The 288,358-nt window shown below is 41.9% G+C and overlaps 3 protein-coding genes and 1 long non-coding RNA gene across 19 annotated transcripts; 1 reads left to right on the top strand and 3 right to left on the bottom strand.

Moving 5' to 3' along the window:
• Nucleotides 1-20,253: 20,253 nt before the first annotated feature.
• On the bottom strand, nt 20,254-24,478 carry LOC129842482 (ADP-ribosylation factor-related protein 1-like). Of its 2 annotated transcripts, XM_055911044.1 has the most exons (8): nt 24,346-24,478; nt 23,806-23,898; nt 23,589-23,676; nt 23,390-23,472; nt 23,173-23,254; nt 22,429-22,499; nt 21,459-21,559; nt 20,254-21,298 (listed from the first exon to the last, which is right to left on the bottom strand). In XM_055911044.1, the coding sequence occupies exons 2-8, from the start codon at nt 23,896-23,898 to the stop codon at nt 21,211-21,213; spliced, it is 606 nt and encodes a 201-aa protein (XP_055767019.1). In that variant the 5' UTR covers nt 24,346-24,478; the 3' UTR covers nt 20,254-21,210. The 2 variants fall into 2 exon arrangements, with proteins under 2 accessions (XP_055767019.1, XP_055767018.1); XM_055911043.1 differs by having other exon boundaries at nt 23,806-24,476.
• A 26,373-nt stretch (nt 24,479-50,851) lies between these two features.
• Nucleotides 50,852-142,057, bottom strand: LOC129842490 (potassium voltage-gated channel subfamily KQT member 2-like). 10 transcript variants are annotated; one of them, XM_055911063.1, is made up of 18 exons: nt 141,744-142,057; nt 108,038-108,128; nt 106,882-107,008; nt 102,430-102,605; nt 92,232-92,357; nt 91,365-91,475; nt 91,033-91,128; nt 90,115-90,209; nt 79,059-79,130; nt 78,814-78,843; nt 73,351-73,613; nt 69,299-69,346; nt 65,061-65,078; nt 63,218-63,326; nt 62,777-62,908; nt 58,782-58,877; nt 54,035-54,158; nt 50,852-53,928 (listed from the first exon to the last, which is right to left on the bottom strand). In XM_055911063.1, exons 1-18 carry the CDS (start codon nt 142,043-142,045, stop codon nt 53,206-53,208), a joined length of 2,739 nt encoding a protein of 912 aa, XP_055767038.1. In that variant the 5' UTR covers nt 142,046-142,057; the 3' UTR covers nt 50,852-53,205. The 10 variants fall into 10 exon arrangements, 8 of the variants coding, with proteins under 8 accessions (XP_055767038.1, XP_055767031.1, XP_055767032.1 ...); XM_055911056.1 differs by lacking the exon at nt 58,782-58,877; XM_055911057.1 differs by lacking the exon at nt 58,782-58,877 and having other exon boundaries at nt 79,059-79,127.
• Nucleotides 142,058-142,197: 140 nt separating this feature from the next.
• Nucleotides 142,198-152,003, top strand: LOC129842491 (uncharacterized). The gene is made up of 3 exons (XR_008757607.1): nt 142,198-142,281; nt 142,784-142,863; nt 150,284-152,003. It is a non-coding gene; the product is annotated as an uncharacterized LOC129842491 (long non-coding RNA).
• Nucleotides 152,004-164,066: 12,063 nt separating this feature from the next.
• On the bottom strand, nt 164,067-245,963 carry LOC129842484 (ral GTPase-activating protein subunit beta-like). Of its 6 annotated transcripts, none has more exons than XM_055911050.1 (30): nt 245,694-245,961; nt 239,577-239,790; nt 234,870-235,072; nt 222,924-223,093; nt 222,436-222,622; nt 220,335-220,466; nt 219,724-219,905; nt 215,416-215,561; nt 214,933-215,149; nt 206,924-207,125; nt 204,035-204,202; nt 201,657-201,771; nt 201,163-201,310; nt 200,911-200,975; nt 200,377-200,515; nt 198,713-198,834; nt 198,017-198,199; nt 197,450-197,601; nt 194,620-194,807; nt 194,220-194,323; nt 193,303-193,458; nt 192,086-192,295; nt 189,039-189,197; nt 185,765-185,933; nt 184,078-184,200; nt 182,918-183,054; nt 171,810-171,915; nt 171,486-171,564; nt 170,090-170,238; nt 164,067-169,407 (listed from the first exon to the last, which is right to left on the bottom strand). In XM_055911050.1, exons 2-30 carry the CDS (start codon nt 239,751-239,753, stop codon nt 169,193-169,195), a joined length of 4,503 nt encoding a protein of 1,500 aa, XP_055767025.1. In that variant the 5' UTR covers nt 239,754-239,790; nt 245,694-245,961; the 3' UTR covers nt 164,067-169,192. The 6 variants fall into 6 exon arrangements, 5 of the variants coding, with proteins under 5 accessions (XP_055767025.1, XP_055767026.1, XP_055767022.1 ...); XM_055911051.1 differs by having other exon boundaries at nt 193,303-193,455; XM_055911047.1 differs by having other exon boundaries at nt 198,713-198,846; nt 245,694-245,960.
• Between the last annotated feature and the right edge of the window lie 42,395 nt (nt 245,964-288,358).

Raw genomic sequence — 288,358 nt, 5'->3', positions numbered from 1 at the left:
AAAACTAGTCAGGCCATCCTGCACCCTCCACAGAATTCAATATTGGTTAGAACAGCCAGCTTCTACCGCCTTTCAATGAAAAGGAGGCGGGCGTAGATTTTCCTCTGTTGGAGCGGATTGCAACATTCCTAAAATGGCTGTGCGATACCTGGTCACTGCTCCTCCAAAGTGTTCTTATGGGAAAAGCTCCGAAAGTGTACTTTGCTATCCTTCGGAATTACGAGTGGGTCCCCGAGGCATACAGACAACAATTCCCTAAATTACGAAGAAAAAAAAGATTGCAAAGTAATGTTGAATTCGCAAGGGGAAAAACATGTCTATTTGATCGGTGGGTGTGGTTCTCAAGAGATCAAGGACCTTGAAGATTTAAAGACATTCATACTGTGGAAAAGCCCACTGTTGATTGACACTTATGCGTTTTGTGCAATCCCCGTTTGCACACGGCCCTGCACGCCTGATACAAGCCTGCATCTGTCAGCAGCTCTAAATCGACTCGTTTCAGGAAACTATGTGTATATTGCGCGTCCAGTGGTGACCCGTCATTCTGGGCAGGTGAGCCCCACCTGCTTTGAGCCCCACATTTTTTTGAGTGTCACATATCAGTTTGCAAACAATGCAAAAAGAAAAAAACATATATCATTCAGTTAATAAAGCTGCATACATGGACATGGTCTCTTTTTTGTTTTCTTGAGTAAGGCAGATCAAAAATGCAGGTGTTTCAGCCTAGCCCAGTGATTTCTGTGGTGGTGGGGCAAACCAGCAGAAAATACAGAGCGTTGCGCCGTGATTGACTCAGTGTTCTGTCAGTTATGGGTACACTACGTCACCGCCAAGTCTAAGGTTAGACCTCGAAAATTCTAGCCCCTTGTGTTCTGCCATAGAGTTACATTAGAAGTGCCGATCCAAGAAGGCTCAAGGTCATTGGCCACAGATAAAATGACGCCAAATCACGTTATATGTACAGTAGCTTAGATTGGACTGATCATGTCAACATCATACTTCCAAAATCTTAGCTAGCAGTCATCATTTAATATTTTTTTTTTATTTCACCTTTATTTATTATTTTTATACACCTTTATCATCATGAATCAAGCACACAATCTACTGGCACATCCTTTTTAATCCTTGTCATATGAAGAGAAATTATAGGGAAAACGTATCGGTGCTCATCGGCCATTGGACATTACACAACAAGTTGGAAATTGATAATGTGGGCTGTGTCGTCCCAAATCTGGGATTAAGGGTCTCTTTTCCAAGTTTAAAATGCTAAACATTCAATGTTGGCCATGCTGTCAATGAAGCATGATTTGTGGCGCTCTCAAAACAACTATTAACTCGGCACTGCAAAAATTTGAATAAACAAGCTCCGACTGGGAAAATACGTTTTGAACGGTCATCCAAATCGGAATTGTATATCCGGCCTCTTTCTAGAGCTACGACCTGAAGATCAATGACGTCATTGTGATTCGACCTTGTTTTTATCAGAGTTCCCAGTTGTTTTGAAAGCACCATAAATCCAGACAATGCCAGACATTGACACAATTTGCCCACGAAGAACCACCGCATAACCTTCCTGTTCAAGTGAGCACAGCACAAAAAGGTGGGTCCAAAAATGTATTGTATACTACTGCATAAATTATGTAATATGCCAGGGAGATACAGTTGAAGTCGGAAGTTTACATACACTTAGGTTGGAGTCATTAAAACTCGTCTTTCGACCACTCCACAAATTTCTTGTTAACAAACTATAGTTTTGCTAAGTCGGTTAGGACATCTACTTTGTGCATCACACAAGTAATTTTTCAAACAATTGTTTACAGATTATTTTACTTATAATTCCCTGTATCACAATTCCAGTGGGTCAGAAGTTTACAAACACTAAGTTGACTGTGCCTTTAAACAGCTTGGAAAATTCCCGAAAATTATGTCATGGCTTTAGAAGCTTCTGTTAGGCTAATTGTCATAATTTGAGTCAATTGGAGGTGTACCTGCGGATGTATTTCAAGGCCTACCTTCAAACGCAGTGCCTTTTTGCTTGACATCGTGGGAAAATCAAAATAAATCAGCCAAGACCTCAGAAAAAAAATTGTGGACCTCCACAAGTTTGGTTCATCCTCGGGAGCAATTTCCAAACACCTGAATGTACCACGTTCATCTGTACAAACAATAGTATGCAAGTATAAACACCATGGGACCACGCAGCCGTCATACCGCTCAGGAAGGAGACACGGTTTGTCTCCTAGAGAGGAACATACTTTTGTGCAAAAAAGTGAAAATCAATCCCAGAACAACAGCAAAGGATCTTGTGAAGATGTTGGAGGAAACAGGTACAAAGGTATCTATATCCACAGTAAAACGAGTCCTATATCGACATAACCTGAAAGGCCGCTCAGCAAGGAAGAAGCCACTGCTCCATAATCACCATAAAAAAGTCAGACTACGGTTTGCAACTGCACATGGGGACAAAGATCGTAATTTTGGGAGAAATATCCTCTTGTCTGATGAAAAAAATATATAACTGTTTGGCCATAATGACCATCATTATGTTTGGAGTTAAAAAAGGGAGGCTTGTAAGCCAAAGAGCACCATCCCAACCGTGAAGCACGGGGGTGGCAGCCTCATGTTGTGGGGGTGCTTTGCTGCAGGAGGGACTGGTGCACGTCACAAAATAGATGGCATCACGAGGGAGGAAAATGATGTGGATATATTGAAGCAACATCTCAAGACATCAGTCAGGAAGTTAAAGCTTGGTCGCAAATGGGTCTTCCAAATGGACAATGACCCCATGCATACTTCCAAAGTTGTGGCAAAATATCTTAAGGACAACAAAGTCAAGGTATTGGAGTGGCCGTCACAAAGCCCTGACCTCAATCCTATAGAAAATTTGGAGGGCAGAACTGAAAAAGTGTGTGCGAGAAAGGAGGCCTACAAACCTGACTCAGTTACACCAGCTCTGTCAGGAGGAATGGGACAAAATTCACCCCACTTATTGTGGGGAGCTTGTGGAAGGCTACCAAAAACATTTGACCCAAGTTAAACAATTTAAAGGCAATGCTACCAAATACTAATTGAGTGTATGTAAACTTCTGACCCACTGGGAATGTGCTGAAATAAATAAAAGCTGAAATAAATCATAATCTCTACTATTATTTCACATTCTTAAAATAAAGTGCTGATCCCAACTGACCTAAGACAGAGAATTTTTACTAGGATTCAATGCCAGGAATTGTGAAAAACTGTGTTTAAATGTATTTGGCTAAGGTGTATGTACACTTCTGACTTCAACTGTATGTATACTGTAGCTAAGAAAGTAATACTAAGTGTATGTCGTGTAGTAAGATGTTAGTAGCCCACGTGGCTCACCCTAATAATTTGTTATATTTACCCATCTTAATTTCGCCTACTGTTCTAACTTGGTGGTGCACATTTACTGTAGCCTAAAACCTGTTTTAGAGAAATTTAGTCATTGAATAATATAAGAGCTTTCATTGTCTGCTTATATTCCCCCTTTATTATCTTACGGTTCTGACTTGGTGTACAGGGCGAACACTGTAAGAATGGCCCATGTTCTGAATTCTGTCGCTGTACATTTAAAAAGTGCCCGTCCTAGCTCGCTCATTAATGTCTTAATCGAAATTTCGGATTGCCTCTTATGCACTTGTCCCCGTATGCCATAGTTTGTATATCTCAATTGTCATTAGAAACCACATTTGTTTAAGTAAGTCAGCCATATCAGCTATGTTTTTTTTAAAGGCAGTAAATGAGGCTGAATGAACTGTTTCGCTGCCAGACAAGGCTCCGCTGATAGCCAGGTGTAGCAGTGGTACTGCTATTGGGACAGCTTTATGTAGGCCCTAACAGTTTGTGGGCACCGTTTGTCACTGTTATAGTGCAATTAACGTATTGTTTAGTGTTGTGTTGTGTACTGGCTTTGCTGGAATGCATTTGTTATTTTTTTGCCCCACCAAGATTTACATGCTAAAATCACCACTGCACGCGTCACTACTTCACAGGAGAGGAATTTGAACTTAAACATTTTTTGGGGCAGAGATGCCTTCTGGAACATGTGCACTTTCACGTGCCTTACTAACAAACTTGTATGCCATCTGTAAATACGAATAAAATTGTTAAATTATGAGCATAGTTGGTTTAGCCACGGAAACAGACTTTAACCTTCCCGCTGGCCATGATTGGCTGACATAATGGATGGCTGGACATGCCGAGGGATGAGTTTGGATTGGTATGCCATGTAGCACACTTCTGTCTATAACAACATGAGCTGCTCAGTATGTGTAGGTCATCCTTTCTGACGTAGCTTTTTTGAAAGATATCACAAAGAACTGCAAAAGTTTTGCTAATGTTCTTCACTTTCTGGGGGACCGAGTTGTGAAATCAGTGGAATGCCCGGTGGAAGCAGAGTATAATAGCTAATGAGATGGAGAAAATGTAGGGGTTTGATTGTAAATATGCGGAGGGAGTCGAAGAGAACACACTGAAGGCTGTTGTATAAAACACATGTCTCCCCGGGTTATATCTTCAAACTAAGCGCAACCATGGCATCCGTGACAGAGAGGGAGAAGCGTTCATCCATGTATACGGTTAAGAGAGTCTAGCTAGCTACATTTTCAGATATAATACATTTCAAGTTTTGTCAGTCATTTTCATTGCAAGTTGAAGCGTACTGTTAGCTACCTAGCGTTAGCTAGCTCGCTAGCTAACGTTATGTGTATGATCTGTATAGTAATATTATTTGTATCTCAGAGCTATTTGCATTGCTAGTTATAGCCTAATGTTAGCTAGCTAGTGAACATTGAACCTAGTTGGTTAGCTTTAGCTACCTGTAGATTCATGCAGGGTAGTAACGTTATGAGTTGAGATTGGTTCATTGTTTAGCTAGCTAGCTAGCTACATGTCTAAACAAAAGACTCCACTATCAGGGATGCAAACCGGTGAGGGCCCAAAAATGTGACACTTTCTTTTCTTGCACTGAAACATGCAAAAAATCCCTGCAAGGGGGAAATGCTGGTTTAAAACTAATTAAACAACAAATAATATTATCTACATGATCAGTCTGTGTGTAAAATAAAAAATGGTTCATGTGAACCTAACTCACAGCAAAAAAAATTAAAGAAAACAATCCAATGTTATTTGTTGCCTAGACTTTACTGCAAATGACACTCAAGTCTTGAAATAAAAAACAATACACTAATATTGAGGTTAGCCATGACAGCCTTTATAATAGAACGCTTGTGACCACACACAAATATTGCACTTTGGGAAAAAAACATCTTAAAGTAGAAATAGAATGAAACATACAGGCATTCTATTTTTTGCTCTATTATAGTGGCCACTATAGACATCGATCAAGCGCACAAGGCTACAAAAATAACGTTTTACTGAGTAAAAAAATGATAATCCCCCTCACTCTCACTTTCTCTCTCACACACACACACACACACACACACACACACACACACACACACACACACACACACACACACACACACACACACACACACACACACACACACACACACACACACACACACACACACACACACACACACACACACACACACACACACACGCGTGTTACTGTCAAGTTCAACACAACAAAAGCAATATCTTTGGGCTACACTGCACATTATTACATTGTACACTTTCTGTCTGTGGACATCTGTTCTACAATGTGCCAGCAAAAGTGAGAAATAGGGAAAGTGTGTGGTGTTCCTTTCACCTCTATAGTGGCATCCAGCTTAAGCCAGGCCCAGCTCCAGCTACACTTGATCCGTGAATCCACTTGTTTAACAAGCAACGCCTCATTTACACCTAATTCTCTCATTCTGAAAATTAACCATATACTGTAGAGGGAAAACATTTAGTTCACAGATAGTGGTTAGTTCGTTAGCTAGTTAATATTTCACACAGATTGCCATGGTCCAGTAAGCAACTAACGTGTTATAACTTGAACGGCAAGGAGTCGTATACCAGTTAATACTATAGCGAATTGGTTAGGTTACTAATGTTAGCTCATCTGATATTGTAACGTTAGCTAGCTGTCTGACTTTATTAGCAAGTGTCACGCCCTGGCCTTAGTATTCTTTGTTTTCTTTGTGTGTTTTAGTTAGGTCAGGGTGTGACATGGGGAATGTATGTGTTTTGTAGTGTCTAGGGGTGTTGTATGTGTATGGGGCAGAGTAGAGTAATGTTGTCTAGTTATGTCTATGGCTGCCTAGATTGGTTCTCAATCAGAGACAGCTGTCATTCATTGTCTCTGATTGGGAGCCATATTTAAGGCAGCCATAGGCAGTAGGCTTTTGTGGGGTGTTGTCTATGTTGTACGTTTGTAGCTTGTGGTTGCACTTACGTATTTAGCTTCACGATCGTTTGTTGTTATGTTTTTGTTTTTGTAATAGTGTTCGTTGCATGTTTTTTCCCTTCTCTAAAATAAAAGAGATGTATTTTGCACACGCTGCGCCTTGGTCCACTCTCTCTCACGAAGACGATCGTGACAGAACACCCCACCAACCATGGATCAAGCAGCGTGTGAGGAACCAGCAACAGAGGAAAAAAAACAGGACTCGTGGAAATGGGAGGATGTTTTGGACGGCAAGGGTTGCTACACATGGGAGGAGATCCTGGCTGGAAGAAATCGCCTCCCATGGGAACAGCTGGAGGCGATTAGGAGAGTAGAGGCAACCGGAGAGAGGAACCGGAGTTATGAGGGTACGCAACTAGCAAGGAAGCCTGTGAGTAAACCCCAAAAATGTCTTGGGGGCGGCTAGAAGGGAGAGTGGCGAAGTCAGGTAGGAGATCTGCGCCTGCTCCCTGTACTTACCGTGGAGAGCGAGAGTACGGGCAGACACTGTGTTATGCAGTAGAGCGCAGGGTGTCTCCTGTACGTGTGCATAGCCCGGTGCGGTACATACCAGCTCCTCGTATCTGCCGGGCTAGATTGAGCGTTGAGCCGGATGTCATGAAGCTGGCCCAACGCATCTGGCTACCAGTGCGTCTCCTCGGGCCGGCTTACATGGCACCAGCCTTGCGCATGGTATCCCCGGTTCGCCTACATAGCCCGGTGCGGGTTATTCCCCCTCCCCGCACTGGTCGGGCAACGGGGAGTATACAACCAGGTAAGGTTGGGCAGGCTCAGTGCTCAAGGGAGCCAGTACGCCTGCACGGTCCGGTATTGCCGGCGCCACCTCCCCGCTCCAGCCCAGTACCACCAGTGCCTACACCACGCACCAGGCTTCCAGTGCGTCTCCAGAGCCCTGTTCCTCCTCCACACACTCTCCCTGTGGTGCGTGTATCCAGCCCAGTGCCTCCAGTTCCGGCACCACGCATCAAGCCTCCTGTGCGTCTCCAGAGCCCTGTACGCACTGTTCCTTCTCCCCGTACTCGCCCTGATGTGCGTGCCCTCAGCCTGGTACCACCAGTGCCGGTACCACGCACCAGGCCTATAGTACGCTTTGAGAGTCCAGTGTGCCCTGTTGTTGTTCCCCGCACTAGCCTGAAGGTGCGTGTCTTTAGCCCGGTACCTCCAGTTCCGGTACCACGCACCAGGCCTACAGTGCGTCTCAGCCGGCCAGAATCTGCCGTCTGCCCAGCGGCGCCTGAACCGCCCGTCTGCCCAACGGCGCCTGAACTGCCCAACGGCGCCTGAACTGCCCGTCTGCCAAACGGCGCCTGAACTGCCCTTCTGCCCAACGCCGTCTGAACTGTCCGTCTGCCAAGCGCCGCATGAACTGCCCGTCTGCCATGAGCTTTCAAAGCCGCCCGTCTGCCATGAGCCTCCAAAGCCGCCCGTCTGCCATGAGCCTTCAGAGCCGTCCGCCAGACAGGAGCCGCTAGAGCCTTCCGCCAGACAGGATCAGCCAGAGCCTTCCGCCAGACAGGATCAGCCAGAGCCTTCCGCCAGCCATGACCAGCCAGAGCCTTCCGCGAGCCATGACCAGCCAGAGCCGTCAGCGAGCCATGACCAGCCAGAGCCGTCAGCGAGCCATGACCAGCCAGAGCCTTCCGCGAGCCATGACCAGCCAGAGCCGTCAGCGAGCCATGACCAGCCAGAGCCGTCATCCAGCCATGACCAGCCAGAGCCGTCATCTAGCCATGACCAGCCAGAGCCGTCATCCAGCATTGAGCCGTCATCCAGCCAGGATCCGCCAGAGCCAGCCAGCCAGGATCCGCCAGAGCCAGCCAGCCAGCCAGGATCCGCCAGAGCCAGCCAGCCAGGATCCGCCAGAGCCAGCCAGCCAGGATCCGCCAGAGCCAGCCAGCCAGGATCCGCCAGCCAGTCCGGAGCTGTCCCTCATTCCGGTGCTGCCCCTTAGTCCGGTGCTGCCCCTTAGTCCGGTGGGGTTAATTTGGAGGGTGGCCATTTGGAGGAGGCTACCAAAGTGGGTATTGACAATGGTGGAGTGGGGGCCACGTCCCGCACCCGAGCCGCCGCCATGATGGGGCCCACCCCGTACCCTCCCCTTTCTATTTCAGGTTGTGAGTCCGCACCTTTGGGGGGGGGGGGGTACTGTCACGCCCTGGCCTTAGTATTCTTTGTTATCTTTATGTTTTTTAGTTAGGTCAGGGTGTGACATGGGGAATGTATGTGTTTTGCAGTGTCTAGGGGTGTTGTATGTGTATGGGGCAGAGTAGAGTAATGTTGTCTAGTTATGTCTATGGCTGCCTAGATTGGTTCTCAATCAGAGACAGCTGTCATTCATTGTCTCTGATTGGGAGCCATATTTAAGGCAGCCATAGGCAGTAGGCTTTTGTGGGGTGTTGTCTATGTTGTACGTTTGTAGCTTGTGGTTGCACTTACGTATTTAGCTTCACGATCGTTTGTTGTTTTGTTTTCGTTTTTGTAATAGTGTTCGTTGCATGTTTTTTCCCTTCTCTAAAATAAAAGAGATGTATTTTGCACACGCTGCGCCTTGGTCCACTCTCTCTCACGAAGACGATCGTGACAGCAAGCACATTTTAGCAGCAGGAACTCAATTATTTGATCAGATAAGTTGGCTAATGTTGCTCAACATTTCTCTGGCTAGCTAACGAAGAATTCGATCCAGCTAACAAGATAACGTTACTTAACAATGCTAATACTTGTCCCACCACGCTTTCTCCCTCATCTCAAACTTTCAAAATACCAGTAGTTTTTTGGTTACAGCTCATGAAGTACGCTTCATCACCTTCTCACCCCCGTCTCCGCGGTCAGGCTTCTCACCTAATGTTACCTCTTCTTTATCGTTCAGGGGCAGGTAAGGCCAGCTGCTCTCTGTGGCTGGGTAGAGGGCCTTCGGTGGGGCCATCCTTCCTTCACTCTCCTTGTTAGACAATTTTACCATTGATCATACTCTTTTGCAGGTGCAGCATGCAGCAGTGGGAGGCCATCTTGCCCATCATCTGTTATGTTTGATGTTGTTTTCGCTACCCTTGATTTCACTACTTGGCTGGCTCCCCACCTCAGGACGATAGGTATTTTACTACATTACAGCTTGTTGTAAATTGTATGTTATTGTAAATAATTTGAGTAATGTTTTGAATTTTTCTAAAGATGTGTTTTCTTGCAGACCGTGGGAAAGTTGGTAAGTTGGTTGGTAAGTATATAGTACTGTAACTAACTGTCTTGCAATGTTTACAAGCATGTAAATATTTGTATATTTTTCATTTGCATATTTTTTCTGTGAGTTGAATGAGTCTGCTTGCTGGTAAATATTAGAAACTTGCTCAAATTGGCTGTACATTTGCATAGTTAATACATTTATTGCAAGTTAAATGTTCAATTGAATGATATTAACTGTTCATTTGCCAAGTTTCTTACTGGTCCTTAATTAATTAACCCCTTCCCCTAGTCATTCATATTTTGTTCCAGAGCCCATTAAGTAACCTTTGTGTTTGCTTTTTCATCCCACCACCCCTGCCTCCTTCCCTTTACTCTGCTTTTGATCTCCAGGGGTTCTGACATTTTCCGAGACTGAGGCGAGGAGACAAGATGATGACCAGCTTGATTGACCAAATTTCAAGCCCCCCTTCCGAGACTGACCTCCTGTCAAGTACAAGTGACAGAAAGCCGCAGCACCTCCTGTTTCTTGATTCTGCCTCTTCCCTGTCCTCATTCTTTAACTCTTTCTCTCCTGTCCCTCAAGACAAAATTCTGCATCTAGTGACGTTTGTTTGCCCAACAATCTGCCCATTCATCCCATCCCCTGCTCACTTCTCCATCTCTGGAAACCTCCTCCCATTCCTTACTGCCCTCATCAACCCCTCTTACGTTAAAAAAAATTACAGACAGGTATCCTTTCTTTTTTTTCTATGCCATTAAAATGATTGCATGGCTAATTAAAGATTTTGTTTAAATTAAATCAATCAATAACTGTAATCAACATACTTGATCTACCTGTAACCTGTGTGTTTGCGTCTCTGTCTCTTCCCTTTTAACTCTGCTCCTGTTCTCCAGGAGCTAGGGGTTCTGCCCAACACCCAGATGCGGATCCACCTGGTGTCCTCCATTACCAACCACCCTCCAACTTTTCATTATATAATTTACAGCTACTCTTATTGGCATTATCTGCTAAGAACGCTTGCTTGCTTTATCATACTGGGCACGTAATACTGTATGCGAGATACACAGATGCACTAAAAACACTAGCACTGCAAACACTCAGAAAGAAGAGAGCAGCAGTGCCTGGACTTCGCAGTCTCCTTCTTCAAGTCCTCCTACCAAGACTGGCTGTCTGTTGAGAACAAGTGACAGGCAGAACCACCCAACCACCCACCCACACAGCACCCCCCCCCCCCACCCCCCACACACAGCACCCTACTCCTCTCTATTCCACACACCATAATTGAGTATTTGAATCTATGATTGCCATGTGAGTGTAGAAAAAAAAATCTGTGAAAATAAATGAATGACACACCTGTAGCACAAAAATATCAAAGTTTATATTCGGTATTTCAATCTTAAATATTGCCAGGTTGGTTATCACAGCTGTTTCACAAGGTGTCCATTGTTATTGTTGTATCCTAGGACCTCCAATAGGCACATATACACTCCGTGGCCAGTTTATTAGTTACACCATCCGCTCACGAATATAGTTCGCTCCCACAGACAGTGAGTCACGTGGCTTGCTGTATAAATCAGGCAGACAGTAATCCAGTTACTGTCCTATTGAACATTAGAATGGGCAAAACGAGTGACCTAAGCGGCAGCCAGATGCGCCGGTTCCAGTATCTCAGAAACGGACGGCCTCCTGGGCTTTTCATGCACAACAGTGTCAAGGGTTTACCGAGAATGGTGTGACAAACAAAAAACATTTAGTCAGTGGCAGTCCTCTGGGCAAAAACAGCTCATTGATGAGAGGTCAAAGGAGAATGGCAAGAAACAAGCAAGCTACTGTGACAGGTGGCCCACAAACAGGCAAATAACGGCGCAGTACAACAGCGGTGTGCAGAACGGCATCTCGGAAGGCACAACTCGTTCGTTCGTTATCATGAATGGGCTACTGCAGCAGATGACTACACCGGGTTCCACTCCTATCAGCTAAAAACAAGTGGGCTCTAGTGGGCACGCGATCATCAACACTGGACAATTGAGGAGTGGAAAAACATTGCCTGGTGCGACAAATCCCAGTTCCTGTCGCGTCATGCTGATGGCAGTGTCGGGATTTGGAATGAGCAGCAGGAGTCCATGGCCCCATCCTGTCTGGTGTCAACCGTTCAGGCTGGTGGAGGTGGTGTAATGGTGTGGGGAATGTTTTCTTGGCATACGTTAGGTCCCTTGATACCAATTCAGGCTGTTCTGGAGGAAAAGGGGAGTCCAACCCGCTACTCGATGGGTGTACCTAATAAACTCAGTATATATTCAACCACGAGGTTGTACTAATAAGATATGCAAGATACAACAAAAAAATCATAATAGAAGACTTGTGAAAACATTTTATTTCAATGTAGACAAGATCAGGTGAGGGAAGCTCAACATAAAAACATGCCAGCAAGACAAACTTGTGTATGAATCAAACGGAGGAATGGAAATTAGCTGACTTTGTGATCTGTAAGGTAAGTAACTTTAATGTGTCAAGCAGATTAGACATTTCCTTTGCTATTTCAAAAAAGTAGCTGTAAGGGTTGCGGTGGCAATGAAGTCAGACGCAGGAGAGCAGAAATAGGTAATAGCCGGAGCAGTTTAATTTCAAAACAAACGGCAATAAAAAAATTACCTACATGGGTACAAAACCCGACACGCACCAGTAACATAGTGCACAAGCACTTAGAAACAAACAATTCCACACAAGGACATGGGGGGATCAGAGGGTTCAATACACAACACCTGATGAGGGAAATGGAAACCAGGTGTGTAGGAAAACACGACAAAACAAATGGAAAATGAAAAGTGGATCGACGATGGCTAGAAGACCGGTGACGCCAACCTCCGAACACCGCCCGAACAAGGAGAGGAAACAACTTCGGTGGAAGTCGTGACAGTAGCAATGTTTAAGACCTGGATTTCATGTTGTTGAAATGTTAACAAAGTACCAAAAAGTAGTTCAAAGTAATGTTTTCATCTTTTAACTAAACAAAACTCATTTAAGCAGTGAAATTGTTGCAGAAATCAGCTTCGTTTACATACCCAGGATGAAAAGAACATCAGTTTGGCTGTAATGATCTCCAAAATTTGAGGCATTATCTCATCACACCGTTGTTATGGCAACAGACGCTAATAGGGGGGACACTTTTTGTCAAGTGGACATTATTTGGCATGACATGCCCGGGGCCGGGTCTTTTTTTACTGAGTCCAAATAGTTTTTAATAGTTTGCAACTCAAGCCATCTATGAAAAGCTGAGACTAACAAACACGAACATGTTTTACTCTCACAAGCTACACAAGAGTCATTAGAAGGTGACCGGGAGTCGCATAGGGTGGCGCACAATTGACCCAGCATTGTCCGAGTTAGGGGAGGGTTTGGCCGGGGGGGGGAAAATCGCGCTCTAGCGACTCCTTGTGGTGGGCCGGGCGCCTGCAGGCTGACTTCAGTCGTCAGTTGAACGGTGTTTCCTCCGACAGAGTGGTGCGTCTGACTTCTGAGTTAAGTGGGCGGGTGTTAAGAAGTGCAGTTTGGCGGGTCATGTTTCGGAGGACAGATGACTCGACCTTCACCTCTCCCAAGCCCGTTGGGGAGTTGCAGCAATGAGAAAATATTGTAATTGGATCGCAATTGGATATCATAAAATTGGTGAGCAAAAGGAGGTAAAAATAAAATAGGAAATAGAAGGTAAAGGGTTCTTCTACAAAGGAAATCCAAGGACATAGTGTCTATAATACTGTAATGAGCTCACAGTTTCTGTCACAAACTCCAAACAGTTGTCAATGACTAGTTTTATATTAATTTCCCATTGAGCAAACAATTTATGTACTTACAGCAGTCAAATACATTTATTTTAAATGAAAGTATACATTTTTTACGTTTTCGCTTTGGTGGACCTTATTTTTGTGTTGTTGACGTTTGTCAATAACACTCATAAATGCAACTGTTTATGTCAAATTGTTTTGTGTTCTACTTGTAGCCTTGGTTGTCCTGAAAATAAAATGATAAAACACTTCATTGTGAGGCTAAATATAAGGGCTGGACATTTAGATAAATGATGTGTCTAGTCAGTGAGATCATTTTTCTAATTGGATGAATTGCGGAGCTGTGCTTCAGCACCACCATTTGTGGATGAAATGACAAAGACTGTAGCCTACATGAAATGTTGGAGGATTTAGAAATCGTAACGTGATTCCCTTCACCTGTTTTTCCAAAGAAAATTCTGTACTACTTATTAATTGTTGTTTTTGACTGTCCTTTTGCTGCTATTGACAAGCCTGTTAAAGATATTAAAATAAACTTTTATTGGTAGTCTGGTAAACGTTGGTAAACTTTCATTGGTAGTCTGCAACCACAGAGTTTAATGTTAACTTTTCTTGCGATGAACATTCCACATTCAATCCATTTCAAATAGAAGTTGAACTACACTTTTACATGTCATTAAAATTGTATTGTAACCAAAACTGGAAGCCATCTATAATTGACAGACAATGTTATTTTTGCCTGGATTAATCCTTGAGCAAAATAAAAACGGAGGAGCTAATCCACCGTGGGCTCTGCCGGCTCAAACATACTGTCAATCCATCATCAATTAATCCACTCCTATTTTTGGTATAGGGGCAGTTTCTTGGACACAGATTAAGCCTAATCCTAGACTGAATTTCACTTTTAAACCGGACTGCCTGAAATTGCATTTCTTAGACATGGCTTAAAATAGTCTCAGACTTGCCCTAGTCTAGATTTTAAAAGTCTGACTTCCAGAAGAACGATTCGAGTTAATCTAGATCTAACTGAAGACTTAAATTAAACCTGGCCAGAGGCAGGTTTAGCTTCAGATTAACCTGGCCCCCAGGTTAACCTTGGCAATGGAGGAAAATGGATTACCTGGACTATTTCAATGATGACCAAGAACACCACCAAGGCCAGACAGAAGTGTGGTTATAGACAGGAGCAACCCATTGAATGATTTGGATTAAATCAATTTACATGACCGTTTCTGTGCGTACAAAGAAAACACAGCTGACATTTGTTTGCTTGAGCCAAGGCTTTCATCTGACTCTCTTTGTGCAAGGCCCATCCCTCATTGCTATGTGTTTCTCAGCAATGGCTGGACAGATCATCAGGGAGTGTGTTGTATACCTCCAATGAAGTTGATTTGCGCACTATAATCGAGATTGGTATCATATTGGCTTAGATATGATGGTAGGGAGATTTGAATTTAACATTGAGCTTCAATCAATCCCAACAATAGTAGTGCTGACCGGCGCGACGATAATATCCATTCATATCAAAGTACTGACAGAATAATATATAGTCGTCTGAGTAAGAACACTTCTATATATTTTTTATTTAACTAGGCAAGTCAGTTAAGAACAAATTCTTATTTTCAACGATGGCCTAGGAACAGTGGGTTAACTGCCCGATGTTCAGGGGCAGAACGACAGATGTTTACCTTGTCAGCTCAGGGATTTGATCTTGCAACCTTACGGTTACTAGTCCAACGCTCTAACCACTAGGCTACCTGCCACCACATATAACCAGTTAAGTAAATACACATAATATGCTAGGGGAATGATTATGATTGTATGTATTGTAGACTAGGGGCCACGTTATTATTAGTGTGCTTATTAGACCTTGGCCAGTACACTGAGGGTTAGTCCTGCTACAGTTTGATGTATGACGTCAGCACTCATCATCCCGAGATGGGTGAATTGGGATCTATAGTACTTGGGCTAGAGGGAGGATGCCCTCTACTGGTTTCTCAACACCACTTCCTGCATTACTTGTACTTTATTAATGCCAGTCAGTGTAAGTCTGCCACAGACAGAATCCGTGAGAGAAAACGGAGCATGACATCTATATGGTTCTTAATATTCATTTGACAATATATTTATTTGACATATATTAATGTGGGGTTCTGATCAAAGATGTCATACCCATAGGAGGCACAAGGGAACGTGCCCCCTAAGATGTTTTTCTTCCAGATGTTAAATTAATGACTAAACTTAAGTTATCATAATTATTTATAAAAATATCTCTCAACAGTATTTTGCGGAGGGGTCACACTGACTGGACCAGGCAAAGACCCCCCCCCAATTCTCCCTAGTAAGTGGTTCAGTCCAAAGTGCACAATGGAGCAAAGATATGCTAGGAAGGATGCTAGATACTCCAGTGCATGCAGACAGTATAGTCAGTGGAGTTGGAGATCCGGTGATGGGCAGGACTTGCAGGAGGTATGTTTGTACATTAGTTTTGATCAAGCTATGTAGCCTATTGATTCCTTCTTGATGAACTAATCAAATTAAAATGTTTTGTTTCCTTGTCATACTAGCCACCTAGCAGTTTTATAAAGCTAGATAGTAGATAGGTTCCCAGCTAGATAGGTTCCCAACCTCATAACTAGCAACCAAGCCATTTCAGGCTATCAATCAAGTTAAAGTAACTTGTCTAACTATCTTAGCCGGCATGCCTGTTGGCAAGGTTGCTAGACTTTAGAAAAGCAAGCAATTACTACATGTACTGAATAGGACTCACATTCCTTTCAATCTATTACCCCGATTTTAGCAGCGATGCAGAGAAGCCTATTTTGTTTCTTTAAAAAAATAACCACCAGTCAGGAGGATACAGACAGCTCAAGTGGTATGCTTAGATATGCAGAAAAATACTTGGTTTAAATGTTATCTGGCACCATATAATATCATGCCATTTGTGTATTAATTATGATGCCATGATCTGTGCCTGTATTGATGATGCGTGTTATTATCCCATGTACTGTGTTGTAATTAGGATGTAATATTCTAAGCATGTTTGTGCATTATATTGAGATGTGTGATTTACAACAGTCAGAATGACACTGTCATTAAAATGACCTATGCAGAATTATATTTATGTATTTATACATAGAAATAGGCTAAATGATTATGGCTCTAGATTGCAGGAAAAAAACAGTTTCAGATGTTTAAGAAAATGTATCCATTGTGCCCCCTCTAAAATAATAAATGCATGACGCCCCTGGTTCTGATGAATTGAAACAGGTTGTGTCTTCAATTCAACACAACTATCAATCCCAGTAAGAGCATTACCCGCATGGCCACACACTGGTTGAATCAACGTTGTTTCCACGTCATTTCAATAAAATGAAGTTGAACCAATGTGGAATAGACATTGAATTGACGTCTGTGCCCAGTGGGTAAGCATACGTAGCATGAATACGTCTACACACAAGTCTATAAGTCTACACATAGCATGAATAAGTCTACACACAACTCAAACCTGCTCATACAACTCAAATTCCTTAAAGGTGTCTGAACGTATTTAGAGGAACAATATACTGTAATAATTAGCTGATTGTAAAATATATGACTTTAAAATGATATACATTTTCAACCCTTTCCTGTCCTAAAGTTTTATATCTATAGAAGTAATTTGATCAAATCATCAGATGCACTGACGTGGCATTTCCTGTCAAAGCATGTTTTAACCCTTCTGACACACCTGTGGTTTATCTGTATTGCGTCATCCCTTAGTGACATGCTCTTACTTGCCAGTCAAAGTTATTTCCAAGTAGCCATTAAGTAAATATGACTATTTTAGCCTATTGGTCATAAATTAAGGTATACAAATACATTGAAAAACATTTTTTTTTTATTCGGTCAAATCCACCTCGCAGGGATCTACGCCACTGCTTTTAACTATAAATTACGTATAGCTATAAGAAATCTAAAATGTGTCAAATAAATGATATCCAACTCAGGACTCCAGCTATGCATTTGGTTTGTTAACTTGCTAGCTAAGTGGCTGATGTCAAGATCAAGCTTCTTGGTTACAGCAGAGACATTCAATCCCCTCCTGGATCAAGATCCCTGTTGCCTAAATTGTTTTGTGCGTCAATTTTTTGCTGTTGAAATAGCGCCCCTTGTGTCCACTTCCGGTAACCTCAGTATGGTAAAGAAATGGTATGACGGTTTGAAAATCTGGTACTGTCCCACCCTAGTATGAGAAAAGACCTTAAAGCAGTAACTATAGAATAATGAGAATTCTGTTGAAATGCATTACATTTTCCCAAGGGTGCTTCAACTACAAATACTTTAAAAATATATATATATATTTATTATACAATGTTTTGCTGACTTTATGGTTTTATTACTGTGCCAGTTTTGCATGTGAGCAAAGAATGACCTCACATTGATTACATTCCTTCCTGGTAAAGGAAACAAGATTTATCTGCAAAGCCAACCCCCAGGTGTGGTGGACAGTATCTCAACAGTTCATGTTCTAAGAAATCTATGTTCTATTTTCACCTTTTGTGAAACCTATGTTCTAGGTTTAATTTCTGCAAAAACTGACAAAGGAAGTGTAGTGTATTTGTTGCTAGGTAACAATCTAGTGGTTGTTGATCCACAGCACAAATACTGCAGCAGCACTTCCTGAAATGCCCACACACCACTGTGACTGACGTGTAGCATACTAGATGTGATACACACCACAATGGTTTGGTCATTTTATACTGTAGGTTCCATAACATGCATTACGTGTGTTGGTGTCATCGTTGCATGGGTGGGTAATTGTGAAATATTGATTTGCAAAGTCAAACAGAAGGGATTCAGGGACTTTGTGGTAATCAAGCAAGTGAAGTGAAATCCACAGTGGCAAGAAAAAGTATGAGAACACTTTGGAATTACCTGGATTTCTGCATAAATTTGTCATAACATTTGATCTGATCTTCATCTGTCACAACAATAGAAGAACACAGTATGTTTAAACTAATAACACACAATTATACGCTTTCATGTCTTTTTTGAACACACTGTGTAAACATTCACAGTGCAGGGTGGGAAAAGTATGTGAACCCTTGGATTTAATAACTGGTTGACCCTCCTTTGACAGCAATAACCTCAACCAAATGTTTTCTGTAGTTGCGGATCAGACCTGCACAACGGTCAGGAATAATTTTGGACCATTCCTCTTGACAAAACTGTTTCAGTTCAGCAATATCCTTGGGATGTCTGGTGTGAACCCCTCTCTTGAGGTCATGCCACAGCATCTCAATCGGGTTGAGGTCAGGACTCTGACAGGGCCACTCCAGAAGACGTATTTTCTTCTGTTGAAGCCATTCTGTTGTTGATTTACTTCTGTGTTTTGGGTCGTTGTCCTGTTGCATCACCCAACTTCTGTTGAGCATTAATTGGCAGACAGATAGCCTTACATTCTCCTGCAAAATGTCTTGATGAACTTGGAAATTCATTTTTTCCGTTGATGATAGCAATCTGTCCAGGTCCTGAGGCAGCAAAGCAGCCCCAAACGATGATGGTCCCTCCACCATACTTTACAGTTGGGATAAGTTTTTGATGTTGGTGCGCTGTGCCTTTTTTTCTCCACAGTGTTGTGTGTTCCTTGCAAACAACTAAACTGTAGTTTCATCTGTCCACAGAATATTTTGCCAGTAGCCCTGTGAAAAATCCAGGTGCACTTTTGCAAACTTCAGATGTGCAGCAATGTTTTATTTTTGACAGCAGTGGCTTCTTCCGTGGTGTCCTCCCATGAACACTAGTCTTGTTTAGTGTTTAACGCATAGTAGACTCGTCAACAGAGATGTTAACATGTTCCAGATATTTCTGTAAGTCTTTAGCTGACCCTCTAGGATTCTTCTTAGCCTCATTGAGCATTCTGCGCTGTGCTCTTGCAGTCATCTTTCCCTTACGGCCACTCCTAGGGAGAGTTGCAGAAGTGCTTTCTCCATTTATAGACAATGTCTTACTGTGGACTGATGAACATCAAGGCTGAGATCTTTTGTTCGAGGCATGGTTCACATCAGGCAACGTTTCTTGTGAGTAGCAAACTCTAATTTTGTGAGTGTTTTTTATAGAGTTAGGCCTCTCTAACCCACACTTCCAATCTCATCTCATTGATTGGACTCCTGACTCCAATTAGCTTTTGGAGAAGTCATTAGCCTAGTGGTTCACATACCTTTCCCAACCTACACTGTGAATGTTTAAATTATGTATTCAATATAGACAAGAAAAATACAAAAATTTGTGTTTAGTTTAAGCACACTGTCTATTATTGTAACTTAGATGAAGATCAGATGAAATTTTTTGACAAATTTATGCAGAAATCCAGGTAATTCCAAAGGATTCCCATACTTTTTTTCACCACTATGTTAGGAAGCGATGGGAGACCACCACCCCTTTGCTCAGTCCAATGTTTAGAAATGCATGCATTTGTGTAAGGTATGTAATAAGAGATTGGTGGCCAAATCAGATTTACACCCTGAAACAGATCATGTAATAACACCGCATACCATAACTTGCCATAATGTAAAAACTTTTATAATATAATCAAACTGGTTAATGTAATACATTGACGGATAGCGTAATGAACAGAACGTAATAACTCTTTCCCGATAATGTAACTTATTACATTTTCCGGTGGGTATTACATTCAGGCGAGTACATTTTTTTTTGTGAATAAACAAACCACAGATAACGTAATACCATACTCCACCCTGGTGACGAGGGTTTGAATATCCTCCTTTCATGTGTATCCCACTCTACTTTCCTTCAGTTTTGTAAAAACTAAAATATTAATAAAGGAATCGAAATTTGGATGTGATTAAAAGAAAGCAGCTGACATTCTTTACATTTCTTTACCACACTAACATATAAGAACAAGTAAAACAAAAGTGTCAACTGTTTATTACATCTTCGTAATGTCATTCAAATAGGCTTTCAGCCTGATCATTGGAGATACTTGCATATATCACCAGGTTAGACAGAGTAAAAAGAGATAGGATGCCATTGGGGACACACCTATTCCTGTTCCATTTGGGACTCGACTATACACCACACACACGCAACTTCAAACTATAAAACTAGTATTTAAACAGGTCTTGTCATTGAAAGGGAAGTCATTTATATATAGTTGACCCTCTGTACAATTCCATTACATGTAGCATCTTTGCATAATATAAATAACAACTCAAGGTTGTGTCAAGGTTCATCCTCTGACTTAAAAAAAAACTCAAGCATTGGGATGAAAACACAGGGCCCCGTATTCAGAGTAAAACAATCCATATCAATTTGATTCATTATGATCTAAAAGGAAAAGTTGATACTAGATCAGCACCCGACTCTGAGACGCTTTATGATTACGGATTATACTACCGAAGGGAAACGGAGGTACTTGAGCTAGATAAAAACTTTATCGACTTGACACTGTTATACTTAGATCAGAACCCCTCAAAAAGCATTTCACCCAAATCAGAGTACATATCCAAATAATATACAATAATCAATAGTTTCCCAATTGTTTCCCCCTGATGCTAAGCTGTATCTGAAAAATAGACTTGAGTTCAAAAGCACCCACTCAAATAGGATGAGAGAGAAGTTCATTGGCAGGGCATGGATAGAATCCATCTCGGTTTCTGAAAGTCACACTGTAGCAAAACGGGCGCCTGGGTCGTATTCAACAGGGCAGAACGTAGGAAAATGTTTTAAAGCATATTTCAACTGAAAATGGTTCTTATTGGACTGGCAGTGTAAGTAGTCCCTTCTTGTTTCAGTACGTTTTCTACCATTTGGTGCCTAATGAATAGGACCCGGTTTCGGGAGCCCTAGTGGGGAAGTCATGGCTTGCTCTATGTGATGTCCTTCAGTCTCGGTGGCCGGTGAATGTTTCTGATGACACACTTCACCATCCACTCGATGCCTTCGTTAACCCCCTGCCTGAGAGGGAATTCATTATGAGCAAAGAGTACTGCTTTTCTTAAAGCAAAGATGACAAATAGTAAATTTGTGCGTGCCTGTACACACACACACACACACGAGTTCTCTCAGACCAGATGTACAACAGAGAGTAAAGTGGAATAGAAAACTCTGTTCTTACCCTGTTAGGGCTGTGCAAGGCTGCACCAGGCAATCTCGTTTACCGATCTTTGGAGCGCAGTCGCTAAAAGCGGTTTTGATGTCCGGCACAGACATACAGTTCTACCGGAAAAAAAAGACAAAGAAATATGCCTAAATGGATACGATCTTAGAGATTTTCAAAGAGACAGAATTGACCTAGCAAGGGATAGCTGTATGTGGTAGAAATTGTCAATCACATTTATTTCAAGAGTACAATAACACCACATTAAGGTGAGCTTGAACACTGAGTATACCAAACATTAGGTACATCTTTCTAATATTGAGTTGCACCCCCCCACCTTTTGCTCTCAGAACGGACTCAATTTGTCGGGTTATCCACAAGTTGGGATGCTGGCCCATGTTAACGCCAATGTTTCCCAAAGTTGTTTCAAGTTGGCTGGATGTCCTTTGGGTGGTGGACCATTCTTGAAACTCAAGGGAAACTGTAGAGTGTGAAAAACCCAGCAGCGATGCAGTTCTTGATACAAACCGCTGCGCCTGGCACCTAATACCATCCTCTGTTCAAAGACACTTACATTTTTTGTATTGCCCATTCACCCTCTGAATGGCACACATACACAATCCATGTCTCAAGGCTTAAAAATCCTTCTTTAATCTGTTTCCTCCCATTTCATCTATTCTGATTGAAGTGGATTGAAATGACATCAATACGGGATCACAGCTTTCACCTGGTCAGTCTGTCATGGAAAGAGCAGGTGTTCTTCATGTTTTGTACACTCAGTGTATAGTACGGGTATGGTATAACATATTATAACACCGAGTCATCTATGAAAAGTATGCATGAGGGATGGAGGACTACTTTGTTGTGATCATATTATAGGCCAAACAACTTCTGCTGGCAACAAGCCTTGTCATATTTAGTTTATACAAGAAATGGTTAGTTTAGACTTCTTTTCAAAACAACCCCAGACTGGATTATATAGGCCTACTTCCACATCCTGCTTGTTGGCGAGCACCAGGAGAGGCACACCTTCCAAAACCTCACTGCTGATCATTTTCTCTGGAAAAAAAGAAAATGGAACCGTCAGTCCAAGCTATGGTTCAATACTTGACCCTTCTGTTAGGAAGAGTGGATTTGCTGACTCCCTCTCATGAGACGCTAAAACACAACATCACAGTTTTTGCTTTGTACTGCTCAATCTTGAAAACTAGACTGCTGACATGCACAATTAGGGTTGTTGCATTGCATTGGGCAGGATAATGCTAGATTTGGCAGCCGGCTGCAGCGGCACTTTAGGGCGGCATTTTGGTCATTGGCTGCCCCTGTCAGGCACCCCTCATCGGCTACTACACCGCCCCAGCCACCAGCTCATAGCCGCCCCCACCACATTCCCGCTTCTCTCGAAGTTCACTCCCACTAGCTATGGTGATGTGTGCTTTTTGTGATTATCCAATTGTGAAACTCACCCTCTCTCTCTCTGATTGTATTAACAGTGAATAAAATACTAAAAGATTGAATTAACTATCCCTTTAAAGTCGTTATATTGGTGCAAGCAGGGGCTAGGGAGTTTTCACCATATTTCTCACACCAGTCCATTCCTTTTACATCCATAATGTGGAGTGTACATTCAGTAAGTGAATCAGACTGTAGCCCATGACAAATGTCACTATGTGCCCTCTTGACGTTTGGCATTCTTCTCTAAATGCTTCAGGCAAGCTAGTGAGGAACTCACCAAATGCCTCTTTTGATTCTGTTAGTCGCTCCTCATCGGTGGAGTCTATAACATAGATCACACCGTGGGACTCGGCGTAGTACTGCGGATTCACAAAGCAAACAATGTCATGTTTCAGTAGTCAACCTCAAATCATTGTACTTGAATGACAAAAACAGACATGACATCTAGCTAGATATGGTGTGTGTGTGTGTAATTTGATATCGGTGCTGCTCACTTTGTCCCATAGCGACTGAAGCTCCTCTTGACCACCAAGGTCCCAGAACATTAGACGAGCTTTTCCCACATCGATTGTGCCGACTGCGTGAAGGAAGTAGTCAGAAGAACATATTAGAATGGCATGGCCTCTTGAAAACCAATGTGCTACAATTGAATGCAACACAACAAGCCCAGTCTTACTGGTTGGCTATACTTACTGTTAAGTCCAACTGTAGTGGTGATCTTGGACAAATTCATTCCCTTGTAGTTCTTACTGAACTTGGTCTTGGTCTGTTCCAAAAAGGTCTGTGTGTAGAACATACATGACTAAATCAAACAAGCAGCAGCAGTTCATCCAACAGAGACAAACAAAGACAATGCGCGGTGCTCAGCGTGCTCTTCCAACGAGAGAAAACTGCTATGAGACAGACTTACCGTTTTTCCTGCATTGTCAAGTCCTAGGATCAAGATGCAGTATTCGTCCTTCTGGAACACGTATTTGTACAGACCAGATAATAAGGTGTACATCTTCGAATTGTAAAAAAAATATTAAAAAAATAAACACTTGCTGATGATGCGCAAGGCAATAGACAACTCACATTGTGGAAAGATTCAGCTGTGTGGCTAGCCACGTTAGCAAGTCAAGTTAGCTAGCTGTTGTTATGACTAGCTACTTGCCTGTGGTTTGAGGCAGGCAAGCTAACATTACCTGTCCGTAATCGATACTAGCTAGCTGACTTACTGCCACCAAATACTAAAGTGAAATATAATGCGCCAATCAAGGCACAAATTCCTGGCTAGCTACAGTGCAGTAGCTTGCTAATGCTAGCCAACGTTAGTTAACTGTCTAGCTCAAGTTAGTGCTGCTGCGTGTAAAACGAGATTTGCGAGCGGACAACCTTACGCAACTTACAAACTGCATAAGGAAATCAAGCTAAAATTATTAGCTATGTCGACAAAATGTCATCTAGGTACCTTGACAGATGGATCTTATTTTATCACAACAAATTTGGGTGTAAACACGGTGGCCATCTGTATTTAGGAAGTAGCTGGTAAAGCAATGCATTGTGGTACTTCTTCTTCGATGGGGTTTAACGGCGGTTGGCATCCAATGTTAATGGTCCATTACCGCCGGCAGCTGGAGGGGGAATTGAAGAAGAAACAAAAAAACATTCCGGGAAAGGCGTAAAACGACTTCATACAAAATAAAACACGTTAACTATAAATTGTTTAAATAAATAAAATAAAACATCATACTTCAATCACAGTCCACTCCAAAATACATCCCTTGTGATGGGGCTACATTCACCAACAGAATTTATTGCACCGTCTCGGCTGTGAAATCACACAAAAAAACAAAACGTTCAGTGGCATTCACAATGATTCCAATTTTCTTAGACTTCTTTTCCGCATGTGTTGTACAGTTTATGACCATTGAAATGAATAATGCAAAGTCCACTTTTTTAACATGCAGCACTTCACTATCCCTCGGTTGATGAGAAACCTTGTCGTCGTGGTGGCTCTACTACCATTGCTTCTTCCCCGCCTCTCGTTACTTCAAATTTGATCACCGCCTCCAGATAGGAGACGCTGGACACATCTTACCCTTGCCACTCCATTCTCCTTCACCCTAACAGGGCACTCCAAAAATGCAGGCGCATGTTCACCTCCATAGCTGCAGCATTTGATTTATTATTTGCTTCAAAATTGTATTTACATTTCACATTTCTCTCTCTCTCACACGCACACGCACACACACACAGCCTCTCTCTCTCTTTGTGTGTGTGTACGTGAGAGAGAGAGAGAGAGATAAATGTAATGCAAATTGCTGCTTGTAAGGACAGACTGTTGGTAAGGACAGTCATTATCAACCTGACAATAACTGAAAAGGTTCAAAGCTCACATGCTCAATATTGTACTGTTGAGAACACAATCAGAACTCTATTTTACATTTAATCCAGCTGGATACAAATTCGACTCTGACCAAAATATGCAGATTATTTTATGATGTACTTAGCAGCACCAATGGCTGTCTAGCTAGCTTGTTTCTAGCTAGCTAGCTAGTTTACTTCTTGGGCAACAATATTTCTGCCAGAAGAGGATGGTGGGGGGAGCTATAGGAGGACAAGCTCATTGTAATGGCTGGATAGGAATCAATGGAATGGTACCAAACACTCAGTTCAATTGAATCCATTCCAGCCATTACACTGAGCTCATCCTACTATAGCTACTCCTACCAGCTTCCTCTGATTTCTGCTAAGTTTATTAGCTAGCTTACTAGTTAGCTATCATTCATATACATGTGTCATCAAAAATAATGTTAGCTAGTTACCTAGCTAGTATTAGCTGTGTGAATGGCAGTCTAATCACATTGATTGGGAATTCACTGACTGGCTATAGCTAGCTAACTAACTACATCATACAGTGCATTAGGAAAGTATTTAGACACATGTTCCACACTTTTTTTATGTTACAGCTTTATTCTAAACTGGATCAAATATATTTTTTCCTTTCTCCCCAGATATGAGTTTTTTGTCACATCCTGTCAGTATCATTTGTTTTCATTCATTTAAAGCGTTGGGCCAGTAACCGAAAGGTTGATAGATCAAATCCCGAGCTGACAAGGTAAAAATCTGTTGTTCTGCCCCTGAACAAGGCAGTTAACCCACTGTTCCTAGGCCATCATTGTAAATAAGAATTTGTTCTTAACTGACTTGCATATTTAAATAAAGGTAAAAATAAATAAAAAATGCGGTGGGGTTGTTTTTCAGCAGCAGGGACTGGGAGACTAGTCAGGATCGAGGAAAAGATGAACGGAGCAAAGTACAGCTCCTGAGCGCTCAGGACCTCAGACTGGGGCGAAGGTTTATCTTCCAACAGGACAACGACCCTAAGCACATAGCCAAGAAAACCCAGGAGTGGCTTCGGGACAAGTCATTGAATGTCCTTGAGTGGCCCAGCCAATGCCTTGACTTGAACCCGATCGAACATCTCTGGAGAGACCTGCAAAAGCTGTGCAGCGACGCTCCCCATCCAACCTGACAGAGCTTGAGAGGATTTGCAGAGAAGAATGGGAGAAACTCCCCAAATACAGGGGTGCCAAGCTTGTAGCGTCATACCCAAGAAGACACGAGGCTGTAACTGCTGCCAAAGCTGCTTAAACAAAGTACTGAGTAAAGGGTCTGAATACTTATGTAAATGTGACATTTCAGTTTTCTAAAAAACGTTTTTTTCTTTTTTGCTGACTTTATCGGGTATTATGTGCAGATTGATGAGAAAAAAAATCTATTTAATCCATTTTAGAATAAGGCTGTAACGTAGCAAAATGTGGAGAAAGTGAAGGGGTCTGAATACTTTCCGAATGTATAACATTGCTGTTGAGAAGTAAAATCTAAAATTTGTTTCTGTTTTTACTACGCCAGCCATATGGTTTTCAACAATGAACTTAATTGCAATCCTCACTTTAAACACATTATTAGTGGCGATGACAGCTTGTCAATTTTGAGCTAAATCATCAGTGAATGATGAAAAGACAGTTACATTTTCAACTTGATCACGGCTTGCAATAATTTACTTGTAAAAACCTGAGAAAAGGTCATGAGAGCCACTTAACCTTCTGAGTCTGTCTCACTAATAACCATAAGCAGTAGTATAATTTCTTAAATTGTTATACAGTAAATCACCAGTATACTAAACACAAGACAAAGTGGAATCCACATTTATTCAAATGTAGTACTTTCTACAATGTCTGTGTGCATCACAGTTATCATAAAGATATCAGCGACACATTTGTTTAAAACTGACTTTCCTTGAAGAGCAAGCAGAGACATTAAAATTCCGTCATGATGATAACACTTTACCGAAGACATTTTCTCGACTATGTGAACTTCTCTTTTTACTCAGATTTGCTTCCATCCACTCGTCTTCAAATATTTACATGTTCACCTTCTGTGCCATTTCTTTTCATGATACATTCAAGTTATTATTATTGATACATTTTCTCTTTCCACTCTTCATGAGTGTCATCTCCCTTTGTATGTTGATTTTATTCGGACTACATTCCTTTGGAATTCAAACTCCTCTTTGGCACAAAATGCAGGTCGCACAAAAAACTGACTGCCATCCATTGTCACTTTGTGTCACTTTGTGTCACCACGCTGTCAGATCATCTCACTCTCTCTTTCTCTCTATCTCTGTACACTATAGAGGGGACTGCCTTTCACTAAAACACAAGACAAATGCTGCCAGTCCTTGTCCTCTTTCAACCCAGGACACTCAACCCTACGACACTTACACGATCACTTCAAATGGGTTGGTACATTGTACTGTATTGTATGCTTGCCATTATCTATTGAAAATGCATCCCTTTTAATATATATATATATTTTCCTACAATATAATATTTTTTTTAATTAGATGGAACATTTTATATACAATTTATAGAATTTGATCATGTGTTCAACAAATGTATTTCCCTGGTCAAAACTGTTCATTTGAATATACATTGCACAAATTATATTGTTCAGTCCATCTATACTGTACATTAACAAGAAATGATGTCACTGTTAAGGCATGTTCTGTATTGTCCTGATAGGAGTCATGCATTTGCAGTATTATAGTATACCAAGTCTTTCCATCAGCAAAAACAGTGGCATACTACAGTTTTGTTCACAGCAATAGGTGAAAACATCACAGAGTGCGCTTGAGAATAAGGAAAACCATTTTTTGTTTTTCTCAGAGAAGAGGAAGACTGACTAAACCTCCATTTTGTGACAATACAGCTCGAGAGTGTGAAAATGTCCTCCCATTGCCATCGGGATTCTTCACCTTGATGACACAGTTTGGGTTTGGACTAGAAAACAACATGTAATATACTCACCTGTCTGCTGCTCTGAAAGCTTGAGCATTTTGTTCAGAAAAAAATATTGTGAAGAATTGAATAATAGTCAACATGTAAACTCAGGAAAAAAAGAAACGTCCCTTTTTCAGGACACTGTCTTTTAAAGATAATTAGTAGAAATCCAAATAACTTCACAGATCTTCATTGTAAAGGGTTTAAACACTGTTTCCCATGCTTGTTCAATGATCCATAAACAATTAATGAACATGCACCTGTGGAACGGTTGTTAAGACACTAACAGCTTACAGACGGTAGGCAATTAAGGTCACAGTTATGAAAACTTAAGACACTAAAGAGTCCTTTCTACTGACTCTGAAAAACACCAAAAGAAAGATGCCCAGGGTCCCTGCTCATCTGCGTGAACATGCCTTAGGCATGCTGCAAGGAGGCATGAGGACTGCAGATGTGGCCTGGACAATAAATTGCAATGTCCGTACTGTGAGACGCCTAAGATAGCGTTACAGGGAGACAGGATGGACAGCTGATCGTCCTCGCAGTGGCGGACCACGTGTAACAACACCTGCACAGGATCGGTACATCCGAACATCACACCTGCGGGACAGGTACAGGATGGCAACAACAACTGCCCGAGTTACACCAGGAACGCACAATCCCTCCATCAGTGCTCAGACTGTCCGCAATAGGCTGGGAAAGGCTGGACTGAGGGCTTGTAGGCAGGTTCTCACCAAACATCACCGGCATTGATTTCTTTCTTCTTAAAGTATAGTCCTTCTAAGAATTATTGTTAATGTAACACAACACATAGTTGTAGTCTTCCCGGTCCTGACCATTCTTCCTACCCTGACGTCGAGCATGCCTGCCATTCTGTCCCTGATTGATGCTGCCTTAGATTACGGACCTCTGCCTGCCCTTGACCTGCCGTTTGCCTGCCCCGTTTTGTAATACACATCTGAGATTCGAACTGCTGCCTCCTGTGTCTGCATCTGGGTCTTATCCTGAGTCGTGTTAGTAACGTAACAAAATGTGGAAAAAGTCATAGGGTCTGAATACTTTCCGAAGGCACTGTATATCTAATTGTGTGTGTGTCAAAACTTGCACATTTGTCTGTGTATGTGTGTGCGTGTGTGTTACTTGGAGAAAGGGGAGTGTGTGTGTGTGTGTGTGTGTGTGTGTGTGTGTGTGTGTGTGTGTGTGTGTGTGTGTGTGTGTGTGTGTGTGTGTGTGTGTGTGTGTGTGTGTGTGTGTGTGTGTGTGTGTGTGTGTGTGTGCGTACCGTTTGTTTGTGTTTGTGCAGTGCCTACATCATATGTGTGTGTCTGTGCAGTGAGGGGCACAGAGAGCCAGCCAGCGAGGACCTGGGCCCTGATTCACAAAACCTTCTTAAGAAGAAATGTCTTCTTAACCGCCATTTTTCCTTAACTACAGACTTATGAAGAAAGTTAAGAAAGGTTGCTATTCCTCAATACATTTATTGGAAAATGTTCTTACGTTTTTTTCCTTAGAAAAAAGTGAGTCTTGAACATAATGTTTTAGTATTTGTTCTTGGAAATGTACTTAACAATATTTTACAATATTCTAGAAGTGTTAAATAGCTAGCATCAGCTCGTCAACTTGCAAAGAATAACTTGGCTAACTTAGCTAACGTTAAAGTCGTTAGCTATGTTGACTTATGTCGTTACGCATTAGCTAGCTAGCTACCTACCTAACTTACCAGTCGCGCAGTCCCTCAACCACCTTCTCCTCCAGCTGGTCCATATGAATGGTTGATCCCCCTGCTTCCGTCTTCTTCAACTCATTGCTTCTCTCATCCCCCTTCTTCTTAGCAGCCGACTTGATGTCAGACCACTTTTTTTTTACGGTGTCACTGTCCCTTGCCATACCCCAGATGGCAGAGGCAGACTCTGCCACTCTCGCCCATCTTCTCTTTTTGGTCTCTGCAGTGACCCCGCAGTTATCGAGTCTCCGCAACAGCAACCTTTTCCTGGTTGCTATTTCCTCCAACATCACTTCAAGCTCCTGTTTGCTGAAATCTTTACATTTACATTTTACATTTTAGTCATTTAGCAGACGCTCTTATCCAGAGCGACTTACAGTAGAGTGCATACACTTTATTCCTTTTTTTATTTTTTATTTTTTAATTTTTTAAAATTTTTACATACTGAGACAAGGATATCCCTACCGGCCAAACCCTCCCTAATCCGGACGACGCTATGCCAATTGTGCGTCGCCCCACAGCTTTCGTTGGTTATCCATTGTTGTTTTTGACATAGCTAGTCTGATCGCTATAATGTGTGAAAAATAACATTTGTTTTTGTGTATAAAGGCTCCGCGACTCATCTAAAAAATATATTTTCGAGACAAAGCAGATAAATAAATGTGATAAAATTTAATATCAACACTTTATTATAGTGAGCCAAATCCTATCATCCCTGTGACATAGGCTTATTTGTTGGTTTCAAGCACGTCATTAATGTCAGCGCCACATAAGTAGATATTTACGAAGTTCGTAAGAATATTATGAATTCCTAAGAACACTTTGAGGAATTGCACTTACGAACTATCTTATGAACTTCTTATTTTTTTCCTTAAGAAACTTCTTAGGTTTTTTCGTGAGTAGTGTTTTGTGAATCTGGCCCCAAGTGTCTTTCAGGTTCTCTTAGAGGGGCTGTTTGTGGAGAGAGGCCAGAGTGTGAGAACACAGGCTGTTAGATCAAACCCTTGAGGGCACAGAGCAAACTTAATGTAGCTCTCTCATGCATGCTCTCCCACTCCTGATATCACACACCAACAGCCCCTCAAGGCCAACATTGCTGTTTTAACCTCCATAAAAGCACATAACTGTAGAGGCTGACAAAATGACATTCTGAGACGGAAGATCCTATATTGTGTCAGAGCGCACCACACTGAACATTATTTTATGAAAGCACTATTTATTTTGTGATGCTAATGAAACTTAGTGCATACAAAATATGGTTGAGTAGGCGTTGACATTTTAAGGTTGAGAGCTATTGGATTAAAATAAACCTAGGCCTGTGAAGAAAACATATCAAAATATGTCAAAGGTGATTTCAATGAGTGTTCGGTGCCCTATTGTGATTCAGCTCTGAAATTACATGGGTTACATTCTATTAGTCAGTCGGCAGCAGGGGCGTAGGAGTGACTCTGACATTGGATACAGACAAATCTTAACTTATAAATGGGCAAATCTACAAGGCTAAGGGGGGTGTCTTACAGAGGGGCACTTGCTATGGTACAGTCCAATCAGCCTTAGGGGCCATGGCAATTCATACTGTACTGAATATCAGTCTGAATGTTAACCTTATCACATGTGAGTTCCAAATATCTCTAACGGTCACCCCAGCGTGAGATTTTTTATGCGAGTGATGTCAGAATGTACTCACTGTTCCAAAATGTGATTGTTATGCAACATGACAGTTAACCCGTGCTGCCCTTAAGCCATGGCACACTGTCTGCAAATTATCCTCAGGCCATACTTGTCAACTTCAAATTATTTTCAAACAACAGTTTGAATTGCGGTGTGGCCACCTCCTCGTTAATTCACATAAGAAGTAGCCCATTTCATTGTTGCGGACAATTTATGTTTGAGGCTTTACTGAGCTGCACAAACTTCTCTCTTTGACGAAAGCCCAAGCACTTCCCCAGCGTTTCCCCAGATCAAGTATGCAGACATTTGCGCATCTCTAGTCAGAACAGTTCTTGCAAAAACATTTTCCCCCTGGCACATTTTCTGGCTGGAGCCCACATTGCCTTCATGGTTGTTTTCCTTACAAATAATAACTTTGCATTCCTATCTACTGTAGCATACCATATGTAGGTACAGTGAATTCGGAAAGTATTCAAACCACTTCCCTTTTCCACATTTTGTTATGTTACAGCATTATTCTAAAATGGATTAAATAAAACATCTCATCAATCTACACACAATACCTCATAATGACACAGCGAATACAGGTTTTTAGAAATGTTTTCAAATGTATTAAAAATAAAAAACTGAAATACTTTATTTCCATAAGTATTCAGACCCTTTGCTATGAGACTCAAAATTGAGCTCAGGTGCATCCTGTTTCCATTGATCATCCTTGAGATGTTTCTACAACTTGATTGGAGTCCACCTGTGGTAAATTCAATTGATTGGACATGATTTGGAAAGGCACACACCTGTGTATATGATATGCAGTACCAGTAAAAAGTTTGGACACACCTACTCTTTGAAGAGTTTTCTTTATTTGTACTATTTTATTCATTGTAGAATAACAGTGAAGACATCAAAACTATGAAATAACACCTCATGTAGTAACCAAAAAAGTTTTAAACATCAAAATATATTTTATATTTGAGATTCTTCAAAATAGCCACCCTTTGCCCGTGATGACAGCTTTGTACACTCTTGGTATTCTCTCAACCAGATTCACCTGGAATACTTTTCCAACAGTCTTGAAGGAGTTCCCACATATGTTGAGCACTTGTTGGCTACTTTTCCTTCACTCTGTTGTCCAACTCATTCCAAACTATTACAATTGGGTTTAGGTCGGGTGGTTGTGGAGGCCAGATCATCTGATGCAGAACTCCATCACTCTCCTTGGTCAAATAGCCCTTACACAGCCTGGAGGTGTGTTGGGTCATTGTCCTGTTGAAAAACAAATGATAGTCCAAGTGCAAGGCAGGTGGGATGGCGTATTGCTGCAGAATGCTGTGGTAGCCATGCTGGTTAAGTGTGCCTTGAATTCTAAATAAATCGCTGACACTGTCACCAGCAAAAAAACAACAACACCATCACACCTCCTGCTCCATGCTTCAGTGTGGGAACCACACATGCAGAGATCATCCGTTCACATACTCTGCATCTCACAAAGACACGGTGGTTGGAACCAAAAATCAAAAAATTGGACTCATCAGACCAAAGGACAGATTTCCACCGGTCTAATGTCCATTGCTATTTTAATTTATTTTACACTTTTTTGGTTATTACACGATTCCATATGTCAGATGACCTGGCCTCGTTATTTCATAGTTTTGATGCCTTTTAGATGATTCCATATGTCAGATGACCTGGTGTCACGCCCTGACCGTAGATTGCTTTGTATGTTTCCTGTTCAGTGTTTTGTTTCACCTTTCAGGACTGTTCGTTTGTCGATTTTTGTTGTTTGTCAAGTGTTTTTGTATTTTATAAAAAAAAATATGACCACTTACCACGCTGTACCTTGGTCCTCCTCTCCTTCTCCAAACGACAATCGTTACAGAACCACCCACCAACAACGGACAAAGCAGTGTGGTAAAAAGGAGGAATGGACATGGGAGGACATTCTGGACAGCAAGGGATGTTACACATGGGAGGAGATTCTGGCTGGAAGGGATCGCCTTCCATGGGAACAGGTGTAGGCAGCCAGGAGAGCGGAGGCAGCAGGAGAAAGGAACCGGTGGTATGAGGGAACACGGTTGGCAAGGAAACCCGAGAGGCAGCCCCAGAATTTTTTTTGGGGGGGGCACACGGGGAGATTGGCGGAGTCAGATAGGAGACCTGAGCTAACTCCCCGTGCTTACCGTGGCGAGCGTCGTACTGGTCAGGCACCGTGCTATGCAGTGGAGCGCACGGTGCCTCCAGTACGTGTTCATAGCCCGGTACGTTACATCGCAGCTCCTCGCATCTGCAGGGCGAGAGTGGGAATCGAGCCAGGAAGGAGTGTGCCAGCCCTGCTCTCTAGGCCTCTAGTGCGTCTCCTCGGCCCGGGTTATCCTGCGCCAGCTCTGCGCACTGTGTTTCCAGTACGTCTGCACAGCCCAGTGCGTCCTGTGCCTGCGCCCCGCACGTGCAGGGCCAAAGTCACCATACAGCCAGGACGGGTTGTGCAGGCTCTTTGCTCGAGACCTCCAGTGTGCCTCCACGGCCCAGTGTATCCGGTGCCTCGGCCAAGGACAAGGCCTCCTGCATGTCTCCCCAGCCTGGTGAGTCCTGTGCTTTCTCCCAGAGCAAAGCCTCCTGTGATAATCCATGGCAAGAAGCCTCCAGTGATGATCCATGGCAAGAAGCCTCCAGTGATGATCCATGGCACGAAGCCTCCAGTGATAATCCATGGCACGAAGCCACCTGTGATGATCCATGGCACAAGGCCTCCAGTGATGATCCATGGCACGAGGCCTCCGGTGGTGGTCCATGGCACGAGGCCTCCGGTGATGATCCATGGCACGAAGCCTCCAGTGATGATCCATGGCAAGAAGCCTCCAGTGATGATCCATGGCAAGAAGCCTCCAGTGATGATCCATGGCAAGAAGCCTCCAGTGATGATCCATGGCATGAAGCCTCCAGTGATAATCCATGGCAAAAAGCCTCCAGTGATAATCCATGGCAAGAAGCCTCCGGTGATGATCAATGGCATGAAGCTTCCAGTGATAATCCATGGCACGAAGCCTCCAGTGATGATCCATGGCACGAAACCTCCATTGATAATCCATGGCACGAAGCCTCCAGTGATGATCCATGGCAAGAAGCCTCCAGTGATGATTCATGGCACGAGGCCTCCGGTGGTGGTCCATGGCACGAGGCCTCTGGTGATGATCCATGGCACGAAGCCTCCGGCAAGGATCCATGGCACGAAACCTCCGGTGAGGAGTTATGGCACGAGGCCTCCAACGAAGGACGTCAGTCCGGAGCCTCCAGCAACGCCTTCTAGTCCAGGGCCTCCAGAGTCTCCCTCCTGTCTGGAGCAGCCAGAGTCACCCTCCTGTCCAGAGCAGCCAGAGTCTCCCTCCTGTCCGGAGCAGCCAGAGTCTCCCTCCTGTCCGGGGCCCGCTGCGAGGGTCCCCGGTCCAGGGTCGGCGGTAAGGGTCCCCGCTCCAGAGGCGCCACCTAAGTGGGCCAAGACTAAGGTGGTGCGGGGTCCTGCACCAGAGCCGCCACCGCGGTGAAATGCCCACCCGGACCCTCCCCTATTGGTTCAGGTTTTGCGGCCGGAGTCCGCACCTTTCGGGGGGGGGGGGGGGGGGGGGGGGGGGGTACTGTCACGCCCTGACCGTAGATTGCTTTTTATCTTTCCTGTTTACTGTTTTGTTTCAGGACTGTTCATTTGTTGTTTTTTGTTGTTTGTCAAGTGTTTTCGTATTTTATAAAAAAATATGACCACTTACCACGCTGCACCTTGGTCCTCCTTTCCTTCTCCAGACGACAATCGTTACACCTGGCCTCGTTATTTCATAGTTTTGATGTCTTTTAGATGATTCCATATGTCAGATGACCTGGCCTCGTTATTTCATAGTTTTGATGTCTTTTAGATGAATCCATATGTCAGATGACCTGGCCTCGTTATTTCATAGTTTTGATGTCTTCACTATTATTATACAATGTAGAAAATTCCAAAACCCTGGTGTAACGTCCTGACCAGAGTTCTTATGTGTTGTGCTTGTTTTAGTGTTGGTCAGGACGTGAGCTGGGTGAGCATTCTATGTTGTGTGTCTAGTTTGTCTGTTTCTGTGTTCAGCCTAATATGGTTCTCAATCAGAGGCAGCTGTCAATCGTTGTCCCTGATTGAGAATCATATATAGGTGGCTTGTTTTGTGTTGGGATTTTGTGGGTGGTTGTCTCCTGTGTCAGTGTTTGTGCCACACGGGACTGTGACGGTTAGTACGTTTGTTGTTTTGTATTCTTGTCTAGTTTTCATGTCATTAAATTATGGAAACTTACCACGCTGCACATTGGTCCTCCGATCCTTCTCGCCTCTCCTCGTCTGAGGAGGAGGAAGAGCTAGACTGCCGTTACACCTGGAATGAGTAGGTGTGTCCAAACTTTTGACTGTACTGTACATCGAGATTCTTAATATGCTGAAAAGTGGCCAAACTAAATTAATATTTTTCAGGCAATGGGCACAGCCATCTTTGACTTTGTTTATTTGCGTCTTACAGTGAATAGCATTCTGGGATTAGGGAGTTTTGCTTGTCAAACATAAACAAACATGGCTGCCATCATAAAGAATTTATCTATTTTCTAAACAATACTAATTTCCCCCTGTGCTCACCACAGATGTGGTACATTGTAAACACGTTAGGTCGCTATCTTATGTTTAGTTATTTTTTTGTCCCCGCAACCTGTTATTTAGTGGTTTGGCTGTGGATGTTTTCCGTGTGATGTTTTGATGATGAAGTTTGCATTTATCTTTTACAATAAAATGTGAAATAAATTTGTAAAGATCTTCAGTACAAAACATTGTTTAGATGCTTTTCAAACAACAAATCTGTTTAGATGCATTTGTTGCATCATACGTTCTGTTGTTACTGTTCCAATCAAATATTTGCGATGCTGTTGAGACTGGGACGGAGGTTCACCTTCTAGCAGGACAATGACCCTAAGCATACTGCTAAAGCAACACTCAAGTGGTTGAAGGGGAAACATTTAAATGTCTTGGAATGGCCTAGTCAAAGCTCAGACCCAAACCCAATTTAGAATCTGTGGTATGACTTAAAGATTGCTGTACACCAGTGGAACCCATCCAACTTGAAGGATCTGGAGCAGTTTTGCCTTGAAGAAGAGGCAGAAATCCCAGTGGCTAGATGTGCCTAGCTTATAGAGACATACCCCAAGATACTTGCAGCTGTAATTGCTGCAAAAAAAGGTGGCTCTACAAAGTATTGACTTTGGGGGGGGGGGGGGGGGGGGGTGAATAGTTATGCACACTCAAGCTTTCTGTATTTTTTTGTCTTATTTCTTGTTTGATTCACAAGAAAAAATATTTTGCATCTTTAAAGTGGTAGGCATGTGTAAATCAAATGATCCAAACCCCCCCAAAAATCTATTTTAATTCCAGGTTGTAAGGCAACAAAATAGGAAAAATACCAAGGGGAGTGAATACTTTCGCAACCACTGTATCTATCCTGTTGACTAGTCACTTTATCCCTACCTATCTGCCCCCGACTCGGTACTGGTACCCCATGTATATAGCCAAGTATTTACTGCTCGTGTTACACAGTAATTGTTACATTCTTTTTCCATTTGCACCTGTTGTTTACAAAGCATGTTACAAATACAATTTTATTTTATCCAGCACAGTGCTTTTTCTCTAACTCACACACTGCCTCGCTGCTGGTATCAACCAACCGAGTGTGAGAATGAAGCAGTCAGTGGAGGCGGGAGAAGTGACTCACGTTCTAGCAGCAGATACCTTTTGAAAATAAATGTCCCTCAAGGAATACAGCGACTCGTTTTTCAAAATTATTAATTTATTTATTGGGGAGGACCATTTAACCTGCTTCTAACATTGGCGGGGGACATGTCCACCCCAGCTCCTGTGCCATTGGTCAGAAGCATATCTTCAAGTTTTAATAATGTGTCTAATCTAATTCTGGGATGTGGTGAAGCTCACCTTCATGAGATGAATTTGGAATAACTTGCACTCTGTGATTTTTTTTGTTTTTACATGTTGAGTCTTGTTTCTCTGTAACATAGACAGCCTATAGACAGAAACTAAAACAGGAAACACCTGTGCTCAGGTCTGTTCAACGCTGGTCCGACCAATCTGATTCCACGCTTCAAGATTGCTTCGATCATGTGGACTGGGATATCCTGTTTGGGCTGCAAGCCCGAATTCGGTACGACAATGACAACAGCTGCAGGGCGCGAAATTCAAAATCTATTTTTTAAAAATATTTAACTTTTACACATTAACAAGTCCAATACAGCATTTGAAAGATAAACATCTTGTCAATCCAGCCAACATGTCCGATTTTTTAAATGTTTTACAGAGAAAACACCACATATATTTATGTTAGCTCACCACCAAATACAAAAGTGGACAGACACGTATGGATATGATTATGAAGTATGAATTATGATTCAAGTAGCATGCACAAGCCAACCGAAATAAACTAAAACCAACCTAAAGAGCCCAGAAAAAACTACCTCAGATGACAGTCATATAACATGTTACACAATAAATCTATGTTTTGTTCATAAAAAGTGCATATTTTAGCTATAAATCAGTTTTACATTGATGCTAACATAAATGCTAACACATAGCTAGAGTCTGAATCCAGACGGGAGTAGCCAGAGAAAATACATACACCAACGTCGGCTACTAATTACACCTCATAAAACATTTCAGAAAAACATATGGTGGATAGCTAATGAAAGACAGATATCGTGTGAATAAAGCCAACATTTCCGATTTTTGAAGTGTTTTACAGCGAAAACACAATATATCGTTATATTAGCTAACAACATAAGCTAGCATAAGTCAGCACTAGCATTGGTCAAGCGCTAGCCTAGCACAGTTAGCCCACTTAGCACAGCACAGCTCAACAGATATATGAAAAAGCATCCCAAATTGGGTCTTATCTTTGTTGATATTCCATCAGAATGTTGTAACGGGGTCCAATGTCCAGTAGAGTCTTTAGTTGGGTTCCAGAACGAATTATTTCCCTCTTTGGTTAGCAAGCACAATAGCATTGCGGCGCTACACAGCGTTTCTTCAAAAAATTCTTCCGTCGTATCACATCTAAAGTCCAGAATAAATTGCAATAATATAATTAAAGTATATTGAAAAAACATACTTTAGGATGATTTTGTGACATGTATCAAATAATATCGTAGTCAGACATCATATTCACCGTTATCTACCTTGTTCCAGAAGCCGAGACCAAATTATGCTTCGCGCCCGGAATTTTTTTTAAACTGCGCAGGTCTCACAAGAAGGTGTGTTATTCAGTCCATGGACGAGATATTCGACTCCTTTCAATTCTCACTTCCGCATTACAGCCTGACGAAGGCGTGTGACGTGTTCCTATGGTCCCAAGTCAAAGGGCCTTTTATAGAGAAGGTCTTAAAGAGACACATCGCATTTTGGAAATCTCAATTCGGCTGGGAAAATGGCTGTAAAAATATTTCTGTTCGACTTAGAGAAACAATTCAAACCTTTTTAGAAACTATAGACTGTTATCTATCCAACAGTCGTAAATATATGCATATTGGAAAATAAAAAGTTTCTTAGGAGGCCGTTTGAAAATGTGCACACATTTTCCAGTTTTTTCAATATTCAGCTTGCAGCCCAAACAGGATATGTTCCGGATAGCGTTGAACAACAACATTGATGTATACGCTGATTCGGTGAGCGAGTTTATTAGCAAGTGCATCGGTGATCAAATCAAATTTTATTAGTCACATACACATGGTTAGCAGATGTTAATGCGAGTGTAGCGAAATGCTTGTGCTTCTAGTTCCGACAATGCAGTAATAACAACAAGTAATCTAACCTAACAATTCCACAACTACTACCTTATACACGCAAGTGTAAAGGGATAAAGAATATGTACATAAAGATATATGAATGAGTGATGGTACAGAACGGCATAGGCAAGATGCAGTAGATGGTATAGAGTACGGTATATACATATGAGATGAGTACTGTAGGGTATGTAAACATAAAGTGGCATAGTTTAAAGTGGCTAGTGGTACATGTATTACATAAAGATGGCAAGATGCAGTAGATGATATAGAGTACAGTATATACATATACAAATGAGATGGGTAATGTAGGGTATGTAACATGCTTAACACCCCAGCCATCCTACAATCTAAGCTTGATGCCCTCAATCTCACACAAATTATCAATGAACCTACCAGGTATCACCCCAATTCCATAAACACGGGTACCCTCATAGACATCATCCTAACCAACTTGCCCTCCAAATACACCTCTGCTGTTTTCAACCAAGATCTCAGCGATCACTGCCTCATTGCCTGTATCCGTAATGGGTCAGCGATCAAACGACCTCCACTCATCACTGTCAAACGCTCCCTGAAACACTTCAGCGAGCAGGCCTTTCTAATCGACCTGGCCGGGGTATCCTGGAAGGATATTGATCTCATCCCGTCAGTAGAGGATGCCTGGATATTTTTTTAAAATGCCTTCCTCACCATCTTGAATAAGCATGCCCCATTCAAGAAATTTAGAACCAGGAACAGATATAGCCCTTGGTTCTCTCCTGACCTGACTGCCCTTAACCAACAGAAAAACATCCTATGGCGTTCTGCATTAGCATCGAACAGCCCCCGTGATATGCAACTTTTCAGGGAAGCTAGAAACCAGTATACACAGGCAGTTAGAAAAGCCAAGGCTAGCTTTTTCAAGCAGAAATTTGCTTCCTGCAACACAAACTCAAAAAAGTTCTGGGACACTGTAAAGTCCACGGAGAATAAGAACACCTCCTCCCAGCTTCCAACTGCACTGAAGATAGGAAATACTGTCACCACCGACAAATCCATTATAATTGAGAATTTCAATAAGCATTTTTCTACGGCTGGCCATGCTTTCCACCTGGCTACCCCTACCCCGGTCAACAGCACTGCCCTCCCCTCTGCTACTCGCCCAAGCCTTCCCCATTTCTCTTTCTCCCAAATACAGTCAGCTGATGTTCTGAAAGAGCTGCAAAATCTGGACCCTTACAAATCAGCCGGGCTAGATAATCTGGACCCTTTCTTTCTAAAACTATCTGCTGAAATTGTTGCCACCCCTATTACCAGCCTTTTCAACCTCTCTTTCGTGTCGTCTGAGATTCCCAAATATTGGAAAGCAGCTGCGGTTATCCCCCTCTTCAAATGGGGAGACACTCTAGACCCAAACTGCTACAGACCTATATCTATCCTACCCTGCCTTTCTAAGGTCTTCGAAAGCCAAGTCAACAAACAGATTACCGACCATCTCGAATCCCACCATACCTTCTCCGCTATGCAATCTGGTTTCAGAGCTGGTCATGGGTGCACCTCAGCCACGCTCAAGGTCATAAACGATATCTTAACCGCTATCGATAGGAAACAGTACTGTGCAGCCATATTCATTGACCTGGCCAAGGCTTTTGACTCTGTCAATCACCACATCCTCATCGGCAGACTCGACAGCCTTGGTTTCTCTAATGATTGCCTCGCCTGGTTCACCAACTACTTCTCTGATCGAGTTCAGTGTGTCAAATCGGAGGGTCTGTTGTCCGGACCTCTGGCAGTCTCTATGGGGGTGCCACAGGGTTCAATTCTTGGACCGACTCTCTTCTCTGTATACATCAATGATGTCGCTCTTGCTGCTGGTGAGTCTCTGATCCACCTCTACGCAGACGACACTATTCTGTATACTTCTGGCCCTTCTCTTGACACTGTGTTAACAACCCTCCAGGCGAGCTTCAATGCCATACAACTCTCCTTCCGTGGCCTCCAATTGCTCTTAAATACAAGTAAAACTAAATGCATGCTCTTCAACCGATCGCTGCCTGCACCTGCCCGCCTGTCCAGCATCACTACTCTGGACGGCTCTGACTTAAAATATGTGGACAACTACAAATACCTAGGTGTCTGGTTAGACTGTAAACTCTCCTTCCAGACTCACATCAAGCATCTCCAATCCAAAGTTAAATCTAGAATCGGCTTCCTATTCCGCAACAAAGCATCCTTCACTCATGCTGCCAAACATACCCTTGTAAAACTGACCATCCTACCAATCCTCGACTTCGGTGATGTCATTTACAAAATAGCCTCCAAAACCCTACTCAATAAATTGGATGCAGTCTATCACAGTGCCATCCGTTTTGTCACCAAAGCCCCATATACTACCCACCACTGCGACCTGTACGCTCTCGTTGGCTGGCCCTCGCTTCACACTCGTCGCCAAACCCACTGGCTCCAGGTCATCTACAAGACCCTGCTAGGTAAAGTCCCCCCTTATCTCAGCTCGCTGGTCACCATAGCAACGCCCACCCGTAGCACGCGCTCCAGCAGGTATATCTCTCTGGTCACCCCCAAAACCAATTCTTCCTTTGGCCGCCTCTCCTTCCAGTTCTCTGCTGCCAATGACTGGAACGAACTACAAAAATCTCTGAAACTGGAAACACTTATCTCCCTCACTAGCTTTAAGCACCAGCTGTCAGAGCAGCTCATAGACTACTGCACCTGTACATAGCCCATCTATAATTTAGCCCAAACAACTACCTCTTTACCTACTGTATTTATTTATTTTGCTCCTTTGCACCCCATTATTTCTATCTCTACTTTGCACCTTCTTCCACTGCAAACCAACCATTCCAGTGTTATTTTTTTTACTTGCTATATTGTATTTACTTCGCCACCATGGCCTTTTTATATATTTTTTATTTATTTATATATATATTTTGTTTGCCTTCACCTCCCTTATCTCACCTCACTTGCTCATATTGTATATAGACTTATTTTCACTGTATTATTGACTGTATGTTTGTTTTACTCCATGTGTAACTATGTGTTGTTGTATGTGTCGAACTGCTTTGCTTTATCTTGGCCAGGTCGCAATTGTAAATGAGAACGTGTTCTCAATTTGCCTACCTGGTTAAATAAAGGTGAAAAAAAAAAAAAAAAAAAAAAAAATATATATATATTAGGTGGCATTGTTTAAAGTGGCTAGTGGTACATTTTTACATAATTTCCATCAATTCACATTTTTAAAGTGGCTGGAGTTGAGTCAGTATGTTGGCAGCGGCCGCTAAATGTTAGTAGTGGCTGTTTAACAGTCTGATGGCCTTGAGATAGAAGCTGTTTTTCAGTCTCTCGGCCCCTGCTTTGATGCACCTGTACTGACCTCGCCTTCTGGATGATAGCGGGGTGAACAGGCAGTGGCTTGGGTGGTTGTTGTCCTTGATGATCTTTATGGCCTTCCTGTGACATCGGGTGGTGTAGGTGTCCTGGAGGGCAGGTAGTTTGCCCCCGGTGATGCGTTCTGCAGACCTCACTACCCTCTGGAGAGCCTTACGGTTGTGGGCGGAGCAGTTGCCGTACCAGGCGGTGATACAGCCCGACAGGATGCTCTCGATTGTGCATCTGTAGAAGTTTGTGAGTGCTTTTGGTGACAAGCCGAATTTCTTCAGCCTCCTGAGGTTGAAGAGGCGCTGCTGCGCCTTCTTCACAACGCTGTCTGTGTGGGTGGACCAATTCAGTTTGTCCGTGATGTGTACACCGAGGAACTTAAAACTTTCCACCTTCTCCACTACTGACCCGTCGATGTGGATAGGGGGGTGCTCCCTCTGCTGTTTCCTGAAGTCCACAATCATCTCCTTTGTTTTGTTGACGTTGAGTGTGAGGTTATTTTCCTGACACCACACTCCGAGGGCCCTCACCTCCTCCCTGTAGGCCGTCTCGTCGTTGTTGGTAATCAAGCCTACCACTGTAGTGTCGTCCGCAAACTTGATGATTGAGTTGGAGGCGTGCATGGCCACGCAGTCGTGGGTGAACAGGGAGTACAGGAGAGGGCTCAGAACGCACTCTTGTGGGGCCCCAGTGTTGAGGATCAGCGGGGTGGAGATGTTGTTACCTACCCTCACCACCTGGGGGCGGCCCGTCAGGAAGTCCAGGACCCAGTTGCACAGGGCGGGGTCGAGACCCAGGGTCTCGAGCTTGATGACGAGTTTGGAGGGTACTATGGTGTTAAATGCTGAGCTGTAGTCGATGAACAGCATTCTCACATAGGTATTCCTCTTGTCCAGATGGGTTAGGGCAGTGTGCAGTGTGGTTGCGATTGCGTCGTCTGTGGACCTATTGGGTCGGTAAGCAAATTGGAGTGGGTCTAGGGTGTCCGGTAGGGTGGAGGTGATATGGTCCTTGACTAGTCTCTCAAAGCACTTCATGATGACGGAAGTGAGTGCTACGGGGCGGTAGTCGTTTAGCTCAGTTACCTTAGCTTTCTTGGGAACAGGAACAATTGTGGCCCTCTTGGAGCATGTGGGAACAGCAGACTGGGATAAGGATTGATTGAATATGTCCGTAAACACACCAGCCAGCTGGTCTGCGCATGCTCTGAGGACGCGGCTGGGAATGCCGTCTGGGCCTGCAGCCTTGCGAGGGTTAACACGTTTAAATGTTTTACTCACCTCGGCTGCAGTGAAGGAGAGCCCGCAGGTTTTGGTAGCGGGCCGTGTCAGTGGCACTGTATTGTCCTCAAAGCGGGCAAAAAAGTTATTTAGCCTGTCTGGGAGCAAGACATCCTGGTCCGCGACGGGGCTGGTTTTCTTTTTGTAATCCGTGATAGACTGTAGACCCTGCCACATACCTCTTGTGTCTGAGCTGTTGAATTGCGATTCTATTTTGTATCTGTACTGGGATTTAGCCTGTTTGATAGCCTTGCGGAGAGAATAGCTACACTGTGTGTATTCGGTCATGTTTCCGGTCACCTTTCCCTGGTTAAAAGCAGTGGTTCGCGCTTTCAGTTTCACGCGAAAGCTGCCGTCAATCCACGGTTTCTGGTTTGGGAATGTTTTAATCGTTGCTGTGGGTACGACATTGTCAATGCACTTCCTAATGAACTCGCTCACCGAATCAGCATATTCTTCAATGTTGCTGTTGGACGCAATGCGGAACATATTCCAATCCGCGTGATCGAAGCAGTCTTGAAGCGTGGAATCAGATTGGTCGGACCAGCGTTGAACAGACCTGAGCGCGGGAGCTTGTTGTTTTAGTTTCTGTTTGTAGGCTGGAATCAACAAAATGGAGTCGTGGTCAGCTTTTCCGAAAGGAGGGCGGGGGCCTTATATGCGTCGCGGAAGTTAGTATAACAATGATCCAGGGTTTTACCAGCCCTGGTAGCACAATCGATATGCTGATAGAATTTAGGGAGTTTTGTTTTTAGATTAGCCTTGTTAAAATCCCCAGCTACGATGAATGCAGCCTCAGGGTGTGTGGTTTCCAGTTTACAAAGAGTCAGATAGAGTTCGTTCAGGGCCATCGATGTGTCTGCTTGGGGGGGAATATATACGGCTGTGATTATGATCGAAGAGAATTCCCTTGGTAGATAATGCGGTCGACATTTGATTGTGAGGAGTTCTAGATCAGGTGAACAGAATGACTTGAGTTCCTGTGTGTTGTTATGATGATCACACCACGTCTCGTTAATCATGAGGCATACCCCCCCGCCCCTCTTCTTACCAGAAAGATGTTTGTTTCTGTCGGCGCGATGCGTGAAGAAACCAGCTGGCTGCACCGACTCCGTTAGCGTCTCTTGAGTTAGCCATGTTTCCGTGAAGCAGAGCACGTTGCAATCCCTGATGTCTCTCTGGAATGTTACCCGTGCTCGGATTTCATCAACCTTATTGTCAAGAGACTGGACATTGGCGAGTAGTATGCTAGGGAGTGGAGCGCGATGTGCCCGTCTCCGAAGCCTGACCAGGAGACCGCTACGTTTGCCCCTTTTACGACGCCGGCTGGGATCAGATCCATTGTATTGGGTGGAAGGCAAAACACTGGATCCGTTTCGGGAAAGTCATATTCCTAGTAGGAACGATGGTTAGTTGACGTTAATCGTATATTCAGTAGTTCCTCCCGACTGTATGTAATGAAACCTAAGATCACCTGGGGTACCAATGTAAGAAATAACACATAAAAAAACAAAATACTGCATGTTTTCCAAGGAACGCGAAGCGAGGCGGCCATCTCGGTCGGCGCCGGAAGTCAGCCAACAGCAACTATTAAAACCTTCCCCAATCAGAAACCGTGGATTTATGGCAGCATTCGCACAAAACTGAAAGCGCGAACCACTGCTTTTAATCAGGGCAAGGCAACCGGAAACATGACCGAATACAAACAGTGTAGCTATTCCCTCCGCAAGGCAATCAAACAAGCTAAGCGTCAGTATAGAGACAAAGTAGAGTCGCAATTCAACGGCTCAGACATGAGAGGAATGTGGCAGGGTCTACAATCAATCACGGACTACAAAAAGAAAACCAGGCCCGTTGCGGACCCATATGTCTTGCTCCCAGACAAACTAAACAACTTCTTCGCTCGCTTTGAGGACAATACAGTGCCACCGACATGGCCGCTACCAAAACCTGCGGACTCTCCTTCACCGCAGCCAACATGAGTAAAATATTTAAACGTGTTAACCCTCGCAAGGCTGCTGGCCCAAACAGCATCCCTAGCCGTGTCCTCAGAGCATGCGCAGACCAGCTGGCTGGTGTGTTTACGGACATATTCAATCAATCCATATCCCAGTCTGCTGTTCCCACATGCTTCAAGAGTAAGGTAAGAGTAAGGTAACTGAGCTAAACGACTATCGCCCCATAGCACTCATTTCCGTCATCATGAAGTGCTTTGAGAGACTAGTTAAGGATCATACCACCTCCCTAGACCCACTCCAAATGCTTACCGCCCCAATAGGTCCACAGACGATGCAATCGCAATCACACTGCCCTGACCTATTTGGACAAGAGGAATACCCATGTAAGAATGCTGTTCATCGACTACAGCTCAGCATTTAACACCATAGTACCCTCCAAACTCGTCATGAAGCTCGAGACCCTGGGTCTCGACCCCACCCTATGCAACTGGGTCCTGACTTTCTGACTGGCCGCCCCCAGGTGGTGAGGGTAGGAAACATCTCCACCCCGATGATCCTCAAAACTGGTACCCCACAAGGGTGCGTTCTCAGCTCTCTCCTGTACTCCCTGTTCACCCTTGACTACGTGGCCATGCACGCCTCCAACTGAATCATCAAGTTTGCAGACGACACTACAGTGGTAGGCTTGATTACCAACAACAACGAGACGGCCTACAGGGAGGAGGTGAGGGCCCTCGGAGTGTGGTGTCAGGAAAACAACCTCACACTCAACGTCAACAAAACAAAGGAGATGATCATGGACTTCAGGAAACAGCAGAGGGAGCACCCCCCTATCCACATCGACGGGACAGCAGTGGAGAAGGTGGAAAGTTTTCAGTTCCTCGGTGTACACATCATGGACAAACTGAAATGGTTCACCCCCACAGACAGCGTGGTGAAGAAGGCGCAACAGCGCCTCTTCAATCACAGGAGGCTGAAGAAATTTGGCTTGTCACCAAAAACACTCACAAACTTTTACAGATGCACAATCAAGAGCATCCTGTCGGGCTGTATCACCGCCTGGTACGGCAACTGCTCCGCCCACAACCACAAGGCTCTCCAGAGGGTAGTGAGGTCTGCACAACACATCACCGGGGGCAACCTACCTGCCCTCCAAGACACCTACACCACCCGATGTCACAGGAAGGCCAAAAAGATCATCAAGGACAACAACCACCCGAGCCACTGCCTGTTCACCCCTCTATCATCCAGAAGGCGAGTTCAGTACAGGTGCATCAAAGCTGGGACCGAGAGACTGAAAAACAGCTTCTATCTCAAGGCCATCAGACAGTTAAACAGCCATCACTAACATTGAGTGGCTGCTGCCAACATACTGACTCAAATCTCTAGCCAATAATAATAATAATAATAATAATAATAATAATAATAACAAATTGGATGTAATAAATGTATCACTAGTCACTTTAAACAATGCCACTTTATATAATGTTTACATACCTTACATTACTCATCTCATATGTATATACTGTACTTGTCACGTTCCTGACCTATTTCTGTTAGTTTATGTGTGTTAGTTGGTCAGGACGTGAGGTTGGGTGGGCATTCTATGTTTTCTGTTTCTGTGTTGGTTTTTGGGTTGCCTGGTATGGCTCTTAATTAGAGGCAGGTGTTTGGCGTTCCTCTAATTAAGAGTCATATTTAGGTAGGCGTTGTCACAGTGTTCGTTGTGGGTGATTGTCTTCCGTGTCTGTGTCTGTACACCACACGGGACTGTTTACGGTTTGTTCGGTTTGTGTAGCCAATGTTCCTATTCGTGCGTTTTTCCTTGTTTTATGTAAGTACGTCGTCTAGGTCTGTCTACACCGTTTGTTGTTTTTGTTAGTTTATCAAGTTCGTGTTTTCGTTAAATAAATATGTCTTTTCACTACGCTGCGCCTTGGTTCCCTCAATACTCCTCCTCTTCCGAAAATGAAGAGGAGGAGGACTGCTGTTACAGAATCACCCACCAAAAATCCAGAACCAAGCAGCGTAATTTGGAGCAACGGGGACGTATACAGGACTTGTGGAGTTGGGAGCAAATATTTAACGGAGAAGGACCATGGGCTAAAGTGAATCACCGTCCATGGGAACAGCTGGAGGCAGCTCGGAGAGTGGAGGAAAAGAGAGAGAGGAACCGGAGTTATGAGGGAACGCGTCTTGCACGGAAGCCCAAAAAGCCCGTGAGTAACACCCAAAAATTTCTTGGGGGGGGGGGCTAAGAGGTAGTGGGCCAAGGGCAGGTAGGAGACCTGCGCCCACTTCCCAGGCTTACCGTGGAGAGCGGGAGTACGGGCAGGCGCCGTGTTACGCAGTAGAGCGCACGGTGTCTCCTGTACGAGTGCATAGCCCAGTGCGGGTTATTCCACCTCCCCGCACTGGTAGGGCTAGATTGGGCATTGAGCCAGGTGTCATGAGGCCGGCTCAACGCGTCTGGTCTCCAGTGCGTCTCCTCGGGCCGGCATACATGGCACCTGCCTTACGCATGGTTTCCCCGGTTCGCCTACATAGGCCGGTGCGGGTTATTCCACCTCCCCGCACTGGTCGGGCGACCGGGAGTATTCAACCAGGTAAGGTTGGGCAGGCTCAATGCTCAAGAGAGCCAGTACGCTTTCACGGTCCGGTATTTCCGGCGCCACCTCCCCGCCCCAGCCTAGTACCTACAGTGCCTACACTACGCACTAGGCTACCAGTGCGTCTCCTGAGCCCTGTTCCTCCTCCACGCACTCTCCCTGTAGTGCGTGTATCCAGTTCGGTGCCTCCAGTTCCGGCACCACGCACTAAGCCTCCTGTGCGTCTCCAGAGCCCTGTACACACTGTTTCTTCTCCCCCTACTAATCATGATGTGCTTGCCCTCAGCCCGGTGTCACCAGTGCCGGTACCACGCACCAGGTATAGAGTGGGCTTTGAGAGTCCAGTGTGCCCTGTCCCTGCTCCCCGCACTAGTATGAAGGTGCGTGTCCTTAGCCCGGTGCCTCCAGTTCCGGCACCACGCACCAGGTCTACAGTGCGTCTCCTCCGGCCAGAGCCATCCGTCTCCCCAGCGCCATCTGAGCCATCCGTCTCCCCAGCGCCATCTGAGCCATCCGTCTCCCCAGCGCCGTCTGAGCCATCCGTCTGCAATGAGCCTGCAAAGCCGCCCGTCTGCCATGAGCCTGCAAAGCCGCCCGTCTGCCATGAGCCTACAGAGCCGTCCGCCAGACAGGAGCCGCTAGAGCCGCCCGCCAGACAGGAGCCGCTAGAGCCGCCCGCCAGACAGGAGCCGCTAGAGCCGTCCGCCAGACAGGAGCCGCTAGAGCCGTCCGTCAGACAGGATCTGCCAGAGCCGCCAACCAGATAGGATCTGCCAGAGCCGCCAACCAGACAGGATCTGCCAGAGCCGCCAACCAGACAGGATCTGCCAGAGCCGCCAGCCAGACAGGATCTGCTAGAGCCGCCAGCGAGCCATGAGCAGCCAGAGCCGTCAGAGAGCCATGAGCGTCGAGAGCCGAAGATGAAGAGGAGGAGGACTGCCGTTACAGTACTCTATACCATCTACTGCGTCTTGCCTATGCCGTTCGGCCATCGTTCATCCATATATTTATATGTACATATTCTTATTCATTCCTTTACACTTGTGTGTATAAGGTAGTTGTTGTGAAATTGTTAGACTACTTGTTAGATATTACTGCATGGTCGGAACTAGAAGCACAAGCATTTCGCTACGCTCGCATTAACATCTACTAACCATGTGTATGTGACCAATAACATTTGATTTGATTTATAAATTAAGTCTGGTTAGTTAGAGACTGAAGCATTCACTGTACTCACACCATATTGATCGAATCAATGAAAACAATCTTATGATAAACAATGTTTATTATACAGTTTTCATTAGGTTCATGGATTAGAGTGTTACTACATGGCAATGCTACATAATAAGTAAAATATATATTCATGGTATACTTAAGCAATAATGCACGAGGGGGTGTGGTATATGGCCAATATACCACGGCTAAGGGCTGTTCTTAAGCAAGACGCAGCGCGGAGTGCCTGGATACAGCCCTTAGCCGTGGTATATTGGCCATATACCGCAAACGCCCGAGGGGCCTTATTCCTATTATAAACTGGTTATCAACGTAATTAGAGCAGTAAAATCGATGTTCTGTCATACCTGATATACCACGGCTGTCAGCCAATCTGCATTCAGGGCTCGAACCACCCAGTTTATAATAAGGTTCAAAACATGCCGGCAAGCATTGATTCCAAAAGATGGAGTATTTCAGTAAAAAAACTACTAAAACAATAATGACTGAAATCATAGTCAACATTTTCATAACAGCTTTGAAATGCTTACAGCAATGTTAGGCAACTAGATTCAGCTGTGGCCCGATTTTTGTCAGTGTGAATGGTTGGGGGGGAAGGAAAATAATAATAACTTGTTCACTGCAAATTGACCACTACTAAGCCCAAAAAGACATTGTATTTCAAAATAACAATAATTTCATAGCTTGATTACATTGAGAGACGATCACATGCCTCTTTTTGTATTTCTAGAAATACAGATTATATATATTTTTTTGCTGAATTCTTCTTTTTTTTTTTCTAAAAACTTTAGTGTGCCAAAAAAACATTTGGGGGCTGATTGCTTGCTTACAGCATGTCACAAAATCCACGTGACTGTGAAATTGATACTTTCAGTAAAATAAAATGAATATATCCTGTAACACATATATGCTGTACGATAAGTGCCCAGCCCCCCCCCCCCCCCCCCCCCCACTAAAAAAATGTAAGCTTGCAGGGGTTGCAAAATGCAAGTGCCATGAATTACCGCTCTGTCGTAGTCCTTTTAAGAACTTTGTCTTTCTAATACTTTTTTGTTTCTGTTTTGCTCCAAATAACTATGTTTAAGCATGCTGTGCGCTAACAGTGATGAGTTATACCTTGAGTGAGACAACATTCAAAAATACATTCAGAAGCATATTTTGTGTTCAGAATAGCTCTTAACCTTTCAAACGTGGTCTGTAACAAAGGTTGAAAAAAACCGACATAAAAGACATCCAAGGCATTTGAGAAGTATACTCTTTGGAAAATAATTGAATGTAAATAAGCAAGCAAGGCAGCGTAGATGTGAAAATATGTAACAAACAAAACAAACATGATATTTCTTGATATGATGTTGTTGAAAATGTGTATTCTCCTCTGCAGTAAATTATGTTGCCAGTTGAACCTAGGAAATATAATTGTTTTGCGTCTTCTGGGTCTTTTCATTTAGAATGACGGGAGTAAAGATATGTCACCAGGACAATTACAAGGCAGTTGCTGAAAAGATCATTTTATCTCACGCAAGTCTGCATTTTAAAGGGTTTTAAGTTAGCTCTCTATTTGATGATTAATTTATGGAGTAATTTAACAATACTTTTTCATCTCTGGATGAACCTATTTAGACCCAGTTGCAGAATGTATCTGTTCAATCATTGTGTATCCACAATACAAAGTGTGAATAAAAAATGTCTTCTGTCAGTAATTCATACGTGTGTACCTTTGCCATCAATATTTGTCTAGATATTCTGATCGGCACTGGAGAAAATGGAGGGAAAACAGCAGCAGAAATATTGGCAGAGCGAACCGAAGTTTGACTAAAATAATCATTAAGTAAAAGTAAAACATTACACATACATTCTTAAATGTTTTTGCCTTGGAAAGGACAATATGAAACATAACACAATTAATAAAAAAAAATTACATGTTGAAATATCAATGGATAAAGGGGCTTTTCAAAGGATAAAACAGTTTGTTAAATGCCCCCATTTGGCTTAAATCAAATATCATGTCAAAGCCTGTGAGTAAGGCTTTTGCAAATAAAATATTAAATGTTAATTAAATAGCATGCCTGAATATTTTGTTAACATTTCTATCATCATGAAATGATATTATATACATTCATAAAAATGTGTTGCAATCACCAAAATATCAAAGCGTTCATCTAACTATAGCTGTTGTAATTTTATATGTTAGTGAATTCTGTTAATGTTTCCAGTTGTGTCATATTATGGATGTAGTTGGCAAATAGTGCATTTTAATACTATTTGGCAAACAGCTGCAAGGTGTTTGTGCTTGCACATGCAGCTTGTTTCACAAAAATTTCACACATTTATCTTACAGCAAATGAATAAACAAATAAATATAATTACAATTATGTGATATAAAAAAGCAATGAAATACATCTTTACAGATCATAAAGACAAAACAAAATGTCCCAATATTGGTTGTACTCCACCTCTTGCCAAAGAAAGCATATTTGTGGATATCACAAATATAATATCGTGGGTATCGAATAGAATATGTACAATCTCTATAGTGAGTAGTGTCCTGTGAACATCATCAGTGCGTTTGTGCCTTGTGCACATTTATGCAAAGAAGCCTTAAAGGGTTGTGTACAACAATTACTACTAAAATAGTGCACATAGAACTGGTTATCACATGTCCCTATATCCAATAGGGTTTATGGACGCGAGCCATAATGTTGACTATAATATTACATTCCTTTGAAAAAAATATATTTAGCTGATCAACCATAAAGTAAAACATGTCATCTGTTATCCACTGTAAATAACTAAGTCATTTGCGATGTAAATACAATACATGACATGTTAGAAGAAATTGGGAATCTCTTATGCCACAATAACAATCAAATGCAACAAAAGAAAATGGATGTCATAGTTTTGAACAAATTCAAATTAAATCTGTAACCATCTCAATGATAATATAAGGTTGGCAATTAATATGCATTCCGTTCCCGAGTAAAAGATCAAAACAATCACTGACAAACTTAACCTTGAGTTAATGAGTGTGCGAATACATGAGAACAAATGTGTGTGCGTTAAGTCAAGTTGCCGCAAACATTCCCAGCATGAAAAACTACAGGCGCTTTATCAGCAAAAACCGTTGGAGCGTGGTCTGATAACCTTTTTTCTCACTCTCTGCTGCAGTCATTCAAGAGGAGCCAGGTTATTCGGTTCTCACAAGTACCATTGGTGGTAACACCTAGCATATTGGGCATTCAACTCTGAACTCCAAGGCAGAGTGACCATTTATATGAGCAGTTCCAGTTTTGGCCTACTTGGATCCTGACCACTCTCTGCCCCCGTAAGCGCCTTCCCCGGTGGCAGAGTGGGGCGAGGGGGCACAGAGGTCCGAGTCAGTGTCGGATTCACCTTCTGCGATGTAGGGCCTTACTTTGGCGCAGCGGGCTACAACACTGAAGTAGCTGTTGTTCAGGAAGTCCAGATTTTCCTTGGACTGGGAGATGCTGAAGCCGCTGAACGAGCGCTCCAGTTCCTCGCGGTCCACCGAGGGGATAGAGATGGACGTGTCGCTGTCCCCCTTTCCCTCTCTATCCCCCTCACCACTGCCACCACCGCTGTTGCGGTGGGACCCCCGATTGCTCCCACTGTGGCCTCCAGATGAGCGCTCATGGGCCGGTGGAGGAGGGATGCGGACCAGGGAGGGATCCCCTACAGGGGAGGGGGAGTTGTCCTGGCTGTGCTGGTGTACCTCTCTGACGGGGTGCTGCTGCCAGGAGGTGGAGGGGGGGCAGTGGCCCCCTAGGCCGGAGCAGGCTGGTGGGGGGTCGAAGTTCTTCTGTCCGGCCGAGCTGTTGGAGCGGATGATTTTGGGGATGGAGCCACTCTTCGCCATGTGGTCCACGGGGCTGTGGTAGGGCGGTGCCGGGTCGGGCTCTTTGGACCCAAAGTAGGCGTCAGTCTCCGACTGGGGGATGCCCATGCGCTGGATGTAGATGTTCACCAAGAAGTCCAGCTTTCTTTCCATTGACATGACCTGCCCAGAAGGAAAGACACCATGACGTGATGGAGAATTGGAAAGCCCAAGGGACAGACATGGACACAGTCAATACTGCGATTAATTGCTAAATGGAATACCTTACCTTTTTCTCCACTTTCCCCAAACGCCCCATCATGCTTGTGTCCTCCTCAACCCCCCCGTCTGTGGTTCCTTTGGGACGGTCTTTATCTGTGATCGGAGTACCTCGACCAACAATCTGGTCAACTCTACCGATTCAAAACACAAAATGGGAAATGTCTAGAATAAAGCCAATAGTGTTGAATAAAACCTGTTTGAAATTGACACAGCCGGCACAGCAGGAAACATTTTTTTATATTTTTAAATCAACCTTCAAAAGTTAAAGAAAAAGGATGTATATAACCCCAGACATTCTCTGATCCTATTGCAAGAGGTAGATTAGTGCAGGTTTAGAGAGGAGAGCACCACACACTCAGGTATAGCTCTCACCTGCCTAGCGCTGAGCACAGTGGGAGTGGGATGGGCACATGCATGGGATGGCATACGGAGAGATGGAGAAGGAGGACCCGGGGCCTTACAGGGTGCAGGGTTAGGGTCATCTTTTCTTTCAACTACTCATCATTGCCATTCATTGGCTCTTGAACCCAGCAAGACAATACATTACTTTAAGTTTGTATGCCTACTGAAAGCTGTTATAAGAATGACATAATACCTGTCTTAAGTGGGTATTACAGGTTCTAACAAAGGACGTAACACCCTATGAAATTGCCAGGGATGGTAATATAGTTGCCACAGATGGTCTGCTTTATAACATTGTTATGCCAGTTGTCAGAAGTGTAAAGCTAGTTATCACAATCAGTCATGACAAGGGTTCTATGACTGCTATGACAAAGGTTCTGTATGCGTTCTGAAAGTAAAGTGTGAATCGAATGTTTACACTTCAAGGGAAGGTTGCTTCAAGTAAAGTGTCACTGAAAAATTGCTTGGACATATTGGATCAGCTATACTTATTGCCCTAAAGCACCGTCTGGTCTCAGACTAGAAGTAACATAGTAAATGTAAATCCGGGATACTCAAATATGACTGGATTCAGGAAACTAGGCGTATGTCGCAAGTCATGACTTAACACGAGAGTCGTTTGAGCGTAATTATTTATTTTTTAAATCAAAATGTGTTTTTCTTGGCAGAAATGCGAACTTTCATGTGCCTTAATAACAAACTTGTATACCATCTGTAAATACGAATAAAATTGTTAAATTACAAGCCTTGTTGGTTAAGCCACAGAAAAAGAGAGGAACCTTCCCACATGTCGAGAGAGGAGTTTGGATTGTACTGCCATAGAAGCTCGTCAGTCTGTGTTGGTAATTCTGTCGAACGCAACTTAAAAAAAAAAAATGTATTCTGTGCAGCTGCATAAGTGTGGCTCTCCACTTTCTGGAGGATCACATTTTGAAATCAGTGGAATTCGAGTATGATAGCGAAAGAGATGGAGGAAACACCTGTCTCCAGATTTCATCTTCAAACTAAGGGCAACCATGGCATGGCATTCCTGACAGGGAGACGCATCCATGCACAATGATGTATACAGGTAAGATAGTCTAGCGTTAGCTAGCTAACATTACATTTTCAGATATTACACGTTTTCTAATTTTGACAGAAAGGGGTTTCATTTAAAGCTAACATTAGCTGGCTGGCTCCCTAGCTGATGTTATTATTAGTTTCCCAGAGCCGCTTGCTGTTCTAGTTAGAGCCTAATGTTAGCTAGGTAACATTGAATATGGTTGGTTAGCGCCCAGCACTGTGGCATTATTAGCACTGTTCATTGTTGTTTCACTAGCTAACGTTAGCTGGCTGGCTCGTTAGTTAACGTTATGTGACGTGTGTGAACTTACATTTGTTTACCTAACTAGTTACATTGTTTACCTAGCTAGCAAGCTATATGTCTTAAGCTAAAGTGTACTGTTAGCTAGCTAGCTAACGTTAGCTGGCTGGCTCCCTAGCTGACATTCTTTTCCAGATCCGTGTGTTGTTCTAGTTAGAGCCTAAAGTTAGCTAGCTAACATTGAACATGGTTGGTTAGCTCCCAACACTGTGGCATTGTTGGCACTGTTTATTGTTTAACTAGCTAACGTTGGCTGGCTGGCTCATTAGCTGACATTACGTGACGTGTGTACAACACCCACTGAATATGGCCGGTGTCAGTAAACGTCTGCAAAAAAGCTTAGGATGAGGGTGTGAACGGTGCTGAATGGGTGTAGACAAAGAAGAGTTCTACACAGGCGATTTTCTCAAAAGTGTGTTTACAAGTTCCAAAGCAGAATTACTTTCCCGCTGTTCCTCAAATGCAGTGTTTGATATACAATTTTGTAGCTCTGAGTCTCTACTTTTATATAATGTAAAAAACAATTTCAAATTTTGCTACATAAGACTGAATCCAGGTGGGCGGATATCGCAATCGTCTAGCAACCCAAAGGTTGTGTGTTTGAATCTCACCACAGACAACTTTACCATTTTAGCAACTTTTCAACTACTTAATAGATTTGTATTTACATTTTTTACCCCTTTTTCTCCCCAATTTCATGGTATCTAATTGGAAGGTACAGTCTTGTCTCATCGCTGCAACTTCCGTACAGACTCGGGAGAGGCGAAGGTCGAGAGCCGTGCGTCCTCCGAAACACAACCAAGCCGCACTGCTTTTTGACACAATGCCGCACTCCTTTTTGACACTTAAGCCAGCCGCACCAATGTGTCGGAGGAAACACCGCACACCTGGGGACCATGTCAGCGTGCACTGCGCCCGGCCCGCCACAGGAGTCGCTAGTGCAACAAGGACATCCCTGCCGGCCAAACCCTCCCCTAATCCAGACGACGCTGGGCCAATTGTGCGCCACCCCATGGATCTCCCGGTCGTGGCCAGCTGCGACAGAGCCTGGACTCGAACCCATAATCTCTGGTGGCACAGCTAACATTGCAATGCAGTGCCTTAGACCACTGCGCCACTCAGGAGGCCCTACTTAATACTTTTTAGATACTTTACAACTATTTACATTTTAGCTAACCCTTCCCCTAAGCCTAACCTTAACCCTTTTAGCTAACCCTAATCTTAACCCTTGAACCTAACTCCTAACTACTAAACTTAACCCTAACCTCTAGCCTAGCTAACATTAGCCAGGTAGCTAATGCTTACTTAGCATGTAAGTTTGCAAGTTTGCAAATTCGTAACATATTGTACATTTAGCAAATTCGTAACACATAAAAAAAAAAAATATTCGCAACATATCATACGAAATGGATGATGCACATCCACAGATTAATACATAGCATACAAACGTAACATATCATACCAAACGGAGTGTTCCGGATTTACATACAGAATAATACTAAATGCTCTGAGACCAGGTTGTAAAGCACCATGAACCGTATAAAAACCATCCATAACATCTATGCAAGATTGAAAACTGACTGAGGCCTACTTATAAGTGGGTTGGCAATGAACTAGACATTGTAAACATCTGAATAAGAGAGCAATATCCTAGAAAAAAAATATTCACAGAACGGCTCCATGGTCAGGCAAAACATGCGTACCAATTTTGCAAACATCCGAAGCGGCCAAGATTAGAAAACTATGCAACTTCTAAAATGTAGATTGTGCATCATGTGGCATGCTTCAATACACTTCATGCCAACATGCATCCAAAACTGAAGAATTTACTGTATTGTTCATAGACACCTCACAGGTCATAGGCTGTAAATGAATTTCGCTATCTTTACATATAAGCCCTTCACATTGTCAATGCGTTGCAGGCAATATCAATTAATGAAATGTATTTATAAAAACATTTTTAAATCAGCAGCACAACCCTTTTTTGCTCGGCTACATGACTTGACTACTTACCTATGAGCTTCACTTCTCCTATGTCCTACAGGAGCATTTACCATATTCTTAACTATTGGATAAACCATGTTAGTCTTCTTTTACTTTAATTCTACTTTCCATTAATTCTCTAGTACGATTGTCGCAGTATAGTGCAAGAAAAATAAGAATTATACGAGTTCGATACACCGAGTGCACAAAACATTAGGAACATCTGCTCTTTCCATGAGACTGACCAGGTGAATCCAGGTGAAAACTATGACCCCTTATTGATGTCACTTGTTAAATCCACTTCAAATCAGTGTAGATGAAGGGGAGGAGACAGGTTAGAAAAGTATTGTTAAGTCTTGAGACAACTGAGACATGGATTGTGTCTGTGTGCCATTCAGAGGGTAAATGGGCAAGACAAAAGATTTAAGTGCCTTTGAACATGGTATGCTAGTAGGTGCCAGGCGCACCGGTTTGAGTGTGTCAAGAACTGCAATGCTGCTGGGTTTTTCAAACTCAACAGTTTCCCGTGTGTATCAAGAATGGTCCACCACCCAAAGGACATCCAGACAACTTAACACAACTGTGGGAAACATTGGAGTCAACATCAGCTTTCTACACCTTGTATAGTTCATGCCCTGACGAATTGGGCTGTTCTGAAGGTAAAAGCAGGTGCAACTCAATATTAGGAAAGTGTTCCTAATGTTTTGTACACTCAGTGTATGTGTATACACATGTGTATAAAGCTGATCAGCACTCAAAGGGCGTCAGAGAGACTATGAATCGCTGAGTTTGAGTAATTATTAGCTGAGAATAACTGAATAGTTGCTGCAAGATGTTTGCCACTTTGATCAAGTCACTGCATCACATTGCGATACAGACACCGCTAGTCACACGCTGTCACAGTAGGCCGAGACAAAAAAAGGTTTCTCGCTGCTTGTCAAGAGAATAGATAATGAATTAAGGGTTAAGCTCTTGATGAGAGAGATGTGGTCTGGTGAGGCCTAACCTAGGAGAGTTTTTTGGTGACTCTTTGGGTCCATCAGTTGAATACTTCTTATGGCGGGGAGTTGAGGGTCCAGGGGGACCAACAATCCTATCTATCCTGGCAAAGTGAATAGAGAAGACACCAGCACAATGCAGGATGACGGCGCAACAAGGACCAGTCCGACAGGCACACATCAAATGAACGAAACCAAAAACGACAGAACCAGGAGACAAAAGACAAGGACAAATAAGTGAAAATATATTCCAAACATATTTGCCAATAGTGAAACAGCACATTGCTGTTTTCATTTGGTAAATTAATCGGCCACTATACTGTAGCTGTATGATATGTCAGTGAAGCCATCATTTTAAGAAAGAGATTTTAAAGTTGAATTTTTTTTAAATTCTAAGCAGGAATATATTTACATATATGTGGTACCATTTGTAAACTCACAACATATATTGTACTTATTTGACAACGATGCCCCTGAGATGAGACTGAATGCTCAAGATGTCGCCTTGTGTTATCCATGGTGGACAGACACTTACTATTGTTGTGTAATGCGTATAGACGTTGAATTCAGATTCAATGCGTTCTGACCTTTGGGGGAACAAAACTCACAACTCCATAATTGCAACAACAATAAAATGGCTGGGTTCACTTGGTAAGAACAACCTCATGAAAAATGAGCTTGGTCATGGTATCAGGGTTGTGTCCCTGGAAATTGGACCCTTTGTGGTAAGTCTCTTAAACATCATAAAATATGCATGGAGCAGGTCTGACCAAATGCTAATTGGCTCGATAAGAGTTGTATTAACATGCATACAGGACAGTTGGAAAGAAACAGACTACATCAACGTTTCATTGAAATAGCCACTTATCGTCACTGAATCGTCATCCGTATTGTGAGTTGATCTTTTCTTGTAATTATTTGAGGTACAGTGATGTGGGTGGGACTCAGGAATATCATGAATTATTAATCATCTAATGATTCCAGCCAATAGGGGCTGTTTGCTCACGGCATTAACATGCCATTTGGTTTAGGAATATTTGATTGACAGACTATCATAACATCGTCAACAATAGGTTTAAGGAATTGAATTTAGCTATGAATTGTGTGACAACAAAGCATTTAAGTTGTTGTTATAAAAGAGAATGTGTTCTCAGTAACTTACCTGGTTAAGTAAAAGTAACAATATTGTATTTGGCCACTGATTTTTTTTTTTTAATTGTTGGACATAAAAGACTGTAAAAACACCGAAATTCAGCTCTAAGTGATTTCATTTTGGAAATCTGTTTCAAAGTATTCCCACGCATCATAGAGAGATACAGTATATGTGATTGTCTACACATTTTTTGTAATTACACTACTGTTCAAAAGGTTGGGGTCACTTAGAAATGTCCTTATTTTTGAAAGAAAAGCAAATTTTTTGTCCATTAAAATTACATCAAATTGATCAGAAATACAGTGTAGACATTGTTAATGTCCCAAATGACTATTGCCGATGGAAACGGCGGATTCTTTATGGAATATCTACATAGGCGTACAGAGGCCCATTTTCAGCAACCATCACTCCTGTGTTCCAATGGCATGCTGTGTTAGATAATCCAAGTTTATCATTTTAAAAGGCTAACTGATCATTAGAAAACCCTTTTGCAATTATGTTAGCACAGCTGAAAATGGTGCTGGTCTTCTTTAGACTAGTTGAGTATCTGGAGCATCAGCATTTGTGGGTTCGATTACAGGCTCAAAATGGTCAGAAACAAATAACTTTCTTCTAAAACTCAGTCTATTTTTGTTCTCAGAAATGAACGCTATTCCTTGCGATAAATTGCCAAGAAACTGAAGATCTCGTACAACGCTGTGTACTACTCCCTTCACAGAACAGCACACAACTGGCTCTAACCAGAATAGAAAGAGGAGTGGGAGGCCCTGGTGCACAACTGAGCAAGAAGACAAGTACATTAGAGTGTCTAGTTTGAGAAACAGATGCCTCACATGTCCTAAACTGGCAGCTTCCTTAAATAGTACCCGCAAAACAGTCTCAACGTCAACAGTGAAGAGGCGACGGGATGCTGGCCTTTGGGATGCTGATCATGGTCTCTGATAATTCTGACACTGTCTTTAAGGTCCTCGATTAAATCAATGCAATCAGTGATTGATATATAGGGGGAATGGAGGGCCTTCATGGTAAAATCACTGATATCACATAACTTTGCAAATTCTTCAACATCCTTTCTTGAAAAAAATTGAACAGTGAGCTTTGTTTGGACATTTAGCTAACTAGCTAACGGTGAGTAGCCTACACAGTGTAGCCTAACCTACACAGCGATATCTACTGTTTACTGCATATTGTATCAGTGCGAAGTGAACACACTCATTATTTTGAAATTGATAAGATGATTGTTTTTTTAAACAATTTCCTTTTACTATTTTTTCCAGGTAACTAATCAAGCATAATTCAAATTCAATACATAGCCCTAAATTAAAAATATTTTAAGTACAGCACTAGATTTTATGTAAGAAGTCCTTGAGTGTCCTGAAAGGCATCTGACAAATATCATTTATTATTATTATTGTCAACACATATCCCTTTCGTTTTCCCACCCCTATCCCACTGCTATGCATGTTTAGGCCAGTGCTTGACTTGGACTGAAATAGGTGCCGGTACCGTTTATATTTAGGTGCAGAAACTCCTCAATACTTTTCAGCTAATATTCTATAGGAGGTGCAAGAAGTCAAGCAGAAGAAAAAGGTACTCAGTTCCGGTGAGCTCCTGCCCAAGTCAAGTACTGTGCTTAGGTAAAAATACAAATAACACTGACAAGTAGAGCATAATTATTATAATTTTTTATATTTTTTTGCTTAATCTGATTGGGTGGGCTTGGCTCCCCAGTGGGTGGGCCTCTGCCCACCCACGCCCACCCATGCCTACGCCCCTGTGGAACACCCAGGAACACTCAAAACCTCTTGTTTGTCTTTGGCATTTAAATCAAATCAAATTTTATTGGTCACATACACGTGTTTTAGCGATGTTATTGCAGGTGTAGCCAAATGCTCGTGGAACTGACAGTGTTTTAACTATTTGAGGATATGAAATACACAGACAATCATAATAGCAGTCAAAATAGTACCGGCACCTATTTCAGTCCAATTGACTGGGAGGTTTGTCAGGATCAGAAGAATTATGAAAGTAGCAAAGCACAGTTAAAAAGTTAGAAGAAAACTCACGATAGTCTTCTGAAAACCTAACCCTGGGATAGAGTTAAAATTTTTAGCAGGACAATTACACATATTTTAATGCCACACCTGTCACGACTCCGACCGAGGCAGGCTCTCCTTCCCGTTCGGGTGGCGCTCGGCGGTCGTCGTCACCGGCCTATTAGCTGCCACTGATCCTTTTCTCCCCCTCCTTATGTGTTTATTGGTTACACCTGTTTTGTATTAGGTTTGTAATTAGTTGGGCTTATCAGTCAGCCGGCCCGCCCGTTTCTTTGTGCGGGATTGTTAGTTGGTAAGAGTGGTTTTTGTTTTCGATCTACGTTGTATCTGGACTGTTTGTTTCCCCCCGTGTCTGGGGTTGTTTTATGAGAACATCCAGTGTATAGAAGGGTGGCCTAGTTTCTCAGTGTTCATTAAAGAACATTTGTTATTGCACCTGCTGTTTCCTGCACTTGACTTCGCACTCTGACACCCAGTCCTTACAACACCTTTGAATGGCTTTCCATGAGGTGTTGATTGTTCCTGAGTGGTTCAGTTTGAGTTCTGACTTAAATCTGCTTGAAGGTTTGAATATTGCTGTCTATCAATGATTCCCAACTAAATGTACTGAGCTTGAGCAATTTTGATGTATTGTGAAGGTTGGTAGAATCTTTTCAAAATGTTTCACAGTTGTAATGGTTTCCAAAAGGTGCTTCCACCAAGTTTTACCCCTGCGGTGTGAAGACATACGCAATCAATACAGGTCTCAGAGTGAGATAGAGAATGAGAGAGAATAGGAGGGAGGTTATCTTGCCTGGACTGGAGATTTTTGATGCGGGCCAGCATGTCCAAGTGGCCGGCTGAATACTGCTCTATGACATCCATCACGTCGTACGGCCGCAGGCTCTCTTTGAACTTCCTCTTGGAGACCATGAACCTCATAATGCTGAGGAGAGAGACGTTTGAGATATGAACACAACCTCAATAGGATATTTTAAATGGAACATTTCATAGATCACTATATTGGGTTGGGGACAACTATGTGGGCCATGGGGTATCTCAATTCAACTTTTTACATGTCTGTATAACAGTGTAAATCAATTTTCCCAGATTGAGATTGAAGAGCAGGAGGGTGATATGAATATCCCAAACTTGAATATACCAGTGCTGGGTAAAATAACTCATACAGATAATGAGAGAAAGAGATTGACCTGACCCAGACACACTCTGAAAGACAAAACTTGTCTTGGCTTACCAAATGGACCTGATAGTGACCTTGAGTCCGGGAGTTAGGTCCTGAGGGACAAACTCACAGTGGCAGCTCTTATTGTCGTCTGCTATGTCCTCTCCAGGGAGGCTGGCTTCTACGAAACACAACAAGCACACGAGAGCTCCGGTGTTAGCGTGTTCCTGTGGCATGGGGCGGATGGAAACACTCAACTGTCACCTGCACTCTCCCCTAACCTCGACTCATTCAGTCTTTACGGATGTCAGTCTGCATGGAACCAAGCGAAGGCACGGCTATTAACTTGCACAGCCCAGGGTTACAGTGTGGGATTGGGCGTCGAATCGAGGGCAGGTTAATGGCAGTGTTGGTTCATCTCATTTGCTGATGCAGGGTAAGAAAAAGGAAAGCGGATTGGGAGGAAGGGGGGACATAGCGGTACAAGTTTCTGAGGTTAATGGCTTTACCTGACTACTGTGGCCCAAAAATATTAAATACGGAGGCTTGACGTGACATGCCGAAGCCAGTGTGCTCTTATCTTAAGCTACGCTAGCAGCTAGCATCGTTGTGCATGACACTGAGACAGTCAGCAGACAGGCCACTGAAGTGGACCACAGCCTAGTCAATCTGCAGTTTGAGACACTTGAGTTCAAGGTGTATGCTTATTCAGAGTGGGATGCAGAGAAAGTCTTTGAAGTATTTCAAACTGCTAAATGCCTATTATGGCAGAAGGGGGACTATGTGCCTATATGAGGTTCAATAGGCACCTATATACAAGCCATAGCAGGACAGCTAACTCTGCAATCAATATATCTAGCTATATCTTGAAGTAAACTTAATAGTGGAAACAGTGTTACACTGTAAATCGGTCCTACTGTATATAATTCATTATATTAGGCATACAATATACTCCTTTCAATATCAAACTTTTTTTGTGTGTGACTGAGTCACTGGATTTATTGTAAATTTGACTGGTAGGGGGGGGGGGGGGGGAGCAGAGAAGGAGTTTGGATATTGGCTTGTGCAGTTAAACATTTAACTTTCAATTATTGTAATAGTTGCTCTTCTATTTTTGGGATCTAAAGGCCAGACTCAAGTTGTCAGCAAATTGCATCAGTGAAATTGGAGGTTCAGACTGGTGACAAGGCTGGGTAAATCCTTCCCTATATATTTCAATGTTGGCGTTCATTGTATTTGAGATGGTAAGGATTTCTCCCTTTTCAAGACCATAATGGTTTTATGGTGTGCAAGAGGCTTTGTTCATCTTTGGTTCTGTGTATCTAGTGTATGTAGTATGTGTATCTAGCATAATCAAGTATGTCTCTGAGCTCAAGTATGTGAACTCTGAGCTTGAGAAATATATCTGTATGGACAAATAAAGAGCTTGAACTTGCCTGAAGGCGTCAATCATTTTGGGCCACAGCACTGACTTATCCCAGTTTCACTCCAACGGACAAAAACATTGTGCGCCTAATGCCAACCAAAATACAGAGCCGTGAAACTGCATCACGTCTTCCCCCAACATGGCTTCCATTTTAAGGGGAGGGGATCTAGTGTCACGGTTCTATAGTGCTGTGCTTCAAAGGCCCTTAGTGGGCGCCGAAGGCCAACTGACAGAGATCGGACAGCTTCCTTCATGCAGGTTAGAATGCAACAGCGGCAGCCATTTTGAGTTGAGTGCATGGCTTTCGGGCTGCTTGCTTGTAGTTGGAGTGGGCTATTATGAAAATGATGGGGCCCACCCATTACTGTGCTCATGGAATGGGTCTACAGTTGGGCATGCATTATATTGCTTCAATCATATAAACACTTGTTTTTTATTCATTTTGATCTGGTGGCCATCCCCCAAGCAGACATGGGATTTGTTTCTTACTGATTAACCCCTCAATTGCTGCAAAGGAGGTGGAGAGGAGAAGGAAAAGACAATAAAATAAACCTGGTTAAATTGTGGGATAAAATCATAATACAATCACCAAAAAAAACAGGCTTATTCGGAAATTATATACAATATCATGATGTAAAGAACCCGAGGGCAGTGGTGATATTCAGTTGTCTCAGTGGGTATCTGGTCATGTATTACAGAACTTCTCTGAAGGTACAATGCAATAAGGACTGCAGGGGTATTGGCCAGATCTGCATCGTGAAAGGGAGGGGTGATAAGTAAAAATGATGGGCATCAAATGTAGTTTGGTACAGGAGTTAGTGGAATGGCCTGAAGAAGGAAGGACTGCAGCAACAGGTTTTAATAACCCCTTAAGAAATACGCAAAATCCATTATAATGCAAAACATACTCATTCACAGAAAGTGTTACCAAAATTTTCATACTGGTTGCAGTCACTGTTTTGAATGCAAAATTGTGAAAAGGAATGTTGTGACAATGGTCATTTGACAGTGAAAACCCTACACTGTCATGCAGCAACCAGTGACAATGCTGTGGAAATATTTATCGGATGTTAAATAAGTTAGCTAGCAAACTCAATCAAAAATGTCACTCTGAAAACAAGGTTCCAAAGCCGTTTAAGCTATGGCTTCATATGAACATGACCCAACTGATACAGTATCAAAATGAGGCTAAAGCAGCAACTCTTTAACGCTGCCAACTTATTTAGAAGTATACACATTGGTATATTTGTCAGATTTGAATTAATTCCACTGCTTAGATATGACAAGATGTGATATATTGTACAAAAGTCAAATAGTGCCAAATCAGTATATTCAAAAGTCTTTCCCCAAAGGATAGATCAATATAATGTCACATACTTGAACATATTATGTGCATAGTGTTACAATTATGAAACATTTGTAAATTTTGTGATAAATGATCAGTAGGTATCTCACAACTGCACTTTGTAACATGTAGGATCTTTTGTTTTCCAAAGGTGTGCAGTTGAAGATTCTTCCCAAGTCACAACTGGTTGCTGCATTAGAGTTACGGGCAGTGGAAATGAGTAAATGCAGCATCATAATGCCTTCATAAGGCTGCCATAGAACTGACATAAGGCCTGCTACAGTATACCATTACATGTAAGCCCAGATGGCATTATGAAGTGACGAAACATACAATCAGATTAAAATTTCTTACAGTTCTCGCTTTGTAAGTGTTATGTCACTTTGCAAAATGGTAATGACATCACGACAGGTTTTATGTCATCATTTTGACACTATAATTTGTCATGATTATGTTATAGACGTATCATGTCAGGCTAACTTAAATGTAACAGTTTACTTGAGTACTATAAAAAAACTTTTTTTTGCTAGCCTGGGAATCCAAAACGAATTGCATTGTTTTACCAAGCTAATAATTTGCATGACGTAACAGACATATCAACAGAGGTCAGTAACAGTCATTACTATAAACTGACAGATTGTTATGGCTTGTTACTGGGGTTGAGATGATATTTTAACCATGCTACTAAATGATTGCTGTAATTTAGCCAAATAATTTTGCAACAGTTATCAGCTAATGGCATGAGACTGAAATCAATGAGAGACTGATATGTGCACAACACTGATTACATGCACACTCAGTTTTTGGCACTAATTTAACTCCATTTCATGACTTTAGAAAATTGTTTTAAGCATCATTTAGAATTATTTTCATCTGGTTGATCACCAGAACTGATGTGAGAAATCAGATTTAGACAGATTTTTCTGATTTCATGTCCAAATTCTCCTAAATTGTCTAAAATGTATTGTGTAGCTTAATGGTTCCCAAACTTTTTATAGTCCCGTACCACTTCAAACATTCAACCTCCAGCTGCGTACCTCCTCTAGCACCAGGGTCAGCGCACTCTCAAATGTTGTTTTTTGCCATCATTGTAAGCCTGCCACACACACACTATATGATACCTTTATTAAACATAAGAATGAGTGTGAGTTTGTCACAACCCGGCTCGTGGGAAGTGACAAAGAGCTCTTATAGGACCAGGCACAAATAATAATATAAAATAATCAATAATTGTGCTCTTTATTTAACCATCTTACATATTAAACCTTACTTGTTCATCGGAAATAGTGAATAACTCACCACAGGTTAATGAGAAGGGTGTGCTGGAAAGGATGCACATATAACTCTGCAGTGTTGGGTTGTATTGGAGAGACTCTCAGTATTAAATCATTTTCCACACAGTCTGTGCCTGTATTTAGTTTTCATGCTAGTGAAGGCCGAGAATCCACTCTCACATAGGTATTTGGTTGCAAAGGGCATCAGTGTCTTAACAGCACGAGTTGCCAAGGCAGGACACCCGAAGCGCAGCCCAATCCAGAAATCTGGCAGTGGCTTCTGATTAAATGACATTTTCACAGAACCTCTTGTGCAATTTCGATGAGGCTCTCTTGTTCAGATATCGGTAAGTGGACTGGAGGCAGGGCATGAAAGGGATAACGAATCCAGTTGTTTGTGCCTTCCGTTTCGGGAAAGTACCTGCGTAATTGCGCACCCAACTCACTCAGGTGCTTCGCTATATCACATTTGACATTGTCCGTAAGCTTGAGTTCATTTGCACACAAAAAATCATACAATGATGGAAAGACCTGTGTGTTGTCCTTGTTAATGCAGACAGAGAAGAGCTCCAACTTCTTAATCATAGCCTGAATTATGTTCCGCACATTGAATATAGTTACGGAGTCCCTGTAATCCTAGATTCAGATCATTCAGGCAAGAAAAAACATCACCCAGGTAAGCCAGTCGTGTGAGAAACTCGTCATCATGCAAGCGGTCAGACAAGTGAAAATTATGGTGAGTAAAGAAAACGTGTCAGTACTTTGCCCATTGATAACCAACACACTTCTGTATGTTGTAAAAGTGTTACATGGTCGCTGCCCATATCATTGCATAGTGCAGAAAATACACAAGAGTTCAGGGGCCTTGCTTTAAAAAAATTAACCATTTCACTGTAGTGTCGAAAACTTATTTCAAGCTGTCAGGCATTCCCTTGGCAGCAAGAGCCGCTCGGTGGATGCTGCAGTGTACCCAAGTGGCATCGGGAGCAACTGCTTGCACGTGCGTTACCACTCCACTATGTCTCCTTGTCATGGCTTTTGCGCCATCAGTATAGATGCCAACACATCTTGACCACCAAAGTCCATTTGATGTCACAAAGCTGTCCAATATCCTCTCCTGTTGTCCTGGTTACCAGTGGTTTGCAGAAGAGGATGTCTTCCTTAATTGACCCCCCCATAAACTTAAAGGACTTATACCAGGAGCTTGAATGTGCTCGTGGAAGCAGAACAACTTGTGTCGTCGACAGGCGTAGGTGTAGTACTGCTGGTATTAGCAGTACTACCAGTAGAGCTGGTACGTGTCTCTATGGACGCCTTACTTTTTTTAACCATTTATCTATTTCCGAGCAAACGGAATGAGCAGCAGCTACGTTTGGCTACATACGGACCGTTAGTGGAATTCCCATGAGAGAGTAACGGATAATTTGATTGGATGTTAATTATTCGACTAGGCTACCTGTATTTGACATTGTGTTGTTATTTCGCTGAACACTAGATTGTTTATTTTTGGCAGTGAAACGAGGCTACTCGGGTGAGAAAAAAAACTCACGCAAATGTATAAAGTTTGGGAACCACTGAGCTACACCATACATTTTAGACACATTGGGAGAATTTGGACATGAAATTAGAAGAATCGGTCTAAATCTGATTATTCGCATGAGTTCTGGTGATTAGTATGGACAGTACATGGTTTATGATGATGTTATCATATACAAAAACAAAGTAAATCAAACAGACAACATGAAGGTGACGCTATTTTCAACAAATAAAAATAGACTATATAGAATAAAAACTATATTCTAACTTCTTTACAGCTGTTTGCCAAATGGAACAAATTAAAAAAACAAAATTCCAAACATGGGCCGGGTTCTCAGACACAGATTAAGCCTCATCCTGGACTGGAAAGCACTTTAAATGGAGATTCTCTATTGAGCACACTTTTTAGTCAGGAACTGGGCTTCTGTGTCTGGGAAATCAGTCCAAAAAGCATACCAAACCAAAAACAAAACATGATAGCATATCTGAACATGAGGTAATAAATCCCTTTATATATTGCTTATCGGTGTGTTGATCGTGGATGTTGAAACAAGCATCTCTGTTTTCCTGACCTGGTGAGCTCTTCTGTCTGAATTCTTCATCCTGCATCTCAATCAGCACTTTAGCACACCGTCAAATAGAGAAACGAAAAGGAATCGATGAGGATTGCGTTTTGCCTAGTGTGCATCAAATGATTAATTTCTGTCAACGTACAGAGAAAACACCATCAAGCAACAATTGCATGAATACAGACACATAAAACAGACCGGACATGTTTAACAGAACTGCCTCATGTAGGGAAAACATATGCTGCCATGCTGTTTAATATCTATGCTTAATTAACAGTAACACTTAAACACTTTAAGACTTGAACATCTAATGTCATGGTCGTTTGTAGAGATAGACCAATACGCAGCGAATGTAGAGTTCCACATGCTTTATTAATAGTGAAACTTAACAATAAACGAACAAACCGTGACTACAGAGGTGCAAAGTGCACTAACTCCAAATAATATCCCATAACCCACAGGTGGAAAAAATGCTACTTAAGTAGGATCCCCAATTAGAGACAATGATAGTCAGCTGCCTCTAATTGGGAATCATACCAATAAACCAACATAGAAAAAACAAACTAGAACCCCACATAGAAAATATAAACTAGACTAAACGTCCTAGTCACGCCCTGACCAACTCTACCATAGAAAATAAAGGCTTTCTATGGTCAGGACGTGACAGTATCCCCCCCCCCCCCCCCCCCCCCCCCAAAGGTGGGAGGGTTAGGGGGGGTTAGGGGGGGTATCTAGTGTCGGTGGCGGCTCTGGTGCGGGGCGAAGAACCCGCTCATCCGCCAGCATCAGGGGCGGCTTTGGTGCGGGACGAAGTACCTGCTCATCCCGCGGATCCGCCAGCATCGGGGGCGGCTCTGGTGCAGGACGAAGAACACGCTCAGCTCTCGGATCCACCATTTTGTGGTGGCTCTGCTGCGGGCCGAAGAACCCGCTCATCCCGCGGATCCAGTCATGGACCCAGGCTGAACCCCGTACCTGGACTGGATCTCGGTGCAGAAGAAGACTCCCTTTATGGAGCGGGACTAGACGCCGTGTCTAGACGGGGCATCGGGGCAGAGAAGGACTCCTGTTTTGGAGCTGGACTGGACGCCGGGCTCGAACTGGGCATCGGCGCAGGGGAAGGCTCCGGCCATGGAGCTGGACTGGACGCCGTGTTAGGACTGGACATCGGCGCAGAGGAAGGCTACTGCCTTGGAGCTGGACTGGACGCCGTGCTCGGACTGGGCATTGGCGCGGGGGAAGGCTCCTTCCATGGAGCTGGAGGTTCCGGACCGTGGACCGTCGCAGGAGGTTCCGGACCGTGGACCGTCTCAGGAGGTTCCGGACCGTGGACCGTCTCAGGAGGTTCCGGACCGTGGACCGTCTCAGGAGGTTCCGGACCGTGGACCGTCTCAGGAGGTTCCGGACCGTGGACCGTCTCAGGAGGTTCCGGACCGTGGACCGTCTCAGGAGGTTCCGGACCGTGGACCGTCTCAGGAGGTTCCGGACCGTGGACCGTCTCAGGAGGTTCCGGACCGTGGACCGTCTCAGGAGGTTCCGGACCGTGGACCGTCTCAGGAGGTTCCGGACCGTGGACCGTCTCAGGAGGTTCCGGACCGTGGACCGTCTCAGGGGGTTCCGGACCGTGGACCGTCTCAGGAGGTTCCGGACCGTGGACCGTCTCAGGGGGTTCCGGACCGTGGACCGTCTCAGGGGTTTCCGGACAGTGGACCGTCTCAGGAGGTTCCGGACAGTGGACCGTCTCAGGAGGTTCCGGACAGTGGACCGTCTCAGGAGGTTCCGGACAGTGGACCGTCTCAGGAGGTTCCGGACAGTGGACCGTCTCAGGAGGTTCCGGACAGTGGACCGTCTCAGGAGGTTCCGGACAGTGGACCGTCTCAGGAGGTTCCGGACCGTGGACCGTCTCAGGAGGTTCCGGACCGTGGACCGTCTCAGGAGGTTCCGGACCGTGGACCGTCGTTGGAGGTTCCGGACCGTGGACCGTCTCAGGAGGTTCCGGACCGTGGACCGTCGTTGGAGGTTCCGGACCGTGGACCGTCGTTGGAGGTTCCGGACCGTGGACCGTCGTTGGAGGTTCCGGACCGTGGACCGTCGTTGGAGGTTCCGGACCGTGGACCGTCGTTGGAGGTTCCGGACCGTGGACCGTCGTTGGAGGTTCCGGAATGTGAAATGTCGCCGGAGGTTCCGGAATGTGAAATGTCGCCGGAAGCTCTGGACTGGGAACTGTCGCCGGAAGCTCTGGACTGGGAACTGTCGCCGGAAGCTCTGGACTGGGAACTGTCGCCGGAAGCTCTGGACTGGGAACTGTCGCCGGAAGCTCTGGACTGGGAACTGTCGCCGGAAGCTCTGGACTGGGAACTGTCGCAGAAAGCTCTGGACTGGAGATCGTCGCCGGAAGCCTGGTGCGTGTGGCCGGCACTGGTGGTACCGGGCTGGTGACACGCACCTCAGGGCGAGCGCGAGGAGCAGGCACAGGATGTACTGGACTGGGGAGGCGCACTGAAGGCCTGATGCGTGGGGCCGGTACAGGTGGCACCGGACTGGTGACACTCACTTCAGGGCGAGTGCGGGGAGGAGGCACAGGACGTACTGGACTGTGGAGGCGCACTAGAGGCCTGATGCATGGGGCCAGTACAGGTGGCACCGGACTGGGGACACGCACTTGAGGGAGAGTGCGAGGAGCAGGCACAGGACGTACCGGGCTGTGGAGACGTACTGGAGACCTGGTGCGTATAGCCGGCATCAATTGTACCGGAACTTTAACACACTTCTCAGGACTAGTACGGGGAGCTGACTCAGATGGCATCGGACGGCTAACACGCTCCTCAGGGCAAATGCCGTGCATACTAAGCCAAACCAACAGCTCTCTCTCATCACTCTCCTCAACTTTCTCCAACCACTCCTCGCTCAATCTATCCCAATATTTCTCCTCAATCTCTGACTCACACGTCAACTTTGCCGACCACCCCGTGTTCCCCCCCCCAAAAAAAATATATTTTGAGGCTGCTTCTTGGGCTTGCGTTGTGGCCGCGAACCCTGTCGTCGTCGCTGTCCTTCCTTCACCGCTTGCGGCTCCCACCATGGAAGGCGATCCTGTCCTGCCAGGATTTCTTCCCAAGTCCAGGATCCCTTCCCATCCAGAATCTCTTCCCAAGTCCAGGATACTTCCTTCTCCTGGGCACGCTGCTTGGTCCTTTATTGATGGGATATTCTGTCATGGTCGTTTGTAGAGATGGACCAAGTCGCAGCGAATGTAGAGTTCCACATGCTTTATTAATAGTGAAACTTAACAAAACAAAACAATAAAACGAACAAACCGTGACTACAGAGGTGCAAAGTGCACTAACTCCAAACAATATCCCATAACCCACAGGTGGAAAAAATGCTACTTAAGTATGATCCCATAGAAAATAAAGGCTTTCTATGGTCAGGACGTGACATCTAAATACTTCAAGGGGTGGTGACAATGCTAATAATATACTACCACTAGGATTGTTATAAGACATGTAATGAGAACTCATGAGTTCGACTTGAAACTGTTTTATAGAGCTATATAGAGGACAACAGTAATTACACTGTCATCATCAGTTCAAAGGTTTGTTATAACCTGCTATAGTCAGAGTAATCTAACCAAATCCTTACGATAGCATTAAGTGGCATTATGACCATTGTTATAACTTGTCATTGTCACCTAACTTTAAAACAGCAACTACATCAGCAGAATAAAATCACCACACTGTATGTCTTTCTCTAATTGTACTGTTCCAAGTTTGTTTCAAATGAACCAAACAGAAAGGTAACAAAGATACCACAGATAATAGAAAAAAAAGTATGAAACCCGGGAAAGAATAGAGCAACAAAAGATACAGCACATAACACAACATGCAATTTGAACTCTCACAGCGCATCACACCACACAACAAACTAATTTCCAAGACGGCCGCATGGATGACATTGCAACACTAAAGCCACAAAGAATAACACATCATTCAAAAGCTAGACGGAACTCAACATATCAAGTACCACAGAAACACACTGTGTAAACATACTCCTACCTTCCGAGTTTTGGCGCGAGGCGGTGCCCTTAATGCGGAAGGCTTGACGTGCCCGGCTGCGTTCTCCGAAACTCCAACTCTTGGGCACTTTGTTGGGGCTGTCTTCATTGCTGTTGTCAGCGCTGGGGGACCTGTGAATGGGTTGGCCCCCCTGGCCTTGACCCTGGCTGCCTTGTCCACTGGGGCCCTGGGGTGAACCTTTCCCTTTGGTCCCTGAGCTCCGGGGACTGGAGAAAACACGCTCCTTCAGGCTGACCTTCTGACTGGAGGGGTCAGGGGATCAAGAGACGTTGAGAGGAGATATGTCATGCTATCGCCACTCAATCAATACAAGTCAGTATTGTTCTGTGTATTCATGCACACCATGCACATCTTTGGTTTACTAGCCGTACAATGTTTTGGTATTGCATTCATTCAGCCCCAATCAATATTGTCGGAGTGTCACAACAAACGCCTCACAAGTTACTCTAATTACTTGGCGGTAAGTAATCAGTTAAAATACGCTGTTCAATAAATCTTCTCATTTTATAGAACTTGTCTAAAACACAAACACCTTACCCAGGCCTTTTCACACTCATGAGCTCAACATATTGGTGACTGTATGACTGAATCACCTGAGTAAATATGGGCACTATATTGCAGAGCACAACATTGTGCCACGCTTATAAATAACTGTCATGCTCGTCGAAATGAATGGACCAAGGCGCAGCGTGCGTAGAGTTCCACATATTTTAATAAATCGAAACAACGATAGACGGCTGCCTCTGATTGGGAACCATACCCGGCCAACAAAGAAATAGAAAAACTAGAATGCCCACCCAAATCACACCCAAATCACATAAAAAAGGCTCTCTAAGGTCAGGGCGTGACAATAACGTTGTCATTGACGTCACGCCATCATGCAGCATTAGTGAGAAATTGGATGGGTTAAAAAAAATAAAGTGTCAGTAGGTAGCCCACAGGCTCTCTGTTGTTGTGTCCTTGTTTGTGTCCCAAATAGCACCCTATTCCCTATGTTGTGAATTTCTAAATAGTGCATTTTGGGACGCATCCCTTGAATACAAAGCAGTTTGTTTGTTTATTAGGATCCCCATTAGCTGTTGCTTATGCAGCAGCTAGTCTTCCTGGGGACCACACAAAACATAATACAAATCATTGATAGACAAAAACAGCTCAAGGACAGAGCTACATACATTTGAAATAAGACTAATACGTCTGAAACCTGTTTTCACTGTCATTATGGGGTATTGTGTGTAGATTCATGAGGAAAAAACAAACAATTTAATAAATTTTAGAATAAGGCTGTAACGTAAAAAAATGTGGAAAAAGTCAAGGGGTCTGAATACTTTCGGAATGCACTGTATGTGTATTAAAGTAGTCAAAAGTTTAGCATTTGGTCCCACATTCCTTGCACCCAATGATGACATCAAGCTTGAGACTCTACAAACATGTTGGACGCATTTGCTGTTTGTTTTGGCTGTGTTTCAGATTAAACTTCGACATTAATGTGTGTGCTACCATGATTACGGATTGTCCTGAATGAATCGTGAAAAATAATAATATTGAGTGAGAAACAGACGCCTCACTGGCAGCTTCATTAAATAGTACCCCAAAAACATCAGTCTCAACATCAACAGTGAAGAGGCGACTCCGGGATGCTGGCATTCTAGGCGGAGTTGCAAAGAAAAATCCATATCTCAGACTGGCCAATAAAAATAACAGATTAAGATGGCCAGCATCCCGGAGTCGCCTCTTCACTGTTGACGTTGAGACTGGTGTTTTGCTGGTACTATTTAATGAAGCTGCCAGTTAAGGACTTGTGAGGCGTCTGTTTCTCAAACTAGACACTCGAATGTATTACGGGCCATTGGAACACAAGAGTGATAGTTGTTGATAATGGGCCTCTGTACGCCTATGTAGATATTCCATGAAGAAGAAAAAATCTGCCGTTTCCAGCAACAGTAGTCAGTTACAACAGTAACAATTTCTATACTGTATTTCTGAACAATTTTATGATATTTTAACGGACAAAAAAATTGCTTTTTTTCACAAACAAGGACATTTCTAAGTGACCCCAAACTTTTGAACAGTAGCGTACATATCAGCATACATAAATATAATCACACACATCAGCATACCATTCTGCAAATATACATTTCAACATCTACAATGTATTCGGAAAGTATTCGGACTCCTTGACTTTTTCCAAATTTTGTTAGGTAACAGCATTGTTCTAAAATTGATTGAATTGTTTATTTTCCCCGTCATCAATCTACACACAATACCACATAATGACAGAGCGAAAACAGGTTTTAAGAAATTATCACAAAAAAAAAATATATATATCTCACATTTACATAAGTATTCAGTCCCTTTGTTGAAGCACCTTTGGCAGCAATTACAGCCTCAAGTGTTCATGAGTATGACGCTACGAGCTTGGCCCACATTTTGGGAGTTTCTCCCATTCTTCTCTGCAGATCCTCTCAAACTCTGTCAGGTTGGATGGGGAGTGTCGCTGCACAGCTATTTTCAAGTCTCTCCAGAGATATAAGATCAGGTTCAAGTCCGGACTCAGGCTGGGCCACTCAAGGACATTCAGAGACTTGTCCTGAAACCACTCCTGCATCGACTTGGCTGTGTGCTTAGGGTCGTTGTCCTGTTGGAAGGTGAACCTTTGCCACAATCTGAGGTCCTGAGCACTCTGAAGCAGGTTTTCGTCAAGGATCTCTCTGTACTTTGACCCTGTTCATCATTTCCTCAATCCCGACTATTGTCCCAGTCCCTGCCGCTGAAAAACATCCCCACAGCATGATGCTGCCACAACCATGCTTCACCGTAAGGATGGTGCCAGATTTCCTCCAGATGTGACGCTTGGTATTCAGGCCAAAGAGTTCAATCTTGGTTTCATCTGACCAGAGAATCTTATTTCTCATGGTCTGAGACCTTTAGGTGCTTTATGGCAAACTACAAGCAGGCTGCCATGTGCCTTTTACTGAGGAATGGCTTCCATCTGGCCACTCTACCATAAAGGCCTGATTGGTGAAGTGCTGCAAAGATGGTTTTCCTTCTGGAAGCTGGAAGGTTCTCCCATCTCCACAGAGGAACTCTGGAGCTCTGTCAGTGACCATCGGGTTCTTGGTCACCTCCTTGACCAAGGCCCTTCTCCCCCGATTGCTCAGTTTGGATAGGCGGCCAGCTCTAGGAAGGGTCTTGGTGGTTCCAAACTTCTTCTATTTATGAATGATGGAGGCCACTGTGTTTTTGGTGGCCTTCAATGCTGCAGAATTCTTTTGGTACCCTTCCCCAAATCTGTGCCTTGACACAATCCTGTCTCGGAGCTCTTCCTTCGACCTCATGGCTTGGTTTTTGCTCTGACATGCAGTCAACTGTGGGACATTACACAGACAGGTGTGTGTAAGTTGTAGAAACATCAAGGATGCTCAATGGAAACAGGATGCACCTGAGCTCAATTTCAAGTCTCATGGCAAAGGGTCTGAAAACATATGCAAATAAGCTATTTCTGTTCTTTCTTTGCAATACATTGGCAAAAATGTCTAAACGTGTTTTCGCTTTTTCATTATGGGGTATTGTGTGTAGATTGAGAAGGGCAAAACATTATTAAATCAATTTTAGAATAAGGCTGTAATGTAACAAAATGTGGTTAGAAGTTAAGGGGTGCACTGTATATACAAACAAGTTATTTAGATCAGAGAGGGGAGAGGCGTGGGTCATGAGGTACTGTTTTATTTGTTTTTTAAAGCTCATTTAGCAGATTGTACAATGAGATGGGAGTTCCACGTAACCACATCTCTATATAAAATGCCTTCAGAAAGTATTCAAACCCCTTGACTTATTCCACATTTTGTTGTGTTACAGCCTGAATTCCAAATTGATTAAATTGATAAAAAAACATTCTCCAATCTACAAAAACATTTTTGCACATTTATTGAAAATTAAATACAGAAATATCTCATTTACATAAGTATTCACACCTCAGTCTATACTTTGGAGAAGCACGTTAGAAGTGATTACAGCTGTGAGTCTTTCTGGGTACATTCTAAGAGTTTTCCACACCTAGATTGTGCAACATTTGGCCAGTATTCTTTTCAAAATTCTTCAAGCTCTGTCAAAATGGTTGTTGATCATTGCTAGACAACCATTTTCAGGTCTTGCAATACATTTTCAAGTAGATTTAAGTCAAAACTGTAACACGGCCAACATTCTTCTTGGTAAGTAACTCTAGTGTAGATTTGGCCTCGTGTTTTAGGTCATTGTCCTGCTGAAAGGTGAATACATCTCCCATTGTCTCGTGGAAAGCAGACTTAACCAGGTTTTCCTTTAGGAATTTGCCTGTGCTTGGCTCTATTACGTTTCTATTCATCCTGAAAAATGTGCCTGTCCTTAACGATTACAAGCATACCGATAACATGATGCAGCAACCACTATGCTTGAAAATATGAGTGGTACTCAGTAATGTGTTGTATTGGATTTGCCTAAAACATAACACTTTGTATTCATGATAAAGTTTCCTTCCTCTCCAGCAACTGAGTTAGGAAGGACTCCTGTATCTTTGTAGTGACTCTGTGTATTGATACACCATCCAAAGTGTAATTAATAACTTCACCATGCTCAAAGGGATATTAAATGTCTGCTTTTATTTTTTTTTACTACCAATAAGTGCCCTTCTTTGCGAGGCATTGGAAAACATCCCTGGTCTTTGAGGTTGAATCTGTGTTTGAAATTCACTGCTCGACTGAGGGACCTTACAGATAATTGCTTGTGTGGGGTACAGAGATGCAGTAGTCATTCACAAATCACGCTAAACACTATTATCGCACACAGCGTGAGTCAGCGCAACTTATTATGTGACTTGTTAAGCACATTTTTACTCCTGAACTTTAGGCTTGCAAAAACAAGGGGGTTGAATACTTATTGACTCAAGACATTTCAGCTTTACATTTTTATTCATTTGTTAATGTTTTATTTTGAAAAACATAATTTCACTTAGACATTATGGGGTAATGTGTGTGACAAAAAAAAAAATCTAATTTTAATCCATTTTCAATTCAAACTGTAACACAACAAAATGAAGAGGTGTGAACGCACTGTAACACTGTGCGTTGCGTTAAATTTGTATAGTGTTGATATGAACCCTCTAAGTACAGTGAAGGGCAAGGCGTGCTGCTCTATTCTGGGCCAGCTGAAGCATTCTTGGGTTATTCTTCGCTGCGCCTGACCATATAACCGTGAAATAGTCAATATGTGATCAAACTAGAGACAGTAGGACTTGTTTGGTCGAGTGTTGGTCACCTTAGTGACATGGCTGGTACTCTCAACGTTGGTGACTGTTTTGAACAGTCTTCAGGTTCAGTGTCGACTTTAGAACTGACCAGAAATTTGGGATGGAGATGAGTGAAATTTATTATTTTGACCTCGTTGTAAGATAAGGTTTTTGATACTGACCTTGGGGAGGGCTCCGGTTGGGGTTCCTTCCTGTTTGGTCAGGATACAAAGACACACACACACAAACAAACAAACAAAACAAACAGACACATACAGTACATTCAATTGTCAATAATCTGTCAAATCTGACATAGTAGTATTGACGCTATATTTTTTGTAGATATAGTAGCACACTATATTTTCCATAATGTTTCATAATGTTATACAGATCTTAGGAGATGATGAATTGGGATTTTGTTTCTGACCTGAATGACAGTCCCGACTTGCTCTTCAGATTTCTTAGTAGATCCAGTTGATTTAGTGGCGGGATCAGTCTACTTATAAATAAAAGACAAAAGATGTGTTGGTGTTACAAGGAAGAAAAGAAAACATACCCCAGCACAGCTTTACTGCATATAGAATGGCTTGGTTTTGTTTCAACTGTTCTATATGAATGTATATTATTCCCGATGCAATCCCTGCCATTTATGGGTAGTAGGCCATTTATGGGTAGTAGGTTGTAGATTTCAATTTTACTTGATTTCATATGCCTCCTTACCAAGACCTTGAATTCTGTGAGGATGTTTTCAATTGCCCTGTAACCAGAACTAAGATGGCATTTTCATAATTTTTTTGGAATGCAGATAAGAGAATGTGACACAGTAACAAACAACTGCAATTACTATCCCGATCATTAATCGTCCAAAGTTTTGTAAAAGATACTTGTCTTACGTAATATAATGTTCGATTAAACTTCACTGTAGTCATACAGCCCTTGAATTCAATTTGACACCCCAACTTTCAAAGTAGCCTGCTGTTCCTTATAAGACAGGCACACTTTAAATGTATCTAAGACTTGCTGTACCTATCCAATGGAAACCTTTCCCTGCAGATGAGGTAAAAAGTACCCAGTCCTTCGGCCCTGGGCCCACTATGCGACAATCAAATATGGCCCAGTTGCAAGCCCATTTGCCTTTTTCCCTTCAGCCATCAATCAATACTCAAGCTCAAGTTGGCCATCTATACACCTGGCATAGAACATTCATATTAACAAAGACTAATTACTACCAATATGTTTAGACAAGCCTGTGACATCACCAAGGGGACCAAATAGTCACAAACTAACTGAAATTGTGAACCATAATTCATCAAAATTAATTTTGAAAACATCAGTCTTTTTCATTTGTCTTCATCTGTGTGTGTGTATGTGTGTGTGTGTGTGTGTGTGTGTGTGTGTGTGTGTGTGTGTGTGTGTGTGTGTGTGTGTGTGTGTGTGTGTGTGTGTGTGTGTGTGTGTGTGTGTGTGTGTGTGTATATAATGGTATGCCGTGCTGTGTTTTTGAGTGCTATGCCAAGAGAGCGAGAGCAAGATAGAGAGTGACAGCGAGTGCGAGTGTGCGCGCTACTGGGCATCTAATATGATGAGAAGATAGTGCTGCAGTGGATAGCTGACCAATTCTGCTATTTTGCACGTTTTCTTTACGCTGATATTAACTTTTTTTTGCACTTTGCACATAATATTTCTACCATAATTTCCTATGACCAAAAACATCTTCTGGATATCAGAACAGTGATCATTAACCTCAATTCTTAACTATATTTTCTTAAAACTGCATTGTTGGCTAAGGGCTTCTAAGTAAGCATTTCACAGATCCTGTTGTATTGTGCGCAATTGACAAATAAAATTTGATTGACGATTTTTACTTCAATGAGTCAGCAGCTGTGGACTGCTCATTCTGGACCAGGCCCTAATCCCCGGGACTCAAAAAAGGAAGAGATGGCGCAAGAGAGGCAAACGAGCAGGCTCCCTGATGAGACTATGCCGGCGAGTAAATAAACCGCCTCTACCGTCCAGTCTATTGGCGAACGTACAATCACTAGAGAACAAACTGGACAAGCTCCTTTCGAGACTATCCTATCAACAGGACCTGAAGCACTGTAATATCCTATGTTTATCTGGGCCGTGGCTGAGCAAGGACATGGATAATATACATCTAGCAGGTTTTTCTATGCATCGTCAAGACCGAATGGCAGCTTCTGGTAAGGTTAAGGGGAGGTGTCTGTCTCTGTTAACAACAGCTGGTGTGCAATCTCTAATGTTAAGGAAGTCTTTTGTCCACCCGATTTAGAATACCTCATGATAAGCTGCAGACCATACTATTTACATGTTTCATAGCTGTCTATTTACCACCACAAACTGATGGCGGCACTAAGACCACACTCAACGAGCTGTATATAGCCATAAGAAAACAAGAAAATGCACATCCAGAGGTGGCGCTCGTAGTGGCTTGTGATTTTAATGCAGGGAAACTGAAATCCGTCTTACTTGATTTTTACAAGCATGTCACCTTTACAACTAGAGGCGACAAAACTTTAGATCACCTTTACTCCTCACACAGAAACGCATACAAGGCCCTCCCTGGCCCTCCATTTAGCAAATCTGACCATTAGTCTATCCTCCTGATTCCTGCTTACAAGCAAAAACTCAAACAGAAAGTACCAGTGACGCGCTCAATACGGTGGTCAAGTGGTCCGATGAAGCGAAGTTTAGTCTACAGAACTATTTCGATAGCACAGACTGGAATATGTTCCGGGATTCATCTGATAACATTACCACATCAGTCACCGACTTCATTACCGTAAGTACATACATATATACACTGCTCAAAAAAATAAAGGGAACACTTAAACAACACAATGTAACTCCAAGTCAATCACACTTCTGTGAAATCAAACTGTCCACTTAGGAAGCAACACTGATTGACAATACATTTCACATGCTGTTGTGCAAATGGAATAGACAAAAGGTGGAACTTATAGGCAATTAGCAAGACACCCCCAATAAAGGAGTATTTATTTATTTTTTTGAGCAGTGTACATCTCAATACATGACTAAGATCGAATCCTACTACGCCGGCTCTGATGCTCATTGGATGTGGCAGGGCTTGCAAACTATCACGGATTACAAAAGGAAACCCAGCTGCGAGCTGCCCAGTGATGCGAGCCTACCAGACAAGCTATATTTCTTCTATGCTCGCTTTGAGGCAAGCAACCAAGCATGAGAATAGCAGCTGTTCCGGACGACTGTGTGATCTCGCTCTCCATAGGCGATGTGAGTAAGACCTTTAAACAGGTTAATATTCACAAGTCAGCAGGGCCAGATGGATTACCAGGATGAGTACTCAGAGCATGCGTTGACCAGCTGGCAAGTGTCTTCACTGACATTTTAAACCTCTCCCATTCTGTAATATCAGCATTCAACACCATACTGCCCTCCAAGCAGCTCAGGACCCTGGGACTGAACACCTTCCAACTGCAACTGGATCCTGGACTTCCTGACGGGGCCCCCAGGTGGTGACGGTAGGCAACGACACATCCGCCACACTGACCCTCAACACGGGGGCCCCTTAGGATTGCGTGCTTAATCCACTCCTGTACTCCCTGTTCACCCACGACTGCATGGCCACGTAGGACTCCAACACCATCATTAAGTTTGCTGATGACATGATGGTGGTTGGCCTGATCACTGACGATGAGACAGCCTATAGGGAGGAGGTCAGTGAGCTGGCAGTGTAGTGCCAGGACAACAACTTCTCCCTCTCCCTCCCTCCCGCAAGACAAAGGAGCTGATAGTGGACTACAGCAAACGGAGGGCCGAGCACACCCCCATCTACATTGAAGGCTGTAGTGGAGTGGGTCCCGAGCTTCAAGTTCCTCGGTGTCCACATCACTAAGGACTTATCATGGTCCACAAACACCAACACAGTCGTGAAGAAAGCACGACAATGCCTCTTCCCCCTCAGGAGGCTGACAAATATTTGGCATGTGCCCTCAGATCCTTAAAAAGTTCTCCAGCTGCACCATTGAGAGCATCTTGACTGGCTGCATCTAGGGCTGTGGCGGTCTCACGGCAATAGCCTGTTAATTAACATAAACAAGTTTAGCATCTCCAGACCTCCACCCATACAAGCTGCATTCAAGCCGTTGATGTGCGCCTTTAGAACATCTACATTTAAAAAGTATAATAAATCTATTTAATATACACCATCACAATAAATCCATTATTTATTTTAGTCAGGTCTAAAGAAACATTATGATATGAATAACAATTTATTTTAGAAGAACAGAATATGAGTTGGTTTACTGTATGTTATCTGGCAATGCTCAATGCCATAGGCTTGTTCATTTAGCTGAAAATATATGCTTATAAGTCCTGTGCCATTATTTTACAGACTCCTTTTTAAAATCTGCGTCCTTCTCCAAAGCTCAGTTGTCCTGAGTCTGCACAACACTGCCAGGACCTAGGATCAAGGGGGGAGGCACTCAAGTTTTTTAATCCCATATCACTTGACACATTCATGAAAATAGTAATGGCCTCTAAACCTTCAAGCTGCATACTGGACCCTATCCAACTAAACTACTGAAAGAGTGGCTTCCTGTGCTTGGCCCTCCTATGTTGAACATAACAAATGGTTCCCTATCCACCGGATGTGTACCAAACTCACTAAAAGTGGCAGTAATAAAGCCTCTCTTGAAAAAGCCAAACTTTCATAAAAAATTATCGAATCTCCCTTTCCTCTCAAAAACTTTTGAAAAGCTGTTGTACAGCAACTCCCTGCCTATCTGAAGACAAACAATGTATACGAAACGCTTCATTTTTAGACCCCATCGTAGCACTGAGACTGCACTCGTGAAGGTGGTAAATTACCTTTTAATAGCGTCAGACCAAGGCTCTGCATCTGTCCTCATGCTCCTAGACCTTAGTGCTGCTTTTGACACCACATTCTTTTGGAGAGATTGGAAACCCAAATTGGTCTACACGGACATGTTCTGGCCTGGTTAAGATCTTATCTGTCGGAAAGATATAATTTTGTCTCTGTGGATGGTTTGTCCTCTAACAAATCAACTGTACATTTCAGTGTTCCTCAAGGCTCCGTTTTATGACCACTATTGTTTTCACTATATATTTTACCTCTTGGTGATGTCATTCGGAAACATCATGTTAACTTTCATTCCTATGCGGACGATACAAAGCTGTACATTTCAATGAAACATGGTGAAGCCCCAAAATTGTCCTCCCTGGAAGCCTGTGTTTCAGACATAAGGAAGTGGATGGCGGCAAATGTTTTACTTTTAAACTCGGACAAAACAGAGATGTTAGTTCTACGTCCCAAGAAACAAAGAGATCTTCTGTTGGATCTGACAATTAATCTCGATGGTTGTACAGTCGTCTCAAATAAAACTGAAGGACCTCGGCGTTACTCTGGACCATGAGCTCTCTTTTGACGAACATATCAAGACCATTTCAAGTAAAGCTTTTTTCCATCTTCGTAACATTTCAAAAATCAGAAACGTTCTGTCCAAAAATGATGCAGATAAATTAATCTATGCTTTTGTCACTTCTAGACTAGACTACTGCAATTCTCTACTTTCTTGCTACCAGGATAAAGCAGTAAATCAACTTCAGTTAGTGATAAACACGGCTGCTAGAATCTTGGCAAGAACCAAAAAATGTGATCATATTACTCCAGTGCTAGCCTCGACACTGTCTTCCTGTTAGGGATAGGGCTGATTTCAAGGTTTTACTAATAACCTACAAAACATTACACTGGCTTGCTGCTACCCATCTCTCCGATTTGGTCCTGCCGTACATACCTACACATACCCTACGGTCACAAGACGCAGGCCTCCTTATTGTCCCTAGAATTTCTAAGCAAACAGCTGGAGGCAGGGCTTTCTCCTATAGAGGTACATTTTTATGGAATGGTCTGCCTATCCATGTGAGAGACGCAGACTTGGTCTCGACCTTTAAGTCTTTATTGAAGACTCATCTCTTCAGTAGGTCCTATGATTGAGTGTAGTGTGGCCCAGGGGTGTGAAGGTGAACAGAAAGGCACTGGAGCAACGGACCACCCTTGCAGTCTCCGCCTGGCCGGTTCCCCTCTTCATCGTGATTTTCTGCCTCTAACCCTATTACGGGGTATGAGTCACTGGTGCTCTTCCATCCCATCCCTAGGAGGGGTGCGTCACTTGAGTGGGTTGAATCACGGACGTGGTCTTCCTGTCCGGGTTTGGCGCCCCCCTCTGGTTCGTGCCGTGGGGGAATTCTTTGTGGGCTATACCCGGCATTATCTCAGGGTAGTAAGTTGGTGGTTGAACCCTCTAGTGGTGTGGGGGCGTGTGATTTGGCAAAGTGGGTGGGGTTATATACTGCCTGGTTGGCCCTGTCCGGGGGTATTGTCGGACGGGGCCACAGTGTCTCCCAACCCCTCCCGTCTCAGCCTCCAGTATTTATGCTGTAATAGTTTGTGTCGGGGGGCTATGGTCAGTCTTATATCTGGAGTATTTCTCCTGTGTTATCCGGTATCCTGTGTGAATTTAAGTATGCTCCCTCTAATTCTCTCTTTCTCCCTCCCCTCCCGGAGGGACTGAGCCCCGGGACCATGCCTCAGGACTACCTGGCTTGATGACTCCTTGCTGTCCCTAGTCCACCTGGTCGTGCTGCTGCTCCAGTTTCAACTGTTCTACCTGCGGCTATGGAACCCTAACCAGTTCACCGGACGTGCTACCTTGTCCCGGACCTGCTGTTTTCGACTCTCTCTCTACGACACCTGCTGTTTCTAACTCTGAATGCTCGGCTATGAAAAGCCAACTGACATTTACTCATGAGGTGCTGACCTGTTGCACCCTCTACAACCACTGTGATTATTATTATTATTATTATTATTTGACCCTGCTGGTCATCTATGAACGTTTGAACATCTTGGCCATGCACTGTTATAATCTCAACCCAGCACAGCCAGAAAAGGACTGGCCACCACTCAGACTCTTGTTCCTCGCTAGGTTTCTTCTTAGGTTCCTGCCTTTCTAGGGAGATTTTCCTAGCCACCGGGCTTCTACGTCTGAATTGCTTGTTGTTTGGGGTTTTAGGCTGGGTTTTTGTATAGCACTTTGTGACATCGACTGATGTTAAAAGGGCTTTATAAATACATTTGATTGATTTGATTGATTTTATATTAAAAACAATATAACTGAACTTAGCTGAATAAAATAGAAAGGATATTATTCCCATTCTGGAGCATGTGCGCATATGAAGTGTTTATGTTGAGCATAAAAGTGATCCTTTGAAACAGGTCCTATACGCTAGATTTAGAGTTACTTGGCAACTTTCGTTGTGAATGATACAACCCTTAGAGAATGTCTTAGAAATCAAAACATATATGGAATGCATGATGCAACTAAAGGCTATTGATGATTTGAGAAAGTCAGGGGAAAAAAGCTTGGCCTCCGTTTCTTGCTTCAGGCTGCACAGCTATTCAGTCATCAAGTGATCATATTTTCACCCATCGGACTATTCTCAAATGAATCTTTTCTTTACTAATATGTCAAATTAGTTTCGATTTAGAATGGCCCGTCAATGGGCAGGAGGGGGCAAGGGAAAAACGGGGGCAAGGGAAAAAAGACATGTCATCCATGAGCACTCGAATAATGGAGGACGTGCGCATTCCGCCGCTACGTTATTTCAAGGATGGCGGACAGGATACTTCGGGTTAATCATGGAAATGTGCTTAATATGAGCAGCTGAGAAAGAAATCTAAAAAACACAGATTTCACTCCACACATCAACCACTGTTTGAGGAGCATGCGCTCGCTGCGTGACAGGTGATATACCGACCAAACTCTGTATGTCACGGGCTCTCCAGCCCTGTTCCTGCAGTTACCCAGTGCTTCGGGAACATCGATAGTCAAATGTTTTCACAATACATATTTCACTAAACTGTTGACAACCCCTCTATGTGCTTGAGAAAGGAATGAAGGAGATGGAAACGCATGGTGGTGATATTCTGTAGCTGAAAGGTCATGTGTCAGTATATTAATTATATAAATATAAAACATTCCCTATTACTAGACTATTGAAAATTATACAAATGTACAATCAATGAACCAAATGCATCTCCTAGGGTTATACGTTCTCTCCCAGACTCGTAGATAGAAGTTTTGGAGCGTAGCATAAGACAACCCAGTCCATCCAGTATGCATAACAATACAGTCCACAATTTTATTGCGGTGTGGCGGTAATCCGGTCAACAGCCCTAGCTGCATCACCACATGGTATGGCAACTGCTTGGCATCCGACTGTAAGACGGTACAGATGCTAGTGCGTATGGCCCAGGACATAATTTTTTTCTCATCAATCTACAAACAATATCCCATGACAAAGCAAAAACAGGCTTTTAGACATTTTTGCTCATTTATTTAAAATAAAAAACTGAAATATCACATTTACATAAGTATTCAGACCATTTACTTAGTATTCACGTTGTAGAAACATCTGAAGGATGATCAATGGAAACAGGATGCACCTGAGCTCAATTTTGAGTCTCAAAGCAAATGGTCTGAATACTCATGTAAATAAGGTATCTGTTGTTTTTTTAAATACAAATTCTAAAAACCTGTTTTTTCGCTTTGTCATTATGGGCTATTGTGTGTACACTGCTGAGGATTTTTTTTTATTTAATCAATTTTAGAACAAGGCTGTAACATAACAAAAAGTGGAAGAAGTCAGGGGGTCGGAATACTTTCCGAAAGCACTTTATATCTACATACAGTTGAAGTCGGAAGTTTACATACACTAAGGTTGGAGTCATTAAAACTTGTTTTTCAACCACTCAACAAGAAGTTTGTGAACAAACTATAGTTTTGTTAAATCGGTTAGGACATCTACTTTGTGCATGACACATTTCATTTTTCCAACAATAGTTGGAAGATTATTTCACTGTATCACAATTCCAGTGGGTCAGAAGTTTACATACACTAAGTTGACTGTCTCTTTAAACAGCTTGGAAAATTCCAGAAAATGATGTCATGGCATTTGAAGCTTCTGATAGGGTAATTGACATCATTTGAGTCAATTGGAGGTGTACCTGTGGATGTATTTCAAGGCCTACCTTCAAACTCAGTGCCTCTTTGCTTGACATCATGGGAAAATCAAAAGAAATCAGCCAAGACCCCAGGAAAAAAATTGTAGACCTTCACAAGTGTGGTTCATCCTTGGGAGCAATTTCCAAACGCCTGAAGGTACCTCGTTCATCTGTACAAACAATAGTACGCAAGAATAAACACCATGGGACCACGCAGCCGTCATACTGCTCAAGAAGAAGACGCATTCTGTCTCCTAGTGATGAACATACTTGGTGCGAAAAGGGAAAATCAATCCCAGAACAACAGCAAAGGACCTTGTGAAGATACTGGAGGAAACAGGTACAAAGGTATCTATATCCACAGTAAAACAAGTCCTATATCGACATAACCTGAAAGGCCGCTCAGCAAGCAAGAAGCCACTGCTCCAAAACCGCCAAAAAAAAGCCAGACTACGGTTTGCAACTGCACATGGGGACAAAGATCACACTTTTTGGAGAAATGTCCTCTGATCTGATGAAACAAAACATTTTTTTTGGCCATAATGACCATCATTATGTTTGGAGGGGGATGCTTGCAAGCTGAAGAACACCATCCCAACCGTGAAGCAGTTGTGGAGGTGCTTTGCTGCAGGAGGAACTGGTGCACTTCACAAAATAGATGGCATCATGAGGAAAGAAAATTATGTGGATATATTGAAGCAACATCTCAAGACATCAGTCAGGAAGTTAAAGCTTGGTCACAAATGGGTCTTCCAAATGGACAATGACCCCAAGCGTACTTCCAAAGTTGTGGCAAAATGGCTTAAGGACAACAAAGTCAAGGTATCAGAGTGGCCATCACAAAGCCCTGACCTCAATCCTATAGAAAATGTGTGGGCAGAACTGAAAAACGTGTGCGAGCAAGGAAGCCTACAAACCTGACTCAGTTACACCAGCTCTGTCAGGAGGAATGGGCCAAAATTCACCCAACTTATTGTGGGAAGCTTGTGGAAGGCTACCTGAAACGTTTGACCCAAGATAAACACTTTAATGGCAATGCTTCCAAATACTAATTGAGTGTATGTAAACTTCTGACCCACTGGGAATGTGATGAAAGAAATAAAAGCTGAAATAAATGATTCTCTACTGATATTCTGACATTTCACATTCTTAAAATAAAGTGGTGATCCTAACTGACCTAAGACAGGGAATTTTTACTAGGATTAAATGTCAGGAATTGTGAAAAACGGAGTTTCAATTTATTTGGCTAAGGTGTATGTAAACTTCCGACTTCAACTGTATCTACCTCAATTACCTCATGCCCCTGCACATCGACTCCGAACTGGCACCCCGTGCATATAGCCAAGTTATCATTGTGTATTTATTTGTTGTATTATTATTTCTCATTTGCCCCAAACATAGCACTTTGTATTCAGTACAAAATGTAATTTCTTTGCCTAATTCTTTGCAGTATTACTTTAGTGCCTTACAAAACATGCGTCCTGTTTGCAGTGATACTTGTTATTCTGTGCAGGCTTCCTTTTCACTCTGTCATATATGTTAGTATTGTGTAGTAACTACAACGTTGTTTATATATTCTCAGTTATCTTCTATCACATATATTCAGGCTGTAACAACAAAATATGGAAAAGGTCAAGGGGTTAAATACTTTCTGAATGTCATGTTCCTGACCTGTTTTTCCTTTTTCTTGTTTTTATTTGGTTGGTCAGGGTGTGAGTTGGGGTGGGTTGTCCATGTGTTATTTTTCTATGTCGGGTTGTTTGTGTTCGGCCGGGTATGATTCTCAATCAGAGGCAGCTGTAAATCGTTGTCCCTGATTGAGAATCATACTTAGGCAGCCGGGGTTCACGTGTGTGGTTGTGGGTGGTTGTATCTCGTGTCTGTATTCGTGCCACACGGGACTGTTTGTCGGTTCGTTTCTCTTTTTGTTTCGTTAGTGTTCCGTTTATTTTGTTAATAAATAATCATGGACACAAACCACTCCGCATATTGGTCTGATCCTTCTCGCCTCTCCTCCTCGTCCGAGGAGAAGGATTACGACGACCGTTACACTGAAGGCACTGTATTTCTATAATAATAATAATAATGTCATGCTTTAGAAATGAATTCATATGGTCTTTTGTGGTTGAGCTGGTAGCGCATGCTTGTTGTGAGTTACTTCGGATAAAAGCTGCTAAATGGAATTCATTATTATAAATGAGGTAAATGTCTATTGGCTTGGACTAGGAATCCATCAGCCCTTTAGCCCCTACGCAGATCCTGATTGGACGTCTTCATTAACCTTCAGGTTGAGGTGGATAAACAGTGGGCAAAGGTTAGAGCTGGGATCGATCCTGGACACTAGAGAGGTGCAGACAGGCCCAATGTAAATCTAGGCGCTGATTTACTATATGATCAATACCTGTACATCGGCACGGACACGGTGCGCTCGTAATAATCCCACGTCGACTCCAGGTCTGGCCGGGTGAGATTGGTGGCGTAGAAGCGCCACGCGGCCTGAGGGAGGAGAGAGAGAGACAGAAAGAGAGAGAGATGAAATAGAGAAGGATAGAGAGATGGATGAATAATACATGGAAGAGGTAGAGAAGAATAGAGAGAGCGAGGGAATGGGAGTAAGATAAATAGAAAGTGCGCGCGAGGGAGAGAGCAGGTCATGGTTTTGAAGGGTAGGTAATGACTACGGCGTTTTCTTTATGTTCACTTTGCTGCTATCTATCTCGGTGCTCTGAGAGCGCTTTGAAATGAATGAGATCATACAAATCTTTACGTGTACAGTATTACCTTTTTTTGGAAGGAAAACTATTTCACTAGTATTGTAATTAATTATAGGTCATATTTCATAGAAATCTGGAAATACTGGACAGTTACTTTAAGGTAGCGAGGTGTGACAACCACGTATCCCAGTCTTAGCAAGAAAAACTTTTCAATAAAGCAGCTATCAGAAAAGTCAGTGCTAGAAAAGACAAGCATGAGTGTCAGTGCAAGAAAGGCAAGGGTATTAGGTTTTTGTAAAAACCAAAAAAGAATACTGCCCAAAATGAATTATAGAAGTTGACTAAGAGGTGGGTCCAGGATCCAGGACTAGAGTACCAGGTATTGTGACAAGGTGTGTGCCACATGGAACTTTTTGCGACATATAAACAAGTGAGCATGGTAACATCATGTACAACGTGTCTTGAAAAGCATACCCTGAAATGGTTATTTTCAGTTCAAAGAGTACTGTGAAATTCACAGTAATGGTCTAAGGTCCCCCACCAGGATACCAACACTCCAAAAAAAAATTGTTTTTTTGAGTGGGTAAGCGCCCTACTTTGTTCACCTGAATAAGCCCTGCCGCAGGATTCCGCCGCTTCTCAAAGTGTTTTTGTCGATGTTGTTCCTGGACCTTCAAGGCAAAGCCAGAGCCCAAGATACCCTTAAACATACAGAGAAACCATTAGTCACAACAACAAGCCTTTGGAAAACATTATCGATTCACAATTAAAATTGCCAAGTCCAGTGAACTACTTCAGAGTAACACTTGACTATCAAATTGCAGATGCTTCAGGCACTCATCATGAGTTTCCTATAAGCACTCCGCTTCCTTGCGTTCAGTGCACATTAATAAGTTAGCTCAGCCATTTCTTCACAAATCAATAGTCTTTAACTTACTGCAGGAAGTGCAAAGAAAGACACTCCAATCAAGGTGAAGGTTGCGGCCAGAAGACGCCCGTTCCACGTTATGGGAAACTTGTCTCCATACCCAATGGTAGTCAGGGTGATCTGAGAAGGCAATCGGCAGACATCTTGAATTACATCTTTTATCAATATTCAAAGTGTTTCTTCATCTGGGCTCCCGAGTGGCACAGCGGTCTAAGACACTGCATCTCAGTGCAAGAGGCGTCACTACAGTCCCTGATTTGAATCCAGGCTGTGATTGGGAGTCCCATAGGGCGGCACACAAATGGCCCAGCATTGTCCGGGTTTGGCCGTCATTGTAAATAAGAATTTGTTCTAAACTGACTTTCCTAGTTAAATAAAAAAGAGCTATTAAATGTAATTCAACTTCATGGTAATTGTGGAAGTGTGACAAGTGGGTTAAATACCACGGCATGTTGAATCACACTAATATCCTTTAGATTTCGATTTCACACAAATACTGGGTGTTTTATGGAGGACCCATAGAAAGGATCCTATTAAGAAATGCTGGGTGTTTTACGAGGATCCATAGAAATGATCCTATTAAGAAATGCTGGGTGTTTTGTGGGGACCTGATGAAATTCTTCTGTCAAGCACTAAGCACCGGATATTTTTATGGGGACACGCAGATATTTGGCTTTAAACAAGCGTTGAATGTTTTGTGGAGACCCGCAGAAATGATCTTATAAAAAAGAGTGCTGAGTGTTTTGTGGGACCTGCTGACAAATCTCTTTTCCATCCACTGAGTGTTTTTTCGGGACATGCTAACATTGTCCTATTAACAACTGCTGAGCGTGGTTTGTGAGGACCAGTGAGACAAGGCTTAGAGTGATGACTTACCAGGCCCCACCACAGCGCGTCTGCGTAGGTCTCAAACTGGTCGTTGTCCTCTTTCTCTGCCAGATAAACCAGGAAGGACGCCAGGATGAGGCAGAGGAAGCCAATGTACCACGCTGTGATCAGCTCCTGCAAAAAGTCAAGGTGTCAGGATGGACTAAACAATATACTGTAGCTCCTTCATGAAGGAAAACCTTGCTTTATCAAATCAATAGATGCCAGGTATTGCATATTTATGTTATGACCAGAATACCAAAGCAATATTAACTTAACCTTTTACACTCGTGAAATCGGCCTATATGGAGAGGGCCGAATGTAAACGTTTCTAAAAGAAGAACTATAAAAAGCACATGCATTCTGCATGTCATCCTTGTAACTGTGGATCAAACATTGCGATCATAAATGTTTATATTTAAAAGCTCAGGTGATTTACACTAAGGAAAAGTGAAGTGCACATTTGGACTAACGGGGGTGTGTGGTTTGTTTGTATGGTATTTCTTATAATCCTCAACGTGTCACCTTTCAGAACACATTGATTTACAGCGTTTCCCTCACAACAACAAAATGTGTAAAAGTTGCCTAATCAGCGGGAGGAATGGAGGTACTGTACAGCCACTGCATTCCAATTGAGGCACTTATCAGTGACAAAATCTGCCATTTTAAACCCTTTATGGGATGACACCGGCTGTGAGTGGAAAGGGATACAAAGTAATAAAAAAAAAATGGTTGTATGGAACAAGAGGACGGCAGTGTGGTTACATTGGATTTATAATTGAATGAAATTGCCAGAGGAGCCATACACTAAAAATGAGTTCCTATAGTCTATATGGACAGTTCAACATCTCCAAGTGTTCCCAACACCAGTCCCAAATGTGTATGAAAGTATTTATTGCACACACCGTATCATGTCCCAAAACAATTGATGTAACTTATACATTTTATCACTGTTATATTCACCTACGTGATCAAATATTGAGAGAACAGAATGCCACAGCTACATGACGTTATACACTGAGTGTACAAAACATTAGGAACACCTGCACTTTCCATGACATAGACTGACCAGGTGAAAGCTATGATCCTTTTTGATGTCACCTGTTAAATCCACTACAATCAGTGTAGGTGAAGGGCAGGAGACAGGTTAAAGAAGGATTTTTAATCCTCGAGACAATTGAGAAATGGATTGTGCCATTCAGAGGACAAAATATTGAAGTGCCTTTGAACGGGGTATGGTAGTAGGTGCCAGGAACACCGGTTTGAGTCTCAAGAACTGCAACACTGCTGGGTTTCTCACGCTCAACCGTTTCCCGTGTGTTTCAAGAATGGTCAACCACCCAAAGGACATCCAGCCAACTTGACACGTGTGGGAAGCATTGGGGTCAACATGGGGCAGCATCACTGTGGAATGCTTTCTACACCTTGTAGAGTCCATGCCCCGACAAATTGAGTCTGTTCTGAGGCCAAAAGGGGGTGCAACTCAATATTTGGAAGGTGTTCCTAATGTTTTGTGCACTCAGTGTACACGGTATAGTAAACACTATTAGTCTATTGATTAATCAGCGAGTTCACAGTATCGATTAATCAATATAAGAACAACCTGATGTAATAGGTTTGACCTACAACTCACATACACAGAGGGACCATGTCCTTCAATAAAACGGTCAAGCCAAAGAATAAGATTTAGAAGTAAATACCTCATTTAGGGAAGTTCCTACATGAGGGAAATGAAGGCCAATATCAATTGTCAAAGTGCTGTAAAACTCAACGCTTTACTATTGATGAGAAACAACCCTTTTATTGAGCATCACTGAGCAGCGGCTAACATGATAAAAACCTGTCCGTAAACCCAAAATACATCAGCTGAAAGTCAGATTTTGTACCACAGGAAATTCTTTGAAACCAAATGTGTTTTTCAATCCAGCAAATGTGGTAACCTAGAAATATGTCAGGTTATATCAATCAATCAAGTTTATTTTATATAACCCTTCGTACATCAGCTAATATCTCGAAGTGCTGTACAGAAACCCAGCCTAAAACCCCAAACAGCAAGCAATGCAGGTGTAGAAGCACGTTATAGGTTATAATTTGGTAATAAAAGATCCAGTGGTTGATAGAGTATCAGGTCCACTTTGTTTGAGGGACTGACTGGTGCCGAGGTCAACACAAGGAAATACTGCGGTTGGCTACTCTGAGAAATGGGCACTCTGCCCCTCTTTAAAGAGAATGGGCATTCCCTGGCATTATCTATCATTCCGTCTGCTGAGGCAGCTCCCCTGATGCCACTGTTGTCCATATTTAAACACAGGGAGGAGAGAGATAAAGAGACAGAATTGGGGATGAGATGGAGAGAGAGGGAGGAGGTAAGCGAAAGGGAGAGAGACAGAGGCAGAATAAGTGACAGAGAGATGGGGATGAGATGGAGAAAGAGAGAGAGAAACAGAGAGAGAGAGAGAGAGCGAGAGAGAGAGAGAGAGAGAGAGAGAGAGAGAGAGAGAGAGAGAGAGAGAGAGAGAGAGAGGAAAGAACGACTGATTGAGGGGGCATCCCTGAACGTGAAACATCAATGTGGCAAAATAGTCATGACCCTGACAGATGGCTGTGCGGAAATAGGCGCAGCTCAACATCACAGAGACAGACATGGTGGATAATTATCCCTGATTCCCTGGCTTATTCCTTCAGTGTTGGCAGAGTTGAGATTATTTTTTTAAACCTAAAAAGGACACGTTTTTGTACTATTTGTGTTTGGAATATTGGTTGTCTTGAGGAAAGAACCTGGCTCATAACTTTATTTATGCGGTTTCATATTAGAAGATGTAATATTAATATCTGCTTGGGTAAATAAATAAGACTAAGTGATAAAGATGATACTGTATATTTTAACAAAAAGCAAGTCAGAAAAAAGGAACTTATCACAGAAGAAACTCTTCAAAAGTGAGAAAAATTTACTTTACACACGCTTTAGACAGTGACTAACAACCAACGTACAATTTTAACTCACTCTTAATCAAGTCCAAACTTCTGCATATTTAAACAATGTTTACAATGCAAAATACACCGCTACCCAAGATGATCATCAATTTGTTAAAGATAGAAATGTACTGGGTTTTTCTCACTGACAACAGCTTCCCTATTCCCCATGCGCCAAGCGCTGGTTTAGAAAAGACGGGAAACTGCTGAGACGACGAAAACGAACAAGCAACAGAATTAATTGGGCTAAAAATAGCCTCCACTTTCTGGGCTGGTTCACGTGAAATCCTGTACCAGGTTTGTGAGGACACAAAGTGTAAGAGAGCCTGCATCAGTCATTGATAGATCATATAGTCTACGGTGCGTTCAGAAAGAATTGAAACCTCTTTAGTTTTTCCACATTTTGTTGTTATGTTACAAACTGAATTTTAAAAGGATTAAATTGAGATTTAATGTGTCACTGATCTACACACAATACCCTATAATGGCCAAGTGGAATTTTGTTTGAAGAAATGTTAGGAATTAATAAAAAATGTAAAGCTGAAATGATTGAGTCAATAAGTATTCAAACCCTTTGTTATGGTATGCCTAAATAAGTTCAGGAATAAAAATGTGCTTAACAAATTACATAATAAGTTGCATGGACACATCCCATGTTCAATAATAGTGGTTAACATTATTTTTGAATAACTACCCTCTCTCTGTACCCCACACATACTGTAAGGTAGAGCATTTTAAGCATAGATTCAACCAGGTAAGTTTTTCAATGCCTCACAAAGAAGGCCAACGATTGGTAAATGTGTAAAACAAACACAAAAAGCAGACAATAAAAATCCCTTTCAGCATGGTGATAATGGTAATTAATTAAGCTTTGGATGGTGTATAAATACACCAAATCATTATAAAGATACAGGTATCCTTCCTAACTCCGTTGCTGGGTAGGAAAGAAACTGCTTAGGGATTTCACCATGAGGTCAATGGTGATTTTAAAACAGTTACAGAGTTTAAATGGTTGTGATATGAGAAACTGAGGATGGATCAACATTGTAGTTAATCCACAGTACTAACCTAAATGACAGAATAATAAAAAGGAAGCCTGTACAGAATAAATATATTCCAAAACAGGCATTCTGTCTGCAACAAGGCACTTTTTAGGATAAAACTAAACGGAATAAAGCTAAGCACATGCTAAATCCGAGAGGAAAACCTGGTTGTCTGCTTTTCAAAAGACACTGGGAGACAAATTCACCTTTTAGCTGGACAATAATCTAAAACACAAGGCCATATCTACACTGGAGTTGCTTACCAAGAATACATTGAATATTCCTGAGTGGCCTAGTTACAGTTTTGACTTGAATTGGCTTGAAAATCTATGGAAAATGGCTGTCTAGCAATTAGGGATGTCCCTGACTAAAACAAATATTGCTCGACTGAGAGTCGTCTGTTCTTTCGACCAATCAATTGGACTAAACTTGAAAACATGTATTTTTCCATATATAGACCCACCCCATGTGTTTTAATCAAATACATGTACCGAGCTTGTCTGATGCTTTAAGCGCACGGTTTGATTAAATAATTAAAACACAGAAATGACTAGAGGGAGTCCGACCGCAATTAATTTGATTGTACCGGGTCGGGCTCAGACTTGCTGCACTATGTTAAAAAATGACAGCAAGTGACTGTGACTAGCACCCGTTGGCTCTCTCCTCCCTACTGCAGCGACAGCCACAGAACATCAGTGTTTATCGTCCGTTGCTGAAGATGCAACAAAATTACAGCCAATTCTGACTGAAAAGTTCTGTTACCGAAATCCCTCATTTCTTTAACATTCCCTAATCCCTCAACCCTTGCTCTATTTACGTGAAACATGCATCCATCACATGCACGTGAGGAATAGGACCTGACCTATAGCAGATCATAATCACATCAATAAATTGGTTATAACAAACTCCGAACACACGTGACAGCAAAATGGATACAGAGGATGTGACAAATAAACTCGAAACAGGGGGATGTTCACTGGTTGCTCAGGAGGCAAAAAGGTGAAGTCAGATGTGTGTAATACATTTGAATAGTTGTGGAAAGATACTGGAGATCAAGAAAAAGAAGGTAAGGAGCAAGCGTTGTGGGTCAAACAGGTGCTGTTAGATTACAATATAATTTTTCAGACCGTTTGGAACAATGTAAATAACACTAAATAAATCATAAGTGTACCAGTGAGTATAATAATACACTGCTCAAAAAAATAAAGGGAACACTTAAACAACACAATGTAACTCCAAGTCAATCACACTTCTGTGAAATCAAACTGTCCACTTAGGAAGCAACACTGATTGACAATACATTTCACATACTGTTGTGCAAATGGAATAGACAAAAGGTGGAAATTATAGGCAATTAGCAAGACACCCCCCAAAACAGGAGTGATTCTGCAGGTGGTGACCACAGACCACTTCTCAGTTCCTATGCTTCCTGGCTGATGTTTTGGTCACTTTTGAATGCTGCCGGTGCTCTCACTCTAGTGGTAGCATGAGACGGAGTCTACAACCCACACAAGTGGCTCAGGTAGTGCAGTTCATCCAGGATGGCACATCAATGCGAGCTGTGGCAAAAAGGTTTGCCGTGTCTGTCAGCGTAGTGTCCAGAGCATGCAGGCGCTACCAGGAGACAGGCCAGTACATCAGGAGACGTGGAGAAGGCCGTAGGAGGGCAACAACCCAGCAGCAGGACCGCTACCTCCGCCTTTGTGCAAGGAGGTGCACTGCCAGCGCCCTGCAAAATGACCTCCAGCAGGCCACAAATGTGCATGTGTCTGCTCAAACGGTCAGAAACAGACTCCATGAGGGTGGTATGAGGGCCCGACGTCCACAGGTGGGGGTTGTGCTTACAGCCCAACACCGTGCAGGACGTTTGGCATTTGCCAGAGAACACCAAGATTGGCAAATTCGCCACTGGCGCCCTGTGCTCTTCACAGATGAAAGCAGGTTCACACTGAGCACATGAGCACATGTGACAGACGTGACAGAGTCTGGAGACGCCGTGGAGAACGTTCTGCTGCCTGCCATATCCTCCAGCATGACCGGTTTGGCGATGGGTCAGTCATGGTGTGGGGTGGCATTTCTTTGTGGGGCCGCACAGCCCTCCATGTGCTCGCCAGAGGTAGCCTGACTGCCATTAGGTACCAAGAGGAGATCCTCAAACCCCTTGTGAGACCATATGCTGACACATGCACATTTGTGGCCTGCTGGAGGTCATTTTGCAGGGCTCTGGCAGTGCACCTCCTTGCACTAAGGCGGAGGTAGCGGTCCTGCTGCTGGGTTGTTGCCCTCCTACGGCCTCCTCCACGTCTCCTGATGTACTGGCCTGTCTCCTGGTAGCGCCTGCATGCTCTGGACACTACGCTGACAGACACAGCAAACCTTTTTGCCACAGCTCGCATTGATGTGCCATCCTGGATGAACTGCACTACCTGAGCCACTTGTGTGGGTTGTAGTCTCCGTCTCATGCTACCGCTAGAGTGAGAGCACCGCCAGCATTCAAAAGTGACCAAAACATCAGCCAGGAAGCATAGGAACTGAGAAGTGGTCTGTGGTCACCACAGAATCACTCCTGTTTTGGGGGGTGTCTTGCTAATTGCCTATAATTTCCACCTTTTGTCTATTCCATTTGCACAACAGCATGTGAAATTTATTGTCAATCAGTGTTGCTTCCTAAGTGGACAGTTTGATTTCACAGAAGTGTGATTGACTTGGAGTTACATTGTGTTGTTTAAGTGTTCCCTTTATTTTTTTGAGCAGTGTATATAATATATAATAAGTATAGAAAAATACAGTGCATTCGGAAAGTATTCAAACCCCATGACTTTTTCCACATTTTGTTACATACAGCATTATTCTAAAATGTATTAAATAAAATAAATCCTCATCAATCTACACACAATACCCCATAATGACAAAGTGAAAACAGGTTTTATTAATTGCTTGCAAATGTATTAAAAATATAAAACAGAAATACCTTATTTACATAAGTATTTCAGGTCCTTTGCAATGAGACTCGAAATTGAGCTCAGGTGCATCCTGTTTCCATTGATTGTACTTGAGATGTTTTTACAACTTGATTGAGTCCACCTGTGGTAAATGTAATTGACTGGACATGATTTGGAAAGGCACACACCTGTCAATATAAGGTCCCACAGTTGACAGTGCATGTCAGAGCAAAAACCAAGCCATGAGGTCGAAGGAATTGTCTGCAGAGCTCCGAGACAGGATTGTGTCTGACGAGATTCTCCAGTCTGATGAAACAAAGATTGAACTCTTTGGCCTTTATGCCAAGCATCACGTCTGGAGAAAACCTGGCACTATCCCTACGGTGAAGCATGGGGGTGGCAGCATCATGCTGTGGGGATGTGTTTCAGTGGCAGGTACTGGGAGAATTGTCAGGATCGAGGCAAAGATGAATGGAGCAAAGTACAGAGAGATCCTTGATGAAAACCTGCTCCTGAGCGCTCAGGACCTCAGACTGGGGCGAAGGTTCACCGTCCAACAAGACAACGACTCTAAGCACACAGCCAAGACAACGCAGGAGTGGCTTCGGGAAAAGTCTCTGAATGTCATTGAGTGGCCCAGCTAGAGCCGGGACTTGAACCCGATCAAACATCTCTGGAGAGACCTGAGAATATCTGTGCAGCGACGCTCCCCATCCAACCTGACAGAGCTTGAGAGGATCTGCAGAGAAGAATGGGAGAAACTGCCCAAATACAGGTTTGCCAAGCTTGTAGCATCATACCCAAGAAGACTCAAGGCTGTAATTGCTGCCAAAGGTGCTTCAACAAAGTACTGAGTAAAGGGTCTGAATACTTATGTAAATATTATTTCAGTTTTTAATATTTTATACATTTGCTAAACAGATTAATGAATACCGTTATGGGTTATTGTGTGTATATAGATGCGGGGGGAAAACTATTTAAACCATTTTAGAATAAGGTTGCAACATAACAAAATGTGGAAAAGGTCAAGGGGTCTGAATACTTTCCGAATGCACTTTGATTTAAGACTAAACAGGATACACTCTTAGGCCTACAGCTCGATGGTGGTTACACAAGGCTGCTATTTTAAGCCTACTAATGACAATGACATTACTTATTATTATTATTATAATAATAAATGATGATCATAACAATAATAGCAATAAGCCGATCAATAAAAATGTGGATTATTATTATTAATAGTTTTTTTTAAACACTAAATAAATTATAAATAATACTAGAGAGGCATAGCAAAGATATCAGTAGGCTATTAAACAAACACTCAAACAGGCAACGTGAGTAGGATCTTTCGCTATATAGATATATATATGCATGATTTATAGAGCCAGGCACATTTAACAGTTAAACTATTGATTATAGACCTAATTAAGTTTGGATTTCCTCTCTTCTCACCTTTCTTAGACAATTAAGGCAAGAGATGTTTTCTCGTCTCCTAACTCCGCTGAACTTTGCTATTATGCACATAGCAACATGGAAGGTTCTCCTGTCTCCAGAGGAACTTTGGAACTCTGTCAGAGTGACCATTGGGCTCTTGGTCACCTCCCTGACCAAGGTCCTTCTCCCCCGATTGTTCAGTTTGGCCGGGCGGCCAGCTCTAGAAAGAGTCTTGGTGGTTCCAAACTTCTTCCATTTAAGAATGATGGAGGCCACTGTGTTCTTGGGGACCTTCAATGCTGTAGAAATGTTTTGGCACCCTTCCCCAGATCTGTGCCTCTACACAATCCTGTCTCAGATCTCTATGGACAACTTCTTCGACCTCATGGCTTGGTTTTTGCTCTGACATGCACTGTCAACTGTGGGATTTATATAGACAGGTGTGTGCCTTTCCAAATCATGTCCAATCAATTGAATTTACCATAGGTGGACTCCAATCAAGTTGTAGAAACATCTGAAGGATGATCAATAGAAACAGGATGCACCTGAGCTCAATTTCGAGTCTCATAGCAAAAGGTCTGAATACTTAAGTAAATAAGGTATTTATGTTTTTTATTTTTAATACATTTGCAAAAATGTCTAAACCTGTTTTCGCTTTGTCATTATAAATAAAATTCATTTATTTTAGAATAAGGATGTAATGTAACAAAATGTGGAAAAAGGGAAGGGGTCTGAATACTTTCCGAATGCACTGTATATTATGAGGTAATCAATTAGCAACACTATGCTATAAGCTTAGACAGAACACCAGTAAGAACACTCCCAACCACCTGCCTTGGTGCATTCTGCTCATACTCAATCCCAAGGCTCTGTTAAAGATCAACTTACAGTAAAAACACACTGCCTTCATCATTGTTAATATATTAGATCACGACAAGGCTGCACAGCAATCTAGCTGTTCGATCTCACAGGAAGGCAGAAGAAAGACACGGTGTGACGAACCAAATTCAATAAGAGGAAATAGTCCATGGCCGCTTCGGCTTCTGCCTGTGTCAGACTCCGGACCTGATCCATTTTAACCTGACACTCCTCTAACAGAAGATCCCTTTAGGTTCTCTGCACATCACCGCCCTCTGCTCTTTCTCTCTGGCTCTCTATGGGGATTCTGCTGCTATGCATCTTTGGGACTGGGAGAGGGAGACACTCTTAATTCCCAATTGAGAGTGCTCCATTTATCAGACCAAGAGTGTGTCCCGAATGGCACCCTATTCTCTATATGATGTACTACTTTTTACCAAAGCCATATGGGTCCTGGTCAAAAATAGTGCACTACATATGGAATAAGATGCAATTTGGAATACAAACCTAAGCTTCACGAGCTTTTGACAAATTGGAGGGTACATTTAGTCATACCGGGTATGGGATTGGTCACAGGATGTCTCGTGGAGAGCTCGGTGATGAGTGTGCTGTTTTCTGTGCTACGGGTGTAGTAGAACAATCTGAGAGCCATAATGTTTCTATTGGTTGTTTGAGCAGCCTGTCAATCAATCTGGTTAGGGGGAGGGGACAGTCATATGGCAGTGTGATCAATGAACTTGGATAAAAACACTTGACATGTGGTATAGGTTGACTTGACTTGTCTGTGGAAGCTCAAGTCCAGATATTGGATTTATTGAAACATGCTGCAATGCGGGCAAAGAGACAGATTGGAGTGGCGAGGTACATGCATCAGTTCAATGAATCAAATCTCACACACGTGCACACATAGATACACGTGTACGCACACAGGCAAGCACCCGCCCAGTCATTTCTTACCTTGCTGTGAGCGTAAACAACAGATCCCAGGAGTTTCCAGGTGCCTCCGCGGCGGTCCATCCGGATCATGCGCAAGATCTGCAGGAACCTCAAACTCCTGATGGCAGAAGTAGCAAAGACATTCCCCTGGGTTCCAGCCGCCAGCACAGAGATGGACGCAATCAGCACCATGACGTCTGGGAAAGAGACATTTTATTTTTATTTGTGTGCATATTCTGTATATACACATATATATATACACATATATATATACATATATATATATATATATATATATATATATATATATATATATATATATATATATATATATATATATACACACATACACACACCCCTTCAAAAGTTTGGAGTTACAGAAATTTCCATGTTTTTGAAAGAAAAGCACATTTTTTGTCCATTAAAATAAAATAAAATTGATTAGAAATACAATGTAGACATTGTTCATGTCGTAAATGCCTATTGTAGCTGGAAACGGCAGATTTTTTTAATAGAATATCTACATAGGCATACAGAGGCCCATTTTCAGCAACGTTCACTCCTGTGTTCCAATGGCACTTTGTGTTAGCTAATCCAAGTTCATCATTTTAAAAGGCTAATTGATCATTAGGAAACTAATTTGCAATTATGTTAGCACAGCTGAAAACTGTTGGTCTGATTAAAGAAGCAATAAAACTGGCCTTCTTTAGACTAGTTGAGTATCAGCATTTGTGGGTTCGATTATAGGCTCAAAATGTCCAGAAACAAAGCACTTTCTTCTGAAACTCATCAGTATATTCTTGTTCTGAGAAATGAAGGCTATTCCATGTGAGAAATTGCCAAGAAACTGAAGATCTCGTACAACAATGTGTACTACTCCCTTCACAGAACAGCGCAAACTGGAGTGGGATGAGTGGGAGGCCCCGGTGCACAACTGAGCAAGAGGACAAATACATTTGAGTGTCTAGTTTGAGAAACAGACGCCTCACAAGCCCTCAACTGGCAGCTTCATTAAATAGTACCCGCAAAACACCAGTCTCAACAACAACAGTGAAGAGGCGACTCCGGGATGCTGGCCTTCTAGGCAGAGGTTCTCTGTCCAGTGGCTGTGTTCTTTTCCCCCAACTTAATATTTTATTTTTTTTGGCCAGTCTGAGATACGGCTTTCTCTTTGCAACTCTGCCTAGAAGGCCAGCATCCTGGAGTCGGTTGACGTCAGAGCTCAGACTGCGCTTCACAGCACTGTATGGGTTTTGACCGATAGCAGTTCTGAACATGAGCACCGCACGCAATAAAATGTTGCCCCATCCCTCCTGCTAATTGGTAAACTTTTGCACATTTTTTGTTCTCGGAGTGAAGGAAAATTCTGTAAATTAAGAGGACCCAATGTATTTTGAAAGATGAGACGTTAAGGGATTATAATAAATACTGCTTTGATGTCATAAAAGCAAGCCAAACACCTACGAGTCCAAATGTGCACTTCACATTTCCATATCATAAAGCTCATCTCATATACAGTGTCAACGTTTGTGATCACTATGTTTGTTGTACAGCTACAAGATGACATGGTGTTATACTATTGGTTGTTCTGAAAAGAACGAGCCTATGTTTGTCTATTGTGAAGAAAATTTGCCACGGCACATGCACCTGAATGCACTGAAAACAAAATTGTTTACGATCTGTTTCTCTGAATTTCCTTCTGAACACCTAACACTGCGAGATTGTATTTTATAACTTTGCTAGTCATGTTGGCAATAGAACAAGCTTTCAAATGATGCCCACCTGACCAAGATTGCGATTGATAATGGTCAAGTTTTGCATTGTTTAAACAGTAATTCTGTGATGGCGGGGAATCAGGTTATGTTCCAAACAAAACAACTTAATGTGCTCGCTTTAGTTCATCAACGGCACAACTAGGAGATCTCAAAAAAGCACCATATACACTGAACAAAAATATAAACGCAACGTGCAACAATTTCAAAGAGTTACAGTTCATATAAGGCAATCAGTCAAAAAAATGAATTCATTAGGCCCTAATCTATGGATTTCACATGACTGTGAATACAGATATGCATCTGTTGGTCACAGATACAGTGGAAGTCGGAAGTTCACATAAACCTTAGCCAAATACATTTAAACTCAGTTTTTCACAATTCCTGACATGTAATCCTAGTAAAAATTCCCTCTCTTAGATCACCACTTTATTTTAAGAATGTGAAATGTCAGAAGAATAGTAGAGAGAAGGATTTATTTCAGCTTTTATTTCTTTCATCACATTCCCAGTGGAAGTCGGAAGTTTACATACACTCAATGAGTATTTGGTAGCATTGCCTATAAATTCTTTAACTTGGGTCAAACGTTTTGGGTAGCCTTCCACAAGCTTCCCACAATAAGTTGGGTGGATTTTGGCACATTCCTCCTGACAGAACTGGTGTAACTGAGTCAGGTTTGTAGGCCTCCTTGCTCACACACGCATTTTCAGTTCTGCCCACAAATTTTCTATGGGATTGAGGTCAGGGCATTGTGGTGGCCACTCCAATACCTTGAATTTGTTGTCCTTAAGCCATTTTGCCACAACTTTGGAAGTACGCTTGGGGGCATTGTCCATTTGGAAGACCCATTTGCGACCAAGCTTTAACTTCCTGACTGATGTCTTGAGATGTTGCTTCAATAAATCCACAATTTTCTTTCCTCATGATGCCATCTATTTTGTGAAGTACACCAGTCCCTCCTGCAGCAAAGCACCCCCACAATTTCTATTTATTTTTACCTTTATTTAACTAGGCAAGTCAGTTAAGAACAAATTCTTATTTTCAATGACGGCCTAGGAAGAGTGGGTTAACTGCCTTGTTCAGGGGCAGAACGACAGATTTGAACTTGCAACCTTTCGGCCAACGCTCTAACCACTAGGCTACCCTGCCGCCCCATGATGCCGCAACCTCAGTGCTTCACGGTTGGGATGGTGTTCTTCAGCTTGCAAGCCTCCCCCTTTTTCCTCCAAACATAACGATGGTCATTATGGCCAAACAGTTCTATTTTTGTTTCATCAGACCAGAGGACATTTCTGCAAAAAGTACGATCTTTGTCCCCATGTGCAGTTGCAAACCGTAGTCTGGCTTTTTTTATGGCGGTTTTGGAGCAGTGGCTTATTCCTTGCCGAGTGGCCTTTCAGGTTATGTCGATATAGGATTTTGATATTGATTTTCCCATGATGTCAAGCAAAGAGGTACTGAGTTTGAAGGTAGGCCTTGAAATACGTCCACAGGTACACCTCCAATTGACTTCAATTATGTCAATTAGCCTATCAGAAGCTTCTAAAGCCATGACATAATTTTCTGGAATTTTCCAAGCTTGTTTAAAGACACAGTCAACTTAGTGTATGTAAACTTCTGACCCACTGGAATTGTGATACAGTGAATTATAAGTGAAATAATCTGTCTGTAAACAATTGTTTGGAAAATTACTTGTGTGATGCACAAAGTAGATGTCCTAACCGACTTAGCAAAACTATAGTTTGTTAACAAGAAATTTGTGGAGTGGTTGAAAAACAAGTTTTAATGACTCCAACCTAAGTGTATGTAAACTTCCGACTTCAACTGTACCTAAAAAGGTAGGGTCGTGGATCAGAAAACCAGTCAGTATCTGGTGTTACCACCATTTGCCTCATGCAGCGTGATACATCTCCTTCGCATTGAGTTGATCAGGCTGTTGATTGTGGCCTGTGGAATTTTGTCCCACTCCTCTTCAATGGCTGTGCAAAGTTGCTGGATATTGCCGGGAACTGGAACAGGCTGTCGTACAGGTCGATCCAGAGCATTCCAAACGTGCTCAATGGGTGACATGTCTGGTGAGTATGCAGTATCATGGAAAAACTGGGACAATTTCATCTTCCTGGAATTGTGTACAGATCCTTGTGACATAGGGCCATGCATTATCATGAGGTGATGGCCATAAAAGTGATTTGAAATGACTTAGGAACTGTGCACACTTTGGAGAGGTGTGTGGCCACTTGTAGACACTCGTTAGTCCTCTCACTCAAACTCTTGTAATTTTTGTTGCCTTATGTTGCACCTACCCCACATTTTCCAGGAATATTCTTATGTTACTGAATGTATCTAGAGTATTTTCAGATTTCTTCATCAACAAATGCAGCAAAAAGTACAGTAAATGTAAAATGCATATCAAATCAGCCGTGTAATGTTTGGATTCAGTCTTGTGTCAGGTGTACTGCTGTCGCCTCAACTTTGGTCTAATAATTTTCCCATATTCTCCAAACTGTTCCCTTTTTAATTGCTACCATGCTAATGCATATGCATTTTAAGAAACCTTTAAATTTAGCTCTAACCATATAGACCAATTCCCACGAGTGTAAAGGGTTAAGTGACCGCTAGTAGACAGTTTAATCTCACTGACGACTCAGAACAGGCAGGGGTGACACAGAAGACCACAGGGGGGGGTTGAGGTCAAACTCACCGATCACACAGAAGGGCTTGCGGGCAAATTTCAGACGGCCACTCCATCCTCTGTATCTGCAGCAGCATCCGGCGGCCCATATCCTCACTATGTACTCCACACCAAACACTACGATGGTGACTATTTCCTGTTTAAAGACAAAGGCTTCCTGTTATCACAGAGTTGCCCATGCATATTAACTATTATGATAATGCTTTGATATATGCTTTTATTTTGAAGGTTGTCAAAGTTATTTTGTAGGTGGATTCATATAATATATTACATTGAGGTAAACGATAAGCAACGCAGTATGAATAGGTGATCTAATGAACAGCTAATACATGCCATTCACTCCATGTGTCTGTGTTACTGGTGTGTTTTTTGTTGTTGTTACATGTGCATTCTACATTTTACATACATGTCACTTCTCTTTCTTTTCTTCACGGTAGTTACCTGGCAAGAATATAGTTACTTGACATGCATCACATTTGGATAGACAGTACCCAAACACATACTGGTACAGCAGGGGTACTCAACTCTTACCCTACGTGGTCCGGAGCCTGCTGGTTTTCTATTCTAGATGATAATTAATTGCACCCACCTGGTGTCCCAGGTCTAAATCAGTCCCTGATTACAGGGTAACAATGAAGAAAATGCAGTGGAACTGGCATCAAGGTCCAGAGTTGAGTTTGAGGGCTGTACAGTATAAATTATCTATCGTGGTTTTTCATTACTATTACACAATATGAGCTTTTAAACCCCACCCATCAGCTACTCTCATTCCATCCCACCCATCGCCATAAACAGCCTTCTTTTGATTTCCATGTGTCATATATTTTTCAACTTTGCTGTTTCACATAAATTCTTAACCTTTCTAATCACATAGTATCCACAGTTTTTAAAGTAAAAGATGAATATTTTTACTGAAAGTATTATATTGTTGATTGATTTGACTATGTCTTTCCAAATCTCCCAACAGTGGGGTTCATTTTAGGTAAATGTGATTTTTCAGCCATTCCTGAACCTGTGACCAGAAACAATACCAGGATCCGTGATCTAATGACTCTGTCTCTTCACAGCAAAATCTGCAGAGCTGAGATGGTTGCATGCCCCATATACATCAGTGTTACTTAGAAATTTCACAAACTGTACAGTAAGTGGGAGACAAAGTGCCTACCAGTATATACAAGGCATCTTCAGAGCTCTTCTCATACTCCTTAATGGTGGAAAACACAGAGAGGACCAGACAGGAGAAGACCAGCAGAAAACTGTGGATAACAAGATAAGAGAAAACATATTAAGGTCAATCTGTACCATGTCCAATCCAATCAATATACACTTCAATTACAAATAGTCTTCTGTCTCCACCGATAATAACTATAAGTACCCCTATATACCACAGGCAAGTCAATAAACCTGCAAGTAATACCAATTTCACACACAGAGATCTAATGGGGTTTCAGATGCTTAACAAATTCAATTGATTAATATGGAATTGCTGAGCTTCACTGTATCCCTCTCCCAAGCCATGAAGAGACATATGAGCTATTGTAGGAGATGCAAGAGATTAGTCAGTAGATGGTAGATGGATGGTAGATGGACAGTAGATGGTTAGGAACCCAAGAGGGGTTGAGTCCTATAGATCAGAGCTGGGGAGGAAGGGAAAAGTCCATATATTGACAGATATGTCATTTTTCACTCTTTGGTGAAATATATTGAAATGGTGAGTAGTGGGTTTATAGTAGACAGTGATGCTAAGGTCGGCGTTGGGGCAAGGGGGAGACGAAGCTTAACTGAAAAAGGCAAAGGAAATAAAATAAGAAAAATATTGAAGACAGTATTGGTATTTCAGAACTTTCTGGTAAAAATAAATAAATACAATTGTGTCAAAGTGATAGTTCACTCCAAAATCAAAGTTTGTCTGATGTTTTCAGACCTTAAAAGTGGTTAAATGTCAAGACGACACCGAGCCCACACCATCTGTTGTGTAGATCCAAGTAAATCCCAAATTAATGACAAAGACATGCAGCTACTAATTTAAGCATTTTAAAATGGGCTATCCCATTTCATGGCATGAAGCTGTGAACAGATGGTGTGGGATGTGGGCTCATCTCAACATTAAACCACTTTGCTGTTTCTCATCTAAGAATGTCCAACACGTCTGAATGTCTGATTTTGCAGTGAATGTCTGACAGTCGCTTTTTTTTTTAAAGTGATAGGATAAACATCAATGTTTATCACTTTATAGCTGGAATCCTTAATCGTGAAACGTCCACGCCTGTTTTGGGATATTACAACAAAGAAGTTACGGCAAACAACAAACACAGTTTTTTCCCCTCAGACGTCATTACTCGCGATAGTACAGCAGAATATGTACTGCACTTTTTTTTTTACAATGCTGCGCTCCTCAGCTCCGTTTAGTCAACAAAACAAAAACAATAAATGCGCCTAGGGCGACCAGTGGTGCTTTCACCTTTTGCAAATCTAAGCTTTACATAAACCACAAATTAAACCAAAATGGGGCCCCCACCCCATAACACTTGCAATTGTCTTTCCCATTACTCGTTGACACTGCTTTGGCAGATATAGTGGCTTGCGAAAGTATTCACCCCTCTTGGCATTTTTCCTAATTTGTTGCCTTACAACCTGGAATTAAAATGGATTTTGGGGGGATTTGTATAATTTGATTTACACAACATGCCTACCACTTTGAAGTTGCAATATATTTTTTCTTGTGAAACAAACAAAGAAGACTAAAAAACAGAAAACTTGAGTCAATACTTCGTAGAGACACCTTTTGCAGCAATTACAGCTGCAAGTCTCTTGGGGTATGTCTCTATAAGTTTGGCACATCTAACCACTGGGATTTTTGCCCATTCTTCAAGGCAAAACTGCTCCAGCTCCTTCAAGTTGGATGGGTTCCGCTGATGTACAGCAATCTTTAAGTCATACCACAGATTCTCAATTGGATTGAGGTCTGGGCTTTGACTAGGCCATTCCAAGACATTTAAATGTTTCCCCTTAAACTACTCGATTGTTGCTTTAGCAGTATGCTTAGGGTCATTGTCCTGCTGGAAAGTGAACCTCTATCCCAGTCTCAAATCTCTAGAAGACTTAAACAGGTTTCCCTCAAAAATATCCCTGTATTTAGCGCCATCCATCATTCCTTCAATTCTGACCAGTTTCCCAGTCTCTGAGAACAGATGGTGTTCTTGGGGTGATGAGAGGTGTTGGGTTTGCGCCAGACATAGCGTTTTTCTTGATGGCCAAAAAGCTACATTTTAGTCTCATCTGACCAGAGTACCTTCTTCCATATGTTTGGGGAGTCTCCCACATGCCTTTTGGCGAACACCAAACATGTTTGTTTATTTTTTTCTGGACACTTCTGTAAAGCCCAGCTCTGTGGAGTGTACGGCTTAAAGTGGTCGTATGAACAGATACTCCAATCTCCACTGTGGAGCTTTGCAGCACCTTCAGGCCCTCTCTTGGCAGGTTTGTTCTGGTGCCATATTCTTTCAATTTTTTAATAATGGATTTAATGGTGCTCCGTGAGATGTTCAAAGATTCTGATATTTTATTTATAACCCATCCCTGATCTGTACTTCTCCACAACTGTGTCCCTGACCTGTTTGGAGAGCTCCTTGGTCATCATGGTGCCACTTGCTTGGTGGTGCCTCTTGCTTAGTGGTGTTGCAGAGTCTGGGGCCTTTTAGAACAGGTGCATATATACTGAGATCATGTGATGCTTAAATAAAGTCCACCTGTGTGCAATCTAACTAATTATGTGACTTCTGAAGGTAATTGGTTGCAGCAGATCTTATTTAGGGGCTTCATAGCAAAGGGTGTGAATAAATATGCACGCACCACTTTTCCGTTTATTTTATTCATAATCTTTTGAAAAAAATATTTTTTTTCATTTAACTTCATCAATTTGGACTATTTTGTGTATGTCCATTATATGAAATTCAAATAAAAATGACAGGTTGTAATGCAACAAAATAGGAAAAACGCCAAAGGGGGTGAATACTTTTGCAAGGCACTGTAGCTGCAGTGATATGTGGTTGTTTTATCTTCTGGTCGGTATCAGTCAATGCACTTATTGTAAGTTGCTCTGAAGACTTTCTAAGAGCGTGACTTCATTGTAAAATGTCAAATGACTTCGTTGTAAAATGTCAAATGACTTCGTTGTAAAATGTCAAATGACTTCGTTGTAAAATGTCAAATGACTTCATTGCAAAATGTCAAATGACTTCATTGCAAAATGTCAAATGACTTCATTGCAAAATGTCAAATGACTTCATTGCAAAATGTCAAATGACTTCATTGCAAAATGTCAAATGACTTCATTGCAAAATGTCATATCCTTCAAGGACACTGAGCGAGACATCTGCTAGAAAGTGTCTATCATGACTGACAATGCTTGCCTTGGCACATCGCCGCGTGACGCAAAACATTACAAACCAGGGTAAATGGATACTTGCTCGTCACCATGACAGAGGCAGAGTCCCAAAAGGCACCCTATTCCCAGCTTTATACTGAACTATAGAGGGAATAGCGTGCAAATTGGGATGTAACCATATAGTACAGCCAGTGCTCGACTACTCGGAAACAGTTGTCGAGTATGTCGATAAAAAAATCCCACGTCAGTGTGTTTACAGTGACACCATTTGAAAAATAAACTGATGAATCATTGGATGAGCAGTGCTGTGTCAAGGACGACTAGAGGGGAAAAAAGTTATAATACTAGTTAAAACCTGTACATATACTCCTTTCAACTTTTTATAAGACTGTAATGAACATTTACAATGGCTTGTAATAAGTATTATGTCTTATATATATATGTGTTATATGTAGCAACATTTCAACTGAATCAAAATGTCTGCAGGCTAGGAGACCTGGGTTCAAGACCCACAAAGGGTGGTGCAATGTAACTGTTTGCTACAATACATTTAAAAAAACGAAGATAGTAATTACTTGATCTTTAGAAAGACACTTGTTTTGGGTTTTCCATATTAGAACCATGTAGTGGATCAGTTTACAGTGAGCGTCTTGGTGTGGGTCATTTCAGATAGAAGTGCAACTGAAATCAGACTTGGTGAACAGTGTATTAAATGACACGAGATGAGAAGAGATATCTCCTCTAATTTTAGCCCATTGATTCTGAACAGGGCACTGGACACAGGAAACAGCAGATTGTATGTCCTCGACCCGGTTTTGATTGGAGTGCACTGAGTACACCAAGGTGGTCCCCTTCTCCTGGCCGTGTTCATTAGGGCACACCGTAACAAACCGTTTTGCACTGTAAAACAGAAACAAGCGTCTTATTGGGCAAGTTCAGGTAGTTTCGATTCCATGTTTCAGTCTGTTTTCTTCCGTTTGGTGCCTATTAAGAATCTTACATTTGTCTTTGAAATCACTGTCTACTGTATGGATTCACAACCAAGAAGATAGAGGCTTGGATGTGAAACATCAAATAACTTGGCACAGATGCTGGATGCTACGTGCAATTACGCTAATAAAATCTAAAGATAACAGATCGGTGCACTGCTGTCATTGATAAACAGATCCTTTTCAATTTTTTTCATGACTAGCCAGACCAATTCATGTCTCCCCTGAAAAAGAGATACTGTGGCTCTACCATTCTCCAGAAGTGCAGACTCGTTTACTCCCCTTCAAGCATTTAAAAGCCTTAGCTTGTTGCAAGTTTAGCTGGAGGGAGATAATAGGAATATAGCCCAAAGCTCTATTGGCCATGCTCTGTTTCATGTCTGGGCCTTCTCCTCTGTAAAGGATGACCAACAGGTTTTTAACAGATGGGGATTTTCCTTTTGTATCGCTTATCTCTGTCTTAACGTATTAGTCAGGGTCCTAGAGAATGGTCTCCCTCTCTCTCCCTCCCTCAATCTTTTTGTATTTTGTATTATTATTATTTTTCTCCCTTTTTCGGTCTTGTTCCCTCTCTATCTCTCCTCTCTGTTATCTTTCACCGGGCTCTGGTCATTGATAAACCATTTCCTCTGTCCGTTTCCGAAGTAGTAGAAGGCTGTTCTTTCTCCCTCACAGTGCCGGTGGGGTGAGCTAAAGTAAGCAGTCACGCCATCTCGCCTCAGGCTCAGACAGATGCTGCCAGACAGGCTGGAAGAAATACAGCCCACTCAGCAGCAGCAACAGAATCAGTACCGTAGCAGCAACAGCAGTAGCACAGAGAGTACCAGGATCAGGAGCCAGGGGAAAAGCCTGGCCTGTTTCAGACCTGCACCACTCCATCCCTGCCAGCCCCGAGGGGAGGGGAGGGGGGCAAGGGGAGAAAGAGAGAGAAAAAGAGAGTGAGTGTACTCCAAACAAGCCCCCACAGTGCTCCAGTTCCAGTCCTCCAGCTAGCAGCTCGGGGGACCAAAAACAATATTTCAACTCAACGCACCAACAAAAAAAACAGACAGCTGAAAATCCATCACTCCCTCAGCAGGGTAGCCCTGCAGTGATGTCTCACTTTGGTTTGTGTGTATGTGCGTGTGTGTCTTCCGTCCACGAACGTGTGTGTCTGTGCACAAATATGTCGGCACAAATACGCGTGTATTCGCATGTGTGCGTGTATCAAATTAAATTGTATTGGCCACATACACATATTTAGCAGATGTTATTACGGGTATAGTGAAATGCTTGTGTTCCTAGCTCCAACAGTGCAGTAGTATCTACGAATTCACACAAATCTAAAAGTAAAAGAATGGAATAAAGAAATATAGAAATAATAGATCGAGCATAGGTGTGTTTGTTTTTAGTCATCCCAGATATCAATTTTTCCCTGTGACACTGTCTGTAGTTAAGCAGGTGACTGGTGAAGCAGCAATCAATTACTGCAGCTACAAGCTCCTGGCTGAGTCCCCTCAGTAAGCCGAGCACTTCTCCGCCGCAATGTGGCATGCAAATTAGTTCATGGAAAAGCTCTCTCCATCAGGGAATACGAGCGTCGTGTCAGGTTGAAGGTTTGCGCTCCCATCTTAGCACAGCAACTCCGGCGAAGCCTTTGATTGGATTTGAGGACACCGAGCTAATTGGTGCCACCGCCAACGTTTCTGTCTGAAGTCTTTTTGTACATGTCGAACACAGCCCGCTTTAAAATGGAGGCCCACTTTGGACTCCGAGGGAGTGTTGCTCGCTGGAGCGATCGATCAGCTAGGTTTGGTGCTGGGAGGTTGTTGTAGCATAAGCCGGAAGGTGGAAATGGAGAACGTGGTAGTGAACTGTGTAATCTGATGGTCAAAGACTAACATAGGGAGGATTCATGAAACAACTAAGCACTCTGTACATTGAATCGAAGGCTAGTTGTACGATAGATTTGTTTTGCAAAGGTTTGTCTTGGAAAGTGTTGTAGTATCAGGATGCATTAGGTGTACAGTATATATACCAGGGTTCCCCAACTAGCGGCATGCGGGCCAAGGTGGTTTTATTTGGCCCATGTTTTCTGAGCACCAAAAAATATTATTTTTTCTTGAAATTTCATTGTTGAACATAAAACACCAGGAAATCAGGTCCAAGTGATTTTAATTTGGGAAATTTGTTCCCAATTACTGTATTTCCAGCCATAATAGAGAGACAACATGATGATAAACAAATGTGTGCAAGGTTCGAAATGATTACGTTTTAATCAAATATTATATCTGCTTGGGCTTCTTGCGGTCAATTGCAGTTTACAAATTATTTGTAATTATGTTCCGGCCCCCCGACCATGCGCTCAAGAAAAAAATTGTCCCGCGGTTGAATCTAGTTGATGATCTCTGATGTATACTGAACAGAAATATAAACACAACTTGTAAAGTGTTGGTCCCATATTTCATAAGCTGAAATAAAAGTTCCCAGAAATGTTCAATGTGCACAAAATTGTTTACATCCCTGTTAGTGAGCATTTCTCCTTTGCCAAGATAATCCATCCACCTGACAGGTATGGCATATAAAGAATCTGATTAAACAGCATGATAATTACATAGGTGCACCTTGTGCTGGGGACAATAAAAGGGAGCCTCTCCATCAATAAAATGTGCAGTTTTGTTACACAACACAATGCCACAGAAGTCTCAATTTTTGAGGGAGCGTGCAATTGGCATGGAGGAATATCCAATATGCAATTGACTGGAGGAATATCCACCAGAGCTGTTGCCCGAGAATTGAATGGTAATTTCACTACCATAAGCTGCCTCCAATGTCGTTTTAGAGAATTTGCCAGTACATCCAACCGGCCTCACAACTGCAGACCACGTGTAATCACGCCAGCCCAGGACCTTCACATCTGGCTTCTTGCGGGATCAACTGAGGAGGGGGAGAGAGGGTGCTGAGGAGTTATTTTTTCTGTAATAAAGCCCTTTTGTGGGGAAAAACTAATTCTGATTGGTTGGGCCTGGCTCCGCAGTGGGTGGGCTTCTGCCCAGTCATTTGAAATCCATAGATTAGGGCTTAATAAATGTATTTCAATTGACTGATTTCCTTCTATGAACTGTAACTCCGTAAAATCTTTGAAATTGTTGCATGTTGCATTTATATATTTTTTCAATATATGTTGTGACATGGATCAATGTTGTCTGGCATTCCCTAAGCTATAAGAGCAAAGACCTTGAGGTGTGCATTTGAGGTGTGTGTGTGTGCCCTCTCCTTGACATGGCCACCTCTGAGGACAGAGAGGTATTATTACAACCCATGACAAGGCTGTCATCAATATTCAGGCTTCACCTCTCTGACCATATGATGTTAATATCAACAACAATAAATATAGATTGAGGCTTCTGACTACACTTAAAGAAAAATTAGACCCAAAAACTGTCTTCTGGTATTTGTTTCACTAGTCCAAAAATGTTGATCATTTTTTGGGGACGATATGAAAAATGGACTAATGGAACAAATACCAAAAGATTTTGGAGTTTTCCTTTAAGGGAAAACAGTATGCCTTTGTCCCAAACCACACCCTATTTCCTACATAGTACACTACTTATGCCTAGGGCCAATAGGGCTTGGGTCAAAAGAAGGGCACTTTGTAGGTAACAGGGTGTCATTTGGGATGCAAAGTATGACTAAGGCAATGGAGGTTAAAACCAGACAGGAAAAGTTCTGAAAATACCTCCATGAAAATTGAATCCTGCTGTTACAAATAACAGCCTTAGGAAAACCAAATGGCCAAGAAAATTGTAGAGAAATTAATAATTTTGTTAATCAAAATGATATATATATAAAACATTGAACTTTTAGTAATATCTCAAATTACTGGTGTAATTCCACCGAGTCATGGCACTCCATTTCAGAACTCTGTTTCATTGACTGAGGATATTGCCTTCTACTCACTTCCTGAAAATATAGCCTTCTATAACTGTGATATCAGCTATTCCAATGGGAAAAACACTATACAAATAAATAATACCATCCATCCAGATACTTTAGTAATTCTACTCTGTGATGAACATATTCAAAACTCATTAGTCAACAGTCCTCAAACATTCACACCCCCTTCATCTGTAAGCAGCTGGTTGGAGATTGAGGGATGGCTTAAAGATATGGCTTCTTCTAAAGGGAAGCAGACTGTTTTATATTCCGAGCATGCTGAAGTATTCTCGGGCTCGTGAATCCAGAAAACACCTCTGATGTGGCGGTTAATTTCTATACTATCAAATAAGGAGACAAACTTATAACACAAGTCAGAGTTATACTTAAACTAAATCTTTAATAATAAGAGCTTTGCATTATCAATGACTTTCAACGATTCACCATTTCTAATGATCCGTTGAGAGTGATAAAACAAAAGTACAAAGGTCTTTTATAACCAAGATACACCCCTTTCAACCTACATGACGAACAACAGATACATGGAATGCGTCACAAGGTTAACACTCCAAACTAGAACCCTCTCTCCCTGGTACGGTATAGAGCAGAAACATTAACTCATGTTCTCTGGAATGCTCTTTAGGTTTTATCACCCAAAGACATCGTAAATCTCCTCTGTCAGTGTTATCTCAGAGGCCCATCCACAGTAGAACACACACACAATAGCAAAGTATCAAAATACAGAGAGGTGTTGGCAAGGCAATTGATCAGCATTAAAAACTTTGTGGATGGGGCCTCCTGAGTGGCACCGTGGTCCAAGACACTTTCGCTCACTTTAGGTTATTTAAAAACAAAATCCTCTCCAAAATATCACAATTTTATAAACAAGCCATAGAAAGTTGGTTGCAATTTCAGTTTAATCCACCAGAAAAGACAACAAATAAGAAAACAAATATTGTGGTTAAACTCAAATATACTAATTGATTAAAAAAAAACTTTATTGGCTGTACTAGATTTTCCATTCCTCCTGAAAACCCTAATCGACTCACTTAAATGAATAGAGATCCTGGTCATGGTGCTACAGTATGTTGTTACAGCATAATCAAAGTGAGGACAATAGGTGATCTGCTGTATACTTATGGCCTATTGTTAGCTGAAAGGCATACCTTTCCAGTACTCCTCACCCTCCCCCAAACACCACCCTTAACACAGTTACCATTCAAAAATGAGCTTTTAATTTTAAAAAAATGACATTGCGACCAAAGAGAACAGACAAAATGGACATTGTTTTCATCAAGCAAGCTTCGATGAAACAAATATGTATATACCCTATCAATGTGTAGTCATACTGTGTAATAAAATTGATAATTAAATAAAGGTTAAATAAAAAATAATTGTGTACTAAAAACGTCAATATGTTTTTGCAGAGCATACAACCACGCCGACAACCATCCGTGGAGATCAGTGGAGAAAGGGCTGGACAGTGGGCCGCACCAAATAAAACACATGGTTGCCAAGAAAGCGTTTAGTTTTGCCAGATTCTTAAAATGTGTACGCAGCATTTTTGTGTTGGAGTCACTTTTAATTCTTAATTGATCTACCGTTTCTATCATAGGCCACTGTAATCGATGGGGGCTCCGGGCAATACCATTCTGCTCATCTGATGAAGGTACACAAGGATCAGCTTCAAACTTTGAAGACCAAGATCGAGTCATTGAAGGCAGACCAGCAGAAAGAGAAACATTATCTGACGGCAGAGATACGGGCGACAGCTGATGCAGTTGGTCCAGAGCCAGGCGGTATTGGCAAAGAGTCAGTCGTCATTGGCGGAGAGTCAGGCGGCATTGGCGGAGAGTCAGGCGGCATTGGCGGAGAGTCAGGCGGCATTGGCGGAGAGTCAGGCGGCATTGGCGGAGAGTCAGGCGGAGAATGATGCGTTGAAGAGGAACGAGATGGAGTCACAATCCATGCCAGGCACACCTGTGAGCTCTGGAACTCCACCTCTAACAGGCAGAATCAACATACCTGGTGGGTTCGTCAGGTCATCGGTTCACCCTGACATGTCCATTCCTCTTCTGACAACAGAACTTGACAAACTGCTCACCAGGCACAGCAAGGTCTGTCTGGACCGTTATGCGGTTCTGCTATTCCAATGATGTGTAACCGAAGAGAGATACCACGAGGGGACACAGAATACCAACTGTGTCACGTTCTGACCATAGTTCTTTTGTGTTTTCTTTGTTTTATGTGTTGGTCAGGACGTGAGCTGAGTGGGCATTCTATGTTGTGTGTCTAGTTTTCATGTTTCTATGTTCGGCCTGATATGGTTCTCAATCAGAGGCAGGTGTTAGTCATTGTCTCTGATTGGGAACCATATATAGGTAGCCTGTTTTGTGTTGGGTTTTGTGGGTGGTTGTCTTCTGTCTTTGTGTCTATGCACCAGATAGGACTGTTTCGGTTTTTCCACATGTATTGTTTTGTATTTTGTAGTGTTCACGTTTATCGTCTTTAATTAAACATGATGAACACTAACCATGCTGCGTCTTGGTCCGATCCCTGCTACACCTCTCCAGACGAAGAGGAGGAAATCTGCCGTTACAAACTGGGATGGATCCCGATGCAAATGTGGTTTACCAGTGAACTTCCAGGTGTACATCATTAATACAGTGTCTCAGAAGTTTCTGCCCATGACTGATGCAACCCAAAAAAGCATTAAAGACAGAGTTAATGAGTACTTGAGGTCACCGAGAAAGTCTGGACATGGCCTGCTCTCCCTTATGTAAGGAATTAGGCACTTTACCCTGTTTACTACAGTATGTACTGTAGGCTGTTTACTTGTCAGACTGCACAGTAACCTAATAAACAAATGCAGGTGGCTTCTATCTTCAATATGCTTTGAATGCTTTATTATCCAAATGTTTAAATGGTGTGTGGATGACCTCATGCAACCGCAAAATGTTGGATAAAGCATATACTGTGTAGTACTGCATTTCTTCATCAGCATCTTTATTATTTCGTTAATAAAATAATTATAAAATACTCTTTCAAAATGCAGATGTTTATTTCATTATGGATTAATAACGAATTACTATGGGAATAAATATCACTGAATGACAGAAATATTGGAACAAAGTAGGCTAATGAAGGTAAAAAAATAGTTGCTTACTGGAAATACTCTTTCAAAATTAATGAAAGAGACAGCATTCAGAGGTCAAGACAGCACTGCTCTCAGACAAGCATGGGGACTGGTCTTGATAAATCAAGATTTGTATTTTCACTGAATCTCTGTTTTGGTATTGGTTAGACTACAATTAGGGTGTGAAAATGTTAGGATTATTTTGCTCTTACTATAGTACTGTAGCCTACTCCTGACCGATCATGTTGTGCAGCGCCATTATGGGCTATTAGCAGGACAATAGACTCTTGCCAAGAAGGACGGTAGGGGGAAAATTGTATCGGCAAATGTATTTCTTAGTTAGGTTGGCTGTATCACAACCGGGCGTGATTGGGAGTCGCTTAGGGTGGCGCACAATTGGCCCAGTGTCGTCTAGGTTTGGCCGGTGTAGGCCGTCATTGTAAATAAGAATTTGTTCTTAACTGACTTGCCTAGTTAAATAAAGGTAATGTTGTACAGCGCCATATTATCCAAACGGAAACCCTGAGGGTTTTTGTTAGTTTTTTTAAATTATAGAAACACCATAATATTAATCAAATTAATTAAGCTACATTTCTTAAAATTAATCCCATATACTATGTTCTTCCAAAAAAAGGTTTTATGAGGCAAAGGTGGGCTTTTGGTTTCTCTCCCTCTAAAAACAGAAATAAATCATTCAAAAATCAAAAAATACTAAAAAGGGACGTGAACATCTGCACTTCGGAACTTGAGAAGATGCGGTTCAAAATTTCGTCACTTAAGATACGCAATAACGTGAGGGTCACGGGGATTGCTACAAACCGGGAGGGAGGTGATGCAATTGCTTTCCTGCAAGAAATCCTGCCCAAATGGATTGCGTAACTTGATACTACTCCGATTCAAATGGAAAGGGCCCACAGGATCTAGAACCAAAATGCAAAGAAGGACAACCGCAATGCTATTCTACAAGGAGTGCGGGAAGCAAGAAAGAATGCGCTCATCCAAGATGCCGGGAGAACCATACGTTTTTATGCGGACTACAGTGCCTTCACAAATGAGCGAAGGAAAGCATTTTCAGATGTCCATAGGGTGTTGTACACGCAGGGCATATCCTTTTTTCTGATCTATCCCACTACCCTGCAACTTACTTTCAACGGTGAGCAGCTCTCCTTCACCTCCGCAAAAGAGGCAGAGGAATTTCGGAGAAGTCTCCCCGGAGAGTGATTTCCTTTACGGATGCCAAGGAAGGGCCCGTACAGCAGGATGATAAGGAGGCGGAGAATGAAATGGGAGCAACTGGGCACTAAAGATGCAGTTAACCCGGCTAGCTAATGTTTAGTTGACTACTCAACTATTATATATCTTAATTTTGGACAGGAACTTCACCTAGTACCGGGACCGAAAACAGAGGACGCTTTCCTTCACTGTTGGAGCTAAGGATTAACATTAGCTGGCTAGCGGAGCTTTATTTGGGACGCTTAATATGATTTCTTCAATATTATTATTATTATTAAGTACCGGATTACAGAAAATATGGTAATGTTTTCACTGTTTGAACTCTTGGATTTACAGCAATCGTCGGACTACCTAACGTTTCAACGACATATGTTGAAGTTGGAACGTGATTAGTAGGGGTTGATATCTTTGGAGGTGATTAACGTTTTTTGGAGGTGATTAACATTGTGTCCCTATTCTCCTAAACCACTGTAGCCAGGTTTTGTTTTCATGTTTGGCTTCACAAGTGCAATTTTCGCTTGGTTATAATCACCCTGAATTTGTCTACTTTCAATAAAAAAAAATATATATATTATATTTAGGAGGAATAGGTACGGGGGGGGGGATTTCTGAATTTCAAGCCAAAGTAGTTGAATTCTTAGCAAAAAACAAAGGACTCTGTAGAGGACCCAAGGTTTACATGGATGGTTACTAAAGGGTTTATCAGAGACTTTACATCTTCTTTTGCATCCCACTTCAATAAAGCCAGGAATCACAGGATCAAGTTAATGAAGAAAACATTTTAATCACTTGAACAGAACCTGAAAATGAATTACTCAAATAATGTCAGCAATGATTTGAGGGTGGTTAAAATGGAACTGAAAGATTTATTAAGGAGGAGAGCTGAGTTCATCATGCATTGAGTGAGGCAGAACTATTATTTTAATGGGAGCAAACGCAGCAGGCTTCTAGCCTTAAAACTGAAACAAAGTGAATCTTGTACTTCTATAGAATCTATTCAATCACCAGTTAAAGGCTTACTTTCTAATCCACAGGAAATGAATGCAACATTTCAGTCTTTTTACCAGGAATTATATAAATCTTCCATCCAGTTTGAACCAGACAAATGCAAGCAGTTTTTAGATAATCTTGATTTGCCCGTATTGGAGGAGAAGCAATCTGCGGATCGGGGCCGACCCATCTCATTAGAGGAACTGGATTCAGCACTGAAAGGTGCTAAAAAGGGTAAATAACCTGGCCCGGATGGCATTCCACCTAAGCTGTTACAAAAAAAATTGGGCATTTTAGGACCTGTATTATTGGAGTCAATTCATTCGGCCATCGACAAGGTTTAAAAATATATATATATTAATCTCTCTACTGCCAAAGAAAGGGATATATCACACAGACTGTGTAAATTATTGTGCATGTAATACATGAACCACAACAGCTGGACACACCGTGTGCAGTGCTGTCTCTAGATGCTGAGAAGGCTTTTGACAGGCTTGAATGGAAGTACTTGCGGGCTGTTTTGGAAAAAATTTGGTTTGGGAAAGAATTTTAGCGATATGGTTTGTGTGTTATATGCTAACCCTGTTGCTATGGTTTCTACTAATGGCATACACTCAAGTCCATCCCCTATTTTTCGGGGATGTAGACAAGGAGATGGCCTATTCCCAACGTTATTCATTTTGTCGCAACAGCCAACATTTAAACATAACATTTAAGGCAGAATGTAGTTGCTTCTCCTATACTGATTAAATACTCCTCTCATACTATATCACAATATGCAGACAATATTCTCCTATATATGACAGTGTCACGTTCCTGACCTGTTTCTGTTAGTTTTGTCTGTGTTAGTTGGTCAGGACGTGAGTTTGGGTGGGCAGTCTATGTTTTCTGTTTCTATGTTTGTTTAAGGGTTGCCTGGTATGGCTCTCAATTAGAGGCAGGTGTTTGGCGTTTCCTCTAATTGAGAGTCATATTAAGGTAGGTGTTTTCACACTGTTTGTTGTGGGTGGTTGTCTCCTGTGTCTGTGTATGTCGTTGCGCCACATGGGACTGTTTCGGTTTTGTTTGTTTGTTCGTTTTATGTAGGCAGTTTTCGTGTTCATGCGTTCTTCGTGTTTCATGTGAGTTCGTCGTTCAGGTCTGTCTACATCGTTTATTTTTATTTATTTTATTTTATTTAACCTTTATTTAACCAGGTAGGCAAATTGAGAACACGTTCTCATTTACAATTGCGACCTGGCCAAGATAAAGCAAAGCAGTTCGACACATACAACAACACATAGTTACACATGGAGTAAAACAAACATATAGTCAATAATAGTGAAAAAAAAAAAAAAAAGTCTATATACAATGTGAGCAAGTGAGGTGAGATAAGGGAGGTGAAGGCAAACAAATATATGTATAAATAAATAAAAATATAAAAGGCCATGGAGGCGAAGTGAGTACAACACAGCAAGTCAAATAGAAACTAAAAAAACACTGGAATGGTTGGTTTGCAGTGGAAGAAAGTGCAAAGTAGAGACAGAAATAATGGGGTGCAAAGGAGCAAAATAAATTAATAAATAAATACAGTAGGTAAAGAGGTAGTTGTTTGGGCTAAATTGTAGATGGGTTATGTACAGGTGCAGTAGTCTATGAGCTGCTCTGACAGCTGGTGCTTAAAGCTAGTGAGGGAGATAGGTGTTTCCAGTTTCAGAGATTTTTGTAGTTCGTTCCAGTCATTGGCAGCAGAGAACTGGAAGGAGAGGCGTCCAAAGGAAGAATTGGTTTTGGGGGTGACTAGAGAGATATACCTGCTGGAGCGCGTGCTACAGGTAGGTGCTGCTATGGTGACCAGCGAGCTGAGATAAGGGGGGACTTTACCTAGCAGGGTCTTGTAGATGACCTGGAACCAGTGGGTTTGGCGACGAGTATGAAGCGAGGGCCAGCCAACGAGAGTGTACAGGTCGCAGTGGTGGGTAGTATATGGGGCTTTGGTGACAAAACGGATGGCACTGTGATAGACTGCATCCAATTTATTGAGTAGGGTTTTGGAGGCTATTTTGTAAATGACATCACCGAAGTCGAGGATTGGTAGGATGGTCAGTTTTACAAGGGTATGTTTGGCAGCATGAGTAAAGGATGCTTTGTTGCGGAATAGGAAGCCAATTCTAGATTTAACTTTGGATTGGAGATGCTTGATGTGAGTCTGGAAGGAGAGTTTACAGTCTAACCAGACACCTAGGTATTTGTAGTTGTCCACATATTCTAAGTCAGAGCCGTCCAAAGTAGTGATGTTGGACAGGCGGGCAGGAGCAGGCAGCAATCGGTTGAAGAGCATGCATTTGGTTTTACTTGTATTTAAGAGCAGTTGGAGGCCACGGAAGGAGAGTTGTATGGCATTGAAGCTCGCCTGGAGGGTTGTTAACACAGTGTCAAAAGAAGGGCCAGAAGTATACAGAATAGTGTCGTCTGCGTAGAGGTGGATCAGAGAATCACCAGCAGCAAGAGCGACATCATTGATGTAAACATTTGTTTTGTAACTTCAAGTGTTCGTTCGTGTTTTCTGTTTTGTTTATTAAACATCATGTCTAAGTATCACGCTGCGTCTTGGTTCAATCCATGCTCCTCCTCTTCGGATGAAGAGGAAGAGGAGAACCGTTACAGACAGATATTCAAAATCCAATCTGATCTTTATTATCCACATTTGAAGAATTCAAATATCTGTCCGGATATAAGACAAATCAGCATTAATGTTACTGAATAAAGCGGCCAAGAAAGTTTCACTTCCCTCAACAATTCCTATGAAAGCACAGCCCAATGTATTTGGGTATCAGTATACAAACATCTTTGCATGGTCTGGTGAAGTTTAATTATGAGAAGATTTACAAGGAAGTTGAACAGGATTTAAGCGTTTGGGAGAAGTTGCCTGCTTCTTTACAAACTAAGGTTGCTTCCATAAAGATGAATGTGTTGTCACGTATTCGTTTCCTGAGCATGATGATCCCACTCCCTCCATCAGTAGGCTATTGGGGAAGGATTGATAAATGTACACGTAAATACCTTTGGAATAGCACCTCGGTTTGAGGTGTTACATTGACAGAAGTGTAATGGTGGACTTGCATTACCAAATGTTTGTATTTGCCAACAATCTTTCCAGTTACGCCCACTTAGATCATGGTCTGATCAGTCTCTTGGAGAACTATTCAACTTGTTTCACCTACTAGATTGCAAGATGTGTTATTGTCTGGTATATATAATAAGAAATGCATGTTGTATTTTGTTCCGATAATTTCTAATGCAATAGAGAATTTTAGGAAGGTTGAGAAGTGCGTAGGTGGTAACTGGAAATGGCATCTTCATACCCCTCTATGGCATAACAAGGCTATTACTTCGGTAATAAACTGTTTGAGTCTAGAGCCTGGTCTGCAAAAGGGGTCAATAATCTAAGGGATATATTCAACTCCAAGGTTCTTCTTATTTTTCAGGAACTTTGTTTTCGTTTTGATTTGCCAGGGTCGTCATTCTTTATATATCTTCGACTATGGTCAGTGTTCCGTGCATATGGGGTTCCATGGGGTACAAGTTTGGGAAGGCGCCCGGTGATAGAGTGGATTTTAACATTCCAGTCCAGAGGTTTTGTGTCTACTATTTATTCTCATCTTCAACGATTAAAGCAGAAAGATCTTTCAATGGTTAAAGCATGGGTAAATGATTTGGCTGTCGATGATGAGGCTATTGACTGGGAGAATGTCTGGGAGAATATATGTCACGCAAAGAACCCAAACCATCAATTAATTAATTTTAAACTTTGGCATAGATCGTACTGGACACCACTTGTAAGATTTCATGCAAAACAGGCTCAAAGCCCATACTGTGACCTATGTAACCTCAATACACTTGGTACATACAAACATATGATATGGGATTGTCCTGAGGTTTAGGAGTTTTGGAGGAAAGGGTCGTCTATTCTCTCTGACATGATTGACAAAACTGTACCCCTTGAGCCAATTATGCTGTTGCTAAACGATGATACAGGCATGCAGCTGAATGAGAAACAGCGAAAGTGTTGCTGCCTGGGTTGACTGCTGCCCCCCCAAAATTTGTTCAGTGCTGGGTTCCACCACATGACCTACATATAAGGAAATGGCTAGCATACTTTCAGGATGTAATTATGTTGGAGTTATCCACTGCCCGTATGAATAAAGCCAGTCCTAGCACTCTGGAAACATGGAAAGTAGCCACCTCAGATATCTCTAAACTGTTAGATGTGATGTAAAATGCTTATAATCGTTGGTGTTGTATTAGAAAATGAATATGCTGTGTATATTCAAGTTGTTTATTTTATCTTGGAGGGGTGGCAGGGGTATGTTTGGAATGGGTGGGAGGGAGTGTAAGTAAAAAGGGGGGGAAATGTAATGTTACTTTTATGATTGTATTGCCCTTGTGACCAAATAAAAAATAATTGTTCCCACCCAAAAAAATTGCAAGAATGTCTCACCTCGTGTTCAAGAATGGCCTTTTTCCCCTCGCTCACTTTCGGTTATTTGAAAACAAAATAATCTCCAAAATATCATTGCTTTTTAAACAAGCCGTAGAAAGTTGGTTGCAATTTCAGTTTAAATCCACCAGAAAAGACAGAACAAATAATACCACAAATATTGTGGTTAAACTCAAATATACTAATTGATTAAAAAAAATATCGATTGGAATCTTTAACAAGAGGAAGGGGGAAAAAGTATTGTTATTATTATTAACCCTGTTATACACAAGCGACGCAGGCTGTGAATTCTGTAAATAACGTTTCTAGGATGGGCTATTAGCAGGACAATATATATTGGTCATGGCTCCCGAGTGGCACAGTGGTCTAAGGCACTGCATCTTAGTGCAAGAGGCATCATTACAGTCCATTATTACTATTAATACATTTTTAATTATATAAAAAGCCCCTTAGATATTATCACAGATCAGATTTGCAGAACGAAAAATGCCCCTTAGATATTAAATTAGAATCCTCCAATCCTCTAAATGTAATTATTGGTGGAGAGCCACGTCATTGAAAAACTGTAGGCCTACCGTAGGCGACATGTCTCACTAGTGTTGTGTAATGTGCTGTTAAAAGTGGTGTAGGTCTTGTTTACTTAAAAACATATTGAAGTTTGAAGCAATAGTCTACCCGCTGTGGTTAACTATTTCAGCACCGTTTTGCGCTGCTCTGAGACAAGCATGGGGACTGGTCTTGATAAATCAATGAGATTTTTATTTTCACTGAATCTCTGTTTGGGTACTGGTTAGACTACAATTAGGGTGTGGAAATGTTACGCTCCTAGTACTGTAGCCTACTCCCGACCACCACGTTGTACAGTGCCATATTTTCCTAACGGAAAACATGAGGGTTTCTTTTTTCTTGGAATAGAAACACCATAATACTAATCAAATTAATTAAGCTACATTTCTTAAAATCAATTCCATATACTATGTTCTTATAAAAAAGGTTTTAAATTCTCTACTACAGCCAATATTGAAGGCTATCAAATGCTTCTCAAATATGCCCTCTGGTGTGAAACTAGCACTAACTAGCATTAATGGTAACAATGGCTGACAATTAAATAACGTGCCATAGAATTCTGCGGCCCGCAAAGTGTGCTGCAGTATGATGCAACTTTTACAGGAAGAACCACTGTAGGGCAGATGTTTCCAGCACTTGTGAACTGCTTGGGTGTCCCAATAAGTATAGCCTCAGCCTTGCTACTGTAGGAAGTTCTCTTTCATCCATGCCTTAATGTCCACTAGCTAGCTTTGCTAGGACTGAGATGGTGTACGATTTGGATTTAATATAAACCTGGGTATTGTCAGCGTAGCAGAGGAAGTTGATGTTATAATCTCTGAGGATATGTCCGTGAGTGAGGATGTAAATTAAAAAACAGGATAGGCCCCAGCACTGACCCTGTGGGAACCGCATATGACTGCAGACTCCTCCGACCTGGACTCTTCAATAGTGATGTATCGCTTCCTATTGAAGAGGTAGGAGGAGAACCAGTTCAGAGGTGTTCCAGAGACAGCAGTGTGCTCTCTGAGACACGGCAGGAGGATGATGTGGTCTATGGTGTCAAAAGCAGCACTGAGATCCAGAATCAGAAGCCATCAGTAGGGCATTGGTAACATTAACCAGAGCTGTTTCGGTGATGTTCAAGGGCCGGAAAACCTTGTACAACTGATTAGATGACAGATGCGATTGAAGCTGGTTTGTAACCACTTTCTCCAGTACTTTTGATAGGAAGGGGAGGTTGGAGATGGACCTCTAGTTGGATAGGATGTCCTGGTCATGGTTGGGCTTCTAACGTAAGGGGGCCACTGCAGCTGTTTTGAAGATCAATGGTACCTCTCCGGTCAACAGGGACTTGTTGATCAGGGTGGTGACAAACATAAGCAGGCTACATGAGCAGGTTTTGAGTAGGGATAGGGTCAAGGGAGCAAGTGGTGGCCTTCATTTTAGAGGTGATTAACTGCACAGCGGAGGATGTGACTTCTGTAAAGTTGCTGAAGGAAGGGGCAGTCTGTGTTGAGGGCTCAGGCCGTCTTAGAGGCCATGATGTTTGTCCTGGTGGTGTCAATCTTTGTCTTGAGAAAATCAGAGAAGCGATTGCACTGTTCAGAGGAGGCTGCTGAACAGCATGAGTTTGCAGCGTTGAAAAGGTGGATGATGGCAGAGAACAGTGTTTTGGGGTTAGCTTGCCTGGTGGTCTTTATAGGCCAGTAGATGGACAGCGAGGCCATCCTTCCTCTAATGTCTCTCAAGTGTACTGCCATGAGTCTTCATTCTGCACAGTTCATCAGTGAACCAGATTCAACCACAAAGACCAGGGAGGTTTACCAATACCTCGCAAAGAAGGGCACCTATTGAATATCCCTTTGAGCATGGTGAAGTTATTAATTACACTTTGGATGGTATATCAAGCGTTGTATATTTGAGCGTTGATTGATCATGCAGCTAGCAGAGCAGGTCATAGAGAAGCAATATTTAGACATTGCATATAATGTAACAGTTCCATTTCACATGCTGTTAATAGAAAAATGTATTATAATTGACTGGTTTCTCACAGTGATTTGTCCCGGGAAACAGAAGTGGGTTTGGGCTTGAAATCTCAGTAAATCTAAGTAACCCATTTCCCGCTATTTAACCCTAATATACTGGAGGCAGGCTGATACCTGTCAGCTACTACAGCGAGGTGCAAATTGTGTCTGTTAGTCTCCATATACGGTGTGTAAGCACATGGCAAGGTAGACACACACGCATTTATGCAAACGCACGCAGACACTGGTACACATACGGAGACGCGCACACACACTTAAAACCGGTGCTCGTCAAGCACGCTCAACCAAAGGCTGTCACCACCGTAATGACTCAACACAAATGGCAGTCAACTCTAATGGCAGTCAACTCTAATGGCAGTCAACTCTAATGGCAGTCAACTCTAATGGCAGTCAACTCTAATGGCAGTCAACTCTAATGGCAGTCAACTCTAATGGCAGTCAACTCTAATGGCAGTCAACTCTAATGGCAGTCAACTCTAATGGCAGTCAACTCTAATGGCAGTCAACTCTAATGGCAGTCAACTCTAATGGCAGTCAACTCTAATGGCAGTCAACTCTAATGGCAGTCAACTCTAATGGCAGTCAACTCTAATGGCAGTCAACTCTAATGGCAGTCAACTCTAATGTCTCTCCGTAATGGTGTCGGTTTTGACACACTCATAAAATACTTGAGCACACCGCTCTCCTTCCAAGTGGCTAACTGATTACGTCTAATGAATGAATTGCAAGGCCTGATGTATTTCCTGAGGAAAACAAGTCATGGCGACTGAGCACTCATCACTTTTCAGGGTGTTTTTTTGCCTGTTTTACACCAAGCTGAGAGAACAACAAGTTTTGCCTGAATGCATAAAGCCTCTCAGCACAATCTGCCCTAGAATACAATCGTAGAAGAGTTTTAAGGACACAGCACCATCTTGAGCAAATAAGGGACGATAAGGGTAGAAATAGAAGACTACGGCCTGTATTCATTAAGTGTTTCAGAGTAGGAGTACTGATCTGGGATCTGTTTTGCCTTTTAAATCAGAATGAATAAGAGGGGGGATTAGCGCGTTGGGTCAGTAACCGAAAAGTTGCTAGATCCAATCCCCGAGCTGCCATGGTAAAAATCTGTCATTCTGCCCTTGAACAAGGCAGTTAACCCACTGTTCCTAGGATTCATTGTAAATAAGAATTTGTTCTTAACTGACTTTCCTAATTAAATAAAACATCAGCACTCTAACTCTTTGTGAATATGGTTACAGAAGTAGGCCTTTTTTCTTCTGATAATATTGGCATAATCAATCATTTTCTGTAAATTTCAAGGCTTTCCTTCAAGCCCTCGATTTTAACACATGTAAATGCAGTCAGCCTTACCATAACATCAAACTACCATATTACCAACCAGTGTTTTACCACAAAACCCACAAGTCAGAATAAGCTTATTCCATCTCTAGAGAATCTAAACTCCCAAAATGGACTTACAAAACCGAATGGCAATACGTGAAACTACTCAGAAGTCGGGAGGAAATGACATGGCCAATCTTTTCTCCATCGATGTCTCGCCTCACCTTGCCTGATTGCGGCCAAGCTACAGTCTTTGGTTAGCGTTCCGTTCAACACACAACACAGGCTGGGTTCCTCACTTGCACAATTGATGGAATGTCTGCGCAGTGTGACAGACGCCTCTGAGGAGCAGACATTATGTTATTAGAGCCAGTCTGTGCGTACTACACAGCGTAGCCATAGACCTTCGCTAAATTGCAGAGCCCAAGCCACCCAACGTGCCTATGCACATTGTTATGGATGACTAAGCAGGCAACGAGAGACAATGTAGGTTTTATTCTTCAAAATTGAAAAATACAAGTGCTTTAAAACAGACAAAATTAATAAATTAAATGAAAAAAACTGGCTGTCCTATAAAGTCTCAACTCAAAAAATAACTGAGGTCTAAAGTGCAGGAATAGAACGTTCATAAACCATAAATCAACTCCCAGGAAGGGACATTACACCAGACAGGAAGCGGAAGAGAGAGGCCCAACTAGGTGGACAATCTGTCTCCCTCCAGCAGATGACGTATTTTCGTTACAGAGGTCAATGAGTGTCGAATTTGGTCAATAACAAAAATTGTATGACTTACTTGCTACATGAGGTTTATTTGATTGAATAGAAGTTTCCTAATGCTTAAGTTGTTACGAGTGTTCGGATATAATTATGACACGTGACATCCCTGGCAACTGAGAAAAAAGTTGTCTCGAGATTGGCTATGCATATTCACGGCATGAGGCTAGTAGCGTAACATCTCTCTCCATTGAATACAGGCGGTTGACGTCAACAACCCTCATCAAATATTCAAAAAAGGATTACAATAATGAGATGCATCCACCAATCCAAAGAAAGGATAGGCGGGAGTTAGACAGCCTGCCGTGCCGCTTTGTGGACAACAACTCCCATTGTTAGGGCATATCTTGTCAGTATATCCATAATCGTTGGTTATACAGAGACTATAAAGGGGAATGTCCAGTTCCATTCTCTGTTCCAAGGGAGTCTGCAAAACACACATTTTCAATACAGACAATAACGATATAAAGTTTCGATGTACTTGTCAGGTTCTTAAATACAAGCATTATTTTAGCATTAACAGTACACAACATAAATGTATAAATGTACTTGGCTATTTTAAACTCGCCCTGGCGGTGAACAGAGGCGTTTTTCAAATGCTTTAACGTCGGGATTCTGGTCGGACCTCCTTTACTAGACAGAAAACAGTGGCATACATGCTGCAGGCACGGTGCCGGTAACTCTGCTGAGACACAGAGGTAAACAAGGCATCACATAGAACTTTGACTGTTTGTTTGAGAATAATAATGGTTCAATCATAAAGTTAGACGAGTTCAATTATACCAGTGACTGTTACCACGTGAACTATGAAGCGTGCACTCAACATAGAGAAACAATGACAACAAATGTCATGACTTGTAATTCTGCAATAAAGTTATATATGGGGAAAGATTTATAAGAAACAAAAACGGGACCGTACAGATAACTGTATGCATTCATATATTATGTGTTTTATATATTATGTGTATCGCCATGTGTATAGTGCAAAGTGAGTGTTAACATGCGTGAAATGAAAATGGCCTGGGTTTTACTATGCGGTCCAAATTGCGGCCATCATACACATGAACGCACACATTAACACACGAACGTCAGTATGGTTGCACACTCAGAGGTACAGCCCCGCACATAGACTGTACATGCTCTCAAACATACGCACCAACACACAACTACGTACAGTAAAACCACCAGTAACACTTACTTAAAGCCTTCAGCTATCATAGTTTAGAACTTGTTATAATAAAGCTTATACTGTATGTTTTGTCTATGTATTTATCAACATTTCAACTGATTCAAAATGGCCGGCATTTAGTTATTATGAGAAGATACTATGTCATCATAAAAGGGTCATGCATGTTAATGACAAGTCCACCAATGAAAGCGGTCCTTTGTAGCTCAGTTGGTAGAGCATGGTGCTTGTAACGCCAGGGTAGTGGGTTTGATTCCCGGGACCACCCATACGTAAAATGTATGAACGCATGACTGTAAATCACTTTGGATAAAATCGTCTGCTAAATGATTCAAAATGACCGGCATTTAGTTATTATGAAAAGATACTAAGTCATTACAAAAGGGGTCATACATGCTAATGACAAGTCTTACAATACATAACCACATCATAATGCATTATAACCTACCTGTTGGCTTTAAGTAAAGTGTTGTCACAGTACAAAACCTTGTCCCCAGGCTATTGGGCAAAGCATTTGGCGGAAGTGTCTGGGAACGAGATTGCCACACTACCACCTGCAACATACTGCACATATCTTCCTCGTTAGCAGTGAGAGTGCCTGGAGTCTGGGCTCGGCAAGCACACCAATCCAACTGGGAGACTGGAGCTGGTAGCACCCTTACCCAAATGGCAGTCACTGTTTTTCAGCCTCATTAGCCACTTGGCCCACAGTCTTTTGCCAGATAGGTGTTGCCTCTACATGCCACTACAGCTGCTATTACGCCTTCTCAATGCTACCTCCTGGGCCCACATGAAGATTTTTGTTTTGTTGTACATTTTGGGTAATTTAGTTGAAATTAATCACACTTGGGCTACATTATAATGAGACTTCCCAATGGCACTAAATCAAAGTGGGACCAATGTGGGCCCGCCCAATACTTTTTTTTGGCCCCAGCCTCAGTCATGGAAACACAAAAGGCTGAGTCTTTAGGCCGAGCACCGATGTAAATCCCAAAGGTGGAAAAAGGACATGAAGCCTATGTTGGGTTTATTTAATGTTCTTTTGAGCTCCCTTTTTTTTTTTTTTTTTAGCTTAAGGCAGAATTGGGCACAATGTTCATTTTGGGATGAGTGAGTATGCATTAAAAAGTTTTAGAATCCTTATCAGTGTTTGGTGATTAGGAAACAAAAACACAAATACATCTAATCTGACCGAGTGCCTGAACTAATTTGACAGGAGTGCCTGGACACGGAGATTTATATCACTCAAAGCATTCATTGTGGATGCATTCTCCCTCTAGATACAATCTGTTGCATGCTGGCAATAGTCTCCTGTATCGAGACTGCTGTGAAACCCTCCTCTCATCCCTCAACAATCTTGCCAGACAGTTCCTTATCTCTGTCTTTCTCCTCTTGCTTTATCACTGCAAACGCCAATCAGGCTTTCAGGCACAGTTCTCATGTTGAAGGAGGAATCCATTTGTCCCGTCGTTATCTCCCAGGCGGTGTGTTACAGTTCCAGGCAGCCAGATGTAATAGTCAGTGCCTTGGCAGGCAGTGCCTTGGTCTTATCAGTTCTACTCAGGTGAGCTCACTATCTACCTCCCGAATGACTCATTAATCAGTCGAGTGCTGAGGCGCCACTTGCTCAGACCCAGCACAGCCCAGGATAGATCTCAAGGCCCCCTGGGGCCATAACTGTGCCAGCACTGTAAAATAAACCATGCCTCGACATTGGGTTGGTCACAGCAAGCACCCAATACACATTCATGCATGTACAGTATGCACACACGCCTAGATATACATAGGCGTTTGTTTGGTCAATGCAAAAGGTCCGTGCTGCCGCTTGCGCACGAGTGTAAGCGGCAACACAGAGTTCTAGCAAAAAAAAACTAAAACAAAACAGCATTCACAGTTATGTTATTGTCAGCTTGGAATAGATAGCAGTTTTATGCTAGATAAAGGCATGTGGTTTGTTTTTTATTTAACTAGGCAGGTCATTTAAGAACAAATTCTTATTTACAATGACGGCCTACACATGCCAAACCCAGACAACGCTGGGCCAATTGAGTGCCGCCCTATGGGACTCCCAAACACGGGCGGTTGTGATACAGCCTGTATTCTTGTCATTCGATTTTCTTTTTAATAAGCATTTCCACATTGACCATTTCACCCCTGGGCAGGTTAACCTGGGTTCAAACTCTAGCCATTGGGTGAAAATGCCAAAGAGTCTGAACCAATGACATACATAAACCATGGATTGCTGATGCCATGTATTGGACATTGAGAGGCCATATTGGCATTCCCAAGTAGAAGCAGTCCTCCATAGGATTGAATGGAATTCTACCAGTAGAGGCTGCTGAGGAGAGGACGGCTCTTAATAATGGCTGGAAAGGAGCGAATGGAATGGCATCAAACACATGGAAACCATGTGTTTGAGGTTGTTGATACCTTTCCACTTATTCCACTCTAGCCATTACCACATGCCCGTCTTCACCAATTAAGGTGCCACTAACCTCCGGTGAATTCTATAGTATTTAATTGAAAAAATGTTATGACAGAATTACATGTATTTAAGCATTTTCCTGTTGTAGTGGGAACAATAACATTAGCAATCTCTGAAAACTATATCATATAACTACATAATGTAATTTAAAAGTATGAATTCAGCTGTCTGTAATATAATAAATGTGGCAAAAACAAATGTAGACATTAATAAATGCATTTCTAGAGCTTCCAAAATATTTTTTACAATGGTGGGCGAGTGCCAAGATGGAGGCACGGTGGCTTTAACACAGCGTCAGTCATCTAGTGCAGTGGTTCTCAAACCTCTCCTCGGGGACCCCCAGCCGTTCCATGTATTTGAACTATTCCAGAGGTAGCACACCTGATTCAACTTGTCAACAAATCATTCAGCCCTTGATTAGTGAATCAGGTGTGCTAGTTCAGGGCTACACTAGAACCACTGATAAATCATTGGTCTGAACCCACTAGCCTGTTCACCACAGGGTGAACTCTGTCCCAGTGTGAAAACGCCCATACCATTTGCAAGACTTTTAATTTGTCTCTAATCAATGTTTTATTCATCCCCAGACTGACTCTAATGCATTGGCTGTACACTCCATTTGCTAGGACCAAGATTCCAAATTAGTAGACGTAGTGCTTTTGCAGGAAATAATGTTGATAAAAGCCTATTACTGTGATTGTCTATGGGAAGGAGAAAGAGAGAGACTAACTGCATATGACTTGACAAAAGTATATTATGTTCATTCTATAGGAAGGAGGAAGAGAGAAACAGAATAGGCGTATTATTGGATATCAGTACTTGACAAAAGCCTACTGTATTCATTGGTAAAGAGAAAGAGACAAACTGCCTAAGGATGTGAACCTCACGTTTCTGACTTAGGCCACAACTGTATTTATAGAGAAAACAGGATGTGAGCGATGGGAAGACGGAGAGATAAAGCATATAAATGCTCATTGATCAGAAGCTCTACTCTGTTCCCAAAAAATGTCCATACTGCATTGAAAAACAAATGAAAACAGCCAGACAGAAAAAAATATCATGATTCAATAATCTAGGCGCAAATGCAATAGTGTTCGAGCCATGTGCTTTGCTTTATGTGAACACAAAGTAGGAACTAGTGGAGCTGTCCAGTTGCTTTTGGTGCTGAATTAAGAAAAGCCCTGGAAGGGGTTGCAGCAGTACACTCAATTAGCTCAGTCAGAATCACATTAAATCAACAGACTAGTAACTATGATTAGAGGGGAAATTCTGGCATGACTGCCACTGGTAAAGCGTTGACAATTCAACATATGTGTAATTTAAGGAATTCATCCTGACACAGCAGTAGTCTATGATCTGATGTAAAAATGCATAATCCACGTTCCTAAAAGCATAATCGCATGGATCGCCTAGATTGCCTTTAAAATGGATAAAGTACTATCAAAAGGCTATGTCAACAACATGAACAAAAATGTAAAGGAATGACAGATTTCAAAGTGATGCCAAGTAGCCCAGATTAGATTGTATCACAAACTAATAACAATGTAGCCCGTACCACCATTCACACCCATATAAAGGATATGTATGGAATAGGCTACATACATGCCTAATTAAAGTATGATGATATTGAAAATGATTTCTGCTCGTGCCAAACCACTGGGCACAAACTGGTTGAATCAATGTTGTTTCAATGTCAATTGTCAATGTATTGTGACGTGGAATCTAAGTGGAAAACACATTCGATTTGAAAAAAGTCATCCAAAGTCAAAACCGTTGTTTGGAGTGTGACATTTTAACCACAGGATTATGTCATCATTGTAAACTAAATTTCAACAGACAAACCTTGTAGAAAATATGTTGAATTGGTACCTTTAAAACAACGTCAGATCTTCAACGTTATATCCAGTATATATATATTTTTAAACTATATATCTTTGGCAGTACCTCCTACTGGATCTATAGCTACCCTTTGGTCTCCCATCCAGGGTCATTGTCTCATGGCCATCTGCACTGATCTGTCTGGTAACTCGCACACACTCATGGGGTAGCTCAAAAGGAGGTTGGCTACAATGTGCTGTTCTAACACTAGAAAATATTACCAAGGCAACATCATCCTCTGAAACCCCTTTCATCATCAAAAAAGTCAGAGTTAATCTTCCCCAAAACTTATTTTTTTCATGATCAAGTTCACTACTTAATCCTAAATTTAGCTAAGGTGTTTTGTGGTTGTAGAATCAGTATTTATGTGCTACCTAGCTAACGTTAGCATCTGTTGGGTAGGTTACTTTCTAAATGTAATCTGTTACGGATACTAGTTAGTTACCTGTAATCATTAAGGTAATTTTTGGATTACCCAAATTCAGTAATCTGATTATTTTGTTACTTTTGATTACTTTCCCCTTAAAATGCATTAGAAAAAGACAAAAAGGATTTACTCAGGTGGAACAAACTTAAACTTGCACCTTTTTTCAAAGCTAAATTCAAAGTCATTGAGAAAACAGAAAGGTGTGATAATGTATTCGTTTTTTTTCGCAAACATTTAAAAGTGATCCAAGAAGTAATCATCTAGTTTTTCAAAATTATCTGTAATTTGATTGCAATATTTTTCCTGGTAACGTAACTGATTACAGTTCAAGTTTTTTTGTAAGCAGATTACATGTAAACAGTTACTCCTCAACCCTGCGTCTGCTTGCTGGCTGAGCCAGTCTCATATCAATCCATAATGAAATGAAAGGGATGCTAAAAAACGCCAGTTCACACACTACTCTGTCTAGCTAGCTAGTGTAGTGACATTCTAGCTAATAGCACAAGTGAGTTTTCATGATCAGGCAGTTTCTGTTCAGTTGTGATAAGTGTGCCGAGTGCCGCATCACACACTGTACTTGCACTGGCTGTGACGTTATCACGTTGGCCAAATGTTATAAAGAAGTGAGGCACAGTGCCAGCTGTCAGAGTCAGATACATGCTGATTTTTGAGAACATTCCCATAGCTTGGGTACCATACAACTTCATTAGCAAGCTGACAAATTAACTACCGTAAAGGCCATTAAAACAAGCTCACACTAGGCTGCTAGATGGTGAAAGTTTGCTCAGGTGATCGAGCATGATTTGCCATAGTAGCTATTAGCCAGTGTGGCATAGCTACGGAGAGCGGAGTGATTTTCAGAATAAGGAACTAGTGTTAGGCTGAGCTAAATCTAGATTTTTGGGGGGATGGGTTACACATTAATAGTTGATATGTTGAATTCACGTTTCCATCTCAACCAAAAATCAAAGTCATAAAAAATAGGACTAAATCAAATCTAACTTTAATTAAATTGTACATAGTCCTTGATTTAGTCCTACTCTTCAGCTTAGATTTTTGGTTGAGATGAAGGCGTGAATCCAACATATCAATGATTCATTTGTAGATAAAGTGGAATTAAAGCCAGACCAAGTTCCACAGATGTAAATATCCAAGCAGAAGATTAATCCCCTTTAAATGTTGATATTTGGTTGCATTGACAAACAAACAGAATTCAATACCACATTTCAAATACAATGAGTAGCCTATTAACTTGTCGACAAGTTAACAAATTATATGTTGGATTCACGTCTCCAACTCAACCAAAAATACAAGTATAAGAATTGGATTAAGCCGGTGGCTCAGATGGAACTATCCAAGCAGTAGATTCAGTGCATTCGGGAATGTGTTCAGACCCCTTGACTTTTTCCACATTTTGTTACGTTACAGCTTTATTTTAAAATTGATTAAATTGTCGCCCCCCCCCCCCTCAATCTACACACAATACCTCATAATGACAAAGAAAAAACAGTTTTTTTTAAATGTTTGCAAATGTATATAAAAAAAACAACTGAAATATCACATTTACATAAGTATTCAGACCCTTTGCTCAGTACTTTGTTGAAACACATTTGGCAGTCTTCTTGGGTATGATTCCACATGTTTGGCACACCTGTATTTGGGGAGTTTCTCCCATTCTTCTCTGCAGATCATCTCAAGCTCTGTCAGGTTGGATGGGGAGCGTCGCTGCAAAGCTAGTTGTAGGTCTCTCCAGAGATGTTCGATCGGGTTCAAGTCCGGGCTCTGGCTGGGCCACTCAAGTACATTAAGAGACTTGTCCTAAAGCCACTTGTGCATTCTATTGGCTGTGTGCTTAGGGTCGTTGTCCTGTTGGAAGGTGAACCTTTGCACCCAGTCCTGAGCGCTCTGCAGCAGATTTTCATCAAGGATCTCTCTGTACTTTGCTCCGTTCATATTTCCCTGGATCCTGACTAGTCTCCCAGTCCCTGCCGCTGAAAAACATCTCCACAGCATGATGCTGCTAGCACCATGTTTCATCGTAGGGATGATGCCAGGTTTCCTCCAGACATGACGCTTGGCATTCAGGACAAAGAGTTCAATCTTGGTTTCATCAGACCAGAGAATCTTGTTTCTCATGGTCTGAGAGTCCTTTAAGTGCCTCCAAGCAGGCTTTCATGTGCCTTTTACTGAGGAGTGGCTTCCATCTGGCCACTACCATAAAGGCCTGATTGGCAGAGTGCTACAGAGATGTGGAAGGTTCTCCCATCACCACAGAGGAACTCTGGAGCTCTGTCAGAGTGACCATCGGGTTCTTGGTCACCGCCCTGACCAAGGCCCTTCTCCCCTGATTGCTCAGTTTCACTTGGCGGCCAGCTCTAGGAAGAGTCTTGGTGGTTCCAAACATCTTTCTTTTAACCTTTTCATAGGTGAGTTCCAAATATTTCTAACAGTCGCCCCAGCATTAGTTGTTTTAAGCACGTGACGTGAGAACGCACTCACTATTCCAAAACGGGATTGTTATGCAACATGCTAGTTAACAAGCGGTGCATGCTCATTATCTATAGGCTGGCACATTTTCTGGCTGGTGCTCACATTGTTCCATTGTTGTTTTCCTTACAAATAATAACTTTGGACATGTGTGCGTTGCTATCAAAGTAAGTGCCTTATTTTCTGTATATCGTGTTGTCGTTTCTACTGTAGCATACAGGGTCTGTATGTATGCATGTATGTATGTATGGAGCATAATGCACAGTACCAGTCAAAAGTTTGGACATACCTACTCATTCAAGGGTTTTTCTTCATTAAAAAAAAATATTATCTAGACTATAGAATAATAGTGAAGACATTCAAACTATGAAATAACACATTTGGAATCATGTAGTATCCAAGAAAGTGTTAAACAAATCAACATATTTTCTATTTAAGATTCTTCAAAGTAGCCAACCTTTGCCTTGACAGTTTTGCACACTCCAGCTTCATAATTTCAATTAACAGGTGTGCTTTGTTAAAAGTGAATTTGTGGAATTCTTTCTTTCCTTGATCCAATCAATTGTGTTGTGACAAGGTAGGGGTGTTATACAGAAGATATCCCTATTTGGTAAAATACCAAGTCCATATTATGACAAGAACAGCTCAAATAAGCAAAGAGAAACGACGGTTCATCATTACTTTAAGACATGAAGGTCAGTCAATCCGGTAAATTTCTAGAACTTTTAAAGTTTCTTCAAGTGCAGTCGCAAAAACTATGAAGCGCTATGATGAAACTGGCTCTCATGAGGACCGCCACAGGAAAGGAAGACGCAGATTAACCTCTGCTGCAGAGGATAAGTTCATTAGAATTACTAGCCTCAGAAATTGGAGCCAAAATAAATGCTTCAAAGTTCAAGTAACAGATACATCAACAGTTCAGAAGAGACTACGTGAATCAGGCCTTCATGGTCGAATTGATGCAAAAAAACATACGACTGAAGTACACCAATAATAAGAAGACTTGCTTGGACCAAAAAACACGAGTAATGGCCATTAGACCGGTGGAAATCGGTCCTTTGGTCTGATGAGTTTTTTTGGTTCCAACCGCCATGTCTTTGTGAGACGCAGAATAGGTGAACGGATGATCTCTGCGTGGGTGGTTCCCACCGTGAAGCATGGAGGAGGTGGTGTGATTATTGAATACATTTTAGAATAAGGCTGGAACGTAACAAAATGTGGGAAAAGTCAAGGGGTCTGAATACTTTCCGAATGCACCGTACGTCTCCTTTAAAATGTTGATATTTGGTTGTGTTGTCAACCAAACACAATTTCAATATTACTTTTGTAATACAGTGAATTAGTCTTACAAACTAATGTAACATTCAACCTTAAAATGAATAACACATTCATGGCCACATTTAGGTTACTGTAACTACACATTTCTTCTGTAGTCATATTCAAGATAAGTTAGAGATCGCATGCATAGGTCGTCGCAGGTCTGTGGGGACATTCAAAATTGCTGTAATAATAATCATGTGCAGAATCTTAAACGGCATTGATCCCTTGCAGCCAGGGAACCTCAACTGCAATCCAGGTCATTGGTTCTGCTATTAGATGCAGCACTGTTATAACACATGAATCTGTTGTATAAATTAACAAAATATCTGACTTTGTATTCCCATTTGAACTTTGCTGTGCTTTGAAATGGTTGAAAGGGCAGTGAGACTAAACCTAAAATCAGACATTGTTTTTTCATTGGAATTTGGTTGAGCTTTTAGATGGTTGAAAGCATAGTGATAACTCATTGGCAATTCAACTAACTTTTAGCTGTCGTTTTGATTGGGTGAATATACAGATAACTTCTCAAATAAAGGAAACACAAACAAAGTGTCTTAATAGGACATGTGGCCACTACGAGCTACCAGAACAGCTTCAATGCTCCTTGGCATAGATTCTACAAGTGTCTGGAACTCTACTGGAGGGATGCGACACCACACTTCCACAAGAAATTCTATAATTTGGTGGTTTGTTCCTGGTGGTGGAAAACACCATCTCAGTTGCTGCGCCAGAAATCTCCCACACGTGTTCAGTTGGGTTGAGATCTGGTTACACACACACCCTTTAAACCCCTAAGTTCCCTTTCCATGTCACTGAGATCTCTTCTTCTAGCCATGGTAGCAAAAATAATGGGCAACTGGTCATTTTTATACATGACCCTATTCATGAAGGGATGTTAATTGCTTAATTAACTCAGGAAGCACCTGTTTTCAATATACTTGTATCCCTCATTAACTGGAATATTTATTTTATTTTGGCAGTTACCTGTAAATTGTAATCTCATTGCTCAATGTTTTAACCAGATATTACCCAATATACACGTTGAAATTACGTGGTATGCCCAGTTGGGAAACTATACATTAATGACCGCACGCGCAACAACCCTCACGCTACACTTCCCGGTGAGTCTGTCGTTTGAATGTCTTCACTGCCTATATAAAGACAATAATTAACAATGTTTCAGACGCCTCCCGAGACCGTGTTGGAGGCTGGGGGCATTTTTTTAGCACCCTGGTCTTGCTTTTAACCCATGTAAACAAATACTTACACGTATGCGTGGTAAATGAATGCCCATCCTCTTGGTCTCTCCAAAACATTGTAAAGAAAATTCTGCAGTCTTCTGTAGAAGACAGTTCTCTTTGGAGGCTTGGGTTTGCCGGAGAGGCTGGATCTCGGTTTGCTAAGGATGCTGCCCCGTGTTGTTGCCTTGGCGTCCGCACCTGCTATGAGCAGCGCCGCATCTCTGTTCGAGTCCGTAGCCCCAGGTTCTAGCCCGACAAAGCCTACTTTGAGTTTTTTCTCCGCAGCTGGACCCGGATAAACACCGCCGTTGCCGGATTTCTTGACCATTCTGTCGAAATACTGTCATGTGGAGCTTGGAGATTTTTTCCGCCCTTTACCAGGTAACAGCATCGCAGTGCTGGGCGTATATAATGATCCGTAGAGCGCCCGAGAACCTGACTGCGCGTTGCTGAGGCTACCCTGCCTCTCTGAGAAGCCAATTGAAATGCAGAGAAGAATCTGCAACGAACACAATTCTCCTACCTCGGCGTCTTCCGGCCACCTGACAACAAAAAGGAAATTAGGTGAAAACAAATGTTTATTTTATAGCTTATATATAAACGATGTAAACACTGACAGTCAATTGCCTTAAGGCTACAAACAAAAAGTGTACATATGATTTCCTCCACGTTTGGCTATCCATCTTTAAAAATGATATTATCGAATGAAATAGCCTATGTTCAAGGTTAGAACCACTCATCACAAGTCTTTTTCAAGCAATAATAGCAAAGTACTTCATAAGTTAGTGTTCATGTGGTAGGTTACTGTCCTAATTTGCCTAAAGCTCCAAACTAATGCCGTAAGCAAATACAACAACTATATACAAAAACTACTACTGTAATTGAAGCACTATAGTGCTTGAATTACAGTCCTTGCCCGTATTCATAAAGTGTTTCAGAGTAGTACTGATCTAGGATCATCCTAGATACGCACTTTTAGTCAGATGCTTTATGAGATGCATTGGGTTGCTACAGTATTCAGATTCTTCATGTGTTTGATCCAAAATTCCCCCCATCTTCCCCTTAGGGACACAGACCTAATTACATCTAATGACAGTCAGTGGTAATACTACCCTTAAAGAGACGTTTGGGAACTTTGGCGACTATGTAAGTATACATTTTTTTTAAACACCAGAAGAAATCCACTTTTTTTCGAGCTGAAAGACGATGGCCAGAGCTTACCTATGATGTTGCACAATGATTTGTCAATAAGTCATCGGTTTAGTCAAAGTAGGATATATTGTGGCTTGAAGTGACATTCGAACTGCCCACTTCGTGTAAATCCATGTCAATGATGTGTCTTTTCCTATGAGATGGTGTGGAAATTATTTTTTGCCTATGTTTTCTTTCAGGGCTGGGTTTTATTTGAATGTTAGCACCCATCAGCATGGCATTGTTTATTTATCAGAAACACCTGCAATGTTGTTGATCTCTGCGAGTCGCAAATGAGCATAAGGCGATGGTCAAGTTGTGCATCGTCCGAACATGACCAGCCAAACCGCGCTTCTTAACACCCGCCAGCTTAACCCGGAAGCCAGCTGCACCAATGTGTCGGAGGAAACACCGTTCAACTGACTACTGGGATCAGCCTGCAGGCGCCCGGCCCGCCACAAGGAGGCGCTAAAGTGCGATGAGCCAAGTAAAACCCCCCCCCCCGGCCAAACCCTCCTCTAACCTGGACGACACTGGCCCAATTGTGCGCCGCCTTATGGGATTCCCGATCACGGCCGGTTATGATACAGTCAGGAATTGAACCCGGGTTTATAGTGACGCCTCTAACACTGCAATGCAGTGCCTTAGACCGCTGGAACACTCTGGAGCCCCACACCTCCACTTTTTTACCTAAAAATGAACAATCCATTTTAAAATGTGTAAATATTCACAAAATTACAATTTTACAAAAGGTATAATTGCATGTTATTATTGTATTTTGCAACCCTGCTCCCTCTGTCGCCCCAAGTGTCTATCATATAATGGCTAATCTTTTGAATAGGGTGTACTTTTAAAAAAAACAGTAACAACAGACGATATTAGCTAGCTAGATGAGGTTAGGAATATAGCTAGCTATGGTTAGCATGCTAGCTAGCTACACTGACAGCTGCCAGTTCCCTATTTGTTGATGTTTCTGCGGTCCACATGGAAATCACCAGGACATTCTTTCCCACACAAATTCATGAGGGGTGGGAAAGTGTGCTAAGTTGTCATCAAGCCAAAGGTTGGCTGCTTAAAAGAATCTAAAATAGAAAATATATGTTGATTTGTTTAACACTTTCTTGGTTACTACATGATTCCATATGTGTTATTTCATAGTGTTGATGTCTTCACTATTATTCTACAATGTAGAAAATAGTAAAAAAAAAGAAAAACCCTGGAATGAGTAGGATTGTCCAAACTTTTGACTGGTACTATATAAGGAGACGGGAGGTGGAACCTAAACATGTATTTACGCTCTAGGGCAGGAAATGCGTCAAAATAGGGGCGGCATTACAGTTTAAATTAGCAACAAAATCCCTAGTTTGAAAGCGACACGTTATGCAGCGCCATTTTGGGTACTGCAAGCTTGGCCCACGTGGGCCAGACCCCTATCAATTCAAGTTCCAGCCAATGCGCTTCAGTCACTTGCCATTTGAGTGACAGCTAGCATGATGCACATTGACACTTGCACAGCGAAGGAAGGCTGGCCCAGGCCTACCCCGCATTATCCAATGAGGTTCCAGGTCGAGCCCAACGGCTCAGTAACACAGCAGAGAGAGAGATAAATTTCGTACTTATAGTATATAGTATGTGCAGATATGTAAGCAATTTTCGGGGACCCATTTTGGCTCGAGCGCTACTTTCAGAACTACTGGCTAAAAGTATGCAAATCTTCTGGAAAGTCTATTTAAGGACCCATCCCCCCCAGAGGTATAAGCTGGAGTAGGGGAATCTTGGATCAATTTAGCATTTTCACCAATAATGGTTAAAGCTGAGATCCCCAAAAGGTGAAACAGCACCACAGTTCGCCCAAGAATAAAAAATAAATTATCATATCGTACATACTCTCATGTTGTATCGCGCCTGCAATGATGTCCAATAATGTCAGAGGAATTAAAATTGTTTTGTTGTTTGTAGTAACATCTTTGTTGTTGTCATGTCACAAAAACGGCAGTGGCAGGGGGGTTGACGGCTTTGAATTTAAACAACAGGCTCTAGGACAGCCAAAAACAGTGTTCCTCTAGGACTCTCCTCCACACACTCATTTGTTAGCTTTAACCTCCATTCTACAGTGTATTAGTGCTAAGAGTAAGCTAGTTGAGGCATTTTATTCAATGTATTCTACCGAGTCTCCTACTATCGGTTGATACAGTGTCTCTCAGGGGTGTAATTCACAGGTGTGTGTGTGTGTGTGTGTGTGTGTGTGTGTGTGTGTGTGTGTGTGTGTGTGTGTGTGTGTGTGTGTGTGTGTGTGTGCAGTACTAAACCTTTATTGTCAATCAATATAATTTATATCAACCTTTTTACATTTAATAACTCTCTTCCAGAGGCTGAGTGGCCGTTCGGGCAAAGGCCAGATGAGCAGAATTATATTTATTTGGCTAATAATGGAGGCCCGGAGGAAAAAAATAAGACCAGTATATTAAAAATGCTTGTGCCAATTTCTGGTTCCAGTCCGTCCCTGACCTCTTCTCTAAAAGAAACCACAACCGGAAACCCAGGGCTTCAATCTATATTCATTATGTTTGTTTTGTGGTGGGCACATAAACCGAGGACTGAAAACCAACAATTGAACAAGACTTTTACATGCATATATTCTGCATAAATATGGATTTATTGTCTCTGTGGTCAAATTTTACAACTTGAAATGGAATCAGTATAGTTATAGATATATTGGAATACTGTACTTCCAACCATGTTATATGGCAATAATACAACGATAAAAGGGGAAGTTAGTTATAAAAAATATTCGCTAGTAATACATTTTTTTTAACGTTGAACCTTTTATTTAACTAGGCAAGTCAGATAAGAACAAACTCTTATTTTCAATGACAGCCTACCGGGGGTGGGTTAACTGCCTTGTTCAGGGGCAGAACGGCAGATTTTGACCTTCTCAGCTCAGGGATTTGATCCAGCAACCTTTCAGTTACTGGTCCAAATCTCTAACCACCTGCCACCCCAACATAGTTGTTTAACTTTAAGGCCTTAAAAAGGCCATCTGTGATTGGTACATCTATATACATTTTTAATTAATGATAGTAGTCCTTATTGTTTTGTTAAACCAAATTATTCACAAATTATTTTTTTTGTCTTCAAAGGGTAAGAATGGAATCAGCTCACATGCGGTAAATACTGACTTATGATTTGGTAATCCTTCAGTAAAACTATATGGGTTATGATATATCGTAACATACATAAAACCTGTCTTACAGAAATAAGAATATTTATTACAAGCAAATGTAGATCATATTTGGAGTAAAGTCATTCAGAACATTGAATATACACTACCGGTCAAAAGTTTTAGAACACCTATTCATTCAAGAGTTTTTCTTTATTTTTACTATTTTCTACATTGTAGAATAATAGTGAAGACATCAAAACTATGAAATAACACATATGGAATCATGTAGTAACAAAAAATGTTTTGAACAAAATATACATTTGAAGTCGGAGGTTTACATACACCTTAGCCAAATACATTTAAGCTCAGTTTTTCACAATTCCTGACATTTAATCCGAGTAAGAATTCCCTGTCTTAAGTCAGTTAGGATCACCACTATATTTGAAGAATGTGAAATGTCAGAATAATAGTAGAGAGAATGATTTATTTCAGCTTTTATTTCTTTCATCACATTCCCAGTGGGTCATAAGTTTACATACACTCAATTAGTATTTGGAAGCATTGCCTATAAATTGTTTAACTTGGGTCAAACATTTTGGGTAGCCTTCCACAAGCTTCCCACAATAAGTTTGGTGAATTTTGGCCCATTCCTCCTGACAGAGCTGGTGTAACTGAGTCAGGTTTGGAGGCCTCCTTGCTCGCACACGCTTTTCAGTTCTGCCCACAAATTTTCTATAGGATTGAGATCAGGGCTTCGTGATGGCCACTCCAATACCTTGACTTTGTTGTCCTTAAGCCATTTGCAACAAATTTGGAAGTACGCTTGGGGTCATTGTCCATTTGGAAGACCCATTTGCGACCAAGCTTTAACTTCCTGACTGATGTCTTGAGATGTTGCTTCAATATATCCACATAATTTTCCTCCCTCATGATGCCATCTATTTTGTGAAGTGCACCAGTCCCTCCTGCAGCAAAGCACCCCCACAACATGATGCTGCTACCCGCGTGCTTCACGGTTGGGATGGTGTTCTTCAGCTTGCAAGACTCCCCTTTTTTCCTCCAAACATAACGATGGTCATTATGGCCAAACAGTTCTATTTTTGTTTCATCAGACCAGAGGACATTTCTGCAAAAAGTACAATCTTTGTTCCCATGTGCAGTTGCAAACCGTAGTCTGGCTTTTTTATGGCGGTTTTGGAGCAGTGCCTTCTTACTTGCTGAACGGCCTTTCAGGTTATGCCACTATAGGACTCATTTTACTGTGGTTATAGATACTTTTGTAACTGTTTTCTCCAGCATCTTCACAATGTCCTTTGCTGTTGTTCTGGGATTGATTTGCACTTTTCGCACCAAGTATGTTCATCTCTAGGAGACAGACCGTGTCTCCTTCCTGAGTGGTTGACGGCTGCGTGGTCCCATGGTGTTTATACTTGCGTACTATTGTTTGTACAGATGAACGTGGTACCTTCAGGAGTTTGGAAATTTCTCCTAAGGCTGAACCAGACTTGTGGAGGTCTCCAATTTTTTTCTGAGGTCTTGGCTGATTTCTTTTGATTTTCCCATGACGCAAAGAGGCACTGAGTTTGAAGGTAGGCCTTGAAATACATCCACAGGTACACCTCCAATTGACACACATGATGTCAATTAGCCTATCAGAAGTTTCTAAAGCCATGACAACATTTTTTTGAATTTTCCAAGCTGTTTAAAGGCACAGTTAACTTAGTGTATGGAAACTTCTGACCCACTGGGATTGTGATACAGTGAATTATAAGTGAAATAATCTGTCTGTAAACAACTGTTGGGAAAATGACTTGTGTCATGCACAGGGTAGATGTCCTAACTGACTTGCCTGAACTATAGTTTGTTAACAAGAAATTTGTTGAGTTGTTGAAAAATGAGTTTTAATGACTCCAACCTAAGTGTATGTAAACTTCCGACTTCAACTGTATTTTATATTTGAGATTCTTCAAATAGCCACCATTTGCCTTGACGACAGCTTTGCACACTCTTGGCATTCACTCAACCAGCTTCACCTGGAATGCTTTCCCAACAGTCTTGAAGGAGTTCCCACATATGCTGAGCACTTTGTTGGCTGCTTTTCTTTAACTCTGCGGTCCGACTCATCCCAAACCATCTCAATTTGGTTGAGGTCGGGGGATTGTGGAGGCCAGGTCATCTGATGCAGCACTCTATCACTCTCCTTCTTGGTAAAATAGCCCTTACACAGCCTGGAGGTGTGTTTGGTCATTGTCCATCCCAAATCAGATGGGATGGCGTGTCGTTGCAGAATGCTGTGGTAGCCATGCTGGTGAAGTGTGCCTTGAATTCTAAATAAATCAGTGTCACCAGCAAAGCACTCCCGCACCATAACACCTTCTCCTCCATGCTTTATGGTGGGAAATACACATGCAGAGATTATCCGTTCACCCAGATCTCACAAAGACACGGCGGTTGGAATCAAAATTCTCAAATTTGGACTCCAGACCAAAGACAAATTTCCTCCGGTCTAATGTCCATTGCTAGTGTTTCTTGGCCCAAGCAGGTCTCTTCTTATTATTGGTGTTCTTTAGTAGTGGATTCTTTGCGGCAATTTGACCATGAAGGCCTGATTCACGCATTCTCCTCTGAACAGTTGATGTTGAGATGTGTCTGTTACTTGAACTCTGTGAAGCATTTATTTAGGCTGCCATTTCTGAGGCTGGTAACTCTCTAATGAACTTATCCTCTGCAGCAGAGGTAACTCTGCGTCTTCCATTCCTGTGGCGGTCCTCATGAGAGCCAGTTTCATCATAGCGCTTGAAAGTTCTTGACATTTTCTGGATTGACTGACAATTATGTCTTAAAGTAATGATGGACTGTCATTTCTCTTTGCTTATTTTAGCCGTTCTTGCCAATATATGGACTTGGTATTTTACCAAATAGGGCTATCTTCTGTATACCCCCCTACCTTGTCACAACACAGCTGATTGGCTCAAACACATTAAGGAAAGAAATTCCACAAATTAACTTAACACGGCACACCTGTTAATTGAAATGCATTCCAGGTGACTGCCTCATGAAGCTGGTTGAAAGAATGCCAAGAATGTGCAAAGCTGTCATCAAGCCAAAGGGTGGCTATTTGAAGAATCTCAAATATAACATATGTTGTTTTTTAAACACTTTTTTAGTTACTACATGATTCCATATGTGTAATTTAATAGTTTTGATGTCTTCACTATTATTCTACAATGTAGAAAATAGTACAAATAAAGAAAAACCCTTGATTGAGTAGGTGTTCTAAAACTTTTGACCGGTAGTGTATGCAAATGTAGATTAAGTAGTAATGCATTATTCAGCAATTAATGGTAGTAGTAGGCCTCCTACTGTAGCTACACACATGTAGCTTATCACATAGAGAGAGCAAAAGTGGTAGAGAGAGAGACCGAGGAGAAAGAAAAGAGAATACCATGTTTCCATCCAACTTTTTTCTGCGAGTAAAGTACATGTCGGATAAAAAAATGTCACAACAGGCCTGCTGGAAACAGCTTGTTAGTCAGTAAACTTTCCAAATGTTGACAAAACAAAATGCACTAGACAAGGTGGTATTTTTTTTTTTTTTTTTTTCTGTAAAATGTATTTTGCGAAAAAGGGCAGTGGAAACGCCTTTATGCACAAATGTTGATATAATAACCATCATATCGAAGTGAATTTGAAGTCCCGTGATGATATGCTGTGTGGAAAAATTGAGATATTTGACACACCCTGGTTTTAAGGTGCTGGGTTTGGTTTTCATCTAGTAAGGCTGTGTTTCCATGACAACTAACCCAGCGAACAATAAGGCCTCTTCCTCTCTGTGCCTCTTGTCCCTGACGGCCAGATGTGACGAGGCGAGAGTCCACTCCAACCCACACTGGTGTCCATCTTGTCAATACACAGTCCACAGATACACCAGCTGCTTTCCACAGACTGCCTTTCTAACAGGACTGACAATAACGTCTATACCTGTAATAGTCAATTACACTGTTCCCAGAAACATTTTTTAATTATATAACTACTAAGTAGACACCTCTTTTCACAGCCTGGTGAAAAGAGGTGTCTGCTCATATCGTCTCTTTTTGTGGGAGAACGTTGGTTGTGATGATTCACAGTTGAGTTGAGCAGATCCTCTGTATGTACTGAGCCACTGATAGAGAATGATCGAATAGAATATGATGTTCGTTTTTTTTCTTCCAGATTGGATACAAAGCTGGTTGGAGATGGTAACCATGGAAACTATGTATGCCTCATTCGCTATCACCACTTCAGCTTCAGGTAATGATTAAACTATACTGAACAAAAATATAAACACAACATGGAACAATTTCCACGATTTTACTGAGTTACAGTTCACATAAGGAAATCAGTCAATTGAAATGAATTCATTAAGCCCTAATCTATGGATTTCACATGACTGGGCAGGGGCGCAGCCATGGCTGGGCCTGGGGGGGCATAGGCCCACCCTCTGGGGAGCCAGGCACAGCCAATCAGAATATTTTTTTTCCCAACAAAAGGGGTTTACAACAGACAGAAATACTCCTCAGTTTCATCAGCTGTTTGGGTGGCTGGTCTCGAACGATCCTGCAGATGAAGAAGCCGGATGTGGAGGTCCTGGGCTGGTGTGGTTACATGTGGTCTGCGGTTGTGAGGCCGGTTGGACGTACTGCCAAATGATCTAAAACAACGTTGGCGGTGGCTTATGGGAGAGAACATTATTTTTCTCTGGCAACTGTTCTGATGGATATTCCTGCAGTCAGCATGCCAATTGAACTCTCTCTCAAAACTTGAGACATCTGTGACAAAACTGCAGTGTGGCCTTTTATTTTCCCCAGCACAAGGTGCACCTGTGTAATTATCATGCTGTTTAATCAGCTTCTTGATATGCCACATCTGTCAGGTGGATGGATTATCTTCGCAAAGGAGAAATGCTCACTAACAGGGATGTAAACAAATTTGTGCACAAAATTGGAGAAATAAGCTTTTTGTGCGTATGGACACCAAAACAGTTGTGAAGAAGGCACAACCAAACCTATTCACCCTCAGGAGACTGAAAAGATTTAGCATGGGTCCTCAGATCCTCAAAAGGTTTTACAGCTGCACCATCGAGAGCATCCTGACGGGTTGCATTACTGCCTGGTATGGCAACTGCTCGGCCTCCAACCGCATGGACAAGTACATCACCGGGACCAAGCTTCCTGCCATCCAGAACCTCTATACCAGGCGGTGTCAGAGGAAGGCCCTAAAAATTGTCAAAGACTCCTGCCACCCTAGTCATAGACTGTTTTCTCTACTACAGTACTGCATGGCAAGATACCGGAGCGCCAAGTCAAGGTCCAAGAGGCTTCTAACCAGCTTCTACCCCCTAGCCTAGTGGTTAGAGTGTTGGGCCAGTAACCGAAAGGTTGCTGGATCAAATCCCAGAGCTGACAAGGTACAAATCTGTCATTCTGCTCCTGAGAAAGGCAGTTAACCCACTGTTCCCCAGGCTCTGAAGATGTGGATGTCGATTATGGCAGCCCCCTGCACCTCTCTGATTCATAGGGGTTGGGTTAAATGACACATTTCAGTTGAATGCATTCAGTTGTACAACTGACTAGGGATCCAACATAAGACTACTGAACATCTAAATATCTAATACCCAGACTAATTGCATTGCCTCCCCCTCTACAATGCTGCTACTCTGTTATTATTTATGCGTAGTCACTTTAAAAACTTTACCTACATGTACATATCACCCCGCACATTGACTCTGTACCAGTACCCCCTAGATATAGCCTCTCTATTGTTATTTTACTGCTGCTCTTTAATTATTTGTTACTTTTGTCTCTTTTTTTGTATTTTCTTAACTGCATTGTTGGTTAAGGGCTTCTAAGTAAGCATTTCACTGTAAGGTGAAATGTTGTATTCCTGTTGTATTCAGAGCATGTGACAATTAAAATTTGATTTGAACATTTCTGGTATCTTTTATTTCAACTCATGAAACATGGGACTAACACTTTAAAATGTTGGGTATACATTTTTGTTTAGTATAGATTTGTGACCTTGGAGCTCGCACAGGTCTCTGAAAAATTGTTCAATTTTGTTCAATGTGGATTACTGGCATTTCTGAACAGTCCAAGTAGGCCTATATATACATGTATAATTTACGTATTTGTGACTACGATGATATTGAGTGGATAGTCTGTCATATTATTATAAAGATAACTGAGTTCCAGGGTTCAATCTGATTGTCTAGGATATTGTACAGTAGGAAAACATGTTTGATTTTATGTAGCTGTATGTCACACAATAAGCATGATTTTGTTGCGTAGGCAACATGGATCCAAACAACCATTTTTTTGCAGCTCAAGAGGAATTGTTGTTGACTTCTCCCTGAAACCCAGTAGAGTAAATGTATTTATTGTAACTGGGTTTCAAATTGTTTGATTGAATAGGGGCCTTAGGAAATAACGTCCATAAGACATGAATAATACCAATGTTCACATTGTATACTCTTGTTTCAGTGGCAGGCTGGGTCTGGCTGGTGCCTCTGGCCTTCCTGCTTGCCCAGAATCCTTTGCCAGGATACTGTTCTGCTCCGCAGTAACGTAGCCGGAGTGCACCTGCTCACGAAGGAGTGAAATAGACAGGCTGTTTACAGGGTGAAAAAACAAAACATTCTCACATTTGGAATGGAAGCCATGATGCGGAAGAGTGGTCATATTTAGGCTTACAGTAGGTGAGACTGGACTTGTGTGTGTGTGTGTGTGTGTAGTTAGAATAAATAGCACAACATACATGCATTCAATGGCTTTGTTTTGAACAGGCCTAAAATACTCAGGCCTAGATTCAACCAGTTCAGCTTTAACCCGCAATAACCGGTACCTGCAGATCATTGCTTTTATTTAGGCGAGATGACCGAGTTGTAACTGTGTTGGAGCGGTCAAATCAGTGAGCGGCTGCTCTATGGTCGTTGTCACGAAGCCACAGCCGTCCACCTCGAGCTAGAAGTTCAGAACGAGAAAGTGTGGGCTACTGCGAAATAATGACACTCACAACTAAATAATGAGGGATTTCTATCATCCTAGTAGAGGTTTAGATTACACCACACATTCCAGTGTTCAAACTTGTGAACACGGCAGCATGGGATTTATAATGCGACGCCAGGAGCCGCGCTAATCTGAATGAATCTAGCCCTCACATATGGTATTTACTCGAACGTTGTTAGATATTGTAAACTTCTAGTAAGGGAGCAAGAATTGCTATAATGAACACATTGGGGAGCATATATTGCAGTAATGAATCCAGATAAGTCAATCAATAAAATATCAGTGGACCTCTTTCAGTGTCAGAAAAATACTTGGCCAGGCAAAAAAATCCACAGGACTTCTGTTTTCAAATGGAAAAAAATGGAGATGTATAAAGAAAATAGGAGGGTTTGGCCTCATGAATAGAAGCTGTGCTTTAATTAACCATACGGGCACAAAAAGAGAGAAGTGAAAGAAAAGTGAATGGTAATACTTCACTCAAAGGGCCCCTTTAATGTAAGCAGGTGTACTGCGTTATAATGCATTGTGAGACTTGTCATAAGCACCTATGACCCACCTTTGAGCCCTTATACTGTCTTATCTAAAAAGAAAAAGTTAAAGTGGAACTGACAGCGTTTTAACTACTTTGCAGATATGAAACAATAACAGTAAAAAATATCAAATTCCCAGTTTATGCTACAAAACCAACTTAAGAGGTTTTAAAAATAGGTTCTATTTGACTCAACATTCCATGACGTACACCAAGGCATTGTTGGCAGAATAGACGGATGCAGTTCAATGCATGATTTAATATAATTCACCAATACATTTCTTGGTAGTCCAAAAAATATTGCTTTCAGGTTCTACATCACAGCTGGCCTGGTACATTGTTTGCTGCCTCCACTGTTTCATTTTCAATTACTCCATATTTTGGACAAAAATGAACAAATGTAACTAAGGCTGGGAATGTCAATATGATCAAACGAGTAAGGGCATTGATCACAAGTCAGTCATAATGTGGTTAATAGACTAGCGTATCTATTTATGTAGCAAGCTAAAAACACAGAGCCTAACGTTAGCTAGCTAGCTGCTAGGAGGATGTCATGTCATTGGAGGAGTGGGTGAGGGACTTTCCCCCCCCCCCCCCCCCAATATCGCTTTTTGGTGGGTATATACGCAGCTAGAGATGCAGGCGTCATTTGGTTAACTAGCAAGAACTTGAAAGACTGTTATGCAGTTAGCATATCTCCTGCTAAATTCACTCTGGCTATCTACTCCGATTTCAGAGCACTCTTGTCTGTGCGATTTTTAAAATGTATTTTTATTTAATCTTTATTTAACGAGGCAAGTCAGTTAAGAACAAATTCTTATTTACAATGACGGCCTACCAAAAGGCCTCCTGCGGGGTCAGGGGGGCTGGGATTAAAATTTAAATACATTAAATAAAAATATAGAACAAAACACTCATCACGACAAGAGAGACAACACTACATAAAGAGAGACCTAAGACAACAACACAGCATGGTAGCAACACAATATGGCACATGGTAGCAGCACAAAACAGGGTACAAACATTATTGGGCATAGACAACAGCAGAAAGGGCAAGGAAGAGACAATGAATTTAGAAACGCGCAACACCTGTTGAATATGACCGGTGACAGTAAATGTAGGCACATTTTTTTTTATAGTTAGTCACAAACTCTCTAGATAACATGTAAACAGTCTAGCTAACCAGCTCTGCTAGGGCGAGTAAAATGTTCAGAGTGAGGTGTTCTCTCATTTGTCTGGCAGTAGCAAGCTAGACAACTTTAGCCAGTTAGCTTGGGTGCAGGCAAGCTGCAGAAGGACGAGTAGGCTACACGTCCCCATCGTTAATCAGTGTAATTTTGATGGCCAACTAGCTGAAAAAGTTTGAGGGTTTATCTAATGTTCCTTCGTATTTAGCTCATCTTGCTTTGACTGGCATTCGTTGATGATCTTGTTGTGTGTTACTGAGGGAGAGAGAGCCTACCTTTTTATTGTTGTTTGATTAATAGGACTGTAAAGTTCCCAAATGTTATTGACATGTTTGCATAAATGTTACTGACATATTTGCATAAATCCATTCAGGTGTATTTTGTGGCTTTTGGTAAATGCGTTCTAATGATCTAAAGTCGCACTGTTGCAACTCCCTGTAAACACACATTCCAGTTCAAAGTGAATGATGGCAAGCCTGTGTGGCAAATTGTTTCTTTGCATAAAGGTCTACTGTAGCTCTGGTTGGCTATGGTGCACCGGTCCACGTAGACTCCGGTCCTGGACGAGACAGATGTTTTATTTACTGCAGTTTTTATTAATTGTCCAAAGGCACGGCCGCTTTCCCACGCTATATTGCTACAGAATTTTCACAAATGCCTTAGTATACATCATTCCCAAACATTAAGAATTTATGAAAATTACCTTACCATAAGCGCTTGCTTTCGAGAAAATGTTTTTAAAAAGTGTAATTCTTCCCGAGGGTGTAGTATATAAACAATTTTAATAAGATTTCATGTTGCTAAAATGCTGTCAGTTCTACTTTAAGGACTTGGTGCATAAAATGTATCATATTATCCTTATTATAAGACATTATAAAGGCTGCTTATAACATGTAATATTGCAGTACTTTCCCTCCATCCTCTCTGTCCTCCTGGTTTTATCAACACTGTGGTCCCAGGGACCATAGCTTACCTCCACTTTTCAGTTGTGCGCATAAAATTGAAAAGAGGGCATTTTTCCACCCCCTTCTTAATTTTAAAATCCGCTGAAACACTGCTGACATTGAGAAGAAAAGGGGTGATTTGGGGATAGAAAAGTGCAGCATAACGGGTTGCAGCAGTGCTTCGGAGGGCTAAGATGATGTGGCATGGAACTGGCCCAGGCCTTTGCAGACCTTGCCAAGATGCTGACCCATCCCCACACTGGGAGAGAGAAAGCAAAGCACCACCACTGCAGCTATACCACTGCTGTGGTTGCCAGGTATTGTGGGGGTCAACTGCGGGTTGCCAGTTAATGTGGGGTTTTGACATTGACGAAGGGGCCGCATCAAGCCACAGAGGTTGACCGGGTCACAGAGGATGACCAGCCACAGAGGTTGTGGACGTGGTGAGGGGGGTGCATATTCAGCAGGAGCGTACAGTGGGGGGTAGGGAGGTGGAGGAGGAACGTAAATAACGATAAACTACTCCCCAAGAGGCAGACCATGACTCAGCAAATTTGTCTGAATGTCCCTTGGGATAGATACTGTCGTAGGTGTACTGTACACAGCCTAATAAGAGTATAACAGACACACACTGGATTTCAATCTGGATTTGGAGGTAAAGACTACTGTGGAATAGTGAAGTCCCCAGGTGGATTGTTCAATACCTAAATTGAAAAAGCAAATGATACAGCATCTTCTTACCCAAACAGGGGGAGTTGTTGTCTCTGACAATGTTTACCTTGGTTACCGGTATTCATGTAGAATATGAAGAATAGTGGATAAAAATTCCTCCGGCATCAGTATGGCTGGAGATTGACTGTTTGAAAAACATTCAGTTATTTAGTTAACTATATCTGGTCAAAAGTAGTGCACTATATAGGGGATAGAGACTGTATATTTGAGACACAGACTATATATCTTCTAGCATTTCTCACCAAACTCCGCTACAGAAAGCATTGCCATGCTTTTAAGTACAGCTAGAGAGTATGTCATGGATTGTAAATTTGGTGGTTCGGTCCCTGAATGCTGATTGGCTGAAAGCCGTGGTATATCAGACCATGTACCATGGGTATGATAAAACATTTATCTTTACTACTCTAATTACGTTGGTAACCAGTTTATAAGGCACCTCGGGGGTTTGTGATATATGCCCAATATTCCACGGCTAAGGACTGTGTCCTAGCACTCTGCGTTGCATCGTGCATAAGAACAGTCCTTAGCCATGGTATATTGACCATTTACTACACCCCCCCGGGCCTTATTGCTTAAATATAAGCCACTAAAACTGCAGCTACAGATGAAAATATTTAAATCTTACCAATTTAGCTTTGTTCAAATCTTACCTTTGTACAGAACCTGCTCAATGTCATTTTGTGCAGCCTCCCTGTCTCTCATCATCTATGTTAATCTACAAACACTGTCACATTCTGTCTGTCACATTCCTACCAGCTATGTTGTATGGCCTTAATGGTAACACTTTACTTTGAGCATACAGTATTAATGCATTGAGCACGAGGCCTTATAATGCTTTATAAATAACTGTGCGGTATAATATGCTCCGTCGTTCTATTTGGCAATATTCCAACTGGCTCAGAATGAATGATTTAAAAAAAGGAGTGTAGTTATTTGAAGGTTACCTGCATAGTTAGCCACCCCCCCCCCCGCTCACACCAATTCTAGGCGTTATGAGCTGCTGTGAGTGTGAATTAACACTCTTGAGCTGCATAGGGCTGTGTGTGAAGGCCGCGGGGACCACTTAAAAACCATAGAGAAGAGAAACCATGCGTTAGGTGCGTTGTTTTGAGGACAACGTTGTGTTGTTTAGATACATTGCCGTTATGGTATCAGCTCACATTTCACTTTACATTTATGGTCCTAAGGACAAGGTAAAGTGCCATCAGAAAATATTCACACTAGGGTTGGATGGAGGGAACCTGGTTTCCGAGATCCACCGGGATTTACCGCCCAAAAACCGCCCAAAAACACACTGAGAAACTGGTTAATTCTAATAAATTATTTATATGAACAGCATGGCGTGAAATGTAACTTAAATTTCATGCAATGTCTAAATCTGGCTTCTCTACGGCCTATGCATGATGAATCAATGCGCAGGGTGGGGACAGACAGCCCATCTCTGTGTAGAGCACTGTTCACAATGCATATAGACCTACAGTATCGCTCATCATGGTAACTTTTTTTCTTGTGATAGGCTATGCTACAGTAATATAAAGACCACATTTGAGTGTAATTTATCCATCTCCATCTGGCTTTCAGGGGTCACCTTGTTTTTTTAATTGCAAAGATTATATATACATTTTATTATTTTTTATTTTTTTACCTTTATTTAACTAGGCAAGTCAGTTAAGAACAAATTCTTATTTTCAATGATGGCCTAGGAACAGTGGACTAACTGCCTTGTTCAGGGGCAGAACGACAGATTTTTACATTGTCAGCTCGGGTATTGGATCTTGCAACCTTTCGGTTACTAGTCCAATGCTCTAACCACTAGGCTACCTGCCGCCCCAGAGTTTTAAAACAGCCTATCATTCGAATATCATTCCTTTAAACAGTGCACACATGATCACTCTCTCGCAGTCTTTCTGTCTCTCCATCAACTCCATTCAAATTGCATCCAAAATAGATAATCCTGTTCAAGATTGATATATAGCCCTATATATATATATATATATATATTCTAGCCTACCTCTTTCAGGTAATACATTCAATGCAGTATTAGCCTTATATTTGTCTAATTAATGATGGGTTATGCATAATAAGCTTCTAACTTGTTGCCTTTGACTCTCCACTGGCCTAACCTTAAAAAACGCTCCTTAGCTCTTGGAGTTCCATGCAGGAAAAGATAGACTAGAATAACTTGCTGGACATCATTTTTTTAAGCATGTCTTATACCAATAGACCAGAGGTTCCCAAACTTTGTATTGTCCCGTACCCCTTCAAACATTCAACCTCCAGCTACGTACCCCCTCTAGCACCAGGGTCAGCGCACTCTCAAATGTTGTTTTTTGCCATCATTGTAATTCTGCCAAACACACACTATAAGATACATTTATTAAACTTAAGAATGATTGTGAGTTTGTCACAACCCGGCTCGTGGGAAGTGACTAAGACCTCTTATAGGACCAGGGCACAAATAATAATATAATAATCAATACTTTGCTCTAACCATCTTACATATAAAACCTTATTTGTTCATCGAAAATTGTGAATAACTCACCACAGGTTAATGAGAAGGGTGTTCTGGAAAGGATGCACATTTAACTCTGCAGTGTTGGGTTGTATTGGAGAGAGTCTCAGTATTAAATAATTTGCCTGTATTTAGTTTTCATGCTAGTGAGGGCCGAGAATCCACTCTCACATAAACTCAGCAAAAAAAGAAACAGCCCTTTTTCAGGACCCTGTCTTTCAAAGATAATTGGTAAAAATCCAAATAACTTAACAGATCTTCATTGTAAAGGGTTTCCCATGCTTTTTCAATTAACCATACACAATTAATGAACATGCACCTGTGGAATCGTCGTTAAGACACTAACAGCTTACAGACGGTAGGCAATTAAGGTCACAGTTATGAAAACTTAGGACACTAAAGAGGCCTTTCTACTGATTCCGAAAACACCAAAAGAAAGATGCCCAGGGTCCCTGCTCATTTGCGTGAACGTGCCTTAGGCATGCTGCAAGAAGGCATGAGGACTGCAGATGTGGCCAGGGCAATAAATTGCAATGTCCGTACTGTGAGATGCCTAAGACAGTGCTACAGGGAGACAGGACAGACAGCTGATCGTCCCCACAGTGGCAGACCACGTGTAACACCACCTGCACAGGCTCGGTACATCCAAACTTCACACCTGCGGGACATCAGTGCTCAGACTGTCCGCAATAGGCTGAGAAGGGCTGGACTGAGGGCTTTTAGGCCTGTTGTAAGGCAGGTCCTCACCAGACATCACCGGCAACAACGTCGCCTATGGGCACAAACCCACCGTCGCTGGACCAGACAGGACTGGCAAAAAATGCTCTTCACTGACGAGTCGCGGTTTTGTCTCAGCAGGGGTGATGGTCGGATTTGCGTTTATCGTCGAAGGAATGAGCGTTACACTGAGGCCTGTATTCTGGAGCGGGATCGATTGGAGGTGGAGGGTCCGTCATGGTCTGGGGCGGTGTGTCACAGCATCATCGGACTGAGCTTGTTGTCATTGCAGGCAATCTCAACGCTGTGCATTACAGGGAAGACATCCTCCTCCCTCATGTGGTACCCTTCCTGCAGGCTCATCCTGACATGACCCTCCAGCATGACAATGCCACCAGCCATACTGCTCATTCTGTGCGTGATTTCCTGCAAGACAGGAATGTCAGTGTTCTGCCATGGCCAGCGAAAAACCCGGATCTCAATCCCATTGAGCACATCTTGGACATGTTGGATCGGAGAGTGAGGGCTAGGGCCATTCACCCCCGGAAATGTCCAATAACTTGCAGGTGCCTTGGTGGAAGAGTGGGGTAACATCTCACAGCAATAACTGGCAAATCTGGTGCAGTCCATGAGGAGGAGATGCACTGCAGTACTTAATGCAGCTGGTGGCCACACCAGATACTGACTGTTACTTTTGATTTTGACCCCCCCTTTGTTCAGGGACACATTATTCAATTTCTGTGAGTCACATGTCTGTGGAACTTGTTCAGACAGAAACTCAGTTAATGAATCTTGTTATGTTCATACAAATATTTACACATGTTAAGTTAAGTTTTCTGAAAATAAACGCAGTTGACAGTGAGAGGACGTTTCTTTTTTTGGCACGTGGTTGCAAAGGTCATCAGCGTCTTAACACCCCAATTTTCCAAGGCAAGAAACTCTGAGCACAGCCCTGTCCAGAAATCTGCCAGTGGCTTCTGATTAAATTCAATTTTCACAGAACCGCATGTTGAAGTTTTGATGAGGCTCTCTTGTTCAGATATCGGTAAGTTGACTGGAGGCAGGGAATGAAACAGATAGCGAATGAATCCAGTTGTTTGTGTCGTCTGTTTTTGGAAAGTACCTGTGTAATTGCGCACCCAGCTCACTCAGTTGCTTCGCAATATCACATTTGACATGGTCCATAAGCTTGAGTTAATTTGCACTCAAAAATCATACAATGATGTAATGACCTGTGTGTTGTCCTTATTAATGCAGACAGAAAAGTGCTCCAACTTCTTAATCATAGCCTCAATTTTGTCCCGCACATTTAATATAGTTGCAGAGAGTCCCTGTAATCCTAGATCCAGATCATTCAGGCGAGAAAAAACATCACCCAGATAGGCCAGTTGTGTGAGAAACTTGTCATCATGCAAGCAGTCAGATAAGTGAAAATTATGGTCAGTAAAGAAAACTTTAAGCTCGTCTCTCATTTCAAAAAACGTGTCAATACTTTGCCCATTGATAACCAGCGCACTTCTGTATGTTGTAAAAGTGATACATGGTCACTGCCCATATCATTGCATAATGCAGAAAATACACAAGAGTTCAGGAGCCTTGCTTTAACAAAGTTAACCATTTTTTCTGTCGTGTCCAAAACGTGTTTCAAGCTGTCAGGCATTCCCTTGGCAGCAAGAGCCTCTCGGTGGATGTTGCAGTGTACCCAATTGGCGTCGGGAGCAACTGCTTGCACGCGCGTTACCACTCCACTACGTCTCCCTGTCATGGCTTTTGCGCCATCAGTACAGATACCAACACATCTTGACCACCAAAGTCCATTTTCCTGTTGTCCTGGTTTCCAGTGGTTTGCAGAAGAGGATGTCTTCCTTAATTGACCCCCCATAAATGTAATGGACATATACCAGGAGCTGTGCCAGGCCCGCCACGTCTGTTGACTCATCCAGCTGAAGCAGTAATTGTTTCAAAACATCTCCTGTCATGTCACTGATTTGTCGTGAAACAGCGTTTGATGAAGGCATTGTCTGTGTAGTTTTTTGGGGCCTTTTCCCAGCCATATCCGCGGCAGCAGGAAGAATTAAGTCCTCCATAATAGTATGGGGCTTGCCTGTCCTAGCCACTCGGTAGCTCACCAAATAAGATGCTTCTAGCCCCTTCTTATTAATGGTATCTGTTGCTTTTATACATGTCTATTGAATACTTTTCAAATAACATTATATTTGTCACATTGACCAAATACAACAGGTATTTCACCTCACCGTGAAATGCTTACTTAGAAGCCTGTAACCAACAATGCAGATTAACAAATAGTTAAGAAAATATTTAGGAAATAAACTAAAGTAAAAAATAATAAAAAGGTTAACGCAATAAAATAACAAAAACGAGGCTTTATACAGGGGGTACCGGTACCGAGTCAATGTGGGGGGATACAGGTTAGTCGAGGTAATTTGTACATGTAGGTAGGGTTAAAGTGATAATAAAAAGCGAGTAGTTGGGGGGGAGGGTCAATGTAAATAGTCCGGGTGGACATTTGATTAATTGTACGCATTACCCTCTGTAGCGCCGGTGATGCAACCGGTCAGGATGCTCTCGATGGTGCAGCAGTAGAACTTTTTGAAGATCTGGGGAACCATTCAAATATTTTCAGTCTCCTGAGGGGAAAAGAGGTTGTCGTGCCCTTTTCACGACTGTCTTGGTGTGTTTGGACCATGATAGTTTGTTGGTGATGTGGACACTAAGGAACTTAACTCTCGACGCAAACGTTTTTTTGCTGAGTTTGCCCCGGGCGGCCAGCTCTAGGAAGAGTCTTGGTTGTTCCAAACTTCTTCCATTTAATGATGGAGTTCACTGTGTTCTTGGGGACCTTCAATGCTGCCAAATTTTTTTGGTACCCTTCCCCAGATCTGTGCCTCGACACAATCCTGTCTCGGAGCTCTACAGACAATTCCTTCGACCTTATGGCTTGGTTTTTGTTCTGACATGTACTGTCAACTGTGGGACCTTATATAGACAGGTGTGTGCCTTTCCAAATCATGTCCAATCAATTGAATTTACCACAGGTGGACTCCAATCAAGTTGTAGAAACATCTGAAGGATAATCAGGATGCACCTGAGCTCAATTTCAAGTATCATAGCAAAAGGTCTGAATACTTATGTAAATAAGGTTTCTGTTTTTTATTTTTAATACATTTGCAAAAATGTCTAAAAACCTGTTTTCATTTTGTCATGATAGGGTATTGTGTGGATTTATGTTTTTTCCTCATCATTTAATCAATTTTAGAATAAGACCTGAGTGGCGCGGTGAGAGTGGCGGTTCCTTAGACAGTTCTGTGATACAGTCCGGAATCGAACCAGTTCACTCAGCTCCTGAGTGAACTAAGGAACTGCATCTCAGTGCTAGGCGTCACTACAGACCCTGGTTCGATTCCGGACTGTATCACAAACAGCCGTGATCGGAAGTCTCATAGGGCAGCGCACATTGGCCCAGCGTTGTACGGGTTAGGGGAAGGTTTGGCTGTCATTGTAAATAAAAATTTGTTCTTAACTGACTTGCCTAGTTAAACAAAGGTTACATTTAAAAAAAATTGAAGTAACAAAATGTTAGTCAAGGGGTCTGAATACTTTCCGAATGCACTATAGCCATGGTATTTTTACTAACTGTGTATTTATTCCTCATCTCACTATTTCTAATTTGTATTTCTATCTTGAAGTGTTGTAAAAGGACCGTAAGTAAGCATTTAAATGTTAGTCTACACCTGTTGTTTACAAAGCATGACCAATACAACTTGATTCTCTGCTGCCCCCCACTGGCTCGTCACACAAAGATAGATTGTTGCCTAAGGGGTAACTTTTCCCCTAGGATCAGCTTTTATCTAGCATTACTAATCCTAACCCTTAGTGGGAAAATGCAAAACTGACCCAAGATCAGTGTCTACCGGTTTATAATTCCTATCTTTATTTGGAATGGGAGATTAACATAAATTCCAACTGGCCTACGCTTTTATTGGCCTATTCATATGAGAACATAAAGTTATAGCCCCATATGACTACGTAAAACAATTACTATAATTCTACTGTAATTACATTTTTATGGGCGTGACTACCACTAAGTCTGAGTAGGGCAGTTTAGGTGAAACACTAAGTTTTGGAAAGGTTAAAACATTTGTTTAAGCATGGTCGGTCAACTCTCAGGCAACACAGAAAGGTATGAAATAACATGAGTTCATCATTGTCTGTGTTTTCTGCTCATCAAGTTCTGTTTGTTTAAAAAGTGATAGAAACAGACTATTTGAACTACAACTGTGTAAGAAGAGAACCACACAGCATAAAAATCATAAGAAGTTAATTAAAATCTTTATTCGTTACATTGTGTTACATTCAATATTCAATGTGTTTCTTATGGACACATAATAAAACGGCATAAATACAAACAAGCCATTTTTGTGCCTTTCGTGGAGGGACAGACGACTGAAATGTACGCTCAGTATGTACATATCTTCCAACTTTATTCAAGTTTATACCTTCAATATTTACAGAACAAAATTAGGCGTTTACGAAGAACAGGACAAAATCTAGTTCAGTTCCATGTGGCTCCATCGAGATGGTAGAATATTTGCAGAGCACAATAGCTGGCTAGAGTATCGATTTAATTTGATAATTGATATTAATTGAAGCCATTTGATTAGCAATAGAGTGGACATTCCAGATTAAAAAAACTTGACACTAGGAAATTGACACCAGAATTAATGCCTTAAGCGACATTTTACTAGCCTGGTCGCAGATCTGTTTGTGCTGGAAAGCACAAATTCTTATGTTGGAATTAATACAGCACAACCAGATCTGGGACTGGGCTAACATTTTACTGAATTTACATTCTGGGTATTTGTTTCCCCTCTTGATCCTCATAAAAACACAGGACAAAAAGCAAATAACCTAAAAAATTACTAATATTATTCTGGGGGAAAAACATAACTCAAATTAGCTTTTAGCTTCCCCAGATACAGTAAGTCTTTAAATTGGTCAGTCTTTAGTACGATTGAGCTTTTCCTTTAACAGTAAAGAACATGTAGATCTCTTCAAGTTAAATGAAACACATAATCAGTGATCTATGGAACGAAAGAGGAGGAAATCTTATTTTCAGAAAATCCAAATGTCACACCACCTCAAATATCATGCAAAAGATCTGTATTATTTTACATATAAAAAACAGATTTATACTGACCAAAATCTAAACGCAACATGTAAAGTTGCAGGAATGTCCACCAGAGCTTTTACCAGAGAATTGAATGTTCATTTCTCTACCATAAGCCACTTCCAACCTTGTTTTAGAGAATTATTACGTCCAACCGGCCTCACAACCACAGACCGCGTGTAACTACACCAGCCCAGGATCTGGGCTGCACAAACTCTCAGACACCGTCTCAGGGAAGCTGAACTGCGTGCTCATTGTCCTCACCAGGGTCTTGACCCGACTGCAATTTGGCATCGTAACCGACTTCAGTGGGCAAATGCTCACCTTCGATGGCCACTGGCATGCTGGGAAGTGTACTCTTCACGGATTAATATGGCGTTGTGTGGGAGAGAGGTTTGCTGATGTCAACGTTGTGAACAGAGTGAACAATGGTGGCGGTGGGGTTATGGTATGCCAGGGATAAGCTACAGACAATGAACACAATGCATTTTATTGATGGCAATTTGAATGCACATAGATACTGTGACGAGATCCTGAGGCCCATTGTTGTGCCATTCATGTTTCAGAATGATGATGCACGGCCCCATGTCGCAAGGATCTGTACACAATCTAAAAACATTTCCAGTTCATCCATGGCCTGCATACTCACCCAACATGTCACACATTGAGCATGTTTGGGATGCTCTGGATCAACGTGTATGACAGCGTGTTCCAGTTCCCACCAATATCCAGAAACTTCCCACAGCCATTGAAGAGGAGTAGAACAACATTCCACAGGCCACAATCAACAGCCTGATCAAATCTATGCAAAGGAGATGTGTTGCGCTGCATGAGGCCAATGGTGGTCACACCAGATACTGACTGTTTTTTTGATTCATACCCTATTTACATAAGTATTCAGACCCTTTGCTATGAGACTCAATTGAGCTCAGGTGCATCCTGTTTCCATTGATCATCCTTGATGTTTCTACAACTTGATTGGAGTCCACCTGTGGTAAATTCAATTGATTGACCTTGATTTGGAAAGGCACACACCTGTCTATATAAGGTCCTACAGTTGACAGTGCATGTCAGAGCAAAAATGAAGCCATGAGGTCAAAGGAATTGTCCGTAGAGCTCCGAGACAGGATTGTGTCAAGGCACAGATCTGGGGAAGGGTACCAAAACATTTCTGCTGCATTGAAGGTCCCCAAGAACACAGTGGCCTCCATCTTTCTTCAATGGAAGAAGTTTGTTACCACCAAGACTCTTCCTACAGCTGGCCGCCCGGTATAACTGAGCAATCGGGGGAGAAGGGCCTTGGTCAGGGATGTGACCAATTGTCACTCTGACAGAGCTCCAGAGTTCCTCTGTGGAGATGGGAGAACCTTCCAGAAGGACAACCATCTCTGCAGCACTCCACCAATCAGGCCTTTACGGTGGAGTGGCCAGACAGAAGCCACTCCTCAGAAAAAGGAACATGACAGCCCGCTTGGAGTTTGTCAAAAGGTACCTAACAAGATTCTCTGGTCTGATAAAACTAAGTATGCACTCTTTGGCCTGAATGCCAAGCCTCACGTCTGGAGGAAATCTGGCACCATCCCTACAGTGAAGCATGGTGGTGACAGCATCATGCTGTCGGCATGTTTTTCAACAGCAGGGGCTGGGAGACTAGTCTGGATTGAGGGAAGGATGAACGGAGCAAAGTACAGAGAGATCCTTGATGAAAACCTGTTCCGAGCACTCAGGACCTCAAACTGGGGTGAAGGTTCACCTTCAAACAGGACAACAACCCTAAGCACACAGCCAAGACAACACAGGAGTGGCTTCGGGACAAGTCTCTGAATGTCCTTGAGTGGCCCAGCCAGAGCCCGGACTTGAATCCTCTCACATCTCTGGAGAGACCTGAAAATAGCTGCCCAGCGACGCTCCCCATCCAACCTGAAAGAGCTTGAGAGGAGTTGCAGAGAAGAACAGGAGAAACTCCCCAAAAACAGGTGTGCCAAGCTTGTAGAGTCATACACAAGAAGACTCAAGGCTGCAAAAAAACTATTTTTGCTTTGTCAATATGGGGTATTGTGTGTAGATTAATGAGGGAAAAAATTATTTCATCCATTTTAGGATAAGGCTGTAACGTAACAAAATGTGGAAAAAGTCAAGGGGTCTGAATTCTTTCTGAATGCACTGTATATGTGACCAACAGCTGCATATCTGTATTCCCAGTCATGTGAAATCCATAGATTAGGGCCTAAATAATTTATTTTCATTAACTGATTTCCTTATATGAACTGTAACTGAGTAACATCTTAAATTGTTGCATGTTGAGTTTATATTTTTTGTTCAATGTATAAAAATCAGTGTCCAAGACAGATCCAGTGACATATACAGTAGTGAACGAGGCGTCAGTTGCATCCGTCCAACCCTTAACAGAACATTGCAAAAATAACTTGATAAAACTGATGTTTCAGCCCTTAATAGCGATGAGTTGTTATGACGTCTCGAATGAAGTCGAGCACAAATAAAGACACTAATTGGTGGGAAAAAATGATGAGTACAACCTCTGCAGCGACACATTAGTGACTTAATGCTCTGAATTTTGATTTTAGACTGGACATATTGGCATGGAAATATTATAGACATAAAATGTTCGGCATGCATCAGCTTCTGAAGTATCACATCTGGAATGGGATGTTAAACACAGTGCTCGTGGCAAATCATTTTTTTTAATCATCCAACATGATAATTTTTCCAACTGTGAATAACAAACAATCAACTGAAACTCACCTTTTATATCAATAATCAAAATGTATTTTATACATATTTTGCATTTTTATCTGATACGGGAAGAAACAAACCAATAAAAGATTCCATACCAAAAAAAGTAGAATCCATCAGTGATTTTGACTTCCTGAAGTTCCATATCGAGACTACCATCAGCTTCAGTGAATGTGAAATGCCACACGTTTTCGAGTGCACTAAAAGTGAATAATGCCTACAACAAGGTCAGTTAGTCTCGAAAAGCTGACCCTCGGCGACACAGTGACTGGGGTCTGGTTTTAATGATGGAACATTTAGGCGTAGAGGAACTACTGTACGTCGCTGCATACGTCGATAAGAAAATAAACACAAATAAACAAATATCCGGGGACTCTCCCAAAAAATGACGAGGCAGACATGCCAGCACGTTACAATTCAAAATCAGTTGGCAGGCAGGGGTTTCAATTAAGGTAGTTGACGCAAACTAGCCACTTGCGAAATGCACTTGTTAAAAATGACCTCCGTGATCTTCATCTCGCTAGCTACTATTTTGGATTTTATTCAAGCGGATAAAGTAGTGGCGTAGGCAGTGACGTATTTTCTCTATGCCAAAAGAGTCCATTATTGAAAGCAGACTCTAGTCACAGTTGGTTGGGAGTGCATTGAGTACATTACCAGGGTCGCATTCATTAGGGCACTCTAGCTAAATGCTTTGCAATGGGAAACACACTTGTTCCGCTACTCTCTCCCTATTTAAGTATATATTTTTTTCCTTTTCGTGCCTAAAGAAAACAACCCAGATACCGATGAATATAAAAGGCTCAAACTACCTGAGATTTAAATTAAAAGCAGAATTCTACATTTTCGCTAACTGGTACAATTATGTATGTGGGAAGAGAGAACCAAAAGTCAAAAAATGACAATTTACTGAAGTGAGATTTGAGTTTTGTCAATATTAGTTTTTGTAGTGTCGTTGTTTAGTCAATGAAAAAGTTGGATGTTTCGACCGCTCTTTTCCATTCCAGACCAACAACAAATAAACAAAAAAACTGTTAGATATGGGAAATGGACAGACTGATGCATTTCATAGAAAAGCAAACAGAAGAATCGGACTTGAAAAACCACAGTGAGACGGCTGTGGGAACTAGTCACAGCCACAGAGTGGAAGCCATTTTGAATTGAGCGCCGACAGCAATCACTTTGCCACGTGCCGTGTCACAAGTTAATAGTCAGTTGTTTAAGCATATACCCTCTCCTCACAGCTAAAGGTGCTTCCTTTGCACAAGCCTGACACCTCGCCAGGTGAGGTTAGTGCCACAACCAGACTCAATCAAAGAGTCCTACAAGGCTTGGGTAGAACTAGAGTAAGTTGCAGATGAGCAGTGTTGCAGCGCGGGGTGGGAAAAAACAAAATTGTCGACTTGGAACGTGGCCACCAAGTGCTGATAATATAAATAACAAAGTAAAGAAGAAGAGAAACAATTTATAAATATAAAGAATCTTTGCAGTCCTTGTGGGGAGGGAGGTGAAATTTCAAAGTTCATCGGGGGTGGGGTCACGGTCGAGGCTGCTCACGCCAACTTCCTGGAAGAGCGTGGTGTAGAACTCGGGCTCCAGTTGCTTGTTGCGGTAGCGGTTCACCACCTCAGCGATCTTCTGTTTCCGACGCACGTGTGGCGGGTTGTACGAGTCACTCTCCAGCCGCTTCCGCCGGCACGCGTTGATCACTGTCTGCCTTACCAGGAACCCTGAGACAGAGTTGGGAGGGAGGGAGAGAGTGAGTGAGTGGTGAGATGGGGGGGGGGGGTGGGAGGGAGAGACACACACACAGTTGAATGTGGCACTTGCAGAGCCAGGATAGTGGGTTGATTTCCCGGGACCACCCATATCTATGCACACATGACTAAGTCGCTTTGGATAAAAGCGTCTGCTAAACTGCATATATTATTACTGTCTGCCTCACCAGGAACTCAGAGCGAGAGAAAAGAGGGAATAGAAGACAGGGAGAGAGGCGACCAATGGCTCAGCACCGACTTGGAGAGAGACGTGGTGGAGCTAGGCCTGATGCTAAGCATCTGCATCTGGGATGACTCACACCCACATTTGGCATGTGTGAAGAAGAGAAGCGGGGACTGGGGTCTCTAAGATCATCACCTGGTAGCAATCTCTCTCTCTGGCATAACTAATTTATATTCCTCAACAGTGATACTGTATGTCAGCCATCACTGTTGAAGAGTGCAGCATCTCTTGCAGACACTGGCAGTTTGCTCTCGCACGCACACACACACACACACACACACACACACACACACACACACAGTTGTACTAGTCACAAGTCATCGTGATAGCTCACACACACCTTTCACCCCTACCCATACCTTTAAACACACCCCTTCCCCAAAACACCTCCTCACCCCCAACCTCTCTCACCTAGTGACCTCCTGCTGACTACCATGCCGTCCACCAGGGGGACGACCATGCTGAACTTTCCCAGGGCCCCATGCAGGCGGATCCGGAACAGGCCCGTCTTCAGAGGGTGGATGAAGATCACCTGCACATCCTGACCGGACGTCGTGGGTCTGAGGAAGGGGGGGAGGAGGAGGAAGAGGGTTGGACAGGCATAGAGAGAGAGGTAGAAATTAATGTGCCTCTCTTGCAACGGCTCTATGCACACTCACTGGACTCCACTCACACATATTACACTGACCGTCCAATACACACACACACACACTGCTGCTACTCTGTTTATTATCGATCCTGATTGGCCAGTCACTTCTTTACCAACATACATGTACATATTACCTCAATTACCTCGTACCACTTCACCTTGACTCAGTACCGGTACTCCTAGTATATAGTCTCATTATTGTTATTTTATTGTGTTACTTTTTGTCTTTTTAACTCTGCATTGTAGGGAAAGTGCTCATAAGCAAGCGTTTTACAGTAAAGTCTACACCTGTTGTATTCGGCGCATATGACATAAAATTGACTTGAGAAAGAGGGAGAGAGAGGCAGATCGGACGACGAGGGAGAGAAGAAAGGTGGAACAGAGCAGATATGAGACACTGTCCCCGCTGCAGAGGCGCTATGAGCACCTCTTACCATCCTGCCTTCTGAGGTCAGCCACCATCCACATTAGCTAGGCTTTGGTTCGGTACGGCCTCTAGTTCGACCCCTTGCGCCTGTCTCCTGTTCTATATGCTGATCTGGCAAGATCCCCAGCCCCCTGACCTACACTGCCCTGTCTCTGCTACATAAACACTAGTACTCGCCTGACTCCGTTGGTCCCCCCGCCACCATGCTGAGCCCACATCACTACACCTTGCACTGACTTAATAATACATGCCATTTGTACAGGACTTTGCTGTAAAAGACAACTGTCTGGTCTTGGTGGTGGTATATACTTGGAGCTTCTACCTAGAATGTCAGAAGAGGATACTTTTATTTCTAGGGTTTTGTCCTTATCATTGTCACCCTCGCTTGCTAAAAAAAACATATGACCACTTCATGAATATGAATAAGTAAAAGACAATATTGTTTGACTGATTGAGAATCCCTCAAATCTGCAATGTACCATAATTGTTGTAGCAACTGCTTTCTCAGTTCAATTCTCTATCGACTCAACTCTAAGTATGTCTGAAAAAGTTTCTAGCTGTCAAATGTCAAATCCTCGACGATCCAATGGTCTCTCCCTTGACCTTCTTTTCCAATGAGCTTTGAGAGGGAGGCGAGGAACAGAAGGAGGAGGAAGCAAGGACTTCACAGCTGGAAAAAATGTCAGGCATAGTCTCTGTGTTGAGTAGTGATGGATGGGAGCCTGTAGTACCTTGTTGAGGTGCTACTGTTGGCCGTGGTTTCCACTCCAGTGCTCGTCTCTACCAGCAGGTCAGCCAGGGGAAAGTTCTCTACAATACAATAATTCAACATACACTGCGGTTAAAACAAATTAGGTGCACAAAATCTATTAAGATGAACTGAAGTCAGTAATTACCAGAAATGAGGACATTCTATAAAATACTTCTAAATAAAATCTCAAAATGAATAGTTCTATAGAATAGACTCGTAAACTGGATCAAATAATTTTCTAAAGAACCAAAATGGCTGCCAATTGAGGTCAGTTTCAGCGTGACGCAGCCGGAGGTTAGCCTACCGATATCATCGTAGCGCTCCACCCAGACCACCAGTACTTTGGTCTCTGGTCCCATTGGAGGGATGGTCCTGCCGGGAGGCATCTTCTTAGACTTCACCGTAGGACTCTGAGGGACATACAAGCCAAAATCATGTAAACAAGCTAGAAAAAGGAAAGACAACAAAAGCGTTTTGTTGATGTTTGAATTCCAGACTGTCTCTATAATCCAACCTGCACATTTTTCTTTCTTTTTTATTTCACCTTTATTTAACCAGGTAGGCCAGTTGAGAACAAGTTCTAATTTATAACTGCGACCTGGCCAAGATAAAGCAAAGCAGTGCGACAAAAACAACACAGAGTTACACATGGGGTAAACAACCGCACAGTCAATAACACAATAGAAAAATCTGTATACAGTGTGTGCAACTTAAGGATTTAAGGCAATAAATAGGCCAATAGTGGCAAAGTAATTACAATTTAGCAATTTACACTGGAGTGATAGATGTGCAGATGAGGATGTGCAAGTAAAAATATTGGTGTGCAAAAGAGCAGAAAATCAAAAACAAATATGGGGCTTTTACAAAAACATAACGTTGAGACCTTTACAAAGTTTTGCCTAGCTATTATTAGTGCTTGAATTGGAGAAAAAAAATGCACACCCCTAGTTAGCTTAAAAATTTGAGGGGGAAAAACATATATCCCAAATATATTTAAGCGTTATGTTTTTATGCATAACGCAATGCCTGGATACAGCCCTTAGCCGTGGTATATTGGCCATATACCACAAACCCCCAAGGTGCCTTATTGCTATTATAAAGTAGTTACCAACGTAATTAGAATTGTAAAATTAAATGTTTTCTCACACCTGTGGTATATGGTGTGATATACCACGGCTTTCAGCCAATCAGCATTCAGGGCTCAAACCACACAGCTTATAATAACCGATCTATAACTACACTTTAATCAGCGATGCTTTAGGCTAGAAACAAGCAAATAAAATCACATTTTATTGGTCACATACACATGGTTAGCAGATGTTATTGCGAGTGTAGCGAAATGCTTGTGCATCTAGTTACAACAGTGCAGCATTTTTTTTTATACATTGGATAAAAAAGTAGAGACTCAGAGCTACAAAATGGTATATCATACACAGCATTTTTGAGGAACAATGGGAAAGTAATTATACTTTGAAAGGTGATACACTTGTAAAGTCACTTTTGAGAAAAGGACCTTTGAATGTTTTGGTACCTACTAGAGAGCTCTCCTTTGTCTACACCCATTGTTCACACCCTCTTAAGCAAGCCCCACCCATCTCTTTAAGGATTCACATGAGGTCATGTGCTAAACAGTGAGTAGTATAGTAAAAATGAAGACTGAAAGTGGTAGTAGCCTACAATAAGGAAAAATTCCAAGTCAACAGAAAATTATTGTATAAATATTTGATGACGCTTACCCAGATACACTCTAAATTGATGGGTCATGTGAAAAAAATGCTATAACCCACAGCCACATCCAGTGGTGGAAAAAGTACTAAATTGTCATACTTGAGTAAAAGTATGAATCATTTAAAATTCCTTATATTAAACCAGACAGCACAATTGTATTTTTATTATATATTTTTTTTATTGACGGATAGCCAGGAGCACAATGTACTTAAGTATCAAAAGTAAAAATATAAACCATTTCAAGTTCCTTATATTAAGCAAACCAGATGGCACAATTATTTTAATTTTTTTGATGGATAGCCAGGAGCACACTCCAACACAAACACAAACAAAGCATTTGCGTTTAATGAGGCTGCCAGATCAGAGGCAGTAGTCCCGACCAGGAATTTTCTCTTGATAAGTGTGTGAATTGGACCATTTTCCTGTCAAAATGTAACAAGTAGTTTTGGGTGTCAAGGAAAATGTATGGAGTAAAACGTTTAAAAAATCTTTACAAATGTAGTAAAGTAAAAGTTGCCAAAAATATAAATAAAGTAATGTACAGATACCACAAAAACTACTTAAGTAGTACTTTGAAGTATTTTTATTTAAGTACTTTACACCACTGCCCAAATGCCTTCACACCAGAACATTCACATATACTGTTACACATGCACTTATCACAGTATCCATACATATGTTTATTTATTTTGCACATCTACAGTACATAAACAGATGCATGCTCCATATATTTGTGTGCTGGACACTTGATACGGTCACATGATATTGTTGTGGTATGTCACAAAATCATGTTACGACCACACATAAATATTAATTTTATATATATCAATATTTTGCTAAGTCTTGCTAAGTGGATTGTCTCTACAGAAGCTGTAAATAGTACAGCCAAATGGTTACTTGCATAGTAGCAATATCAGAAATAGATAGTGTCAATATAAATCAAATATGCAGAATGTACAAGAACAATATCAATAATGATATCAGTGATAGACGAGGTAGTTATATGCATACAATCGTGGGTAAAGTGTCTGAGAAGCAGGATAAACCCCAAACATTGTAGCAGCAACGTATGCCGTGTGTGATAGGAGAGAGTCATTTGAATAGAGGCACTGCAGATAGTGCTGATGACTGGTCCGTCGCAAAACACTCTGATCTTCTCAAAAAGATAAGTTTGTCTAGCTGTGTCCAGTCCAGGTGGTGCTTGTATAGGCAGACCATCTACGGGATGTCAGAGGTGCGCAGCAGCTAAAACCTGGTCCCAACTGAGTCCGAACGCTCCTTGGCGACAACACCACCAGGCTCCAGAGCATCGAAGCTGTAAAACAGGGAATAATAACAACAAATCAAAGACATTACAACATTGCACAACATCAATTCACCTCCCAAGTTTATATAAGAAGAATAACTTTATACAATGCAATGAAAATATTTTCACCTGAAGTGCTGGTCTGCTTGATCTGTGTTAGCGGCCTGAAGTACAGAGTCAGGTGTGGTTGCCAGCCATAGCTTTCCACCAGCACTGTACCATCCTCCAGTCCAACCAGCTGTGGGATGTTGACCCGTCACAATGTCCTTCACAACACCAGCAATCTCAGACAGTGTTCACTCTGGTCTTTCTGAATCACTGCTTGATGAGGCCGAAGCACCAGTCAGGGGCACACTTGGTGCGGCCTGTGATCAGGAAGTCCAGATTGCGGTGGAGCTTGTGCATGGTCCAACAGGCACAATACCAGAGCACAAACATGTTCTTGTTTTGGCGACTGCAGTTATCACAATTCAGGTACACACGTGTTTTCGCAACTCTGTAGTTGGTGAAGAAATGGTGCATGTAGTTGATGACTGCGCTGCTGCCTTTGCTTGCCTGGGCCAGCTCTCTTTTTGATGACTGACTGGCGGTTCTACTGATTGATGCTGAAAGACAGATTCCACATACAAATATTTTAGCATAATTATACAATAGATGCGAAATGGCATTCTGAGATAACATCACTACACACAGTTCATACAGGTAATGTTAGCTACTGTAGCTAGCCTGCCATCTAATGTCAGCTGGCTAGCTAAAAGCAAGCTTTAACTGGCAATACAAACCGATTGTCATAGCTAGCTAAAGTTAACCAATAGGTTCAATTTTAGATAGTTAGCTAGCTAACATTAGGCTATAACAAGCAATGCGAAATGGCATTCTGAGAAATCACTAACGTTACACACACCTCATACACATAAGCTAATGTTAGATAGCAATCCAGCCGCCTAACCTCAGCTAACATTAGCTAGCTAACAGCAAGCTGGTGTCTTCAAAATCAAATCAAATTTTGTTGGTCACATGCAGATGTTAATGCGAGTGTAGCGAAATGCTTGTGCTTCTAGCTCCGACTATGCAGTAAAATCTAACAAGTAATCTAACAAATACACAACAACTACCTTATACAAACAAATACACACAAATGTAAAGGGATGAATAAGAATATGTACATATAAATATATGGATGAGCGATGGCGTTAGCAAGCAAAAAGAATAACTATAATACCGATCCATAGAGTAATGTTACTAGCAATACAAACGGATTGTCATAGCAAGCTAAAGTTAACCAAATAACGTTAGGTTCAATGTTAGTTAACAAGCCAGCAAACGAACTCCAGCTGGCTAGGTAACAGCAAGCTTTAGCTTGCAATGAAAACAACTTTCTGACAAAATTACAAATGTATAATATCTGAATCTATAACTAAATTCTTACCTGTATACATGGATGAAAGGTTCACCGCAGACTGCAACCCCTTTGAAAAGACACCCGGTGTTGTTCCCGTTTAGTTTGAACAGCTTGTTTGGCCCGTTGTGTTCCGCTGATTTCAAAACATGTTATTTTCAGAGAGAGCCAGCATTGCACGGCACGATCATTGTCCAGAAAGTAGTCCATCACAACTCTTTCCCACTGAATTTATCAGCGCCTGATAAATTCAGGGCAAAAATGTTATTGAGAGCAGTAGCAAAATATTTGCAGTTCTCCACGGCTAACGTGGACGTATCTAAAAAAAAAACTGCAGTAGAAAGGAGTATCTAATCATTACGAGCAGCTCATTTTATCGACACAAGATGCAACACCGCAGACCAATCCAAACTCATCTCTCTGCATGTCCAGTCCACTCATTATCTCAGCCAATCAAGGCTAGCGGGAAGGTTGCAGGCTTTCTCTGTGGCTAAACCAACTAGGCTTGTAATTTAACAATTCTATTCGTATTTACAGAAGACATACACGTTTGATATTAAGGCACATGAAAGTTCACATGTTCGAGAAGGCATTTCTTAAAAAAAAAAAAAAATGTACATTCAAAAAGCTCTCCATTGAAATCGTGACTAGCAACACACGCCTAAGTTCCCTGAATCGGGTCACATATACATATGAATATATGGATGAACAATGACTAAGCGGCATAGGCAAGATGCAATAGATGGTATAAAATACAGTAAATACATATGAGATGAGTCATGCAGGATATGTAAGCATTATTAAAGTGACTAGGGATCCATTTATTAAAGTGGCCAATGATTTCAAGTCTATGTAGGCAGCAGCCTCTCTGTGTTAGTGATGGCTGTTTAACTTGTTTGGGATGGGGGGCAGCATTTTCACTTTTGGATGAATAGAGTGCCCAGAGTGAACTGCCTCCTACTCAGTCCCAGATGCTAATATATGCATTTTATTATTACTATTGGATAGAAAACACTCTGAAGTTTCTAAAATTGTTTGAATGATGTCTGTGAGTATAACATAACTCATATGGCAGGCAAAAACCTGAGAAAAAATCCAAACAGGAAGTGGGAAATCTGAGGTTTGTAGTTTTTGAACTCACCCCTATCGAATACACAGTGGGATATGGGTTATTTTTCACTTCCTAAGACTTCCACTAGATGTCAACCCTCTTTAGAACGTAGTTTCAGGCTTCTCATGTGAAGGGGGGCCGGATGGGAGATGTTTGAGTAAGGGGTCTGCCTACAGCCTCGTTCTAAGCCACGCACTTTCACTTGAGAGGTTGCTCTCGTTCCAGTGCATTTCTACAGGCAATGGAAATCTCCGGTTGGAACATTATTGAACTTTTATGATAAAAACATCCCAAAGATTGATTCTATACTTAATTTGACCTGTAATATAACTTTTTGAACGTTTCGTCCGAATGGACCAGATCGTGCTTTTGGATTGTTTACCAAACGCCCTAACAAAAGAAGCTATTGGACATAAATGGACATACATGATGGACATTATCGACCAAAACAAGGATTTATTGTGGAACTGCGATTCCCGGGAGTGCATTCGGATGAAGATCATCAAAGGTAAGTGAATATTTCTAATGCTATTTATGAATAATGTTGACTACCCAACATGGCGGATATTTATCTGGCTGGTTTGGGCTCTGAGTGCCGTTCTCAGATTATGCTTTTTCCGCAAAGTCTTTTTTATTTTTTAAATCTGACACAGCGGTTGCCATAAAGGAGAAGTGTATCTAAAGTTTCATGTATAATAGCTGTATTTTCATCAACATTTATTATGAGTATTTCTGTGAATTCATGTGGCTCTCTGCAATATCACTGCATGTTTTGGAACTACTGAATCTAACACGCCAATGTAAAATAAGATTTTTGGATATAAATATAAATAAATATTTGGATATATCAGGTGACATAAATATGTCACCTGATGAAGATCGTCAAAGGTTAGTGATTCATTTTATCTCTTTATGCTTTTTGAGGCTCCTCTCTTTGGCGGGAAAAATGGCTGAGTTTTTCTGTGACTTGGTGGTGACCTAACATAATCGTTTGTGGAGCTTTCGCTGTAAAGCATTTTTGAAATCAGACACTGTGGCTGGATTAACGAGAATTTTATCTTTAAAATGGTGCCTAATAGTTGTATGTTTGAGAAATCTGATTTATGAGATCTGTTGATTTGTATTTGGCGCCCTGCAATTTTATTGGCTGTTGGCGAGGGGTTCCGTTCCCATCTTTGATACACTTGTACTGACCTCGCCTTCTGGATGGTAGTGGGGTGAACAGGCAGTGGCTCGGGTGGTTGTTGTCCTTGATGATCTTTTTGGCCTTCCTGTGACATTGGTTGCTGTAGGTGTCCTGGAGGGCAGGTAGTTTGCCCCCGGTGATGTGTTGTGCAGACCGCACCACTCTCTGAAGAGCCTTGCAGTTGTGGGCGGTGCAGTTGCCTTACCAGGCGGTGATGCAGCCCGACAAGATGCTCTCAATTGTGCATCTGTAATAGTTTGTGAGGGTTTCAGGTGACAAGACAAATTTCTTCAGCCTCCTGAGGTTGAAGAGGCGCTGTTTTGCCTTCACCACACCATTTCAGTTTGTCCGTGATATGTATGCCGAGGAACTTTCCACCTTCTCCACTGCTGTTCGTTGATGTGGATAGGGGGGATGTTTCCTTAAGTCCACGATCATCTCCTTTGTTTTGTTGACGTTAAGTGAGGTTGTTTTGCTGATACCACACTCCGAGTGCCCTCAGCCTACAGGGAGGAGGTGTCTCGTCATTGTTGGTAATCAAGCCTACGACTGTTGTGTCGACTGCAAACTTGATGATTGAGTTGGAGGCATGCATGGCCACGCAATCATGGGTGAACAGGGAGTACAGGAGGGGGATGAGCATGTACCCTTGTGGGGCTCTAGTGTTGAGGATCAGCGAAGTGGAGATGGTGTTTCCTACCTTCACCACCTGGGGGCGGCCTGCCAGGAAGTCCAGGACCCAATTGCACAGGGCGGGGTTGAGACCCAGGACCTCTAGCTTAATGATGAGTTTGAAGGGTACTATGGTGCTGAGCTATAGTCAACAGCACACTTGCATAGGCATTCCTCTTGTCCAGATGGGATAGGGAAGTGTGCAGTGTTATGGCGATTGAATCGTCTGTGAACCTATTGGGGTTGTAAGCAAATTGAAGTGGGTCTAGGGTGATAGGTAAGGTGGAGGTGATATGATCCTTGACTAGCCTCTCAAAGCACTTCATGATGACAGAAGTGAGGGCTATGGGGCGATAGTAATTTAGTTAAATTACCTTTGCCTTCTTGAGGACAAGAACAATGGTGGCCATCTTGAAGCATGTGGGGACAGCAGACTGGGATAGGGAGAGATTGAATATGTCCGTAAACACACCAGCCAGCTGGTCTGCGCTTGCTCTGAGGACGCGGCTAGGGATGCCGTCTGGGCCGACAGCCTTGCGAGGGTTAACACGTTTAAATCTCTTACATTGGCCACGGAGAAGGAGAGCCCACCGTCCTTGGTAGCGGGCCGCGTAGGTGGCACTGTATTATCCTCAAAGCGGGCAAATAAGGTGGTGTTTAGTTTGTCTGGAAGCAAGACGTCCTTGTTCGTGACGTGACTGGTTCTCTTTTTGTTGTCCGTGATTGTCTGTAGACCCTGCCAAATACATCTCGTGTCTGAGCTGTTGAATTGCGACTCCACCTTGTCCCTGTACTGGCATTTCGCTTGTTTGATTGCCTTGCGGAGGGAATAACTACACTGCTTGTATTCGGCCATAATCCCAGTTACCTTTCCATGGTTAAATGCAGTGGTTCGCGCTTTTACTTTTGTGCGAATGCCGCCATCTATCCACGGTTTCTGGTTAGGGTAGGTTTTAATAGTCACAGTGGGTACATCTCCTATGCACTTCCTTATAAACTCAGTCACCGAATCAGCGGTACATTTCGATATTATTCTCCGAGTCTACCCAGAACATGTCCCAGTCCGGGTGATCAAAACAATCTTGAAGCGTGGATTCCGATTGGTCAGACCAGCGGTGAATAGTTCTTTACACGGGTACATCCTGTTTGAGTTTCTGCCTATAGGAGGGGAGAAGAAAAATGGAGTTGGGGTAAGATTTGCCAAAAGGAGGGCGGGGGAGGGCCTTGTATGCATCGTGGAAGTTCGAGTAGCAGTGATCCAGAGTTTTGCCAGCAAGAGTACTACAGTCAATATGCTGATAGAATTTAGAAAGCCTTGTTCTCAAATTTTCTTTGTTAAAATCCCCAGCTACAATAAATGCAGCCTCAGGATATATGGTTTCCAGTTTGCGTAAAGTCCAGTGAAGTTCCATGAGGTCCGTCGTGGTATTGGTTGAGGGGGGATATACACGGCTGTGACAATAACCGAGGAGAATTCTCTTGGGAGATAATACGGTCGGCATTTGATTGAGGATTCTAGGTCAGGTGAACAAAAGGACTTGAGTTCCTTTTATGTTGTTACAATTACACTATGAGACGTTAATCATGAAACATACACCACCGCCCTTCTTCCTGGAGAGATGTTTTTTCCTGTCGGTGCGACGTACAAAGATTTCAAGTGGCTGTATCGACTCCGACAGCATATCCCGAGAGAGCCATGCTTCCATAAAACAGAGCATGTTACAATCCCTGATGTCTCACTGGAAAGTCACCCTTGACCTAATTTTGTCTACCTTGTTATCTAGAGACTGGACATTAGCGAGTAAAATACTCGGAAGAGGTGGGTGGTGTGTGCACCAGAAGACCACTCCGCCTATCTCTTCTCTGGCAGCGTTGTTTTGGGTCAGCCTCTGGAATCAGCGACTTCGAGAAAGTCGTATTCCTGGTCGTAGTGCTGGTAAGTTGACATTGCTCTGATATCTAATAGTTCTTCCCGGCTGTATGTAATAACGCAACATTTTCTGGGCTAATAATGTAAGAAATAAAACATAAAAAAACAAATACTGCAAAGCTTCCTAAGGACTAGAAGCGCGGCAGCCCTCTGTCGGCGCCATGCCAACCGGACCCTGCTACTGTAGCTCCTATCCCTTGTTAACTTTAAAGATTCGAGCCCTGGCGATCACCATTCATTAACCCCATCTAAAAAGCTGTCAGTCGGAAAAGGCACAGATTCCCTATTCAGAAGGTGAGAATGAAACGGTTAGGGTTATTTTGGCCCTCCAGGACCAGAATCAAATAACACTGGGGCAGGGTTCAGGTGGGCTTTGGCCATTGACCAGGTGGGTCTGACTGAGGAAAATAATACTTGTATACTTAACGGGCACCTCATCACTTTTTAACCTACATATATTTTCACATACAGTGCATTCGGAAAGTATTCAGACACTTTCACTTTTTCCACATTTTGTTAAGTTACAGCCTTATTCTATAATGTATTACATTGATAAGGGGGGAAAACAATCTACACACAATACCCCATAATGCCAAAGCAAAAACAGTTTTTTAGAATTGTATGCAAATACATAGAAAATTGGAAATAATACATTTACATAAGTATTCAGACCCTTTACTCAGTACTTTGTTAAAGCACCTTTGGCAGCGATTACAGCCTCGGGTCTTCTTGGGTATGACGCTACAAGCTGGCACACCTGTATTTGGCGAGTTTTTCCCCATTCTTCTCTGCAGATTCTCTCAAGCTCTGTCAGGTTGGATGGGGAGCGTCGCTGCACAGCTATTTGCAGGTCTCTCCAGAGATGTTTGATCGGGTTCAAGTCCGGGCTCTGGCTGGGCCACTCAAGGACATTCAGAGACTTGTTCTGAAGCCACTCCTGCGTTGTCTTGGCTGTGTGCTTAGGGTCGTTGTCCTGTTGGAAGGTGAACCTTCGCCCCAGTCTGAGGTCCTGAGCATTCTGGAGTAGGTTTTCATCAAGGATCTCTCTGTACATTGCTCTTTTCACCTCTCCCTCCCTCCTGACTAGTCTCCCAGTCCTTGTCGCTGAAAACCATCCCCACAGCATGACGCTGCCACCACCATGCTTCACTGTAGAGATTGTGCCAGGTTTCCTCCAGACATGACGCTTGGCATTCAGGCCAAAGAGTTCAATCTTGGTTTCATCAAACCAGATAATCTTATTTCTCATGGTCTGAGTCCTTTAGGTGCCTTTTGGCAAACTCCAAGAGGGCTGTCATGTGCCTTTGAATGAGGAGTGGCTTCCGCCTGGCCACTCTACCACAAAAACCTGATTGGTGGAGTGCTGCAGAGATTGTTGTCCTTCTGAAAGATTCTCCCATCTCCACAAAGGAACTCTGGAGCTCTTTCAGAGTGACCATAGGGTTCTTGGTCACCACCCTGACCAAGGCCCTTCTCTAGGAAGAGTCTTAGTGGTTTTAAACTTCTTCCATTTAAGAATGGAGGCCACTGTGTTCTTGGGGACCTTAATGCTGTAGAAAATGTTTGGTACCCTTCCCCAGATCTGTGCCTCAACACAATCCTGTCTCGGAGCTCTATGGACAATTCCTTTGAACTCATGGCTTGGTTTTTGCTCTGACATGCATAATCAACTGTGGGACTTATATAGACAGGTGTTTGCCTTTCCAAATCATGTCCAACCAATTGAATTTACCACAGGTGGACGCCAATCAAGTTGTAGAAACATCAAGGATGATCAATGGAAACAAGATTCACCCTAATTTCGAGTCTCATAGCAAAGGGCCTGAATACTTATGTAAATAAGTAAAAACAACTGTTTTTGCTTTTTAATTATGTGGTGTTGTGTGTAGATTGATGAGGGGGGAAAAATGCATTAATTCCATTTAAGAATAAGGCTAACGTAACAAAATGTGTAAAAAGTGAAGGGGTCTGAATACTTTCCGAACACACTTCATGTAGACACTGGTATGGTTGGAGATAATGATAATAATGTTAAAAAAAAAATTAAGTGACCTTTATAATGGTTTGTAGTGCTTCTTACCCTCTGTGCGGGGGCCACGTTGTCAGAGTGGTTGGGGAAGAGCTCCAGTGTGAGGTTGGACTGTTTCAGCAGGTTGGGTAGCAGTTCCATCTGAGAGTCAGAATCCACTGTGGGGAAACTGTTCTCCGACGACTCAGCTATAGGAACAACACAAAGACAAGTGAGAACACAGTCTGCACCCTATTCCCTAGATAGTGCACTACTTTTAACCAGGGTTTTGGTCAAAAGTAGTGCACTATATAGGGAATAGGGTGACATTTGAGACACACACAGATGAACCCACGCAACTTCATCAGTCACGGCATAATGTGACTAAGTGTTTTACAACAGAAAAAAAGATGAGTCCATTTTCTTCTGTTTAGTGCCTAATGAATACACCTCTGCTCAATGACTTTAATGCAATTACAAAGCTCTGAAAGAAAATTTGTTGAGGAAATCAAATTAATTTAAACTTATGTAAAAAAAACACTCAATATATGGGGGATTAAACAGTCAGCCCTGTGCAGACTCTGCAATGAAGAAACAGAATCAATAGATCTCTTTTGGTACTGTCCTTTGGTAGCTCTATTTTGGAGTCAGGTCCAGAGTGGTTGTTGAGTCATAATGTCTAGGTTCAGATGGACCTACAAACAGTACTGTTAGGAGATCTGAAAAACCACAATCAATCAATGTGAAATATGATTATATTCTTAGGTAAAGTATTTATTTTCAGGGCAAACTCAATAGAAATAGTACAAATGGAGAGGTTCAAGACCCTCGTAAGACACGACAGTAAAATAGAAGGTTGTATTGCAAAAGGAAATAGTGAAATGGCAATACTGGGAAAGATGGGTTAGTCTGTGGACATCTGAGTGATGGAATTAAGATTAGAGGGATTGGTTGATTTGACGATGCACTTGGGAGTCCAGTAGAAATAGAGGGCTACATGGGTATATATATTGAATTTGAATGTTTTCCACCAGGTCCTCCAACCAGGGGATGGGGTGGTAGGTGTAAAAAAGAAAAAGAAAAAGGGGATAAGAAATGATGCAAGTAATGTTATTTTATAGACTAATCTGTCTGCTAGTTTCATAGCTGATCTCTCCCCCCAAACAACAAAATCTAGATGAGGAGTGGAGAGAAAGTAATAGAGGAAGATGGGAGAAAGGGATGAGGCCCACCGGAAGAGTCTGTGAGCGAGGGAACGACAAAGGCGATCTCGGTCAGGGCGTCGGCGTAGTACAGCACCCGCTTCTCTCCATTGAACACGCCCCCGCCCGTGTCTCCCAGGGTGATAGTATCATCTGTGGGGACAGAAAGGAACTTCCTTACTACTAGGTTTGGGCATTTTAAATATTTTCACTATTCAAATAATATCATTACATTTTTATCCCGACAGGCGAAATACACACGTGCGAAAAATAAATATTGTTTGCTGCGCGACTCGGGAGAGAGTGCTGCTCTACTTGAGGGCGCCATACTTGTGCTAGTTAGACAAACTTGTTGTGGCCATATCTATCATAACATCTGGTTGTGCCTGTCTTGACTGCATCAAGAAGCCAGCTACGCTAGTGAACTAGCTAGCAAGGCTAATTGAAGCCATTTAGCTGCGCTTCTCGTCCTTTTCTACAACAACACCATTAACTTTAAACACTACCTATTGGTTGCTCATTGAAGTCTACGCATTCTCGTTCAAATAATTTTGTAATTTTGATTCCATTTTGCATTGATTAGAAATATCCCACATTATCTGCTAGGCTACATATGGAGTCTCTGACTGTTAAGCCTTGTTCACACTGCAGGCCTTAATGTTCAAATCAGTTTTGTTTCTCAAATCCGTTTTGGACTACTGAATGTCCAAACAGCAAGTTACAAGTGACCAAATCGGATGTGTGTGTTGAGACCTCAGTCATTTGCTGACAATGCTACATTAGTTGTCATAGTTAGGATGGGTGTGTGTGCACAGTGTTGTAGGCAGATTGGTGGTGGTGCTTATGCTTCCCATCACTCAGAAGTTATTTAGCAAGCTAAGGTGACAGCAATGCCTGTGATGGACATTTTCCAGAAGCTTTGAATGTTCAAAATCATAGGGTAAGAACAATTTTAAAGCCTCAAACAAATTCACTTTTAAGAAAGCACACCTGTTAATTGAAATGCATTCCAGGTGACTACCTCATGAAGTTGGTTGAGAGAATGTCAAGAGTGTGCAAAGCTGTCAAGGCAAAAGGTGGCTACTTTGAAGAATTCAAATATAAAATATAGTTTGATTTGTTTTACACTTTTGGTTACTACATGATTCTATATGTGTTATTTCATAGTTTTGTTGTCTTCACTATTATTATACAATGTGGAAAAAAGTACAAATAAAGAAAAACCCTGGAATGAGTAGGTGTGTCCAGACTATTGACTGGTACTGTATGAGGAGCCTGGAGGTGGAACCTAAAAATGCATTTACGCTCTAGGGCAAGAAATGTGTCAAATAGGGTCGGCATTACTGTCTTACTTCAATTAGAAACAAAATCCCTAGTTTGCAAGCGACTGTTTACTGGAAGCTGTGCAGCACCATTTTGAGTAATGGAAGCTTGGCCCACGTAGGTCAGCCCCTATCAATTCGAGTTCCAGCCAATGAGCTTCAGTCCCTTGCCATTTGAGGAAGAGCTAGCATGATGCACATTGACGAGTTTGATTTGGATTCGTTTAAAACTTTTTCACTTACTACATGATTCCATATGTGTTATTTCATAGTTTTGACGTCTCACTATTAAAAAAAATGAATGTAGAAAAAAGTTAAAATAAAGAAAAACCCTAACTTTTGACTGGTACTGTATGTATATTCTCAGGTTGGCATTATAATGCTCCCTCCCTCACCTGGTGGGATGCTGTCTCCGTTATTGTTGTTGTTGTTGATGGACCAGCTCGTGTAGACGCTGCCCGTCCAGCCCGGGTGCTGCCCCACCTCCACGGGCCAGCCCAGCGACATCAGGAACTCCAGGAAGTGATGCTGCACGTTGGCGCTCGACTCCACATTTCTCAGGATCTGGCATAGGACCATAGAGTTAGAGGCCTCATCATCGATATAACCCGTTTTTGCATGGACATGGCCATTGAGAGCGTCAACAGGGTGGGGATTCCTATGGGTTGGGAGTGATCAGCCAATGATCAGAGCATTGTCTTATACAAATTGGGTGCCATTGTTTGTAAATGTGACCCGTTTCAGGAAACTAGAAGTATGTCGCAAGTCATGACTTCACAGAAGAGCCATTTTAATGTTTTTGTATTTATTTAGAAAAATGTGTTTTTTTTGGGCAGAAATGCCTTCTTGAACATGTAAACTTTCATGTCCCTTAATAACAAACTTGTAAGCCATCTGTAAATACAAATGAAATTGTTAAATTACGAGCCTTGTTGGTAAACCACAGAAAAAGCCAGTAAACTTCCCACTAGCCATGATTGGCTGAGATAATGAGTGGGCTGGACATGCCGAGAGAGGATTCTCGTTGAGCTCAGTCTGTGTTGGTAATCCGTCAAGTGTGCGCTCTGAGAACGAAACGAGATGGGTGGGGCTAAAGTTTAAGAGGGTGTGAACAATGCTGAATGGGTGTAGACAAAGAAGAGCTCTCTCACCGAAACACTAAAATATAAATAAACAAAATATAAATAAACAAACAAAAAAGAATAAGAAAATGTACTACTTTAAAATGGAGATAAGACTCAATGGCGTGACCTTGCTCTCACAGAAGCCATAATGGGACAGGTACAAAGATCAGTCCTCTAACTAACTCTATGCATGAGACACAGGGACAGACAGTCAATTAACAGAGAATATTTCATTTTCTGTAAATAGTTTTAGACTAAAAGTTTTTGGTAAAAATTTCAGTTGTATTTCGCTGGTTTTATTCATATCTTTGAAATGAGAGGGAGTCTGCAGATCTACCAATAGACCAGACTCTGGCACCTAATGTTTTTTTCCCAACCATTTTAGAAAAGTTTAGCATAACTGTCTAGAAGGAATTTCAGAGAAAGTAGACTAACTTCTTTCAAGCCCTGATATTATAATCAAGACTTTTGCACCGGTCCATAACTCCTGAGCCATGCTCATTAGGGCACATCGTAGCAAAAAGTTAAAAAGTTTCAGCAAAGGAAAACCAGTTTCACCTTTTTCCTCTGTTCGTTCCTAATCATATCAAATTTTATTTGTCACATGGTTAGCAGTTGTGAATGCGAGTGTAGCGAAATGCTTGTGCTTCTAGTTCCGACCATGCAGTAATATCTAACAAGTAATCTAACAATTTCACAACAACTACCTTATACACACAAGTGTAAAGGAATTAATAAGAATATGTACATATAAATATATGGATGAGCGATGGCCGAACGGCATAGGCAAGATGCAGTAGATGTATATACTGTGCTCTATACCAGTTGAAGTCGGAAGTTTACATACACTTAGATTGGAGTCATTAAAACTCGTTTTTCAACCACTCCACAAATTTCTTGTTAACAAACTATAGTTTTGGCAAGTCGGTTAGGACATGTACTTTGTGCATGACAAGTCATTTTCCCAACAATTGTTGACAGACAGATTATTTAACTTATAATTCACTGTATCACAATTCCAGTGGGTCAGAAGTTTACATACACGAAGTTGACGGTGACTTACAGCTTGGAACATTCCAGAAAATTATGTCATGGCTTTAGAAGCTTCTGATAGGCTAATTGACATCATTTGAGTTAATTGGAAGTGTACCTGTGGATGTATTTCAAGGCCTACCTTCAAACTCAGTGCCTCTTTGCTTGACATCATGGGAAAATCAAAAGAAATCAGCCTCAGCCAAACATTGTAGACCTCCACAAGTCTGGTTCATCCTTGGGAGCAATTTCCAAATGCCTGAAGGTATCACGTTCATCTGTACAAACAATAGTATACAAGTATAAACACCATGGGATCACGCAGCCGTCATACCGCTCAGGAAGGAGACGCGTTCTGTCTCCAAGAGATGAACATACCTTGGTGCGAAAAGTGCAAATCAATCCCAGAACAGCAAAGGACCTTGTGAAGATGCTGGAGGAAACAGGTACAAAAGTATCTATATCCACAGTAAAACGAGTCCTATATCGACATAACCTGAAAGGCCGCTCAGCATGGAAGAAGCCACTGCTCCAAAACCACCATAAAAAAGCCAGACTACGGTTTGCAACTGCACATGGGGACAAAGATCGTACTTTTTGGAGAAATGTCCTCTGGTCTGATGAAACAAAAATAGAACTGTTTGGCCATAATGACCATCGTTATGTTTGGAGGAAAAAAGGGGAGGCTTGCAAGCCATCCCAACCGTGAAGCACGGGGGTGCCAGCATCGTGTTGTGGGGGTGCTTTGCTGCAGGAGGGACTGGTGCACTTCACAAAATAGATGGCATCATGAGGGAGGAAAATTACGTGGATATATTGAAGAAACATCTCAAGACATCGGTCAGGAAGTTAAAGCTTGGTCGCAAATGGGTCTTCCAAATGGACAATGCCCCCAAGCATACTTCCGAAGTTGTGGCAAAATGGCTTAAGGACAACAAAGTCAAGGTATTGGAGTGGCCATCACAAAGCCCTGACCTCAATCTTATAGAAATTTGTGGGAAGAACTGAAAAAGCGTGTGCGAGCAAGGAGGCCTACAAACCTGACTCAGTTACACCAGCTCTGTCAGGAGTAATGGGCCAAAATTCACCCAACTTATTGTGGGAAGCTTGTGGAAGGCTACCAAAAACGTTTGAGCCAAGTTAAACAATTTAAAGGAAATGCTTCCAAATACTAATTGAGTGTATGTAAACTTCTGACCCACTGGGAATGTGATGAAAGAAATAAAAGCTGAAATAAATAACTCTACTGTTATTTTGACATTTCACATTCTTAAAATAAAGTGGTGATCCTAACTGACATAATACAGGGAATTTTTACTGGGATTAAATGTCAGGAATTGTGAAAAACGGCGTTTAAATAGATTTGGCTAAGGTGAATGTAAACTTCCGACTTCAACTGTACATATGAGATGAGTAATGTAGGGTATGTAAACATTATATAAAGTGGCATTACTTAAAGTGACTGGTCCTACTGAACACAACCCTGTTGACACCCTCCCCTTAAATTTCTCACCTCCTGGCTGCTCTTCTGGCCGGCCTTCATGTAGAAGAGGAAGACAGTGTCACAGGGTCGGCAGGGCAGCAGGTCCAGGTAGCTCATGTCGTCAAAGAAGCCCGGCAACCCAGAGTCCAGTGCAATCAGGTGGGGAGGTAGTCGACTGTTGCCAGGCTCCTGGAAGGCAGCAAACATCAATGTAATTGGCTGGTTCATCAGCTAATACAACCTTAAAATGACTTTACGTATGAATTGGCCGGTTTAGCTGCTGTATTTGGTTAACTATAATTTGCTACTTGGTGATTACACCTAGGATCAAAATAAGCTAAATTAAGCGAAGCCATTTCAGACGGGAAACTCAAGTATTTGTGATAGCATCAGCTGAGATTGCACCAATCAGATTCACCTTAATATGGCGTTCTATTTAAAGTTGACCAGCTCTGCACCCACATCCTCTGCTGTTGCCTTGCTGCTGCGCTAAGCTATGCAATAGGCTTTTTTTGGCTGCTTAATATTGCTGCCACCAGATATGTGTACTGTTATTGGCTAGCCCTCCACCACCCCCGCTTCCACCTGTTTGGTTCTTCTCCCCCCCCCCCCCCCCCATCAGGGGGATTGGTATCTTGCTCACTGCCTGTAGTTGATAATGGTAATAATTGACACATTGCTCTAGCAGCAGGCTCCCCTGAAGGAACAAAGCCAAAAACAGTTTGTCTTAAATGATGTTTTAACTGAATAAATAGTCATTGATTGATTGCATACTTTCAAGTTGATATAAACTGAACAAAAATATAAACCCAACATGTAAAGAGTTGATCCCATGTTCCATGAGCTGAAATAAAAGATCCCAGAAAGGTTCATACGCACAAAAAGCTTATTGCTCTCAAATTTTGCACATAAATATATTTACATCCCTGTTAGTGACCATTTCTCCTTTTCCAAGATAAACCATCCATCTGACAGGTGTAGTATATCAAGAAGCTGATTAAACAGCACGATCATTACACACGTGCACCTTGTGCTGGGGACAATAAAAGGCCACTAAAATTTACAGTTTTGTCACAACACAATGCCACAGATGTCATTTTTTGGGGAGACTGCAATTGGTATGCTGACTGCAGGAATGTCCACCAGAACTGTTGCCAGGGAATGTAATGTTATTTTAAGCTGCCTCCAACATTGTTTTCGAGAACTTGGTAGTACGTCCTACCGACCTTTGCAGACCTCGTTGCAGACCTCGTGTAACCACGCCAGCCCAGGATCTCCACATCCAGCTTCTTTACCTGCGGGATCATCGGAGACCAGCCGCCCGGACAGCTGATGAAACTGAGGAGTATTTCTGTCTTGTAATAAAGCCTTTTTGTGGGGAAAAACTCATTCTGATTGGCTGGGCCTGGCTCCCCAGTGGGGGGGGGGGGGGGTCTGGTCTATGCCCACCCACGCTCACCCATGGCTGCACCCCTGTTCAGTCATGTGAAATCCATATATTAGGGCCTAATGAATGCATTTCAATTGACTGATTTTGTTAAATGAACTGTAACTCAGTAAAATGGTTGAAATTGTTGCGTGTATATTTTTGTTCAGTATAGTTTGAAACAATTCGCAGCGATTCGGTTTGATTAGAGGAACAATAATAGATGCGATTCGGTTCGATACACCATTTGTTTTTGTTGCATAAAAACATTGTCCATTTTTAAATGATTTATCTGCTGCCAATGGGAGCTCAGGAGCTGGGCCTCTCTGAGCTGGATCTGTCTGAGATTACTTCTCTAAGCTGAGTGGCCCTCAGTGTGTGTGTGTGTGTCTCAATGGTATGTGTAGGCACCTAAGCAGCCTTAGAGCAGGCTGAGCACGTACCACCCCACTATCCCCCCAGTTTATGTGAAATCACTGTAATTTACTGATTCACTTGTCATTTTGCAGATATTTGTTTTTGAGCTAGTACTATGTCAAGATTTATCTTTAGAAATTAGAATGACATTTAGCCAATTAATAAAATGGTTTAGACTTTTGGGAATTTTGTCATAGCTCGCAAAAATGATTGTCCTTCATGAAATTACCTGTTCATGTAAAAATGACCAAATAAACTGACTGTAGCAGAACTACGAAAACTATGTCTTATGGTGAACCTGAACAATGCTAATACAATTTGAATGATTGGTGTTTTCAATCAGCAGTTAAACGTAAAAATAAATAAATAAGAAGTTTAATAGTCTAAAGATCTGAAGGAGAGGACACATTAATTCAGTCAAAACAGAGAGGTATTTTCGGAATCAAATATGAATAATAAAAAAAAAAACATTAGGAACCTTTTGAAGTGGTTTTCTGATTGATGCATGCTTCATTTGGATCGGTTTGGGCTCCCACCGACCGGTGCACTTGTATCTTAAACATTTGAACCCCGAATGATGCGTATCGGTGAATTGTTACATCCTAGTTCCACTACACATGTACATCCTTTTAAATCCCTTAGAGCCACTGAACACGCCGATTGGCATGTGTTTTTTTCTGTTGCTCATTAGGAAAACGAGATTTCAGCCTTGGAGGTGTGTTTCCTAAACGATTCAGTCTTTGGTTAATGTTTGTCCCCAATGAGACACTGTAGATGTGGAAGCCTATTTCAATAACTGAAAATCCCCAGAATGAATTTAAGATAACACAAGAAATCTGGCATTAATTTAGACGTTTTTACCGAGGATGTTTCAGTTGCGCAATTTTTCATCTAACTAAGGTGTCTGGTGCAGTATTGCGCGACGTGTTGTCTTATGTAAACAGTTGGCGCTCCTGAGCAGGTCTGTCACACTGTCTATGCTATTGGACAGAGAGCAATCACCGCAACTGTTCACCCCATGTTAGTGGGCAAATGGACATCGTCAAATTAAAACCCAACCTTCGTTTACCTGTTGTGGAGCATGGATTTTCATAAATCAGTTTTAGATGACTGACTTTTTGACCAGAATGATCATCTTTACACTTTGTAGTCAATTTTGCCACTAGAATAACCGTTTGACTCATATCGATGCCACATAGGCAGTTTTCAAACCTCTCATCTCTTTCCCCAGTACCTTGAGTGCCTCCAGCGACAGAAAGCCAAAGTGCGACAGGAAGAGGCGGGCCGTCTGGAACTCCTGCGAGGGAGACGGGGGCTTGCAGTCCGTCAGCACGTCTGGGAAGCTCTTGCTGCCCCAGCGCTCCTCGCTGCCGTGCTCCAGCGTCGTCTCGTACTCGATCTGCTTGGCCATCACACCTCGCAGCTTGTCGTGCTGCATCTCCAGCTGAGAGGGAGGAATGGATGATGGTATCGCCCCTTGACACTTATCCAAAGTCAGTTTGACATTTTTCACCCTCTAAAAATGGTTAAGATGAGAAGTGGCTGGTCCTACATCTGTGCCAAAGGTCAATGGGAGAGGATTCTATGGCTGTTGTTCATTCTGATCTTCATCTTATAGTAGTAATGACAAATAGTAGTCATTACTGTAGATACCCCCCAAAAAAAGAGTGCCATTGCATTGCTGGCAAGTGTCATTGCATACATCCATCGAAATGCACCCATACACAGACAATCCCCTCCTCAAAGCACCTCACAAAACATCAAACACCCACAACCACTCACCTGACATGAACGAACCATCAACGCAGACAAACCTTCCCAAAACACCCAATAAACTCACAAAATTAATACAGTGCGCACCCAATCCCAACACCTTTTCGCTCCCACAGTCATAGTCAAACTGGAAAATACTGAGGAGTAACCAATATCAGCTGGCTCTGGTAAAGAGCAAAAGGTTTGGTGGTAGGTGTTGTTAGTGAATCATGTCACGTTTTGTGTGTGAGGACAACTCGCATCCGGATCACTGTACACCAGTGTAGTAGCTATGTGTCATGAAGAATTTGGCTTCTCAGTTGAGAATATATATATATTTTTTTTCTTTCAGACAGACACTTGTTCATTGAAGTGGACAAGTTCACAGAGAATGAAACTCAAAAGTTAGCCTACATTTTGTTTAACATTAAATGGGCTAGTTGTCCTAGTTGTGCAAAGTGGATTCAGGTGTCCCATCACTCCTATGGGCCCATAGCGGTGCTGATCTTAGATCAGTTTTTACTAAATAATAAATAACAGGGGGGACCTTGATTCTAGATAAGCACTCCTACTTTGAGTCACTTTGTAAATACAGGCAATGGCTGATGTAAACACCACCTCCACGCTACAATACAATTCTCATTAGGGCAAAGGAGACATTATTATTCTAATAAGGATGGACAAACAATGCCAGCCTACCTCCTTATCTACGATATCGTGTAGGTCCGGAATGCTCAGGTCTGCTTTCACAAATGGAATCTTGTCCACTTCTTCTGGGAAGGGTCTGTGTTTGACGTTTAACCGGATCCCCACATCATTTTTGGGAGTGGGCCGACTCTCTGGGATAAACACCTGCTACAGAGAGGAGCGAGAGAGACAGAGAAGGGGGGGGGGGGGGGGTACTTCTGAGATACAGACCCCTGAGAAAGGAACTGGGAAAACTCAGCAAGAAACACAGACTGACATGTGATCATTTATCATTGTTAAAGGTCTACGATAAGCATCTGATGAATATCAATTCCCTGACGCAGACATTTTCCCCCAAACAGATCTGGAACCAGCAATCATAGTTAACATTGAATGAGATTAGAGATAATTTGTTCATTACGGCAATGTGAAAACCTGGTTCCTAACAATGGAGTTGCTAGTTAATAAGACATCAATGTGAACCTTGGCACTAATAGAAATGTGCTGAAACATACTAACATAATTCATATATGAGAATATATGAATATATGGGGCGGCAGGGTAGCCTAGTGGTTAGAGCGTTGGACTAGTAACCGGAAGGTTGCAAGTTCAAATCCCCGAGCTGACAAAGGTACAAATCTGTCGTTCTGCCCCTGAACAGGCAGTTAACCCACTGTTCCTAGGCCGTCATTGAAAATAAGAATTTGTTCTTAACTGACTTGCCTAGTTAAATAAAGGTAAAAAAAAAAAAATATATATATATATATATATATATATATATATATATATATATATATATATATATATATATATATATATATAAAGGGTTAACTACGGTGTGTGTTACCTTGTGACTGGCGCGTACTAGAAATGTACGGAAACATATCAACTTAACGAATCTAAAGGGTTAACTAAAGTGTGCGTGTTACCTTCTGGCTGGCACGGGCCCCCCTGGGTTGGTGGAAGAGCTGCATGGTCCAGGCGTGTCTCCCAGACATTCCCCTGATCAGCATGGTCACGGATGGACAGGGATCTGCTGACACACACACGGCAACCAGGTCAACAGGGTTGTGTTCATTAGGCACAAAACGGAAGACATTGGACATGTCCAATGAGAAACTCCAATTTTCGTTTTATAGAGTAAAACCACTTTTAAACATTTAAAATGTTCATAAACATGATAACGTGAGGATGATGACTGAAAACGTGGTTGATGACTGATAACATGTGGATGACGACTGTCAAAATGGTTCTGGGATAACATGTGAAGGATTGCCAATAATATGTCAAAGATATTTGTTGAAGTGGATTTGGGATAACATAACTGACTCTGTTCGTTGCCCAGCGGCTGCTCCAGCATGGCCAGGATGACAGAGTTGTCTAGGACGAAGTAGCGGAAGTTCTTGCGGCTGGTAGAGGTCAGCCTGGAGTACTTGATCAGGGTGTCCTCGTTCAGCAGGCTGCAGGGGGAGGCGGGGCCACTGGGCGACGGGAACGCCCCCAGGACCTGCATTATGCTGACAGGGACAGAGGTGCTGTGCATTCAAAAGACAAAATATATACGAGGCAGGAATCCCCGCTATAAAACATTTCCAAAGCAAAATTGTAGGAGTATGAATAAAAATAGCAACCCTGAACTAAGCGGATAAAAATACAGGATTGGTCAAATACATTTTTTGGGGGGGGGGAATTACCCATAAATACTGGCAGATAAAATGGTTGAAACTAATATAACGCTACAGTCCGCATTTGGTACATACTTTTTTTTTTTTTACTTTTAAATGAATAATATATAGCCATAGATTCTTGAAAAAATATAACTTATAAATTGCCTCATGAGCTTAGTTCAACTGTCTTACCCAAACAGAACCCAAAATATATGCTTGTTTTAATTCATTGTTTGCAAAGAGTGTAATTGTTAACAAAGACTTGATAGCTTTGCATCCATAGCTCAGTCTATGAATTTGATAGTGGTTACATTCCTCCGGCCCGATCCCTAAGCGGTTATCCAAAACAAGTGACCGAATACCAAATTGCTGCCCCTTTAAGGAGAAGAGACTTTAAACTGAGTTACAGGTTTGATTTTCTCATGTCCTTAAAACACCTCATATCTTTAACCTGTGTTGTGTTACATCACACATCGTTCTTGGTAATGTGCTTTATTAGTTGAGTGACAACCTATGTAATTTGCTAGGTTATTATCTATGCGCTGTTGAAAACTGTTTTACCGGAATAAAAGTAAGCTACCGGAGACAACTAACCTGGCTATACCTGCTGAACGGGGCATACAATATATTTCAATTGGATTGTTCAGGTTCACCATCAACAATAGTTTTTGTCATTTTTCTTTAAACAATCAGTGTACACTGAGTATACAAAACATTAATAACACCTACTCTTTCCATGACAGACTGACCAGGTGAATCCAGGTAAAAGCTATGATCCCTTACTGATGTCACTTGTTAAATCCATTTCAATCAGTGTAGATAAAGGCGAGGAGACAGGTTAAAGAAGGATTTTAAGCCTTGAGACAAGGATTGTGTATGTGTGCCATTCAGAGGGTGAATGGGCAAGACAAAATATTTAAGTGCCCTTAAAAACAGGGGTATGGTAGTAGGTGCCAGGCTCATCGGTTTGTATCAAGAACTGCAACGCTGCTGGGTTTTTCACACTTAACAGTAAAAAAATAATAATAATTGCATTACATTGCATCAATTCTTTCTCTAATCAAACCGAATCGTTTCAAACTAAAACTTATCGTACCTGAATCGGAGCCCATGTATCTAGATGCGTATCGAATTGCGAATTGTCTTGAAAGGGAAAGATGCACATCACTACTAGGAGAGCCATATAAAATCCACCACATTTTTCCCCAAATGCCATTTTCTGGTTTTCGCTCTAAAATAAATAAATAAATGTTTTATAGAAAATTCAACCTAGTTGTTTTTCTAAGTTCACAGCAAAGCTTAAACCACATTAGGAACCCACTTTTGAGGTCTGGGAGAAATAAAATAAAAATACTATCGTTCTTGGGTGTAGTAACCTTTTAATTCCAGCACGCACCAACAAAAGTTTATTAGCAGTGTTTTTGCATACATGTGAGGGTAGAGTTTGCAAAACAAATACCCACTGGATTGATATGTAACTTTCAGAATACGGGGTTGATTTCTGTATTTTGAAAGTTACACATCTTCAACTTGATTGCTGACAAACAACATTTTGCGAATATTTTAACAATGGACTAATGAAACAAAAACCCAAAGATAGTTTTGGGGTGGAAATTTCCTTTAACTACAAAGTAGTCTATGCTTACCTGGCAGAATGATATCATGATTATTTGCATCAATCCAGTAGGTATTTGTTTTGCAAACTACCATCACATGTATGCAAAAACACAGCTACAAAAACAGCCTCCTGCTGGTGCACACTGGAATTAAAGGTTTACACAACCCACACATTTTAATCTATATTGAGTTTTCCTTGAATATTTAATTGAGGATTTTGAGAAAAGTCTTCCGGTAGATGGAAAGGTTTCCATTAGCATCATCGCTAACGGCTACACAATGGTAGATCCGCACACATACACAGAAAAGGAATTCTCATTGCCTCTTCAGAAAGTTGCAGGAAATACAAATCACTGATGCATTCTGTTCATGTCTTATAATAAACTGTGTTACTAAGTTCAATCTCCTGCTAAGTTGAATGAGCAAAAAAAAAAATATGTGAATTCCATTTTAATATCTGGGTTCAGTGATTCTGTCCGCGTTCTCCGTATTGCAGAATTTATAGGGCCATATACTAGCTTCACTTCTTCTCAGCTTAAAAAGGACAACTTCTAAATGTTAAGCAGTGAAATCAGCTAAATATATCCACATTTGCACTTTAGTAACCACATTGTGGGCCTGTTATTACAATACATAAATCATGATGGATTATTACGAATATCAAATTTGTTGAATGTGTGCCATTGAAAGCATCCTGCGTTCCATGGATAAGTTATATTCTTCAAGAATCAATGGCTTTATATCATTAAAACTAAAAACTAAAATTGGATATACCAACCACAGATTGCCCCTTTAAGAGAGAGCAAAAAGGCAATGCATCTTTCCCTAAGAAACATAACTGAAAATTCCCATTACTTCTGTCAGGTGGCACTCACCATGACAGGGTGGCCTCGGCAGCATCCTTCACCCTCATGGAGGCCGGATTGTGCTCCTTGTCCCCTTTGTACCGCACTTCCTGGTCACTGGTCTTAGACTTGCTGCCCGATATTCCCAGTTCCACGATCTCCAGCACCTCTATCAAACAGTCCTGCAACAAAACACTATGTAATTGCATGGCACAAAAGTCGGGAGGTGAGTTTAGTCTTTAGAGAGCTCAGCTCATAAGGCAGCGAATAATGACGATAAAATAGTAAATCATGACATTATGTCAATGGAAGACTTGTGACCATTTGAATGATTCAAAGGGAAGATTTGACCCACACCTCAAACGGTTGATATTTGCATCCATAGTATTTAGTAGCAGCAGCATAGTCCAAGGGGTGAATCCTAACTTCCCATTAAGTCTAATTTCCACCGTCATACAATGAAATCAATGAGAGACTAAGTGAAAAATCGACTTAAACAGAAGTTACGATTCACCACCACATGCTTAGATGGACAGAACAGTAAGACTAGCAGGCAATACTGTAGGTAGAAAGCAGATGGTGTTGTTGTTCCCCTACCTTTTCGTTGAGCATGTCGGGGTGCTCTGTCAGCCACACACACAGGCACTGGAAGGCCGCCACGATCATAGAGTGCAGGTCTCGGGAGTGGAGGGGGGCCGGCCGGCTGCACTGATACACGATATAACTGCACACAGAGCTGACTGCACGTTTACGGTCCGCAGACTCCACACTCGCCCTCACCTGAGGAAGAGGGACACACAGGGATCAGTGAACTATGACTGGTTCTTATTCACTTTTTTTGCTTACTCCTTCATTTTTATTGCAGCACTTGTGGTTATTTTCGTAGCCTTTCCATATGTCCCACCACCCTATAGGAAATGGAAATTCCTTTGGTCTCTACTGAGTTAGATAAATCAGCGTGTAGTTTTTTTGCATCTTATTTGTGGAACCATCTTTAAAATGTTCTTAAATTTGATGTTTTGGTGCCTCGAGGACAATTCAGAAAGCGGATTGAGAACCTTACTGATGAATGTCTTAATTTTTTTTTTTTTTTTTCTGCTTGCAATTTGTAATTATATTGATGTGCGTATTTCCTGTAATTTATGTAATTCTGTAAAAGAGACCTTGGTTCAAATGTTGCAAACCCTAAGGAAATACGCATGTCCACCTACCTGAAACACTCATTCTCGATCCCGTTGCAGGACGTTTTAAAATGATGCGTGCCTTAATGAACAAGACCCCGGGGGCTCTTACCTTGGCTAGGCCGGCCAGCAGCTCCAGGGCGGCCAGGGAGATGCTCATGTCGGGCCTCCACTGGGAGTTGAGCCTCTGGGTGACCAGGTGGATGCTGCGGATCAGTAGGCCGGCGGCTGTATCTGTGTGGAGAGCTAGGGATATGACACCCCCAGATGACGACACCATACCACGCCACGCCACAAGCAGAGAAGGAGAGCTGGGGTTAGTAACTACCGGACCAGGCAGAACACGTCTAATAAGCATCAGATACACAGCAATCAGCATGTCGACAGTACTGTATGAGGACAAACAGGCACACTCAAACCATTGGTAATTGAAATAATGGCTTTTTTGTTAGGTATGAGGTTAGATGTTGTGGTTGTATAAACCAGGGTTGGGGGTCAAATTCAGTTTAACTCATTGAAATCTAAAAATCCTCACTAGAAATGTTAAATTCGTGAATTCCCACCAACACTGGTATAAAGCATGTCCAACCGTGCATGTTGCCAATAAAGTGGTAGCCAAAACTTGGACAATTTTATCGAACATGCATCTTTACAAAAAATAAATAATAATAATAATCAAAGAATCAACAAATAGTGTTGCATGTAAGTGTTTCACTTGACTTTCAGATGCTTGGGTGTTAAAATGAAGATGGACAAACACTTAACATTTCAACAAAGGTTTTAGAAGATTCTGTTTGAAATTCACTTGTCAGAGAACACAAGAAATTGCAGTACAACTGCTGCACACAAGAGGGAGCCTGCATTTAGTGGATTTTTGTGGATCTTCAGGATCTTTGCCCATTATCTACTTATTTTATCATATATTTGCGGCCAGTCAGTGGGAATAACATGGGATGAATCTCAATTGTAAGTGTGCTTGATTCCTTGTGTCCTCACCACCTACTCAAAATGCATTGGAGGAGAAGATCCTAGGGACGGAACCTCAGATCTTCTGCTCCAATGTGCTTTGAGAAGGAGACAAGCAAGGTTTCATGTGAGGAATCAAAGAAATACTTAAACATTCAACTCCAGGTCTTGGTTCATAGTCCAGCTCCCATAAAATGACATGCATATGCTGAATACCATAACGCATGCAGTTAAAGACGTTAATGAACAAGTTACACACACTGTATAGGGAGAAGATCTAGCAAGTGACAATACACATAACTGTCTCCATTCTGATAACAGTAGTATAGTATCATTCAAATGACACGGCATCACTGCAAATATGAGAATAACAATGCATTTTTGGTTCATCACGGAATCACCTTTAGTCAACGCCATATATGTCCACTATACAATTTAAGCATGGCTGACCGGAATGAAAAAGGTGAAAACAGTGTCAGCATTCAGAACTAAAAAAACAATTTTGATTTTACATTGTGCACGTCTAGCTTGTTACACTAGTCAAGAAACTTTGCTAAGGCCTCATCTTCAGAGCTACTAACCAGGAAGGGCTGACGGTTGGTTGATGTTTGGCACACCTAGGTCCAAATATAATTGGTTCCCTTTTAAGACTCTTCAGGTGCGCATGATTGAACTTCCCTGTCACAATTTGGCCAATTAAACAGGTGCGCATGATTGAACTTCCCTGTCACAATTTTCCCAATTAAACATATTAACCCAGGTCAGGATTTTGGAAAAAGGGCTCATGAGTGCGTTCTCGAAGGGGCTCACCGTAGTCTCTGAGGAGGGCCTGGGCGGGCCTCTCGCTGTCGGGGGTGGTGGCCTCAGAGCTGCCCCCGCTGGCGTTGCTGATGCCACTGTTGTTCCTGCTGTGGCTTTTAGCCAGCGCATGGCTGCCATCCACACTGCCCTATTGGGATGGCATTAGAATGTTCAGCGGTCATAGTCTGCTCAGATGATTAAAAGGGATATTTTACTCAAAAAGCATTTTGTTCATAAGTCCACTATTAATATGGTCCCCTAACCATTTTTGGGGATAAACACTGGACTAATGAACAAAATAAAAAAATATATGTTTGAGTAAAATATCCTTTAAATACTGATTTATTGATGTCCTCTTGCCAGGTCGCCCCCATAAGAGGTTTCTAACCTCAAGGGTCTTTCATTGTTCAATAAAGGTCACATCCTTTTTTTTTTTACGATCTCTCTTAGCCACATGTGTAGTTAAGTTTATTCTATTTACACATTTCTTTCCAGTTGAGTGAGCGCTTCTACAGCGTGGAGTACAAAAGTATTAGTTCTTACCACCTCCGCTTGGGCACCGATGGACTCCAGGAGAGCAGAGTCTTGGACAATGTTGAGCATGGCACCTGTACAGAAAAAAAAAGGCCTTTAGTCATTCCATTCTAGTTATGGAATAGTTATTACAATTCATTGATTCTCTATTACTTAAAAGAGAAAGATGTCAAATGACAAAACATTTCATGTATAACACATTTTTCAGTGTAAACAATCAAAGTAAAAAATTGCTGCAGATCAAATTGAGATCAACTTAACCCAGGATCATCTGCGTATTGGTGGGGTCCGTCTCCGTCTGTAGCGCTCCTATTAGGATGTTGACCAATCGCAGCTTGAAGGAGAGGAAGGTGACGGCCTTGTCGTGCAGCGAGTTGTCATCATTGCTAAACTTGCCCTCCAAGAGCACCTGGAACATACAAATAATACACAAGGGTTACTTTGCATTTAGGCCGACGAACTACAGGGCATTGCAAATGATGAACTAAAAAATAGACGGTTTAGTCGAAAGTCAGAACAAAACACTAATGTTGCGATAAGTCCAAGTCCCGGTCCATCTATTGTATCTGCCTCAATCGAAATTGAATGTTAAATATAATAGCTATATCATTTCCTCATTTTATGCTAATATTTTCCATGTATTTAGGGTTGATATGAAGCATATTAGCGGTCTCTACACAACCGATGGTGTGATTCAAATTTCAATTTTGAAGTGTGATGATGTCCCTTTAAACTCTTATAATTAACAGGTTTACCTCTGACTTGACCTTGCCAAAGTGGTGTGGCAGAGGAAGCATGGACAACAGGATGTTAATGGAGGCTCTCCTCAGGTCAGTGGGGTTCACGTATGTCTTAAACTTTGACAGCTCTCTGGGGGGAGGAAACAACAAGTTAAGTTAACTCAAATGTCAAACATTCAAAAGATACAGCAGTCAGATACCATACCAACACCAATTGTCCACTGATAAGACTCCTCAAACAATTGCTTACATTTACATTTGAGCTCGTTTTAAGCATATAGCATTTTTTTATGTTAATTTCTGGGCATTTCCCTTGCGTGACACTAAGAGACAAACATACAAAAGGCGGCATACTTCACCCTAAGGGCTAAACAAGTCCATTCTGGTCAAAACCGCATTCCTTATGCATGCAGATGTCCTTAACACAGGAATAGAAAGACCATTTGACTTGAACTGTCTTTCATACATCATAAGACTAATTAGACAAGGTACATTTCTGTGTGCTTGCGTCAGCTGTACAAGCAGTAGTGAGGTCACGATACCAGAATTTTGCTTCAATACTGATACCAGGTTAAGTATCATGATCCTCGATACCAAAATTACACCACGGCAAAAAATAATGCTTATTAGCCAAAGGTTGGCATGCTGTCTCTCTATATTTAGCCACATTTGGTCATTATGGTGTGTATTAAACATTGTGTAATATTCAGCATTACTATATTCTTTAGAATTGCATTGTATTAATTACATACATTTTTGCGTCAAATTACAAAGAATATCGTTGCCATTTAATAAGATATTTTAAAAGGGAAATTTCAAAAAATGTCAACTTCATATTCATCATCTCCAGCACCACCCTAACATCAACATGTGAAAATAGAACATTTATATTTTGTAGTAAAGATTGTGGATAAGTGTTTCCAATGACATCAACCAATTAGTAGGCCATGCCTACTCAAAACTGGTTAAAAATCACACGACGCACACCAACGATGTCAACGGAAACATCTTGCTCTATCTGTCAAAATAGGGCTCCAGAATTATCTGAATCATTTGTTCAATAGAGATGAACTTGCTTATATCTTTATGGGCACCAATATCATAGGCTAATTCATTTTGGGGCCAATTCACCGCATGAGTAAGTGGAAACTCAAAACACATGAACTAGATCGCTAACGCTAAACATAATACCCACTGCTGGTAGCCATGTATTAATCGAACAGAATATTAAAAGGTCTTAAAACTTTGCAGTTGTAGCCCACTACCCAATGAGTCCTATGCAACCGCAAAGGCTGTTGCGAATTTCGCGCACTGCGTATTTCAAAGCCATATCAAATATATTGATTGTAAAATAGTTGCTATAGAGCTAAATACAGTGACAACAGTAGTTGCTTCCAAAGCTGTATCCCCCCCCCCCCCAAATGGATTTTGAACTGTTATAGCCTACAAATGCATTTTCTCTCAGAGTGCGGGTGAGAGGAAGAGAGTGGCACTCTCATCACAGCAGCAGGCCTGAGTGAAACAGCCGCAGGGCAGAGACTTTCATTACAGGAATAATAAGGATCATGCACATTACTGTTTGACCAAATCATGTTTTTAGCCTCCTAAAATAATAGGACGTTTGAAATGAGGTGAACGTGCAGCTCGCGCCGATGCAAACAATTATTTAAAAAATTTAACGGGTCGCAAATTACGACTTAAAGGTCACTGTCGGGAGCCCAGCCTCTTGATGACCCGGATGGAATCATGTGATCCTTCCTTAACCCATATGGGTTTCAGCCCATTCTAAAAATGGCTTTTGGGAACTAGAGTCCTCTATCCATCTCTATGATCTGGCTACAGTAGCCAAGACGAATGCTAGGCGTCTTTCTGGAGCCTATTCCTAAGTTGCTTCTATATTAATAATTGAAAGTGTTGGTAGCCTGGACAGTTCCTGTGTGCCGTGTTGAATGCATCAACTCATGTACTGCTTATTAAAATTGTGACTCGCGTGGTGGTGTTTGAATAAATGGCCAATCATATTGCTCAATTATAGATTTTTCCATGTGTAATCTAAACAACGCAGCGCTGACTAGGAAGCGACACTAGCAGTTTTCTATGGCAGACTGTGACAGAGCACATAAATGTCTAACTAGAACGCCAAATGTGCTGAAACAATACTGGCCTGGTCGACAAATTACTAGACAGACTTGATCCTGTCATTCAGTGTATGGCGTGAGACATTTAATAGAAGAACCAAAAGTAACAAATCTTTTACTGAACCGTTTGTTGTAATATCGTTTCTTATAAGCAGTATAAGTGGTGTCAGCGCAGGAGAGTGCAGAATAATGAGAAGTATGGGGAATAAGTGTTCTTTCAGCAAGCACACCAAATATAGACGGTGCATTCCTCACCGGTCAGGGAGGACGTTCTCCAGGGCTGAGATGAAGTAGGGGACCACCACGTTGATGCCCTTAATATCGGAGCAGAAGAGGGCTGAGGAGTTGAGGATGATGCTGGCCAGCACCGGTCGGCAGATGTAGTCGGAGATCTGGAGGCCCTGGATCAGAACCATGTAGAACCTGTTGGAGGAAAGAGACTGGAAGAGTCAGTCTGAACACAGGCATGTGGAACAGATTTAGAAACTTCATAGTAGTCTGGGTAGCCATTTGAAAGTAGTCTGGGTAGCCATTTGATTACATGTTCAGTAGTCTTATGACTTGGGGGTAGAAGCTGTTTAGAAGCCTCTTGGACCTAGACTTGACTCGCCGGTACCGCTTCCCGTGCGGGAGCAGAGAGAACGGTTTATGACTAAGGTGGCCGGAGTCTTTGACATTTTTAGGGCTTTCCTCTGACACAGCCTGATAGAGGTCCTGGAAGGCAGGAAGCTTGGCCCCAGTGATGTACTGGGTTGTACGCACAACCCTTTGTAGTGCCTTGCAGTCGGAGGCTGAGCAGTTGCCATACCAGGCAGTGATACAATCAGTCAGGATGCTCTCGATGGTGCAGCTGTAGAACCTTTTGAGGATCTGAGGACCCATGACAAATCTTTTCCGTCTCCTGGGGGGGGGGGGGGGGGGGGGGGGATAGTTTTTGTTGTGCCCTCTTCACGACTGTCTTGGTGTGCTTGAAACATGTTCGTTTGTTGGTGATGTGGACACCAAGGAACTTGAAGCTCTCAACCTGCTCCACTACAGCCCCGTCGATGAGAATGGGTCATGCTCGGTCCTCATTTTCCTGTAGTCCACAATCCTCCTTAGTCTGACCTCCTCCCTATATGCTGTCTCGTCGTTGGTGATCAGGCCTACCACTGTTGTGTCATCGGCAAACTTAATGATGGTGTTGGAGTCATGACTGGCCTTGGAGTCATGAGTGAACAGGGAGTACAGGAGGGGACTGAGGACGCACCCCTTAGGGGCCCTCATGCCGAGGATCATTTTGGCGGATGTGTTGTTACCTACCCTTACCACCTGTGGCGGCCCGTCAGGAAGTCCAGGATCCAGTTGCAGAGGGAGGTGTTTAGTCCCAGGGTCCTTAGCTTAGTGATGAGCTTTGAGGGCACTATGTTGTTGAATGCTGAGCTGTAGTCAATGAATAGCATTCTCACATAGGTGTTCCTTTTGTCCAGGTGTGAAAATGCAGTGTGGAGTGCAATAGAGATTTCCTAATCTAGGGTTTCTGGGATAATGATAATGGCTAGAGACGTGAGTGCCACGAGTCGGTAGTCATTTAGGGTCGGTTACCTTAGTTTTCTTGGGCACATGGAATATGGTGGTCTGCTATGTTTTTAATGTCTCGTTGGTAGGATATACGTGCTTTTAACATTTTAGCATGTTAACTACGTTACTGCACTGAACGAAAATATAAAACGCAACATGCAAGAATTTCATAGATTTTACTGAGTTACAGTTCATTGTAAGGAAATCAGTCAATTGAAATAAATAAATCTATGTATTTCATATGACTGGGAATACAGACATGCATATGTTGGATGAATGGCACGACAATGGGCCTCATGATCTCGTCACGGTATCTCCGTGCATTCAAGTGGAGCTCCCGAGTGGTGCAGCGGTCTAAGATAAGACAGTGCATCTCAGCGCTAGAAGCGTCACTACAGACACCCTGGTTCGAATCCAGGCTGTATCACAACCGGCCATGATTGGGAGTGCCATAGGGCGGCGCACAATTGGCCCAGTGCTGTCCGGGTTTGGTCTGTGTAGGCCGTCATTGTAAATAAGAATTTGTTCTTAACTGACTTGCCTAGTTAAATAAATGGTTAAACCAAATAAAAATGGCCTTCGATAAAATGCAATTGTGTTAGTTGTCAGTAGCTTATGCCTGCCCATACCATAAACCCACCATAGGACACTCTGTTCACAACGTTGATGTCAGCAAACCGCTTGCCCATACGACACCATACACAGTCTGCCATCTGCCCGGTACAGTTGAAACCGGGATTCATCCGTGAAGAGCACACTTCTCTAGTGTGCCAGTGGCCATCGAAGGTGAGCATTTGGCCACTGAAGTTGGTTACAACGCCAAACTGCAGTCAGATAAAGACCCTGGTGAGGACGATAAGCACGCAGATGAGCTTCCCTGAGACGGTTTCTGAGAGTTTGTGCAGAAATTCTTCAGTTATGTGAACCCAGTTTCATCAGCTGTCCAGGTGGCTGGTCTCAGACTATCCCGCAGGTGAAGAAGCCGGATGTGGAGATCCCGGGCTGGCATGGTTACAGTTGTGAGGCCAGTTGGACGTACTGCCAAATTCTCTAAAATGACATTGGAGGCGGCTTATGGTAGAAATATTAACATAAAATTATCTGGCAACAGCTCTGGTGGATATTCCTGCAGTCAGCATGCCAATTGCACGCTCCCTCAACTTGAGACTGTTAGTATTTATCCTTTGCCAAGATAATCCATCCATCTGACAGGTGTGGCATATTAAGAAACTGATTAAATAGCATGATCCTTACTCAGGTGCACCTTGTGCTGGGGACAATAAAAGGCCACTCTAAAATGTGCAGATTTGTCACAACATAATGCCACAGTAAACAAATCTGTTCACAAAATTTGAGTGAAATAGGCTTTGTGTGAGTATGGAACATTTCTGGGATCTTTTATTTCAGCTCATGAAACCTGGTACCAACACGTTCCATGTTGCTTTTATATTTTTGTTCAGTATACTTACAAAAACAAAATACGTAATCTGTGGAGATTTGGGTACTCATTTAAAAAGAATACTTATATAATACTACTATATTGTCTTTCTGTTTTGACTGTATCACGGTAAAACATGTGGGTACCTGGACAGATAAACGGGCAGTATCTCCTCGCCGGTCTTCTTGCTGCAGAAGATCCTACAGAGGGTTCCACAGGCCTCGGCCCGGCCCGACTCGTAGTTGTCGGGGAACTCGTTGGCGTCAAACATGGGATTGGACACCATGGTATCTGTGGACATCTGAGAGCCCTTCCTCCTCAGCTCCACACCGGTCTGAGTGGCCAGGGCTGGCAAAAGAGAGAGAGAGAGGAGGAGGGGGTTCATAGGAAGAGAGGGAGTAGAAATAAGGGAGAGAGATGACACAAATGGAGGGGGTGAAGGAGAGAGGGTGGGGGTAGAAAAGAGAGGACGGATAGAGAAAGGAGGAAAAGGAAAGTGGTGAGAGCGGACAGAAGACGGGTAGAATGAGAGAAAAATTGTGTGTTAGGTCATAGGCAGAAACCACTGACAAAGTGGATATGTAAAGTACCTGTTTTTCAATTGAAAAGAAACTGCAAAAGTTGGGGGCAATTTTCCATAATTTCCAATAAGGCCTCTGAGCTCAGTGGTAGCTCGGTGGTAAAATGAATAATTATTTCCAAAATTAGATGTTGTGCTAATGGATTCATCCAATGGAGGATATTTACTTTCAAGTCCATTGTTACTTACTTTGGCCTGACTGCTCTACTGCTGCAACCTTGATGAAATGTCCTGCCAGGATGGTCTCCATCCCAAATGGCACCCTATTCCATACAGCAGTGCTATGGGCCCCGGTCAAAAATAGTGCACTTAATAAGGAACAGGGTGCCATTTGGAATGCACTTCATACAGTTTGAAAAGGGAGCATTTACAATACTTCTGTCTGGGCATTTTGCTCTGCCGACAACAACCGATTTGGATTACGTAAAGTTTCATTATGTTTTCGGAGCCAAAAAGAGATATGTAAAACACACAGCAGCCTCTGTGAGCTCTGTGTAGCAGCCCACAAAGAGCTGAAACAGGTGAATATATTTTCTCATCAATGGCAAAATTCAGTTTGCAATGTCTACTTATTAGCCCCTTGGAAGTTCACACGAGGCACGATATATGGCACAAATATATGGAACAGACATCCACCACATACATGTGTAACATACAGTACATACAAATTCAAGGTCATCAACTGAGGAGCAAAGAAAGCTACGGCAGAAAAACGGAACGTTTGTTGGTTTCTTTGGAAAATAAGTATTAGTGTGTGAGACCCTTTGGGAAGGAGATTACATGGGTATGATCCAGGTGTAGCAGGTCAGTTTGATTCCAGGTAGAATGGGGGGGGTGGTTTGGGACTGGCAAGTTCACGGTCATATTCATTAGAGCATTCCATAGCAGAATGTTTTGCGATGGAAATCGAAAACAAGTGTTTCTTATCGGACAGGTTCAGGTAGTCCCTCTCCTTGTTTCCATCTGTTTTCTTCCATTTGGTGCCTAATGAATACCCCCCTGGCAACCAGGGCGATGACAATGGGCACAAAGAAAATTCTACACAAAAAATTCCAATCAAATACAGGAAAACTGCAAGTAAAAAAAAAAAAGAATTTGAACAAATGCAGCTGCAAAATAGAAAATTATATTTCTAAGTGCTCTTAACATCAGTGTCAACAAAGATAGACAGTCGAAACAACCATCATGACAAATAACCAACATGCAAAAACTGAAATTGAAAACTAAACCAGAAGATAATGAAATATAACAAAAAATGCAACAGCCTAGATTAGGGGTCGGCAACTTTTATGACTGGAAAAGCCAATACATTCAAGCCCTTTTCATGTGCAAAGGGGGCAATAGCACCACATACCAGTCAGATCAAATTACCACTAAATCTGACATTCAGGGTCACAGAGCAGAGCACAGCGGCTGTCTGGTGAAGTTGGAGAAAATCGAATCTTGTGAACATACAATAACATAGCGATATTACTTTTTTATTTAAAAACCTACCAACAAAAGGAATTAATTGAAATACCCACATCAAGCCCAGCAAGGAATGTAATAATCAAACACAGATACACAAGTATTATAATGAAAAAATAATGTTTGATGGTAATCAGTATAGAGTACCAGTCAAGTTTGGACACAAATCAAAATCAAATTTTAATTTGTCACATCACATGTGTTTAACAGATGTTATTGCGGGTGTAGCGAAATTCAAGGCTTTTTATTTATTTTACTATTTTCTACATTGTTGAATAATAGTGAAGACATAAAAACTATGAAATAACACATACAGTGCATTGCGAAATTATTCACTCCCTTGGCATTTTTCCTATTTTGTTGCCTTACAACCTGGAATTAAAATAGATTTTTATTTGGATTTCATGTAATGGACATACACAAAATAGTCCAAATTGGTGAAGTGAAATGAAAAAAATTACTTGTTTCAAAAAATTGCAGACCATTTTCAGCACCTTTGGCCTCGACAACGACCGTATTGTTTTGGAGAAAGTGATCTCTCGTGGAGCTGCCTATTTTGATTACAATGGCTGTCCTGATTTGTTAATCACATTTTTATCTTTACATGGTATATGGTAGACGATACTAAAAAATAGAATCAAAAAATATGTTGTTTTTTTTACCCCTTTTTCGTGATATCCAATTGGTAGTTAGAGTCTGTCCCATCGCTGCAACTCCCGTACGGACTTGGGAGAGGCGAAGGTCGAGAGCCGTGCATCCTCCGAAACACGACCCCGCCAAGCCGCACTGCTTCTTGACACACTTCTCGCATAACCCGGAAGCCAGCCGCATCAAAGCGTCAGAGGAAACACCATACAGCTGGCGACCGAAGTCAGCGTGCATGCACCCGGCAACCACAAGGAGTCGCTAGAGCGCGATGGGACAAGGACATCCCAGTCGGCCAAACCCTCCCATAACCCGGACGACGCTGGGCCGATTGTGTGCCGCCTCATGGGTCTCCCGGTTTCGGCCGGCTGCGACACAGCCCGGGATCGAACCCTGATCTGTAGTGACGACTCTAGAAATGCGATGCAGTGCCTCAGACAGCTGCGCCACTCGGGAGGCCCTAACCATTAGTATGGTTTTCTAAGATGGGTCCACCTTTTTTCTTTCCTCACCTTTGCTCCCCTCAGTGCCAGCTGTGAGCCTATAAAACAAATGATTATGTCAGCTAGATTACAAATATTCAATTAATTCACATCTAAACAAAAACTGGTATTTCTAACAGTTATGAAAAAAAATCTTACAAATGTATTAATAAATAAATAGCATAATTTACTGGTGATATCTGGCACGAGATTTTGCAGGTCCGTTCTCAGGGCTTTGAATTTCGACACCTATATGTCCTTGTCCTTCCTGTATGTTGGCGAGACCGGACACTGTGTATTGCATATTGCCGCCTTTTGCAACTTGGCGTGAGAATATATCTAAGCCTCACACCAGTAGGTGCAGGTGCCTGGCTTCATTCCTAATGAAATGAAGTATTTTTTTTGATTAACCTTATTTAATTTGGGGGGGGGGTACTAACTTTTCCGATTTGAAAAATGTAATTAAAATAATAATAATCTACACACAATACCTGATAATGACAAAGGGAAAATGTTTCAGAAATATATTTAAATGTATAAAAAATTTAAAACAGAAATACCTTATTTACTTAAGAATTAAGACTCTTTCCTATGAGACTCGAAATTGAGCTCAGGTACAGCCTGTTTCCATTGATCATCCTTGAGATGTTTCTACAACTTGATTGGAGTCCACCTGTGGTAAATTCAATTGATTGGACATGATTTGGAAAGGCACACACCTGTCTATATAAGGTCCCACAGTTGACAGTGCACGTCAGAGCAAAAACCAAGCCATGAGGTCAAAGGAATTGTCCAAAGAGCTCCGAGACAGGATTGTGTCGAGGCACAGGTCTGGAGAAGGGTACCAAAAAATGTCTGCAGGATTGAAGGTCCCCAACAACACAGTGGCCTCCATCATTCTTAAATGGAAGAAGTTTGGAACCACTAAGACTCTTTCTAGAGCTGACCGCCCTGCCAAACTGAGCAATCGGGGGAGACCAAGAACCCGATGGTCACTGACAGAGCTCCAGAGTTCCTCTTTGAAGATGGGAGAACCTTCTAGAACAGGGGTGGGCAACTCCAGTCCTCCAGGGCTTGATTGGTGTCACACTTTCTCCATCCCTAGCAAACTCAGCTGATTAATCAAATGTATTCTAAACTGAAGATCACGATTAGGTGATTATTGGAGTCAGGTGTATTAGCTGGGGCTGGGGAAAAAACGTGACACCAAATCAGGCCCCTCTGTTCTAGAAGGACAACCATCTCTGCAGCACTCTACCAATCAGGCCTTTGTGGTGGCCAGACGGAAGCCACAATGGTAGAGCGGCCAGACGGAAGACTGACTATAAAACAAGATTTTCTGGTCTGATGAAACCAATATTGAACTCTGGCCTGAATATCAAGCGCCATGTCTGGAGGAAACCAGGCACTGCTCATCCCTTGGCCAATACCATCCCTACGGTGAAGCATGGTGGTGGCAGCATCATGCTGTGGGGATGATTTTCAGCGGCAGGGACTGGAAAATCGAGGGAAAGATGATCGGAGCAAAGTACAGAGAGATCCTTGATGAAAACAGGCTCCAGAGTGCTTAGGACCTCAGACTGGGGCGAAGGTTCACCTTCTAACAGGACAACGACCCTAAGCACGCAGCCAAGACAACGCAGGAGTGGCTTCAGGACAAGTCTCTGAATGTCTTTGAGTGCCCCAGCCAGAGCCCGGACTTGAACATCTCTAGAGACCTGAAAATAGCTGTGCATCAACACTCCCCATCCAACCTGACAGAGCTCGAGAGGATCTGCATAGAAGAATAGGAGAAACTCCCCAAATACAGGTGTGTCAAGCTATTAGCGTTTTACCCAAGAAGACTTGAGGTTGCAATCACTGCCAAAGGTGCTTCAACAAAGTACTGAATAAAAGGGTCTGAATAGTTATGTAAATGTAATAAATCCGTTAAAAATATATATAAATTTGCAACAAAAAAAACAACCTGTATTTTCTTTCTTATTATGGGGTATTGTGTATAGATTGATGAGGGGGAAAAAAGTATCTAATACATTTTAGAATGAAGCTGTAACGTAACAAAATGTGCAGAAAGTTAAGGGGTCTGAATACTTTATAAATGCACTGTAATCTATAAATAACCAGGGAGCCGCAAGAGAAGGGTTGATGAGCTGCATGTGGCTTAAGAGCAGCGGGTTGCCGACCCCTGGCCTAGATCAACTGAAAAACCACAGTCCATCAAAATGGAGGATAGAAACAATGATACTGGCAGCCATCCTACCCATTTCTCACAATTGAAGATGAATACTAATATTAGCATAATCTGCAATAGGTGGCGGAAAACACATTAAGATTGACTGAATTCCCAACTGAAATTCCCTTTGGTAACTTGACACTATGAACTGTCCATTACTAAAAGTAAGACCAGCTCAGGGTTTTATTTGTAGAGGCGCGAGTGGAAGACAGCTCGGCCTACAATCCAGGATAAATCAACACCATTACCGTCACACACCTTTTTGCCTGCTACTTCATCCAATTTAAGACCACCATTTCCTAATTTCCCATGATAAATGAAACTGGCTCAATAGTGTGGCTTGTGTGGTCCAGCAGTTAGTGCCGCAGACCCAGCCACACATGTATACAGATGTAGGATCTTAATTTGATCACTCTTGTTGCTGAGAATTTTCCTGTACTGCAGGAAATGCAGATGAGATTCATGATTTACATACATTTACTGAAAACACACAACAACATGGTTATATTAACATTATTTCCTTTTTCATGTAGCCTAATTTTGGCTAGTTAATAGCCTAACCACCGACAAAGTGGTTGCAGGATTGTTTTGCTGCTGCGATAGTACTGATCAAATTAAGATCTGACATCTGTATACCATTGACTTGATCTCTCTGCAACCTTTCCAGTCTACTCTTCACAGTCCGATCCCAATAAAACCACCAAGACGAAAAAAGAAACCTGTTCAATGATGTAAAGAAAGAGGCTGAATACTAAAATGTATAAGGAAATTAACTTGAACAAAAATAACACTATAGGTGCATCTCAATAGCTTAAGGTGGATTAATATTGTCTCATTTGATTCATATCCACTGGTGTGAAAGAGCCAAAATGGCAGATGAGCATCCTTACCCTTACCAAATGGGCCACATTCAGCAGGCAAATGTGGAACATTAATTTCCTAATTGAAATAGAGCTGACATTGTTGTTCTATATAATACAGTTCTATGCTGAACAAAAATATAAACGCAACATGTAAAGTGTTGGTCCCATGTTTCATGAGCTGAAATTTTAAAAAATCCCAGAAATGTTCCATGCGCACAAAAAGCGTATTTCTCTAAAATGTTCCAATTTGCATACTGACTGCAGGAACGTCCACCAGAGCTGTTACCAGAGAATTTAATGTTCATTTTTCGACCATAAACTGCCTCCAATGTCGTTCTAGAGAATTTGGCAGTACGTCCAACAGGTCTCACAACTGCAGACCATGTGCAACCACGCCAGCCCAGGACCTCCATTTCCGGCATCTTCACCTGCGGGATTGTCTGAGGGGGGGTGGGGGGCCTTATTCTAAAAATGATTAAATTGTCCCCCCCCTCAAACTACACACAATACCCCATAACGACAAAGCAAAAAGAGGTTTTTAGAATAAATAAATGTATTCAAAATAAAAAATACTGAAATAGGTAAATAAAATAAGTATTTAGACCCTTTACTCAGTACTTGGTTGAAGCACCTTTGGTAGCAATTACAGCCTCGAGTCTTCTTGGGTACAACGCTACAAGCTTGGCACATCTGTATTTGGGGAGTTTCTCCCATTCTTCTCTGCAGATCCTCTCAAGCTCTGTAAGGTTGGATGGGGAGCATTGCTGCACAGCTATTTTCAGGTCTCTCCAGAGATGTTCGATTGGGTTCAAGTCCGGGCTCTGGCTGGGCCACTCAAGGACATTCAGAGACTTGTTCTGAAGCCACTCCTGCGTTGTCTTGGCTGTGTGCTTAGGGTCGTTCGCCCCAGTCTGAGGTCCTGAGCACTGTGTAGCCGGTTTTTATCAAGAATCTCTCTGTACTTTGCTCCGTTCATCTTTGCCTCGATCCTGACTAGTCTCCCAGTCCCTGCCTCTGAAAAAAGATCCACACAGCATGAATGCTGCTACCACGCTTCACTGTAGGGATGGTGCCAGATTACCTCCAGACATGACGCATGGCATTCAGGCCAAAGAGTTCAATCTTGGTTTCATCAGACCAGAGAATTTTGTTTCTCATGGTCTGAGTCTTTACATGCCTTTCGGCGGGCTGTCATGGTTGTTGGTCATCTCCCTGTTCTTGGGGACCGTCAATGCTGCAGAAAGTTTTTGGTACCCTTCCCCAGATCTGTGCCGCGACACAATCCTGTCTCGGAGCTCTACGGACAATTCCTTCAATCTCATGGCTTGTTTTATCTCTGACATGCACTGTCAACTGTGGGACCTTATATAGACAGGTGTGTGCCTCTCCAAATCATGTCCAACCAATTTAATTTACCACAGGTTGACTTCAATCAAGTTGTAGAAACATCTCAAGGATGATCAATGGAAACAGGATGCACCTGAGCTAAATTTCAAGTCTCATAGCAAAGGGTCTGAATACTTATGTAAATAAGGTATGTGTTTGTTATTTTTAATACATTTGCTAACATTTAAAAACATGTTTTTGCTTTGTCATAATGGGGTATCGTGTGCAGATTGTTAAGGATTTTTTGTTTTTAATACATTTTAGAATAAGGATGTAACGTAACAAAATGTGGAAAAAGTCAAGGGGTCCGAGTACTTTCCGAAGGCACTGTATATGAATGTTCCACAACATGCCCTTCTGAACACATTTTTCAAAGCTAAAGAAGAGGCTACAATAAAGGAGAGGAAGACTCTTTAGACTATTGAGTACAGTACAACACAATTCTAGTCAAACCAGTTTTGACCAATTGTTGACCCTTAACCTCTGACCCTTGCCTTACCAGTCATGCTGTTGTCCCGGCTCAGGCCTGCGTGGAGCTTGCAGTGCACCAGTGCGGCGTCAAAAAGCCACTGGCCAAAAAGGTTGAGGACACTGTTGACCTTGGGCCTGGTGGGGGCAGGCAGCGGCCGGGGCTCCGAGCTGGTCTGGTTGGGGCTGGACAGGGGGGAGGTGGAGGACGGCTGGTGGGACACTTTGGGTTGGTGTGTTATGCTTGCCTGGGTGGGTAGGGGAGGGGGGTGGTAGATAACCAGGAATTTATTAAATTAACTATCACAGGCACAGTAAAAATAGGAATATTCATTAACATTCACTCATATTTTTTTTTAAGATTGGAAAAAACATTATTTGGCAAAGGTATGAAGTCTTTTTCCCATTTTACGTCAGTTCTCCATTTTAAATCTGATACAAATGGGCCAAATTAGGAAAGACTAATAAACAGCAGCTCAAAAGAAGTACAACAAACTCTGTGGTAGGAACCTACCGTTGAGGTTTTACTGGCCATCTTTGTTACCCCTGTGGGTTTGTGGCGACGGCTGTGAGGGGGCGTGGTGTTGGTGGTGGGCGGCGGCATGCTCAGTCTGTTGACAGGGGTTGGCGGGGCACTGTCCGACCGGGGACGGGAGACACCTGAGGGAGAGAGAGAAGGAACGAGGCACAGAGGACATTCAAGTGCTTGAAGTGAAAACAGCAACAACCAATCATGGCCAATTTCCCGATGTTAGTAACGTCCACATCGGCAGCGTGTCATTTTTGTGTTTCTCCTTTCCTCCACAGACAGAAACAAAACTGCTTAAAATGCACAATTGATCTCATATGGATGGATGTCTTCTTTGTTGCAAGATACTCACCACAGATAAAGGTTAGAGAAAAAGATTCACATTTTCCTTTACGACCAATTTTGATTGACAACAGTTCACTTATTCAGTAGCTTGGCACAGCCTATCACACATTACAGGCATATACAGTTGAAGTCGGAAGTTTACATACACTTATTTTTCAACCACTCCACAAATTTCTTGTTAACAAACTATAGTTTTGGCAAGTCGGTTAGGATATCTACTTTGTGCATGACAAGTAATTTTTCCAACAATTGTTTACAGACAAATTATTTCACTGTATCACAATTCCAGTGGGTCAGAAGTTTACATACACTAAATTGACTGTGCCTTATAACAGCTTGGAAAACTCCAGAAAATGATATTACGGCTTTAGAAGCTTCTGATAGGCTAATTGACATAATTTCAGTCAATTGGAGGTGTACCCGCGGATGTATTTCAAGGACTCAGTGCCTATTTGCTTGACATCATGGGAAAATCAAAAGAAATCAGCCAAGACCTCAGAAAAAACATTGTAGACCTCCACAAGTCTGGTTCATCCTTGGGAGCAAATTCCAAACGCCTGAAGGTACCACGTTCATCTGTACAAACAATAGTAAGTATAAACACCATGGGACCACGCAGCCGTCATACCGCTCAGGAAGGAGACGCGTTCTGTCTCCTAGAGATGTACTTTTGGTGCGAAAAGTGCAAATCAATCACAGAACAGCAAAGAATTGTGTGAAGATGCCGGAGGAAACATGTACAAAAGTAGCTATATCCACAGTAAAACGAGTCCAACATCGACATAATCTGAAAGGCCGCTCAGCATGGAAGAAGCCACTGCTCTAAAACCCCCATAAAAAAGTAAGACTATGGTTTGCAACTGCACATGGGGACGAAGACCGTACTTTTTGGAGAAATTTCCTCTGGTCTGATGAAACAAAAATAAAACTGTTTGGCCATAATGACCATCGTTATGTTTGGAGGAAAAAGGGGGAGGCTTGCAAGCTGAAGAACACCATCCCAACCGTGAAGCACAGAGGTGGCAGCATCATGTTGTGGGGGTGCTTTGCTGCAGGAGGGACTGGTGCACTTCACAAAATAGATGGCATCACGAGGGTGGAAAATTATGTGGATATATTGAAAGCAACATCTCAAGGCATCAGTCAGGAAGTTAAAGCTTGGTTGCAAATGGGTCTTCCAAATGGACAATGACCCCAAGCGTACTTCCAAAGTTGTGGCAAAATGGCTTAAGGACAACAAAGTCAAGGTATTGGAGTGGCCATCACAAAGCCCTGACCTCAAACCTATAGAAAATGTGTGAGCAGAACTGAAAAAGTGTATGCGAGCAAGGAGGCCTACAAACCCGACTCAGTTACACCAGCTCTGTCAGGAGGAATGGGCCAAAATTCACCCAACTTATTGTGGGAAGCTTGTGGAAGGCTACCCAAAGCGTTTGACCTAAGTTAAACAATTTAAAAGCAATGCTACCAAATACTAATTGAGTGTATGTAAACGTATGACCCACTGGGAATGTGATGAAAGAAATAAAAGCTCAAATAAATAATTCTCTACTATTATTCTGAAATTTCACATTCTTAAAATAAAGTGGTGATCCTAACTGACCTAAGACAGGGAATTTTTATTAGGATTAAATGTCAGGAATTGTGAAAAACTGAGTTTAAATGTATTTGACTAAGGTGTATGTAAACTTCGACTTCAACTGTACTTACTGTTCCCTTACTGTCCACACTGACAACACATTACCGAGTACCACTCCATATTTTCAAGCATGGTGGTGGCTGCATCATGTTATGGGTATGCTTGTTCTCGTTAAGGACTGTGGAGTTTCAGGATAAAAAATGAAACTGAGTGGCACTAAGCATAGGCAAAATCCTAGAGGCAAACCAGGTTCAGTCTGCTTTCCACCAGACACTGGGAAATGACTTCACCTTTCAGTAGGACAATAACCTAAAACAAGGCCAAATCTACACACGAGTTGCTTTCAAGACAGTGAATGTTCTTGAGTGGCCAAGTTAGTTTTGACTTAAATCTGCTTGAAAATCTATGCAAGACATAAATGGTTGTATGGCAATGATCAACAACCAATTTGACAGAGCTTGAAGAATAGATGGGCAAATGTTGCACAATCCAGGTGTGGAAAGTGTTTAGAGATTTAGCCAGAAAGATTCACAACTGTAATCGCTGCCAAAAGATGATTCTAACATGTATTGAGGGTTGAATACTTATCAAATCAAGATAGTTTTTTTTCATACATTTTAGACGTTTTTTTCCACATTCATATTGGGTAGATCGTTGACTAAAAATGACAATTAAATCAATTTTAATCCAACTTTTTAACACAACAAATGTGGAAAAAGTTGAGTGGTGTGAATACTTTCTGAAGGCACTGTATATAAAAATAACAAGAAATACAGGGGTAGAGAAGAGACGTTTTCAGGATTGAGACCGTTTGTTACTGCTGTCCTTATAGTGATTATGGATTCAATTGATTTGGACACAGCCACTAAGTGCATGAACCAGCTAGCTTCACCACAGAGTCAGATTTTTGCGAGCCCCAGGAAATCCAACAAAATGCTTCAGCTCCCTTTATGATTGGTTGGGAGCACACTACTACGGAGTACCATAGGAGGGCATGGAGGGAAGCCTTTCTCTAAAGGTGTTCTTAGACACAGCGAAACCTGAAGGAAAGAAAGCTGTCAAAGCACAGCCTGGAAAATCACAACACAGACCGACTAACCAACCAGCCATGACAAAATTGACCAATTCTTCTGGCAGCTGACACGGCCATCGATCAAAATTAAGAATCAAAACAGCTTCGCAGCTTTTCTTTCTGACACAGTGAATAATGTGTTTTTCCTAGATGTGTATGAATAGGTTGTTTTTGTGACTGTAGAAGGGTGGCACCACACTATAGGGAATCTTGTTTGTTATATACATAATGTTAGTGATTGGATTTCATTGGGTTAGATCTGGTTTAATAGTGTACCTAGAGGGTGAAGTTTGTCACGTATATTGGTCCTAGGAAACAACACTAGTGGTGTTTCTGGGAAAGACGAAAAATAACAAAAGCTGAAGCAGAAGCACAAAATGGCGGGTTAGTTATTGGGCTAAATGACTGTTCAACAACTCAAGCCATGTTAGGTATTTATTAGAGACATTCTGTGTGTTTTTGGCACTGTAGAACATAATTGGCAGCATATCTAATACTAGTTTGTGATTTTCAAAATGAAAACTGATACATTAACCAAAAGAAAAATCTAAGTAGACTTGCGCTGCCGTTTCATTAAACATGGGGATGTCAAGAGATTTAGGGAGGTATATAGCCTTCACTGTGACAGTGCTTAGATGAAGTATAGGGCAAAAACACAGGGAGGTCTGCTTGATGTTTTTTTCTTTTCTTCACATTATCAATGTCCACAAAATCTAAACCCTTTTACTCCTGAATTGAATGCCGAAGTTAATTAAGTCCCATAAGGCAGTTTCTCTCTAATATCTCTCTTTGCGAGTCCGACACCTAGCCAGAAGGAAACATATACGGGGCCTCTTATTTCAGATGTGATCAAGCAAAACATGAGGATATGAAAGTATTGGATAGGTTCAAGCAACAGGGCAAAATCTCCAGCCTATTATGGGAGAAGGAACTACTACCATACCTATCCAATTTTTTCACGGCCCGTATTCAGAAAGCGTCTCATAGTAGGAGTGCTGAGCTACGATCAGGTCCCCCTGTCCATGTAATCTTATTCATTATGATCTATGAGGCAAAACTGATCCTAGATCAGCACTCCTACCCAGATGCCTACTCTGAACTGTTTCATGAATACGGGCCCAGATCTACATGAAGTGCCTAGGGGAAAGGGCTAGGGGTTGTCTCTGGACAGTGCCAAAGTGAAACGTAACAGTATATGCAATGGAGAAAGAAAAATGATAAAGTGAGGTAGTCTTACCCAGGAAGGCATCCACCAGGCAGCTGACCCCCCGCATGGCCCTGAAGAAGATCTGGGGCAGCTGATTGAGACAGGGATGCTGCTGGATCACCTCCTGGGGCACGCCGCTCACCCCCAGCAGCTGCTCCTGGAACTTTGGCGTAGAGCTGACCGTCAGCGGGTTGCTAAGGTCCACCGGGTTACTGCAAGAGGAAGAGAGGTAGAGGGAACTGTTAGCATAGGGGTGCAAAAACGTTGGTTCTGGTCTGGATTTCCCAAAGTCTGTAGGTAAAGTAATATGTTATTTCTCTCCACAACCTAGACAAAAACAACTGCTAGAGAGTAACAGTTAAATTGATGTAGCCTAAGATCTTTAGGTTACAATTTTGTAGGTCCATTAAGAGTCTAGAATCATTTTCAGATCCCATTTTTTGATTTTATGTATATTTTTGTATGTTCTTCATCAAAAAGACCCAATAAGCTACTTCCAGGATACGTTTCTTAAATGATGATTGAAGAAAGTTATACTATTTCATCGGGGAGCAATTACACAGAATACAGTATAGATTTGAACAGCAATACCTCCCATGCTGTGCCACACATATACAGATAGCTAGCTCCGTGGGACTCACCTCAGCATGTGAAGAAAGCGGAACCAGGTCTGAGCCACACAGTCGTTGTCCATCTCAGTAGGGATCATGTTGGCGTCCTCCTCTGGGACTTTGAACGGAGGGAAGGATGGACCGTAGGTGAACCGCAACAGTCTGTGCCAAAACAGAACATTTAATGAATCTTATGAATACATTTACATAATTAATGTTTGATATGAATTTGTGCTTATAAATCAGCTAATAATCCATTATCAAATACTTGAACCATTAGTAAAGTGTTTATAAATATTCCTACATGTACAGTGCCTTCAGAAACTATTCACAGCCCTTGACTTATTCCACATTTTGTTGTGTTACAAGCCTGAATTCCAAATTGATTAAAATGATGGTTTTTCTACACACAATACCCCATGACAAAGTGAAACATGATTTTAGAAATGTTTACAAATGTCTTGAAAAAGAAACATCTCATTTATTTAAGTCAATACTTTGTAGAAGCACCTTTGGCGGCGATTACAGCTTCGAGTCGTGTGTCTGTATCAGCTTTGCACATCTGGATTTGGGGATTTTCTCCCATTCTTCCTTACAGATTTTCGCAAGCTCTGTTAAGTTATATGGGGAATGGCAGTGAACAGCAATCTTCAAGTCTTTCCACAGATTTTCAAATGGGATTCAAGTCTAGGCTTTGGCTGGGCCACTCAAGGAGTTTCACATTCTTGTTCTGAAGCCATTTCAGCGTTGCTTTGGCTGTATGCTTGGGGTTATTGTCCTGTTGGAACGTAAATCTTCGCCCCAGTCTGAGGTCATTTGCACTCTGAAGGTTCTCAAGGATTTTCCTGTATTTGGCTCCATTCATTGTTCCCTCTATCCTTACCAGTCTCTCAGTCCCTGCCGCTGAAAATCCTCCCCATAGCATGATGTGCCACCACCATGCTTTATGGTAGGAAAGGCGTTAGACGGGTGATGAATTGTTCCTGTTTTTCTCCAGACAGCACTTTGCATTTAGGCAGAATCTTTTCCACTGTGCTCGAAGTCTTTCAAATGCCTTTTTACAAACTCCAGGCATGCTGGCATGTGCATTTTTCTCAGTAGTTGCTTCGGTCTGGCCACTCTCCCAAAAAGGTCAGATTGGGTTAGTGATGTAGAGACAGTTGTCCTTCTGGCAGGTTCTCCCATCTCAGCCAATGAACTCTGTGGTTCTGTTAGAGTGGTCATTGGGGTCTTGGTCACCTACCTGGCCAAGGTCCTTCTTGCTCAGTTTGGTCGGACAGAAAGCTCTAGGCAGTCTGTGTAGTTTCATACTATTTCCATTTCCCAATTATGGAGACCACTGTGCTCTTGGAAACGTACAACACTCTAGAAATTGTTTTATACCCTTCCCCAGATAGATGGCTTGTCACAATTCTGTCTCCGAGATCTACAGACAGTTCCTTAGACTTATATAGACAGGTGTGTTTCCTTCTAAATCATGTCCAAACAATTTAATTGGCCACATGAGGATTCCAATCAAGTTTTAGTTACATCTCAAGGATGGTCAAAGGAAATTGGATGCACCTGATCTCAATTTGGAGCATCATAGCATAGAGGTTTGACTACTTAGTGTCTAAATTAGATCATTCTAATCAAGAGAAAACAGGTTAAAGGTTAAAAAAAGAATTTTAAAAATACAGAAAATTGTCCTGATCATACAGTATAGGCCTAGACAATATCCAAAACTCATACATTTTCAGTAATTTAAATTGTGAACACTGTCACAACTAATTTTTCCAATCCGGGAGGTAAAACCAGTAAACCCAATTCAAATAATTTCACTGTGTATTTCGTATGGAATCAAGGCATTAGAATGTACCAGAGGCTTGTCTTAACAACCTGAGGGGATTCTGGCTGGCTGATTTTCTATTTGGCTGGATACTCCATGTGCTTGTAGAAAACACAGGTTAGTTGTTGACAGAAAAAACTCCTACTGCCTGTTATCCAATTAATTTGGTCTTACCTGAAGGTGTCCAATAAATCCACGCACATTGTTTAAAAAAAAAGCTAATCATATGTTTAAGCACTGAGCTTAAACAAAAGCCTGCAATCCCAGGGTTGGCAACCCCTGTTCTTGTTGTGGTGTGGCTACCTGGAGGTGAGGGCGGCGATGACCTTGCTCCACTGCTCCACCACGGGCGGGTGGTGCCTCCAGTTGGCCAGCATCTCCCTGGCCGTCTTCCAGTAGGGCGGTGTGGGGAAGCAGCGCATGCAGGCCAGGAACCACACCTCAAACAGCACGCTGATCAGCTTCTCAGCCAGCTTCTCCGCTATACCACCTGAGCGAGTTTGGGGGATGGGGGACAGGGTGGAGTAAGGATGAATTTGCATCATCCAAAATGTCTAGATGGGGGAAAAATGCTCCCATACAACATCGTCATTTGCTTCTAAATAGTAATATTAACAGCAAAGTTACTTAATTTATCAAAGCCAAAAAGATAATGCGGCGAATCCTAACTTCCACATATTGGTCATGGTATGATATCAATGGTAGACTAAAATGTGGCCGAAGTGGATGTGAGGAATTGCCCCACAACACTAGAAAAAGTACTCTAATTGCGTCTGTTCCACTTGGCTGACCTCCGACTGTGGGCGGGGCCAGCAGGGTGTCGTTGATGCGCAGCAGGAAGAGCAGCAGCACCTCCCATGTCTCCCGGGCCATGCCGCCGCCCGATTCCCTGGCCAGCTTTTGCACCGCCGTCAGCACCTGTTGGCACAGCCGGAAGTGCATGGGGCTGTAATGCTCCGGCCTGAGGGAGGGAGGTAAAGAAAGAGACAGTAATGGACCGCATTTGTAAAAGGAAGCGGAAATATACACTCCATTGACCATTCCCTCTTCAATGCTCCGTTCCCCTAAGCCTTGTGATTTAGTTTGATGAACTAATGGAGGGTATCTGTCCCTATTTAGAATTACCATGCTATTTAAGCAAAGTAGGTTCAAATCAAATCTTATTAGTCGCATACAAATATTTAGCAGATATTGTTGGTAAGACCTTAACACAGATAATTACAAAACTTACAAAATAAACAAAAACAAAATAACACATTGTTTAGCTAAAACAAAGTCACATAGATTTGTTAATGACGTGCAAAATATGCTAATTTAAGTACAATGACTTGCATGGGATTTGTGCAACAAATGCAAAGACCCTGACATCGTTGCCCGAGCTCGCGTACAATCCAATTAGATGTGAACCGCACATACTGGACAACGACCACATTCAAGGGAAGGCAACAGGCTCCATGGTGCGACAATGGGAAAAAGTCAACCCGAGCCAAAGACAGGGTTTGGTAAATAAACCTGAAAACCCCCTGGGAAGACTGCAGGCGCAAACAGTAGCTGATAGGGCACATTCCACATGTGACCCGTTTCAGGAAACTATGTAGCAAGTCACGACTTCACAGGAGAGCCGTTAGAACGTTATTTTATTTTTTATTTTTTTATCAAATTGCGTTTTTTGGCAGAAATGCATACTTGAACATGTGAACTTTCATGTGCCTTAATAACAAATGTTTATGCCATCTGTGAATACGAATAAAATGGTTAAATTAGGAGCCTAGTTGGTTAAGCCACAGAAAAAGTAGGCAACCTTCCTGCTCGCCATGATTGGCTGAGATAATGAGTGGGCTGGACACTACTGTCTATTTGAGCTGGTCAGTATGTGTAGGGTGGGTAATCCTGTCTAACGCAGGTTTGTTTTTTTATGTATCGCGTATTAAAACTTAAAGACTCCGGTATGCAAGTATCCATATTATAGTTCATTGTTTAGCTAGCTAACGTTAAACATCTAAACAAAAGACCAAGTTAAAGCTTGCTGTTAGCTAACGTTAGCTGAGGTTAGATGGCTGGCTTGCTAGCTAACATTAACTTAAGTGTATGAACTGTGTGCAATGCAATTTCGCATAGCTTTTGTTATAGCCTAATGTTAGCTAGCTAACATTGTCATAGTTAGTTAACAAAATAGGTTAAATCGGTTTGTATTGCTAGTACTCTATGGTTTGGGATTATGGTTAATTGTTTAGCTGGCTAGCTAACTACATGTCTAAACAAAAGACCAAGTTAAAAATAAGGATAGGGTCAAGTTTCCTGAATTTCCACCTGACTGACGTGCCCAAAGTAAACTGCCTGTTACTCAAGCCCAGAAGCCAGGATATGCATATAATTGGTATCATTGGATAGAAAACACTTTGATGTTTCCAAAACTGTTAAAATAATGTCTGCGACTATAAAAGAATTGACATGGCAGGCAAAGATCTGAAGACAACCAGAATTTTTTATAATGGAAATGGAAATCTATTGTTTCTATGTAAATCCGTCTCCCAGATTGTAATTCCTATGGCATCCACTAGATGTCAATAGTCTTTATTCAAGGTTTCAGGCTTGATTTTTGAAAAACAAGCAGGAATTTGGAGTTTGGGTGAGAAGAGCACCGGAACAATATCAGTCTTTCAGCGTGCGAGGGAGAGTGAGCGTGATTACAATTTTTCCTTTCCTATTGAACATACTACTTTCCATCTGAAATATTATATTTTATTTACATTTTAGAGTACTTGAGGATTAAATAGAAACGTTGTTTGACTTGTTTGAACGAAGTTTAGCGGTAGCTTTTTGGATTACTGAAATCGATGGTGCCAACTAAACAGACTTTTTTGGGATATAAAGAAGGATTTTATGTAACAAAACGACCATTCATGTTGTACCTGGGACCCTTGGCATTGCAAACAGAGGAAGATCTTCAAAAGTAAGTGATTTATTTAAAATCGCTATTTGTGATTTTATGAAGCCTGTGCTGGTTGAAAAATATGTTGATTTGGGGCGCCGTCCTCAGACAATCCCATGATATGCTTTCGCCGTAAAGCCTTTTTTGAAATCGGACAACGCAGTTAGATTAACAAGAATTTAAGCTTTTAAATTATATAAGATACTTGTATGTTAATGAATGTTTAATATTGCGATTTATTTATTTCAATTGTGCGCCCTCCAATTTCACTGGATGTTGTCGGCTGGTGTCCCGCTAGCGGGAAGTCTATCCCTAAGAAGCTTGCTGTTAGCTAGCTAACATGACGTGTATGAACTGTGTGTAGTGATGTTCTCTCAGAATGCCATTTCACATCCATTGTATCAGTAGAACACGCTTAACTCCCCTCCACCAGTCATACAAAGAGAATGGTCTAATGCCTCTCATCAAAAAGAGAGCTGGCCCAAGCAAGCACAGGTTACACCTGAAGCATTACGAAGTGGTGAACTTCAACAACTACGCAGAGGATAATGCAATAGTATTACCAGGACGTCACCCAGAACAAAAACACTTTGGTGGAAAGCTGCTGCCATCCCATGTGACAAAAGCAGCAGTGTGGCGTCTCTACAAGGAATCGATAACACTTGGTATGTAAAGCAAAAACACATTTTGATTATTTAATTGACCTGCAACATGATTGAAACTACTTTTATTGATCTTACATTACTTCTGTATTTTCCAGAAGCTGTTAAGTCAGCCAAGCTGAAGAAGCAAGAGCAGCATCTCCTGCTTGTTCAGAGTGAGCGGTCTGTCTACCAGAAGATGGTTGCTGACTGCAAAACCACCTGTCAAGACCTGCAGTTCTCTCTGGGGGGCCCCACTGAACCAGCAAGCAAAGACATAAGATTGCATTACAGCTTTGATTTTGCTCAACAAGTAAGCAACATTTGATATATATGGGAGGGAGGCAACTACCTTTCACTGAACTGTGTGCAGAAAGACTGACAGGAGTGAGACAATTCATTGTAATTTCTCTTACGGTTCTTTTGTTGTTTTCAGGTGCACTATTGTTTGCAGGTCCCATCTACTTTTTAACTCGTCGCAAGTGTGGCTTGTTTGGTGTTTGCTGTGACGGAATACAACAAGTCAACTACTTGATTGATGAAGGCATGTCATCCAGCAAAGGTAACCACACCAAGTTTTCCCCCGGCTGGTGTCAGCTTCATCAAGCAGCGCTTCCGAAAGACCAGAGTGAACACTTTGTCTGAGATGTTGTACAGGGGTCAACATCCCACAGCTGGTTGGACTGGAGGATAATACGGTGCTGGTGTAAAGCTATTGCTGGCAACAACACCTGACTCCGTACTTCAGGCCGCTGCCACAGATCAAGCAGTACCAGCACTTCAGGTAAAAATAATTTTTCATTGAATTGTATGAGGTTATTCTTCTTATATAAACTTGGGAGATGAATTGATGCTGTGCAAGGTTGTAATGTCTTCAGATTTTTTGTTATTATTCCCTGTTTTACAGCTTCGATGATCTGGAGCCTGGTGTTGTTGTCAAGGAGCGTTCGAACTCAGTCGGGACCAGGCTTCAGCTGCTTCACAACGGTGACACCCTTCCTCCCATAGATGGTCCGTCTATACAAGCACAACCTGGACTGGACACAGCTAGACAAACGTATCTTTTTGAGAAGATCAGGAAGTTTTGCGACGGACCAGTCATCAGCACTATCTGCAGTGCCTCTATTCAAATGACTCTCTCCTAACACACCTGCCATAGGTTTCTTCTATCATTTTTTTTTGTTTATCCTGCTGCTCAGCCACTTTACCCCTGATTGTATGCATAACTACCTTGTCTATCACTGATATTGTTATTGATACTGTTCTTGTACATTCTGTATATTTATATTGACAGGATCTATTTCTGATATTGCTACTATGCAAGTAACTATCTGGCTGTACTGTTAACACCTTCTGTAGAGACCCATCCACTTAGAAAAATATAGATATATAAAATAAAATAATTTATACGTGTGGACATAACATGATTTTGTGACATACCACAACAATATCATGTGACCGTATCAAGTGTCCACCACATAAATATATGGCACATGCATCTGTTTATGTACTTTACATGTGCACCTCACTCAGGTTTCATCTCAGGTTGCATGGCCTTAACTTATATGGAATACTATGTAATAGGTGCATTTGTAACAGTATATACACTGTATGCTAATGTACTGGTGTGAAGGCATTTGGGCAGTGGTGTAAAGTACTTTAGTAAAAACACTTGAATGTACTACTTCAGTGTTTTTTTTGGGGGGGGGGGGGGGGGGGGGGGGGGTATCTGTACATTACTAATTTATATTTTTGGTAACTTTTACTTCACTACATTCCGGAAGAAAATGTACTTTTTACTCCATACAATTTCCCTGACACCCAAAAGTACTTGTTTCATTTTGACAGGAAAATTGTCCAATTCACACACTTATCAAGTGAATAATCCCTGGTCATCCCTACTGTATTTGATCTGGCAGACTAAATTTACAAACAAAGCATTTGTGTTTAGTATGTCTGAGTGTTGGAGTGTGCCCCTGGCTATCCGTCAATAACAGAAAGAAAAATTGGGCAGTCTGGTTTAACAACGAATTTGAAATGATTTATACATTTAAGTTTCTCAAAAGTGAGTATACAAGTTTATCAACTTTCAAAGCAGAATTACTTTCCCATGGTTCCTAAAAAATGCAGTGTATGATATACCATTTTGTAGCTCTGAGTCCAAGTTAAGCTACATAAAAAAAACGATTTCAAATTTTGCTACATAAGACCGAATCCAGGTGGTGAGTCACATATGTGACCGACCGGCTCGATCTTAAGTAGAAAATTTTGAAATTGTGTTTTTTACATTGGATAAAAGTAAAGACTCAGAGCTAGAAAATGGTATATCATACACTACAGTTGAGGAACAATTGGAAAGTAAGTCTGCTTTGAAAGTTGATAAACATGTTAGCTCACTTGAGAAAATGGCCCTTGAATGTTTTTGGTACCTACTGGAGGGCTCTTCTTTGTCTACACCCATTCAACATCGTTCACACCCTTTTAAGCTTTAGCCCCACCGATCTCTTTAAGATTTCAAGACTAAAGGCGGGCTTATACTACGGGTGTGTTCGTAAATTTAATCTGGAGTGCCAGAGTGTGCTCTGGGCATTCGTAAACTCAAGAGGGTTGTCAGATTGTATGTTCGTAAATTCAGAGTGTTCCACTCTCGGAGAGTTCAGAGTGCACACTGGACGCTCTGGCCAAGGAGTAGCGTTGATCCAAGCGTTCTGACCTAACAGCAGCAGTCAAGCACCCAAGCTAACTAGCTAACTTTGGCTAGCTTGCTAGCTACTTCCAGACACAAATGAGAGAACAGCTCACTCTGACCATTTTACTTGCCCTAGCAGAACTTGTTAGGCTGTTATGTTATCCAGACCGTTGGGGACTGCAACTGTGCTGCTGTCAAAAATATAATTACTTTTTTGCCAAAGTTTACTGACACCGGCCATATTCAACGGGTGTTGAGCGTTCGTAAATTGGTTAGTTGTTCTGCACTGTTAGCTAGCTAAGATGAAGATAACTAGCTATGCAAATGGATCTGAGATATGAATAATATTGCTACACAGATCAGACACGTAACGCTAGCCAGCCAGATAACATTAGCTAGCTAACAGTACACTAACTTGAAATGGAAATGACTGACAAAATTTGTAATATCTGAAAATGTAGCTAGCTAGACTCTTACCCTTATACATGGATGGACGCTTCTCCCTCTGTCACGGATGCCATGGCTGCCTTAGTTTGAAGATGTAATCCGGATACAGGTGTTTTATAAAAACACCAGCCTTCTGTGTGTTCTCTTTTCGACTCAGTCTGCATATTTGCAATCAAATGCCATAATTTCTCCATCTCCTTAACTATCATACTCTAATTCCAGTGACTTCAAAAAAAGAGTTAGAAAGGATTACCTACACATACCGGCCAGCTCATATTATTGACAGAAGCGTGCTACATGGCAGACTAATCCGAACTCATCATCTCTCGGCATGTACAGCCCACTCATTATCTCAGCCAATCATGGCTAACAGGAAGGTTGCTCACTTTTTCCATGGCTAAACCAACTAGGCTCGTAATTTAACAATTGTATTGGTATTTACAGATGGCATACAAGTTTGTTATTAAGGCACATGAAAGTTCACATGTTCAAGAAGGCATTTCTGCCATGAAATACATTTTGATTAAAAAACAAAGTTTAGGTTCAAATGGAGCTCCTGTGAAGTAGTGACAGGCGACATTCGCCTAGTTTCCTGAAATGAGTCACATACAAATCAGGGATGCCAAGGACAGTAGTAAAGCGAAAGACAGAGGCATATTACATTAGACACTTTTCAGAAGATAAAAGCTGCTATGAAAATTATTCTTAAGCACAATAGACACGTACCAGAATGAGCTTAAAGAGACTGTGCGTAAGTGACGTCCTCCCCCCCTTAGAGATGGCACAATAGTCATGGTAAACTGTATAAATGTAGTGGCCTTGGCAGGCCGAGAAAGCGGTTAGAGGACCGAACAATTATGAACCTTCTCTTCATCCAAAAGATCTTACAAGGAGCATAGGACCACTGAAAACAGAATGTAGGAAGGAACAATCTATATAGTCACACCATTGACACAAAAAAAACTGACTAAATATAAAACAGAGAGTGTGCATAAGGGGCCGGTACTCTTTTCCAAGAGTCCGTCTCTTTCCTTGCTTCGTTCACTAGGGTATGACGATAGCTGCAAGGATTGTAATGGCCAACCGGAAAATCACTGTTGTTTTGGGGTGGAAACTAGGAGGGGTAGGAGTAGCAACTATTAAACCCAAATAGAGAGGGTAGGGCAGAGGCCCTGCACACCATCCTCCTTAACCGCAAGGGATCCATCCTAGGTTGACCAACCTCTCTTACCTCCCTTAACTTCTTGGTGACATGGGGGCAGTATTGAGTAGCTTGGATGAATAAGGTGTCCAGAGTAAACTGCCTGCTACTCTGTCCCAGATGCTAATATATGCATATTATTAGTAGTATTGGATAGAAAACACTCTGAAGTTTCTAAAACTGTTTGAATGATGTCTGAGTATAACAGAACTCATATGGCAGGCGAAAACCTGAGAAAAATCCAACCAGAAAGTGGGAAATCTGAGGCTTGTAGTTTTTTTTTTACTTATCCCCTATTGTAGATAGTGGGATATTGGTTATGTTGCACTTCCTAAGGCTTCCACTAGATGTCAACCACCTGTAGAAACTTGTTTGAGGATTCTACTATATAGGAGGGGCTCATAAGAGCTGTTTGAGTCAGTGGTCTGGCAGAGTGCCTTGGGCTCATGAGTTAGCTCTCGTACCATTGCTTTTCTACAGACAATGTAATTCTCTGTTTGGAACATTATTGAAGATTTATGTTAAAAACATCCTAAAGATTGATTCTATACTTAATTTGGCATGTTTTTACAACCTGTAATATAACTTTTTGTCCGACGTTCGGCTGGACCTGAACGCACGTTTGGATTTGTTTACCTAACGCCCTAACAAAAGAAGCTATTTGGACATAAATGATGGACATTATCGAACAAATCAACCATTTATGGTGGAACTGGGATTCCTAGGAGTGCATTCTGATGAAGATCATCAAAAAGGTAAGTGAATATTTATAATGCTATTTCTGACTAATGTTGACTACCCAATATGGCGTATATCCTTTTGGCTGCTTTGTCTGAACGCTGTACTCAGATTATTGCATGGTGTGCTTTTTCTGTAAAGTTTTTTTGAAATCTGACACAGCGGTTACATTAAGGAGTATATCTCTAATTCCATGTGTAACACTTGTATATCAACATTTATGATGAGTATTTCTGTAACTTGATGTGGCTCTCTGCAAAATCAATGCATGTTTTAGAACTACTGAACGTAACGCGCCAATGCAAAATTTGATTTTTTGATATAAATATGCACTTTAGCGAACAAAACATACATGTATTGTGTAACATGAAGTCCTATGAGTGTCATCTGATAATGATCATCAAAAGGTTAGTGATTCATTTTATCTCTATTTGTGCTTTTAGTGACTCCTCTCTTTGGCTGGAAAAATGGCTGGATTTTTCTGTGACTTGGTGGTGACCTAACAATCGTTTGTGGTGCTTTCGCTGTAAAGCATTTTTGAAATCAGACACTGTGGCTGGATTAACGAGAATTTTATCTTTAAAACTGTGTAAGATACTTGTATGCTTGAGAAATTTTAATTATGAGATTTTTGTTGTTTTGAATTTGGAGCCTTGCACTTTCACTGGCTGCGCTAGCATCCCACATATCTCAGAGAGGTTAAGAGTGTTAGAGGGGCAGATCCTTGTTGTGGCGCAAAACTGCTTCCCTACAGGTTTGGCCTGGTTCAAGGGCTTAACCTGAGTCTTGGCAGACAACTGCATCGCCGGGGACCTCAGTGCCCCAAGGCCAGTCTGTTGCCCCCTCCCAGCTGTGAGGCTGGGGCGAGATGCAGGAACCAATGGAATGCCACAGGGCCCAGGTTTGCAGGGCTGGCAGTAGTTGAAGGCGTCGCTTTCTTTCTTGCGCATGTTGGTGACTTTTGTCGAGTCGCCGTTGGCTATTGAACTGCTTTCTGTGTCACTGCAACCCTACTATCTGCCCCGTGAGTTCCCCCCAATTGTTTGTTACCGTTGTGTACATTCAAACAAAAGCTAATATACAAAAGCATCAGAGATGATTTATTATCCGTCACAGAAACTGTAATTCATCTCCCTGACGCACCCGAATTTGTTTTAGGGGATTTTAACAACTGTACTTTGGTCCTGAGCATGTACCACCAGTATGTGAAATGTCACACTAGGAAAAATAAGACTCTTGATTTGTGCTATGGGACAATACCAAATGCTTTCTGACACCACCAGACCTCCTCTGGGGAAATCAGACCAATGTTGTCTACCTCCAGCCAACCTACTGTCAGCTCCTGGAGGGAGAAACCTACAGTTAAAACTGTCCAGATCTGGAACGACAATAGTATCACTCGTCTCTCCAAGGGTGTTTTGACTGTACTATGGTGAGAGGTATTCGAGGACAGCAGCTCTGATCACAGATGTTTTTTCAGACGTAAACTTGTGTTGAGTCAGTTGTGCCTAATAAAATCTGTAAAATCTTCCCTAACAATAACCCTTGGGTATCAAAACAAATCTAGAATCACTACTTAATAGGAAGAAGGCAGTTTATGCTGAGGGTAATAGACAGGCTTTAAGAGATGTACAACGTGAGATCAAAAGACAGATACTGGTTGACAAGGAGGCATACAAGAGAGGAAACTTAAGGGTGGCCTGGCAAGGGATTAAATCCATTGGAGGGGGGGGGGGGGAATGCTGACCTTGGGAGACATGAGGGCCAGAACATGGCTAATGAACTGACTGTTTGTCTCAAGATTTGAATCTGATGACTTTGTGTCAGAGGTAAAACAAATGGAAGCATCATTACAAAATGTTTGAGAGAGTTGTTGTTAAACCGGCTGATATTTGAAGTTGTTTAAGGGAAGTAACGCACACAAAAGCCCAGGCAAAATAAGTGGACGTGTGTTAAAGCACTGTGCTGAACAATTCTCTGGTGTTTCCAGACATTTTCCAATCCTCTCGACCAACAACGTGCCAGTTTTGTGGAAAAACTCAATAGTTATACCCATTCCTAAAGCATCTAATCCATCTGTGCTGAATGACTACCGCCCTGTCACTTTGACATCCTTAGTAATTAAATGCTTTCGAGAAAATTGCGCCACCCAGAAGCTCCTCGACCCGTTTCAGTTTGCCCATCAGAAGACTTGATGATTCCATTCTTACTCTCCTCTACATGGTCTATAAACATCTAGAGGGTCAGGGTTCTGTATGTTGACTTTTCTTCTGCCTTGAACACAATCCAGCCTTACAATCTGGCACAGAGACTCATAAGGGACTTCTCCTTAGATAGGGGGCTGGTTTTGTAGGTGTTGGACTTCATGAGCCAGAGGTCACAGCGGGTCAAAGTAGGTCCCCACGTGTCAGACATACGCACCACCAACACAGGCTCTCCTCAGGGATGTGTTTTGTCCCCACTCCTGTACATCTTGTACACTAATAGTTGTACTAGTTCCCATCCTGACAAACACCTCGTTAAGTTTGCTGATGAAACTGCTTTGATCAGCCCGTTGCATGATAATGAGGAACACTATGGCCCGGTCCTAAATTACAACTTTGTAGAGTGGTGTGACGAATCACACTTGGTCCTCAATAACAACAAGACCAAAAAGATGTTCATATACTTCAGGAAGTGTACAGCACCTACCTCTGTTAGAAGTTGCAGCTCAGAACATCGAGATTGTAAAGGAATATAAATATCTGGGTGTCCTCTTGGACAATAAACTTCAGTGGAGTAAATGTACAGACCTGATCTTCAAAAAGATTCAACAGAGACTCTACTTTCTCAAAAAGCTGGGATCTTTTAATGTTGACTGTACTATACTGACTCTGTTTAACAAATCTTTCATTGAGAGTATGAACTTTTTGTATTGTTTGTTGGTTTGGAAATGCCACCGTCAGCCAGAGAAATATGCTGAGAAGGATTATCACCACAGCAAGCAAGGTACATGGAGTCAAACAGACAGGCAGGCCTGGATGAGATCTTTAAGGTCAGGGCCATCCGCAAGGCTCACTAAATAATTTTAGACCCAAGCCACTTTCCAGAACGCTAGCCACTGTAAGCTAGCTAGTAGAAGCCTTATGGCTAATGCTAGCTAGGATGAGCATAGTAATGTGTAAGCTAGCTACAGCTATCTCGTGGCTAAGGTATGCTGTAGCTAGCATAGTGCTGGCTGAAGGGAACCACGTGGGGGCAGTTTGACGTCAGGTAGGTATTCTCTCACAACCACAGAGCCGTGAGACTAGCCAGTAAGTCTAGTTAACACAAACAAATAAAACATAGGTTTAACTACTCTAGAGAAGGGAGCTAGCAATTTTACTGTGTTGCAGGTAGCAATGCTGGTTTGGTTAGCTTGCCTGTGTGTTAGCTAACTAGCAGCTACCTCAGGGTGAAGGGAGCTAACAATGCTACCATGTTGCGGGTAGGGTAAGCGAGCCGTAGAGCTAGTTACCGACGGTAACTGAGAAGTAAAAATACATTTCAACACAAAAAACCTTCCGGTTAGTACTCAACAGGGTCTGAAGACCTACGCTCGACAGCGATATTCTTCACTGTTCACTTGAGAGCAGGTATCCAGTGAATATGAGAATAGAATAGAGATACTCTTTGTGAGGAAGATAAATTAGAATTACCAGAGGCCTGGGGAGTGGCTCTTTTTATGGAAGTGAAGGTCTCACCTTATTTACCATTCTACCTGTCTCCAACAAACGTTTTGATTGGTACTTCTGGGATTAGGCGGTCCTTAGTGAACCCCCATATGTGATACATTGAAACAAGTATTTGAAAGAGAACCAATATGTAATTTTGGGTGAGCTATCCCTTTAAGGTCAAGAAATTGTAATACGTTACATAAGATACCCTCCATTAGTTCATCGAACCAAATCAATACACAACATCATCCATCCATCCGTCAACAGCATTTGCGAGTGGCTAGTATCTATTAAGAAAATGCAACACACAATCTAGACACACCGTTAGAGGTTACCAGAGCGTAGGCACACAATTAGTGGTTAGCCAGAGCGTAGGCACACAGTTAGCTTGTACCTGGGCAGGAAGAGGTTGTGGAGGTGTTTGAGGATGGTCTGCACGTAGAGGTTGGGCTCCTTGGCGATTGGCTGGGGGATGGAGTCGCGCGGAGCAACCAGCGCCATTATCCAGTCCGTGTAGACGTCCACGCACAGCTTGACTGTGTCCCCGTCCAAAGGCAGGGTCAGGCCGTAGCACAGCACCTCCATTGTCCACTTTACCTGTCAATCACACCACACCAAGAACTCTGCCGTTAGAAAGAGACATTGCGCACTGGACTGCAGCAAACTAGACAGTCAGATGTCATGTCATGACTTAACACTTGAAAGATGACCACAATAAGATGAACTATTGCTGCATTGAGGTAAACAATTTTCTTTATGCTTAATTATGCTGATTGTAGTGAAATGAACTTAATTTCAGGTCATTATCAATTTTTTGTGTGACCAAATCATGTGCTGGTGCCGCCAACTGAAAAAGTTAGTGTAGAGTGATTGTTCATCCACATGAGTGACAGTGACTATATGTAGCATTCAAAACCTTGAGTGTGGATCAAAGCTACTTTCAAAAATGAATTCAAATCATTCAGAAATGTAGGTGAACTAGGCCTATTGCTTGGTGAAACCCGCCTGATTGCGGTGTTCACCATTCTGTCATGTCTCAAAACACAGCAATCAGGGTGGTTAGCCAAGCTAGGTGAACTACCCCTTTATAAACTACAGTGTTCTACACTAACTTTTTCAGTTGGCGGCACCAGCACATGATTTGGTCACACTAAAAATTGATAATGACCTGGCCTGTGTCCCATAATGCGCCTGCCTTCCATACAGAACCAGGCAAATAATGACTAGCCATCTTTTAAATTAGCATGTCTTTGTGTTCTTACATTGATTTGGAAAGATTTACTATAACAGCAAAAGAAGAGACAAATAAAGTGTGAAATGCAAAATCCTCTAGAGTGCAGAATCTAAACGATACTTGATACCAAAACGAAACCAAAAAAGAATAATAATAATTACATGCATTATTTCAATAGCAGGTGATTTTATCTTTCACTTACAGGCCAGGCAAGTAGCCTATGCAGGGTTCATACTGCCAAGTCAAATTCGAGGACTTAAGGACTTTAAGTACTTAACTGTAATTTTCAAGGACCTACATTCTATATTTAAATAGAAGAAATATAGAAGAAAATTAAAAAATATATATATATTTTTTTTTTTTAAATCAACCAAAATGTACAGTGGTTCCTCCTTTAAAAGTTGTCATTCTGCAGCAGCCCGCTGTGGCACGTTATTTATTTGTCAGACATTTTTTCTGTTAGTGCTAGTTTGACCAGAGAAGCATCTTTGAGAAGCATTTGACTTCCATATTGGCATTACCAGAGAATTTAAAACCTTTATTGTAATAACATAGTAAGTGGGATTGATTAAGAAATGTGTCTTAATTCATTTGATTAATATACTATGGTGTTTCTATTCAGAGAAAAACAAAAAATGAAACCAACAGGGTTTCCGTTGGGATGGAAAATACGGCGCTGTACAACGTGACGGTCGGGAGTAGGCTACAGCATAAGAGGATTGGAGGATTCTAAATTAATATCTAAGGGGCATAACGGTGGAGCATGGGGGTAGCAGCATCCTGATGTGGGGGTGCTTTGCTGCAGGAGGGACTGGTGCACTTCACAAAATAGATGGCATCATGAGGGGGGAAAATTGTGTGGATATATTGAAAGCAACATCTCAAGGCATCAGTCAGGAAGTTAAAGCTTGGTCGCAAATGGGTCTTCCAAATGGACAATGACCCCAAGCATACTTCCAAAGTTGTGGCATAATGGCTTAAGGACAACAAAGTCAAGGTATTGTAGTGGCCATCACAAAGCCCGAACCTCAATCCTATAGACAATTTGTGGGCAGAACTGAAAAAGCGTGTGCGGGCAAGGAGGCCTAAATACCTGACTCAGTTACACCTGCACTGTCAGGAGGATAGGGCCAAAAGTCACCCAATGTATTGGGGGAAGCTTGTGGAAGGCTACCCAAAACATTTGACCCAAGTCAAACAATTGAAAGGCAATGCTACCAAATACTAATTGAGTGTATGTACACTTCTGACCCACTGGGAATGTGATGAAAGAAATAAAAGCTGAAATAAATTATTCTCTACTATTATTCTGAAAATGTACATTCTTAAATAAAGTGGTGATCCTAACTGACCTAAGATAGGGATTTTTACTAGGATTAAATGTCAGGAATTGTTAAAAACTTATTTTAAATGTACTTGGCTAAGGTGTAAGTAAACTTCCGACTTCAACTGTATATATAAATAAACAAATAGGTCAAAAGTTTTAGAACACCTACTCATTCTAGGGTTTTTCTTTATTTTCTACATTACACATATGTAATTCTGTAATACCAAAAAGTGTTAAATAAATCAAAATATATTTTATATTCTTCAAAATAGCCACCCTTTGCCTTGATGACAGCTTTGTACACTCTTGGCAACCAGCTTCAACCCCTACTCATGAGGTAGTCACCTGGAATACATTTAAATTAACAGGTGTGCCTTGTTAAGTTCATTTGTGGAATTTCTTTCCTTCTTAATGCGTTTGAGCCAATCAGTTGGGTTGTGTCAAGGTAGGGGTGGTATACAGAAGATAGCCCTATTTGGTAAAATAGCAAGTCCATATTATGGACATTATTATTATTATTATATTATTATTATGGACATATTATGGACATATTAGCCAGCAGCATACCACCCTGCATACCACTGCTGGCTTGCTTCTAAAGCTAAGCAGGGTTGGTCCTGGTCAGTCCCTGGATGGGAGACCAGATGCTGCTGGAAGTGGTGTTGGAGGGCCAGTAGGAGGCACTCTTTCCTCTGGTCTAAAAAATATCCCAATGCCCCAGGGCAGTGATTGGGGACACTGACCTGTGTAGGGTGCCGTCTTTCGGATGGGACGTTAAACGGGTGTCCTGACTCTCTGAGGTCATTAAAGATCCCATGGCACTTATCGTAAGAGTAGGGGTGTTAACCCCGGTGTCCTGGCTAAATTCCCAATCTGGCCCTCAAACCATCATGGTCACCTAATAATCCCGTTTACAATTGGCTCATTCATCCCCCTCCTCTCCCCTGTAACTATTCCCCAGGTCGTTGCTGCAAATGAGAACGTGTTCTCAGTCAACTTACCTGGTAAAATAAATAAATAAATAAATAAAAATGCAGGAACAGCTCAAATAAGCAAAGAGAAACGACCGTCAATCATTAGCTTAAGACATGGTCACTCAATACACAACATTTCAAGAACTCTGAAAGTTTCTTCAAGTGCAGTCACAAAAACCATCAAGCGCTATGATGAAACTGGCTCTCATGAGGACCACCACAGGAAAGGAAGACCCAGAGTTACCGCTGCTGCAGAGGAGAAGTTTATTAGAGTTACCAGCCTCAGAATATGCAGCCCAAATAAATACTACATGGAGTTCAAGTAACAGACACATCTCAAAAGCAGCAACCAAGTGCTCAGCATATGGGAACTCTTGAGAGAATGCAAAGCTGTCATCAAGGCAAAGGGTGGCTATATATTTTTTGATTTGTTTAACACTTTTTTGGTATCTACATTCCATGTGTTATTTCATAGTTGATGCCTTCACTATTATTGTACAACGTAGAAAATAGTCAAAATAAAGAAAAACCCTTGAATGAGTGTGTCCAAACTTTTGACTGGTACTATATAAATAAGTGCACGACAAGAGACTTATCAGGCAAACTAAAATTAGCAGGAAAGAGAAAGACAAGGGACTTAAGGCCATGCGTACATTCTTTGGCAGATGGTTTACATGTTCCTTCGCCTATTACAAACAAGCCTTATCTGGCTGCTGAGACTGGACTGGGGGTGAGCTCAAAGAGACGTTTTCCACTGGGGTGGAGAAACACTGTCACTATAAATCCGCAGGGGTCGAATGCCCCGGAGGTATACTCAGGAAATCCTGTTATGTTATCAAGCAAGCTCAGAGGCCTGGGGGTATCCGAGCTACAAGGCAAACATGATGGGGAAGTAAGCAGCACATTTTCCACAGACAAAAGGGGGTGGAAAAATGCTATTTTTCACCCAGCAGCAATCAGAGAGAAGAGATTTGAAAACACAACATAATTTTAGAGAGGGAGGTGATGGTGGTGTGTTTTTCAATCAAGCACAGTAGAAAAAAAGTATTATAATATTTCAATTTCCAGGATGTAGCCTTAGTCCAAATGTGCAGGTGACCATTCAGTCTCCTTGGTTCTCTAAAAATAAGGGACTGACAAAGTCTAGACTATGAAAGGTGTGTTGGATGTATCATGTAGCCTGTTTTTGAGGAAATAGGCAGAACAATGTCAGAAGAACTTGGAGCTAAAGAGGGAAGAAACTTTTCAATTCTAATGAGTGGCAATGAAGTAGAGCTTGACATTAGTATACTCTCCCTGTACCTACAGCAAAAAAATCAAGTAGGCCTAGTTGGGGAACTACCCTAGAAATCCAACATTCCAACTTCACTTTCAACTGACAGCTGTAGCTAGCTTATTCCCCTTGAATGTAAAATGCGAGATGGAATGTTGGGTTTCTAGGGTAGTTCCCCTAGATGGGCCAAATCAAAAAAAGTATCCACCTGTATGGCATACACATGCATCTACATACACATCTGATTCAGCTATGCAAAAGAATCTGGGGTGTTTTCAGCACAGTCTGCCTACCTCTTTGTCGGTCTTGAGCAGGCTATCGGTGGACGGGGTGCCCAGGGTCACCCCCAGAGGTCTAACCACTGCATTGGCCACGTCACGCCCCACCACCGGAGGGTACGAGTGAAGGACACTCAGGTGGCCTAGGTCGCTCTGCACCACCAGGTGCAGAGACCTCCATTCCGAATACATGGCGGTGGCTTTTGCTTCTACTGGGTCCAATGGTTACCTGTGTGTACAGAGGAGTGGAGTCAGCATATGCGTAAACAGAGTGGACTCAGAGCCAGCCTGAAGTAGACTTATTAAAGCAACAACAAATGCCCATTACATAAGGTGGACCCTGATGCTTGATATTCCCATAAATTCATATTCAGTTTGACCTTTTCATGTAGCTTCAAAAGTTCAAACATGTCGAACTTTGTGAAAAGGCACAATTGAAGTAGACCCACGCTGTGAATACGATATTGAACAGAGAGAGAGCCTTGAAGTGTTATCGCCAGAATTATCTAAAAGGAATGCGAATATTAACAAAAAGGGCTTCACTGAGAGTGCCAAATGCACTTTGCAAGTGCCAAATAGTGGACTGGAGACAGATACTGTTCAGGTGCACAACAGTAAAAGGTCATTTTGAAAAGCATAGAAGACGTGCACAGCAATAACTTAGTAAAACAATTTAGTGCACAGCTCTTTCTAGAGATAAGTTAGCTAGCCAGCCAAGTTGCCTAAAGATGTTTTGACTCAAGGTTAGGCAAAACCAAATTATTGCTGGGTAACATCAAAAAATAAAAGGCAACCCTGAACCCATTGACAACTGCATGATAAAACAGACAACAGGCCCAGATTGCATGAGCAACAGACACACACTTGCTGTTTTGCTATACTAGCTACACTAAAGAGAAATAGAAATGCAACAATTTCTAAGATTTTACTGAGTTGCAGTTCATAGAATGAAATCAGTCAAATGAAATACATTTATTAGGCCCTAATCTATGATTTCACATGACTGGGCAGGGAGCCAGTACCCCCGATCCCCCCTCCCCGGCTGCGGATGGGAGGCCGGTTGGACATACTGACAAATTCCCTAAAACGACATTGGGTTATGGTAGAGAAACTAACATTCAATTATCTGGCAACAGCTCTGTTGGATTTGCTGCATTCAGCATGCCAATTGTGCAGTACCTCAAAATTAGAGACATCTGTGGCATTGTGTTGTGTGACAAAACTGCACATTTTAGAGTGGCCTTTGATTGTTGCCAGCACAAGGTACAGCTGTGTAATGATCATGTTGTTTAATCAGTTTATTGATAGACCTTCCACCTGAGAGGTGTGGCATATCTTGGCAAAGGAAAAATGCTCACTAACAGGGATGTAAACAACTTTGTGCATCGTGAAATTATTCAGACCCATTGACTTTTTCCACATTTTGTTACGTTACAGCATTATTGTAAAACAGATTTTTTTTTTTATTCCCCTCAATCTACACACAATACCCCATAATGACAAAGTGAAAACAGGTTTAAGAAAACATTGCACACTTGTTAAAAACATTTTTTTAAACAGAAATAACTTATTTACATAAGTATTCAGACCCTTTGCTATGAGACTTGAAATTGAGCATAGGTGCATCCTGTTTCCATTGATCATCCTTGAGATGTTTCTACAACTGGATTCCAGTCCACCTGTGGAAAATTCAATTGGTTGGACTTGATTTGAAAAAGGCACACACCTATCTATATAAGGTCCCATAGAGCATATAAGAGCAAAAATAAAGCCAAGAGGTTGAAGGAATTGTCCGTAGAGCTAAGAGACAGGATTGTGTTGAGGCACAGATCTGGGGAAGGTACCAAAACATTTCTGCAGCATTGAAGGTCCAAGAACATAGTGGCCACCACCATTCTTAAATGGAAGTAGTTTGGAACCACCAAGACGTCCTAGAGCTGGCCACCCAGCCAAACTGAGCAATCGGGGGAGAAGGGAGGTGACCAAGAACTGACAGATCCAGAATTCCTCTGCAGAGATGGGAGAACCTTCCAGAAGGACAACCATCTCTGCAGCACTCCACCAATCAGGCCTTTATGGTAGAGTGGCCAAATGGAAGCCATTCCTCAGTAAAAAAAGGCACATGACAGCCCGCTTGGAGTTTGCCAAAGGGCACGTAAACAAGATTCTCTGGTCTGATGAAAACAATATTGAACTCTTTGGCATTAATGTCAAGCATCACATCTAGAGGAAACCTGGCACCATCCCTACGGTGAAGCATGGTGGTGACAGCATCATGCTGTGGGGATGTTTTTCAGTGGCAGGGACTGTGAGACTAGTCAGAATCGAGGGAAGGATGAACGGAGCAAAGTACAGAGAGATCCTTGATAAAAGCCTGCTCCAGAGCACTCACTACCTCAGACTGGGGGCGAAGGTTCACCTTCCAACAGGACAACAACCCGAAGTACACAGCCAAAACAACACAGGAGTGGCTTCGGGACAAGTCTCTGAATGGCCCAGCCAGAGCCCAGACTTGAACCCGATCTAACATCTCTGGAGAGACCTGAAAATGGCTGTGCAGTGACGCTCCCCATCCAACCTGAGAGCTTGAGAGGATCTGCAGAGAATGGGAGAAACTCCCCAATTACAGTTGTGCAAAGCTTGTAGCGTCATACCCAAGAAGACTTGAGGCTGTAATCACTGCCAAAGGTGCTTCAAAGTACTGAGTAAAAGGGCTGAAAACGTATGTAAATGTAATATTTAGGTTTATTTTTTGGAAATAGTTTGGAAACATAAAAAATAATAAAAATGCAGCTAGATTAGACAATTGTAATCAGAAGATACTATTAACGTAAATATTGGCAGAAACGAGAGGTATGTGGCAGGGTCTACAGTCAATCACTGACTACAAAAGGAAAACCAGCCCTGTCGCGGACCACGATTTCTTGCTCCCAGACAAACTAAATAACTTCTTTGCTCGCTTTGAGGACAACAGTGCCACTGACACGGTCCGCTACCAAAACCTGCGGTCTCTCCTTCACTGCAGCCAACGTGAGTAAAACATTTAAACGTGTTAACCCTCGCAAGGCTGCCGGCCCAGACGGCATCCATAGCCGCGTCCTCAGAGCATGCGCAGACCAGCTGGCTGGTGTGTTTACAGACATATTCAATCAATCCTTATCCCAGTCTGCTGTTCCCACATGCGTCAAGAGGGCCACCATTGTTCCTGTTCCCAAGAAAGCGAAGGAAACTGAGCTAAATGACTATCGCCCCATAGCACTCATTTCCGTCATCATGAAGTGCTTTGAGAGACTAGTTAAGGACCATATCACCTCCACCCTACCTGACACCATAGACCCACTCCAATTTGCTTACCGCCCCAATAGGTCCACAGACGACACAATCGCAATCACACTGCCCTAACCCATCTGGACAAGAGGAATACCTATGTAAGAATGCTGTTCATCGACTACAGCTCAGCATTTAACACTATAGTACCCTCCAAACTCGTCATCAAGCTCGAGACCCTGGGTCTCGACCCCGCCCTGTGCAACTGTGTCCTGGACTTCCTGAAGGGCCGCCCCAGGTGGTGAGGGTAGGTAACAACATCTCCACCCCGCTGATCTTCAACACTGGGGCCCCACAAGGGTGCGTTCTCAGCCCCCTCCTGTACTCCCTGTTCACCCATGACTGCGTGGCCATGCATGCCTCCAACTCAATCATCACGTTTGCAGACGACACGACAGTGGTAGGCTTGATTACCAACAACAACGAGACGGCCTACAGGGAGGAGGTGAGGGCCCTCGGAGTGTGGTGTCAGGAAAATAACCTCACACTCAATGTCAACAAAACAAAGGAGATGATCGTGAACTTCAGGAAACAGCAGAGGGAGCAGCCCCCTATCCACATCGACGGGACAGCAGTGGAGAAGTTGGAAAGTTGAGTTCCTCGTACATATCACAGACAAACTGAAATGGTCCAACCACACAGACAGCGTGGTGAAGAAGGCGCAGCAGCGCCTCTTCAACCTCAGGAGGCTGAAGAAATTTGGCTTGTCAACAAAAACACTCAAACTTTTACAGATGCACAATCGAGAGCATCCTGTCGGGCTGCATCACCGCCTGGTACGGCAACTGCTCCGCCCACAACCGTAAGGCTCTCCAGAGGGTAGTGAGGTCTGCACAACACATCACCGGGGGCAACCTACCTGCCCTCCAGGACACCTACACCACCCGATGTCACAGGAAGGCCAAAAAGATCATCAAGGACAACAACTACCCGAGCCACTGCCTGTTCACCCCGCTATCCTCCAGAAGGCGAGGTCAGTACTGGTGCATCAAATCGGGGACCAAGAGACTGAAAAGCAGCTTCTATCTCAAGGCCATCAGACTGTTAAACAGCCATCATTAACATTGAGTGGCTGCTGCCAACATACTGACTCATCTCTAGCCACTTTAATAATGAAAAATGTATGGAATAAAAGTATCACTAGCCACTTTAAACAATGCCACTTTATATAATGTTTACATACACTACATTACTCATCTCATATGTATATACTGTACTCTATACTATCTACTGCATCTTGCCTATGCCGTTTGGCCATCGCTCATTCATATTTTTTTATGTACATATTCTTATTCATTCCTTTACACTTGTGTGTATAAGGTAGTTGTTGTTAAATTGTTAGGTTAGATTACTTGTTAGATATTACTGCATGGTCGGAACTAGAAGCACAAGCATTTCGCTACACTCGCATTAACATCTGCTAACCGTGTGTATGTGACAAATAAAATTTGAAGAATAAATGCAGATAAAATAATGCTGTCGTTGAAAATTGTACACCCAATGTAGGCTACTGCCCATTTAAGAGCTAGAATTAATTTGGTACCCCATGTTGTGATTCTCACCACTCATGTTTTTATCTTCACACTATTCATACTCCACAATCTAATAAACAGTTTAGGAAGCTCGCTTAGCCTATAGGTGGTCCTGTGTAGCTCCGTTGGTATACCATGGAGCTTGCGACGCCAGAGTTATGGGATAATTGCCCACGGGGGATCAGTTCGAAAATGTATGCACTCACTACTGTAAATCGCTAAATTATTAAAATGTTATTTTTTTAACATATAGATTACATTTTTCAAACAATCAGAACTAAAAACTCCACACGTTGACAATCACTAATCAATACCCCAAAACAGCAGACATTTTTTTCTGTTAACCTACACATCATCTTCTGTCTTGTGGCACCATCTAGTGCAGGGTTTCTCAAACTCGGTTCTGGGGCCCCCACTGGATACAAGTTGATTGTTGCCCTAGCACTACACAGTTGATTTCAAATATTCAAAGCTATGGTTCTTTGGTTGGTTATTTGAATCAGCTGTGTAGTGCTAGAGCAAAAACTAAAACGTGTACTCTAGGGGCCTAGGACCGAGTTTAGGAAAACCCTGGTCTGGTGTGGGATTAATGACAGGCGAACCTGGGGGGCTTTGTGTTCACAATGCCCTAAAAAAAGTGAACCGGACCGCGGAATTCAAGCGAACCGAACTCAGACCAACTCTCGGAATGGTCTCAGTTCGGTTCGCTTCGGGGGCCCTTAATGGGTCTTAGTTCCGTTGCAGTGCTCACACTGAACAAAAAATTAAGAGAACCGCAGAGTTCACTAAATTTGTCTGAAAGGAATCAAATGTGAAAACACCCTTAACCCGAACTAAGGGGAGGGACCTACCTGAATTTGTTCAATAGAAACTCGTTCTTTCTGCAAAACCCAAATGTTTGGACTAATGGTTAACGTTAGTTACACCCATGTTAGCTAGCTGATGATATCTTCAACAGGCGCGAACTAGCTATGTCTTCAATGGTACCAATGGGACATTTAGCTAAGTAGCAAAATTTGCGTTATGGCAGGTAGCTAACACAGTCGAAAATGAACATAGTGCATGGCTAGCTTTAGGCAACTTACGCTGTCACAACCTGTACAACCAGCAAAGCGGGCTAGCAAGCAAGTTTCAGCCAGCGTTGTGTGAAGCAGTGTCTCACTGTTATTGAAGGCCGCACGGGCTAGCTGGAGCTTACGGTAGCTAGTTTGCTAAGCTAATGAAAACAATAACACAACAGATCAACCGCAGCTGGCTGTATATTGCTATTTACCTGTGTCGGAAGGAAATACTGTCATATCAACCGTCCGTTTTCTCAGCAAACTACACTAACTAGGATATTGCAGGACCATCTTTGAAGCAAATTCACATCCAATGACAAGCATACATTCGACGTCAATCGTCGAATCGTCATCCGGTTGACGGCTAGCCTCAGTAGCTACTGGCAACTGAACATAGAGATAGATAGATAGAAGAATCATCATGGATATAACACGTTTTAGAATGAAAATTTCCATTGCGGGCTTCAACCATTTTAAAGTAGTCAACTGGGTGGGGATTCCTATGAGTCGGGAGCAGAGATAGCCTCAATGGCACTTCCCATCCTGTCACAGATGCTAGAATACCACAGATACAAATATACGTTCTCTATCTATTTCTATGCAACTGAACCAGAGATAGAAGAAAAAGCGAGACATTTCACTGACTCCTCTTTTCTGGTTCATATAGACAGGTTATATGATTCCATGTGTTTTGACTCATGTCATGTCTATGCTAATATGGCAAAAATTCCCTAGCTAGCTGACCAACAACGGTAACGATGTATTTGAGCGACAACAAATGCTCATTGTACAAATGTATTTGTGTTTTCAATAAACATTTGGAAGTAAAATATAGTTTACATGTTGTCAACAATCTAAGCCAACTCTGTATGTTTGAAGTATCCCTGACTGCAGTTTGGGGCGGGGCTCAATGTGGGCGCGGTCACAGGTGTTTTATTTGTCTATCTGAGGTTTGACAGTCACACACTGAATACAAGCACACACGTTTGTGCAAGGCACACGTTGAACACAAACGTATGTCATTTGTGAAGATCGTAAGAAATATTATATGAAGTGGTACCAGCACAATTTTTGCTTTATGCTATATCTGAGACAAGCTACTGATATTGTTGCAGTGAACACCAGACTTGTTATGTATGTCGTGTACTGTTCAAATTGTGTTGATAAATGTTACAACTTTGTAATTATATTATTTCATGGGAGCATATATACACACAGTTACTACCTATCATGATTTATAATGCTATTTACTCTCATCGTGAGAATGGAGACAGAGTATACCATATAGACATACTGACAAGCTGAATGTGCTTTGTACATTAACTGCTTCTGTTCTAGTTTCCATGAGAAATATTACGATGATGAAAATGCCAGATTGTCTGCATAATCAAATAACATTAAGCTTAGACACCCATACTTACCCCACAAGACATGTCACCCGGGATGTCTTCACAGTCCCCAAGTCCAAAAACAAATTCAAGACAACACACAGTATCATACAGAGCCATGATCACATGGAACTCCCTTCCATTTCCAATTTTGTATTTGTATTTATTATGGATCCTCACTTCCTGTGGACCAGCAAAATTAAGACAGTTATATACATTTTTTTTTTAAACATTAAATTAAATTTCACAACAGATTTAAAAACACATTAAGTGTGTGCCCTCTTGCAACTACTCTACTATCACATATCTACAACACAAAATGCATGTGTACGTGTGTGTATAGTGCGTATGTTATCGTGTGTGTGTGTGTGTCTGTGCCTGTGTGTGTGTCTCTTCACAGTCCCTGCTGTTCCATAAGGTGTATTTTTATATCAGATTTTACTGCTTGCATGAGTTACTTGATGTGGAATAGAGTTTTATGTAGTCATGGCTCTATGTAGTACAGTGCGCCTCTCATAATCTGTTCTGGACTTGGGGGATGTGAAGAGACCTCTGGTGACATGTCAAGGGGGGTATGCATGGGTCTCTGAGCCGTGAGTAGTTTATTGGCATTCAACATGACAATACTTCTCACAACTACAAGTAGTGATGAAGTCAATCTGTCCTCTACTTTGGGCCAGGAGAGATTGACATGCATGTTAGCTCTCCTTGTGCATTTAACATTTCTTCAGGATCGGTGTTCCCTCCACGGGACGGTTGAGCTAATGTAGGCTAATGTGAATAGCATGAGGTTGTAAGTAACAAGAACATTTCCCAGGACATATCTGATATTGGCAGAAAGCTCAAAAAAGCTCAAATTATAACAGCACTGTCCAATGTCCAGTAGCTATTACAGTGAAGGAATACCTTGCTATTGTTTGAGGAAAGTGCAGAATTCTGAACATGAAAAATTATTAATGAACAAATTAGGCACATTTGGGCAGTCTTGATACAACATTTTGAACAGAAATGCAATGGTTCATTGGATCAGTCTAAAACTCTGCACATACACTGCTGCCATCTAGTGGCCAAACTCTAAATTGCACCCGGGCTGGAATAATACATTATGCCCTTTCTCTTGCATTTCAAAGATGGTACAAAAAAAAAAAAAAGAACGGTTGTTTTTTTCATTGTATTATCTTTTACCAGATCTATTGTGTTATATTCTCCTACATTCCTTTCCCATTTCCACAAACTTCAAAGTGTTTCCTTTCAAATGGTAGAAAGAGTATGCATATCCTTGCTTCAGGGCCTGAGCGAAAATGCGAAAAATAAATAATAAAAGGGGTGGATCTTTAAGAGGTTTTAATTAAGTTATACCAGCTCCAGGTAAAGTGATCAGAGACTCGGGTGACTTCTACATCATCTTTACTAAACAACATAACACAATTAACAATTGAAACAATTAACACAGCAGACAAAAACAAGATTTGACCACTCCTCAAAAATGTCTTCACTCCTGCTCCTCAAAAGAGGCAAAGACAGTAATTTTCTTGTTGTCAACTGCATCCACATAGAACATCTCATAATCCCTCAGTAACTGGAACGAGAACATGAATGGTTCCTTGAGGAGAATATTTTCCTCTTCATCCAGGCCATCATACAACCGTAGTTCTTCAAGGGTTGTAATGTGGTCTTCCCCGTCCATCCCAATTACACTAGGGAGGGAAACAGTGCCTTTAAATGTTTGGCGTTCGCACCACCTTGCTGCCTCTAGGGTATCCCTTAGAAGAACATCTGCTTCCTGAATAAATATTAAGAGTAGTGCTTCATTGGGTGATCAAGACAAATTACACCCCACTTTCACAATACCACCATGCAAACAAAAGCCACTATTACTAACGGGGTTTTCAGTGATATCTACTCAACAAGTCAAAACAACTATTATATCTTGCCATGCATCAAGCCTTCAGCATTACACACAGAAGACTACATACCCAGTTCACAGCTCCCAGTTCGCCATGAATATTGTTTTCAGTATCTGGAAAGAAAAGATTGTGGTGATTAAGTAATGTAAGGGAACCTCTAGGGATGTGTGTACAAGAATGCACCTTACTTTAGCTAATAGCAGTACAGTACCTGATCCTGCAGAGCTGGAGGCTGATGTGACATGCTGCCTTCTTGGGGGGAAGCGTCTTCTACATCATCCTGAAATATATTGGGGGGGGGGGGGGGGGGGTTTAAGTCATTCAAACATTGGTTTAAGACCATACCACTCATCATATGATGCCTCCTACCTGTAGTGTGTTTTGTTTTCGCCGCCTTTTTCGATCTTTCAATCTCTCTTCTTCAGACCTTTGTGAGTGAATGACATACATTACATACATTCAATATGAAAATATATTCGGGTCAGTCTGGCCACAGTGAAACAAGTGATTTTAAGGGTGCAAATGATTTTTTTTAAATAATGTTCAAGACTTACGGCATGGGAAAGTTCTGCAGGAGAACTAGGTACCACCATCGCATAATTGCGGCATGTTTTCCTTTGAAAAAGAAAAATCACACAATCGGATGGGTATCCCAAAAAAACCTTATATCCACTAGTGATGAGACTTTTATAATTTATACATACCTCAGTGAAATCACAGTGTGCTTCCATTGCAATGTACAGAGCGTACTGTAAGTTAAGAAAGAGTAGGTTGTTAAGTTTGATAGTTCTGATAACAACAATAATAATAGTAGTAAATAATGATAATAATAATAATACCCCCCCCCCCCCCCCCCCCCCCCCCCCCCCCTGCCTGTGTAAACACAGCCTAAAAGATACATGTGGTTCTAGGAGATTAACTATGTACTGTTTTTTAATTTAGGACCTGTACAGGGTGCAATTCAGGAAATGTTGTATTTTTGCAACGTTGGGACTCACATGGTTAAATGTCTGCATGCTTTTCTCCTTTGAGAAAAAAACTGCTGATTCAAAGGGGGTGTGACGGGTATTAAAACACTTCTGTTCTTACCATCGCAAGGATGCTCATGTGCTTCCTCTACCGAAGTAGGTAATTGAGGAGGGGAGCAGACCCCTTCATTCAGCCTACTAACGAATTGACACTCTCCTCGACCCCTCAACCACTTATCGGTTTCTGGGTCACGGAGGAGAGAGGACGGAGGAGTCAAGGAGAGAACTGACTTTTTTCCAAATGAAAATCTCCCTATGATAGTCATCCTAAATCGACCCCTATGCACTTGTGGAGATTTGACAGGTGCAATCAATATGGTAATATTTACAACTTGCCGTCTGATAGCCTGGGTGGAAGTTTCGCCATATTGCGCAGACCCATCAAATCATCTCCAAAAGTGTATATAGGGCAAGGCGTAGGGTCTAGAGGTTGATTTGGGATTGGGCCTTAGATACTCATTTACTACTTCCCACAAAACTAAAAGCATTGCATTGGAGGAGACATTGGCTAGAGTGCTCAAATTGAGTCTTCTCTTTTCAGGAAGAGCCATTTGCTTTCCAACCTGTGCTTTTCCCGTGATTGTATTTGAAGCATTGCAAAAGGCCTGTTTTGGATGCTGTTCAGACAACTGCAACTCAACATCAGCTGATTTTATAGCCTATTTGCTGTGCATTCCTGACTGTAGGCTGTACTTTGTGATTGGGCTACATTGTAGGATCTAGATTTGGTCACACTTTTGTTTCAAATTAGCATCTTGTTTCACTATAGATGGATTCAGTGGAAACCCACAGTTCTCTCTCTCTCTCCATGTGGGGGCAGTCTGGCCATTTCGGACCAGGGCCTGCTTTCAAAATCCTCCTCTCTTGCTCGCTCAAACTCTAAAGCATTAATTTTATTAATAAATGTCCTATTGCTACTGTAGACCTAGGTCCTATTACAGCAACATTCAAATGTACAAACATGTATCTGAAATGCATCCATACACATCAACCACTGTTATTTTATATAGCTTTAAAGTGTCACTCCAGTCTCCTTTTCACCTCATCTAACACTTGATTTACTTAGCAAAAGGAACATCTCAATAGGTGGTCATGACATAGCATAAGTTCTCTTTTGCTCCTCTATTGTTACTCAAGTAAGGGGGAGGCCGATGAAATCACGGTGCTGGGAGTTTGGAAAACCCTGGTCTAAAAATCACTTTTTATCTCAAAATATGTTTGTTTTTTACCCTTTAGCGTGTGTACTTTACTGGGGCTAGAGAAATGTAACCACTCTCAAACCAACTATGGATGCAAGGACCATTCGTGATATCAAAATGATCGTTTTAACCATGTTTTGAGGCTATATACTGCTTGTGGACATTTACTTTGTTAACAAACATTGGAGCAAAACAAGCTTATATTTTGAGTTCTGATGAGGTATGACAGCTGAGTTAAGTGCATGACATTTAGAAGTTATATCCGTCAAGAATCAGTGGGTTCATTTAATTAATTCAGAAGTCCAAAAATAGATAAGCAACTCAGCAACTGCAGATTGCCCCTTCAAAGTTGCACTTCAGTCTCCTTTTCCGCTCATTTAACACCTGATTTACTTAACAAAAGGCACATCTCAGTAGGTGGTCCAGATAAGTCATGACATAGAACAAGTGGGGGGGGGGGGGGGGGGCTGTCTTCTTTTGTTCTCTATTGCTCCTCTATAGAGGTTAACTGGCAACTACATGAAAACAATGCACGCGCTTCAAAGGGGCAGAAGTCCATGTGTTGTTGTGATTCTGGATAGCCAGATAGCTAACAACAATGACAAGAAGCTGCCATGTGGCTTGTTTCAGCTAGTTTTATCTTGTGCTTGATACCATGTCTTGTTTTGAGGTGTTTTGACTGATGTTACATATGTAATAATATGGCAAAAAATTCGCTAGCTAACTAACCAACAAGTGTAACAATGTACAGTGCATTCGGAAAGTATTCAGACCCCTTGACTTTTTCCACATTTTGTTACGTTACAGCCCTATTTTGAAATTAATTAAATCGTTTTTTTGCCCCTCAATCTACACACAATACCCCTTAATGACAAAACAAAAACTGAAATATCACATAAGAACTGTATTCAGACCCTTTACTCAATACTTTGTTGAAGCACTTTTAGCAGAGATTATAGCCTTGAGTCTTCTTGGGTATGACACAACAAGCTTGGCATACCTGTATTTGGGGAGTTTCTCCCATTCTTCTCTGCAGATCCTCTCAATATCTGTCAGATTTGATGGGGACTGTCGCTGCACAGCTATTTTCATGTCGGGTTCAAGTCCGGGCTCCGGCTGGGCCACTCAAGGATATTCAAAGACTTGTCCTGAAGCCACTCCTGCGTTGTCTTGGCTTTGTGCTTAGGGTTGTTGTCCTGATGGAAGGTGAACCTTCACTCTGGAGCAGATTTCATCAAGGATCTCTCTGCACTTTGCTCCGTTCATCTTTCTCTCGATCCTGACTAGTCTCCAAGTCCCTGCCGCTGAAAAACATCCCCACAGCATGATGCTCCCACCACCATGCTTCACCGAAGGGATGGTGCCAGGTTTCCTACAGACGTGACACTTGGCATTCAGGGCAAAGAGTTCAATCTTGGTTTCCTCAGACCAGAGAATCTTGTTTCTCATGGTCTGAGAGTCATTTAGGTACCTTTTGGCAAACTCCAAGCGGGCTGTCATGTGCCTTTTACTGAGGAGTGGCTTCCGTCTGGCCACTCTACCATAAAGGCCTGATTGATGCTAATAAGCATCAAAGTAGACATCATGCAAGACTACAAATCCCTGCAAGCTCCTGCACATCATCTCTAGCTGACAGCTTTGCTAACAAGTATTGTGTCAATCTAAAACTTGCACAAGAAAGTTCACAGAATTGTCATTTTAAAGAAATGTTGCCAATTTATTGGTTCCATCAGACCAGAGAAACTTGTTCATCGGGTTCTTGGTCACCTCCCTGATCAAGGCCCTTCTCCCCCGATTGCTCAGTTTGGCCGGACGGCCAGCTCTAAGAAGAGACTTGGTGGTAACAAACTTCTTCCATTTAAGAATGATGGAGGCCATCGTGATCTTGGGGACCTTCAATGCTGCAGACATGTTTTGGTACCCTTCCCTAGATCTGTGCCTCGACACAATCCTGTCTCGGAGCTCTACAGACAATTCCTTAGAAGCTCATGGCTTGGTTTTTGCTCTGACATGCACTGTCAACTGTGGGACCTTATATAGACAGGTGTGTGCCTTTCCAAATCATGTCCAATCAATTGAATTTACCACAAGTGGACTCCAATCAAGTTGTAGAAACAACTCAAGGATGATCAATGGAAACAGGATGCACCTGAGCTCAGTTTCGAGTCTCATAGCAAAGGGTATGAATACTTAGAAAAATAAGGTATTTCTGCTTTTTAATAAATTTGGTACAATTTCTAGAAACCTTGTTTTCGCTTTGTCATAATGGGCTATTGTGTGTAGATTGATTAGGACATTTTTTTTTATTTAATCCATTTAATAATAAGGCTGTAATATAAGAAAATGTGGAAAAAGGGAAGGGGTCTGAATACTTTCCGAATGCACTAATAAAAGTCACCTTGTCCTAGAGAGAATTAAATGGTTATCAAAACGTCACGTCAGGGTAAGCTTACACAAAACACAGCCCTTATTTTAAGTGTTTCTAAAATCCCTTATGGGAAAAATGAATGGTGGAAAAATCATTGGAACCACTTCCTTGTTTGACTGCTAGGTTTAATAGGTATTATGACTCATAGTGTGGTACTCTTTCGCAGTAAAAGTCAAAAATCGCTGGAGGACATCTTTAATAACACAAGATATGCTATTGGTCTCCACTATGACATACAAGTGTCAAGTGTGTCCGAAATGCAGCTGTACGTTACACCTAAACTATGGCCTACTGTAGACTATCAAATCTAATAACACACATAGGCCTATAATATTACATGTAAAGACAATATGAAATTGAGAATAGTGAGGTGGCCTACTGAATGCAGCTCAATGGTGCATGAAGACAGATTTTAACCCCCCCAAAGAAACACGCAAAAAACGTAGCCAGCGATTTTTTTTAGATCTATATATTATCAAAAAAGATAACATCTTAAGGTTTCTAGAGAACCTAAGGTTGCCAACTAACTGTCCAAAATGTTTGTTCAATCCAGTTAATGAACAACAGAGACAAAATGCAATATTAACGTTTTGGGATGGCCTCCTCTCTGAGGGAAGAATTGATGGCAGGTAGCTGTGTCACATTAATGGATGGTGTGAAAACCGATAATGTTTGTGTTTCCCTGGCTGAGTTGATTAGCTGATTTGAGCTGATGGCCCATCATTGACAGCTTCTTGAACAGCTGATTTCACCATCCCCACTCCTGGAATTTGCGCTAACCCTGTCTCTTTAATCATATGACAATGATTTGGTCATTATCATTCAAGAATGTGATCAAATCCAAACGACTTCACAACAATTGTACATTTTAAAATCACTTCATTACATGTACAATTTAGTATTATTTTTAGTTGTATCTGCAGCACTATGTCAATAAACATAGCCTACCCTGATAGCAGTGGAGGCTGCTGAGGGGAGGACGGCACATAATAATGGCCGGAACAAAGTAAATGGAATGGCATCATCCCTAATTAAGGTGCCACCACCCTTCTGTGCCTGATAACACTATTGTGTGTTACCACCTTATTAATAGGCATATAGCCAACAGCGTGCAGTAGAAGGCATTGATCAGTTGTTTGACAGGTGTTGGCCTAGGCTACTGTAGAATTATAAACCGTCCTCCAGTGTAGATGTTCACCCGCATTTTATAGTTAGTCTATGTATAATTTGTCAATATATGTATGGTCGTTGGTGTGGATGCCCCTTAGGTGAGATTTCCATTGCAAAGCTGTTATGCGCCAGCTACACTTTCCGTTTGATGCCGGCATTTGAAGTCCTCCTTGTTCTACATTGAAAGCCTGTATTGTGTGGCTTTAATATGTATATTTTCGTTTTGTAAACTGTCAATATGTTTATGCATTTGAGCCTACGGAGACTATTCATTTTACTTCTTGAAAACTTTGAAATAAATGCAATTAACTTGTAGGTTTAAATAGCTAAATGAAGAAAAAAAATACGATCAGATGGTGGAACTTCACTCAAGTTTTGAGAGAGCGTGCAATTGGCATGCTGACTGAATTAATGTCCAACAGAGCTTTTGCCAGATAAAGTAATGTTAATTTTTCTACCATAAGCCGCCTCCACGTGTAACCACGCCTGCCCAGGACCTCCACATCTGGCTTCTTCACCTGTGGGATCGTCTGAGACCAGTTACCCGGACAGCTGATGAAACGGAGGAGTATTTCTGTCTGTAATAAAGCCCTTCTGTGGGGAAAATCTCCTTCTGATTGGCTGGGCCTGGCTCCCCAGTGGGTGGGCCCTGCTGCCAAGTGGGTGGACCAGTGCCCTGCCAGGCCCACTCATGGCTGCGCCCCTGCCCAGTCATGTGAAATCCATAAAGGCCAAATACATTTATTTCAATTGACTGATTTCCTTCTATGAACTGTAACTCAGAAAGATCATTAAAATTGTTTCATTTTGCGTTTATATTTTTGTTCATTATAGTTCTGTGAGAAATACAGGCACACTTCTCACCACAGCAACGGCTACAGAAAACCAAATGATGTCGCTCAAAGAGGAGGGGGAACCAACAACGAGTCACTTACAACAACCAAAATGAAATAGGTGGGGTTTTAGGAGGGGTTCTAAAAGACACTCATGGTGGTGTCCACTGAAAGTTGACTAGCAACAGCAACAGGAACCCAAAAGACACCCACCATGAGTGCCCACTAAATTTGAAGAAGAGGCAAACAAAAGAAAAACCCACACCAAACATAAAGACAGGAAGCAAACCAAAAAGGTGGAGCAAAACAGAATCAGGGAAATCAGATAAAGGATTGTTTGTATACAAATCTAAATAGGGAGAGCCAACTAAAGGTGTTAACCCACCGCATCTATCAAGACAACACGAGAGCCAACACATAAATAGACAAAACATAAATAGACAAATCAAAGCCTGTAACAATATGAACGATCACTAGGCACAAACACAATGTTGCACAAACCTGAGCCCTGGCTGGCCCAACCCAAATTAAATTTCAGAATATCAGGCACGGGCTGAAAATGTATGTTTTCACATGACGTTTGGGCAGGAGGATTAACGAGGAGGCACCTTAATTAACGCATCGCTTTTATTCAAATTTTTACATTGCAAAATGAGAAATGTATTTGTTATGCCATGAGAGGTACCGGATCCTGCAAAATCGGTTCCGGCACGCAACAGTCCAAAACTGAGAGGTGCTGGATACTGTTCCGGGCAGGATCCAGCTCAAATAAAGCACTGTATGTATGTCCTGGACAATGTTGATTGTAATTCATAAAAAAAAAGAGAAAAGGCTATAGAAATGCCCCTTGGCTTAAGTATCTCGTTTTGTCCTGTCAGTGCTTAAAGTCGTCAAGTTTTCATTGTTCGTTCGATGTTCAAAGCATACTGAAAACACCTGACTTGTGATATTTCTTGAATTAATCCATCCTGGTCATAGGCCTAAGCCTCCCAGGAGTCTTCAGAATTGACCAATTAACAGCTGCTTTGACAAAAGACACCAAAAACATCTCCCCGGGGGAGCATGCCCCCGGTCCCCCCTATAGCTGGAGGTTTTAATAATTCAACCTATGGCTAGAGGGAATATCCAGCATATTACTTATAACAGTAATTTCCTTTCAAATCAGTGAACACTTTTTAAGAGATAATTGGAACATAGCCTGTATTTGACCTGAAAACAATAGCGTAACAGCGTACGAACTATAGTTTTAGTTAATGTTTCCTGTGCGACCATAATAAGTGGGTTTACCCCTGTTCATACGTGTTCAGATGCAAACATGTCCCAGAGGTCAGGTGTAGTCTGTGCTGTGTTGTTAATGTGCAAATTCATGGTCGTATACCCCTGCTCAGACGATAAATCGATAAATGGTTGCGTGCCACCTCATCGACTGTGGCGTCGGGCACCAGATTGCTATAACATACGATGTGGTTAGCTGACACTTAAAATACCTAACCAGGCGTTAGATCTGTAATGCGTCAGCAAAATCGGAGCAGGGAAACCAACTTTTGCAACCAGTTTGGGACCACGCTATTTTTAAATGTTTGTGGAGTGGTCCAGTGTTCTGAGAGGGGAAATTTGTTTAGCTGTATCAGACTATCAGTGTTTGTTTATTCGAATTTTACAATTAAATTGATTCTTTAAATGTATGCCACTGCAGTAATGTCCTTTGTTTTAAATGTATTCCATGTGTTTGGAGAGTGTCAGAAACAATATAACCAAACCTCATAGCTAAACGAGCTTGTGCTGGAGGTCGATCCGATGTGCCATTGACAGCACGGTAAACTCATTTTCAACCAACCTTTACTTGGCTATACATCCTTCATTCTCAATTTAGATGGCACCAGTGTCTTATAAACGCTTGTTTCCCGTTGCAGGTGGAACTCCAACAAGAGAATATTCAGGAAAATATTAAATTGACTCTTTGCACCGAGGAGCTCTGAAATACAGTAAATGCATCGTAACTCTGATGGACAGTCAAGTTCTATTCTATATTACAATAAAATAGAACTACAGTTAAAATAATAACAAGATAATTAAGTATGTTGGTTTGAACACATAAACAGGCCCCATGCAGTTTCCCCCAATTTCATAGTCCTGGTACAGTTTGCATGTCATTCTGATCTATGCAATAAAGGTCAGATTTTGTGATTTGAATACATCAAAATGCTCTAATCAGCCATCCCAGAGTTAGATTTGCTTGGTGATGTTGTCCTCCTTATATAAACATTCTAATGGACATGCTTCTCTCTTTAATACTCTCCACTTTTTTAACCAAATATAATGTAAAATACACATTTCTAAGATTACTTTGTCCTATTATGTAGCTGGTTAGAACGTCAGTAGAAATCAACCAGTAACATCATTTCTAACCAGCAGATGGCGCCATGCACACACAAACCAATAGTCAAAAGGAGACGAGCGCTCACTGCAGGTAGAGACTCCGTTATGGTTTGTCCACATCATACCATAAGACCACACAGGGCAGTGTATAGTAAGATGAAATGCTGCAGAAAAGAGTGGACTATCTTCTAAGAATATAGAAAAAGACAACAGAGCATGTCAACGGTCTGCAATATGCAAGATCAAAAATGTTATCATGCATTATTACGAGTTGCATTATTTTCTTCAGAATATAATGAATACCTCTGTTAAAAAAGGTTAGTTATTTTGTTGGACACATAAACCAGGGTTTGTAAAGTTGTCTTGATGTGGCCATTTGATGTAATGGATAACCTATCAATTGATAGGCTAATTTCCAAATATTGAATTTCAGTTACCTAATGGATGGCGTAGCTCATGCAATAAGCATGTCTAGATCTTGTCTATATAGACGGTACAACAGAACGCAATATCCCATACAACCCTTTTGACCTTTGGTTATTGGTCCTTGTCCCCAAACAGGGACATAACTAGATTTGATTTGTGGGAGCACATTCTAGTTGAAGCCGTCAAAGACAGAGAATCAGATTTGGTCCTTTATGCCCTTGGGCATGTTCTGGTGAGGGGCAGGCACATACAGGGTTAAAGGCTTGTCATATAAATCAGGTGGAATCACTTCAGAGGTGAAAACATGCATGATTCTGACTTCTCCGCGAGGCACAGTTTAAAACACAGGAGCCCACGTCCATTGTTCTAAAGAAATACTCAAATGTTCCAATGTCATGTCTCTCACTGAAACAATACTGTGCTCCGTATTACATTGCATTGGGGTCATAATCAGACAGTCAGCATAGAATAGAGGATTACTTTCCACATCAGTGAGCTGGAAATTGTCTCCCTGAGTAAGATTAATAATAAATTGATCAATTATGACTGTGACACAATATTATTATTATTTTTTTTTTACCGTTATTTTACCAGGTAAGTTGACTGAGAACACGTTCTCATTTGCAGCAACGACCTGGGGAATAGTTACAGGGGAGAGGAGGGGGATGAATGAGCCAATTGTAAACTATATATAATATACTGTAGATGCATCATCATAGAGGCATCGTTGGGACGAACTCCAACACACACAAACCCGTTGCAGAATTGCTTGTGTTTCAGTCTGTTTCATTCCATTGTTTCAGTTGCATTCAGCATCACGATGAGAGAGAGACATGTCATCTTTTAGATCGTACTCAGAATGACGGTTATCGGAGTGGGTGTGGAGATCAAAGGTTGACAAATACCAAAATAAGATTTTGTTTTAAATTATTTTTAAAATTATACATTTTAAGGACATATTAGTTGCCTTGATAAGCACAAAAGAGCCATGAATCTCATAAAACCATGGTATGACCTATACATACTGTTGATGTTTTGATGAATAGTGATGTACACAAGATGTATCATATTGGTTCGTTCACCTGTTCAATCTGGTTTTGATGTCAAAATGTAATTTTCTGTGTTCATCCAACGACTGCACTTCACGTTCTCTTTCTTTATCTAGCCATTTGAATCACCCCCATAAAGCTTTTAAAAGCTTTTCTAATCATCCATAATTTATCAGTGTTTTCACTTATGCACTACTTTTCTCACTCTCATTATTACTGAAAGGGTTGCGGTTAAGACTTGAATATGTCCAGCCCCGTTTTTCCATTTCATTATACTGTAAAAAGAAAGATCTGTCTGCTGCACTGTAAAAATATGAATGACTATGTTCAACGGCCATGAGAAAAAGGTCATTCCTTGGTATATTGTTTTTTTCATGTTGAAGGCTCTTATTTGTCTATTCCTTCCTCATTGGTGATTTAGCAGGTAATCCAAAGTGATGTACAATGAGTCATTTAGCCTGGTTATGCAGTTGCCGAACCTCAATTAGTTGGTACAATTTAAAATAAAGAAAAAATCAAATTCTATACTTTGAAATAAATAACCACTAATGGATCAACCAACATTATGTGGAACACATTGACTGACATGGCTAGAAGTAATGTTAATGTACTTTTATACCCCGACCTTGACAAATACAATGTTCAGATATGAGCATCAGCCGTGCAGCCATGCATTTAGTGGTCTTTCATTGCTAATGGAAACTTCAAACTTTCTGAAACTGGTTCTTGTCTCCCACACCATAGCTCTCTGTGTGAGTTTATATTACTTGTCTCTTTGAGGGGACTCTCCCTCCCGAACGCATTTCTCTCAAAACACCTTTTTTTCCCTCAGTCTGAGCTCTTAGACCACATCTGAAACCTATGGTGGTATAGAGAAATGACTTCCTCCATGACATACTAAGAGACAACAAGTCCTCTCTCTCTCTCAGCATATCCATGTATAAGTGGACAGGTTCTTGCATGTTTATTTTCTCTGGAAATTAAAACGAATTAAATGCTGCCTACTCACATTCATAATGCTTCGAATGTATGATGGGAACATATTTCACATAAAAAGTATTGCTTTGTGTTCAGATGAAGCTGGCAAAGAATTTGTAGAACATTTTTTGTTTGATATGCACTGAGTTGGTAAGAAATGGCATGACTTTGGTCGACTTTTTACAATATACTCTACACTGATTTGTCATGCCAAATGATATTGCTAAGTGACTGTATGCCTGTACTTATAGTTATGCTTACACAGTACTTCTACTTACACAACCATCACGTTAGCTACTAGATTAAAAAAGCACATTGTGAGAAATAATCATATCACTTAATGAACTCAAAGCTTTTGTTCACTTACAAGGGCAAAACCACGTTTACAAACCGTGTTTTATTAAGGCCTAAAAGCATGTGAAACAACATGACAACACTTTGGTCTGTGGTTTCAGCCCCAATCCCATTTAATGGGCTTCAATGGCAATTACTGCTCTTTAGAGTCAGGTAACCTCTACAAGATGATTTCACAAAATGACTCATCACTAACTAATTTTAGAATCCATTTGGCTCTTGATTGGCCTTGAAATAAACAATTAAATAAAATCTAACACAAAACGACAAGGCCGGAGGACAGAGGCAGGCCGCTCCGCCACAAATTGCCCCTTTCATATGTGGCATAGTTACGAAACGCAGGAAAAATATACACAGTAGAACTGGCGTATTAACTTTGTAATGGCTAGTATTTACAACATGAGGAAATGTTAGGTTGACACAAACTTCACGAGTTTCCTGACGACCTATTTCTTGAAAGTCGTAAAAGTTTGATCTTCAAGCTAGACATGCCATGGTCTGGTTTTCCGGACACTGATTAAACTGTCCTAACTCTTCCATTGAATTTGTGTCTGGAAACCAGCCTCATAACATTTTGTTACTAATGCATGTGGCAGTGAAACTGATTAAAATATACAAAGTTCTACCCCTTAATTTCTCATCATTGGAAAGAGGTGGATTGTTGTCTGTTGCAGGAAATTGAAACCAGCTAGCTAGTTTCGCAACAGCTTGTTTGACCTTTACCAGTAGAATGGGATGGGTTTATGTCAGACAGGGAACTCAGAACAGATTAACACAGCCTTTCCCAGAGCCCTGCCTTCACAATCAATGAATGTTACCTAGCCGATGATATTTGTGGCTGGCCGCAAATTCAGACATTACGAGCTTCTTGACTTTCCATGACAACAGGGAGGTTATACAAACTGTCATGTTTCATAATGATTTCAATAGAGGAATCGGTACAAATGCAATGCCTCTTATAATCGAAAACAAAATCACTGTTGTAGAGTTCAAGATTGAGTCAAACTTCTTACTTTACCAAAATGTCATTATAGTGACACTATACAGTGCCTTCGGAAAATATTCAGACCGCTTGACTTTTTCAACATTTTGTTACGTTACAGCCTTCTTCTAAAATTGATTTTTTTAAATAAAATAAAAACTCAGCAATCTACACACAATGCTCCATAATGACAAAGCAAAAACAGGTTTTAGAAATGTTTGCAAATTTATGAAAAAAACATAAATACCTTATTTAAATAAGTATTCAGACCCTTTGCTATGAGACTCGAAATTGAGCTCAGGTGACCTCCATCATTCTTAAATGGAACTAGTTTGGAACCACCAAGACTTTTCCTAGAGCTGGCCGCCCGGCTAAACTGAGCAATTGGGGGAGAAGGGCCTTGGTCAGGGAGGTGACCAAGAACCCGATGGTCACTCTGACAGAGCTCTAGAGATCCTCTGTGGAGATGGAAGTAACTTCCAGAAGGTCAACCATCTCTGCAGCACTCCACCAATCAGGCCTTTATGGTAGAGTGGCCAGACGGAAGCAACTCCTCAGTAAAAGGCACATGACAGCCCTCTTGGAGTTTGCAAAAGGGCACCTAAAGGACTCTCAGACCATGAGAAACAAGATTCTCTGGTCTGATGAAACCAAGATTGAACTCTTTGGCCTGAATGCCAAGAGTCACTTCTGGAGGAAACACGGCACCATCCCTACGGTGAAGCATGGTGGTGGCAGCATCATGCTGTGGGGATGTTTTTCAGCGGTAGGGACTGGGACACTAGTCAGGATCGAGGGAAAGATGAACGGAGCAAAGTACAGAGAGATCCTTGATGAAAACCTTCTCCAGAGTGCCCAAGACCTCAGACTGGGGCTAAGGTTCACCTTTCAACAGGACAACGACCCTAAGCACACAGCCAAGACAACGCAGGAGTGGCTTTGAGACAAGTCTCTGAATGTCCTTGAGTGGCCCAGCCAGAGCCCGGACTTGAACCCGATATAACATCTCTGGAGAGAATTGAAAATAGCTGTGCAGCGACACTCCCCATCGAACCTGACAGAGCTTGGGAGGATCTGCAGAGAATAATGGGAGAAACTCTCCAAATACAGGTGTGCCAAGCTTGTAGCGTCATACCCAAGAAGACTTGAGGCTGCAATCGCTGCCAAAGATGCTTCAAGAAAGTACTGAGTAAAGGGTCTGAATACTTATGTAAATGTGATATTTCAGTTTAAAATATATATTTTTTAAATGATAAATTAGCTAAAATTTCAAAAATCCAGTTTTTTCTTTGTCTTTAAAGGGTATTGTGTGTAGATTGATGGGGGGGGGGGGATAATTGAATTCATTTTAGAAGAAGGCTGTAAAGTAACAAAATGTGGAAAAAGCCAAGTAGTCTGAATACTTTCCAAAGGCACTGTATGTCACTGTTCTAATGACACCGTGTTCTACACGTTGTGTGAGTGTTTTGGGGAGTGGGTCAGTATTCTTAGCATGATTAACGTTGCTAATCAGTTGAATCCACAAACAAATCTTAACCAATGACCTCAACTGTTCTACTGCATTCTGCACATGCCATAAGTTGACAAGCAACCTCAAACGTGTGTGCTTCTTGTAATTCTGCTTTCAGACCATTCGATTGGTTGATTTTGAAATATAATATATGCCATGGTCCAAACACTTTTATCCAACGTGTCTTACAGTAGTGCATGCACAGCCTACATTTTCATACTGGTGACCCCGACGGAAATCTAACATACAACCCTGGTATCGCAAGTGCCATGCTCTGCCAACTGAGCCACAAAGCACGACATTTTCTCCAAAGACTAAATAAATACACTATAAGCTTGGTTTTTTGAACGCTTCTTTCAAGGTCTTCCTCTGCAAGTTTTCACAAATCACCTAAAGAAGAAAAGGAGGTTGATAGAATTGTCATGTGGCCTACATATAGAATTACCCTCAGGTATGAGGATGGATGACAGGATTGAGAGTGAAATCAACCATGGAAGACATGCACCAACTAATTAGACGAGGATGTGAAAAGAACTCCTCCTAGTTAGCAGGTCACTGGTCGGAGTTGCACTGGAACTACATAGCAGTTCATAAGCAAATCATAGACATTTACGTGTGTAAATAGTTGTGTGTCTCCAAAGGGAAATGATTGTGCAACACAGTAAGGGAAAGGGGAAGGGGATACCTAGTCAGTTGCACAATTGGATGCATTCAGACGAAAAGTGTCTTTCGCATTTAACCCAAATCCTCTGAATCAGAGGAGACATACACAAACGGTTAAATAAAAACATCCACACAGCAAATATACAGTGACGGGGGAAGATTAAAAAACATGAACAAGCATACTACTGTACATATGTTACATTATGTAACATACTACATGTAGCATTATGTCAGGTCAACCAGTAGATTGCCCATCTCTAATAGTGTGTTTATGTAGCTAGTGTCTTTTATAAAGAGTGCGTTTGTGTCTCTCTATGTCACTTCTTTCTATGACTTCTAGAATGATCTAACAATGTCAGAGATCAGGATTGTCCTTTTAATTAACAACCGATTATGAGTGGCCGTGAACGACTTATTGACCTTGAATCAAAGAACAGATTCGGAATTATTTCTAGAACTATCTTCAGTATCTAAAAATAGAGATGATAAATGACACAGAATTACTTCAAGAACTAGCCAACTCTTCTAACAACATTGGGAGAATATGTTACAGCATTGGGTTCTCCTCTATAGCTAACTTTTAGCTGCTAAAAACAGGAAATGAGAACCACAGAAACTGGTAGACACATTCTCCTTCATTTTTGGGTTGGAGATGCAGTCTTTGAAGTGTTTTGTCCTGTGCACATTTTATGTTTCTCTGTAGCAGTGTTTTCAAATTCCTCGCCATCTGTGCGAATGTGATATCTCTCTTTAGTACAATGAACTGGAAAAGGAGGCTGTGTTTGATATAATCCCTAAATCCATCCAACTCTCACATCCTATCATGCAAATGGGGTACAGTTTGAAGAGAATCCGACTCCAACCATATGCCTGAGCCATGTAAGATACAACAATTTATTATGCATGCATTGCACCAGGCTTATGGTAATAAGGTATTAAATTAGTGCTGGACATTATTGGTTCCTCTACATCATTTCTGCTCATGAGATTTTCATACAAGTCACATAAAGCAAAAGGAAGCAGATTGTAACCCAGATGAGCTGTGCTGCAATGCTTCTCTGGTAATATTTGATCATTTAGATGACTGTTTGGGAGTTTATGATAAAATATCTCCTAGACACAAACTCTGAAGTGGACGCACATTCAATTACTCTGCTGTTGGCGCGGATAGATTGATCCCCCAACGTAGCAACCACTCAATTTACCCAAATAAAATGAGTGTTCTTGTATTAAAACTCCTCTGTTCGAGAAAGGAAATCACTTTAGCTCCAGGTACATTAACTTTATTCCACAACATAGGACTGATTCACAAATATGAATTGAGGAAAACATATTGGGGTGAATATAATAACAGAGGTTGCCCGGAACATAAGGACATATTTCAAATTCAATTTAAACCACACTATACAGTCCCATACAACATGATAAGCATACAGATAGATATGCGTCTTTCAAAATGTATGTGATAAATCTAGCAATAGGTTGACAGTGCAAATGCTTGGCTGTGAAGCTAGTTTCATTGAATGCATGGGACTCGTGCTCCATGCTAGTTTGATTGAAAGCCTGCATGGGACTCATGCTCCAATCTAGTTTAATTGAAAGCTTGCATAAGTAATTGAAAGCTTGCATAAGACTCGTGCTCCATGGCCCATTTTCTTCAATATTTCAATGACAAAGTCGCAATGACAACACCCGGAAATCCTCTAATCCACCTATTGTGATCATAGCCAAGCAAACATGCTCAATATAAAACTAACTTCCTGAGCAGATTGTGTTTATGATGTGGAAAGATTTTTTTACTTGATGTTTTCCTCACTCTCCCTTTACCCATTGGTGTGGGTCCCTTGGGCCAAGTGAAAGCTTGTAATCGCAGAGGTCTTCTGTACATTTTGCCCTGGGGGGAGGGGGAGAGTGGGTGGAGGAGAGAGAGAGGAAAGAGAAAGAGAGAGAGCGAGAGAGGTGGAAATAGAGCGAGAGAGACAGACAGACAGAGAAAGGGTAAGATGGAGAGAGAAAGAGAGAGGGAGAGGAAAGCAGAGAGAGAGTTTCAAAGCAATCAGAGGCCTCAACAACAAGACCCCGTACATTGCAATCAGTGAGTTCCAAAACATACAAATATCAAACTGACAAAGCAATCCTATACTTACTCTGGACAAGCATCAGATCATCCATACAGCTGTAGGTCCAATAATAAATGCATAGCGATTCATTTAGGTATTTCAGCTAGAACTCAATCTCAGACTAGTGTTACAGTAGCTTACAGTATCCACCAAGCTTGATTTGAAGTGTCACTGCATTACACGGGTGTGAACAATGTGAAAGAACAGCTACATTGTCTTCCACTGATTGTGCGCCACCCAAATGGCAACCTATTCCCTATATAGTGCACAACTTTTGACGAGGGCCAATAGGAAAGTAGTGCACTACGTAGGGAATAGGGTGCCATTTGGATTTGGGACGCGACCATTGTCTCTACCTTGTTGTGTGAAAGGCTCTTTCAGCCACCACATCAAGCATCCTATTACCACCATTATGAACATACAACACAGTGCACCACAGATAGGAACAGTAGTGTAATGCTATTACACACAAATACTCCCACTACAAGTCCTATTAGCCAGACTGCCATTAACTGCACTGCTGTTGCTATTGTTGTTTATCCTCTGATGTCGCAACCGTGCACTGTATGCTCACACACAGCCATAAATCTTTTACAGGATTAGCGTGTATAAATCATATAATCTGTGTAGACTAGAGTCATCAATCAGGAGGGGAATGTTTGTTGCAACTGACGCTTTTTGGGGTGACAGACGAGGCAGGGGTTTCTTAAAGGGTGACTGTGGTGCTGGAAATGGGGAGGTGGGGCTGTGTGTGTGTGTGCGTGTGCCTGTGTGTGTTTGTGTGTGTGTACTGTATGTGTGTCTGTCTTCAGGGAGCGGGGCATTGTGTGGGTGATGTAGCACAGTGACACTCATTATTTCCATGGCTGCCCAGGATGATTGAACACGCCACATATTAACTGTCTTTTCTTCTTAATCCCATTGTATTTGGGAAGGGAGGGATTAAATCCTAACATTAATAAACGTTTTTTTCACGACTAATTAATGTTTTCACCTTGCCAAGAATCATTTTCTTCCTCCACTAATTCTAATTGGTCCAATTAATCATGCAAAATGTAATTAGCATAGTCCGTTGTGAAGTAAAGCCACTTATAGCCCTCGGGATTCGAGGGCTTTGTTTCCAGATACAAATTTTTTTTTGTCAAGGGTGGTAGTTGCTTGATGCCGAGGCGCATCGCGCATAATACTAATGACTCTGTTCTATTGTGACGGTTTGTGGGGGAATGACAGCTGCATTCACAATTCCCACACTACCATAGGCAGATGTACACTGAAGTCTCAATGAAGAGGATTGGCTGCTTTAGCACAATCCACACACTGGAAGCCTTCAGAGAGTATAGAGTAGGAGAGCGAGACACAGGGGAAAATGAAAAAGATTGCGCCCCAGTTCACATGGATTTCCTATGGCTCCAATGGCTATCTCTATGCATAGCCCCCAACTTCCGGTAAATAATATCATTGTCTGAGGCCTAGTTGTAATGGCTAGTTAGCTAGTGAATTTGGCAGTGGAGCATGTCATATGGGCCGAACCCATTTCACGGGCCATCTATGGGGTTCTGATAGCAGGGACTGGGTTCACGGCGCCTTTGGACCCTCTGTTGTTGTGCCTTCATGAACATTTCACAGGTTTTCATGTGCCAATGCAGCGATGCCAAAACGGGCTGCAGGGAGGAAGTGATGGAACCACAATGCCATGTGAGCTAACGCTGACACCAAATGTCGGAGGAAGTCTCAGACATTGAGGTACTTGTAAAGGAAAGGAAAGAAAGAAAGAAAGAAAAAATATTAAGTTACTCAGGTGGTCACGGGGGCTAAATGTCAAAGTGCAGAAGCAACAGTTAAGATAGTTGAATGTCAAACATATCACATTTTCCAACTTTGGACGGTTTGGTTAGCTTAGCACTGAATAAATATTGTTTTTGCAAGCATCATCAATTCTCACACTCAAGTCAAAACACCAGTTTAACATGTTAAGGTCAAAATAACCATTTGACCTCTTAAATTATTTAGGACATAGGCAGTGCCATGACAAACAAATAAATCATATTCTAATAACATTGACATTGTAAAATAATGCATTTAGATACCGGCCCATAGAAGGTCATTGCATTGCATTAAAACATACAGTGCCTTCAGAAGGTATTCAAACCCCACAACTTTTTTCACATTTTATTGTGTTATAGCCTGAATTGAAAATGTATTACATTTCAATTTTTTTGTCACTGGCCTACACACAATACCCTATAATGTCAAAGCAGAATTAGGTTATTTAAAAAAATATATATATTAAAAATGAAAAGCTCAAATGTCTTCAGTCAATAAGTATTCAACCCCTTTGTTATGACAAGACTAAATAAAGTCAGGAGTAAAAATGTGCTTAACAGGTCACATGAGAGTTCAGGTGGGCCTTGGTGCTCCAGCAAACAAAGAAAAGAAGGGGTACTCAACAACAAAGACAAAAATCAAGAAAACGGCTTACCAAGAAAAACTTCTAAAAGGACTAATTCGAGGTAAAAAATGAGTTGGAGCACTCAACAAAAAAGGAATTTTATGTTGCTCACTTTAATCCATTGTACAGGATGGTAACAGGTGACTGACAGCTTCCTCAGAGTGACCTGAGCATTGTACTTAGCTCATATTTATAGCCAAGTGGTCCATTGAGACACAACAATGTAAAAATAATAATTACAATATGTTTCAAGGTCAATGGCAAATGATATCACAAAATAATACGATAAATAGTGTGTCTCGTTAATCAATAGGCCATGTAAGAAATATACATAGGTGAAATGTGGCTGTCTATGAATCCGGAGACAGAGACCCAAAACATCAAGCTAACAACCCTTAGGATCCACAGTGTCTAAGGAGTACTGCCAGAGTGCCTCTCTTTGTTTAAGTTTAGGTAAGGTGACACCTCTTGGTGAAATGTGGACATGTTCTATGGCTACAAAGTGTAAGGAGGAAGGCGGTCCATGGTTGACTTCGATGCAGTGGCGCACAATAGCATAGTCCGTATTTCTATTACGAATAGCAGCCTTATTTTCAGTGATGCTAAATTTCAATGCCTTTGAACATGTATATTATATGTATGGTGCTACAATTAATGAAGCGTTGGATTTTTGTATTCTTTACCTGTTCTCGGGTGGTAAAAAACTTTAGTATTGGTCGTATTGTCACAATGTACACTGTGGCCAGCTAAAAGAAGCGGCACTCTTCTTGGGTAGCTTGCATGCTGTGCGTAACTGAATCGGCAAGATTTCGCTCACGGCGAAAACAACTGCGAGGGACAATGTTCTAAACTCTCGTATATTTGCATCACTTTTGAAGATGTTCCAGTGTTTCAATACAATGGATTTGACGCGACCGGCACATGCGCTGTATTCCGTGGAAAAACACAAACGTGAGGGCGTTTTGTCCTGGTTTCTATTAGTGCCAGTGAGTAGGCTTTGACGTTCAGTCACTCTAGCATGGGTATAGGTGCGCACATCATTAGCTTTGCGCTCGAAATCTATGTATGTACTACAGTTACGTTTGAGTCTTAGGAATGTACCGCTTAAGGTGTACGGTGTGGTTACTGAATGCGCTTAAAGTATATTTCTACTCTGCGGCTTGCGGAAGATAGTAGACTCCAACTTGTTTTCTTTATTTTTGTGGATTGTAAGATCCAAGACGTCTATTTTGTCCCGACTATGTATCTTTTCCAAAGAGGGACATTCTGGATTTTTTGTTTTTTTTTGTTCTGGACACCATGAATGAAGGTGTCCTCCCAGTGTCCCACACATAAATTCGCATAGTTAGGAGCGAATGCAGCTCCCAACGCGTTACCCCGAATCTATTGGTAGGAACTTCCCTCATATTGGAAGTCGTTTGATGTGAGGGCTTTGACAGTGAGAGACAGAATAAAGTTAGACGGAGATAAGATGCCCTCCCGTCTAGTGTTGAGAGAGCGAGAGAACGTTCGTAGGTAGTCCTGCGTCACGCGGGATATAGAGAGACTGAACGTCAAGTGTAACCAATATTCACTCGGTGTCGCATCCCTAGTTGATGATGATCTTAAGCACATACCTGGTATTTCCTAAAAAGGCTGGCAATGCTAGAACACATTTTGAGATTAAGAAATCAACCTACTGAGATAGGGGTTTAATAGGGCTACTGTTTACCTGACACTATGGGACGTAGTGCGCTTTGTAGCCAGATAACATATCCATAGAGGTATTCTGGCAGTACTCCTCAGACACTGTGGATCCGAAAGGGTTAAACAATGTTATACTATTGTTGTCTTGATTTTTTGGGGTCTCTGTGTCTCCGGATTCACAGACACCCAAATATCACCTGCACGCTTAGAAAAGAAAGGTGCTATCTACGTAGAACTAAAAACAGTTAATAGGCTGTTCCCATAGGAGAACCCTTTGAAGAACTCCTTTAGGTTCCAGGTAGAACCCTTTTGGTTCCAGGTGAAACCATGTTGGGTTCCATGTGGAACCATTTCCACAGAGGGTTCTACCTGGAACCAAAAAGGGTTCTCCTATGGGGACAGCCAGAGAACCCTTTTGGAACCCATTTTTCTAAGAGTGTATGTATATTTTGACAGGGCCTATTGATTAATGAGGCACACTATTTCTCATATTATTTTGTGCTATAATTTGCCATTGACCTTGAAACATATTATCATTATTATTTGTTTACATTGTTGTGTCTCAATCGGCCACTAGGCTATAAATAGGAGCTAAGTGCAATGGTCAGGAAAACCTCAGCTTGACGTGGAAACGTCAGTCACCTGTTCGCATTCCTGTTCAATGGATTAAAGTGATCAAAAATAAATCAATCTCTGTCTTTTATGTTAGTGAGTGCTCCAACTCCTTTTTATCTTGAATTACACATACAATTATCTGTAAGGTCTCTTAGTCGAGCAAAGAATTTCAGACATAGATTTCATCACTAAGACCAGGAGGTTTTCTCATCGCATAGAAGTGCACCTATTGGTAGATGGATCAAAATAAAAAAGCAGACATTGAATATCCCTCTGAGCATGGTGAAGTTATTAAATACACTTTGGATGATGTATCAATACAACCAGTCACTACAAAGATACAGGCGTCCTTCCTAACTCAGTTGCAAGAGAGGAAGAAAATCTCTCTGGGATTACACCATGAGGCCAATGGTGACTTTACAACAGTTACAGAATTTAATGGCTGTGATAGGATAAAACTGAGGATGGATCAACAAAATTGTAGTTACTCCACAATCCTATTCGTAATTGACAGAGTGGGAAGAAGGAAGATCTATGGCAAGACCTGAAAAGGGTTCTCTAGTAATGATCAACAACCAATTTCACAGAGTTTGAAGGATTTCGAAAACAAAAATGGGCTAATGTTGCATAATCCAGTTGCGGAAAGCTCTTAGAGATTTATCCAGAAAGACTGACAGCTGTAATCATTGCCAAAGGTAATTCTAACATGTATTGGCTCAGGGGGTTGAATACAATATCCAATCAAGATATAGTACTGTTTTATTTTTCGTAGAATTCCAACATTTGTATTTTTTTTTAAATCACCCCATGCTGCCACATTACACAACTTTTAGACAATACATTACACACCATATGCTATCCAACAATGACTATAATGACTATAGGACACTATAGTTAGAATAATGGCAACAATAATGCCGATTTTCACCTGACAAGACATATAGGGATGGTTTCCCGGACACATATTAAGCCTAGTCCTGGACTAAAAACACATTTTGAAAGCAATTCCCCATTGAGCATGCTTTTCAGTCCAGGACTAGGCTTAATCTGTGGCCGGGAAACCGCCCCACATTGTTGACATATTGTTAGTTTATAACTTTTTTACAAACTTTCAAAAAGCTCTGACGAAGGCCAAGAGCCCGACACGGAAGCCTGAATAAAAATAAGTGAAACTAGCAAGAGTATTGTGCAGGTTTCTCTTTACATGACAAATTGTTACTTAAAATCTACTACTTTCAGAAAGGTATAATCAACTTGAGACTAGATGAGCGAAGCTGGTAAAAATATCTATATCCACATGTAGGATTGCAGAATAATCATGTTTATAGGATTCCGAATTTTCGGCTTATTCCCTTCTGATTCCATAAATCTTCCAACCAGGATATCTGGAAAACCTGGGAATTTAGTGAAAGTTACCTGAAACTTGCAGCCTTATCATGACATCTAATATTGTGTCTCAAGAGACAATCATGGTAAAAGATGACCATGTGAGCGTGAGTGAGTAAATGCTACAAATCATATGTTCATTTTTTCATGTGTTGTTAAATTCGAATTCATAATCTAACTACAGATAATTGGCGTCCTTTCACAATTTCTCATCACACCGGCGCGTCAAACAAAAATGACCTTAACAAAGCAAAAGCATGATGCCTGACTCTGCCCCAACGCAACAATTGGAGAGAAAAAAAAGACACTTCTATTTTTAAACTGTAACATTGTCAATTTAATTGCGGCAACCTAAATATTTGATATTAAGCAAATTAGATCTGTGGCTAAAAACATTAATGTAAAAGGAATGTTATCTGCAAGTCAATGCCATTAGCAGCTCCAGTCAGAGTTTCCTCAGGGGCTGTAATTAACTCTAGTCAAGCGCAGCTAAACATTTCTGACATTTTTCCTAGTCCAGAATTAACTGTCACAGCAGAGAGAGAAAGTAACCATCTTGTCACATTGAGTTTATTTAAGGATTGTGGAACGCTCTGTCTGCTCTGTTTCTCCCATCCACGGATCTCATTGCAGTAATGTTTCATGATGAGCGAGATGATGGAAAATGTGAAAATGAGAGAGTCGACCTGCTGGTATGTTGTAAAGGGAGGAAAGGCTGGGGAGTTCATTTGTGGAGCTATACATTGCTGTGTTGATTTAAGGCAGTGATGAAAATACACTAAAGGTATTGCACTTAATGTGGTTACATTTCAAAATGGGACAGATATATCTGCTTAGAAATATGTCAACATGTCCTTTTTTAGCAATAGTAGGTAGTTAAGTCACTTTAAGTGACATATTAGTTATATCGTATAACTTATGTCACTATAATGACATACTATAAGGTATTGCGCTTTATGTGGTTAAATTCCAACATTGCCACCTTTATGTCTAGTGTTAAAGGTCAAATCAACAACTGCGTGCTCTCCCACATAGGCCTACTGTACAGTACATGCATTAAAGATACAGCCGGTGTAAAGCCAATCCAGTGGCATGAATTCATAAGTCAGACACGCAGATGTCTTCCCTGGACCATCTGGGTGAAGCAGGAGGCTCACCTTTGATTGGTTTAGCCGAGAGCGAGAGGAATGAGCTGGCATATATGAATGGAAAGGCCCAAGTGGCATAAATGTCTGGTGACAACAACATGGAACTAGAAGCTGCTTTTCTCCAGTAAAGAAACATGGGTTCGTAACTGCACAGATGGAGTTAATGTTGACATACAATATTTCAGGCAGCAGAGAAACATGACAGGTTACTTCATGGACCTGATGATCAGCAAAATGTCAATTGTTATATACCGTACTGTATATTATTTTGCAACAGCATTTTTTTTAAATACACACCTAACATCTTTGAATTCAAAATCTGAGAACAGTCATAATATAAGCAATCGTTTCTGGTGAAAGAACACAGATATGTAAAATTGGTGGGAAAAATAGTGTTCAATCACAGTAGTTACAAGTGCTGTACTTATAGAGAAGCTACTATGGTATGAGTGAGTAACTCAATGGCTAGTGTTGCCGATTAGCACATTATAATGTCCATCAAAAATCTTTCTGGCAATCACTATAAGCAAACCGGGAACCAAAGAATACACTTACATACCTGAATTCCCATGCACTCTAACTGCCTTTTAATTGTAGCAGAAAGAAGACCTTTCATGGCATGTCCCTCCTACGCATAATTTAAACAAATGACTCAAATCAATGCCCAAGAATAATTTCTGTTTGGTTTCATTTATTGAGAAATACAACTTTACACTTCTTCAATCATCTTAAAACGATTTGAGAACATTTGAGAACATTTTGGGCAATCATGCAAGTCAAGCCACAAGGTCCGACTTATGCTTTGACGTAAGGTTTGACTAGCACCAAAATAGCCAAAATGGACTAGATATGATGTACCTTCCATTGACATTAAACACAGGACGTTAGGCATTTCCAATCTGCTGCCGACTATTATCTAGTCTGTAATTATGGCACATATATTATTCCCTGTATTACAGCAGAATGAAAGAACGACAATTATGTTCCTTTTACTGCGGCTCTAACTACTCAAACTGTGGCACTGATGATTCCATAAAAGCGCGGGATTAAATTACCCAGGGAAAGCACTCACTTTTTATTTGACAGCCCCTGACGCATCCCTCAGTGCTGAATTGCCCCACCACCAGCAAATCTTTCTGAGATGTCTGTAGTGAGGATAGTAAAGACACTTGGTCCAGATGAAGGCTGCAGGTCCTTTAGCCCTAGATGCTTTTAGGGCCCTGGTCTGTTACTTTAGTGGTCGTTTGCTGTCCAACCATCTTGGCTCATTTGATATAGGTGCGATGACATGTGGATGTCAGTTTCTGTTGCTTTTCGATGGTACAATGCAGTTTGAGAGAATCAAAGGATTCTAGCCTTAAAAAAATGTAACGTTTCATTGTGTTCATTGCATTTACTCAGTCACAGCACATGGAAATACATGTTTACATAAGTCATATGTCAGCTCAGATGACATAAATACAGTGGTTAAATGTCAATATTTGACATATTTTAATGAGACTATATGTAGGCACAATATACTGGAATACAGTATCAGAATTGACAAGCAAATTCAGGCCTGCATCCTACGCTATTTTGTATGAGACGTTGGTACTTTACAACTTGTTTTACATACTCATACATAATCTCACAACTTGTTTGAACATTGGACTTCTTCTCTGAACCACGTTACTTTGCTGTAAAATCCCACTAGTAACTTCTTAACTCAAATCTTCTCAACTTACTGCTTGCTTAATAAAGGCCTACATGAATAACCATGGTCCTCCCACACATTCAAATAACACAGAAAATTCCCTTGTTTCTACATCGGTGGCCACACATACTGTAGGTGAAACTGAGAGGCAGTCAAGACTAACTGTGTGGCAAATGGGCCATGGCTGTGTATGTTCAGTGAAAATGAAACCGTTCAAACCACATTTAAACCAATGGAGAGTAAGAGACCAAATGACTCTTATGCAACACTTTGACTGCCATTGCTACTATTTTCTTTCTTTCATTCATCGTGCGGTGAAAAGTCAGTGGACTTCTGAAAAGTCACTGGAATGCAAGAAGAGAATTCTGGGAAGATGGGGCCAAACTAACAAGCCACTCTGACAAGGTGGAGAGAATAAAATACCCAACTGTCAATCATATCACTCCACTGTCAATTAATGGTAAATCCTCTGGTGAAAGATGTGGCTGCAGACAGAGTTTCTCCTATTCCCTACATAGTGCAATACTTTTTAACAGTGCCCTGTGTGCTCTGATCAGAAGTAGTTCACTATGTAGGAAATAGGGTGCCATTTGAGATGAAGCCAGATAGGGTTGTAAGGGGAGTTCCTTGTGACAACCTCTAAATTGAGACAGTCCTCCTTCGGTGCATATTTGGCTGAAATGGTCAAAAGTAACTCAAACAAGCCTAACCAACCTAACCAACTAACCTAACAACAGGTAAGTGAACACTACACTAACTAACCTAACTTATCCAACCTAACCAACGGTCCAAGTGACATTCATGTAATTGTAAACAAAAACAACTTATTTTTTCTAAAGGCAGTTTATCGTTTCAGCACGTAATTTCTATATTTTGCACAATACAACTAGTGTATATATACCAGTGGAAATCTGATGTTCATTGAAAGCCAACCTCTGATTTTATACACCTAATAATAAAATGGGGGGTTTGAGCCCTGACTGCTGTTTGACAAAACATGTATTTTTACTGTTCTAATTATATTTATAACCAGTTTATAATAGCAAGAAGGCTGCTCGTTTTTTGTTGTTGTATATGGCCAATATACAGTACTACGGCTAAGGGCTGTATCCAGGCACTCCGCATTGCGTCGTGTTTAAGAATAGCCATTAGCCGTGGTATATTGGCCATATACCACACCCCCTCGACTTTTTCTTTATTCTAATACGTGAGGCACTGTGTTGTATCAATTCTATTCACTCGGTGTGGCTAGAAACAAAATAAAAATTAAACAAGGACAATGAAAAAATGCAAGCTCCTTTTGAACCAGACTCTGTTTCGGCCTTAAATAAGTTCAATCATCTCCATGACAACAGTTGTACTGGTAACATGGAAACATATTCATGTAATACCATGGCAACATTTTCCAATTGAATTAAGCTGCACCTGTGCACATTATAGAAGAGATTTTTTTTTTAAAGAGACTGTTTCTGTCTGGACAGCTGTGTCTGAGTCGGTTTAATATTATGTTTATTTCCTCTAAATTGGCAATATAGCTGTCTTTTCTCCAAAACAGAGAAATGCAAGAGGACTCAATGTTCTCTCAGTGTTTTGCTTTCTTCTCTCGCTAGTACTGTCTTTTCAGTATCAATTGATTGATGTTGACTAAGTGGATTAGCATTGAAACTATTATGTCGTTTAGACACTGCTATTCATTTAACTTACCATTTGGGCAACATTTGCACTACAAATGATGATCTGACTAACTAGTATTTTGAGTTAGAGGTGCTCTGAGAGTAATAGAGGGAGGGGGATAGATCTAGAGAGAGAGACAGAAACTTCTTGTTTCTCTCCACAGACAAATCATTCACTTAGTGGATTATTCTGTACTCTGTATTATTCATACTAGGAATGATCTCATTCTCACGCTGTTACATTCCAGATGAGTGATGAGTGATTGTAAAACCCCAAGTCTCCTCGTATTGATTCAAAATCAGAAGAAAAAAAATCTAGTTGCTTGAAGAAACCATAATCATATGAAGAGGAAAGCGTGGTCCTCACTTACAGTAATACCAACCGATAGAAATCAATAGACTCACCCATGTCTACTAACCATGAAACTAAACGTTGTATTTCTACATGTTTCTAAGGAATAATTCATTAATAGCAATAGTAAAGCAAAATTGTGTTGTAGTGAGGCTTTGCTGAACTGTCCTGTTGAATAATTGCAAAATGTTATGCCAGCACTGTAAATACATTTTCTAAGAAAATAACAACTGTACTGCTATGAATATTTATGATTAATACAGCTATTTGTGATAAATATTTAATTCAACCTTGTTCTAGGGGCTGCGTACAGGAACTGTACAATATGGAACTGAATGACTGAATGTATTCCGTCAGTCCACACTGTTGTTGGAGCTAAGAATTAGCCGTGTCATTCTTTTATGCTTTTCAAATGCAATTTAGGGATGAAAAATGTCCATCTTTATTGAATTATCACCCCGTTAAGTATACCATCAGGGGGTTTTCTTTTCAGGGTTCGTGAAATTACTAGATAACATATTGCAAGTATATGTATAATATATGATGCATATGTAGGCCTATATTTACATATCAAATTAGGTGTATATTTAAATCCTAATGCTGTGATATGAATCATGCTGACTGGTGACTTTGGAGTATTCGGGTGGGGGTGGGGGGATTCTAGCTGGCGAGCATGCTGGGGGATTCTCATCACTTTTAACTATGCAGATTATGACTGTTATGGTACCTACTTTTTTTGGCACAGGACCATTACTGTACAGTATATTGTATAGGGCCAGCTTCTGTATAAGAGTAAGGTATATATATAGCGAGAGAGAGTACACATAAATATTTATATTTTTAAAGTAGTTAATATATCTCACAGCATTAATCGTATTATATGTCTGTAGTTTGAGACATAAAATTGATCTGTCAGAGAGAGAATTCTCTTGGTGCAGCAGTCAGTTTGTAGATACATACGGCTTGCAGGAAATGTGCACGGACAGCATAAAATGTTGATCAGCTAATTGATAACTTTAATGAGATCCAAGAATGTGGATTACTCTGGGAATGGGGAACCATTACATTGGCTGGTATTTTCAGTGAGGCCAGCGTTAGCTAAACCAATGCTTCAAGGGCCTGTAGCCTGCTATAGCAATAATGCTACCTACAAATAGGTATTTTTGGACACAATATTTGAATCATGTACAGCTTTTACCTTACAACTCATGAGAACGTCACCAGAATATAACAGTGATAACTGATTGTGATGAAGAGACAAATTAACACTGAGTGTACAAAACATTAGGAACACTGGCTCTTTTCATGACACAGACTAACCAGGTGAATCCAGGTGAAAGCTATGATCCCTTATTGATGTCTCTTATTAAATTCACTTCAATCAGCGTAGATGAAGGGAGGAGACAGTTTAACAGAAGGATTTTTAAGACTTGAGATAATTGAGACATGGACTGTGTACGTGCCATTCAGAGGGTGAATAGGCAAGACAAAAGATTTTGGGCCTTTGAACGGGGTTTGGTAGTAAGTGCCAGGCGCACCGGTTTGAATGTATCAAGAACTGTAACGCTTCTGGGTTTTTCACGCTCAATATTTTCCTGTGTGTATCAAGATATACTCAGTGTATATATAATAGAGTAGTTGAGTATACCAAACATTAGGAACAACTTCCTAATATTGAGTTGCACCCCCACCCTTTTTTGGGGGCCCTCGGAACAACCTCACTTCATCGGGGCACAGTTGTGTCAAGTTGGCTGGATGTCCTTTGGGTGATGGACCATTCTTGATACACACAGGAAGCTGTTGAGAGTGAAAAACACTGCAGTATTGCAGTTCTTGACACAAAACGGCTTAAAAATCCTTCTTTAACCTGCTTCCTCCCCTTCATCTACACTGATTGAAGTGGATTTAACAAATCCAAATAAAATAAAATAGTATTTGTCACCAATAAGGGAGCATAGCTTTCACCTGGATTCACCTGGTCAGTCTATGTCAGGGAAAGAGCAGGTGTTCCTAATGTTTTGTATAAGCAGTGTAGAGAGAGAGAGAGAGAGAGCGAGAGAGAGAGAGAGAGAACAAGTAGTGGATGAACTGAGTGAAGAAGAATCAGAATGCCCTGTGTTCAATTTGAGACAAAGGTCTATTTTTGATCTCTAAAAGGGGGGGTGATGTAGCGATGGTGGCTGATCTAGTAATATAATCATGTGAGATAAAAGCAAAAGCCTGTAATGCGTAGTGACACAAGGCTTACATCAAGAGCAGAGGATAGAAATGGGAAAAATGTTCTTCTGATAAAAAAGCAATGTTTCTGTTAAAATATTAATCAGTCCATGAAAGGCTTTACACATACACTGGCCATTCTGAATTTATAAGCAGGCAGAGTTATACATAATAGTGAAAAATAACACTTCCTAGTACCCCCACCCCCTTGCTGGCAGCCCTGTACTGTACTACCTTCCAAATGGCACCCTATTCCCTATATAGAGCACTACTTTTGACCAGATCCCTATGGACCCTGGTCAAAAGTAGCGCATGAAAGAGGCATTAGGGTGGCATTTGAGACGCAACCCTGATCTGCTGTTAACTGTGTTGTGTTGGAACAGTACTGCTGTGTGTGGGGCTGTGACTTATTTTTCACTTTTCCATAACTTCCTGTGAGTCATCAGTGCGAGAGGAAATACTTTACAGCTGTACCTTCTTTTTATGTGAAGACAGCGGCTTAATGCGTGTCGAGAACAAAAGCAGGAATCTGGTACAATGTTTTGCTTCACTTGTAAATTCCTTTGCACCTACTTAATTTGCTTTGCTATTCAATGGCAAAGTGCAGTTAGGTGGAGTTGCATAACCTTCGCTTATTTAAGTCTGTCGTGAGCGTAGAGTGGGTTATGTAACGTTTTAAGATGGTGTAAATCCGTAGAACCCTTTTTCGTGTATCTAAAATTCAAGATACTTATTTTGTGCGCACAGAATTGCTCTCAGAGAATAAGTATTCTTGATTATCACGCATGAGATTAGTTCTACCAAAGTGGGGGATGTTAGACAAATCTTTTAGCATAATTAATGGCACACAGCCTAAACTGCAAAGGAAGGCTGTGGTACAGCGAAAGGCAGTGGGGAAAAAAACATCGTACAATTTGAACAATTTGAATTGTGCCCTCATCTCAAGTGACTAATAGCTGTCATGTTAGCTCAAAATGGAAGAGTTTGTTTGACAGAAGCTCAATGTCCCCCAGACCATTTTATCATCCAAAATACTAGGGCAAATGGCAGGTGGTGTTATGGCAGGTTGTCTCCAACCCTGTTCCTGGAGAGCTATTGTCCTGTAGATTTTCACTCCAACCCTAATGTAGCAAACCTGATTCAAATAATTAGCTGGTTGATAAACTGAATCAAGTTAGTTACAACTGGGGTTGGAGCAAAAACCTACAGGAGAGTAGTTCTCCAGGAACAGGGTTGGAGAGCCTTGTGTTATGGGGTACAGGAGTTAGTCAAATGTAGTTTCCAAACATTGCCACTTTCCTGGGGAGTTAACTACATGATACAGTCAAGATAAAGCTGTCATTCTGAATACTTTTGGATGAGTGGTTGGAATGTTGCCTGGTCCTTACATAACGTAAATGGCATTGCTCAAACTCTAAAACTCCAAGGGGGATGGTAAAAGAGACCATTTTCCCGTCTATTGTGTTGAAAGATGAGGATTCTTTCTTTAGACTAAAATACTAAAATACTAAAGAGTAAATGTACAGTTTGTATGATATTGATTTGTTGGTAAATTCAACAACAACAAAAAATCCACATTTTTGCTAACAGCAGGACATTGGGACATAATATAGTAGGTATGTTTGCCCTCTAGGAGAATTGATCTTCATTCAAGAGTATGAGCATTGGTCCACATTTCTCAAAGCAGAAATGTGCATACCTAGTATTATCCCAGCGGTCAAAACTAGTTGCAATGACATCATTCTGATGTCTTTTATATAATGTCATGATAAGGTTGCAAAGATGTGATTGTGATGTATTTTATAATGTAATGGTAAGGTACCACACTGCCTATATAAGGCATATTGTTAATTTAAAAAATTGCAACAAGAAAAAAAAACATCTCTCTTGGGTTGTAATCTGACCAGGTAACAACCTAAATATGACGTATTTCCCATTCCATTTTAATAATGAAAAATACATATTCAAACTATTTTACAACCAGAATCATTAATAGATCATGTGCTACATTTTGGGATTTGGTGAACCATGTCTTAGAAGTTCTCTCTGTACTCAACAAACACCTTTTACTTGAATTCCAATTGCATGTTCAGTAGGCAATCAGAGGCAGGCACCAGCAGTTAGCAACACATCAACAGGGCTGTCAAAGGCAGTCACAAGCTGATCCATCACAAAAGCCACTGACCATCTCTGTCTTACCGCATGACAGACATTTTAGGTAAAACTAGCAGAAGAATGCAACACCCCTTATCGCTCACCCACTGACGTAATAGCATTTTTCGTCTTACTGATTTTGAAATAATTGTTTAACCGGCTATTGTCTCAAACATTTAAAAACATGAAAAAAACTCACTGAGTGTTGTGGCGATATGGTACCATAAAAGATATCCTATGGCTACCCAATACATAGGGGTGTTCTATCTCTTCAACTTCCATATGGATTCAAGTCCATTTTCAAAACCCTTTAAACGTCCATCGTTGGCAAAGACCTACGTGTATTTTTCAAGGTTAGGCAAGACAAGGTTAGACAAGACAAAGACTTATTGCATTTTCTACCCAGTGCTTATTGTTGCTATAGGAGCAATCATTCTGAGTGACTCACAACTCTTCTGGTCCCATGCTGAGCTCCACATTTAGGTTATTAGCTTTAGCGAGGTGTCTAGTGCCAGGCGGACCTAGTGCTACTAGTGCCTTGCCAGCCCCACTTTGTGTCCTTACCTCAGCTGAGCTCTTTTCATAACAGCACACAAGGACACTAGACGATTGCACTGAGACGATCCCACAGGCCTGTGCACGCTGGCTGCTGTCATTAACCTCAACGATATAGAGTGTATCAAACAGGGAAGGTCAGAGTTCACATGCTCTGGAATGCATTTGGCTCATTCAAATATCAGGCTGTGGATGATTGATACCAAGAGGGAGAAATATTTGTAAAATTCATAATCTTGTAAAATCGTAGAGCGGAATTCCAGAGGGGGTATGACAGGAATTTCATTCGTGGTGTCTCAAGGTCTTTACAAACATGTCATTTCTCGATGGGTTTTCCCTCTTTTCATACAGGTTCCAGACATTTTAATAAACCTGATGGATTTAGATTTGACTTTTGCTATGCTGTATGGTTTTGGAAAGTAATGTTTTTCAGATATTCTCAAGCAGGAATGAGATTAAATAGCTGGTCTTTTGGAAGTTCAAATTTAATTTCCAAGCAATCCAATTGAAAATATCAATGTTTAACTCAATTCGTGCCAGTCCGCAATCTATTTCCCCTGTAACCCAATTACAGATATTACTGTCGATTTTCAAAGATTTCCAAGCATGTTGAAGAATTGTTTGAATTATTGTGCCTCCCAGTTAAGGACTCCTTTAGAAAATTATAATTATTTCCACAAATCTTATCTCTTAAACATCATAAAACTGAATTCAATATTGTAAATATATTTATTCCCATAGTGTGCGCATTGTACGTTGGACAATATCACAAATAGCACTGCATAAAAATAAGAACAACTGCAACCAGAGAATACATTTGATCACGTTCTGACCTCTATTTTCATTTGTTTTGTCTTTAGTTAGTATGGTCAGGGCGTGAGTTGGGGTGGGCAGTCTATGTTATGTGTTTCTATGTTTAGGTTTGTATTTTGGCCTGATATGGTTCTCAATCAGAGGCAGGTGTTTTGCATTGTCTCTGATTGGGAACCATATTTAGGTTGCCTGTTTTCACTGTTGGTTTGTGGGTGTTTGTCTTCCGTGTCAGTGTTTGTGCCACACGGGACTGTTGTTCGGTTAGATTCTCTTTGTTATTTTGTTTTGTGTAGTGTTCAGTTTTTTTTATAATAAAACATGGACACTTACCACTCTGCGTTTTGGTCCGATCCCTGCTACACCTCTTCAGACGAAGAGGAGGAAATCAGCCATTTCAGAAACACCCACCAACCAAGGACCAAGCAGAGAGGTAAAGGACAGCAGCTGCAGCGGCAGAAGACACAGGATTCATGGACTTGGGAGGAGATTCTGGACGGCAAGGGACCCTGGACTCAGCCAGGGGAATATCGCCGTCCCAGGGCAGAGTTAGAGGCAGCGAAGGCAGAGAGGCGCTGGTATGAGGAGGCAGCACGGCGACGCGGTTGGAAGCCCGAGAGTCAGCCCCAAAAATGTCTTGGGGGGGGGGGGGGGCACACCGGGAGTGTGGCTAAGCCAGGTAGGAGACCTGAGCCAACCTCCCGTGCTTACCGCGGAGTGAGAGGGCGTCGTACTGGTCAGGCACCGTGTTATGCGGTGGAGCGCACGGTGTCCCCAGTACGCGTGCTTAGCCCAGTGCGATACATTCAAGCTCCTCGTGTCGGCCGGGCTAGGTTGGGCATCGAGCCAGGTGCCATGAAGCCGGCTCAACACATCTGGTCTCCAGTGCGTCTCCTCGGGCCGGCGTACATGGCACCAGCCTTACGCATGGTGTCCCCGGTTCGCCAGCACAGCCCAGTGGCCGGGCTACGGGGAGCATTCAACCAGGTAAGGTTGGGCAGGCTCGGTGCTCAAGAGCTCCTGTACTCCTTCACGGTCCGGTATATCCGGTGCCACCTCCACGTACCAGTCCTCCGGTGGCAGCCCCCCGCACCAGGCTGTCTCTCCGTTTTCTTTCTACAGTTGCTCCCGCCTGTCCAGCGCTGCCAGAGCCTTCCTCCTCTCCAGCGCAGCCAGAGTCTCCCGTCTGTCCTGAGCCGCCAGAGTCTCCCGTTTGTCCTGAGCCGCCAGAGTCTCCCGTCTGTCCTGAGCCGCCAGAGTCTCCCGTCTGTCCTGAGCCGCCAGAGTCTCCAGTCTGTCCTGAGCCGCCAGAGTCTCCCGTCTGTCCTGAGCCGCCAGAGTCTCCCGTCTGTCCTGAGCCGCCAGAGTCTCCCGTCTGTCCTGAGCCGCCAGAGTCTTCCGTCTGTCCAGCGCCGTCTGAGCCGCCCGTCTGTTCAGCGCAGTCTGAGCCACCCGTCTGCCCAGCGCAGTCTGAGCCGCCCGTCTGCCCAGCGCAGTCTGAGCCGCCCGTCTGCCCAGCGCCGTCTGAGCCGCCCGTCTGCCCAGCGCCGTCTGAGCCGCCCGTCTGCCCAGCGCCGTCTGAGCCGCCCGTCTGCCCAGCGCCGTCTGAGCCGCCCGTCTGCCCAGCGCCGTCTGAGCCGCCCGTCTGCCCAGCGCCGTCTGAGCCGCCCGTCTGCCCAGCGCCGTCTGAGCCGCCCGTCTGCCCAGTTCAGACGAAGAGGAGGAAATCAGCCGTTACACATTTGTAATGCTATTGCACAGATAACACTGTAAAAAGTATGAACACTTGTCACGTTCTGACCATAGTTTGCTTTGTATTTTTCTATGTTTTATGTCTAGGTTGTCTATTTCTGTGTTTGGTCAGGGCGTGAGCTGGGGTGGGCATTCTATGTTGTTTTTCTATGTTTGTATTTCTGTGAGACCTGGTATGGTTCTCAATCAGAGGCAGCTGTCGATCGTTGTCTCTGATTGAGAATCATACTTAGGTAGCCAGTTTTCTCACTATGGGTTGTGGGTAGTTAATTTCTGTGTCTGTGTTTCACCATACAGAACTGTTTCGGTTGTTTGTTCGTGTTTTTGTTATTTTGTTCTGTGTTCATTTGATTTATTAAAAATCAAATTATGGACACTTACCACGCTGCACATTGGTCCGATATTTCCTACTCCTCCTCCTTAGAAGAGGAGTGCCGTGACAACACTATACCCCAATTTGACACTCACTTTGAATTGGTGAAATCCAATGATCATTTAACTACAAAAACATAGCAATAGCAAAAATCCTTAAAAACCAATCCAAGTCCATCAAGTAGCTTTAACCTAGGTGCAACATGCCTACTAAATTTACTCGATTCTCCAAGATGGCCGACATCTTGCATAGCAAAGCATCTCCAAGGCTCTCATTGAAAAGCAATACATTCAAGAGGAGCTGAAGGGTTTCCAACATCCTCCACCTCCACCATTTTCTCTGGATAGCTGCCCGATTATTTGTCTGTGCTTGTGTCCCAAATGGCACCCTATTCTCTATATAGTGCACTATATAGGGAAGAGGGTGCCATGGGAATAGGGTGCCATTTGGGACGCAACCCTGTGTCTCTGCTTTACTCTTGCACCACCCCCACCAGCTGACCTTTCATACTTAATATAACATGTTTCGTAAAGGTCACTATTGTTTTGGTTTCTTTCCACTGGTTTTGATGTGCAATTGGAAATGCCTGGAGAATCCCCAATATATAAATATTTCCATGTCGCTGTCAAAAACATGGAAAGGGCAAATAATCATGATGAAATTCAACGTTTGTTTTTAAGCTTATGGATTTGATTAGCTTATACCTTGAAAACAATGTACTTTGCTGTACGGGTTTGATAATGTAATTGCTATATACTGTATTATTTACAGTATGTTGTAACAGATCGCGAACAGTTTCAGTTAAAGATGTTCAGAAATTAAGGACAACATCTTACTAGCATTCTACAATAGCAATGGCTGGCAGGTACATACGTACGTTATAATATACACTGCCTTCAGAATGGATCCATACCCCTTGACTTATTCCACATTTTGTTGTCATGTATTGTACACTGCCTGCATTCAAAATGTATTAAATATAAAAAAAATCTCATCCATCTATACACATTACCCCATAATGACAAAGTGAAAACATGTTTTTAGACAATGAAAACGAAATACAGAAATTTCTCATTTAAATTAGAATTCACACCCCTGAGTCAATACTTTGTAGAAGCACCTTTGGCAGCGATTACAGCTATGAGTATTTCTGGGTAAGTCTCTAAGAGCTTTACACACCTGGATTGTGAAACATTTTCCTAGTATTCTTTTCAAAATTCTTTAACCTCTGTCAAATTGGTTGTTGATCATTGCTAGACAACCATTTTCAGTTCTTGCTATAGATTTTCAAGTAGATTTAAGTCAAAACTGTTACTCAGCCACTCAGGATCATTCACTATCCTCTTGGTAAGCAATTCCAATGTAGATTTGGCCTTGTGTTTTAGGTTATTGTCCTGCTGAAAGATTAATTCATTTCCCAGTATCTGGTGGAAAGCATACTGAACCAGGTTTTCCTGTAGGATTTTGCCTGTGCTTAGCTTCATTCCATTTATTTTTTACAACCATACCCATAACATGATGCAGCCACCACTGTGCTTGAAAATATGGAGAGCGGTACTCAGTAATGTGTTGTATTGGATTTTCCCCAAACAAAGGACAAAAAGTTAATTGCTTTGCCACAATACTATTTTACTACCTTGTTGCAAACAGGATGCATGTTTTGGAACATTTTTATTCTGTACAGGCTTTCTTTGTTTAACTCTGTCATTTATGTTAGTATTGTGGAGTAACTACAATGTTGCTGACCCATCCTTAATTTCTCCTATCACAGCCATTAAACTCCGTAACTGTTTTAAAGTCACCATTGGCCTCATGGTGAAAATCCCTGAGTGGTTTCCTTCCTCTCTAGCAACTGAGCTAGGAAGGACACCTGTAGCTTTGTATTGACTGAGTGTATTGATACACCATCCAAAGTGTAATTACACTGAACAAAAATAGAAATGAAACATGAAACAATTTCAAAGATTTTACTGAGTTACAGTTCATATAAGGAAATCAGTCAATTGAAAAATTCATTAGGCCCTAATTTATGGATTACACATGACTGGGAGTACAGATATCCATCTGCTGCATTGGAGGCTGCTGAGGGGTGGACGGCTCATAATAATGTCTGGAATGAAATGAAATCAATCGATTGGTATCAAATATGTGGTTTCCATGTGGTTGATACCATTCCATTTACTCCATTCCAGGCATTACATTGAGCCGTCCTCCCCTCAGCAGCCTCCACTGATCTGTTTGTCACAAATACTGTACCTTAAAAAAAGGTAGGTGCGTTGATCAGAAAACGAGTCAGTATCTGGTGTGACCTCACACAGCGTGACACATCTCCTTCGCATAGAGTTGATCAGGTTGTTCATTGTGGCCTGTGAAATGTTGTCCCACTCCTCTTCAATGGCTATTCGAAGTGACCTGATATTGGCGGGAACTGGAACATGCTGTCGTACACGTTGATCCAGGGCATCCCAAACATGCTCAATGGGTGACATGTCTGGTGAGTATGCAGGCCATGGAAGAACTGCAACATGTTCAGCTTCCAGGAATTGTGTACAGATCCTTGCGACATGGGGCCGTGCATTATCATGCTGAAACATGAGGTGATGGTGGCGGATGAATGGCACGACAATGGGCCTCAGGATCTCGTCACGGTATCTCTGTGCCTTCAAATTGCTATTGATAAAATGCAATTCTGTTCGATGTTCGTAGCTTATGCCTGGCCATACCATAACGCAACCTCCACCATGGGGTACTCTGTTCACAATGTCGCCCACACGACGCCATTTGCCCGGTACAGTTGAAACCGGGATTTATCCATGAAGAGCCCACTTCTCCAGCATGCCAGTGGCCATCGAAGGGGAGTATTTGCCCACTGAAGTTGGTTACGATGCCAAACTGCAGTCAGGTCAAGACCCTGGTGAGGTTGACGAGCACGCAAATGAGCTTCCCTGAGACGGTTTCTGACAGTTTGTGCAGAAATTATTTGGTTGTGCAAACCCACAGCTGTCCGGGTGGCTGGTCTCAGACGATCCCGCAGGTGAAGAAGCCAGATGTGGAGGTCCTGGGCTGGCGTGGTTACACGTGGTCTGCCGTTGTGAGGCTGGTTCGAATGTACTGCCAAATTCTCTAAAATGACGTTGGAGGTGGCTTACAGTAGAGAAATGAGAATGAAATTCTTTGGCAACCGCTCTGGTGGACATTCCTGCAGCCAGCATGCCAATTGCACACTCCCTCAAAACTTGAGACATCTGTGGCATTGTGCTGTGTGAAAAAACTGCACATTTTAGAGTGGCATTTTATTCTCCCCAACGCAAGGTGCACCTGTGTAATGATCATGCTGTTTGATCAGCTTCTTGATATGCCACACCTGTCAGATGGATTGAGTATCTTGGCAAAGGAGAAATACTCACTAACAGGGATGTAAACAAATTTGTGCACAACATTTGAGAGAAATAAGCTTTTTGTGCATATGCAACATTTCTGGCATCTTTTTCAGCTCATGAAACACGAGACCAACACTTTACATGTTTTTTTTGTTCAGTATAATAACTTCACCATGCTCAAAGGGATATTCAAGTAATACTGAAAAAATACTGCCACCAA

The sequence above is a fragment of the Salvelinus fontinalis genome, unplaced genomic scaffold, assembly GCF_029448725.1.
Source record: "Salvelinus fontinalis isolate EN_2023a unplaced genomic scaffold, ASM2944872v1 scaffold_0043, whole genome shotgun sequence".
In the NCBI taxonomy this organism is placed as follows: domain Eukaryota; kingdom Metazoa; phylum Chordata; class Actinopteri; order Salmoniformes; family Salmonidae; genus Salvelinus; species Salvelinus fontinalis.
Note: the sequence above shows the minus strand (reverse complement) of the source record. Positions and strands in the feature narration are given on the sequence as shown.

Bases quoted from the DNA above. Each gene is read 5' to 3' on its own strand.
- LOC129842482 (XM_055911044.1), bottom strand. From the start codon at position 23,898: ATGTACACCTTATTATCTGGTCTGTACAAATACGTGTTCCAGAAGGAC. The intron at 23,473-23,588 runs GTAAGTATAGCC...TCCTTCACGCAG, and splicing joins CACTACAGTTGGACTTAACA to TCGGCACAATCGATGTGGGA. The intron at 23,255-23,389 runs GTGAGCAGCACC...GTGAATCCGCAG, and splicing joins TTCAGTCGCTATGGGACAAA to TACTACGCCGAGTCCCACGG.
- LOC129842490 (XM_055911063.1), bottom strand. From the start codon at position 142,045: ATGGTCAAGAAATCCGGCAACGGCGGTGTTTATCCGGGTCCAGCTGCG. The intron at 107,009-108,037 runs GTAGGCACTTTG...GTCTTTAAACAG, and splicing joins AAGATGCCTTGTATATACTG to GAAATAGTCACCATCGTAGT. The intron at 91,129-91,364 runs GTAAGTTAAAGA...TGTATGTTTAAG, and splicing joins CTTTCTTTGCACTTCCTGCA to GGTATCTTGGGCTCTGGCTT.
- LOC129842484 (XM_055911047.1), bottom strand. From the start codon at position 239,753: ATGTATTCGGAATGGAGGTCTCTGCACCTGGTGGTGCAGAGCGACCTA. The intron at 198,200-198,712 runs GTAAGAGCCCCC...CCTCTTCCTCAG, and splicing joins TGCTGGCCGGCCTAGCCAAG to GTGAGGGCGAGTGTGGAGTC. The intron at 197,602-198,016 runs GTAGGGGAACAA...GTTTTGTTGCAG, and splicing joins CCGACATGCTCAACGAAAAG to GACTGTTTGATAGAGGTGCT.